Here is a 288,358-nt window from a genome sequence, read left to right on the forward strand (position 1 = left end):
TCACAGGACTGGGGTGCTGCTGTGGAAGGATACGGGCCCTTCAACATGGGCAGGCCAGAATGGCAAGGAGTGGGAGTTGCCCTTTATGAGAGAGAGTAGCAGGAATGCATGGAGCTCTGCTTGGGGACAGGTGATGAACCAGCTGAGAGCTCACGGGTGGGTTAAAGGGCAGACCAATGTGGGTGATATTGGGGTGGGTGTCTATTACAGGCTGCCTGATCAGGAAGAAATGGATGAGGCCTTCTTCGGATAATGGGAAGAAGCTTCACCTTTGCAGGGCCAGGTTCTCCTGGCAGACTTGAACCACCCTGGTATCTGCTGCAGGGTGACATGGCCAGGTTCAAGCAATCCAGGAGATTTCTGCGATGCATTGAGAACAACTTCCTGTAACAGGCCATTGGGGAGCTGACAACAATATGTGCTCAGCTGGATCTGATAGTTCCTGTACTGGGCCTGGCTGGGATGGAGTTAACTTTCTTCATAGCAGCTCATATGTTGCTGTGTTTTAGATTTGTGACCAAAACAATGCTGATAAAACACTAGTGTTTTAGCTATTGCTGAACAGTGTAGAAAGTCAAAGGCTTCTCTGTTTCTTGCTCTGCTTTTCCCCTCTGCTCCCCCCCGTCCCCAAATAGATTGGGAAGAGACAGAACCAGGCAGATGACCCAAACTAACCGAAGAGCTATTCCATGCCATATAACGTCATGCTCAGCAATAAAAAGGGAGAGGAGTAGGTTTAGGGAGGTTAGTCATCTTTTGCTTGGGAACTGACTAGGCATCAGCCTGCCTATGGGAAGAGCTAAGTGATCGCCTTTGCATCGCTTGTTTTGTTTTCTTTCTCTCTTCTTCCACTTCTCTTTTGCTTATTAAACAATTTGCATCTCAACCCACAAGCTTTCTCGCTTTTACTCTTCCTTTCCTCTTCCCCTGTCCCACTGGGGTTGAGGGGGGAGTGATCGAGCAGCTGTGTGGTGCTTAGCCACCTACTGGGGTTAACCCACAACACTTACAAATAGTGGAGAACTGCCTGGGGTTGTGAAGGAAAGTCAGGGGCAGTCTTGACTGCAGTGACCATGAGGTGATGGAGTTCAGGATCCTGTGAGGAGGAAACAAGGCAAAAAGCAGGATCACAACCCTGGCCTTTGGGGGAGCAGACTGACCTGTGTGGGGATGTGCTTGGGAGAATCCTGTGGGATATGGTCTGGGGGAGAGAGGAGGGGTCCAGGAGAGCTGGCTGTTTTTTAAGCATTGTCTCTTCCAGACTGAAGAATGGTCCATCCTGATGTGCAGGAAGGCAAGCAAAGGTGGCAGGAGGCCTGCATGGATGACCAAGGAGCTCCTGACAAAACTCAAACACAAAAAGGAAGTGTGCAAGTGGTCGGAAGCAGGGACAGATGACTTGGGAGAAATGCAGAGCCACTCTCTGAAAGTTCAGTGATGGGGTTAGGAAAGCTGAAGGCAGCCTGGAGATGAATCTGGCAAGGGATGTGAAGAGCAGCAAGAAAGGCTTCTTCAAGTATATCAGCAGCAAAGGGAAGATTATGGAAAATGTGGGCCTGCTGATGAATGGCGCAGGAGACCTGGTGGTGGAGGACACAGGAGAAAGACGAGATGCTTGACTGTCATCTTTGCCTCAGTCTAGTGGCAAGGCTTGTCTTCAGAAATGGCAAGTCCTTGAGACCAGAGGGAAAGTGTAGGGCAAGGAAGACTTCCCCTTAGTGGAGGAGGATCAGGCTAGGGAATGTTTAAATGAACTTGCTGTACAGAAATCCATGGGACCTGATGGGAGACACTGGCAAGTGCTGAGGGCACTGGCCAATGTCATTGTGAGGCCATTCTCGATTATCTTTGAAAGGCCATGATGATCAGAAGAGGTTCCTGAGGATTTGAAGAGAGCAAATGTCACTCCTAGCCTTAAGAAGGAGGAATTACAGGCTGGTCAGCCTTGCCTTGATTCCTGGGAATGTGATTGAGAAAATAATCCTGGGAATGTTTCCAAATGTATTGAGGACAAGAAGGTGATTTGGGAGTTGTCAGCATGAATTTATGAAGGGGAAATCTTTCCTGTCCAACCTGATAGTCTTCTATGATGAGATAACTGGTGGGGAGAGCAGTGGATGTTGTTTATCCTGACTTTAGCAAGGCTTTTGATCTCTCCCATGACAGCCTGATTGACAAACCTGCGAAGTATAGGCTAGATAAGTGGACAACAAGATGCACTGAAAACTGGCTGAACTGCCAGGCTGAAGCCTGGCAATGTGTGATCACAAGGACGTGATTAGTGGCACGAAGTCTGTCTGGAGGCTAGTCACTACTGATGCACCCCAGGGGTCAATACTGGAGCAACTAATGTTTAACATCTTCATTTATCACTTAAATGATGTAGCAGAGTGTTCTTTCAGGAGGCTTGCAGAAAATACAAGACCAGGATCAGTGGCTAATATACCAGATGGGTGCACTGCCACCCCTGAAGGACGACCTTGACAGCTGAAGAAATGAGCAGACAGAAATTCCACAAAGCGAAATGCCAAGTCCTGCCCCTGGCGAGGAATAACTCCATGTACCAGTAGACACTGGGGGTTGATGGACTGGAAAGCAGCCCGGCAGAAAAAGTCCTTGGAGTCGCGTTGTTCAAGTCAGACATGAGCAGCATTGTGTCTTTGTGGCCAATGGTGCCCAGGGCTGCATTAGGAAGAGTGTTGCCAACAGGTTGAGGGAGATGATTCTTCTCTACTCAACCCTGGTGAGACATACCTGGAGTGCCATGTCCAGTTCCAGGCTACCCAGTACAAGAGAGACATGGACATACCAGAGAGTCCAGTGAAGGTCCATGAAGATGATGAAGGGACTGAAGCATCTGATGTATAACGTGAGGCTGAGAGAGCTGGGACTGTTCGGTCTGAAGAAGAGAAGGCTCAGGGGGATTTTATCCAAGTGTACAAATACCTGATGGGAGGGAGTAAAGAAGCTGGACCCAGGGTCTTTTCAGTGATATTCAGTGGCAGGACAAGAGGCAATGGGCACAAACTGAACTACATGAAATTCCATCTGAATGTAAGAAAACACTTACTGTGGGGATGGTCAGACACTGGAACAGGTTGTTCAGGGCATCTCCATCCTCAAAGATACCCAAAACCCACCTGGACACAGCTCTAAGCAACCTGCTGTACATGACCCTGCTTTGAGCAGAGCATTGGACTAGATGACCTGTGGAGGTCCCTTCCCATTTCAATAATTCTGTGATCTTAAATGTTAACAGCTCATAGGCTGATCATAGCATGGAAGTGTCCAAATAGTCCAAGTTCTCTGGGGTATATGGTGTTAGCCAGATTCTGCTCCAAACTTCATTGGTGTGGTTCCTGTTGACTTCTATGGAAACTGTGTATACCAGCTGCTCTATTTCTGAAAATAATCAGGACAAATGTATGGCAAAAAATGAGAATTATTACATTTCCAAATTAAACTGCCTTTCTAATATGCCTGTGGAACTGATTGCACTTTTACCAATTAGTACAGTAGAAAAGTTGGTGTTGCTTTCTGTTTTGTAGTAGGTAGCTACTAAATGTCTCTGTTTTCTGCTGTTCCCTGCAGTATTTGTGCAGAGCACTTTTTGACAAAAGTTGCCTTCCTTATAGTACAGGAGAGGTTTAAAGTGTGGTTGTAGTGGTTCAGGGTGGTAGAGGTGTCCCTGAATCAATGGTAGAAGGAGCTTTGCTGAGAACTGTGACATGTTCCAAAAGCCTGATGGCTTGGAAACCATCATGATAGTAGTGTGGCGAATGTGGAGTGCTTGAACTTTTTTTTCTTATTCAGAGATAAATGATAAGGCTGTTCTGAAACTAATTTTAAATGCTTTATGGGAATTCCTTCAATTGAACTGCTTAACAGGTTTCTTTTCAAATGTAACCGTCATAGATTATTTTTGCTTACAAGTAACAATTCTGAAGTAACAGAAATTTCTAAATAGCACCAGATATTAATATTAAATAATGATAACAAAAGAAATAATTACCAGACTTCAGAGAGCCTATGTTTGAAAGAGTGGAACTAACTAGAAATGTGCTGATTGCTTAGTTTGTATATCCATAACCCCTTACCTCCACCATTTTGAATTACTGGCCTACAGCCACATATTCATTTATAAGGAACTGATCACAATAATGTCTCTTTTGACAGTTCCAAGGCTATCTGTCTGGGTGGCTCCATATTACAAGTGTCACCCCTTGGACCTGAAAGGTGATGTAGGGCTACATTACTTTGATCTGTGTAATTCCTAAACATTAGTACAGAAAAGTGGTACTGTGTTACAGTTGCATCCCCTATTTACTTATAAATAGAAACAGTTGTGAAGTTAAAATAAGCTATAAACTAATTTCTATGACAACCAAAAATATGGTCAAAATATGGCTTTTCTGGCACAGCTGACGTCTGTGGTACAGAAGTTTTCATCACATATTGGAAGACAGCATTTTTTGCATTTGTCCCTACAGATCAGTGCTTTTCTTGTTAGTGGCAGGGCTTTTCAGGCGAGGCATCTTTTAACACTAGCAGGTCAGGTACTCTCAAAAAAGACAACAGCTGCAGAAAGAAGAAACTACCAGACAATTCCCATACTTTTTAACTGAAGGCTGGAGCAGCAGGCCAGCCAGTCTCAACATAAATTCTGTCACAGAGAGAGTGTAACAGAGACATGGGAGGGCTTAGTATATGGGTAGTAGAAAAACAACTTGCTGCTATTCTTATGTCTCAGTGAATTTCCCCTACAAGCTGCCACTGTCCAGAGACCTGATAGGACTTGCAGTGACAGAAAGTAACTAGAAACAATTCTGTACTGACCCAGAAAATACTGAGAGAACAAAGAAAGAGGCCAACTGGACCGTTCTACAGAGCAGCAACTTTCCTGAGTGGTTTCATCCTGAGGCGCAATGTTTCCATTGAGCCCGCATTTGGTTCAATGGAGGAAAAAAGGCATCTGCAAATAACTTAATCGGCTCCACCAGTTCTTTCTCTCACTATCTTGCTGCTAAAATTCTGCTTTTCCTTCACACTGCTCATTAGTTTTAGCTAATTATAAATGAAATGTCAACCAGATTGCTTCTCCCCTTCCCATTCAGCCAAGAAAACTTACCTCTTCAGGTCTACTGGACTTTCTCTCTGCCTGTTCCCAGGCTCCTACTGCTCTCATAGAACTGTTGTCACCTTCTAGCTGAAAGTTTTTAAAGAAACTGCAGTAAGTGACTCTGGAAAGAAGGTGAGGACAGTTTTACAATTGAACTTGTGCATAAGCAGGGAAAGAAATGAAGAGTTGGCATAGGGTGCCCAGGAATCATGGAATCTCTGTTTGCGGAGATATTCTGAACTTGACGGGGCCCTCAGCTGCCTGCTCTAACTGAGCAGAGGGTTGTATTTAGTGACCTCCTGAGGTCCCTCTCAACCTGAATTATCCTATGAGTCTAAAATTAGAAGGATAAGATGAAAAAGGAATATAACAGATGAGGACGAAGGCAGTCATAGAGCTAATCAGAACTTTTAAGGTGTCCACCCCCAAAGTTATTTTGGTTTGGAATTAGATGTGGGCTTAATCCAAATTTTTGGGTGGCATAGGAAGAAATATTATGGTTATGCTCATCACTGCAGTTGTGTGCAGTTCTCCCCTCAGTAGTATTCATCTGTATTAATGGAGGCCTAGCTCTGCTTTCTCTTTCGGAATGGACAGCCCACAGTGAAGCTGTAGGGGTTGCTTCCCATCATCCGTACATAGTTAAGGACACATGGGAAAAATGCTGGAGAAGAGGTGAAAAAAGAAAGAAGGAAAGGTTAAGCTATACAGTCATTCCAACTTTCTTCCTACATTAATCAAGATCTAGGCATTATGCTATGAAAGGTGGGACTAAATCTTTCAGCAGCACAGGCCTCTCCTGCTGAAGTGTGTGTTTCTCAGTCTTTCCGTGTGGAACTATACCACTTTGTATAAACTACTTAAATGTACGGCAGCAGCATGCAAACAAGTGGGTGTGACTCCCCAGTTTGGTGGTTTACATACTCAACTGGGAGCAAACCCAGCTGGGTTCCTGCCCTGCTGAATTATTAGTACAAATTAATTGATATAAATTCAACAAAGCTGTTCGAACAGTATCAGCAGGAGAATCTAAGCCTTCCTGCTCCAGAGATGCTGTAGTTTGTTGTCAAAACAATGTTATGGGAGAACAAGAGGTAGGAGTTCAAATCCCCTCAGGTGACGAAGAAAACCGGGCCTGCGGCTGCCACATCCCTGTGTGCATCCTAACTGCTTGGCTCTCGGCTAAAAGGCAGGTGGCCAAGCCCTTGGCAACCCTCTGGCTTCGGTTCTGCTGCTCCCGCAGGTGCCCGGGAGGGATCGTTCAGTTTCAAGCTGATGGCAAGTCAACCGCTTTTATTTTTCTCATTACATTTTTTTTTTTTTTTTTTAAAAAAAAGGTTATTTACTGGCATCTGAACTTCACTGACGGACGGATTACACCACCTTGTAACGGAGCGTTTCTCTCGGCAGCGCCGTTTTGTCTTGTCAGTGGCAAGGGCAGGGGGCAGGTGAAGAGGAGACTGGAAAACACAGCTCCCTTACGTTCGAAGGACTGGAGGATGGCGGGATTTACACGGCACAATACACCCCCGGGGTGAAGCAGGGAGAACGGTCGCGACGGGGAGAGGCTGCAGCGGATTCCAGTCGAGGAGGAGAAACCGGAACTAGCGGGAGGAGAAAGCGAAGGGAAATTTAAACAGGTTTTGGTAACCCGGCCGCACGGCGAGCACCGCAGTTCTGCCGAGCGGATGCCGCACGCAACTTGCCCGATGCGCCCAGACCCCCCGGTTCGCCTTCCCGGCCGTGAGGGAAGCGGGGGGGAGCCCCCGGGCCGCCTCCCCCCGGGGCGGCTCGGCTCGGCTCGGCTCGGCGGCCGGCCCTGGCCCAGGCCCTGCCCCAGGCCCTGCCCCCGCTCCCCGCGGCGCCCGCCGCCGCCGCCGGCCCCAAGGCTCCCCGCGCGCCCGGCCTCTGACCCGCGCGGGCTGCCCCTGATTAGCCCGCTCCCGCCGGAGAGGGGGGCGCGGCGCAGCGGCGGAGCCAATCAGGAGGCGGGGCTGCCCCGCTCTGCCCGCCCCGTCGGCGAGGCGGGCGCTGGCGCTGGGGGCTGCCGGGGGCGGCGGGGCGGCGCGGCGGGCACCGGGCGCGGGCAGAGCTGCGGGCACCAGCGACGCCGGTGTCGCCGCCGCCGCCGCCAGCACCGGGCGGATCCGCGCTTCTGCCGGAGCTTCTTTCGCCGCTTTACTTTCGCGGCCCGGAGCAGGGACATTATGCCGAAGAGAAAGGTGAGGCGCCCCGGGCGTGCGGCGGGTCCCGCCTCCGCGCCTTCCCCCGGGCAGGGGCTGGGCAGCCGAGCGGCGGCCGCTGGGCGAAAGGCGCGCTAGGGGCCGGGGGCCGCCCGCCGCCCCCCCGCCGCCGGTCCGTGCCGGAGCCCGCGGATTGCTCCCGAGCCCGGGTATTTTGCTGCCTGTTGCAAGCCCCCTCCACCCCTCCCCGCGCCGCCGCCGCCCCCTGTTTACTTTCCCGGCGCCGCGCGGGGCGGCGTCGCCCCCGTCCCCGGGGGGTGAAGTCGCTGCCACAACTCCGGCCCCCCCCTTCTCCCTCCCTCCGCCGCCGCCGCCGGGGAGCAGCGCCGCAGCAGCTGCGGCTTCGCCCCTGGCCCCCGGCGGGAGGAGTTTCCTGCTTGCAAACTCCGGCGCCGCCGCCGCCGCCGCAGGGGGAGCGGGCAGCCCCCACCCGGGGCGGCCGCCTCCCGCCGTGCCCGGCTGATGGCTCCGAGGTAAAAAAGGAGGAGGAGGAGGAGGGGGGGGGCAGGCAAGCCATGTTTAAAACAAACTACACCCTTCTCCTCGCCTCCCGCGGCAGACCCGTATGTACCAACTCCGGCGCCCATCCGGGCAGGGCCCCGGGGGCGGCCGGCGGGGCGGGGCGGGGCGGGGCGGCGCCTCCTGAGGGAGCGCCGGGCCGGGGACGCCATGGCGGGGGCGGGGGGCTGCGGCCGGGCCAAGCCGCCGCCGTCTTCCCCCCGTATTTTGCTCCCCGGGCACCTCGGGGCGGGCCGGCTGCGCCACCGCGTTCCCTCAGGGGAGGGAGAGTTAGGCGGCCCTTCAGCGGCCGCGCTCGGTGCGGTGGGGTTTTGGTTTTTGGGTTTTTTTTTTCTCTTTTTTTCTGTCGCTCTCGCTGGCCGGCGTGCTGGCGGCGGGGAGCGCTTGCGGGCGGGCTGAGCGTGGCCGGGGGCAGCCGGCCCCCTCCCGGCGAGGTGCGGGGCGGAGGAGGGGCCCGGCGGCGCCCGGGGGTGGGCGGCCGAGGGGGCCCCGCTGCAGCTGCCGGCCCGCAACTTGGTGCCCGCCCGCCTTGGCTGAGTGCGGGGAGAGACGTGACACCAGCACACGCTGTGACAAAAAATAATAGCTGCAGTCCTTTCGCTTGAACTAGGTCAAGCAAGGCAAAGCAGTCGGTGGGGTTTGGGGGATTTCCCCAGTGCCACCGGTGATCTCCTCACCCACCGTGTCTGGACTGGGGCTCGAATCTGTTCTAATAAAGTTGCAGGTGGATGAGGACTTCCCAGTCGCTCGGCGTTCAGTCCTTGTCCTTTCCTTATTCCTTGTGGGAGGCATCAAAATGTCAGAGGGCCAAGTGCGCTACTCAATTATTTAACTGATAGTTAGGAACCCAGTTCCGTTTCTGGAAATGGATACAACCGTGGGGTTGATTGCCTGCATGGGGATAACTGGGCTTGAAGTTAGGGAGTGTTGGGCACTCTTTCCTCGTGCTCTTCTGTCATTGCACCCTCGCGTAGGCCTCACGTGCTTCTGCTCTTTTTGTGCTGCTGCTTGTCAACAGGAAAAAGTTGAAAATTAGCCTGTGCCCGCAGGACTCTGCAACTTTGGAAGCCTTGCGAATTTCCTACCCTGTTTCCTTTGCCCTTACCTGTTCTTACGCTACAGATAGTGTTTCAGGCTGTCCTTCCTAAGAGGAGGTAAAGTCACTCATGTAGGTTTTTGTTGTGAAACGTTTATTAAGAGAAACTGGGAGTAGTAAGTCTGCGAGAACATGTCTTGCTTCTAGAGGATTATAAAAAAGTAATGGAAACATTGCATATGGGATCAGAGCAATGGAGATGAATTTTAATGGTGCAGTAAATTTTAATTTACTTAGCATTTTAATTTAAACATTTAAATTTTAAGATTATAGATGAAGTATGGGTTTGGGGAAGCACTGGTTCCAGGAAAAGCGTGTGATTAATGGCTTTGCTTTTTGAGAAAAGTGGAATTGCCGTAAGTATTCTACAATAGTTAGTTTTATTCCAGAATAACTTCCATAGAGTGAGAAGTTAGTGGTACAGCAGTAGCTGAATAATTACACCAGTCAGCTTCCACATGGAGACAAAACCATCATGTGCAGCTAATAGTCAATTCTTCTATTAAAATCTCTAACTTATAAGGCGGCTGCTAACACTCAAAGTTTTATAAGGAAATAAACACAAAAGTCCACATGAGAAATTTTCACAGTTATGGGGGTAAGTAAATAAATAGTATTGCAGAAAGGATGTGAAACCACCTGTACCTGTTTTTGTGTATGCCTTACTTATCTAAACTGGCTGGTCCTTTTTGTTTGCTTTTCTTTTCATCTCTGATATTTTTTCATCTCTGTGTAAACTGAATTCAGTTGCCGAGTCCCTGGCCTTATGTTCATTATGAATATTATGAACACAAAAAAAATGTGGGCTGTCTCCCCTTCTCTAGAGGGCTGCAGCCTAAGGTATTGTGGTGTCGTTAGTCATTGGTTGAGGGTCACAGGGAAAAGCAAAGACTTACTGTGTGTTGAGATGGTGTTAAATACTGCACTAAAACAAAAAGAGGTTGAACTCTGGACTCCTCCTGTCAGATTTCTGCACTCTTTCTCTGTTGTAATAACATGTTGTGGTGTGAACATGGCCTTTCACAAGAAGAATGGCATGCCAGTGTGGGATAAACCGGAATGCTTGTTGTGGTATTGATAGCAATGAATGCCTTGAAATGGATTGGGATGTTTTATTTTGTCTCTTGTCTTGCTGGAATTAGCTCTTGGGTCATATTGGAAAACTCCTTGACCTTGATGCAACCCCAATAAAAATGTCTCAATGTTAGCCATAAAAGGATGAAGAACCGTTCTGTACCTGATGACAAGGAGAATCATGGTATGGTCACATACACCCATGTGCATAAGCATACATAATGTCAGCTTTAATGTGATCGTCATCGAGATGAACGGTACTTGTACCCTTATGTAGAATGTGCACCATCTCTGAGGGATATTAATAGGTCAAGTGGTGACTTGTCCAGTATTGAATGGGGAGCCTGTCAGTTGGGGTTGCACTCCAAAATGACCCAACTCATTCTTTAATCTGACTCTATGCAATGTGACCTGCACCTCATGTTTTGATTTGAAAACAATTGCAGTTGAATCTGATGTGAGGACTAGGTGCAACTTTTTCTTCCTAAGGTTGGTTTTTTTTTTTTTTTTTAAATACCTTTGAATATTGCTGCTGTTTCAGAGCAAATAAAAAATATCATGATCTAATTAGCCACTTCAGTAGACTGTTTGCCACCTTCTTGTAGTCAAGAATGTTAGTTTCTGCAGTACAGTTGATGCTGTGAAAATGTAACAGAACATCTGAGCATTCTATGATCTGTGGCAGGTTCTTGTTCCGTTATGCAAACTCACTTTCTTTAAAGTTAGGCTAGTTGGTTATATTTATTACAGGAAAACAAACCCTCTGAATATTCTGCTTGGAACGCTCCTTCTTTAGTAGAGGTTAGAAGGTGTCATATTCTAGGATTGTCCTCATAATGCATTTAGTTACATGATCACATGATAGTTTTTTTGTGGGACTCTTACTTTACTAGTTGTTTTGCCAACCAGGTATCTAATAAATGTATTTTCTAATCCTTGGGGTTAAATGCATGTTCTTACATGTACTAACCTAGAGCTGTTGAATTCTACTTGACGCTTTTTTGTCTGGCCCTAAACTCAGTTCTCTTTGTGAAATTCTTCTGCATGTTTGGGTTTGCATTTCTGAAGTATCATGAATATGTCATGAAAGAGAAACATTGTGGCTTGTTCACTGATAGGGAAATTGGGCACAGAAGTAAATGGTTGAGTTGTTGGAATGGTCCCTTCATCTTGGGTTCTCAGGTTAAGATGTCTCTCCTGATTATTTTTTTTTTTTTAATTCCCCCATTAAGCACCTCCTGCACTCTGTGGTACATTTGTTGTTGTTACTTCTCCAAATTTGTCATCTTGCTTTGTGGTGTGAAACTGAGGAACTTACAATAGTAACCGGTTCTCTAGATTTTGTTGGAGCAACTTGCATGTGATCAAATACCAACTAACTAGTGAAGCCGAGGGTCCTGCAGATGACAGCTGTTTGCTGTGGCTCTGGATGATCCTGCTGTTGCTGTTTAGTCTGTGGAATGAGGTGTAGATCTTTTGCAAAGAGTAGCAGGTGAGTTTGTGTTCATAATACAGCAGTGTGAAGCACAGTCAAGTGCTTTTAAGCTCCACTTCATGTCCCTTTCCATGTTTTGATACTTCAGCTGTGTATCGGTCCATGGCAATTTCAACATACCAGCATCAATGTAACATAGTGCTTTTTCTGCTAAGGTTATCTTCATTTTGAAGCTACTTGGCAGGAAAGAAGCTGCAGTGATGTTGTCGGGACTCTCACCTTGCCGACAGCTTGTTTCATCACTGAGGTTGGAAGCTCTTGGTCTGTGGCAGGTGCGTTCTCCAGTTTGTCCTAGAACACGACTAACAGGGCACGCTGTTAGCAGTGGGATGCAGAAATGGGGGAAGTTCTGTATTTTATGTCACGCTCTGGAGGTGATTATAGGCTAGAAGGGAAAAGGGGGTCAGTATCAGATCCAGATGTCTTGGCTGCTGCCCACTCCCATTCTGTCCCACTTCTCTCTCCAGACTTTCAGTTGAACTCCCCCCGCGTTTCATGCTGACTGCTTCCTCCTTTCTCCCTGTGCTACATGAGGACTAAGAGCAGAAGTCAGAGCTCTGAAAAGGTAGTTTCTCCTCCCACTTTTCCCATTAGATCAATCCTAGACCATTCGGTAACCACTGGAAAACCGGCTAGGCAACAGAAGAAGACAACCTTCTTTGCATTTGTGTCACTGAGGTACCCCTGACTTTGACAAACTCCGACCTGACATGCCAGCAGAATCCTCAGGTGGACTTTACCTTCGGCGTCCTTTGCAGGGGCAGGTAAAATGATTACTATGCAGACACGCACTCAACGTTCAACCAAGGCAAACAGAATAGAGGTACCAGAGCATCTTAAAAGATTGCAGGAGACTTCTAATACAAGGGAAAAGGATGTTTTGTCACTCATCGATTTTAGAAATTGTACCATTTGCATGAAACCTGTAACTATTGAGAATTTTAAACCTTGATGTATTTAAAGCAACTGAAAACTGATTAGTTGGCCTTCTCCAGGTATCTGTTGACCAGACTGCCTCAAAGAATCTATGTCTTTCATAGAAAAATTAAGCAGAAAAGATCACAAATTTTTATCCACGTGTGGTATGCTTAGATATAATACACTGTAGCAGTATTGAGTGGCACTGAAGAAAAACCATGCTTGAGTAATGCTGCTGTGCCATGTTGCAATAAATTAAGCTTACAGGGCTATTAAATATATGCAACAAATATTTATCTACATTTTATATTAAAGATACACTTTAAAATAGCTTAGAGTGAATTATATAATTCTAGTGATATATAATTCTGTATAATTCTAATGATTATTTTTTAGACTTATGGAGATTAAAAGCTCATTGACCAAGGATTTATAGATCTAAAATGTTTCTGATCGTTTTATAGAAGTCTGTAAAAATCTGACTGATTTATCAGCAATTGATAACAATGTATATAAATTTTCTTCTTAGACCACACTGAAATACAATTGGACTTGATGAATGGGCAACCTAAAAATTCTTAGGTTTTCCCTGAATTGTCAATTAAAAATCATTCTTAATGCTCCTTGGATGTATCTGATGAGGTGTAGCCAGTAGTACAGTCTACTTTGTAAGTCATCACCTCTGAGTTCAAAACTAACTAGGTGCAGACAATCTTTTTATATACAGTAGTTCATCATGCCAATGGGGGATACTACTATTCTGTGTTCTAGAGTGTCAGTATTGTTAAGTTTAAAAAATAAAAAAGTCCTGTGTGTAAATGGAATGTAGCAGGTATGTGCTATTTAGTTTAAGGCTGCTTTTCTTCTGTCTTACTTGAAAAACTTCACTTTCTCTGCTGTTTCATACCGGAGGAGTAGCTGTGTATAGGCCTGGTATGTTCCAAGGGCTATCCTTGTTGTTTCAGAGAAAGTTTACGAAGTTGGATTTTTCTTGACATGATTGTAATGTAGTCTTTGTGTAGAGTATAAGTAAACCATATCTAGAGATTTCTCTTGCAAATTGGCACTTTGTAGGATCATAATGGCCACCATCTATTTTCCATTCTTTAACTGCACTAAACAAGCACAGTGATTTGTCCCATGATCCAGTAGCCAAAAAGGTGTTTTCAGGTGCGGGACTGACATTTCAGGCCATGATCCTCTTAATACTTGTTTACTTCACAGGTTTGATCGTGCTTTTGAGGTTTTGTTGTTGGTGGGTTTTTTTTTTTTTTATCCTGGATCATTTTACTGATCCAATTTAGAGATGCTGCACAGTGGCACAATGAATGTGTGGTAATGAAGGGAGTAGGGCTGGGAATGAGCAACTGGCTGCATGCAGAAGTAAGATGCTCTTATACCAATTTTATTGTCGGCAAAATTGTCAGTATGGGACTTTGCAGTTTGGACTGTAATTCAACAGATATTTCAAGCTGGCATGTACTGGCCAAAAGAAGCAATTCCAGATACTCATTCTTGTCCTTACTCTGATTTAACCTGTGAAATATCATACGTGTTTGAGGTAGTTTTTGGCCAGACCCGTCTGCTGATCTAGTTTCCCATACCTTGGCACAAAGAGTTAAGCTGGCTTAATGGCAGGAATGATTAGGTGGGGAAGGGCAGGCATTAATCAGAGGTCAGCCTTAGACAGCCTTTCTTTGATTGTCCCTAACTTAGAGTGTATAGAGGAGTATTCTTTAATTCATTAGAATAATCAGAACAACTCAGCAGTCAAATTGTGGCCTTGCACCATTTGGCACGGTGGGGGAGGCATTGGGCTTGCGTTTTGTTTTGTTTTTTTCCCCTTGGTGTCTTTGGAAATTATCAATTTTCAATTAATTACTCCTGTAACTTGGAGTTACAGCTCCTGTCTTCCTGTAGTAAAGAGTGGGTGTACTTGGTAACAGGGGAAGCTGCAAATATAAAATGCGGTGTTCCCTAAGAATGTTGGGATTTGTCTGCACAAAAAAATTGCGTATGTTCCCATCAGCCTCAGCTTTGTTGGGACTGTTGGGTATGTTTGCTCTTCCCACCTAGCTTTCTCCATTGTCCTAATGCTACCCGAGTTAGTAGTAGCAGAGAGTGCCTCCATAGTTGGAAATCAAGTGTCTAATGATGTTTTTACCTCTGCAGTGTTTTGTTCCTCTCAAGCAGAGTTGAGGAGAGGCGTCAGTGCTCTATTTGTAGTAGGAAAACATCCTTTATCTCTGCTACATCCTTTCTTCCTTAGCCCACCAGCACCCTCTTGGAGACATTTCACTTTTTTCTTCTCTTGAAACTGCATTTAGGTTGTCTGTGAAGCTCTCCATTCTGGCTGTTGTAGTAGAGCAATACTCCCGTTAACCCCAGCTGGAATTATTACCGGGATGTAAGTAGTCAGCGCATCTAAGGCGTTGTACCAGTTGTGCCTTTGGTACCTACCTCTTACTCATGGACTTGCTATCATCATCTTGAAGGCTTGATGTTCTGTAGCACCAGTTAGTTGAAACAACAACAAAAAAGGTTCTTTTCTAGATTGTTGTGGTTTTATCACAGTTATGGCCTCTGGGAGGGGATGAATTACGCACCTTTTTTCAGCCATTCAGAGTATTTCTTTTTGTCAGAGGTGGCTGTTTTCAGGAATCAGTTGTTATTGAAAGTAGTTGTCTAAATTTAATCTCTATCTTTTTTTTTTTTTTCAGAAGTAATTTGTGCTGGTTTTGCTTTGCAGATCTGATCAGTTCTACATAGATTTCAGAACCTAATCTTTAAGGTTTTAAAAATTCTGGCCCTGTATGTAAACTTTCATGAGTTGATCAGCTTCATCTCACTAGCAGAACTGGCATCAGGTTTGAAAGGTCAGAGGAATAATATTATTAGGGATTGGATTTCATCCATCAAATTCTTTGAATCTGCCTTTTTATTATATGGTGGCAGGAAAATGGTTAAGCAAATATTGAGACAAGCATTTGCTTACTACCTAGCTGAATTCTCATATTTGGTGTTCAGGGGAAACTGAACAATTTCAAATGCACTGTGCTCACTGCTCCCATGTCTGATCTGTATTTTTTTCAAAATGCAGCTGATTACTTCACTGTCTGAAAAAGGAACTGTCTGTCTAATTTTAAATTACAATGCTCTCTTTAAAAATCGGAGCCTCTTCTTCACGCTGCTATAGGTAGAAGATGTCATATTCAAAAAACTGACCGCAGGGAAGACAAACTTGGAAGGAAAAATAAAAGCCAAACCAGTTGTGAGACTTTTTAAATGTCCCATCAAATTTAAATGCATTTTAAATTACATTGGTCAATCATTGACTTCTTTTCAGTGCGAATAGCAAAACCTCAATCTGCAATGAAGGAATTTCCTCTTTTGGAAAAGCATTTGTTCTGGTTGGGTTTGGATATCTAGAAATACCCCAAGCCTGACTTGGTTTTTGTCTCTTTTGTCTTGCTTGGAAGAGCATAAAGCTCACAGAAGTTACCTGTTAAGAATTAAGGAATTTAATAAAATGCATTTGCTGAACCTACTGATTTTGTTTATAACCAGGCTGTTTGTATTCTTATTTTCTCATATATTCTTTGAAAATGCAGTGCATGTTAACCAGTCACTCTGTCTTGAATGTCTAAGCAAGAATGGAGACTTTGATTGCAAAATGTTTTCCCTGATTTTTCCCCCCTACTTGCATATTAATACCAGGTGACATTAATGGTGGTCTTTAAAATTCTAGGTACCGTTTGTCTTTTCAGAACTTTGATCTTGACATTCTCCTCCAAAGAATTAGAAAATTAAATATTCTGCTCTTAATATCTATTAAGATGGAGGGATTTAAATTCTAAAAATGACATATTGTGTAATATTTCATAGTAATACTTCTTAACAGAAAACATTAAAATATTGCATACTTAAAGAATAAATATTTAAGCAGGGTGGGTTGGTTGGTTTGGGTTTTCTTTTTTAGTTTTGGATTTTGTGGGGGCCTCTTTTTGTTTGATGGTGGTGGGGGTTTTTTGTTAGTGAGGAATATATGTACATACATATACAGTATATACCAAAACAAAGCCTCAGATGTTTTGGGAGAGAGCAACACAGATGTCATTTTGGATAGGTATGTAAAAAATCTATTCACTAACCAGATTTATTCTGTATTTCACTTGTGGTTCTGGCAGAATTACTTGGTTTTTAAATTAGTGGCATGCTTTTTTCTTTTTTTTCTTTTTTCTCTTTTCTCTTTTTTTTCTTCCACACCCCCACCCACCCCCCTCTTTCTACCCTTGCAGGATCAAGCTCTTGGTAGAAAAAAGAGGTGAAGGGATGTAGTGGGAAGAAGACCTGATTTCTTAAAGCATTTATTAGGGAGAATTAATTTTACTTGCAAAGCTCATTCACATTGGCTTGGCAGCGAGCACTGTTCTATCCGCTGAAAACGGATCAAAGAACTAGCTATAAACAAAGGTTAACAATAAAGATGCTGGAGGAGCTAAATGAGGAAACAATGGTTAGAAGGGTGGTGCAGGAGTTGGTTGGTGTTAAATTAGTCAACACATAGTCTTCATTAATCTGAAACAAGAAATAAACAGCATTTTAATTACATTTATGAACTGGCACAAAATTCAGAGCTGCTCTGAAGACAGATAATTAGAAGCTCTAGCATGTATGGGGAAACAATTCATTGAATTAAATTTAGTATAATGCAGAGCTCTACTCAGGGAAATGAAGGGAGGAAAAATTTTAGGGAAATAGTGCAGTAAACCCTGAAAAAGGCTTAGGACTTGATACGTCTTCTATTCTTGCACTGTGGTTTTGTTGCAAGCTTTTATCATATTTTGGTTGGTGAAAAAAGTTGTTGGAGGAATGACCAAAGCATTACATCATGGAAATTGCAGCTAGAACAGCAAGCCAGGAAAGAATCTACAAGCAAATCCCATTGCAGGCAGTGTATTGAGATGTGGCTGAACGAAACAGCTTGCAAAGAAGGGAGGAAACACTATAGAGAATACTCAAGTGTTAGGATGGTTAAGGCTTTCCGCCTTTCTAACTTCTTAACGTGGTAGTTAGAATGAAATTGGCATCTGCTTTTTTGTGGGTTTTTTTTGTTTGTTTGTTTGTTTTGTTTTTATGTGGGTATGAAAGGACTGATTTCTGTCCCATCAGAGCCAAGGTGTTGAGTTTCGGCTAGTAATAAGATCCTTCAGAGAATGAATGATCTTTTTCATTTTATAAGCAACCTTCTGTACTGACTTGTTACTTCTCACATACTTGTATTCTCATTCTTCGTGCTTTTTAATGTACTCCTTTATAATAGTGTAGTCTGTTCATTTAAGTACAAACAAAATATTTATCCAGAAGCTGGTCACTGCAAGTTCAAACATGTACCTTTGGATCTGTCAAACAGACATCAGTGACTTCACTACTTTGCGTTACTGTACTCTCATTACATCCTGCTTATATTGCAGGGGTTTGATGAGAAAAATTGAAGCTTTTTGTTTCTCTTGTTGTGCCTGTCTACCAGGTAACCCAGCCTTAAGAACAATAAAAAAAGGAAATTTGCCTGTATGTTCTACTAAATGTTTCCTTGAAACGGTTATTTAGTTCTCTGTTTTCAACTTAACAGTTCTGTAATGGTGTTGGCATTGCAATACTGTAGCATTGTCCTGGTGTGTGGAAACACCGGTTCTTATGTGTACTTCACAGCTCGTGAAATGCAAGAACTGTGTGTACAAAGCAGCTCAATTTTAATATTCTTTTTTTTTTAATGTTTTCTGTCATCTGTTAATATTCCTTTGTTTTTTCCAGTCCTCTCAAAATAATTTTCTAGGTTGTCCTTAAAGGGGAGGGGAAAAAAACAAATAAAAAAAAAAAGGCAGATTGCTGATAGACACAGGGAATCTTCCGTGCAGCCTTCCAAGTTAATCTTGTGGTATAAAAGTTAGGCAGCTCTGACAGATCTTAGAAACCTTAGCTACAGCTTAATTTACAATCTTATTGCCAATATATAGTGCTAATTGAGGTATGGCACAATGTGTGGTCATATCAACCTAAAACTTGCTATTAATTTAAATGTCAAAAGCATATTTAGAGTTAGCCAGAGTCAGCTTCTTTCCTTCTGCGTACCTCTGTGATTGGGGCAGGGGGGGAAGTGTCACTATTATCTGTGTCCTTATTGCTTTTTTATTTTATCTGTCTTGTCTCTTCTAGGCATCCATGCAGTATGAAGCACAGCAGGCTTATAGGGACTACTTTATGAGTATAATACAGGCATATGATGGAATACAGCTGAAGAATTACTGAAGTTGCAGTACTGCCCTTGTCAAGTGATTCAGTACTCGCATCGGTCTTTGATTTTGCAGCACAAAACTTGCAGTGTGGACAGTCCCACTGCTGACTAGTTTACGATGTAAGGCACGGTATCCAGGGTGCATTTTAATGTGACTGGGGTGTCATGTGAAATACGGTGAGCCGTAGCATTACGTCATGTGGAAAAATGTGCCAAGGGGATGGGTTACTTAGTACATTTGGTTGCTCTGAAACCAGAGTTCCCTCAATAGTTTGTCACCAGGACAAAAGATGGGGGAAGGGTTCCTGTGGAAGAGTTTGGGACAAGGACTTTAAGGTTTTGGTGGTGTCTACGTAAAAGTCCTGTGACTTCCAGATAATAGTGCAGACAGTCACTGCGTATGGCACGCCAAGTTCTTTAGGAACTATGCTTGGCTCAAATCCATTTGTGTACAAATCTCTCTGGTCCCGAGGGAGAGGAGAAAGTACTGCAAAAACTAGCATGAAGATCTGTATCAGCTGGGACTCACTGGAAAGTCTAAGCAGGACTCGGAGGGGAAAATAAGTTTCTGTTCCTCATTTAACAAATATACCGTAGCCATATCTGACATACATATTTTTTTGGCGTGTCTGTCAGCTTAAAGATCGCAGGCTGCTTGCAGCTGCCCTGTGCTGCTTCATTCTTGTCTGTTGTAGTGGCTCAATTGTTTGTGCAGTAAAATGATTCTGCTGGAGCAGGGAAGACTATATATTTATAATTTGTATATATAGTTATAATAGTTATAAATTTGTTTAAGCAGCGTGCTATTTTTCAGCTGGATCAATTACCTTTTTCATGACATGATCTCCCACGCAGCTCTGCCAGCGTACTGGGGAGCCAAGGCCCTGGGAGGATGAGCGCAGCCTCCAAACGCCTGGACTTGTAGTGATTGCAGAGAGGAGGGAGCCGGTCTGAAATGGAAATCAGAGCATGTCAGAACCCCTTGCTGCTTATTCACACCTCTGAGATTATTACTGTGCATGTCCCTCCATGGAGAAAGTTATGTGGCCTTCAGAATTTCTGTTGGATTTTCTAACTTGAGAGGGAATGCTGCGCTAATTAGCTAACTTAATTGAAGTATGTTGTGTAATATATCGTAGTATACGGTGGTTGTGGTTGCATTAAGTGTATTTTAATATTAATATATCTTTTCCCCTTGCGGTTGGCTTCATGAGCAGTTTTTAAAATCTGTTGTCAAGCAATAATATCGGCATCTAAAATCAGGCTGCCCCGTCTGTCAGAAAAGTAGGAGACTTCTCTTTCATTACTGCTAAAGAGAATGGGGTAAATTACTGTGTGTTAACTGCGCAGTATTGTAGGGTGAGGGTTTGCCTCTGGGCAATTACTGCAAGACTACTGGCATGTGGCAGTGCCATCTTGTGATGATTTAGCCCTGTTTCAAAGCTCTGTGGTTCCTAAAAGTGAAGCAGGGTAAAACAGCCCGATTGTGGAGTGTCAGCCAGCTTCACTTAGCTGATGGTGAGTTTTTTAGCCTGGCTTCTGAAGGAAATGAATCGTGCCATCTTTCTGTCCCTACCCCTGTAAACCTTGAGCCTCTTGGCCACTATGAGGAAAAGATTATAAATTCTGAAAGAACTTCCATATAAATAGGTGCCCAGGACAGGAAGGATGCTATTTGAGTTCCCTCCCAGGGAAAGGGTGCAGTGCAAGTTTGTTAGACTTCAGAAAATTAATACAGGAGAAACAGATGTTATGAATTCATGGACTACAGAAAAGCTATACCCAGAGCTCATACTGTATTGTGAGCTGAAGAGGGAAGTTGTAGGAAACAGGACTTTGTTACTGACAGTAGTCAGGGAACTAGTTGGGTTTGTTTTCCTTATGGCTTTTGATGCTCCCAGCATTACACCATCAAGCTGTAGCAACTCTTTAGTAACCAAACTGAAAGGCTTTTAGGAATGCCAACCTGAAACAATCCTGCAGGTGGCTGGTGAGGCTGCGGTAGCGTAGGGAGCAGTCAGGCTCCATTTTGGATGCCTGACTATGTTGCTATTCTGAGTTGCTCTGTGCTGTGCAGTGCTGCTTAACTTCCTGCTGTTTTCTAGCTACTTAGATGATCAGTCCTCGGCTTTTTTTAAACCAGCTGCTTTTGTGGCATGCTTCCTCTCTGTCAGGAGAGCACACAGTAACAAAGCCACATTTTATTCTCTGGTGGGGGGGGGGTGTCTTTCTGTAAGTAAGAACCCAATGCCAGGAGAAGGCAGTGGCCAACTGCTGCAAACTAGCCAGTCTTTTTCTCTGCTCCAGACCATTACTGTGTAACTTTGAGACATTCTGTGTCAAAATCTGGGGGGAGGTTTGGATTAGGATTGAAATGGAAAGGCAAAGATAACTAGCCTGCTCCTTTACTGACTGAAAAACAAAACAGCAAACCAAATTGCCTTCTCTGCTGCCTGTTAAATGCCTTTTTGAAACACATGACATTCTTGTAGTTCTCCTCTAACTGCTGCTGCTCGCTGTTTTTCCACAAATTGCTTGCTTCTAGGTGGAAACCCAGTCATTTGCAAAATGTGAAGTAATGCATCTTGAGTTGTAAACAAAAGACAGGAGCTTGAGGTTTTGTTCTCCACCCCCCACCCCATGGTGTAACTAACATTTCTCTAATACCTGTGGAAAACCAGCATTAGAATGGTGGGGTTGATACTTTGTTCTTGTGATGAAACATGTTTGTCTCTGGTTTTCCTGTCAATGTCTTGGTGTTTTACTGTTCTGATGGAGGAGATGAGATGAGGGAAAGATACTGTTAAAGCTTCCAGCTGAGTGAGCCTGAGGCACGAAAGGAGTAAATGAAGTAAAGAAATCACTCATTTTGGTAATGCTGTGCTTTTTTGGTTCGTCTTATCACATCTCATTACTAGTTAAGTTCATGTTTGGGAAGAAATGTGTTAAATTTCTCAGGGATTTCAAAAGCCCTAGCAGAGCAAACCTCAGATTTCCAGTTCATACTGTTGTGCTACCAGCTGCTGGTTAGATGGAGCTCCAACCGGAGCCTCTGGGACCAGTGAGGGATGCTGTGTGATGTGATATGTATGTACCTGGTGATGATCAGTCTTTGTGTCCTTGCTTGGGAAACGTAGAATGGCTTTGGTACAACGCTGCTTGTAAGTACTAATGTAAATTTGCCAGGCTTCTTTAAGTTGCTGCAATGTATAGAAAGAAGAATCTTCACCATAATCTTTGTTTTGCTGTTGCCTGGATGCTTTTAAGTCTGTTATAGAATAGAATCATAGAATAGTTTGGGTTGGAAGGGACCTTTAAAGGTCATCTATTCCAACTGCCCTGCAGTGAGCAGGGGCATTTCAACTAGAGCAGGTTGCTCAGAGCCCCATCCAACTTGACCTTGAATGTTGCCAGGGATGGGGCCTCTACCACCTCTCTGGGCAACCTGTGCCAGTGCTTCACCGCCCTCGTCATTTTCTTCCTTGTGTCTAGTCTAAATCTACCCTCTCTTAGTTTAAAATCATTATCCCTTGCCCTGTCGCTGTAGGCCCTGCTAAAAAGTTTGTCCCCATCTTTCTTATAAGCCCTCTTTAAGTACTGAAAGGCCACAATGAGGTCTCCCCGAAGCCTTCTCTTCTCCTGACCGAACAACCCCAACGCTCTCAGCCTGGCCTCATAGGAGAGGTGCTCCATCCCTCGGATCATTTTTGTGGCCCTCCTCTGGACCCGCTCCAGCAGGTCCATGTCCTTCTTGTGCTGAGGGCCCCAAAGCTGGACGCAGTACTCCAGGTGGGGTCTCACCAGAGCAGAGTAGAGGGGCAGAATCCCCTCCCTCGACCTGCTGGCCACGCTTCTTTTGATGCAGCCCAGGATTTGGTTGGCTTTCTGGGCTGCAAGCGCACATTGCCGGCTCATGTCCAGCTTTTAATCCACCAGTAATATAAACACTGACTTAACAATATTTTCTTTCAGTCTCCAGAGGGTGCTGAAGGCAAGGATGCAGCAAAAGTAACTAAACAAGAGGCAAGTATATTTCTTTTTTTTCTTTTTAATTTATTTTGGCATGTAATTATTTAACTGGAGTTCTGCAGTCTTGCATATCAGAAGACTATGCATTACTCTGGCACTTCTGGTGAGGTGTTTTCAGTGGGAATAATAACAGTAAACCACATTTGTAGCTTATCTGGTTTTAGTGCACTGAGGATTCATACAACTTACTAGTACACAAAATAAATTTCAGAAACATGTAGGGCTTTGATAGACAAGCTCTGGTGGATCTTGTGGTAACAGTGTAGGATGTTACTGCCTGGAACTGTTGCTCTGTCTCTAGCAGGTTGGCAGAAGAGGGTTAATACACACACCTCAGCCAGTCTACTTCAAAACTATTCTTAGCTTAAGTGACTGATGGAAGGGTGTCTTGAATTAAGATACCAGGCTCTAAACTGGAGCAGCTGACACATTTGTGTGTTGTCTTTGTCTGAAGTTGTTTTAAGGGCACAGCAACTTCTGTCAGAGAAGGCAAGGAGGCAGCTGGTGATACCTTGACCTCTACAGCAAAGTTTGCTAGTTTGTTTGTCAGACTCCTTAATATGGATTTAAAAAACAGGTAGAGAATTATGAGGATTCATTTTCTTAGGTTGTCATCTTTTGTGGCAGAGAAAGTTAAACCAGGACCTTGAAAAGAATGGGTGAATATTCAAATGAATTAACAATTAATTGCTGCTCTTGTAAATCTTTGAGCGTATTTGAATAGGAAAAATAGTCTAATGAATTTTTATACTTTCTGAATTGAGAAGGTTGTTGGCTCAGTTCAGCAGAAAAAGATGGTACAGTGGAAATGTCAAAGTATTTCAAACAATAGTAAAGTTTACAATAAGTTCCTGAAAAAAACAGGTAGAGTAAGAAGGAGGTCTGAGAGGAATAGGTTTTGATACCTCAGTATCTTCCTATGGCATTTTCTGGAAAACAAATTAGTTTCTTTTTCGTAAAGTATGAAAAGGCTGACTAAATCATAGTAAAAATATAATCTCCTTTGCTCTGAATGAATGTTTTTCTCTATCCAAGTTTAAATATTATTTCTTCAAGAGCCAGAAAAGTAGAAGCTCCTTCTGCTAAAAATTTGAGACCTGTTAATGAGAATAAAGAAGAAAGACCAAAAAACTTACAGAAATACACAGGCTCTCTGGAGAGAGCCCGCTGGCTCTGAAATATAAGAGCTCTTACAGTAGTCTTCAGTCAAGGTGAGATAATAGTGGCTGTTGATGCTACGGGGTGGGGGGAAGCCCAAACAAATGAAGATACTCTCAGTAGACACACCTGTAGCTCTTAGTGCGTGAATGAAGAAAATAGTTGTAGGATTAGATTAGAAATGGTGGGAGGTCTTGGAATAGGTAGAGTTTATGTAGGAAGGGTGGCTTCAGTCTGAGCCAAAACAGACCTATGTGGATGGCACTGAGGAGGTCTTCTGATGTATTTAAGCTACACGTCTGAGGGGAGACTGGCAAGTTCCTGAGAGGACATAGGGTGAAGTCAGAGCTCCCCATCAGGCGGAGAGCAGGAGCTAGCGCAGAAACCATAAAAGTTTGCGTCTGAAAAGGTAAAGAGCAGTCTTGAGGAATAAAGCCCTGTTTAATTCATGCCGATGAAAACAGGCAGTCAAGCCAAACTGCAAAAGCTGCAAATCTAAATCTGGGCAACTTGGACTATCTGGCTTTAATTGAGGACATTGATATAATGGGCAACTCAGAAACTTGTTGGGACACTGTGACACCAAGGCACAAATTATACAGGGTTGAGAGCTAAGTTACATTAGTGGTAGAATGGCTTTCTGTTACGTGCCTTTAATATTTCTCTAGATTAATTGTATCAATAAGTACAGCAGAATCCCTTATGGATTGCCAAGCCATGTGTAAATGGGGAGTATATAGTGTAGAAATTGTGCCAGGTATCATCTGACCACAATAATAAAAGTGGCAATGGGATGTTAAGGGAGATCAGAGAGGCTCTGAGGACGGAAATAGTGTTGATGGAGATTTCAGTTACCCTTCAGAGATTTGGTAAAAGGCACGGGATGGCATTACAAAGACAAAAAAGTTAAAACTATGAATGCTTCCTTCCTGGAGGAACAAATCAAAGGGCCAATAAAAGGATGATCAGCTCTTTATTTGGTCCTTAGTAGTATGTAGGAGCTAGTTAAAAAGACAGTTGTCAGAGAACTATTGTGACCATAATATATTCAGGTTCATCATCCTTGCAGGAATGTAAGTGCAAATAAACTCCGCTATGGTAAGATTTTATATCAAGAAAGGGAATTTTATTAAAAATGAGAGCCCATTAAAAGGAGCAGCTAAAAAGCGTAACAGTTTCAGATGGCAGAGAGGCTTTGTGGTACACCATGCTAGAGGCTTGCAGAAATACATATTATTTTTCAATAGCCCCCACTCCCCCCTGCCCCCCAAAAAACCCAGAATGGCTTAATAGCAAAATAAGAGAAATTTCTTATTTTTGAAAGGTGTTTTTTGTATTGATGGAAAATAATGGGGAAAGGGACAAACCCTCCAGCATGGCAAATGTGAAGCTGAAAAATGGTAATGAAACTTCTACTATGGAGAGTTCTTAGGGAGGTTCTCACGGTGGAGCCTTTTCTCATGGGTGTAGGGTTGGAGGACATTCTTCAATTGAGAGTGAACGAGAACTAGACAGTACTCACCAGTAATTGCCAAACTGTTAAGTGAAGTATATAATTTACTGCTTGTATTGGCCTCAGTACCAGAGTAACTGAAGGTGATGAAATGTTCCCAGGACTTTAGATAAGGGATTCTGGAAAATAAAGCCTGTGAGTCTAATTTGCAGAAGTAGTTTAAAAAAAAAAATGTGGACAAATGTATAATGGAAGAGTTGACACAGATTTTTGCAGAGAGAAGTCATACTTCAGGCAGTTGAGTTCTTTGTAGACGTTGACAGGTATAAGGATAATAGCATGCCAATTGATACAGTTTACTTGCACGTAAAGAACACTTTTTGATAAGGCTTCCCAAGCATGTTCTTCAAGAAATAAGCTAGCATCAATTAAAGGGAAGATCTTCCTAAGAATTGGTAACAGATAAAGATATGAGAAGACAGTAGGGAAGAAGTAGTTAATTTTCATACTGGAGGAGAATTGTCAGTGGACTAGTGGAAGGATTTGTGTTTGGGCTTGTGCTGATGAATATATTCATTAATGATCTAGGAGAAGAGGTACTGGAGAAATGACAAAGTTTGCTGAAGTTTACAAAATTATCAGGGTAGTCAGAAGTGAGAGACAGAGAAGGCTGTTACGTCACTGATAACTAGGTGCTAAAATATCAATAGAAATTCAATATAGAGAAGTGCAAATTAATACACAGGGGTGGGGGAAAGACACAGGGATGGTCACCAAATCAAGTGTTAATCAGGTGAGTGACTGTAAAATCACAGTGAATAGTTACTAGAAAATGTCAGTTCTTCTAAACAAAAGGTAACTATAAGAAAAAATACTAGAGAACGGTGTGTGAAACATCTGTGTATCACAAGATTAATTTGTTGTGCTCCCAGATGTGGGACTACTAAACGAAGTTCTCCTGACTATTCCTTAAAAAGGCCATGATAGAATGAAAAGGGTACCAAGTATAGTGAGTCAAACAGAGGGTGCAGAGCAGCTTTAAAAAAACAAACAAACCACAATCAAGATTTTCTAGAATTTTGACTTTTTCTATAAAAGAGGTGTGACAAAATCATGAGTAACACAGAGAAAGGCAGTTAGGGTTGCATGAGTAATAATTCCCTAAAACAAGAGGAATCTAGTGGAAGTAAGAGGCAAGAAGTTTAAAGGAAAGACAACGGAGCGGGGAGGTTTTGCTGCTTCTTTTCCATACAGGGCATAATCGTATTACGGAACTCGTTGCCACAGGATGTTATGGAAACTGAAAGTGTAAACCGGTTCACTAGGCTGTTAGACAAATTTAGGGAGAAAATGACCCTTGGGGACTATTAAACACATGATGGGGATATAATACACAGGTTGGAAGGTTCACAGCTGCAGATTGCCAGAAGCTGGTGCAGCAGGGCGGTGCGAGGTTGCTGTGTGCCTGCTCTGTTTTGTAGACTCTTTCTGTCGGTGTTCGCTAGCGGGCCAGGGTCAAGTAGACGATTGGGTGAGCTGCTAGTTCCTGGCTTAGCACAGCTCTTTGGAGGGGGGCAAGAGTTCCAAAAGCACATCAAAATGTGACCTTTGCCTGACTTGACTGCAGTTCCATCCTTATAACCAGATAACACAAAATACATAAATTCTCATTCAGTGAGAATTAAGATGACTTACCCATCAGGCATTTTTAAAGAACTGAGGGTTTATGCTGACTTTCTTATGGCAATACAAGCCTCTGTGAAGCCATGGAGCAGGAACAGTTGGGGAATATGGAAGAGAATTATAATTGATCTAAACCAACTTATTACCCTTTAAAAAGTAGATGCTAACATAACATTCCAATGCCCAAATGCTGAGGGATGGAAATAATCAGTTAAGAAAACGGATCTGTAAAAGAAGATGCCTTGAGCTTAGGAGTTCTTTGATATCACTGACCAAGTGAAATGCTTTATTTAACCTGTTGTAAAATAGTGTTAGGCTGCTTAACAAGCAGTTGATATTCTAAATTGCCAAGAAAAGAGAGGTTTACTTTTTTTGTTGTTGTTGTTAATGATGCATAAATACGTGATAGATAAAAATACCTTTCGGTGTTTTTTTGTCAAGGCTTCTGTTTTGCTGGATGCAGATCTGAACTATTCACTACTGCTTTCCTTTAAGAATACTTAAATGGCTCCAATGAATACAAATTACTGCATTCTTCAGATACTAACAACAGCTTTTTCCTGTTGCAAGATGTGTGGAGCCATGTTTTTTCAGCTCAAATACTTAATATGTAATTAAGATACTTTTTATTCACTTTTTAAGCTGTGTTACACTGGATATTTGTTGCAGTTGAGTTGTCCCCTTATTTTGGCTACAAGTGTGATTCCAGTTTTATGACATAAACCAAACTTTAACTCTGATAACCATGCTGTGTAACTGGATCACGGTTTCATCTGTTTTAATGAATACAAAAATATTGTGAACAAACTAATGAGCTTACAACTTTTTCTAAGAGTTAACTCATCTTCGGTAATTTATGACAAAGAACAGTGAAATAAAATTTAATAAGGTGTGTTGAAGCGATGAAGAAAGGTGGAGGAAAGCAGAATATCTGACTTTCTTCTTTCCTTTTGAGAATGGTGTTTAAATACAAAAAATAATTTCTCCTTCTCATCCTGCAGCTGTCTGTGTGCACCTGGACTCTCGGATTGAGTGTGTGGGGAACTACGGAAGTGGAAGAACTTAGTTTCATGTTTTGAAATTTTAGCACTCTATTATCCTCTAGGGAAGGGTGTTAACTTTATTCTGCTGTTAATCAGATGGTATTTTTACCCGCTATTAAAGTAGCATCTGCTAGATAATAGAAATGTCATTCTAAGTATTTATGAGGAAGGTTCAGTGTCCTGTGCAAGTGTCAAGCTTGCTGTATTTGTGAACCTTTCACAGAGCAGCAAGGGAGTCGGAAGTACTTGTAAAATGCCCGGGGGGGGGGGGGGAGGTGTTTAACCATATAGTAATTTAGACGTTATAATTCCTGAACAGTTTTTATTACTAATTTTCACATCACTTTGTCCCTTTAAAATTTTGATTGTCCAAGATGAGGAAGATGTGAATTGTGTTTGGGAATAGAGACGTATTTTGGTAGGGGCATATTTTATGCTGTCAACATTAAATAACTGTTGCTTTGGATACTGTTTGCTGTAAGCCTATAAACATGTTTTCTCCTGGTTTTTTTTTTCCTTTTTCTGTAGCCCACAAGACGATCAGCAAGATTGTCAGCTGTAAGTATGTGTAACACCTCTTGCTATATACTTTTCTAGGCACATATTGTTTCTCAGACCAAACAGGTTTGTTACATTTTGCTTGATTCAATTTTTATTCTTCCTGAGGGATATTTAAGAACTCTAGAGCTAAAGTTATCTGTGTTTTCTTGGTTTCAGTTTTCAGGTTCTTCTGACAAAATATGTATTTGCCCACCTCAGTGCAACACTGTCTGTTACATGCAGTATTGACTTTGTACTGTTTTGCAGGCTGATGTTAGTTGTGGAAATGCAACTACTTCTCTAGGAAGGAGAAAGAGCTGTCCTTCAAGGACTTCATTTGATGCCATGACTAGTATTTGATTTTAGTTCCTCTTCTCTGTTAGAATGTATCTGACTACTACTTTTTTTTTTTAGTAGATACTACTAATCTCTGTATTTTACGCTTAGAATGACCCTCAAATTGCTTTGACTCCTCGATGAGTGAGCTAATGAAAATGGGTGTGTACAGTGATAAGGTGCATTTGTGCATTAAGGTTTTTCAGTCTTTTTCTAGATGCATACTAATGAGCAGAAGTAAGGGAAGGTGTGGGGTGGAGGTGGCTGGCTGGCTTCTGGTTATATGTCTTAAAACATTGTGCAACTAAAAATGTTTTATAGAAACCTGCTCCACCAAAACCTGAACCCAAACCAAGGAAAACCACGAAGGTAAATACTCTTCTTTTTAGTTGCCATCTTTTTTTTTTATTTATTTGCCATCATTGTAGCCAATAGCAAGCAAGTATACTCCTTTGCATTGCAAACAGTTCAATTCACAGCGTTTTTGTGAGGCATCGGTTCCCGTGCTCTCCCCGCAGCTTCCCCCTGCCCCGGAAAAAAAAAAAAAAAAATCAGATCATTCTTTTCTTTCTGCTCCACCCCTTCCTGGCCTCATTACTGGCCCAAACAAAATGTCTTGCCTGTTTGATATGCAGACCATGTTAGTTTGTAGTGAATTTCTAGTTTAGGAAGAATCTTTACCTTTCCTACACCTTTCTTGAAATGTACAGGTTTGGTTGAGTAAGCCCTACCTGAGACCTAGCAATTTCTACAATAGGATTTGAGATTACTCTGTGCCATCCTGTGTCTTTGTCTAGAGGGGCAGTACTTCGTTTCATAGTGAGAAACTCTTATCTGTTCATGAAGCCTGGCTGTTGCTGAGAATGCACAATTATAATTAAAGGTGAAATTAAATATATTTAAATTGAATGGTTTGGGTTTTCTAGGCCAGTTACAGTCAAATTAAAATCTTATTAGCGTCTGAAATACCTTTTCAGGATTTCTGCATATAAATCATGGACTTCAGAAACTGTAGATTTATTTGTGCCCAAGGGGAATGTTAAACAAGAGCAATTGCTTTATAGGGGAAAAATCCATGCTGGAAACTGAGTCTAGCACTCCTCACACTTACATTTTTCAAGTCCTTTTATTGGTATCTCAGTTGGGCAAGTATCAGGACACCAAGTCCATGTGTAAAAGTAAAACTCTATGACTTCGAACACGCCATGATTTATCAAATTAAATTACCAATAAAGTCTTGCTGAGTCCATCCTGCTCCCCTCTTAGGAAGAGTATTAATAAAGAAGGGAATATGGTAGCTTCTATAGCTTCATGTACATGTTGTGAAATGAGCTCAGTGTTACGGAGTCAATCTAAGCTGTGTGAGAGACATTTGAAGCTCATTTCAGGCGACTTGAATCCTTGACGGCATTATTCTAAGTAACTTTTTAATACAGTAATCTGCTCTTTTCCAAACTCTAACTGGATCACATTTTAAGGGGTATATTAATCTTGGTCTCCTAAACAGAAAACAGCAAGTGTATACTCTAAGCCTGCTAGTAAACAATAGAAGATGATACAGATTTGAGATCATTTTTAGTGTTAAAAGCTTGCAAATTACAGATTTGCTAAGTCAAGTTCTTAGCTTGTTCTTTCATAGCTGAAGAGTTAGGACTATACTCACAGCACCAGTAAGCTTTTCGGTGTGTAACGTTGAAAGAGGAGTAATTCAAGCTGCCCTGGGACTAGGATTACTGGCGCTCCCTCCTTAACCACCCCACTCCTGTATGGGGATTGCTGGGGAAAGGTAGTTAATGGAGACTGACCTTAATATCCCTGTTCACAGCTACTGTTGCCATTTTGGTTGGAGAATCCAGAGCAGTTGATCACATGGAAGATCTCCACAGTGTTTTATCAGAACTACTTTAAATGCTAATGTAAAATAGTCAATGAAATACCAGTTAAATTTTTATCCCATTGCACTTAAAATCCTTAACCTATGTCTCCGTTAGCCTTAGGTCACAAATATAAATAGGTACATAGAGTAAGGATTAAAAAAGTAGACTTCAACATATGAATTGTTTGTTTAAGAGCAAATCTTCAAATGAAACTGTAGCTGTTAGAATAGTTCCTTCTGATAAGTTTTCTGCTTTGTATTGCTGCAGATGGAATTTTATCAGTGTTTGCCTCCGTAGCGTGTTGGTTGGTTCTTTCATTGACATGGAATGAACATCACAGATGTTATCAAACTAACAAAAGGACAGCCAACAAAAATGCTTAATTTTTTAAATCTAATTTAATATTTCATGTTAATCAAAAGTGTAGTGCTGTTATACAAGCAGCATGTTGTCTGTGCTTGGCTGAATAAGCTTTCAGTATACTGTAATTGGATTTGTTCTTACAGATATCTTGTATATATAGCTCAGCTCTAGAGAATAGTTTGAGGGGTTTTTGTGTCCCTGTAAATTAGCAGAAACAATGACGAAGCAGACATCAGCATTTTCTAGAAATTTTGAGAGTCCCTGTGTAACTTCTGTGGATGTAAATTTTCCAGGTAGTCTTGAGCTGGTTTTCTGTTTCAGTCCAGCACATGCAGCTTGCCAAGGTTTGCTTTTTGGTTCATATGAAGGTAAAGATGTAGGGTGCTGGCTACTCATACAATGTCTATGCCCATGTTTTTAATCTCCTGTCAGAAGGAACCTGGAACAAAGACCAACAAAGGTGCTAAAGGGAAGAAGGATGAAAAGCAAGAAGCGGCAAAGGAAGGTACTACACCATCTGAAAATGGTGAAAATAAAGCTGAAGAGGTACTTTCCACACATACCTCCTGCTGATTGAATCAGTGTTTTTTAATTATTCAGCCTTTCAGACATTGATAGCATGTTCATAATGTTTCTTTTTATTGCCCATAATGTTATTGCAGATTCGCATCTCTCGCTCAACTGTTAGTGTTTCAACATCCAGAGGTGCCCCACCCAGCACACTGTCAGTAAAAGGGCAGATTGAAACAGTGAAAGTTAAGGGTACGGTAGAGCATTCAGCATGTGTGCAGTGAATAGAAACAGATAGTAGTGTGGTGCTTTTCAGTATGAACAATGGAAGCTGACAGGTAAGGCTTGCATTGCTTTTGAAAAGCTGGGACCAATGATTTAAGAAAAGTGTGTGAATGTACCTGTTCTGTTTGTGTAAATGCAGTCTGGACATAGGTTTGAAACTGAGCTGTTGCAAATAAGAAATGGAAGGAGCAAGGGTAGTTTGGGTATTTAGGTACGCAATGGCAATTTACTATAGTAATTAATTTCTTTCTTTCTTCTCCACAGGCTCAGAAAACTGAATCTGTAGGTGACAAGAATGAATGAAATATCATGAAAATTTTGGGTTGATTTTATGTACCTCTTGGACAACTTTTAAAAGATATTTTTATCAAGTATTTTGTAAATGCTAATTTTTTTAGGACTATGATAGTTGACATATTAAACTGTATATGAACATTTCCCTTCTCATAACAGTGCTTTTAGAAATTCCCATTGTTGCCAAGTAATATAAATATCAACTTAATATTGCAAGGTATGTGTAAAATTGGATCAGCAATCCATACACTTGCTCTAAGAAATTAAAGTCATGTGCATATGGTGATGTTTTTACTGTGCGTATTTGAATTTTTCATGCAGTTTTTCTAGAGCAATAATCAGTGGTGCTTTTGTACTTAGGGTTTATGTGATTTTAATGAAACGTGGATAGATGTGGCCACCTGCTGACTATTTTGGGTTCTTTTAATGGATTAAAATAAAAGGTCTCCTTGCCTGCAAAACTACAGCCTCCTAATGTTTTCTCTAAATCTGAGGAATGCCTTACTCATATTTTCAACTGTTACAAGGAAGACAAAATTATTTAGCAACAATTGTTTTGCATGCAGTCTGTTTACTTTTTTGCTGATGTCTGATTAAAAAATACCCACGCAGGAGTAGCAGGCTGGGATTTTCAGTGGCCCACAACTTAAGGGACTTATAGATACATTCTTCATAGACACATTCTTCAGATACACTGTCACAGGGTGAGTAGAGTTGCCATACTCTATCAGGATACTGTGTCTGTAATGAGCTATCAGTACAGAATGAATTGCTTGACTGATAGAGAGGTACAGTAACTTAAAAGTCACTTTGTTTCTCCCCCACTGTCTTTTCAGTGACTTGCATTGTACTCTGGAAATCTTTCTTTCTGTCTGCAGCCTCAGATTTAATATAAATAGTAATTGCTGTTCTGCTTCAGCTGAGGACAGTTGTTAATACATTGAAATCGCTGTTAAACAGCGCTCTATATTTGGTACCTGGTAGAAATGGAACAATGAAAGTTATTTTTGAGGTGATTGTGGTGATACGGTGGATTAGCTAATGACGATTTTTTTTTTTTTTAAGTGTCCATATTTCAACTCTACAGCTCATTCTAAGCGCCTTTTATAATTTTTCTCCTTCTCTTTTCTCTAGGGGCCCTGGTATTTCTATTGTTACTTCTGGGATGGGAGGGGTGAGAGAAAAGATGTTCCCTGTTCTTCAGTAGCATTGATTTGTATTGCTCAAGTGGTGGCCATTATGTCTGAGGATACCTTTTGCTTGTTTAAGTCAATAAATAAATGACTGTTGCCTGACCTAGCATTCTATTTATTCTTTGGCAAGAAATCTCCAGTTGTCTTTTTTAATTAAAACACAAAAGAAGCCAAGCCTCTCTATACTTAAAAATTGAAGATTGATTACTAAAACCCTGTGTACTAACTAGAACGGTAGTTAAGACCTGCACTGAGATAAATGCCACTGCTGCTCTAGTGATAGGCTTGCTGCAGCCAAATAAGAGGAGGCAGTTCTCTACATCATGAACTTAGTTTTGGAAGAAAATTTAAACTAAGTCTTTGCTTTTGGTGATGGAAGGCAGAGGGCTGTGACAAAACTTGTAGCCTAATGGGAAGGAAAGTCCATATTGTTAGTCAGTGATACATACTTGGTAGTCCTGCGCAGTACTTCCGATTTGCTTTCTAATGGACCCTGTTGAAAGTCTGTTAATTTAGACACTACGGTCACGGGAAGTTTAACTGTCTGAACTTTTTCACAGAATCATCAAAGTGCTGTTTCTAAGCATTTGTCAGTTTGTGGGTTTATGGTGCCTGTGAGGAGGGGTTTTGTGTAATCATTTTGTGTGGATAACTGAGAGATTAGTTGCCTAATCCTATCTAGACAGTTGGAATTCTTGAAATGACCCTTTTAACTTAGATTTAACTTAGGCAGGAGCATCACAAGACACTGGCACATCTCTGGACAGGCTTATTTTAGGAGAGCTCCTTTTACTAAATGCCTAAAAGGTAGGCAGGAGTTGTGTCCTTCAGCTAATCACACAACATCCTAACCTAGTAATTTTGGCACAGAATTCTTCTGTCGGCTTGACCAGATTAGGAGATTCACCTCAGGGCCAGAGTTCTGTTAGAAGCATTTAACGACAGAAAATCCTCTTGGGGAAAGTTTAATGAAACACACTATCCTGCTGATTCACTTCACATTTCTGTTTTTTCAAAAGTGCTTTGTAAATGTGATGCTTTCCTGTCTTTCCTCTATGTGTCAAGTTTTCAGAGAAATTTTCAAAGCACCGTATCAAGTTCTAGAACACGTTTTTTAAAATTAGAATGGTCGCACATCCAGACATGTGTAGCTAGAGTCTTTGTGGGCAGCTGGCGATCTGCAGAGCACCTTTGGGAAGTATGTAAGTATTTTAGTTTTGAAGTGGCACTTGAAAGTACTAGATGCTGCATCTCAGCCATGAAGAAACTTGCATCATCAGTATTTAATGACTGGCTGCTTATCACTTGAACACAAGTTTTTGGAGGGATCCCTGAAAGCGGTTATTTGTCCTTGGTGGGATGTAACAGATGGGTAGTTCAAAGTACTTTTTGTTTTGTTTGTTTGTTTTGTTTTCTTATTGGGAAGGATGGACTGTTTTTAAGTTTAAAGAAGGTAGGTACATCATGATGTACTTAATGCATGATCAAAGAAAAGCCACCCTTGGGTAGTTAAAGGTCTGCCTTCCCTTGGCTTTATATAATTTCTCTGCATTGTTACTTTCTGCTGCTTCCCTGTCCTTGACTGACCTTGGGCTAATTGCATATGTCAGCACAAGGTTACACTTGGTATTTTGTCTCTTCAGATGGCAAAGGCAGCTTTTTCTTAATGGAGAACCGTGCAGATGAGATGCAAGCATTTAAGGGGAGTGCTAATGGGAAGTTAATCCTTATGCTAAACAGCAGTGAAAATTAATGTGTGTTGCTACATTTTGCTCAACTCTCAATACTTTGAGAGTTACTTGGTCTGTTCATAGCTGCAAAAAGAAAAAAAAAAGTAAGGAAAGAGAGAAGGAATACCAAGAAAATAAAGATCCCTTATTAGAATAAACAACATACATATGTAAGGATTAAATTTCTAGTGGAGTGGGAAGAGATTTTTTTTGATTGGTTTTGTATGCTCAGTTCTGTGGTGTGTTTTTGTTTTTTTAAAATGTAGTCTTAGAAGGGGAAAATAAGATCACTTAAATGTTCAAGGGAGAACATGGTTTAAAAAAACCAGTATCCTGAGGTATACATCATGATACCAAGCCTCAACAGCCACAGTGTTGGTTACATTCCTACTGAAATGATGCGAAATTTATATAACCCTGAAGAGATTATACAACTGAGAAACAAGTGGCCGTTCTGTATTCTGTAAAGGTAAGATGTCATCAAACGAGAAAGGGTAAAATAACCTGAAATATGAAGGAGTCTGTCTCTTGTGAATAAATTGCTTTTGACCTGGCTGCCTTACTGGACTTGGTTTTTTTACTGGCATCATTGTTTCTGGAGTACTGCTGGGCAGCTGACTGGTATCAGATTTAAAGCGACAATTTAGCCCACCATGTTAATTCATATTAAATAAGTCAGTAAACTTCTGTATTTGAATCAGAGCACGAAAAGATACAGGAGACTGTTTATAAACAAGTTCAGTGGCAACAACTCTGTCATCCTCCTCGCTTAAGGTTTATTATTCTTTCATTTGTAGGAAAACTTGAAGAATACTTTCACTGCTGGTTAAATTGCTGCATACATAACAGTCAGGAGAAGCACTAGAATGTTCAGTGCTGTTATTTTTTTTGTAAAGGCAAGAATTTTCTACTGCTGTTCTCTGTAATAAACATACTTTTTGCTTTATTCAGAAACTCTGAACTTACTGTAAGGCTGTTATTTGGCTAGGTGTAGCCAAATTGCCTTGCCAAATTGCCGCCAATTGCCTTCTATAATGTCCGATTCTGCATTTATAATAAATCAGAATGAAATAATGATGGCTTTCCTGTAGAAAATGGACAACATGAGAAGTAAACTTTTGATATATTACTCCCTTTGTGATGAACCATAGTATTAGCACCAAAGTAGCTCATATGTAACAAGCAGAGACTAACAAGTGTTTGACTAGCACAGCAAAATACTCACTTCTGGTAAGCACCTTCGAACTGGCTATAAATGAGTTCTGGTGAAAAATTACTTAACAGTACATTTCAAATTTGTCTATTGATACTAATTAGTCTCATTTTTTTCCAAATGTGAATGGAAAAGCATATTTGCATACCTGCTAAGATAAGGATAAAGCTAGTAATTGAAATTCATGCTCAAAAAAAGAAACATGAGCGCGTGAGGCCATTGTACTTAATTTTACTACTGCATTTAGGTTACAGTAGTATAACTTGTAGGAATTGTTTTATCACTGTTTTGATTCTCATTCAGAAACCAATTTCCGACTTGGAGCCCCTAAAAACTGAATTTGTATTGGGACAATTTCAGGTACTAAGCTTTCTGATGTGAGTCTTCTGACAATGAACAATTTAATGGAAAGCAATATAATTTGAGATGACAGTACAGAGACTGGAAGTAGTGATCTTGTCAAAGCCCTCAGTCCGTTTCTGAAATGAATATAAAATGTTACTGTAGTTCCTCACAAAATAAAGGTTGTAGAACAAGAACTTTTGCCTTATCCTGGGACTTAAGCTGGAAGGCCATTGTAAGCTTTCTTTAGAAGAATCAGAATAAAGTATCTCAAGGATCTAATTTCTTCAAACCAAACCAAACCCCTCCTAATTTCTGGTAATACTCTCTAAGGAAAGAAGGTGGAAGATGATGTGAGCTCTTAAAATGACACCAAGGGATTCATAGCCATTGGACATTAAGAAACTGGTGTCAATGTGTCAGTTGCATCTAGAATAATTGAGAATAAGAAAGGAGGAGCGGGTCTGGAGAAATTTTGTGATTCTGCTCCCAGTCGTTTTAAAGATGGCTGCGTATTATTCGCAAGAGGGAGGGGTGCTTCTACTGTGGCAGCTGCGGGTTGTCCTGGGGTGAGCTTGGAAGAAAGTTCCCTCATGGCTGGGTGTGGGAGGGGAGATGTGCGAATACTCTGCAGTGACTGCAAAGCAACATTGTTCTGTGGAAGACAAGCCGGCGGGGCAGGGGGGAAATGGCAAAAGGAGAAGTCTCACCCTGGAATCGGGGTAGGTGGGTGTGGAGGAAGAGATCTTGCGCAACACAAGGGAAACTGATTTTTCTAGGAACAGGTGCAAGAGAGAAACATAGCAAAATTCTTTGCATGTGTAAGCAAGCCTTGAGTGTCGCTAGATTTTTTTTTTTTTTTTCTCCCCCTCAGGTCTTTTATCAACAGCCCAGTTACTGAGTGTACTTTTATTTTTTTGTTCCCTCTGGGATACAGTTCTGTGCAATTTCTTTTTTTTTTTTTTTTTTTTTCCTCCTGCTTCCTTGAGGGCATTTTTGCACTTAAGTATCATTTGTGTATCCGTGCCAAATATCTACCCGTAGGATAACAACTAGTTGTGTTGATAAACTTCTGGAGTCTTTCGGGAAGCTTTTCCTGCTTCACCTGCCAAGGGAACAAGGTATGTGAAAGTTTAAACTGTAAGGTGATTCTGAGAGACAGCATCCAGAACCTGTTTATTTGAGTTTACCACATCATATTACACAGACTTATAAATGTATTGTACTCAGTTTGAGAATAATTTTCGTGAGTCTCCAGCCAAGCGCGTTCACGGTGAGAGGGTTCAGCGAGCTCAGACTCCCTTCCAAAGCCGGCAGGACAGCATCTGCCACGGTGCGAATGAAAGTCTACGTTGACTTTCCAGCTCGTCTTAACATGAGGGTAGAAGATAAAAATTTCAGTGCCTCTTTTTTGGCATGGAGGCGATCATACAGAAGCAGTCTGTCTGGCATCAAGATGCTACCGAGAGCTCTGCTACCTACACCAGTGGCAGTGGACACCAGCCTCTGAGGTGAGATGGGAGACTGCAAATGAAGACGGAGAGCCAGGGGAAGGCCCTGTGGGCTTGGCACCTCTGCTTCTGCTTTGAGGCTTTTTCGTAGAGCGGCCGTGTGCCAGGTGAGGGTTGCTTGGCCTCCAGCAGCCAGGGGCGAGGTGCGGGCCCTGAATTCATGATGCGTGTGTAGCGCTAGTTCATCTAAGGGAACGGTGTGGCTGCCGCCGATTGCTCCGATACCGAGTAGCAGAGAAAGGGCACGCTTCCAAAAGGTTGCCTAAGGATGGATTTGGTTGTGACTTCTTTGGTGGCTGGTTCTGTTAAACGATCACAGTGAGTCAGAAAGCTGGCAATAGTTATTTGAAGATAGTGGTTGTGGATAATATTAACAGGAATTAATGACGAGACTGTTAGCTCTCTGGTAGTAGAAATGCCATTAGGACTGCGGGAAGTGTATGAAACTGATTTGAAATGTTGAGTTGCAAGCGCCAATTACAGCAGCAGCTGAATATAGTTGTAAAGGTATTCCAAAGGCCAGTGAAAAATGAAATTGTATCTCCAAGTAGATGTCACCCTCGGTGATGAAAGTGCCAGGGGGATCACTGCCACACAAGTTTTAAGTAACTGATGTTAGGACACTTTTCTTTGGCTCCGTCAAGCCGCTGTCTGATTCACACTTGCATGATCACAGGGGTGTCTTATTTTTGAAATGCTGGATCTTTTAAGTGAAAACGACAATAACGCTCCTCATCTGATGAATGCTTCACTGTTAGCGTTAGGTTCACCCTTTCATGGTGGGGTGGTGCTTTAGGTCTATAGATCCTAAAACACATGAAGTAATTTGTAGAAAGCAGCCTGCAGCACAAATACTGCATTCTTACAAAATTCAATGACTGATTCAATTTATCACTAATAACAATAGCCTTGTTTTATATCAACAAGCATGGAAGATACTGACCGAACCCTTTATCTCATGAAGCAATTAGGCAATGCATTTGGTATCATATATCTCTTTACAACAGTGCATCTGTCATGTGTAGCAGATTGATACCTTTTATGTTATTGTTGGACCATGAATGAAGGGCTCTGTTAGATATTACTTTTTTTCAAAACTGGGTGTTTCCCCCCTTCCCCCCAGTAGTCCTATTTTCACCAGTTAAGAACAAGATAGCAAGAAGCTTTATGCCCAAATCCCATTTAAGGATTCTTTTCAGTGCTTTTCATGCACTAGGCTTCCTGTTCCTAGTAAGGTCTGACAGTCTTTGATCACCATAGCATCTCCTTTGCAATATCCCTCAAGCACTTTTAAATAGATTTGTTGCAAACTGCCACCAGCTCTTGACTACCTGTAACTATAGGTAGTTACCAGTTCAGAACACTGTAAATGTTTGAGACATACTGTGAATCCCCCTTACAGCTGTTAATTTATGTTTACCTCCAGTTAATGTTACATTGTTTTCTCTCAACCTCTTGGCAACTTTATACTTTGTATTTTCCGGGTTTGTTTTCTACATCAACTCTTCCTTCAGTGATCTTCAGCGTGGCCCTGAGAAACTTTTATGATCTTTTTAAGCATTTTGGAGTTTTTTCGTTATTTCCTGGACAGAATGAAGAATCGAATAATTTGAAGGCTGAGCAAAATAGACTGAGATGTTATTAGGGTTTTGTTACAAACTAGCTAGGATTTAGCTCAGCCTCTCAAACTTCCTAACAATGGACATCTGTGTTGGACGTATTCCATATTTTATATACTATACCTCACTAAAAAGACATCTGATTTTTTAGAAGTAAAGCACAATGGCAGGCTGCGGTTTTGTTTGTTGCAAAGGCTGTGACTATGCTAGCAAATTAAAAGGTGGCAGGCCGCAGAGCTAGAGACTTGAAGCCCACTGCTTACGCTGTTAAATTGTTGTCAGCAGAGACCCTGCACTTGGTCCAGGCCAAGCAGCGTTCTCCCAAGCAACCCTTGGCACGGTTCAGGGGTTAGCTCAGCCCCAGCTGACGAAGCAGATGCAGCCATCCTGTTTTGGTGGTTGAAAGAGTTTAATAATACGGACGTGGACACTGGCATGAGGCAGCTGGCCTCAGAAACAGAGTGGGCACTGGCACTCTTCAGTTTACTAGTATGGGTGAAATTCAAAGTCGAGGAATGCAGCAACAAGTACGCCTTACCTTCTGCGTACTGGAATTCAAAATGTTACTGTCTGTAAATATGCCACGACCTGCCCTCCTACAGAGAGTCCTACACTACTAGGAAGATCCAACGGTGAATGAACCGAGAGGAACATTGCACCATGCTGCTGGAGGGAGGAGAAAAATGCAAGGATGCTGGCTGCTCAAAAATTTCAAATTGAAGATCAGGGTTGGGAGTATATGTGAACAACACGTTTCAGAGTTACGCTTTATCTGATGAAATCTTGGATGCACCGAGACTGGTGGACCATAAATCAAAAAGTCAATTTCAGTTGAGAGGTTTTCTAATTTTACTTGGATGTTAATTATTCAGTTTAGATTAAAAGACCCAAAGAAAGGGGATTTAGGACTTCTAATTTGGACTGGTTTTGTTAGGACTTGTAAAGGACTTCAAAAGAAAAGGACTTTGACTGGAAAAACAGAGCAGAGGAGCTGCTATGTTGTTAGAATTTAAGAAGCGTGTAGTGTTTTACTTTAAATGGGATTAGGTAGGTGAATACCTCTTCCTGATTTTTTTTTTTTTTTTAAGAACATTTACTACTTTGAAAATAAGGCTTAAGTAATAACTTAAACAGCATTAGGGTGTGGATCTGGGCATTAGAAATCAGCTGCCTATGTTGTTAAAATTGTCAGCAACTGCTATGCAGGGTCTGAGGAAAAGGAATGTCCTCCTGCGGTTTGAGAACCTACTGTAATGTTTAACCCTCAGTAACCAGAAACATCGATACTAGATATTCAGTGGGAACCTCTGTGATTTTAAGTTACTGACTCTGAACTCTGGCATAAATCAATTCTTCCTTAACTTGGGCATTTACCTGAAGGATGGAAAGCTGATGTAACTTTTTTCCTAAGGGATTGTCCAATTTTTTTATTTTTTCCAATTTTTAAATGGCTTTCCACCTTGTTTGGGAGTTTGCTATAGCACGGGTGACTTAACCTTGCCTCCTGGCTGGTTCGTCTGCTACTTTCTCACTTTCCCTCTACACTCCTTGTTCATCCCTTAAAAACAGAAATTATGTTTTCTATTTTTATTTCTCAAATTGTGGGAATTTGATATTTTATTGCTCAGACCTAGAAGAAAGTAAACTGTGAAAACCTCAGCTTTCATTTCCAATAAATGTCTAACAGATAAAACTTAAAACATGGTCCAAGTGTTTCTTAAGAACAAAAATACCTTGCATGCAAACAAAAAGAACCTTGGCATTTTTAGATGAGGATTTTGGAGGGTCCCAACTCCTCAAATGCTGACCTGCAGGTTTGGCATGACTTCTATTTTAACTAGATGATTCCAACTTCAGTTGTATTTAGGTGGGAAGGTCAATGAATACTACAGAGTCATTTCTTTTGTAAAGGACTTTCAAATATACATACAAAAACCCTGATACATGGACTAAATGAATGTAGCTTTATTATAACCAGAATAACCAACTCCAAAATTAGAACTATGTTAAAAATAAATACCTGTGTATTTCTTTAAATGCTCAGTCTAGTCTTTGTAAGACATCGTGTTTCTTTACATTAGGTGATTGAGTTTTAGTGTTATTCAGTGCTTTACTTACAAGGACCTGCCGAGATGCAATTAGTAGTAGTCAAACTTGACACTGAAAGATCAAGTTCAATTCCTTTTTCATTTGATCTTGGAAGCCTAAGCTTTAATAAAACGCACACCTGCAGAAACTACCAGTGTGCTAATGCTCCAGAGCTTGCTACAAGAACAGCCATCAGTGATGAGCTGACCCAGAGATGGGTGAGAATGTGTAGAACAGTCTAACTATAAAATAATCATTAGATACTCCCATTCAAAATGTAGATACCCAGAAGCTTTTGCTGGAAAATTAAGTATCTGAAAGACTTCTGAGTGTGCCCAAAGCTGCCTGTTCTGACTAGCTCAGGATCCATAAATCTGCTTGTCTCGCTTGCGCACCCCATTCGCGGAGCATTTTCAGAGCACGCTTACCAAACTAGGTCCCAACCAGAGCAGCAGTTGTGCCTTTCATCCAACAACTCTGTAGTTTTCATCCACTCAGGTGTGCAGGGGGATCCAACTTCAGTTCAAAGTTTTCCACAGGGAAGAGAAAACAGTATTTTGTACCTCTGAAAAGAATGAGCTAGCCACCTGGGTAGATACCCTTGAAAGAGAGAGGGTGGTTCTTAGCCTCTGTTAAATAAGCTGCTCCCCTTCGCATGGGAAAACTACTGATTAGTTGAGCTAGGGTGAGCACAATCTTTTAATCTTGTGGTAGGTCCTCACCTGGGAAAAGGGAGGCACGTGCGCCAATCTCCATCTTATATTAGTATTAGGTTAAAAACAAGGAAGCAAACAACAAACTTAACCACCATCACGTATATGCAAGGGTCATTTGAGGTCTAATCATGCTTCCTGTCTCAGGTACTCTAAAACCTGTAAAATCAAGAGATTGATTCAATGATTTTAGATCAGCCGTTACCTTACACAGTTTACCTGTCAATTAGTACAGCATGCCTACTTGGCACACCAAAACTCTTCTACAGTTTACCTGGGCAAACTGAACAAATTAAAGATAATCCTTTCAAAGCATCAAGTAGATGCTATAGAGGAATGCAAAATACTGAGAAATCTGGATCAGCAGCCCGGTATTTTCTCAAAAGACTGAACAATAAATGGAGCTCAGAATCTCAGTGATGTGTATTTCATGGATGATTGACAAATCACATATGCTACGCAAAGTAGGCACTGTCAGCCAAGTGGTTCAATGCTAACAGCACTAAAATCTTTACTGTAAGTGCAAATATTGGTTCTACTCGCACTACATCATGACTATTTTGGGGAAAGCAGATATTTCAACTACATAGAAATAAAACTAATTTGCAGCTCTAAATGAAATCAAACAACACTAGAAGGAAATACTCGGGGAAAAACTAAGGATTGTCTTAAAGCTAGCAACACAGCAAGGCTGTGTTGGATCAGACTAATGATCCTTCTAATTATGTATGTGCACTGTCACTGGATGCTCTTACCTATAGAAGTGTCAGTTCTTCTGAAGACTGCTAAAATCCTTGTTTTAGTGATTTCTGAGGCAAAAGTAAAGCCAGGATGGCTATATTTTGTGATGGGGAAAAGCTGTAATTTTTACATTGAAATCTTTCAACTATTTCAGTTCTTGAACTATGTCCTAGAGTTTACAGAAGATCCTGCTTTATCTTCTCTGAAACAGAGGAATTTTGTATGCCATACTTAAATGTTACCTCCTCCAGATATTTTATTCCATTTCCTCGGTAATATTTTTTCTTGATCCTAGCTGTTTTCCTCACATACCTCTGAACTCTAGTTCTTTGGAGATAAGGTGAAAGACTCTAATGCAGTATTCCAACAGAAGATGTGTCATTGTTTTGTTTCACTGGTTTCATATTGGAGTTCTAGAAAAAAATTACCATATTGTCAACGTTGAGTATGTAATAAATAGAATGGTCTTTTTAAAAGATTTACTACTGGCTATCGAATAGAGCTGTTTTTCTTATATTGGTTTAGGAGCCCATATGGAGCATGACTGACTCATTATTTCTTCCAATAGATGATTTTGAATGTAACATCATGAAATTTTACTTACATTGTTCTGCTCATTTCTCCTCTGGGTAGATCTCTGGTATTTCTTATGGCCTCCTCTGGTTTTATCTAAATTGCGCAATGAGTATCTGTAAACACCAAAATATTTTTCCTTTGCCCTTTCCTGTAATTACATATTAACAAGTATATCAGACTATCTCTCTGATAACAATATGACAGAATCTCTCATGTTATTACAGAGATGTAAATCTTTAATAGTCCACTGTATTAACTTCAGGGAAATTCTAAGTCTATACCAAAGCTACTGATAACCAGCCCCATTCTGAAGAGTCAGACAATTAATTCCTCATCTGTATTTTAAAAAGTTGTATATCTAACAGGCTACTACTGTAATTGAAAAAATCAAATCCACACCCCCGATCACAAATGGCCCTCAAACTCACTTAACAGAAATCCAGATTTTCATTTAGATAAACGGAAAGATAGTCACTGAAGGACACTATTAAATTGCATCTTAATAAACTTTATAATTTATCAATATAAATACAATTTGTCACTTAAGACTCAAAATAAGTCTTCCTAGACTTAGAACTCTAATACGAAGGCAGTGAAACAAGTCAATGATACATCTTATTTTGAGAATCTTCTGCTCAACAAAAATTGCCTTATGATATTGGAATACCTTTCTAGAAGCAAGCAAGCAGCAAACATTTTCAAAAGTTTTCTAGAAGTAATAATGTAAGAAAATAACTGCAATATACAAAGCAACACACTAAACATTCTTCTTTCCTGCTCCTATATTCATCATGTACAATATACACCCTGTATATTAATTTTTTGAAAGCTCCACTTAAAAAAACCCCACATAATCCTTAGAATTCTCAGAAAACTTTTGAGATGTCAAATGGGTGTGAAACGGAACATGGTAAATATCCAAGATTCTCTGTGACGAACAGCCCAATAACAAACAATTAAGTACAGCAGTTTAATCATTTTCTCGAAATCCTCTGGATAATTAGGGAATGTATTCAGCATAGAAAGTTGTACTGTCAAACTGATCCAGTAACTTTAATCAAAGCTCTTTTACAAAATACAGGAGCACAAATTAAATTGCTTTAAAACAAAACAAAACAAAAAACCAAACAAAAAACCACCATAAAACGGTAGAATTCCTTCATTCAGTAGGAATTACATAGGTGTATTTCTTAGTTTCTCTTTATGAGGGAAGTTTTTTGTATTCAAAGATTTAATAGTGAAACTGAAAGAATGTCATGGCTGGTGCAATTCATATTTATTTGGGTAACAACAGGCTAAAGAGGTTTCTAGGGTCATTACGTGAATTGCAACCAGACTCATTTACTGCTCAGAATATAAATGGCATATAGATCTAGTTTCAGAAGCTTGATAGTAAATTCACAGCTTATTATTTATTTTTACACAAAAATGAATGATGTTTTCCTAAGTGACTTGATTTTGCTTTACTCTTCTAGTTGCACATGAGACGAACACCTAGAAACGTGCTTGTCAGAGGTTAATCTATTTGTGTGCTTTTACAAAATGTTAATTTGTCAATGCTGATAGTGGATTGGGTAGTGCAAATAGCTAATTCTACGCTCCTTTTCACCACCAGGGAGAAGCGAGCAAAAGGTGAAATGGTGCATTTTGGTTGGTGTGGGATGACATCCACGTTCTATGGTAATGGGTGTACTGAAAAAGGAAATAAAGGAAAAGAATAGAAGCATACAGTTCACTTTAATATCTGTCATGGGCAGAATGCACAGCGGGTAAGCACTCTGTAGGGAACTCCACAGTTGAAAGTTCATGTAGGTTACCAATGCAGGGTGCAGAAAGGATATATTCTTGGCATGAAGCATGAACAAGTGAATATTTAAAAGAATTCTGATGTGAAGCTACTTAGTTAAATTGTAGGTTATTGCTTAAAACTGCAGAAGGAATTTACTCATAGTAGTACTGTATTTTGGCACACTCAGTTCTTTCTGCAGATATTTAATATACACGATAATAATAAAAAAAGTTGGCTGGCCTCATAAGTACCATCACTCACTTCTTGCCCTTGTAAGATTAATGGTTGGTTTCAAGAGTAAGAATCAACAGTCATAAAAAGGCAAGCAACTGGTGGTGATAATTCTCATTTGAGGTGGAAAACAAAAAAAACCCATTAAAAAAACCCCAAAAACCCCCAAGCAGCAAAACCTGAGGAAAGCTTAGTCGATGCTTTACGTTGCTCTCAAACAACCCCCCCCCCCCCCCCCGCCCCGCAATATTGTGCTTTAAACATTTAGCTACATTGTTCAGCTCCACAAGTTACAAACCCTAAATACTTTCCTTTGTCTATAAAGAAAAGGGCAAATTTCACAAGAAACAGAAAGGATTTTCATATCAATAACTGCCACCATTAAGTTTCAAGTAACACGCTTTCTGGTTGCAAGCTATTAAACCAGACTGATAACTGACAGAAACAATTGGCGAAAAAATAGCAGTAACCCCCTCCCCCCCAAACTATCAAGATACAGAAAAATCAAGAAGAAACCAAAGATACTACATTCGTATCTGTCAAAAGTAACCAGTAATTCAAGAGAATTCTAACATATCTGTATTTGGATACTAACAGTGCTTCAGCGCTTCTTGGGGAAGGGGGGGGGGGGGGGGGGGAGAAGGAAAAAAAAAAAAAAGTACAAGGCCAAGATAGGGGAAATAAAAAAAAAAACCCAACAACAAAATAACCCCCTTGGGATCAGTCCATAACAGACTAAGTTTTATGTATCAACTTTAGCAAAATCTAATAAACTTTATTCTTGTTTTGTAAAATTATTTTACTGAACATGTGTGAATATTCACAGTTGAAAGTCACAAAATAAAATAAGAGGACACAATATTTGCAAAAAGAATACATAAAGCTATCAGATGTTAAAACAATCAAATTCCCAGATTAAAATAATCTGAGATTTTCTTTGTAACAATTGTTATAGCTGAAAAAGGAAAATAATTCCATTACTACTTTTTTTTTTTTTTTTTAATGCAGACCTTTCAGGGTAGAAATGTCCTAAGAAATATTAAATCTCACTGACAAAGCAGAACTGATGTATTTTTACTTAAGGATAATGTAAGGTGACCAGATCACATGAAAGAAAATGAATTATTTGAAAGCAAAACAATCAAGATAGTAAAAATTCAGAGATGAGGATATTTTTCTCCACTTGTGTACATAACAAAAACATCCTCAATTTAACTGCGACAAGGAAGAAAAACACTTTTAAAATATCTCTGAAAAATTAATGGAATATTTATTAGTGCTGTAGGAATTCTTAAAATTCATTCTAACGTGCATCACCAAACAATAATAGTTCCGCATCTTGTGTTGTGGCCTGTATGACTTCCATGTTAAGCCACAAATAAACAAAAAACCCCATCAGATTTCATCTGTACAAAGAAGTGGAATGTATGTTTGTAAAAGCTATTTATTAAATATTATTTGTAATACTGTGGTGCTCAGGCTCAAGTCAGGGACTGGGATTCCATTTTGCTTGTGCTCTACAGAAAGTAAATAAAAGACACAACCCTTATTTCACTGTCAAAACACCAAGAACATTTTGATTCTGTGGGCTGTATTTTAAACTGCATCAGGAAAAGTTACAAGTTGCCAAAAGAACAGGGAAGTTCAATATATTCAGGCTAGTTTTCCTCTACTTTCAGACTCTTTAGCTGTTAAAATTTCTCTGTTCCTTGGTTTATAGCTTTAGTGATGTCATATGTAAGTATACTTTCTTTTATGTAAACATCAAGGGAAATTAAAATGTTAATCACATTATTCACGTAGCCCTTTGTTGCGAGAACCACCTATGAGAGATATCACAATACGTATTTTACATCGCTAAGAAAAGACTCAAGTCACTTTATTTTTTAAATCTTTATTAGATGGTAAATATGATTTTGGAATTGCCATTTCAATTATTTGAAGCGTGGATTTAAAATAAAGCTGAAACACGGAGTGGTTATTGTTATAAAAATTGGGAAAAGGGAGACACTCATACATTTTTAAATACATAAAGTGATCAAATCTAGTACGCACGATTTTACTACTTCTTCTTCAAAAAAATCTATACTACAAAATACATTTACCCTAATGATTACAGACCACATGCTAGATTATGATTTTAATGATTTTTAGGACATCTGGTAATTGTATGTCAAAATGCATAGCAACTAGGCATCTGCTACATAAATCTGATTTTTGTCACTTTTTATAACATGACTTTATGGAAATATGTGACATTTTAGCCTCCTTTCTCTAGCCTTTCACGGTTACGTTTGTGCAATAAAGCAGAAGGGTGGCTGCAGCAAGCTTTCTCACCGTGCCAAGCACAAAGCTCAAGCAGTAGGCTCGTACACCGAGCTCGCGGGCCTTGGAAACATGCATATAAAAATGCTCAACTCAGCCTCCCCTCACTTGCACAGAAACATGGTTTGGATTTAATTTTTTAAAAAGTTTTACAGTTGAGAGCTTCAGGGCCTTTATGCAGAAAATATTCTTTGTCTAGTTTCTACCTAATTTCAAACATAAACATACTTTCTGGTTTTGCTTCGCAAGTTACGCTAGTTAATAATTGGGGCAAAATAAGTATTAAAAAAATGACAGTTTCCCCTGTTTACGTCGATCCCTGCTAAATTCATTCTTATTGTCCAGAAACACGTTTGCTCTTGCAAGGCCCCAGCTCGACCTGGAAAGGCACAGATGCATTGCAAACCGTAAAGACAAATGGCTATGCTCCTTTACACCCCTTCCTCATCGGATATGGATTTTTTTTTTTTTCTTTTAAAGGTAATTACCAGCGGACGCTCGCTTTGTTTTTATTTTCTTCTCCTTTTTGACCGTAAGCAGCAAACGAACAGCTACAGCGCAGATCAGAGCGTTTATTCGGTATGGCCACGCTAGCAAAGCATTAAATAAATAAACGCTTTAATCGCGAAGCAGGCTCCGTACAACGTTGCGGCCTTTCAGGAACCTTCGGTCGGTTATTGATCCGCTAGCGAATTACCTCCAGTTCAGCCATAGGTTGCAGGCATCGCCATCCCTCGCTCTTCCTCCCGGTGACAACACTCCTCCTCCTCCTGCCACCGCTCCTACGGGCCGCGAGATTCGTCAGTCCCGCGCGCCTGATGGGGTTGGCGGCAAGAACAATGAATAAAATCGTTATTAGCTCTCTGGGTTTGGGCTGGGGGTTTTTTTTGTTTGGTTGGGTTTTTTTTTTTTTTTAAAGTTCTCAAACCGAGCACCCTGCGAGCCCCCCACCCTGGCTCCCCGCGGCGAGGGCCGCCAGCGGGCAGGCCGGCCCCAGCCCCGGAGCGCCGGCAGCCCGGCCGAGCGACGAAGGAAAGCGCTTTTTCGCCTTCTTTGGGGGCTGCTGAGGCCCCCCCCCCCCCGCCCCCCAGCCCCCCAAACGCAAGGCACGAACCCGGCCCCGGGCGCAATGTTGCAATAAGGAGAAACAACAACGCGTGACACCCGGCACTTACGCGCAGATGCCAAACCCGCCGCCCCTGACGGGCGCTGAGGGAGCCCGGGGCCGCCGCAGCCCCGCGCCCGGGAGGGGCCTGGCTGCGGGGGATGGGGGAGCCGCGGCCAGCGGGGCGGGGGGGGGGGGGGGTTGGGGGGGGAGGGCCGGGCTTCCTCAGCCCGCCTCCCCAGCGGGGCCGCGCTCCCCGGGGGCATTTTGGCTTCGCTCGCTTCCCATTTCTGCGACACTGAAACTCGGTAACTTCCAGCCTCCCCGCCGCCGCGAATAGCCGCTGCCCCGCCGCGGCCCCTCCTCCCCGTGCGTCGTATCCCTCCGCGCTCCGGCCGCCCGCACCTCGCAGAGAAAGCGCCTTTCAGCCGCCAGCCCGCCGCCTTCCCGCCCACCCCGCCTCTGCCGCTCCGACATCTTCTGCCTGAGCCCGCCCGCCCGCCCGCTAATAAACACGTAGCGCTCGCCCTCGCCCCTTCTCCCCTCAGCCGGGCAGCGCCGCGGGGGCCGCCGCGGCGGCGGCGGCGGGGCGGGAGAGGGGGCAGCAGAACCCGGCTTCGCCCCCCCCCCCTTTCCCTGCCTGGCCGCCGCCGGGCGCCGGGGACTGAGGGGCGCGGGGGGGAGGGGCGGCGCGGCGCCAGGGGCCGGGAGGGCTGAGGAGGGGGGCGCGGAGGAGGAGGAGGAGGGGACTCTTTCTCCGGGCGGAGGGATCGCGCTCGCTCGCGCTGGCTGGCGGCGGCGGCGGCGGCGGCAGCGGCGGCGTTGGCGGCGGGTTGCTGTGAGTTGTTGTTTCCTCCTCCTGCCCGTGGGTTGAATGGTGGAGCCGAGACTCTTCCTGGTGAACGAACAGTGACAGCTACCGGGCGGGCGGACGCGTTTCGCTGGGCCCCGACGCTGCCGCGGGAGCGCGGCCCGACCCCCCCTCCCCTCGCCCCCCCTCCCCTCCCCGGTTTTCGCCTCGCCATGTCCGGGGACGGCGGCAGCAGGCACACGGCGGAGCTGCGAGCGGGTGAGTGCCGGCGCCGGGCGGCGGGGGCCGAGCGGGAGCCAGCGAGGGGCGGCGGGGAGGGGGAAGAAAGAAAAGCCCGCGGGGAAGGGGCGAGCTCCAGCCCTCACCGCCTCTCCTCTCCCCTCAGAGCTCTACTTCCTCATCGCTCGCTTTTTGGAGGACGGACCCTGCCAGCAAGCGGCTCAGGTAGGGGATGGATGGATGGCGCCGCCGGGCCTGGCGGGGAGGGGGCGGCCGGGCAGGGCGGCGGATCGGGCGGCGCGCTCGCAGCCTCGTCCTCTTTCTCCCTTTTCTCTCTTTTTTTTTTTTTTTTTCCTAAAACCGGCCCCCTTTTCTTACGCCCCCCCCCCCCCCCTTTGTTGTTGCTGCAGGTCCTGATCCGAGAAGTGGCGGAGAAAGAGGTAAGCGGCGCCGCGCACCCGGCGCTCGCCCCGCCTGCGGCCTCCCTCCCCCTTCCCTCGCTGCCCGCCGCTTCCCCCGCCCCATCCCGGGCGCTGCTGGGGGGCTCCTCGGGGAGGGGACCGCTCACGGGGTGCCCTCTCTTCCCTCCCCTAGCTGCTGCCCAAGCGCACCGACTGGACGGGCAAGGAGCATCCCCGCAGCTACGAGAACCTGGTGAGAGGGGCGGCCGGGGCCGACGGCGGGGCGGCGGGCAAAGTTTTTTTTTCGTTTGTATTTTTTTCCCCCCCTCACTCTCCCTGAGCAGCCCAATAAAAAAATTGAATTTCCCGCACAAAAAAAAAAATACAACTTAAAAAAAAAAAAAAACCCACAAACTTTGGAGGTGGTTGGGTTTTTTTTTTTTTGGTTTTTTTTTTTAAAGAAAACAGCCTCGCTGCTCCTCCTCCTGCCTCTGGGCGCTGAGGGCAGGCGCGGGGGTCCCGCCGGCGCGGGGTAAATAACAACAAGCGCCCTAACGCCCGAGCGCCGGCCTCGCCGGGCTGCAAATAGAGGTACGTCATGGACGTGGTGCGGCGGGCGGGAGCAGCGCGGGGCGGGGACAGCGGCGGCGGCGGCGGCTGCCGGCGGGCGGGGGCGCTCTCCGCCGCGCCGCCCGCGCACACAATGGCTCCGCGCCACCGCACCGCGCCGCGCCGCACCGCGCCGGCCCCCGCCGGCTCCCTCCGCCGGAGCGGGCGCGGTGGCCCCGCGGCGGCCGGGCCCGGGGCAGCGGGCGGGGGTTGAGCGGGGGCTCGGGTCCCGGGTGGCCGTGCTGAGGCGGGTCTGGGTTTTGGGTTTTGTGGGGGGATTTTTTTTTTTGTTGTTGTTGTTTATTTTAATTTTTTTTTTTTTAATCTCTCGCTGTTGTGTTGTGCTTGGGTTGGGATCTGCGTCGGGGGTGGGTTGCTTTGAGGTGTCCTAGCTGCTTCGGCGTGTGCCGGTAAGGTGCATTATACAGCTTTGCGGTTTTTTTTATAGACGACGTATCTGGTGTGTAGGAATAACTGGGCTTGCCAGGTTCGTGTCACAAATTTGACACTACGTGGTTGGGTTTGTTTTTTTTTTTGTGTTATCCCTTTTTATTTTTTCCTTTCCAAAACTCCCAGTGTGTGCTTTCATCTCAGGTGTCGATCAGGGATTTAAAAAAAAAAAAGTATTACTTGCAGCGCTCTACTTCTTGCTAGCAGAGAGGGGCCTGGATATTTTTCTTCAAAGATGTTGTGAACTACAGTAGTTGGGAAAACAGCAATTAAGATGTCTGAATTGTGTCTGTTAGCAACTTGTTGCTAGTATTGTTTTCATTACAGGTGCACTGTTGTATAATTTAGTCTGTGAATTTCTGACTAGGATTTCAGAGGAAGACTGAGCCTCGCTTGTAATGTTCATCAAAGCAGGATTTCCCTTCAGGCTTTCTGGTTGGTTATAGTAGTTCTGAACTCCAGTACTTCTGAGACTTAGACATGTGGACAAGTTTTGAGCTCGCATGAAAGGAGACAGAACAGTTCACATCTGTAATGTGTCCAGTACGGACCGTTGGCATATACGTTATTTTAGTTCTATTACGAATGTTACGGTATGAATCATAGGTATTTGTTGTAGTTGGAATGGGTTTACTTACTGCATTGGTTTTCTCTGGAGCAAGAGGTAGATTGGCCCAGGCATTGTAATGCATGTGGTGTGGAAGAATTGATACCAATTGTTGAAAACGTATTCATACATACCAATGCTTTTCGATTTTCCTGAAATCAAAGATCATAAAGAAACTCAAATGGGAATTTCAAAGTGCTAACGCTTTTGCATGACATGTTATGCTATTATTATTTATTTGTTTGTTTGTAAGACTGTAAGGCCATATCAATTTCAAACAATGGTCAGAGATTGCTTGGTAAAACTTACTATGACTCTTTCTCTTTTATCCCATAAGTTATAAAGAATTGTAGGTGCAGTCTTAGTGTAGAATGGATTTCGGTTTCTTCTGTGTAGTCAGAATACAAAAGGATGTAAAGAAAGAGGAAGTGAGGAAGAAGGCATTTTAAAGGTTGAAGTAAGAAGACTTGATGAGAAATAAGTTAATTCAGACCCTTCTTTCTAAGAAACATCTTTTGTTTGTAGGAATGCAAGTAAATACTAATTCAGTCGGAATAGGTATGCAGTGACAGAGAATGTACTTCCTCAAAATTTGGACTTGATCCGGATCTATATATTTGGAGATGTGATGCTGACTAGGTCCTTCCTCTCTTCCTAGTCTTCTATTCCTAACACAGTTTTCTTAGACTTCCAGATAAATGTTTATTTATATGCCCTTTTCCACCTTGTTCCTACCTAGATGTTGGGAGAGGGGGGAAGAGAAATTGGTTACTTCGTTCTTGATGCTTCTCTCCATCCTCTGTCTGCTCTCACTTCAGTTGTCAAAGATGTGTGAACTTTGTATAACTTGATATTTTAGGTTTGTGAAAGCTGGCACAGAAGTGTATTTGCATGGTGACAGTTACATTTCATACAGAAGTAGTGTTTTTCACAATGTCTTGTTTCATTAAACAAAAACTTGTTTATTTCAAACCAAAGAATCTTTAGCTTTGAAGTTAGAGGCTGATGATGAGCTAAACTTCTGTTTCTTCTTTTTTTTTTTTTTTTTAATTTAAAAAAAAAAATTCTAGCTTTAAGATGCTGACTCTTCTTTCTGTAGAAGGCATGTTTTGGCATGTTTTGGGTACCACTTCTCAGGCTTGAATGCCTTGAGCTTTCATTAAACTTCATAGAAGGGGCTGAAGGGAGAAAAGCGAAGAAATAAAAATACCAGTAAATGTAGTGTTAGATGTCTGACTTTTACACTAGGAGGGAATAAAGGCTTTGTGTAACAGCGGATGGATTTTAATTCTAGGTTTCTGTTTTGTTGTTTGCAAAATCGTGCCTTTTATTATGCATCTATTTAAGTGGATGTCTTTTCAAGAGATGATGATGTTCCTGGTTTTGTCCTGATTTTGAAAACGTTTATTTAGGAATCCTTACTAAAGTTAACTTTCTGTTACTAGACTGAAATTCACAGCCTTAGGTATTTTATTTCTGTAACTTAATTTGTGCAAACAATGTTAAATCCGATGCAATTTTCATCTTGTAAATTGCTTTCATTTTTCTGTTTGGTCAGTGAAAGTAAATGTTTCATTTTCTTATAAGCTAACACCGTGCTGTGCAAGCTTGTAATGCTACAGGAAAATACGTGAGTTCAGAAATGCCATTATACTATGTTTTATAGTCTTAAGTGATTTTTCTTGAGTTCAGGTATTTCTATATTGTATTTTTCTACAGTTACCATTTGTAGTATAAACCACTTGAATCTTGCTTTGAGAGTGTAATCTCTTATTCTAGAGTGCCAATCTCATTTTTATATTGTCAGTATTAAGATTTCTATTTGTGCTATAACCAAAGACTTTCTCAGAATCAAGTCCCTGGTAGGCCACTTTCAACCTAGGTGTACCAAGGATGGTGGGACTTTTCAGTAACAGATCTCAGGATGTTTTGTATTCTCTTGCATTAGTTGTGAAAACTTGTTAATTGTAAGCCACCTATTTTTCTCTTCTTTTTGAAAGACTGAGGATTTCTCATGATGGGGAAAGAAATTGAGGAGTTTGAAGGAGTTAACAGCTCACTTTAGCAGAGCAAGGCAGCCTTGTGAATTGTTTATGGGTTGTGGTTAAATGTGTTGTTCAAGTGTTGTGTAGTTAGGCTTTAAAACACATTTGTTAGGGCCTTGACACATGAACAAGCTATGGTGCATCATTTGACTCCAGGGTAATTGTTTTTTCATGTTGCAGTTTCACTAGGGGTGTAGCTGCTCTAATTGTACGCTGTGGATGAAAGCTACGCATTTCTGCTGCATCCTTTGTGTAGGCAGGAGCGCTCATCCAAATGTGTGAGTTGGATAAGGGAGCTGAACTGTCTGAAAAATGAACAGTACAAAAATAATTTCCAGGTGGCTCAGCTCTCCTTTTGTGTTCAGCAACATGGGTCCTACACCAGCACGAGGGAGGTGATAGGAGTGTGTGTGGACAGGTTTAGGGAATGTGTTGGGGTTGCTCCTTTTGGGAGCAAAGTGGGCTTCAGCTGGATGAAGCCGACTGTTAGGATTCACCGCAGCAAGTTAGAGCTGCCATAGTGGGTGGTTGGGCTTTTGTTTGGTTAGTTTGGGAGCAGTGGGGTTCGTGTGGTTTTGGTTTTCTGTTTTGGGGTTTTTTTTGTGTCTTCTGGGGTACAAGCATCATAACGTATATGATCAGAATCATTGTGTTATCTTTACTATCTAAAGTATTCATGTAACTGTCATTTTCTCAGTTGAATTAGAATTTTATTCATGTTGGCGGCGGTTGAGGAGGGAGAAGGCAGGGAATTCACATCAAATAGAAAGATGGTGCAATGGGTTTAGTGGGCAGTATGCCTTGTTGTTTTCAGGAACTGTTTATTACTATTTTGCTAACATTTGTACCTCCCTCTTCCCCTGCCCACAGTTATTAAATGCAATTTAAAGTGAAAATGACAAAACTCTGTATTTTCAGGCCATCCTACTGTTCTTTCTGTTTGGTTACGCAAAAGTATGTGAAGTTACAAAGAGTATCTGTGGGACTGGGGACACTAAGTACATTGACACTGTATTTCGTTGTTCATGTAATACCTAACATAGTAAAGTCTTTTAGGCAGCATTGTGGTTACTGTGTAATAATTTATTTCTTAATAAGTAACCAGATAATAAGTGGTTTGTTTCTTCAGAAAATCTTGTGCTGTAAAGGTATTCAAAGAAATAGGGAGCAAAAATAAAACTTGCATTGAATCGGAGAGCTGTGTCATCATCTAGTTTTTGTTATTAACAGTATTTTGGGGAAAGTCTATACAGTGTTTTGGAAGGTGGTCTGAAAGACTTGGCACTGGAGGTAAGAAAACCTGTAAAATGATTGTGAGCCTTAGCAATGTTTTTGGTCTCATGATCAGTGCTTCTGCTGGACATACATCAACTTAAATTATTTCCTTTTCATTCTGAAAGACAAGCACTTCTGCTCTACAGATTATTCCCATAGCTGGGAATTTAGGTGATGTTAGAGCCTCTCTGTTCAAACCATTATATTTTGATGAGGAGGAACCCTTGTTCATTGTGCAAAGTACCACATGTCTGTTTGTTCCACAGATAATAAGAGGATTGGCTAAGTCAACTGTTTTGTACTAGTTCTTTCAAACTGAGACTAAGAAACACCGGTGAAAGATGGCCTAAAGAGGAGTATCAAGTTTCTAAGGTGTACCTTTTATTTAACAAAAAAAGAAACCCCACAAAAAAAAAAACCCCACAAACCAAAGGCAACAGAAAACGTTACGAATGAGTTTAAGATGGGCAAATAGGTACAGGTAATCTAACAGTAGTAGATACAGTTGAATGTCTTGGTCCATAAAGCTGAAAATGCTATTACAGTTCATACCTTCTCGTGGTAAGTAGCAAGCTTGCAGCAGTCTGCTAAGGTTTGAGTTTTTTATCTGCTCTGGCCTCACACCTATTAAAAGTATTAAAAAGTTGAAAAACTAGTATGTTCTTGGGATGGCTGGTTTCATATAGGTGTGTTTCATGAGAGGAAAAGTAATCTCGCATTAAAATCATAGGCATTCCTATAAGAAATAGTGGCTAAGTATCCGTAGACTTTATAATTAGAAAGTACATGAGAAATAAACATGCTTTGGGGAAAATAGTTAATTTCTCCCCTCCCTGTTGTGTGTCACCCCACCCACCCCCCCTAAAAAAAAAAAAAAGGATTAGAATGCTTCAGAGAAAAGTGATTGCACTTTATTGCAATTCCTAATTTTAAAGTGATAAGGCAGTGGCTGGTGGTACAGGGTACTCAATTAGATTGATGGCCTGATACAGTACAACAGTTATTGTAATTCAATTTGGAGCTTGTTTTGGGTAATATGTTACATAGCAGAATAGCTAAAGCTGGGATAGCTGCTGGTATTAGTAAGATTGAGCTCTTGCACCTTGAAATATAGGTAGCTGACTGACTTAGATTTTGTTGTTAAATGTCTTGGTATGGAAAAATGTGTTTTTCTGAAAGATACTTACAGTCAAACTTGTAGTTAAGCATGTTAACTGTTAGCACGGGGTGAAAAAAAACCCAACAGCAGTACTTTGGAGAATGTTTTGGTATGCATAGCGCTTAGAGCAGAATCTAGAATAGGGTCATATTTTACTTGATGTCTAAAACACTGGCAGCGAGTAACTGCATTATGTATTACGAATTTAACTAAAGAGTCTAGGTCAAATCATGATTCTGTTGATACATTCATTGTGATTCAGATGTTGAATTATTCTGCAGTCATGCAGAATGAAAGTATAAGCACTTAGGTCTATTTCAAAGGTAATAAAGATTTGAATGTTAGTCCAAATAGCTGTGTTAGCTGCATTTTGTGTATTCCCATCGTGTTTGTTTGGAATAAGTAAAGTTGGGAGTAGTATGTAAAGGGTGAAGTTGAGGGTAATGCTGCTTCTTATTTTCGAGAAAATATTATTTGTGCTGAAGATCTGAAAATTTTGTACTTGCTAACAGAGTTCTGATTTTTATTACAGTAATATTTAAAAAATGTTATTAACTTATGTGAAAAGTCTGTGCGAACAAAGAGAGAGTTCATTATTGTAGTTACAAAAGCATGTCTTCTGTGCATTTCTGTTGGAAGAAAAGAGCAGAATTAGATGTTGCAGAAAGCCTAATAGGAGGAGGAAGGAGACCAGCTAGAATTTCGTCTAGGTGGGACTGGCAGAAAAAAAAAATCTGTACTGTTTATATACTGTTTGACTTAACAGTTTTGCTGTAAAAATTTTAAAATTCTTGTTTGTAGAGTCCAGTTTTCACTTTTCATTTAGAACTATATGAATTTTAACTACTTCCACATGTTTGGGTTTTTTTTCTTTCACTTTCTCCTCTTGGAATCAGAGATTAATATCAAGACAAATTTCCATCATTCTATTGAGTTGCCATGAGCTTTTCGGTTTCTGACAAAGCTTATAAAGTGTCCCTTTAAAAAAATAATTTTATTTCTTTTTTGTCACTTAAAGCTGACTTGAAAGTACTTGACAGGGGCTTTTTTTGTTATTATTTGTTTTAAGAGGAGGACACAGGGTGGTAGATACATTTTATGTTGGTTCTAGCTTCTTTTTACAGTTTGTCAGTGCAAGAATTGTCTCCTGGTAGGCTGCAACTTAGAACAATCCAAATAATTTTGGCTTTCCAGCCACTCTTTGTCATTTAATGTATTGAACAAACTTCCTTACCTTGTCCTTTCTTGAGTTGTTGCTACGACATTGTGGTTCTTTTTTCGGCTCTTCCCCCCCGCCCCGCTTCAAAAGGGAGGAATCGGGACTAAGGTGAATTTCTGTTACACACTTTTTTCATTTGTGACTTCTACTGCAATGCTAAGTCACACGTACAAATTGGCACCGGACCAGGCTTCCTAGAGAGGTGGTTGATGCCCAAGCATGTCAGTGTTTTAGAGGCATTTGGACAATGCCCTTCATAACATGCTTTAACTTTTTTGGTCAGCCCTGAAGTGGTCAAGCAGTTGGACTAAATGGTTGTTGTGTAGGTCCCTTCCAATGGAACTATTCTATTAACATTGTTAAAAGAAGATTATTATTTTTTTCTGATGGAGGAGAAAGTACTTCACCTGCAGAAAAACTTAATAGCTTGTTTTTAATAGATAATACTTAAGTTCTACCATTTCCTTCTTTATAGGAGAAAAAGGGAAAGAACTAAGTCCAAATAAAACCTCTAATAAAATAAGAGGGTTTTTCCCTAGCAGGTTTTACAGTGAAATGAAGCTTACTGTTTTATTTTTAAAAGTTCCTTGTGTGAGCTTTAGTCTTATATAGGAAAATGAGAGCCAAATGTTGACTGCGTATGGTTCATGAAATAGTTTCATAAGCTTTCTGGAACTGACAAGTGTTTAGATGGCCAGTGTCACTTTTTTCTTTTTTTTTTTTTTTTTTTTTAAAGCATACAGCTTATTTAGTATTGTTGAATCAGTTTGTTAATGAACTGGTTGTGAATGTTGTTTAGCGAACAGACTTTATGCAGACAAATGCTGGGTAGAAGCATCACAAAACTACTGTGTAACTTGACATAAATAGCTGTTGTCACACAAATGGACTTAAATGAGCAGAGATGTAAGGTATATATTATGATAAGATCTTTAATAGGTATGATCAAGAATAATACAAATAGATTGCACTTTTCCAAAACATTTGCTTTAAAACCTGCACGAGGAATTGAGCCTACCTAGTTTCTGTTAAAATAAAAAAGTGAACACATGGCTTATGACAAATCATGAGAAGTATGACTCAAGATGTCAGCTAGCTGTAGTTTTGGAATGTGTCAAAGCCGATCTGCTTCGTTTACTTTTAGATTTTGTGCATTTGTGAGCATGTGTAAAACTGAAGGGTCTTGAGCAGGATAAAATGACAACTGTATTGCATATGTAGTTCTAATATTTGTGGTTAAACCAAAAAATGACTAATTAATAATCTTTGAAAGGCAAGTTCAGGTTCTGTGGACATGAAGTCTGGTTTCAGATAGAATTATACAAAGGGCAGTATTGGTTAAGTTTTTGCGCTCCTTTTGATGGGAGCGAAGGAGAACTAAAGCTAAGGAAGTGGATCAGGGCTGTTGATGGCAGAAACTGCACGTAGCTTTGCCACTACTTATGGCTATTCTGATATTTTAGGTGTCTCGAGCACGTATTTTGACTGTGAGCCCTCCTTTAGGTAGAAAAAAGCAAGTTTTATTTGCATGTTACTGATAAGAAAAATGTATTGGAATAGCAAGTTCTGATTTCAGTGGATTATTTTTTGCCACTCTTCTAAAAGGGTGCCTATCTGACATTAAATTTAGTCATTTTAAATTAATAGATCTGTACAATCAACTATAACTTTATTTTTTAAAAATCTAATATTTTTTAAAGAAAAGCCTTTTTTTAACTTGTGTGAATTTTGTAACTTTTAGGTAGTCAAATTCAGACAGCTTGCAAGGCCTTTTACAAATGTAATACAATTCACAGAAGGAAAGTCCCGCTTTCCTGGAAACAGCTAAATATTTGCCCGCCGATGGGAAGTAGTGAACTAATTCCTTATTTTGCTTTGCTTGCCGTGCAGCTTTTGCTTTCCGTATTAAACTGTCGTTATTTCAACCCATGAGTTTTCACTCTTTTACCCTTCTGATTCTCTCCCCGATCCCACTGGGGGGGGGAGCGAGTGAGCGGCTGTGTGGGCCTGAGCTGCCGGTCGGGGTTAAACCACGTCAGGAGCGAAAGAGAAAACTTCCTCCTTCACTAGAAGGTTGTGTCGTCGTTGTTGGGAATTACTGGTACAAGCAAAGCTTTTCCAGAGCCTCAGTTTCAGACATCAGCACTCTTTATGTTAACAAAGTGCCAGAATACATGAAGCAATTACAGTGTGTCGGCAAGGTAGGAGCACATTTGGAGAAGAATGAGGTATATTCCTGTTAGTTGGGTGTAATACAGAAACATCATTCTGCCTAAAATGTCAGTCACAGCCTTCTCTAGTTGCAGAATAACAAAACATCACAAGCTTTTACTGCGCTACTTTTTTTTTTTTTTTTTTTTTTTTTCCCTGCAAAGTAAAACTGTGAAGACATATTTCAGGCTGTATGAAGGATAAAACTACTACACACCAAATCCTGTACAAGAACTGAAGAAAACTGAGTTTCTGTCCTCCCTCTTAATTTTATTTTTTAAAATTTCCTTTGTTATACTCTAAGCTGACAATAGCTTATGCATTTTAAAAATGCTCTTTCTTAACTGAAACCTTTATGTTGATAGGATTTTACCGTTGTCACATATACATTTCGAAGCTTTTTTCCTTGTTATATAAGATGATCTTCTGATCTAGAATTATAGTAGTTCAAAAGAATGAACTGGTTTTGTCTGAGCAGTCATTAATACTGGTTCAACATTGTTACAATCAAGTGTTGAGAAGATCTGTTGCTGATAATAGGAGCTTGTTTTGATACTTTGTGCAGTTGAAAACAATAAGCAGTTACAAAACCTGGTCATGTTTGTAGCATAATAGAGTACCACATCTACCAGTTTTAAAGTTGAATTACTTAAGCCAACATTTTGTTTCAAAGCTTTAGATGTTAAAAAAATCCAATTGTGCAGCTTCGACAAGGTCTTGTAACTTAGGTGCATTGAGGCAGTATGTTTTTGCATTGTCTTCTACAAAGCTATGTTATTTATCTGTTATGTGAATCCTCCAAGAATTCTGTAGATGTTGCTGTGCTTACATTCTGTGTCTCATCTCTATCTTACAGTAACTTAAATTGACCAGACCACTGTTTAAATATAATATTGAATATATACTTTACATTTTTGACTAGGATTATAAAGGAGCTTATTAGTCTATGACCAACTGTGCCTTAAAGTCAGAAAGTAGTAAATACCAACAGTTCTCTGTACAAAGTGGCATGTGCTGAATAGAAAAATTAATTAGGACCAGCTGGAATGAATTACTGTACTTAAAGGTCATTATTTGTTTTTATCCTTAATATACTATAATTTTCTTAGGAATTTGTGTAACAATCTGGAAGAAAAAAAGATTAAAGCAGTAATTCTTAAAAAATATTATGTTCTTTGTCAAATGTTTTGTTTGCGTTTTCATATAATAGGTGAAATATTACAGACACTTGGCACCTGATCACTTGCTTCAAATATGCCATCGACTTGGACCGCTTCTAGAGCAAGAAATTCCTCAAAGTGTCCCTGGAGTGCAGACATTATTAGGAGCTGGCAGACAGTCTTTGCTTCGTACAAACAAAAGTATGAAAATTTTATGAGAATGTTGAGACTTCTTGATGTTTCATGCCTTTTCTGTGTTTTTGCATGAAAACAGGCTTGCCTACAATTTTTGTGTAATTCTCTTAAAACAGGTTGCAAACATGTTGTATGGAAGGGATCTGCTCTTGCTGCTCTACATTGTGGGAGGCCTCCAGAGTCCCCTGTAAATTATGGCAGTCCACCTAGTATAGGTAAGTCAATTTTACTATGGCATTGCCATTGTAATACCTAACTCCCAGGGTGATTGACTGTTGTGATGAAGAGAGCTAAGTAGTAGTTCTGTTGATATTTGTCCTTGTTTGTGTCATATACCTTACCTTTAGTAGTATATTTATTAAGATGTTGTGTTGTCATATTTACTGGTTTGTATGTGAGGGAAAAAAATGGGTATTGTAAACTCATACACTGGTTCTGCTCTGAAGCTAATTTTGTCTTTGAAGTATGAAGTGGAATAAAATGTATTTCAACAGTGAATATACACAAATAAAACTTTCTTTAAGATGTAATAAAGCTGTCAGTAGATAAATAATTAGTACTATATAACAACTTAAAACCAGGACAGCATGGCCTGCACCCATTGTTGGGGAGAATAAGTCACATAGACTGGTACTGGTTTTCTTTGGAAAGATTTGAGTGTCATGTAGAAGTAATTCTTTCTGCTCTCTGATCCATTCAGTAATTTTGTAGCTGTGCTTTAGTTTGCTGTGCTATATCATGAAGCATGCATATGCTGCCTGTACTGTTGAAAAACTGAGAAGCTGGAAGTCAGGGGTGTTCTTTTTCTCTTTTTCTTTTTTAGTTATTATTTTTAAGCTCTCATATGGTGACTAAAACATGTTCGTTAGCTTTCAACCTTTTAACAAGAAGGTACATCATTTTTCTAATTGCTAGAAGAATGAAGACATGATATTTTAGGAGATTCTTTAAGGAGCATCCTTTTTCCTTTGTCATGGATAGAAAAATGTGCAAAATCACTTTCGTCTTTTCATCTTTCTCTGCTGATGTCCAGGGAAGGGTATATGGTTAAGACCAAATTACCAGCATGGATTATACCAAAACAGTAGTGGTTTATACCAAAACAGTAGTTGCAGATAGATGTGCAGTATTGGATGAGAGTGGGCAGAGAATATCTGCCAAGAATAATACCAGTTGATTGGCTTCTGGTCAGGTGTGGCTGCTGCAGAGACAAAGGTTTCTGTCTTGGCAAAAAAGGGATGCCTGATTTTACAGCGGGGGAACTAAGAGTAACAATGTACAAATACATAGCCAGGTGCTTTTCGAAACAGAAGCATTTTTAATGTGCTAACTTGCCACTACAATTTCTCAATCTCTAAACGCCTTTTGGAGGCTGTTGGTAGCCTGTAAGTTTTCCATGAAGTAGGGGGGAAAGATATATGTAAAAAAATAATTGAACATGCTTAGTTTGAGCTATTTATATTACTTCTAATGTTGAAGAAACTCAAAATCAAATCTCAAAATACGTACCATACACTTTACGCAGAGAATTACAGTTCACTCTCTGAAGCAGAAGCATGCTACAGCTAGGAAGCTCTTAGGTTGAGCACATCCAATTTTGACTTGGTCCGATGGCGAAGTATTTGGTGTCCTACTAGCTCTTCCATCTTAAAGGACAAGTTGCATGCTTTCCGTGATATTTCTGTAGATGGTTGTAATATAGGAAGAGAACATGGTTTTGCTGGGTGTTTAGTGCTAAGTTTTCAGAATCTCCTCAGCTAGTATGTGTATTGGTCAGAGGTGGTTCACTGAAACCCTCATGTAGCACCTGCACCCATTCAGTGTGGTTTAGTTTAGAGCTGCTATTTTGGTGTTCGTGTTAGAGAGTTGTTTCTGTGTTGTGCTCTAGATGCGGGGGAGAAAATGCTTGTTGCCGCATAAAATAATTCCCCACTTGAGTGGCTGTGCATTGGCTTGAAGATTGTAAAGTTGGAAAATCTTGGGCTAGATTAGCAGCTCTTTCTGCGCAGTGGCTAGAGGACTGAGCTTTCTAATAGCTAAGATTTTTTATTTTTTTAGTGGTCGTCTTACTTTTTCCTTTACTTGGGAATACACTTTAAAACATGCTGGAGAAATCAAGAGTTGAAGAGGACTTTTTTTTTTCTGTAGCTTGCTCCATGGTATATAGTTTTTAAAGGGAGAAGGACCATTGCATGAAATCCATGGCAGCTGGAGTTCAAAGTAAGTTGTAGAGTTGCTGTGGTAGTGGAATGAAATGTTAAGAAAAATAACTTTCAGATTATTTTTAGGGAAGAAAAAGTGAGGCTTTCTAAATAAATGCTGTTTTATTGAAACTTTTGCAGAGCACTAAATATTTGCAAAATTACAGTTATTTCAACATACCACTTTTTTCATGACCAGTAATTTCCTTTTCCAAACATTGAGATAAGTGCTGGTAACTGAATGTTTTCAACTGTGAAGTGTATTTGGATTTTTTTTATTTTTTGGTTGTCTGGTTCACAGTTGTGTGTTAAAGCATTTGTTTTTGATTTATCCTATTCTACTCTGATCCTCTCAATGAAGTAATGAACTGGTATGATGCTTATTTTATAAATTGAACTGGAAAATTTTGTTCTGTTTCCTTAAATAACTTCTCCATTTTACCCTGGGAAGGCTGTACTTTATGTATTTGCTCAACAAAAAAAATTGGAACCTAGTATTCTTCAGGCAGTATGTATTTCAGGTGGAGAACCTACTAGTGGTTGAGGAACAGAAAAGATAGTGAAGTCTTTCTGTCTTGTGCAGGAAAACGTAATTTACATTTCACTGAACATACAGAAATATTCACTCATTTCTTAGCGTGATAAACCAATGCAATTATGATGCTGATGGGATATTCTTTAGAATTAAATTTTTGTGTATGATGTACCAGCTGCCTTGTTGGTAGCTGGTTTATATGCAATTAAAATACATCTGTACAAATACGTACTTCTCCAGAAAACTACAGAGTATCTGTAGAACATAATAAAGAGAAACAGAACTTGAATACGGAATAACCTTTGTCAGGTTGCCATCACTTGTGCAACATACCTTATAAAAAGTGGCTGAAGTGCTTAATTAAGAATAAAAAGATCTATGTTGTGCGTGCGTTTGTTTTGTCAAAGGTCCCATTTTCTTGGATGCAGAAACAGAAAAACAACTCTCTTTTTCAGTAATTTTCAGGAACTGCTGAAAAAGTGTAGAACCAAAGCATAAAGCTTTGAGATCTTTGAGCTCAAAGCTCTTGGGGAAGCTGGTCACTCAGGTGTGAAGACCTGAATAAGACTGGCTGTTGGCTCTAGACAACAAAGAATATTTTTCTTGACCAATGAATATATCTGCCTTTCAAAAACGGTATTTCATGGTCTTGCTGAACAGTCCACTTCAAGAAAAGTTCAGAGGCATTTGCACTTTTGTCACAGTTTCTTTATTAAATGATGCCGCTGTTTTGGCTGTAAAGAGAATGTGAGGTTCCGAAAGTGGTGTAGATGTCTGTTTTTAGAAATTTAGTAAATACTTTAGGCCTAAAAGCTAACCTAAGAGTATCTTGTGTAACTGTTACTCTGTTAGTTACAGTAAAAAAGTAAAAGACCACCTTGTGTCTGTGTAAAAGGATCTGTGTAAAAGTAACATCTTGTTTGTTACACATGTTTATTCAAGTCTAAAGTGAATTTTACTAAAGTAAATGACTTCTTGTTATGCAAGAAGAAATGAGCTATAGAAGTCTTATGGTACTTTGAGTAAAATGCAAACTGAATAAATACATAGTGAAAGCAAGTGGGATTGCATTGAAGTCAGGGAACAGTTTGGAAATGCTTGAGACTGTATAGCTTTCATTTGTTTTTACCTTCTGCATTTCCAAACATCTCACTTCCCACCTCTCTGAATTAGTAAGGGTTCGCAGTTACTTTTGTTGAGCAAACTAGTATTATATGTAAAGTTTTAGATGTATATAGAATTCTTATATTTTCAGAAATGCTCCAGTGAGGAGTCTGTATACTTTGCCTTCATGAATCATAGAATCATAGAATCGTTTAGGTTGGAAAAGACCTTTAAGATCATCCAGTCCAACCATTAACCTACACTACCAAGTCTACTCTAAGCCAATCAATGAAATGCCCAGAGACAAGTTCTGGCTTGATCAAATTGCTAGCTTAACCACTTTACTTTGTTGACAATCATCTATGAACCAGGAGACTTGGAGTACTGGATAGAGTTTAGACATTGAACAGAAAAATGATAGGAAGGTAGAAGTCAATTCAAGCTGCTTTTTTGGTCTTGGACGTCTTTACAGAAGGGGAAAAAAAACCCCAACAACCTAAAACTGGGTGCTTGATACATTTGGTCATACTAGCTTGGAGAGTGAAAGGAGGAGGCTAGCGGTCTCTTTTTTTATTATTTTTAACAATTCTGAATGCCTTGATATTCATTAGAGGTGTGTCTAGCCTCTCAGGTTATGAAACTTGATTCAGTATGGGTAAGAGTTGTAGGTTAAATATATTCTTCAGGTGTCCTTCCAGGTTTCTTCTGAATCTGGTTCTATTTTTGTGTGAATGGAAGGGGAATGAAGGTAAACTCTGTTCTTCAGAATAGAATTTTAATTAGTTAAATACAACTCCAGAAAGGAAGAAAATGAAAGATAAACCATAATGATTTTTGTGTGTGCTTTTTTGAAATGTAACTTGTACTTGGTACAAAATATAATTGGGTTTATCACTGGCTAGTGGATAAGGCAGATTACTTTCCCCCGTTTTTAAGGCATATTTCACATTCCAGGATAAGACCATGTAAATAAGGCAATGGAGTTGGTCACTTTGATAACTGAAAGAAGGCGGCCAAGGGGAAAAAAAAAAATCAGCATAGTTAATACTGCCATATCTTCCCCCCCCCCCCCCCCCCCGCCCCAGTTTATCTTCCTTTTACAGATAGCTGTTTTTCTCTGAGCTGCTTGTTTTATTTTGGGTGGGGAGTAAGTTAGACATTCTAAAACTTAGAAGGCATTCAGTTGATGTCTGTTGCATGCCTTTCAAGTCGGGGAAAGTCTGTACTGTTTTGTAAGTTCCACTGAAAACTTCCATCACTCTACCTTCATGAGCTTTGCGTTTGTGTTTGCTTTTTAAATTGCTCTGAGGGCAACCAAACAAGTAGGTGATCTTGACTCTTTAAGATGTGTGGTTTTCAGATTAAGGTTGTTGGCAAAAATGAATAGTAATCGTAGAGGTGAGATTTTAAAAAACAAAGTTCCAGTTTACTAACTTGTTTTAAGAGCCCAACTCTCCATCCACAGTTTAGGTTCCTGAGTGGCCCTTATAAAAAATGAATTTAAACTCTTACCTTTAGAGCTTAAGGTTAGAGCCTTTGCATAAAGAATCCCATGTTTCTCACCCTACCCCACATACTTCTTTTTCTTTTTTCTCTCTTCCCTCTGTGCTCTCCTCACACTTTCCCTCTGCTTTTTTTTTACTCTAGTAAAAGGTCCTGAGCAACTTGTATTTGACCTTGCTTTCAAAGGAGGATTAGACTAGATGATTTTCAGTCCCTTCCAACTTCAACTATCTTGTGATTCTGCAGTAACAGAAGTCAAAATTCTTCCAGCATTAAATCTGATGAGGGACATGAAGGAACACAAGAAGGGCTTTTACAGGTCTGTCAGCAGCAGAAGGAACAGTAGAGCCTGCTGCTGAGTGGGGCAGGGGACCTGGTGACAAAAGACCTGGAAAAGCTGAGGTATTCAATGCCCTCTTGGCCTGGGTCTTCACTGATAATACCAGCCTTCACAAATTTCAGGTCCTGGAGACCAGGGGGAAGGTCTGGAGCAAGGAAGACTTTCCCTTGGTGGAGGAGAATCAGGTTAGGGAATGTTTGAACAAACTACGCATGTAAGTCCATGGGCCCTGATAGGATGCACCCTTGGCTGCTGAGGGTGCTGGCTGATGTCCTTGCAAGGCCACTCCTGATTATCTTTGAAATGTTCATGGTGGTCAGGGGAGCTTCCTGAGGGAACTCAAAGAGAACAAAGGTCACTTGTGTCCTGAAGTAGGGCAAGAAGGAGAGTCTGCGGAACTAAAGATGGGTGGTCCTTGCCTCAATCCTTGGGCAAGTGATGAAGAAAATACTCCTGGAGGCCAACATAATAAAGACAATGTGGTTGAGAGTAGTTGGCATTGATCTACGATAAAGGAGAAAGTGTGTGTGTGTGTGTGGGGTGTGTATCGATGGAGTATGAATACCTGAATGGGAGGGTGTGATGAAGATGGAGCCAGACTCTTCTCATTGGTGCCTCTTAACAGGACAGACGCGATGGACACAAACTGAAATAGAGTTAAGAAAATAAGAAAACGCCTTTTGGGAGTGATCAAAGCTGTGGCAGAGGTTGCCCAGAGAGGTAGTGAAGTCTCCGTCCTTGGAGATATTCAAAACCTGACTGGACACGGTTCTGGGCAGCCTGCTCTAGCTGAACCTGCTTGAGCAGGGGGGGTTGGACTAGGCGATCCCTAGAGGTTCCTTCCCACCTCAACCATTCCATGGTTCTGTGATAGCAGACCATTTCAGTCTTTGAGGCTGGTTTTGTTGTGTGAGGATGAGCCCAGTTACCTAAAAACTAGAAACCGATTCATTTTATTTGGAACCAATTGGTAAACAATTGATAGCAACTTAAATGATAAAATTTGTGGCAAAGTGTCTTTCACATGTTCAAAACATCAACAAAATACGTGGCTTTCTCAGGCGTTGGTTTCTACTGATCAGTTAGCTTCATTATTAAATATGAAGAATCCTGATTTTGAAATCAAAATGTCATTTGCAAGTAAGTGGTGGATTGTCATCCTGTGTTGCACAACAACAGCTTAGTGACATCTGCTTTTTTGGTTTGTTTTAAATTTCATATATTTACTTATTTTTAAAGCAGGATCTTAATGTGTGAGTAGTAGACAGGCATGTAAAGCTAAGTTAATCTTAATTTCCTTAGTTGGCCAGGCATTGGATGGGAGTTCTTTCTGTGCAGTGTCCACTTCACGGTGACCTTCCAGCAAGGAGCAGGCAATCTCTGTTCTGTTGTTTTCTTCTTTCTTCCTTCCAACCCCTTTTCTCTTCAGGTTGGTTGACTCGCTGTAAGGCCCAACCAGTGCTCTCTAACACTTCCTGGCATAAAGTCTCATCCTTCTTCCCTCCCTGACTATGTATGGTTTGTGGCCCCCACTGCAGCTGTTTAACTGCTTGTACGTTATCACTCTTCCTGTGATTAACACCTTTGTTCATACTGACTCATTTGTGTGAGGCCAAGCAAAATTTAAGCAAAGACAGAAAACTGCCAATATGGCTAAAACAAGAGAGATATTAGACTTGCTGTCACAGTGGTTTCTAAAATAACTTTTTTCCAAATGCAGTTAAAATCAAGCTAAAATAGATTAGAGACCACATAAGGCCTGACAAGCGTTGATGCTAGATATGGATCACAATCGTTAGAAAACCAAAGGCCTATAATTAGTACAAAGGCATTATTATTAACAGTTGGTAGCCTTTCTCACCTTGGCTTGCACCACAAAAATCAAATTTCTTGTTTGGCTGCAGGACTTTATTTTTGAGACATAGCTATTTTTAATTTTTTCCTGTACTCTGGAGGGAAAAAATAAATGCTATTGTGCTAGCAAAGTGTGCAGGTGACACATGGAAGTCATCAGTGTTTGGAGTAAATAGGCCAGTTAGAGAAATCAAGCTGGATCACGTGGCAAAGTCAATGAGAGTAAATATAAATGTAGTTAAATGGAAGGCCATATTGAAGAACAATGGTGAATGTGAGAATTTAGTTTAAAACAACAACAAAAAACCAGTTTGAGAAGTCTTCTAAAAATTATGTGTTTATGGACAGTGTTCAAACCTGCAGGAGACTGATTCTTTCCCCTCACCACCCACCAATTGCATGATCTTGGTAAAAACTTTTCTTCACATAGAATGTAAGTTCATAATACTGGTTCTTTTTGCATGTCAAATCACTTTTTAATCCACTTTCTTTTTAACCAGTTTTGGGATTTTTTTATATTTTTAAGTTTTGATCAGGGCCAAAGAGTGAGATAGATCCCAGCTTTCTTGTTTCCAGTATGACAGTGTTGTCTCTTATTTCCTCCAGCAGGTTGATTGTTACTGAACAAGGGGCGTTTTACCTCTTGAGTTTCTCAGAGGCATGTGAACTAGTAGCAAGTTGCCCATTACCACTTCACATCAGCGAGAATATCATCAGAAATACTGGCTTAGGTTCTGTTAAACATCGTCATCTTCAGTGATTAAAAAAAAAACACACAAGCAAAATCAAACTTGAAATTTATCTCAAGTACTTGAAACAGTTTTTCATAAATTCAGATGTATATTAAAAATTACGTGCTTAAATGAAATCATTGGTTGTTTTATCATAAAGAGTCTGCTTACTCTTTCGATTTATTGACAGAATGCCTCTGCAAATTAAACTTCTAGTTAAGCTTTTTCCCATTTTTGTGAGCTACGGCTTCATTTGAAGGCATTGCTAGAAGCTGATTTCCAACAACCATCTCCATCTTAGATTAAGAGTAAGCGAAAGGTAACTTCTGAGTAGGTTGAGATTATTGTGCAAGCTCACTTCATTGTCATGACAAAGACCTTCCTTATTCTGTGTGTGTGTATGTATTCATTTGGGTTGTTTTTGAGTGTGTGGGGTTGTTGGTTTTGGGTTTTATTTTAACTGTAGGATGATTTGTTAGAAACCAAAACTAGATTTGTCTTGTGACTGAACTAATCTTGGTTTCCTGCTGCTCTAAAGTAGACTGTTGGCAAGGAAAAGCGTTGTTATAAAGCAAATGCAACTGCATCTTTTTCTTGTTTAAGGGGAGGGTGAAGAGGGTATAGTAGGGCCTTAAGGCAGTAGTGGCATACTGAGTAAAAGTTACTTGCTCCACAGCTAATGATCCTCCTGCTTCACAAAGCATCTTGAACTAGGAAAACTTCCTTGAATCCTTGGGCTATATAGGCAGTTAACTGAAATGTTTCAGGGCTGTTCTTACGGCCTGAGGCCAGTGGGCTTGGCAGTTGTCCATACCACTAAGTGCTTTTGCTCCTTATAGAGTAGCTACAATCCAGTTTGCATATTTAATGTAGTTTGACCTGTGCTGACTCATGAACCAGTGTCTGGTTGGCCTGGGCCAAAACCAAGCAATGCGAGAGGTTGTAGCTGTTTCACAGTTGATGCTAGGGAGTGACTGTGATTCAGTGCCCAGACCCATGCCCTGGTCCTGCTCAGTTCACTAGTACAGGCATAGGCTTGGTCACGTATGAAGAATGGCTATCAGCTACCTCTCTTGGCACTGACAGATCTTGTTTTTCATGTGTGTGTGGTGCTGTGGACATTGTTGGGCATTTATGTTTTTACTTTTCACGTATTCAGAAGCTGGAGACTGGAATATATTACCTGCTTTACCACAATTCTGTGGAGTATAAAATGTGTCGCCATTGCCATTCTTCGGTCTAATGATGATATGGGCAGCTGTTTGACTAATGTCTGTTCCATGCATATAAGCATTATACTCTGTTGCTTTATCATTACATGAGTAACAGTTTAAAATTAGTAGCACTGAGCTTTATTTTCTTTACTGAAGTTCTTGATTGAAGATTTCCATTTTGTTAAAGTAGATTCCTGCTCCTGGACCTTCTTAGCTTTTAAACTTGAAAAAAAATGCCAAACTCTTCGAACAAGGTTCTGTTAGTCAAAATCAGAATTTTCTGTAAGGCTTTGGGTAAATTTGTATGTAAATTTTTGTTTGGTGGTTTTTTGTTTCTTCAGCTGTAGTGGGTAGCAATATTCTTTAAAAAACCCAAATTGTCTTGCAAGTGGTGGATAAACATTTGATTGTGTACACCTCAAAAAAACAGGTTACCTCAGAGAAGAATTGAATGTTTGCTATCTTCAGTTAATAGCTATGTGGAAGCTCTTAGGCTTGTTAAATTTGAAGTAGTTTACTCCTCCATGGTAGCTGCCTCAGTCCTCCTGGATTTCTCACACTAGGTGTAAAGTGAGAAGCACTTACAGTTGAAAGTTGTATTGCATCTTTATGTTCTGCCTTGCAGTTTGGTACTTTTTTGCACGTTTGTATCATAGGCTAGTTTATCTGTATTTTTCCCTAACTATGGCAAAACGAGAGAATTACTAGAGTAAGCTGTTCATATGGCAGGTGGTCCAGTGTTGAAATAAACTTTCCATCCTGGAGAAGTATTTTAGTTTATGAACCCAGTATAAATGCTGTCTCCTTTTTTCTTTCCCCATTTGGTAGTGGATACCCTGTTTTCAAGAAAACTAAATGGAAAGTACAGACTTGAACGCCTCGTTCCAACTGCAGTCTATCAACACATGAAGATGCACAAACGAATTTTAGGACACTTATCTTCTGTATACTGTGTAACTTTTGATCGGACTGGCAGGCGAATATTTACTGTAAGTACAAAATCTTTATTTTTGTAGATTTTTTTAAAGTACAGCTAGCATGTCACCTAATTGTTTACAAAAACTAACTGTACTGATGTTGTGTATCAAGATCAGATAAATGCTTTACTACTGCTACTCTCATATATACTTTTTAACAACCATGCTGTTTTGCATGTTAAGATTCTGTAGGCATACATGTCTTAAAGCTAGATGTGATGGTGGTTGCTGATCTGCGTAGTTCAGCCAGAAAACTCGGGTTATTTTCAGTGGAAAGGAATTACCCTATGTAGATTCTTTCCACTGGACTAGCTACCTCTAGCAAAAATATGAGCAAAAGAATGGACCACCACCACAGAACTTAATTAGGAAGTCAGAGAGGACAATCAGTATGTAATTAAAGATTATTTTGACTCTTTCTGTAACTTTTGTTAAATTTAAAGCATGACTGTTAAGTTTAACAGTCTGGTGATACACTTAGATTTGGTACAGCATGTTGATGGAAACTAGAAAGCTGAAAATTCACATGGTGCATTGTAATGGATGTTGGTTCACAAAGAACTGTCTTTATGAGATCCTAGGAACTTTTTTTTTCTTTTGTACCAGTGTTGTTAGCATTTTAACTATTTTCATTTTGTTGTTGTTAAAAAAATAATACTGCACAGATGTCTGAAATCAGTACTGAAATTGCAAGTTTCCCAAGGAATGGGAATTATAAAAATAGATAGGTGTGAGTGTAATTTGGATTTCTTGGTAAGTAGTCAGTTTTAGTAGAGCCAAAGATCTCGTAAGTACACACCTTGTGCCAGTCTGGGATGCTTTGACTGCATTTATTGCCTTCCCACAAACACTGGATGTAATTGATACCGTTGTGGATCCAGGAGCTTGATTGTATCCTTTCTGACCTCATGGCAGATAACTTGGACAATGCAGGTGGAAGTACAGTTCAATTCTACTTTATGTATAGCAGTCCTGACTTCTAAAGCCAGTTGTAAATACAATTTGCCCTTTACCACATATATTTTGCTTTGTTGTGTGGAGGGATATGTGGCTGTGAAGATGGGATACTTAGTGTTTTGAACAGACTTCTGTTTATTTCTTCACTTGTTACTTCAGGCATAGCAGAGACTTTTTTAGTATTTCTTCAGCTTTCATCAGCAAGCTAAGTCCCTCACCAGTCATAGCCATTAAATTCTTGTCTGGGAGTTTATGCGTGATTAACCTATCAAGAAGAGGGCTCTCTGTTGTGGGTTTATTTTATATGTGATATGGCAGAATGGATTAGAGATTTTATGTGTACCAAGTATAAAAATTGCCTATGCTCATCCTGTTCACTTCTAAGTAAAAAATTCTGTTTGTGCTTTCTAGGTGAAGTGGATAAAACTCCTTGTTAAGGTGTTCTGAGTCTTCATTTTCCTAAAACTTTCCCGTGTTCCTAAAATCTTTCCTCTTCCAGAGATATACTAAACTTTGCCTTGAGTGCATCTGCAATGATCATTCCTTGTTGCATGTTCCCTTGCTTTTTGCAGTCTGATTTAAAAGTGGTTAAAGAGAGAGAATTCTCTTGACTGTAACAGCATTGACTGTAACTGCAATTTGTTTCCAAAAGAAAAGCTGAAGAACCTAAAATAAAATGAGGGGAGCAATATTGCTTCTGCAACCGCAGAGCTTTGCTGGAAGTCCTTTGCTGACAGATATACTGGTGTCCTGGTATGTTTGCTTGAAAAAGGTCCCAGTTTAGATCATCACTACTTCAATCTAGTGTTAAATAAAGTGACCGTAGAAATTAATTGTAGCTGGTGAATTTTCATTTTGGAGGGCCTGGGACAGAACTTCTTACCTCAGTGTTCTCAGGTAAATCCAGTGTTTTTTGTGTAGATGTTTAAGTGGTTGTTGGCAAATGGAAAACTAATGGGTTGTATTCCCCATTCCTGTCAAATACAGGTTGCCATAGCTGGTGTGATGTCGGTGGATAAACAGTCATGAATTGTTGTCTCGTAATTGTGTCTGTGTAATGAATTCGGCCAATTCTTTTCAATCTAGACTACTACATTTTCTAAAGTCTCTAGTGTAGTTAAGTAGGAATAGGAGTTCGTAATCAAAAGTAAGGCAAACTTCATTCCAGATGTATCTGTTGACAGTGTGTAAATTTGCATGCATCAGTAGGGAATCATTCTTGGTCTACGTTGTTACTTTACAACCTCCAGCATCATTGTGATGTTAGGTAGATAAGAGGTTGTTTTGGACTTATAATTGCGTCTAGAAGATGCATCAGAACTGTTTTCTTTTCCTCCTGACCTCTGAAGGATTGGAAGACTCTAAATTGAAGTTCTGTTTATGTTCTACTTCAAATTAAAAGGAAAAGAAAGTGATCTCAGCACATTTTTTAGCCATACTCTTCTGGCAGATGTTATCTTTGCTAGGAAGATGATGTGCTTAGTTTGCCTAAAGGCAGTGAAAATGGGGCATTATGCAGTTTTCCTACTAGCTAGTAGGTCATGCAATGACTGTTTATATTGTTTTACGGATTTCACAAGAGATTTCTGAAGATCAACTTCTTGCCTGTTTCTTTTCTGAGTATACAGAAGTATTCTTAATACACAAACTGTTGCCTTGGTAATTTAGTTTGTTTTTAATTAACTGTGATTAAGGCATCCTCTTTACTTGGAAAGACACAACTAAAAGACCTATCAGCCATCAGTGAAGAAAACCTAATTATTTCTCAGACTGTGTATTCTGGATCTCTTGAAAAGCATGACTTGCAGAACCCACGCAGGGTAATAGAAACAGGCATTGTCTTTTCCTGTACTACTTAACTTTCTGACTGCAAAGAAGGATGGCCATCTTCTTTTTCCCCACCTTTATCTTCCTGTCTCCTCTTGGATTACTCTTTCTAGGAATAATAAACAGTGTTGTGTAATAGTCTGTGTAAGGTTTCCAACCCAAGATTAATTTGTACGTTTCTTGGCAGTTTCACTTCAGCCCACAAGTCTGTGTAATGGTAGGAAAGTGAACTAGTTTTACTCCATACCTTGGCAATGCTGTCATCAGTTCTCTCTTGGTGCTGAACTTGTTCTAGGATTCACTTTTGACAAATGCTTTTTAATAGGCGCATAATTCGTAGCAGTTGTAGACATAACCTTGGAAACGTGAGCTGTGGTGTAAGCCAATGCCCTTGGTAGTAGAACTGCAGCAGTATTTTAAGAGTTGTGAACTGTCCCATTAAGTTCAGGCAGTATCTCAGGAATTTATTTGAACTCTTAATATTGTTATCCTGCCAAGATGCTACAGAATTTACAATTTTACCATAGTTGTGTCGTCGCCCCCCCCCCCCCCCTTTTTTTTTCCTTTTTTTCCTGTTGAGACTTGCGAACAGTCATTTAATTTTTCTCTGCAATGGAGATGTACAACACCTGCCTCTCTAGCTATATTATAGCCAGCTGGTAGGAAGCAGGATGGTTTTATGCTGACCTTTTTTCCTTGGTTTGCTGTTATCAAATAGACCTTGAAGGACCCTCCAGGTGGCATCAGGTCCCAGAACTAGCTTTTCTTCCCTTGCTGGCCTTTTTACATCTTCTAAGTTGTCTGTGTGCAGGTTGCTCTCCATCAATTACATTCTGCAAGCAGCATTTTAGGGGTCTCACAATGCAGGGTTTGGTTTATTGGTTGTCTCCCCTACCCCCTCCCGTGCTTTGAACTATCTGTTCTTCCAGTAAAATGACTGCAGGCTGTAAGCTTATTGTAAAGTCGGTAGCTTATTCATAATATTTATCTGTACAATGTAAGAATTGCAGAAGCATGTTTTATGTAATATGTGTAGTCCTTTAGACAGAGTTGGGGTTTTTGGGGGTTGGTTGGGGTTTCTTTGGGTTGTGGTTTTGGGTTGGGGTTTTTTGTTTGTTTTTTTTGTTTGTTTTTTTTTTTTTAAATTCGTGCAGCTCCAAGAAACACAGGACTGGTCGCCTGAGATTTCTAGACTATGATGCAGTTTATTAATGGCTTGGTTCTGTTCTCATGTATGTACTTTTTTGAGAAAGACTAATCCACATGTGAGTGATTTCCATCCCCTATAGTGTTTTGGAAGCTTTGGGTTTCCTATTCCCTTCTACTTTCAGGTCTCTCTTTTGAGTGGTGAGGCTATTATTTGTAAGCATCATTTTTACACGCGTGCATACCTCCGTCTCCTCTGCTTCTTGGGGTTTTTTGGTGGTGACTGCACTTCTGAGAAGAATACACCAGCTTCTTCATACTCTTAAGTCTCAAATCATGGTAACAGTAGAACAGAATGAGCTGATACTGTTTTTCAGATAATTGTTGCATCAGGTAGGTGTAGAGTTTGAAACTTTTTGAGGCTTTGGATACAGAAGTGCAAATCTGAATCTAGAAACACAGGAACGGCTGTGGAAACCTCTTGAGTAGCATGGGGGGAAAAAAACCCAAATCTGAGTGCTTCATAGAGTGCTCATGTTTGTTTTAAGAAGCAAAGGGTTTAAAACAGAATCTGCTTAGAGCTTTATAAGCAGACTTTAGAGAAAAAAGGGGTCTCTCTTTACACTTCTTATAAAGCTCTAAATGGCAAGTTTGCTAGTTCTGTTGTAAACCTATGTTAACTTGTTCACTGGAATTGATTTGTAAGTGTGCATTACTGAGCTTGTTTAGCAATTTTTTTCATCTCTTCCCTTCTCTTTAGCTTCTCAGCAACTTGGTAAAAGTGAATAAGTCAAGCTATAAGTGAAATTAGCCTGTGTGTATACGATTGTCAAAAACATTCTGTGACTGAGCTAATAATATAAACTTATTTTTTTAAACAAACAACACTGTGTCTCTTTCAAGGTATTGAATAAAAGTAAGATTTGGAGCCTTTTCAAAAGCATTAAATGCTAACAGCTACATTTAAATGCAGTTAAGTGACTGCAAATTTAAGAGATCCTTGAATCTTCTTTCTTCTTGTGGAAATTCTGGGTAGGTGAGCATCTTACTGGAAGGTCCTCAGTTCTACCTATTAATTAAAACCTGTTTCTGAAGGTGGTTTACTTTCTTTTCATGCAAGTATTCGAGTTGAGCTAAATGTAGCAATAAAGGTATAATAAGATGCATAGTATGTTCATTTATTGAGTCTTAGTTCAATGGGTCTGAGTCAAAAAAAAAAGTGATCTAGAAGGAAATGGTCATTTCAAGGGTTTGATACAGATTTTGAGAGAAAAATAACTAGTTAAAATATTGAGCACTTGGTTTTCATCTTCATTAACACGATGAGGTGAAGAGCAAAGACTGCAAATGCTTGTTACATTTTGTGAGGATACAATTTGAAGAAGTTCGGAGGTAATTCAGCAGGACATCTGAGGTCCATGCCAAATAATTGGATTAATACATACTTACGTTGCTGTGTTGTGGTTAAAACTACTACCAAAGTCCTAGCGCAGATGAAATGAAGAGAAATTACAGAATTTGTGTTGTACTTGCTACTAGACTGCTCTGGGGTTTTTTTGGTTGGGTTGTTTTTTTTTTTTATGATAACATCCTAAGGATATCAGAAAAATTGAAGATTAATGCTCAGAAAAGAGTTGTGGTACTGTCCAAAGTTTTGGAAAATTATGCCTGCTAGTAAGGTGCTCTAGCATGCCTAACGTGTAGAACTTCTAGTATGAAATCAAAGGGGTGGTTTGATTATTGTGCAGTTTTATCTATAGGGTACTTTTTTCTTTGGATCCTGTTATAACTGCATTAACAGAGTAACTTCCCATTAGAACAACTTTATTGAGGGCTTTGGTGATTTCTAACGTGGAGGAGGTGCAAGTGTGCAGGGGCGAGGAAGCTTTTTGTTACAGATACTGAGGGATGTGAAAAGGAGAATAAGAGGCAAATACGGGGCAAAAGCATCTTTCTTAACAGGGTGGCCAACCTGTTGAGGAGAGTGTTAGAGTAGGAAAGATGTGGGAGGGAGAAAACAGACTACAATCACAAGGAAGTGGTAGACCAGGTGGGTAAGCAAAGAATGTAGAGTGATATAGACAGGAGAAACCCTGAAAACAACAAAAAGGGCTGAAGGGGGCCCACCCCAAGTTCATGTGCACAAATCAAGAACTGCATTATGGGGAAACTTTCACGCTTTGAGAAATCAGCCTGACTAGGTGCCCATCTGAAATGCCTGTACACTAATGCATGCACTACGGAGAAAAGCAGGAGGAATTGGATTTCTGTGTGTAGTTGCCAGGGCTATGATCTCATTGGGACCAAAGAGGTGGGGTGGGGTTGGGTAGCTCACAGGACTGGGGTCTGCTGTGGATGGATATGGGCTCTTCAGGGGGGGCAGGGCAGGATGGCAAGGAGTGGGAGTTGCCCTTTATGTGAGAGAGCAGCGGGAATGTGTGGAGCTCTGCCTGGGGACAGGTGATGAACCAGCTGAGAGCTCATGGGTGGGTTAAAGGGCAGACCAATGTGGGTGACATTGGGGTGGGTGTCTATTACAGGCTGCCTGATCAGGAAGAAGTAGGTGAGGCCTTCTTCAGGCAACTAGAAGAAGCCTTACCTGGCTGGTCCTCCTGGCAGACTTGAACCACCCTGGTATCTGCTAGAGGGGAAAACACAGCAGTACGCAAGCAATTCAGGAAGTTTCTGCAGTAGTGCACTGATGACAGCTTCCTGGCACAGGTCATTGGGGAGCTGACAACAAAAGACGCTCTGCTGGATCTGATAGTTACAAACGGTGAAGAACAGTTTGTGAATGTGAAGGTCAGGGGCAGTCTTGGCTGCAGTGACCATGAGGTGAGGGGAGTTCAGGATCCTGTGCGGGGGAAACAAGGCAAAAAGCAGGATCACAACCCTGGACTTTTGGGGGAGCAGATTTTGACCTGTGTGGGGATGTGCTTGGAAGAATCCTGTGGGATATGGTCTGGGGGAGAGAGGAGGGGTCCAGGAGAGCTGGCTGTTTTTTAAGCATTGTCTCTTCCAGACTGAAGAATGGTCCATCCTGATGTGCAGGAAGGCAAGCAAAGGTGACAGGAAGCCTGCATGGATGACCAAGGAGCTCCTGACAAAACTCAAACACAAAAAGGAAGTGTGCAAGTGGTCGGAAGCAGGGACAGATGACTTGGGAGAAATGCAGAGCCACTCTCTGAAAGTTCAGTGATGGGGTTAGGAAAGCTGAAGGCAGCCTGGAGATGAATCTGGCAAGGGATGTGAAGAGCAGCAAGAAAGGCTTCTTCGAGTATATCAGCAGCAAAGGGAGCACTATGGAAAACGTAGGCCTGCTGATGAATGGCGCAGGAGACCTGGTGGTGGAGGACACAGGAGAAAGACGAGATGCTTGACTGTCATCTTTGCCTAAGTCTAGTGGCAAGGCTTGTCTTCAGAAATGGCAAGTCCTTGAGACCAGAGGGAAAGTGTAGGGCAAGGAAGACTTCCCCTTAGTGGAGGAGGATCAGGCTAGGGAATGTTTAAATGAACTGGCCATACAGAAATCTAGATGGCACTCTTGTCTTTAAGGTTGTTCCAGGGAACTACAGACCATTCATCTTCATCTCAATCACTTGAGAAGGTGATGGAGTAAATCCTCCTGAAAACCATTTCCAAACACGTTAACAAGAAGGTGATCAGCATAGATCACCTATGAAGGTGAAATCTTTCCTGTCCAACTTGTAGCCTTCTACGTTGCATTGACCGAGTTGGATGAGGGACAGTAGTGGATGTTCTTCCTGAATTAGTGAGGCTTTCAACGCTGTCTCCTATAGCATCCTTACTGACAAACTGATGAAGTATAGGCTAAATAAGTTGACAGATTGAAAATGGCCTGAACTGCCAGGTTCAAAGGGTATGATTAGTGGCACAAAGTCCAGCTAGAGGCCAGTTACTAGGGGTGTACCGCAGGGTTTGGTACTGAGACCAATACTTTTTAACGTTTTCTTTAAGGACCTGGGTGCTAGGACAGAGGGTGCCTTCAGTAAATATGCAGAAGATAACAAAACAGGAATGGTTGATACATCATCCTGGATAACCTGCTCTAGCTGACCCTACTTGAGCAGGGGGGTTGGACTAGATGATCTCTAAAGGTCCCTTACCATATATCAGTGGTTCTGTGATTCTGTCTGTCCATTGCTGTTCAACTATACAGACTCCAGTTTTTTTCCCTGGGCTGGCACTGTAGCTGTTTAGCAGTTAGGTAACACAAATGTGTACCACAGAATCTCAGCAGGGAAGTTTTATGCCTAAGTAGAAATAGTGTAGGCTGTACCATTGCTCTCCTTACCCAAGAGGCAGAAAGTGTAATTTTTAACAAGCTTCCCTTATTATCTCCTTTGTCAAATAGACACATCCCTGCAACAGTTCCTCTTAGGACAAGTAGCAGAAGTAGAAGCTGGCTGTTGCTTGCAGTAACTAACCAAGACTGCACAAGGAAGCAGTCCTTGGTTGAGTGTTGAGGTTAAATGTTCAGAGTGCTGCTCTTCTGATTGCTGCTCAGCCTCCCTGTCCTTGGAGGACCAAAGAGAAATCTGAAATCTCAAATTGTACTTTTCTGTTTGAGGGAAGAGGGACCTTCTCTTAATAGAAGTACTTTTTTAAAATGGGTATGCAGAGACACAGAATTTGTTTGATAACCTTAATTGGAGGCTCAGAAGCTTATGCCAAAAATGACTAGGGCAGAGGCATGAGAGAAGTTGTCTTGCCCACATCTCTTCAGCAGGTGCACCCATGAATGCAGAGCTGGGAAGAAAGGTCACGTTCACCTGAGGAAGAGTAGAAGCATGGCAGCTGGTAAATCAAAATTACCTACCAAGGCAGTCCAGAAATCAAATACACAATCAAGTTTTAAATTATCTTGATTTTGCATGTTTAGAGTCCCCCTGCAGAATGTTCTGCTGGGTTAAAATGTCACTAAGGCTCCAGAATAGCCTTTTTGCTGACATGAAAGACTTTCTGTAGAGAAGCAACCTGTATTTGTGATCTGTAGACAAATGTGCTCTCTCAGTGTACCTAAATACAATCAGCTTTCTTCTTACTGTTTCAAAAACTGGGTCTATAGTTGTATCTCTTTTTGTTGAGAGATACATGTCTTGTCTGAATTGATATAAATAAAACAGGAAGAGAAAAACTACTGTGGACAGCTGCCTGTAAGCCAGAAACAACTTCTTGTTCACTAAACAAAAAGTAAGCCTGAGGAAGTTGCCTGGTTTGCAGGGTATTGCTACAAATGAGAATGGGTGTGTAATTGTTAGGTAACTGCAGGTATGCTGTTCCCCTCCTTCTCCCAGATACTAGTTTTGAATGTGAACTAATGTAATGAGTGAAATTTAGCTACCTTTTCAAGTAGAGAACTGAAATTTTTTTTAATAGTAACTACATTAAAAAAGTATAGGGAAATAAGGCAAAATAAATTGTCTGTTCATCAGCATTAATGTAATGTAAACAGGTTAGTCAGTGTTTACTAAAAAAAGGAAAAAGGAAAAAAAAAAGCTTTCCAAATCCTTTTATGCATTCCAGTAACTGCAGGATGTATCTGGGTTCCTTTTGAAAGCATTTCTTGGGAGTGTTTGCCTGGCTTTCTAGTGGGACAGCTCTATTTAACACATAGTGGCTGTGTTGGTGAGAACTTCCCAAGCTGGGTGTTGGTGTCCTGGGACTGGGCTGTCCAGAAGAGTAACTAAATTGAGCCATGGCAGTGTGGGATTTCTGTAGTTACGTGAATGTAGACTAAAGAGCGTACGAAATAAGGAAAATACCTGTCATTTACCTGTTTACAAAAGCTGTAATGTTGAAAATAGTATCAGTAACCTCTAAATATTTTTGAGACTTCTGGTTGTTAGATGCTTGTGTTCACCAAATGCTTACCAGTCTTTTAAAAATCATAGAATCGTTTAGGTTGGAAAAGACCTTTAAGATCATCAAGTCCAACCATTAACCTAGCACTGCCAAGTCCACCACTAAGCCATGTTCCTAAGCACCACATCTACACATCTTTTAAATACCCCCAGGGATGGTGACTCAACCACTTCCCTGAGCAGCCTCTTCCAATGCTTGACAACCCTTAGTATCCAATCTAAACCTCCCCTGGTGCAACTTGAGGACATTTCCTCTTGTCCTATCACTTGTTACTTGGGAGAAGAGACCAACACCCACCTCGCTACAGCCTCCTTTCAGGCAGTTGTAGAGAGCAATAAGGTCTCCCCTCAGCCTCCTTTTCTCCAGGCTAAACAACCCCAGTTCCCTCAGCTGTTGGTCCCTGTACTTTGGATACCTTTTATAAAAAAAGGCAGAGGCTAGTATTGCCCTGCCTTCTGACTAATTTAAAGAATAAATACGAGATAAACTTGTGCAGAGGCACTATAATGGAATGAGTGAAAACCCAGGTGAAGAGGAAGATGGAAGAGGAAAAACCCAGGTGTCATATTGCAGCGGCACCTGTGTGTGTCCAGTAGCAGATCAGTGCTCCAAATGTTAAAGATGTATTTTTTTGTAAAAAATACAAAGCTCCAGCTTTGTATTGCTTCTGAACCTAAGCAAATGAATGAAGCATAAACAGGAAATCTCCATCAGTGTCTCTGTGCAATGTTCAAATGTCATTGCGTTGAGTGAGGTGCAGAGATCTTCAGACTTTCAAGGAGGTGCAGCAGTGCAATGAAAAATGAAGGGCTGGTTCTGAAATTTTTGCTGGGGCCTTGAATTTGTTGTATACTGGCAAGCAGCTGTTACTGTGACGTGAGAAGACTAGGAAAATGTAAGTTAAGTGTGAATAGGTAGATGAAGCCTCTGAAGTTTGTTTATAAAGAGTGGTAATTTCAATGTTTGGTAATGTAAATATCAAAGCAGATTTATAGTACTTCAACTTAATAATGGAGTATCTGTTCATACAGGCTCTTTACCTCACTCTTAGTGTGGTAAGTATACTACTACTGCTGGTAGGGCATGAAGATTAAACTAGTAAGATAAGGAACACAAGTGGGTATAATGAGAAATGACAAACAGGGTACTAATTCATAATTCATTTTCACGTTTAATGTAAATTTTCATTTTAATGTATTGCAACAGCTTCTTCAGTTTGTGCTGGAGTTCTGGAAAAAGTGTCTTGCTGAAGAGTGTAAATCCAGCTTGCTGTAGGATTTGTAATCTGTGTTATAAATGCATCATGCTTTGTATATGCTGTTGAGAATTAATGTAATCTGATGTTGTATTTTGAATGCAGTGTGGAAAACTGTTAAAAGTGTGGGGGGGGAATGTTTATCTATGTATGCTGCTAGTTCTGCTGTGTTAGTTAAGTGTAACATCAAAACAGCTAATGATATGGTTCTACCTTCTAGGGATCAGATGATTGCCTTGTAAAAATCTGGGCAACAGATGATGGAAGGTTGTTGGCTACCCTGAGAGGGCATGCAGCTGAAATATCTGATATGGCAGTGAACTATGAAAACACCATGATAGCTGCTGGAAGCTGTGATAAAATGATCAGAGTTTGGTGCCTTCGAACTTGTGCACCCTTAGCAGTTCTGCAGGGCCACAGTGCATCTATAACATCATTGCAGGTAGGTTTTTGCTTTGCAAACTCACCTGAGCAATAAAATGCATTGTTTGACTGAAAAAGGAACCACCCAAGAATGTTCCATGTAATAAAAATGCATGCCTGGCAACTAAGCCATGAAGTGAGAAGGAATTTCCACGGTACACATTGTGAAATAACACATGTTTATTGTCAAAATGCCTGACCCTTGAAAAATGCCAGGCATAAGCCTTGTTCAAAAAAATTGCATGACGTGCGTGGGCAGTGCTGTTTTGAAGTATCATTCCTTTGCGGGCTGTGATTCCGAGCGCAGGTACATTGAGTAAGAACTGCAGTCACTGCTGAATAGTTTGGTTTGTTTCTGTTTAGTGTTGCATGCTGTTGCACAACTTGGGTTGTGGGGAGGGAGAACACAAAGTGCTTTGGCAAGTAACCCAGAAGGGTTGTTCTGATGGAGGAGAGTGACTCTGAGAAGCATCGTGTTACTTTGGTGTTTGTTGCAATTTACTGGGGTGTTTTTTTTCCTTAAGTGTGGTTTGATACATGAATTTTTTTGTGAGAAGTCAATTACTTGAGGAACTATTAGCACATCTGGAACAGATTAACAGGAGACCTCTTTTTTCTTTCCTTACTTCCCCCAGTTCTCTCCACTGTGCAGTGGCTCAAAGAGATACTTATCTTCAACCGGGGCAGATGGAACAATATGCTTTTGGCTGTGGGATGCTGGCACCCTTAAAATAAAGTTAGTTGCTCTTTTATTTGTTGCTATTTCTTTGTTTGTAATTAAGAATGTTGTACAAATGTTAGAGAAAAGCTTGACTAAAAACTTGTCACTGGCTGGTTCACTGTGCCATTGTTCCGTGCGATCTATTTCTGATGTAGCTGTAGCTTGCTTGCTTATTTTTTAAGGACTAAGTTGATAATATAACTAACTGTTGAGGATTTTGTGGAGTGAAGCAAGTATCTTTGCTGTATCTCTGTTAATTTAGTAAAAAATGTCTAATGATTTTTTTTTTAATGTGTATCAAAGCTGGTGCTTTTTGGTTCTGTTCTCATCTCTTAATCCCAAATGAAATTAAAATTATGTTGATAAAATCATTGCAATTTAGACTTGAAAATCCCAATTTTTTTTTTTTTTAGTAGAAGGTAATGTCCTAGTGATAAATTAGGATGCAGTATCTTTGATGTTTGTTCTTTTCTTATTTTTATTACCTTTTCATAGTTGCTCTTTACTGTAGCATGGCAGGAGGCAGCATTCTTGGGCAGCTGTGTATTGGTGGCTGAAGTTGAGCCTGAAGTTTCTACCTTTAAAGTATAAAATATTAAAAATGTTGTCAGGACCCTCAAATAGAGATAGGGGTTTTTTTTAAATGAACTTGTTCAGTGGCTTTGAAGTGCTTTTTGCTCTTCCTTTTCGACAAAACACCTGTAGCTCAGAATTAGAAATAGTTGTTTTAGTAATCATTAGTAATTTAGCTTTGGGCATGGGACGTGTTCTTACAGATATATTCTCTTGGTAGGTTGGTTCCGTTTTCTTGTAGTTTTGGTATTTGCTGTTGGAATCTCTTGCAGCGTGCCAAGGTTATGCAGGGCTTGTAGGTAGGTTCACCACTTCTCTAGTTGTATGGACCTTAACTATTTTGATGTTCTCTGGGCATTTTGGCTCTCTTTTTTTTGATACTGTGGATGAAGCTGCTTCTCAGGCTGTTAACCCTCTGCTGCCTGGCACATGCTGTAGTCAAAGTAACACTTCTCCTTAGTGAGGAGATGGCTCACATGCTTATTTTAATTATGCGAAGGGGAGGAGTTGTCACCACATTGTTTTTCTTAAAGTCTCTTAAGTCTGAGCTCTTGTTGACAAGATGAAATCTTAATCTGTCTGATTTTTAAACCTTTTGAACTCACATGCTTCTCTCTTAACTTTTTTTTTTCTTTTTTCTTGTTTTCCTAAATAAAGTTTGACCCTATGGAATTTAATTTTGAAACAAATTCTGTCATTAGAGAATAGGGGAATTCATGAGATGTAAGTGGGTTATACTGTGTGAGCTGGAAGGTGAATATTTAGAAATCATTAATATTTGAATGAATCATGGAGTTGGATGGGATTTGTCTTGAGATAAAACTTAGGGAGTGAGAAAGCTGGCATCAGTTATGGTAGGGGATTCTCAACTAATTCCTATCCTTGGTGATATGTAAATGTAGAATACAAATTTTCAGGGAGATGCACCTGGCAAATATTAAAGGAATAAAAGATATTTGAGTAATGCCTTCATGTATAAGTAGTCGCAGCAGATGTGATCAGACAGTGGCATAGAGAAAACAGATTAGTTCAGCTATCTTGTGCAGCACAGCAAGGAAGTGATCTGGTAACCCAAGTCATGCCAGTGATTCATGTTGCTTAATGACAGAGTGCAGAGTAAATTTTGAGACTGGAATTTGTACCGTCCTTACTTTCTGTTCTGGAAGTATTTTATGCGTTGTGTTTGAGAAGATGGAGGGACCCTTTAAGCTCTGTTTCTTCAGTCTGGGAAAAGATGGGTGCATGAGCATGAGACGTACAGTGTGTGTGTCTTGAGGAGGGCATATAATGAGGAATTGCTTGCTGGCTGCTGTTGTACTACAGAGTATCAAGTGAAGGTCGCCAATTCCAAATTGGAAGGAGGTGGTTCTTTACAAAACATGCAATTAAGCTGTGAAAGTCCTTGCCACAGGATATTGTTATGCATTATATGAAGGTACTAAAAGGTATCACTGTATGGTTTTTCTGCTCTTACACATCCGGTTTTGGCTACTTTGGAGGCAGGATAATGGTCTTAGATCTTTGTTTGAATTTAGTAGAGCTGTTATGTATAAGTAATTGATACTTTGTGATCAAAGCTAAAACTTGATAAAAATACAGTAAAGGCTAAATAAGAAACAGGCATGTCTTTTGGGACTGAAACATAACTGTGTGTCACTTAAGATATCAAAATAGTTGGACACCCAGAAAAGTCTTAATGTAGCTCTTCCTGAATTGAACAGTTTGCTAGTTCAGGAGAATTTGTTAGTTACAGGAAGTTTTACTTCATTTGCTAAACTGTAAACTCTTCTAACTGTGGTTGTGTTTATTCCAGTAATCATATTAAGTGATACTGGGAAACTAAGAGTCCAGTGTAATTTTTCACAAGGAGGCTGCATTGTATGGACAGTGCGTCTCAGTAATGAGTGTAAGTTGTCACACAGTTTTCGATGAGGTGATAGCACTACCGTACACCTTTAGATCTGGATCCACTTCCAGAATTGTGGAAATACGGCAGGTGCCCTTCACATCCATTCAGTAATGTGCTGGGGAAAAACGAGTGCCAGCAGTATAACACTGTCAAAGGAAAGAGAGATTCCTGTTAATTTTTTTTCATAAGGCCCTTTTTGGGTTTATTTTTTGACGAACATGATGTGTAGGCCATCTGGAAGAGAGAATAACTGGTGGGGTGGGAAGCTTGTCCGTTCTTTTGTCACTATAGTAAAAAATACAGGCTTGCTTCTGTTCAGTATCTCTAAAAAGAAGGAAAACTGGCAGAGAAAATAAGATCTCTTACTACAATTATTCAGGTTCTGAGCTTGCAGCCCTGTATCTCGGTTCTAGTGGCCCTCCCACCCCATGGAAGAGAAATGGGAGCTTTTGGGCAAGACCAAAAGATCTAAGTAGTACAGGTGAAGGGTGCTGTCACACGTTTAAGTCAGAACGTGATTTCATGCTCCTGAGCTTGACTGCAGCCTGTCCTTCAAGAATACAATTGCTATCAGTGATGAAAGTGTGTTACTAAATTGTCCAATACTTTAAATTGGGGCTGGTGGTGAAGTCTTGAAATTTCAGCTGCTCAAAAAAGAAAAAAATACATATATACACACACCCCACCCTCTGCTTTTTATATTCAGCACTACTTGAATCATCTGGCAGTGAGTTAAGATTATGAGCTGTTGGGCAGCCTCATGATGATCATGTGGTTGATTGTAATTTCAAGATGATGGCAGTGCCAGCAGTACTTGCTGAACTTTTTCATAAAATACAGGAAAGGCAGTGTTTGGATATACTACTGTGTTCAGTGTGCTCTCAAATTAAAAATAATCAGTTTTGTTCTTAACTACACTGAAAACTGTTTCAGTGGAACCCAGCTTGGATGGTTCAGTCTACTGGATCAGCTCCCTGTCTTTAACTGAAAATTGGACTTAGTGCCTCCTGGGAAGAATTCCCCCTGAAGGCAATCTGTCAGCTTCTTCAGGAGATGAGGAAACTTGAAATTGTTCTTCATTCTCCACTTCTAAAATTAGATCAAAATATTATGGAGCAATTATTTTATCTCAAGAGATCATGAAGAATTGGAAAACTTATTACCTTGAAAGCTGTAGTATTTGCCATTAAAAGGCACTTTGATATCCTTTCAGCCTTCTAATGTTTAGTGCCCTATCCCAGTTCTGGTTTTGGTTTTGTTTTGTCTTTTTAACCTCTGCAAATGTTTATTTTGTTTCATTCTTAGATTGCAAAAATCATTGTATTCAGCTTTGCCAGCAGTTCTGCTGCAGTATTAATAGATTATCTGAAATTAGAGGCTTCCCATGTTGGTCTCCCAATTTTTTGATAACCTCATTAATTGAGGCATGTTCAGTATCTAGGACACACACATGGCCCAGACAGGAGATGCTTAGTGACAGAACTCTGCTTTGATAAACTGCAAAGGGGCACATGACAGTCAATTTGGTGCCATAGGATGAAACACAGACATAGGCATGGCTGACCACAAGATTCTCATGTTGTTCAAAAGAGAGTGATCAGCCTTGTGCACGTGCTTCTGTGACCAGTGTGGATGCATGTTCTTCATTCACTATTACAGAGCCTCCTGTGTGCTCCTCTTCTTTCAGTGATTTCTGACCAGGCAGTTACCATGTATGCCTAAAAGCAGTAACAGTCCAGGTAGATTAATTTGGTTTCCAGAGGAATGGTAAGATTGGTTGTTGCTGCAGGTGAGGAAGTCAAGGAATGTGGCCCAAACAAGATGGAAATACAATCCAAAAAATTAGGCAATCAAGACTTTCCCTGTATTTAGTTTCCTGTTTCTGTTCTGGATGGTGATAGAAAACACAAGAGTTGGATCCTGTATCAGTTGACAGTAGGGGAAGAGAGAAAATCAGCCTTGGGTCGTCAGAAATTGAAGAATAATCTATGTCAGGTTTAAGGGAGAATTATTACAACTGGTCAGTGCATCGAAGTTAAATTAGTTGCACTGTAAAATATTTGTGTATGTATCTCCTCTGAGAAAGATGCTGAATTTTCTTGTTGTTCTTCTGCCACCTGTTTGGATCACAAGTTTCCAGTGTTAGTCTGTTACTGGCAGACCATATGAACAAGGCAGCAGAACTGTCTCGCAGATTTGGGTAGAGGAACTTACTATACTGCTTTTCTTCTTTTCTATTTTCTCCCCCATAATTTTAAAGAGAGGAAAAAAACTTAGGAAAAACACGTGTTGATGATTTGATGTTCCTGTTTTGGACAAGATGTTGATTTCTCAATTGTCATCGGTGTGGTGCGATACTTCCCATGTGCTTTCTTAAGCAGAAGGCACTTAATGTTAAAGGGGCTGGGCATACATCAGAATTCAGATATGCTGAACTTTGTTTGTTAGCTTGTCAACAAAGACTTAATTCGGAGAGGTTATATCATACATCTGTTTTCTGGGAAGAAGTCTTGAGCCACTATGTGTCCGGAGTGAGGGTAGTTTGCAGGGCTTGGATTAGTTAACTATTCCTGCACTATTGCTGCATTTTGAAGAAGATGAACTTGTGAGATGTTTATATGGGTGAGTGTGTCCCTTAGTTGAGGCACATAGACCAAATTGCTTCTTTGCTGCCCTGAGCGTAGGTTATTTTTTGACTGCAGCCCCTCTCGTTTTTGGACCTGTGCTGAACTTAATACAGGTCTCCTCCAGGAGAAAAATGGTTTACCAGGGCTTCTCTGGACCTCTCTGTGAAATGTTCATGAAGGTATCTTAATGCTGTCCAGCCACTTAATAATTGGATTGAGAATGTTTGTAAAGCTAAACAATTAGCTTGGTTTCTGTATGTTGCAAGAAATTATGCTTTTGTCCACTTTCCTTGCTTCCCCAAAATACTGATTGCCCAGCTCATTTTGCAAAGGCCACAGTCTGCTCTAGTGTAAAATAACACACGAGAGAGACATAAGTTGGAGAATTTAACTTGGTTATCCAGACTAGAACGTAAGTGCATACTTGCTCTATTTTGCAGCTGTCCTAACTCCAAAGGCAGAGTCCACAAACCACAGTGGAAGAAAACAGCAGCCTAATTATCTATTTACACTTGCTCCAAATTATGTAAGCTGCATATTGAATCATCTGATAGTTCTTTTTATGTTAGTATCTCATTTAAGAAGGGTTTCAGCTGTTTTGTAGAAAGGATCTTTGTCTTGTTTAGTGTATGTTGTTGTGAAGTTTCCTTGTCATGAGTCTGCAGGGAGTTACCTTAAAACTCCTAGAGGAAGGTTCGCAGGAACAGCCTATACAGAATGGACAATTTGGAGAAGATTTCTTACCTGGTATTCGTAGTGTTTATTACTTTGTTTTATGCATAGGCACCACTAAGGTTTAATGCCTACTACTTTCTTTGAGATAGCAGTAGCTGATTAGTGGAGAAAGATCTCTTACGCATCTGCTTTCAGCTGAAATGAATTATATGGACTATTTTGCTTTTAAAAGAGAAAATTTTGGATAAGTTATGAATATGCATTTTTTAATGTTAAAACAAATCTTTAGTGATGACACTTGTGGGTGTAATGCTGCTGTTCTCTAGTAAATTTATTCTTTGAGTGAAGATTGCAGATGGCATACTATGCAAGACCACCTACTGATTGAGGTTGCCGCAGTGCATGAGCAGAATTGAAGTAATGATTGAAGAACCAGATCTGATTTGTTTTGTTTTTATAGACTCTTAAAGTGCCAAATCCATTAGAGCTTTAGTTCTGCTTGCACATCAGGTTCTGAAATGCCTAAAAGGAAGCACAGGCCATAAAGTAAAATTCCTTACAAACTTCTAGCAATTGTCCTGACATTCTCTGGGCACTATTTGAAACTAGCCGACAAAGAATTTATGTCCTCTGAAGAAACTGGTATGTTCTAATACCGTGAAAAACTCTGAATTTATTGAAATTCCTTTTGTATCCTTTTCTATAAAGAGTGCCAAGTTCTGTTTCTCTCTTGTAAAAGCAGCCATGTGCTGCAGGAGAAAACCAGAGTTCCAGTACACCCAGTAGTTTAGAACTGAACATGATGGGCAACTGGCTCTAGTGTCTTCTGTTCCGCTTTGCCGGTGACTTAAGGAGAGTGTTTCGTATAGCAATATTAGAGGGGAGAGGGGAATGGGATTTAAGTTGTGATACAGCTCTCCTTGATACATGGATTACTTAGTCCATCTGGATGTCTTAGTTTCCTAAAGATCAGATCATGAAGCATAGTCACATGAGATTGTTTATAGATGGGGAGCCATCTGTTCCTTCATATTTAATTTTGTCCTTCTGTGCTTTATTTCTAAGATACTGACTTATTTTTTGAAGCCCTATTAGGAAATTATTTAACTGTTTCTTTATTTGTAGTCCAAGGCCAACAAAGTTTACAGAACGCCCTCGGCCCGGAGTCCAAATGATCTGTTCTTCTTTCAGTGCTGGTAAAAGACTACCCCCTCCTCCCACCCCCACCCTCCTTGTATCAATAGAAGTCGTCATTTGGAGAGTAAAATGAAGTATAATACAGTTACTGTAGCATATTTCTTGTTAATAAGATAGAATTGAGTTAAAATAGCTATTAAAAAACCCCAAATATTTAAAATAGAAATTCAGAATTATGCATTAAGTCTTAGTGATACAGAAGTTCTTGAAAACAGTTAAATATAAAATGTTGAAAGTAAGTCTCTTGTGACTGCAAGTCTTATTAAAACACAATGTATACCTTTTTCTCAGAGTGATTCTGAGAGTCAGCTTTGCCTGAGATGGAATTTATAGGGATTGGGACAAGAACGTGTCGATTACCAGGTTCTCACGGTCTGAATTTCATTGATTCCAGAGTTGGCAATTGAAGAATGCAACATAAATAATTGGATAAAATATCAAAATGACAGAAACTTATTTTTGGAAGGCATACTGGAGCTCTAGTTCCGTTCATTTTTTGTTAAGATTGAGGCTTCTAAGGGCTTAGTCACAAACTACTCTAGTTAGCTAATCTTTCAGATATGTCTGCATATGCACATTTAGCTGACAGCAAATGTGAAGTAATTCAACTCCAGTTAAACTTTTGAGTTTCTAGATCTTGTTTTTACTTAAAGGTCAGTTACAGGCATAGGTGAAATTAGATAAAGCTATAAATTTAGGGGAATAAATTTAAGTATTTGATGTCACCGCAATTTGAAAATACTTTAATAACATTAGATTGCCCTTTTTTTCTTAAAAGTTATCTGTTTGTTTTTCTCAGGTGGAATGTTTTTGGCCACTGGCAGTACAGATCACATCATTAGGGTTTATTTCTTTGGATCAGGTCAGCCAGAGAAGATATCAGAGTTGGAGTTTCATACTGTAAATACTTTTTTGAAATTACCTATATATTTGATTAAAATAATAATTTGGATAAATTTGGAATCGTATTTGATTTTTTTTTTCTTTTTTACTCTCTTTTTAAATAGGACAAAGTTGACAGCATTCAGTTTTCTAATAGTAGTAGCAGGTAAGCACACAATTTATTTATTCAAAGCTAGTTTTTTGACCTTGTGGGCATTTGTATATATCAGTTTCTGGAAGTAGTTATTAAAAAAAAAAAAAAAAAAAAAGCTTTCTCTTTTGAGGTTCATCCTGTAAAATCATCTACAATTATTGAATTCTCACTGTTTTGTTTTAATGATACTCCTTCTTCAGTTTTACAGTTGTTTTCATTGTAATGAATGATTAAAGTATTTTGAATTTGCCAAAATTAAGGAGTATAAAAATACCTGAAATATCTTCTTAAAAAATGTGTGTGTATACATGTGTATTCATATATGAAATACATGCATTTTTAGATACATTTAAATATTTAAACCTTTTTTCAATTAAGTGACTGGTGGATACAGGAAAACTATCAAACTAGATCTAACAATATCTTGTTTAGCTAGCCTAATGTTTGGTAACGTTTCACTTTTAAGTTCTGGATGTTGGATGTGAAGGATGCTAAAGATGATAGTTAAGTTTATTATGATGTTTCTGACACTTCATTTAATTGATGTTCTAATGTGCACTTTTATTATGATACAAATAGTTGTAAACCCAGCTTTGTTGTGTTCCACCCACCTCTTTCTCCTCCTTCTACCCCTGCACCCAAGAAAGGGGGAAGAAGAAGGTGGGTGAGAAACTGAAGCTGGGAAATGCTTATTCAGATAAGTATCATAATACTTACTCAACATACAGTGCTAGCTTATTGGGAGTAGGTTTTGTTTGCTTTAAATCATGTCTCTGCTTCTGCTTACAGGGGTCTCCTGGCCCTTCAGCTGTTTTTACCCCTTAAATTTCTTCCTTGGCTTCACCTGGTGTGACAGGGTCAGTTTCTTAGAATGCTTATTGGGTTATGGTGTCCCTGTGCCAGAGCAGTGTTGTAACTCAGCAAGGTGCACCAAAGGTCAAAGTACAGTTAGTTTGGAAGGGGCTCGGGATAGGGAAGCAGGTTCCACTTTTTGCAGGCCTTCAATTATTTACTGATACTGGAAGTGTTTTTCACCTCAAACCAGTTGTACAGCATCCTGGCACTGTTTGGACTTGTTACTTACAGCTTCCTTTTTTGAGTTCTAAATTCTGGTACTTCAATTGTCAAGTGTATTTTCTGTACAGATCTGCCTCTGATCTCTGAGTAACTTTTTTCACCTTTTGTTAGATTTGTGAGTGGAAGCCGTGATGGAACAGCACGAATCTGGCAATTCAAACGAAGGGAATGGAAAAGCATTTTGTTAGATATGGCTACTCGCCCAGCAGGGTAAGTGATGTAAAATGTTCTGCTATCAGATAGTAGCCATTGATACTATTTGCTGGCTTACTTTTAAAAAAAAAAAGAGAGAGGAAAAAAGCGGTGGTGGGGAAGGCATTCTTCAATTATTATTGCTTTATTATTGCTTAAATACACAGTACGCTTGTCTAGCTCTTGAAGTCCAATGAAAACAAATATTTGACTACATATTAAGCTGAGGAAACTAGCTTGTCTTGATAATAGCTCTGCTAGTATTTTGATGAGATTAAAAGAACAAAAGATACTCAAAACCTATTAAAGGTCAAATTTATATGGCTTTTTACATAGGTATTATTTCTGGAGCAAGAAAACCAGGCCTGATCTCTTATTGAGACTGCTTACCTTTTAGTAATACTTACAGACAAGCTGTATTGGGTTCTTTCATACCACATGCCAGAGCAAATAAATCACTTGCTCTGTAATGGGTTCCCATTTGTTAAAATGATCTAAGAATTTACGAGGCTTTGTAGGTATGGGAAACTTCTGTACACTAGAACAAGCAACAAAAGAGCTTTAAGATGGAGAATGACTTAGTAGGAATTGTGGTTTGCACCTTTTTATTTTGGCATGGAGGAGAAGTTTTCCAATGGACATACATTAGAAAGATTTATAATGGGTTTAAGGGGTAAACCTTTTCTCCTTACTGGTCATACTGAGTGTTTTGAAGGATGATGTTTAATAGAAACAAAATTAAAATGGTTTCAGGAGTAATACTATGGAAAGATGTCTGAAAGACCAAGAGGGAGATGGAAGAGAAGGTTAAATAAGCTATAATTTAGTTGTTTAGATCAGAGACTGTCTTGTTGGTATGGGCAGATGCAACGAAAAATGAATATAAAACTGTTGGACAAGAGTGTATAAAACACTGGTACTTTGAGAACAGGCTGAGTTATTCTCTCTTGAAAATGCAGCCTGTAAAAATTCTTAGTTTTCACTGATCCTGGGAAAAATAGGAATGGGGGGTTCTTCATTGTGGTCACAAATGCTGAACTTCTTTGAGAAACTGAACTGCTCATTTCAGTAAAGTACATTTAGCTGAATTCTGTTTTGTCCTTTTGACTAGAGGGATAACTGCAGTTCCAAATTTGATCTTTTCTGCACAAGCATGATTTTATCAAAGAAAATGAAATTGCTCCACTGAAAGGAAAGAGTGAATTCAGCTTATAAAGCCTCCTGGGTACTGCATTGAATCTAGGAAGGAATCTGGCTATAACTACATTTTCTATTATTGAGTTGTACAATATATACTATTCTGTAATGTATTGTAGTGCTTACTATACAGAAGATCCTTTGTTTTGTCTGCCTACTTGGTGGTAACATGCTATTGTTGTATTTGGTTGATGTTTTCCCAGAAATTAATGTGCTAGAGAATTCAGTGGTGATTCATCTTTAAACCACACTGATAAAAATGTAATTTTGGTGTGTTGTGATGTATTATATTACAGATGGCTAGTGTTTGGGTTTCATAGGGATAAAAATAAAACACATGCAAGCTTAAGCACCGTTATTACTGATAATAAAGTGATGTAAGGGTGGTGGTCTAGTACTAAATATAGCCTGAGAATTTAACTCATTTAAAGGTATCAGAATACTTCTCTCCATATTTATAACTACTTACTACAAATATTCTCCAGGACAAATTAATGTTCACTGGTTGACTAGTTTTGATTTTCGCTCTTCAAATGTCACCACAAATACTGTAGCTATCAAATTTAATTGGGTTGGGCCATGTATCGGAGGGCATTTTCTGAAAAAACAGATCAGCGTATTTAAAAAATTAAGAGGATCCTATAGTCATTGTTTAAGCATCTACAATGTATGTGCTACATAACGGAAAACATCTTTCATTTCTCCAGTTTCTTGAAGAAGTAATGCTTCTATTCTTAATAATAAAGCAAAATGCAGAAGTATTTTCACTTGTTAGGGACATAAAAATGTTTTGGCAAACTAGAATTGCTTTGAAATGTTTTTGCTGTTTTGTTTTAGACAAAGTTTACAAGGAGTTGAAGATAAAATCACAAAGCTGAAAGTGACCATGGTGGCATGGGACCGCCATGACAACTCTGTTATAACTGCAGTAAATAACATGACTCTGAAAGTTTGGAATTCTTTCACTGGCCAGCTCATTCATATTCTCATGGTAAGGTGTTCCATCTTGATTTATCAGTCCTGAATGCAAAATTTACGTCTACATCATCAAAATTCTTCCTTATGTTTTTTTTTCTGTCTGAAAACTGCCTTAAGAAATGTTTACGGATAATTGAAGTGTAATAGAGATGTCTGTCAGCTGCTTACTAGAAAATGAAGCGTTAAAATCGCAAATAGCCATTGCTGTTCAGGATGTCTGAAACTAATTTTGGACCTTTTCCTAAAGTGCTATCTTGAAGGAGAGAAGGAAACAGTTGTTTTACCTTTATTTGATGTGACAAATGTTTTGAAATACTATTAATGGGTAAATTTGCCCTGTTTAAACACAGAGACTTCTGCAACCTAATCATTCCATGAGTACAAAAAAAATAGTCTTCTAGCTAGAATAAATCAAGCAACATTTTTACTAATGTCTGATACTTTTTTTTAAACTGAGAAAATAGGTAACTAGATGCTCTGCTGGAGATGGAAATATTTCATGCAAACTTAAAAATTTAGTCTTAATTTTGGAGATGTTCTCTAACTTTTAGTTACATATTTGATTCTTTCTGGGTCTAAATTGAATTTCTAACTGTTTCTCTGCCTAAACAAATTGAAATCTGTGGAGCATTAAGACCAAAACCACCGAACATGGTGGACTCTAATCTTTTAAAATAATGGTGAAAGTATTAGGACATACTTGTTGTGAAGGTGACATACTTGACATGCTTCTTAGGATGCTAAAATTGCATCTGGAAAGAGTATAATACACTGCTATGAAAAAAACAAATGTGTGGTCAAAGTAGTTGTTCTTTGCTGGACACTTTCATAGATTAATGTTGCAGCTGCTAGTGTTATCGTGTTGATTCCTGGGTGAGTATTTGAGACAATCCTCTTGTTCATCTTGCTGCATCTTAAATTTCAGGGACATGAAGATGAAGTGTTTGTACTTGAACCTCATCCATTTGATCCAAGAGTTCTCTTCTCTGCTGGACATGATGGAAATGTCATAGTTTGGGATTTGGCAAGAGGGGTCAAAATCCGGTCTTACTTCAACATGGTAATTACTGTACTTTATGCAGATATGCCAAAGCAACCTTTCTAAACTTTCTGCTTTTAGTACATTATGTAGGCCATCTTGAAGCATGCATTTGCGTATAGGGCAAGATCCTGCATCCAGTGAAGTCAAAAGAAATTCCTATTCAGTTTAGTGGGGCAAAGATTAATTAAATCTGTAAAATGTAAAAACTTTTTCTTTGGCTGTATTTCATAGTGTCATCTTTCTATATGCTTCATCCACATGAAATTGGAGTGTTAGTTTACATTGTCAGAGATCATGCATAAGAGACAGGGTGACAGAGACCCTCCTTTAGTGCTCTGTTTCCTGCCTGGGGAACCAAGATGGAACTTGGTTTATTTTTGCATTACTAATTCTTAATCTGGCTAAAGCTCTTCAGGAGTCACCTGATCTCATACAATGTTGTTGTACGCTGCCTTGGCCCATTGGACTGAATACTGTCAGCCTTTCTGTGTAGAGCTCCTCCACATGCAGGTTTCAAATTTGGTCTGTTCTGCACTAAACCAATTCTTCTGGAAGATGGGTGCAACAGGTATTTCCATCTGTTTCTTGATATTAAGTGGGTCTTTGTACACATCGTTTTCCTCAAAAAGGTAATGATGTGTTGTGCAATTCAGACTTTTGTCTCCTGGAGAAAATTACAAAAGTCTTTGTAGAATACGAAGAATCACCGAGAATGCTGAGAGTAGGTAAATGGGCTTCATCCAGCCTTCAGCCATAGTAGAATGGCAGTCTTGGAGACCAGCATAAAGAGGATCATCTGAAGAGACCTGCCGTAGATTTACTCACAAAAAAAAAAAGGGGGGGGAGGGGGGGCATTTAGAAATGAAGTCAAGCCAGGAAGGTCACTCTGAACCTAAAGAAAGATTTTGAGATGTGCAATGTACAGTACAGTTTATAAAGTCTCTGAGGAAATTCTGCCAAGCTTAATGGGAGAGAGAGCAGCCTGGACTCCTCTAGCACTGACCTAGGTTCAGTATTGTTCCCTTTGCATTGATTTCTGTAACTGAACTCATGAAGGGTCTGAGACAATCATCTTGGAGCTATGAGTACAGATCTTCATTACTCAGTGCTATTCACTGTTACCAGTTGAGGTGTATGTTCTCATTGCATGGTTAGGTTGCCTTTCCACTACTACTTACAGTGGATGTATGATAGATTTCATGGAATTTTAAGGTCAGAAGAGGCTGAGCTCATCTTCTCTTTAGAAGACCAGTCTATTTAAAACCTATCGGAATCTAAATTATAAATGCCTGTGACGTTAGGCAACCCCCTGAAAAACTGAAATATTTATTTCAAGGGTGCAATGCAACACGAACACCTAAAAAGCGTTAAAAATCACATACATTTTAAGATCTTTGGTCTCAGAGAAGTGTGTAGACAATCAGAAGATCTCAGCAGCTAGTAATCTGTGCTTCATGCTAGAAATGAATGTGAGAAAGTCTGCCTGCTGTGTGAGGTGAGGGGAATTGCAAATCTGGCAATCAGTCTGTCTCAAACCAATGAATAAGTCGTATGAGCCAGGTATGCAAAAAAGGCATCTCTCTACAGTCTCTGACTATTTCACCAGCCAGTCCTCCACGTCTGATGCTTCAAAAGACATGGGTGGAAATTAGAGGTTTTCTTAGATGATTGGGGGGGGTGGGGAGATGCTTCTAGGCTATGAGACTTGATTGCATAGTCACCTCTGCAAATCTTAAAGTGTTCTGGTTTACTAAGGGGGGGCACGAATACATACAGAGCTGCCAGTCTTCTCCCAGTTTCCTAACTGGCATATCAGCTGGGAACATCATTAGATTAGCCACTATTAAATTATTCCAATAACCGCTGTGACCTTCATTGACTTGCTCAATATGTCATCTTGTACTTCTGAAAAGCAGTGTTTGTATTTGTTTTCAGGGGGTGGGAAATTTTTACAGGTTGGGTTCTTTTGGGTCAGTCAGGGAACATCATCTGGAGGAACCAAACCTGAGAGTTGAATGACATAAGATCTGCTTTACCATTCAGAAAACTCTTCTTATCATCACTGCCTGTCAAAACAGTGTCTGTGGTACCAGAACTAGTACTGGATGACTTTGTCATAACAAAAAGCTCCTTAAAAAAAAAATTGCAGACCTTGGGGGTGTTGGTTGAATTAGCAAAATCTTAGATGACTGTTAGCTTAATGATAGTCCAGTCAGGTATTCCCATCCTAGATGGATTGCTTGGTACATCTAAAGCCTTGTGGCAAATTCATAAAGTAGAGTTGGGTATTTTTAAGTCATTCCCCCCTGTGCCCCGCCCCTGAATTCCTTCATTGTCAGCATCAAAAAAAAAAATCAAAATCCAAGGGATGCGAGCAGTGTCAATCAGTCTGAAACTAGATTCCTTTTATCCAGTCAGTGAGTGTGAAATTGCAAAGCCATAGTAACCAAATACACTTTTTTGGTTTGTATTTAACTTAGATGGGGGAATGAAAGTTTATTTATGCCTTGCTGGTTACAGATAGGTGCCACTGGGAGACTCTGGTGGTCCTACAGAACATTCTCTCCCAGGTTTTTAAACTTAAGATTTGCTGTTAAGTCAGTTGGCACAGTCACAGTTAATTTGAAGCATCTTTGGTGTGTTTGCCAGATTTTGGTCTTTATAATTAATAGTAAACTCAGTCCCATAAGTGACTGTCCACACACTTGGGTTTAGTCTCAGTAAGTATGTATATATTTTATATATTCCATGTTATTACCTGTAGTCTTCACTTCACTTGAACTAGTTATGTAAGTATCGCCTAACTGTGGTGGAGTTCATGGGCATTCAGAACTGGCTTAATTCAGTGACTTGAGTCAGCTAGACTCAGGGAATGTATTCAGTACCCCAGTGAGTGAAATTTGCCATAGAAATATCAAGAGAGTCAGAGGGTTAAAGCTTTTTAGTCAATTTTGAGATGCAGCAAGTAAGTCCTGGGATGGTTTTAAATCGCACATGCAAATACAGGTACTTGTTTTGTGGCCTGTGTAATAGCCCCGCCAGTCCTGACTTAATACAGCTGCTAATGAAAAACACATTCTCAGTGTATTTTTGTCACTCGTTTTTCCAAGGAATCAATGAGGTTGTGGCTTTGGTGTTGTAATATTAGGGCAGTTTCACATGCTATATTTTTGAGGTACAAATAAGCATTTAGCATACTTCTGCAGAAACCAGGGTAATGAACCTTAAGTGGTTGCTACAGCCAACTGTTCAGACCTTACATATTTCACAAAAATAGTGGTTTTGGTACGGAAGGACAGCACAAGCCCTTGTAAATGTTTAAATTGTGGCTCATTACCCAGAGCCTAGATTCACTGAAGGAGTTGACTGTTGTGGTACCTAAGTTATTGATGGTCCTTAGTTTCCAAAGTGGAACACAGTATCCTACCAAGTCCTCAGTTTACTGAGCAGTATGAGATTAGGTGTCGTAGTGGATGATCCAAGGAAAAAAAATACACTGAATGGTGGGCTGTCTAGCGGGAGCCACTGCGTGATAATATACGTAGAAATATATTTGAAATGCAGTTTCTTACTCAAAGCTGCAGTGAGGCGTCTGGATCCCTTGTGTGGTAAGGCACCTTTCCAAGAACTGAGACGAGGTCCCTGCCCTCCTAAAAGGGGGGTGCAGGAGCAGGTGACACTCGTCTTTCGGGATTGCCTTAACTAATGCTCAGCTGTTGAGCTGGGAAATGGAAGACCTAGATTCTGTTCTCTTCTCAGTGGCAAGGTGTTCAATTCAACACCTGCCATTTACCCAGGAGGGCATCTCAGCTGTAAATGTGCAGACAGCACTTTTTCCCAACTTTCTGTTGAAGTTGTGCCACTGTGGAGAGGCGTGAATCTGTAGCCTGTGGGTTTAGGCACTTCTAGGCTTGTTTTCTTGGTATGGAAATCATGTTCTAGGTAAATTAGAAAGTGGTAGAAATGGCCTTTGGCTTCAGGCAAGGTCTTGAACTTGCAGCATTTAGTGCTCTGTTAGGTCATAAGTAAAAGTTGTACATCACTCAGTTGTTGTCATAGGATCTGTTTTCTTTCAGGTGTTCTCACTAAGTTGCTTCCTAATAGACCTGCCACTGTTGGTTTGTTAGCAATGCCAGGGCTGGCACTTGGATGCTATGTGCTGCAGCTTAGCCTTACACTTGCAGTTACTGTAGGCTTTAAGCAGAAGCTTCTCAATTCTGAGAAGATATGAGGGAAAAAGAAAACTGCAGGGGCGTAAGAATCTTCCAGATCAAGAAGGAGGAGCTTGATAATGTTAGGTGGATGCACGGGTTTGGTGATCGCATTTTTGTTGGTGTTGCAATTTGGACATTAAGTACTGGTGTTCCTCGAGTCTCACCCCAAACAGGTTTGTGGTGTTATGGTGCTGCCTTTGATTTTTTTGTTTTGGACTTGTGTAGTTTCCCTTAAGCATGCTTTCCTTTAAGCAGTACCTCTCATGGCTGAGCTCTGCTGATTCAGGCTGCTTGCAAAAGGCATTCTGTCTGGAGCCTTAGAGTGTGCATTTCACCTGTGGTAAAGCTGATAGTTCTTGTCCTGTGAGTGGGCTGCGCTGTAGAAGAATATTAAAAAAATTCCTAAAAGATTTCAGGGTGTGTACAGGCCTGTAGCTCTGCGCTCGCTCTGCGCTCTCTCGCTCTCTCTCGCGCGCTCTCTCTCTCTCTCTCTCTCTCTCTCTCTCTCTCTCTCTCTCTCTCTCTCTCGCTCTCTCTCTCGGTTTACGGCATAGCTTTATGAACAGTTGCAGTAACATATGGTGACTGCAGTTACTTAAAAGTACGTCTTGAAAGTATGAAAACTGCTATGGTATCAAGAATGAAAGACTAGGGGAGAGCAGGCATTTTTACAATCATTGTCACTGTAGAATATTGGATTTTTGTACCGTATCTTTGAATGTACTTGCTTTGCCTGACTCTGATGCCTGACTAAGCAGATTTTTTTTTTTAAGCAGGCATTGCAATTATTGCACTGGGAAGCTTGTGTATTAGTTGATAGTGACTAGCCTTACAGCATTTAAGAAATCCTTGTGTAATGTAGAAATTAATCAAGTAGAAATACTGATGCCTTAAAAAATGGTTTTGCTGGTCAAAAGATTTTAAAAAAAAAAAAACCACCAAACCAAAAGATCTTTCATGACTAGGTGTTGCTCTTCTGTCTTACTGGATTGACTCTAATTGCGAGTTGCATCTTTGAGAAGTCAGGCTTTGCTATAGCCAGTGGTAGGCTTTCTTATGTCCGACATGATTTGTGTGCCTCGGCAGCCTCCTTTGTGCCTGAACACCTGTTAAGGTCAGACTTTTGCTTACTTGTGATCTTAATGTGTTCCTCTTAGTGGTTGTGAAGAGTTCATTTGGACTGATTCTTGTTATGTTTCCTTAGCACTAAGACAGTCTTTCTGAGCACTGTCATGTATTACGGTGTTCTTTGCAACATGCTCTGGGTGGGTGGTAGTTCTGGAACCCACTTGGAGCTCAGTGCAATGACGGCCTTAGGCCTTTCATCGTATTCTGAAGAATGCTTTGAAATACTGATACAAAAAGAATGTTTTTACGATCTTGTATTAAATTCACAGATCTGAATACTTGAAAATCCTCCTACCTTTGTGACTTTATTTGACTTGCTGAAAGGCTAAGCCACCTTAGCCTTTGACACTTAAAGGTCACACTATGTATCTGCAGCTGTTGTGAATTTGATGATGAGTCTCTTTCTAAATGCCAAAGCATATTTCATCAGAGCGTATAGAATACTATGAGTGTATTTCAGAACTGTATTACAACTCGAGCTCTGTAAACTAATGATTTGAAGCAACCTTCTGATTCTTTTGGAGGAGGAGGAAGGAAGAAAAAAATACAGAAGCTGTTGTCCCCCTCTCCCACCTTCAGCTTCCTTTGAAATGGCAACTAACTCTGTTACATTTGTGAAAGAAAAGCTTTAATCTCTCCCAGAAACACCATTGTTCTCCTCTGTGTCACTGAGTAAATGTTGCTTGCCCCGGAAACCAGATTGGTACTTCAAGAATAGTAGATGATTTCTTACGGCAGTGTAACTGTTACTGCTTGAACTAGCATTTGTTGCTCTTAGGCCCTCTGTCCTGCTTTTGCAGAAACTGTCAGGAAAAAAAGAAAAAAAAAGAAAAAAAAAAACCACCAAAACTTTAAAATTGCAAAGCCTGAGGGGGAGGCTGACCTGCCTGTTGCATCAGTGTTGGAGAAGATGTAGGGTGCAGTTGCATTTCTTGGCTGTTTTTGAAAAGCCCTGATCCTGGGGCTAAGATATGCTTTTTCATTGAGAGCCAGAAGGACAATGTCATCTTTGATAGCTGTAGTTGCTGTAAGGTAGGATGAGGCTTCTTACAGGTTTTCAGGTGTCCTAGGAAAAAAAATTTTTTTTTTTTTAACTGGGGCTTATTTTCATCTAGATCTCTGTACCAGAGCCCTAGCTGTTTGCTTTCATTCTGGGTGCTTTTCTGTTGGAAGCTCATGATGAATAGTCCCACACTTTCATGTAAAATACATTACTTACATTTTATGTAAATACGCATTGTATCCGGAACTAGGAAGCTTGTGACTTGCATGTGTTCTTTCCCATATGCTTATTAATTAGTAACACATGATGAAACTTAGATCTTAAATATGAACATTTTTTAAACAAAGTAAGGACTTAAACACTTCTGTGTTTTTTTTCATAAAATGTTAAATAGCTTATTCAAAGATTTGACTAGTGTGATGAGCATGGTTTCTTCCATCTATTAAAAACCATACATTAAAACAGGTACGGTGTAAGCAGCTGAATTGAAAAGTGTCATTTTTCTAAAAAGTTAAAGTTTTTGCAGTTGCAATTTTAATATCAGTTTAGTAAGATGTGATTATGTCCAACTTCATTTAAAATTGTCAGCCCAGAAGCAAATTACTTGAGATTTTTGGATGAAGTCTGGATTTAACTGCGTAACCAAAGTTATATTTCCTTTTTTGTTCTTTTTTTTTTCTTTCCCCCCCTGAAGAAAATTTGTGGCAGCTAAGAGCAAAATGGGGACAAAAGTTTTTGTTCTTGGAGTTCAGAGGTTAAAGGGCATCTTTTCTGGAACCTTATGTAAATAGTTATGGATCCTTTCAGCAAGATAAAGTTATTTTGACTTTGCATTATATTGTCACATCAAAACTTAAATGTAATCATTCTCCTTAACAAGTACGTTAATGGGGAACAGCAACTCTGAAGTTCTTGATACTGAAAAGCTTTTCAAAGTACTTAAATATAAACTGTTGTTGAACATACAGTACAAACAGGCATAAGCTACTTTATCAGTGGAACTAACAAAGCTGTAGGCTGATCTTTTGCTTATGTTCTTGGTTGGAGTTAGGAAAGTACTGCAGAAGTTAATAATCTTGGGGGGAGGGGGGGACACCCCAAACCCAAAAAAGCTTGTAGCCTTGCAGCAGGGTAAAAACATTAATGAAACTGCAAACTTCTTAGCTATAGAATTATTTCAGTTATGACTTCTTTTGTACAGCGTTGAATGTCTTACACTGTCTCACCAAGTTGACCAGAAGCTTGGGCTGGCTTCTCTAATGACATCTCAAATTTGATGGGACAGTGCTTATTATCTGAAATACAAAAATGCAGAGGTGTACTTGAGAAAGCTGGTCAGGATTTCTTAGCAAAACTTAAGACCAGCTACTTAGCATGACCAACTTAGCCTATTTTTTTTTACCACAAATTAAAGATAAAATATCTGAAAAGGGAAGAAATACCATAGCTTGTTTATGTAGTTTCCAAGAACACATGTATAATGCCTTTCTCAATGTTATTTAACTTTTAGAGAAAGGACTATATATTGTTACTTTAAAATTCATTATCAATTAATTTTAAATTTCCTTTTTAATCTCTATAATGTCAGGTACATGAAGTGAGGCAATTATGTAAACAAAGGTTGACAGACATTTTTTAAAAGCTGTAGTGGTTATGTCTGGGTATTCCTGAAGTAATAGTTGTGAAGAATGAGTTCTACTTCACTAGAAGATATTTGTGTCTGTACCTGAGAAGATAAGACTCTGGTATCTGCTTTTCACGCTTAGAGGATTACAACATGACCGTATTTCTAACAGTTACCTCTAGAAAAGTTAAGCAGAAGAAGAGATGTGTTGGAAGGATCTTGTGATGATGCAGGACTGCTCATTAAAACCTTATTTACCTACCACTCTGCTGCAGTAGCTTTCATGAGACTATGTTCTGACTTTTTATGCAGTGAAGTATGTAATGCTTTCACATGATCTAAAGACTGGAACTTGTTTGAGAATACTCACAAACTTATTTTTAGGTCCCTTGATTTCCTGACCTATCTTAAAGTTTAGACCCAAGCTCTTAGGACTGTGTTGTGGTTTAACCCAGCAGGCAGCTAAACACCACACAGCCATTCACACCAGGACAGGCTGTGCTATAGTAAAGAAAAAAAAAAAAAGTGACTCCTTTTGGTCCTTAGTTTTCTTTTTCAGGTTGCTTCTTTCTTGAGAAGCCTTGGGCTGAGGAAACAAAAAATGGATTTGATATGCTTGTTTTGAAGGTGATCTCTGAAATTCCTTTATTTGATTGCCTTTGGAAACAAATGGAGTAGCAGAATCAGCAAGCAGATACTACTTGTAAGGCCACCCTCTTCTGGTTATATGATGATTATAGATGTACAGCTCTAAAGTAGTGCTGCTGCTATTTCAAATGGTGTCTTAATGAAACAGGTTATGCTTCTCAGAAATGCTGGCACAAAATCAGGAAATGTAGTGATATATATTATAACAAAGCAAAAGTTGTACTTAAAACATTAAGCTTGTTTTTGAAATTGAAAATGTGTAGTCATGCATCCAGTGAGAAAGCTTGAAGCAGGTGGATACCTTAGTACTAGTTTTGCTTTACATTCACTATGTGAAGTTACCATGGTGAATATATGCCTTTTCATAGTGAGATACTAACTATGTTGTGTAAAACTAGTAATGCAGATAAATGTTTTATATTTTAAAAAAACCAACAACAACAAAAAAACACCACAAAAACCCACATGTTGGTTTTAAGGTTGAAAGTTTCGGCCACATAGACATTAAGAAAGAAGGACAAGACTGATGAAGCTAATGTCTTGAGCTTTTTGTCCCCAAGTCTGTAGCTAGCTGGTTGGCTAATTAATGTAAAGTTGTCTGGTACTATTCCTGGTTCCATGTGTTTCTTTCCAAGTGGGTCTTTAATCACTTCTATTGGATGTATGGTAGTTGCATTGCACAGTTCTTTTTCAAGCTTATATATTTTCCCCAACTTTCTGGCACTTAATATATCTTTCAAAAATTTTTAATAGAAACAATTTCTTAGCTTTGTGAGCTTTGGATATATTGTAGATTTATTTGAAGCTGTTAGCATAAGCAGTGACTGAAATTGTCATAGACAAAACTTGACCATAAAAAGGTCAAGTTCAAGCAACCCACAAGAATTTTCCTGATTTCAACAATGGAAATTGTAGAGGGTGTAATTTTGACCCTACTTGAAGTTAATGGAGAGTCTCACTGTGGTTGAAGAATCAGACCATCTGGATGCAGTGCTGTGTTGGTTGTCCCACCTCCATGCCCCCAAGCCCTCTTCCCACGTCTTAACGTTTTTATATAAATCGGTGAGAAAAATTGGGAACCGCCGTGGAGGTGATAGTAGGAATGTATTTCATAATGGCGACGATGTCTAGTTTTTGTGCATTTGGACACACACATCCCCTGTTAATGACTGTTTGAACGTTTTAGTACAGTTTAATCCTTGTCTTGCTTAGAATTTACTGTCAGTGTTATGGCAACTGATTCAGGTCAAAAGGGTTTCTTCCTGCAAATTGTCAATCAAGCAGAGGCTACTAAGTTGCAATCAGATTTTTCTGTGTGCTCCTGCTCCTTCAGAGAGCTGGTTGTTGACTGTCCTTTATTTTTTGCTTTCAGTGGACACTTCATTACAGGCAATTCCTATGCTATGCCTCCTTATGTCTGTGTATCTTAATGTTTTTCCTACCCCATATTCTGAGGTTTGATCTTTCACTGATCTGTGCGATGCAGTTCCTTACTTTCTAATGCTACTTCTACTTTCAGTGCAACCTGATAAACTCTGAAGCCCAAAAGCATTATGATATCAGTTACAACATTGTTTCCTTTTTGTTAATCAGTAAACCTGCATGGCCTACCTAGATCTTTGTTGACAACTACTTGATTAGTTTTAGCCTGAATGGTATATTGGTATATCAAAAAATTGGAGTCCCTGTCAGAAAAACAACATGGAAGATCAGATTCCACCTAGGACAGCTCAGCAGAATGCTCTGTACATGGATTTTCTGCCACATGAGCTGATTTTTTGGCCTAATGTCTGAAAAGGCATACTGCTTGTTCATGTGGACAATGTATTGTCATCTCCAGTGTTAACTAGAGATTAAAAAACGGTTATTTCTTATGTTGTGGCCTTCATAAAGTCTGAAGAGTTTTGCTGGGATTATATGGGATTGTATTTTTGGTCATCTGAAATACAGAATGACTTAGAATAAGATTATAGATGGATTATTTTTGAATTGGTGTGTAGTCCTACTGAAATGTTTTTAAAATTTTTGAGAGGTTCCACCTTTGAGTAGTACGTAAGAGCACATCCTGAAGAGCAAAGCCAGCATAATGCTCTGGTAGTCCAAGTACAAGCCAGTACTGAGCTTGCAGGATGTTTATTAAGAAAAATTTCCTTAAAAAAAAAAAAAGCTGTAAATACTTGTTATATAGCCTTTATATAACTTCAGGCATCCATAGGGTGGGTGATTTCATTGATATGTTTATCTTTCAAGACAAATACAGCATTCCGGAATGAATAACTGACTTGGATGGTGGGAAGATAGAAACATTTAATTAGTTCTTGTCCTCTCTCTTCCTACCATTTGATCCTTTGTTACTCTTCTGGAAGCAGTATGGAAGCCCTGTTGATTTTGGTGATTTCCTTTTTCTGTTTTGGGTTGGTTTTTTTGGGGGGGTTGTTTTTTTTTTTTTAATGGCTTAATACAAATTAAGTGTTCTTTTTCCACTCCTCCAAATCTGCAGCAACCTCTCCTAACTTTGCAGAAAGTCTGCAGATTTTTTTTTTTTTTTTTTGGCTTACCATGGAAGCATGCTGTGATTGGAGGTTGTTCCTTAAAGCAAAGGAGAACATAAACCAGCAAAGGAGAACACAAACCTGCAAAGGAACTTCAAAATAGTCGGAGACTGATTTGAATTGAGCAGCTATGATGTAGTTTCATCACTCAGGAAAGAGGTTACATGTTTTAATAACAATTAGTTAACTTTGCTTTTTTGCTAGTTAGAAAGCTGTTCCAGCATGCCATTGTTGTGATCATTAGAATCTAAATTTCAGTTTTCACATTTGAATGTTGCTTGTAACTAATTTTCATTTGTTCCTATGCATTTAAGTAGAGTAGGTCTCTTCCTGCTAAAGGTCTTTTTGTATATGCATACAAAACCTTCCCGTTTCTTTAGTGTCCATGTGAAGAAGGTGAGCTCTTAACTTTTCCATTATCATGATGAGTGGAAACATTTCTCTGTAGCTGTTCCACTTAGAATTTACTTATCTTGAACATGGGAAGCAAAAATTAATGTATATTGCTTTGGAAGAGTTTGTTCTTATCGTTGTCTGCTTGTCTAGCATGTGTGCTTTTTCTCTTCTGGATATACTTCTGGTATATTTTAGGATTATAATTTTCTTTTTGTTGCATTACATGTGATGCATTGCAATGAATACACAGTGATCTTTCTCCCTCTTTTTCCACCTAATTGCATCAGTCTCTTAATGTGAAGGATGGGAGAGAACGTTATCTACCTAAGGCTAGTAGAGGTTTAGTTCACTGACTTTTTAAACAGTGCTGACAACTTGCATTGGAAGGCATGATAGAAATGTGTAGTGTTACTGTGTGTAAACTGAGTTCCATTATTTTTTCTGGCAGTAAGTGTGCTAGTAAGTTATTTCTGATAATCTTACTATGTTCATGACCTATTGCATTTTGTCCTGTTGGCTTTTAATTGCTTCAGTCAATATCATTTCTGCTGTGTCCCAAATCTGTTCTCAGTGATGATTTCTTAATGTTCATTTCATCCACAGGCTCTTAGATTTTCTGTAGTCACTAACAGAAATGCCTGGCTTGAGGAACTTCACTGATAGCATCCTTTTAGCTCTGTCTTTCCAAAACCAGTAACTGTTACTCTTTCTTTAGCAAGTTTACCTACTCTGCATTTCTCCTACTAATCACAATCTGTTCCATTTGAACTAAGTTTTCAGTGCCGTACCATGGCTGTGAAATCTGGCTAGGTTGAATGAATTATATTTTCTTGGTGTAAAAAAAATCAGTTATTTTACTGAAGAAAGTCTGCTAAGTTTGTCTGGTACACTCACTGATCATTTTTCATTTTGCTTGATTTTTTTCTTTCTCCCATGTCTTTTACTTTTCTTAAAAACTAGGTTTTAAGTCTTTCGTACTACCTGTTGATAACAGGTCAGAATGACTTATTATTGAGGTGGTACTACTCTGTTCTCATACAACAAATTATGGACCTGAGACGTTACTTTATGTGCTAGTTTCACACCTCTATTCTCCCTGGTTTGTGGGAGAACAATAAGCTCTCTTCAAAACTGAGAGGAAAAGAATAACTTCCCTTTTCCATTCTCTTATTTCATCAACATTCCTCCCTTTGTGATGTACAAATGTCCATCTGTTTCCTTGCTAGTGAAAATGCAGGCACATAGCTTAATTCTTGGGGTTGAGACTAAAAGTAATCTTAACTTAGTCATCATTGTATAGCATCACTGGTTCTTCCCTGTTCAAGGCTGAAGAATCCTTGCTACTTCCTTTGTGCTACCAGCAGTATCTTAACACGTTCACTCTTGGCAACCCTGTGTTGGGACAGCTCTTAATTGACCAGTGCTTTTTCTGTGCTTGTGGGCTGTCTCTTCCCTTCACCACTGATACCCTTTCATTCAGCAGGCAAAGGTTCCAAACAGAATAAACAGTTTATCTTATTTGGGATACAGTCTTAATATAGTTCTTGCATCTTTGATTTAAAAGGGATGAAGTGGGAAAAGCAGCTTCCTTCTTGCTCAAGTCCCTTATTTAGCTTGCTGAAGTTACAGCTTCACTTATTCACTACAGTGTCCCATTTTGCAACTTGGCATTTAGTTTCTGTTCCAAATGACCAAATCCTCTGTGTTAGCTTTATTATTGAAGAAAATCCATTGTGAAGTGTCATTTATTAATTCAAAAATATTTTTGTTTAAACGAATTCTACTGGGTAGCACACTCTGTCAGGCTTTGCCCTTTAATTTGTAATAGTAATTATATCTTGGAAGCTTATCCCCAACAGTAATTTTTGTTCTTACAGTATTAAGGATCTTTATTTCCAAGTAATTGTACATCAGACTTGAGGGGTTCTACTAAAAGGTCTTACTGCTGTCCTTTCCAAAAGCAGTCTTTAAACCAGATTCTGGCCACATTTAGAGTAAAACTATTTGCACTGTACTAATCACTGAATAGTAGTAGATCACTATTCTTTTGCTTTACATAAGAAGGTAGTGTCTTCCAACTGACACTCTCATTCCCAGGGGCTTCTTGAAAATGGTCCATCCAAACCATGTCTTGCTAGGAATGATTAAAAAAAACCCACCATATTAATAGTCGGATTTTTTTTTCCTTCTATTTCTTATTTTTCCCCTCACCATGGTTAGCAAATAGTTCTTCCCACAACGTGCCTTGTTTTTCTTGTAAAGCAAAAAGTCTTCAAATCTTAGGCTACAGGAGAACCCTGAAATTCTATTTCTGAAGGACTTGAGTGTGAGGAAGCTTGATACTTTCATGTTTCCTTTGTTGGAGGAAGGGAAAGGGAACAGAAATCTCTATGTAAGTACTCCTTTTCCATGTTTTTGCTATACATCTGCAAAGCTTATTCTTGGGCTGAAGATCCTTCCCCTTTCCACCTGCCTCCCCAAACTGTCTCCCTTTAATACAGTGAGCTTTCTATGTTAAAAAAAGCAGCACTAAGTTGTAACTTTGGCTTGGTTGTTGGATCTTGCTTAGCCTAAATGAAGTCTGCGTTCTTAGCTGTTATGATGTTAGTGTCACTCGCTTGAAACTCTGTTTTAATTTTCCATCTCTTTCTATAGGATACTTCTGTTAAGAATTCATTTCTTCTGGAATAATGGGCAAAATAGAACATAAAACTTGCATTGGCTTATCTTCCTCTTGCTAATCCAGAAACTTACTTGACTTCTATGGAAAGTACATGTAGTAAGAAAGATCTTTATCAAACACCTGAAAGCACTGGTAATAGGTGTAGCAGCCTCTGCCATTGGGGGGGGTGTGCAGGGGTGTGGGTGTGGATGTGTTTTAAGACCGTGGGCAAAAGGTTTAGCCTTCTTGCCTTTGTCTCGGCCTGTAAGATAGTGAGAGCAGTACCTACCTCACAGGTTTTTCCGAGGCTTGGTTTGTTAACTTTTTAAAATAATGCTGATGGCCTCTGGAAGGTGCTACAGAAGTGTATAGTGTTACTGCCTGCAGGCTGAATACCATTGTTTTTTTCTGGCAGTATATAGGCCTGCCACAGTTAGGGAAAGAATTTTGTTTGGTGTCTCTGTAAAGAAAATGCAAAAGTGCTTTGCTGGGGAGAATAGAAAGGGGCTTTCTGAAGAGGTGCTGAAGACATGAAAATTCAGAGTGGTGATTGGTCACCTCTGCTTGATTGACAGGTTGCAGGGAAAAACAAAAACCCATTTGTTCTGGCTTAATGGAACTGGAAAACAGAAAATGAGTATCAGGTAAAAATTCCTTTTTTAAAATCTTTGCAGTTCTCCTTTAAAAAGTGGAGTTTTTACACAAATCTACACCTCCCCCACTCCAGTAAATTAGGAGTAGGAATTACAGAAACAGGCAGTTGCTAAGTTGTGTAATGTGGGTTGTCTATGTCAGTGCGTTTTCTAGCAGGCAGGTGTTCTGAAACACCGCAGCAGCCAATGCTACTGGGCTAGCTTAGCAAAAAGGCAGAGGATCGAAAGGGTGTAGTGACTAAGCCCTGAACTGGACCCAGCTCTTTGGTTAGGCTCATTAGCAGGACTTCAAGGGGAAGCTTTTATTTTCACTTCCTATACTGTGCCTGCTTTGTGGATAAAGTCTGTCAGTTTCTACTACTATCAATTTGGCATCTTTCATGAGCATTATTACAAAATTCACTGAAAAGTGAATAGCTAAAAAGTAAACTATGTTTTAAAGTAACTTCCATCTAGCAGTATACTGTCTTACAGATTTTATAATAAATTTCAACATCAGCACCACAGTTTTGAGAATCATAACTGAAAATTATTTCTTTCTGGTAACTTAACTATTTTGTATGTTGATGTATTTCAGATTGAAGGACAAGGACATGGTGCAGTTTTTGACTGCAAGTGCTCTCCTGACGGACAGCATTTTGCATGTACTGATTCTCACGGTCACCTTCTGATTTTTGGCTTTGGTTCCAGTAGCAAATATGACAAGGTACAGTGCAAGATGAAAATCAAAATGTTTGTCTGTGTTGAATTCATTTGTGCAAACTTTCCTTCAGAGCTTCATTTCAAGAGGGTGTATCTTAATACAATTTTGAGCCATTAATATGGGATGGTTTAGGTTCCTGTTGTTGACATGGAGCTTTCTTTCACTGTCTTTTTTTAAACTATGGAAACATGCTAGTAAGCTACTGTTTACTTGGGAAATTAAAAATAATTTTAAACTTTTTTTTTTTTTTTTTAAATTACCCAGTCACTGTCTACTCTCTTAAGTGACGAGGTTACAAGTGTCTGCTAATGGATCCACATGGATAATGTGAATAACCTGCAGTGGAATTGATAATAGTTAAACATTTTGCTTTAAATATTTTTCTGGTTCCTAACTAAGACCAAAAAGGCGGGGTGTGTAATAGAACTAGCTCCTGCTATCTGTATTTAAACATTGCATAGCCTGGGAGACAATTATTTACAATAAATGTACTATATATTCTAGTGATACAATTTTATGTCTGCTAATGAAGTTCTGCTGTCATGGGTGCCTTGGAGCTTACACAGCAATGTTCCACTGTTACTGTGTAATTAAAATATTACATCTTTATTCTAATGTTATAGTCTACATTGTTTGTTCTAAGTGTGGGTGTCTTGCCACAGACCCTCATGACTGTGAAGATATGTGGTGGTGTTTTGTTCCACCCCCGTGGATGAACATACCCTATGAACCATACAGGTTACCTAGTTTGGAATGCCCACAAGGCCCTAATTCTTCTCTTACCACCCATGGAAGAGGTGAGGTGTGTCTATTCTCCCTCTTTCTAAGACTCAGGGAGACACATCTGCTCCAGAATTTTAATCTCTGCTTCTGGTAGCTGATCTCTGAAGGTTGTTGGTGAAGTGCTGGCTTCTGGATCTTGCCTCCTGCTTTGGATCTTTGGACTCAGGCTGGCCTTGAAAGCAGTTTGGCAAAGAGCAGCACAGAGGGGCATGAAGGAGGGAGAGCAAAAGGAATTTTACTCATTGTCTTGTAAGCCACTGCCTCTTTCTGTAGTCTTCCAGCTCTTACTTTGATGCTAGTTACGGCAGCATTTGCCTATTGGGGATGATTCCCCCCCCCCCCCCCCCTTGTCTCTCAACTATAATTTGAAGTACTCTGTACTTGGCTGCTGTTGCTATCCCTCAGTTATTACTAACTGTGCATTTCCCCTTCCATTCCAAAGAAAACAAGAGCAGAGATACCACAAGCAAGGAAAACCAGGATTATCAGATAATTTTCAAGGCCTTTGTCTTTCAGAGTTCTTACTCTTAAGCCTGTTGTAATAGAAACATTTTCTCACCATGTCTGTGGATTGTTCAGGTTTATTTTTCTTTCCAGTCATTTTGGAAGCGTATAGCCCGCTGCTACTCAGAAACGTTGGAAATGAAATTGAAACTGAGAGCCTTTTTGTCTTTGCTGTGACAGACCAGGAGTTTCCTTTACGCTGCCATTTGAGAATTTACCTTGTGAGGGATTAGATCTGTTTGAAGAATGAAAACAACTGCATTTCACTTCTTGAATTCTGCAGACCCTTTCTTCTCTTGGGGTTTTCGCTGCAGCCTCTGACAAAAGATTGTTTAAAATTTTTCACTTACTGGGTGATTTAAAATGATCCTCTCCAGCTGTTACTGTGCCAATGGTAATCTTGGCATTCTTGACCATAGAAGAAATGGGAGCAAATAGGACATACATTTGTTATCTCTTTTATCTCAGTCTTTGACTCTCAGAAAACTCCACTTGGAAGTTTCTCATCTCTTTCTTGTCTGATTCCATCTCCTCTTTCATTTTCTTCTCACGTGCTTTATGGAAAAATGTAACTACAGATAGGTATGTGCTAGAGATTAGGTGTTCTTTTTTCTGTCTTCCCACCTTCAGATACTTGGGGTTTTTTCAGACATCTTCTGAGAATATGCTCTGGTAAGGCCTGTGGTTTTTTGGCTTTAAAGTGGTTTCCATCCATCTTTGGGAATGATTTTTGCAGAAGAAATGAGTGTGGTAACCTGTCCTGTATTCCTGCAGTTGCAAGTTGTGTTCAGGACGATGATTATAGCCAAGATAGTGTTAGATCTGCTGAGAGAGCAAGCTCTTGTTTTTCCACATCTATGTTTTTTCATGGTACGTGCAGGTAGTATCTCTGTTTCCTAGTTGACTGGAACCACTGTCCAGGCTTCCCCCCCCCCCCCCCCCCAGTGTGGTCTTGGTCATTACAAAGGCAATGGAGTGTTTTTGCTATGTTTTGGGTTGGGGTTTTTTTTTTTTTTTTGATGATACATGTTTTTGTGGAGTAATTCTTTAACGGAGGGGGAAAAAAGAGAATACATTTGCTGCTTTTTTGGGGCTCCTTTGTTATTTGACCTAGTTAAGGGAACCTTGAGCCAATCTCATCTGAGATTTCTGAGAGTGTGAAGATCATCAGAGATGAGCGGAGCTGACTGTCAGCAGGGCATGTGCACTTCAGAAGTTCTTGCTTAGGTGGAAACTTGTCCAGGAATGCCTAACAGTCCTAAAGCATAAGGTACCTTTCTGTTGATTTTAAGTCTTAGATTGGGCTAGATCTCTGAGCTTTCTAAGGCTTTAGTTCCTATAGGCTGCCCAAACCACCGTTCTTTGTTGCAAATTGACAGCTCCTGTGTGGTGGATTGGTGCAACAGTGGGAAAAATCTCTTTGCATTTGTGTAGGTGTGCCCATTTGGAGAAACTGAGCATTCTGAATGTACAGTGTAGTTACTGAAGGAGAGTCTATTTGTAGAGCTCAGACCCTGTGGAAAGCTTTCCCACTGAAACCCAAGCTGGGTTTTTGAAGTTGTATGTACAGAGGACTCGTGTCCTAATGGTGGTGTAGTGTCTTCTTTCTGTCATGAATTTGATCTCTGATATGTATGTATCGAGAAATAGGTCTGATTTGTTAGTACTCTTAACTTGTTGGCTGCTCAACATAGCCATTTAAGATTCTCGAAAATGTCTAATTTTTCTCAGGACTTGGAATAGCCTGAGGAGAACATTGTTGTCCCAGGTTCCAGTAGGGACATTCCAGCGTTCTGCCTGAGAGTTGGTCTGAGCCTGGGTTCTCCATGAAATGCCATTCTTATCTCATGGAGTTAAAAATTGTTTACTCTCTCTACTGTATTTGATTGCGGTACAGAGTACACAGAAGGGTAATTGCAAAGAAGTCCTTCATGATCTTGCATCAGAGACTATTCTGGTATAGGTCACTGAATCTAAGGGATTTTCAGATCTTCCCTTTGCTTACAAAACCTGGGATGCAGACAACACAGCACAGTCTATATGATCATGCCATTGGAATCTTGTATTTCTCAGTGCGCGAAGTACTTAATAGGAAAATTTACACTAAGTGAAAGTACTGGATACTCTAGTATTACGATTCTAGAGAAAATCGTAAGTCCTCCCAGAGGACCTGTATCTTTATCATACTGATGTATTTGAGCTGAAGGAACAGAGTTCTTAAGCAGGCCTTGATTTTGTCAGTCAGACACATGAAAGTACTTCTATCTTTCTCATTCAGCCTCTGTTAACAGAGAATCTGGCAACAAGACTTCATCCAGCCAGGGCTTCTTACTTCAGTGAGATGTCACCTTGTCCATACACACTTTGTAAGGGTAACCTTTTGAATCCCTGAAGTAAATTCTTTGCCATTGCATCTTTCCAGTTTTCTTCCTTTCTGAATTTTTGTGGGGTCCAGATCCCATGATTCCTATGGTATTTTTAATTTTGTTTTTAGCCACTTCATGTGGATGCATGTAGGCACTTTCTGATGTTGAAATTGACAGATGTTTGTCATCATCTTTCCTTCCTGGTCTTCTCACATCCAGGACAGGAGAACTTTGTTGTTGAGAGACTGGACCTCTGAGTACATGCTATAACCTCTGCCTTACTGGTTTCTACATAACAAGTTACTGGAAACTATACTATGGATTGGTCACAATAGAGCATGCTCTTCAGAAATCAGAGTATATTCTATAACAACTCAGGCATCCCTCTGTGCTCAAATACCTGTCTTTAAGATCTAAGATAATATTTTTTTTGCAGATCTCTATGCCTTGAGTCAGTTGTTTAATCATTTTTATGCTGCACTGGAAATCTAATTTGCGTGAATGATTATTTTATGATGTTATTTTTACTTGTTCAAAGTTAAACCAAGTACATGAGCTGCCAAGGGGTTTGCTTGCCAGTAGGTAGTGTTGGGCTGTGTAGTATATGTGTCAGCTTGTCTTGTGTTCTCTTTCTCTTTTCTCCTTGCGGTTCAGTATCTTTCTGATTGCATGCTATTAAGGCGCATGTACCAGTGAGGGATGCAGCATAAACCTTTTTACATACTGTTCGGACAGAAGAATTCCTCAGTCTTGAGTGTCTGTGGAAAGTCATCTAGAATAAATTATGAGCAGATGGACTGACATAAAAAAGAAAACTTTGAGCCTGAAGAATTCAACTTCAGATACTCTTTGTTTTTATCTACTGGAACCTTTTCACATATCTAGCATTATAGTAAGAATGTGTATGTTTGGCTCCTGATGTTAAAATATTTGGCAGTGACATGATGTGGTAAATATTTTTCTATTCCTCTCCTTCCTACACCATAGCTCAGAAGTCTGTGACAGTTTTCATTATCAGACTATATATTCATATATTCAGAGTACAGAAGAAAATTTGTAACCTATTTAATACGTCCATGCTGTGTTCTGTCAGTGTCTTCAAGTAGTTAAATTTTTTTTCCCATGTTCTTTAAATGCTCCCCACCCTCAAACATGTGGATTATTCTCCTTGCACTATAATGTAGAAAAGGAATACTGGGGAAAAAAATAATCATGGAGTCATTACATTTTCCCCTTTAAACTGAGATAAACGGATCAGCTTATAACCTTTTTTTGCAAAAGTAACCATGAGAACATTGTTAAAAATACTTTTGGCAGTTATCTTCTGTATGTTTTTTTAATAGGTTCTTTAAAAAAAATTACAAAATGACTTTGTTTACAGATAGCAGATCAGATGTTCTTTCATAGTGATTATCGGCCCCTTATCCGTGATGCCAACAACTTTGTCCTGGATGAACAGACACAGCAGGCTCCACACCTTATGCCTCCCCCATTTTTGGTTGATGTGGATGGCAACCCTCATCCTGCAAGGTATCAAAGGCTAGTTCCTGGTCGTGAGAACTGCAGGGAGGAACAGCTTATTCCTCAGATGGGAGTGACATCTTCAGGTATGGAAAATTTCACTTCGGTACACAGTAGCCTATCTAGTTACCTCCAGGTGTTCTACATTTTCCCTTTCACTTCATCCTTTTTCTTCATTTTTGGGCATAGTAGTTCACGTGGTGTGGAAGAATTGCAATGTCCATGGCACTGATTCTGACAATTCCATTTACAGTATTGTCATCGATCAAGTCAGTACTAGTTGATGCTACAATGCCAGTTAGCTTGGAGCTCATTGCATTATTGGAACAGTGTATGATGCTGAGTCAGCTTTCAGTTGATCTCTTTGGGTAAGATTTCCTACTTCAGAAAACGTAGGATATAGGCTGATCTTCCCCAGGTCAGTTGGAACAGGTAACACCTACAAGAAGAGAAGAATGAGAGGAGACCTGAAACATGCAAAATCCTCCTCTTTAGATGAAGGTGGTCATTCAACTTAAGCTTTGATGGTTTGGTTAGAGAGCTCTGAAGACTTGATGAGGATACAAAATCTAGGAAGGATTCCTTGGAAGTTGTATTCTCCATGCACACAACATGGGAGGAGCATGCATATTTTGGGCCAATGGCTGGCTGTTGGAAACTGCCTAAATGGGTGGGGGTGTAAAAACTGTGCCTTCTTGTTATGTGTCACTAGTTTGATATTAGTATGAATGAGCAAACAGTGACTGGTGAAAGCAGCTTTAAATGTTTTCAAGATAAGCATTGTCAAGTATTTGGGTATTCTTGAAAATACGGGAAAACTGACTGTGCCTGTACATAGTGGCTTATATCTACACCATTCTTAAGCCTGTGGTGTGTCAGATGTTCGAGGAAGGTTAACTGACAGTGTTGTTACCAAAAGATCTCTTTATCCTCATTTGCAGACCTGAGGACTACAAGCCACTGAATACTTAAATAATAATTTTTAAGGAGTGTTTCCATATTTCTTCCAAAATTGTAGGAAGAAATGCTACCTCACAAGCAACTGTAAGAAGGAAAAAATCCTTTCTGGTGAATGTATGCCATGTTTTATCTCTTAACTTTTTAGCTAGTGCCTTTAAAGCTAAATTCAATTTCCAAGGAAGGATGCAATTTTACTTTATTGTTACAGTCACAGCATGGATCCATGATACTCTGAAATTCTCCAAATTTGAAAATGTCCTGGGCACGTTCTCCAGTATAGTATTTTGAAACAAGCCAGACTCTGCACACAGACCCAACAATATTAAATTTGATGGTGTGGCTGCATGATACATGAATGCCTGTAGGAAGATGATGTCCACAGCATTTTGTTTAATAGCAGGAAGCCATCAACCAGGCTGAGAGAGAGACAGATTTTGGAGAGACAGAAGACATTCTTCTACCTCTTTACAGTTTAGCAACAATATACGTGGTCTTACACAGATCTAAACTGTGTTCATGTATCTTATATGTTCCCTTCCACTAAGGAAGCTCCATTTCTTTCTGAAACTTTATTGTGGGATTTGATGGATCTCCCTCAGAGCACTGCCAATTTATTTCTTGTCAAGTTTTCTGTAGGGGCTTATAAGAGCAGGGGGGAATTCAGATAGTCATGCTTGACTGACTGCTTAGATGTACATGAAGCTCCTTTAAGCCAGATGTTTTGGAAAAATCAAATATATACCAGTGTCTTAAAAAAAACTTGCTGTTACTTGCGAAAGCAAAATCTCACAAGCTAGATACATAAAAACCATTTGTTTTGTTTAGATAGCAGTTTCCTTAAAGATCATTCTTGGGTTATTAGTAGTAGTTCCCATTGTTTCATGTCTGCTCATGAGATCACCAGATAAATTTGACTGTCTCACTACATGAGTCAGAAGACATCCAGCTGTGGTTATACCAGAGCTCATTCCATGATTCCAAGCTTCTGCTGCTTTAGGGAAGTTGACTTCAACTACAATAACCTTGAAACTGTGAGAGCACTATCTTAAATATTTATGTTCTTTCTGCATACCATCATCTATTAAGAGGCGGCTGCTTCTGTCTAGCCACATAATCAAAGCTCTTCATTTCATAGCACAATTACTGTAATATCTTGTATTTGATCTTGCAAAGTGCAGTTTGTACTATGATATCTCTTTGGAATCGTGCTGGAAAAATAATTTCTGTAGCTTGTTTCTTTGAACATTGTTACCCCTCACTACAAACTTTGCAAGTTCTGCTTCTCTTGACCAGAGCTTCCCACCACTCCACTCCACCATCTGACTATGCCATGTGAAGGTATCTGACTTCCTTTTCAAATCAGTACTGTAACCCTTGCCTTTTTCTCCATACCTCTATTTTTTTTTTGTGTCCATTGTGAGTATGAAAAGAGGTTTTGTGTTTTTTATGCTTACACGCTGTATTTCTTGCTTGGTGCACAGAATCAGTATTATCACCTTGTAATCACTTCTGTGAGAACTATTTCCTGTCTGTTATTCAAGAGACCTACCCAAAAGGAGGTTTCCTGGCTGTTCTGCATACCAAAGAAAATTAGCATTACTTAACCTGTGTCATCATTATGCCTATGTGGAGCTCAGTCAAGCATTTTTACTGCTTGCTGTTCTCCAGTATAGATATTCTTTTCTAATTCAGTTAGACCTTCTTGATGTAGTTCTTTCATTGAAGTTTATACTAAAATGTTTTATAATGCATTTGGGGCATGCTAAGCACGCATTTGAACAATTTACATTGACTAAGCTGACAAACAACTGTTGTAGTAAGCTTCTATGACTTGCTGGCACTTGATCAAATTTAAACTTTAATTAGGAGTGGCATGGGATCATCTTAACCCTTCTGTAGGAAATCTAATGCTCTCAGTATTAAGAAAAAAGTTGTCCTGTTTAAAAAATGGCTGTTACAAAAATGTACCTTAGCCCATACTTAATGTGTGATTGTATAATATATTTGTAAGTTTCAAAGCTGAAACTTAGATGAGCTACTTGTAACATTTGGTTCTTCAAATCAACGTTTTGTTCTGTTGTATATTTTGCTTCACAGGATTGAATCAAGTTCTTAGTCAACAGGCAAATCAAGAAGTTAGTCCGTTGGATAGCATGATTCAAAGACTTCAGCAAGAGCAAGACCAGAGGCGTTCTGGGGAGGCAGGAACCAGTAGTACCAGCCGGATAAGCAGAGGTAGATTACTGGGGGATGGCTGTTGTGGCTTTTCTATTGAAACAGATGAGAGTCAGAAAAAGTAAATCACATTATTGTGCATGATTTCTGCATTTTGTTGAACTACTAGAAAGGAGGTATGGAGCCATAGAAAATAATACATCTTTCCCATCTTTTTTTATCTTTCTGCAAAATCTCAGGATTCTTAACATTACAAATTTATCTTTGTTAAAGTTAAACTGTCTGCTCACTCGGGGAACTTGCAGCAACTGCATTCCCTTAGAAGTAACTACCCTACTCTTTAATCTGGAATTGGCCATCTACTTGATTGAAATCTGAATTGTCTCAGATAAGGAAATAGGAGGGAGAAAAGAGGAAAGAGCTGCTTGTTTCTCAGTACAGCTCTCTCACGTTTCAGTGTCTCGCGCTAGATTACACAGTAGTTTTCAACACTTAAAAAATCATGGTTGGTAATCCACCTGAGTAAGCAAGAATAGCTTGTGTGTGGAAGTGTAGGTGTTTGAAGGATCTTGCATGTGTGTGTGGTTTTGGTTTTTTGGTTTGTTTTTTGGGTGGTTTTTTTTTTCCTTTTGAGCATTTCAGTTTCTTGTCTGTAAATTTTACAGCTTGGATTCCTAATAATTTCCAGTGTTGTGGCTTCATTTTTTTTTGAAGGTAGAAGACTGTTTAAGGGATACACTGATTCAGTGAGATAGCTCACCATTTTATAATACGGATGTAGAGTGCAGTAGCAATAGTCAGCTTTTGCATGAATGTTTTCAAAAGCATTTTTAAAGAAAACCAAACCAAGGAAATATTTGCTTCACTTCAGACTGTTGATACATCTGCTCCTTTTCAATGCAAATTTTTAAACAGAGTACTGCAGCCCAATAGCTGTTTAAATGTGTGTGTGTTGTGGTGACTACAGAAATAGCTGAAGTAGTTATATTCAGTTAATATTTGATTTCTTCTGAAGTAATTGATTAAGTGAAATTCTCTTTTTCCTTGCATTTTGAGTTTTTCTTTTTAAATGCTTCCCTTAGAATTTCAGATCAGGTACAACTATCACTTTTTGACTTTTTAGGATCTGTAAGTTCTACCTCAGAAGTACATTCACCACCAAATATAGGATTAAGACGTAGTGGACAAATTGAAGGTGTGCGTCAGATGCATAGCAATGCACCAAGAAGTGAAATAGCCACTGAGCGGGACCTTGTGGCTTGGAGTCGAAGGGTTGTAGTGCCTGAACTGTCTTCTGGTGTGGCCAGGTAAACACAGGACAAGTTTGCAGTGAATTTTAGTTTAGTGAACTTTAATTAAATTGAGCAGTTTTTGAATTCACATTGTCATAGAACTACTTATGTGGTATTTATCTATTCTGTGGTCTCATATTTCTTGTAAAATCAGTTTCAGTTTGAAATCAGTTGTTGTTTGCATATCACTTGAAAAATCTTGGAATTATAGAAGTATTGTGAATAAAAATTGACCATTTAACATATGACAGAGTAATTTAACTTGCATATGCAATAGGATCTAGCTGCCTCAATGTTTTCTGACTTGTAGCATGAGATTACAATATGTTTTAACTCCATCTGTTCCTGCCATTATAATGGTGTTTTACAGCTGGGGCACTGACCTAATCCATTGGGTGTCAGAGGTGAATTTTGATTTCCAAAGTGGAAACTTATTTTGTTCAGTAATTAACTCTTGTGATGAATACTTATATCACTAAGTCTAAGAACCCTACCAGTCACAATCAAAACATAAACTGCTCTAGCTTTTTGAAATAAGACTGAAACCTTACTTTGTTCAGACAGGGTGATTTTGAAGCCACATTTTGACTGTAAAGAGAACTACTGTTCAAAGAATGTTACAAATGTTGAACATTTATTTCTTGATTTGGAATAGATACTCTCAGTTGTAGTATTTTGCTTTAAAGTTAACATCTCAATTTTCTTTTTCAGTAGGCAGGAAGAATGGAGAACAGCAAAGGGAGAAGAAGAAGTAAGGGTGTATCGATCAGAAGAGAAAAGAAAACATGTTACGAGTCACATTCAAAGAGAAAACAAAATACCTACTTTCTCTAAGGTAAGTAGTCACTTGTACTGTATCACAGTAAGAAGCATAAAATTTAACTCAATGTGTTAGGCCACATAAATTTATATTCCTCTTCTCAGTTTTAAATTTAAAAACCAGGGGTACAGGAATCTGTACAAAGAGGAAGCATGTCTCTACGGATGTTTCACTATGTTCTGAGTAAACAACGGGGATTGCTTTTAGAACCCCCTAAGTGAGAAGCCCTGTGAATTTGGTATTAGGGACATGATTTGCTGTAGGGACTCTGTCACTATTAATCAGTGCATCCCACTGTTGTTGTCTGCTGTTTGACATACTGTTCTGTGGAAAGGTTCAATTAAAACTCAGGTCATACTTCTTAACCTTAACACATTTAAATACCTCTCCAAATACAGAATTGGGTGTTTTCTCTCATGGTACCCTAATGATCATATTGCATTTTTTTATGGGATATTTCTGAGTCATGCTTTTTGCTAGAGCTGGAGTGCATTTTTCAGACAAGAGGAAAACAGGATAGATGAAATAGAAGGGAATGGGTTGTATTAAAAATGGAATTGTTATAACTGACTTGATGTTTCATGTAACTTGCAAAACAATGTAATCATGCCTTTATGCTGGTAAGAAAATGTAAAGCAAGTATATTCTATATTTACAAAAATAATTTTATGTGTTGTTTGTTAGAAACAATAGTCATATCTATGCATCTTAGAAGGGCCAGAGCCCAACTAGAACTTAATCTGGCTACTGCTGTAAAAGACAAATGTTTCTATAAATACGTTAACAACAAAAGGAGAGCTAAGGAGAATCTTCATTGTTTATTGGATGTGGGGGGAAACATGGTGACAAAGGAAGAGGAGGCGGCTGAGGTACTTAATGCCTTCTTTGCCTCAGTCTTTAATAGTAAGACCAGTTGTTCTCAGGGTACCCAGCCCCCTGAGCTGGAAGGCAGGGACGGGGAGCAGAATGAAGTCCCCATAATCCAAGGGGAAATGGTTAGTGACCAGCTACTCCACTTAAACACACACAAGTCTGTGGGGCCAGATAGGATCCACCCAAGGGTACGGAGGGAGCTGGCAGAAGTGCTCACCAAGCCACTTTCCATCATTCATCAGCAGTCCTAGCTAACTGGGGAGGTCCCAGTTGACTGGAAGTTAGCAAATGTGACGCCAATCTACAAGAAGGGGTGGAAGGAGGATCCAGGGAACTACAAGCCTGTCAGTCTGACCTCAGTGCTGGGGAAGGTTATAGAGCAGATCATCCTGAGTGCCATCACATGGCATGTACAGGACAACCAGGGGATCAGGCCCAGTCAGCATGGGTTTATGAAAGGCAAGTCCTTCTTGACTGACCTGATCTCCTTCTATGACAAGGTGACCCCCTTAGTGGATGAGGAAAAGGCTGTGGATGTTGTCTACCTACACTTCAGTAAAGCCTTTGACACCATGTCGCACAGCGTTCTCCTGGAGTAACCGGCTGCTTGTGGCTTGGATGGGTGTACTCTTCACTGGCTGGATGGCCAGGCCCAAAGAGTCGTGGTGAATGGAGTTAAATCTGGTTGGTGGCCAGTCTCAAGCAGTGTTCCCCAGGGCTCAGTATTGGGGCCAGTTCTGTTTAATATCTTTATCAACGATCTGGACGAGGGGATCAAGTGTACCCTCAGTAAGTTCGCAGACAACACCAAACTGGGTGGGAGTGTCGATCTGCTGGAGGGTAGGATGGCCCTGCAGAGGGATCTGCCAGGCTGGATTAATGGGCCAAGGCCAATCGTATGAGGTTAAACAAGGCCAAGTGCCAGGTCCTCCACTTGGGTCACAACAACCCCATGCAATACCACAGGCTTGGGGAAGAGGGGCTGGAAAGCTGCCTGGCCGAAAAGGACCTGGGGGTGCTGGTTGACAGCCAGCTGAACATGAGCCAGCAGTGTGCCCAGGTGGCCAAGAAGGCCAACAGCATCCCGGCTTGTATCAGGAATAGTGTGGCCAGCAGGAGCAGGGAGGTGGTTGTCCCCCTGTACATGGCCCTGTTGAGGCTGCGCCTCAAATATTGTGTTCAGCTTTGGGCCCCTCAAAACAAGAAGGACATTGAGTTGCTGGAGCATGTCCAAAGAAGGGCAGTGAAGCTGGTGAAGGGTCTGGAGCACAAGTCCTATGAGGAGCAGCTGAGGGAACTGGGGTTGTTTAGCCTGGAGAAGAGGAGGCTGAGGGGAGACCTTATTGCTCTCCACAACTGCCTGAAAGGAGGTTGTAGCGAGGTGGCTGTTGGTCTCTTCTTCCAAGTAACAAGCGATAGGACAATAGGACAATTGGAAATGGCCTCAAGTTGTACCAGGGGAGGTTTAGATTGAATACTAGGAAAATTTCTTCACTGAAAGGGTTGTCAAGCATTGGAAGAGGCTTCCCAGGGAAGTGGTGGAGTCACCATCCCTGGAGGTACTTAAAAGATGTCGACATGGTGCTTAGGGATGTGGTTTAGTGGTGGACTTGGCAGTGCTAGGTTAACAGTGGGACTTCATGATCTTAAAGGTCTTTTCCAACCTAAATGACTCTGATTCTGTGATCTCGTATGCTTATCTGTGCTGTTCTAGCTAAATAACCAACTATGTTTTGCAATAAAGGAAGTAAATTTTAAGCAACTGTAAAGGAGAACCCATGCTTTCGGCTTTGTAGTATGCTTATCCTAGATGAGACTGTTTCACCCTTAATCAAAAGCTTAGTAAAATATGGGCCTTCAAGAATGCCTGCTAATTGTCCATTGAAAAGTAAAAATCACCTATGGGGTTCAAGGTGGAAAAATGAAGAAATGAAATATTAAGGACAAGTATACAAAAGACTGTGCAGCTCTTAAATTTATCAGAGTACCATACTTAATGCCTGTGCTATTTATTATTCATTTTCTTGGGGAGGAAGGACTGAGATTGAAAGCAATCTGAAAGTAAGTAAATTTCAGATGCTTGGTAGTGCTTCTGTGTTTTTTTCATAATGATCAATTAATTTTATATGCAGTAGAAAGAGTAAATTTGAGATGAGCAAGTTTCTACTTGATACTAAACTTGAGTGTTCAATTTTTGCTCCTTTTTTCATACTCGACCAAAGTAAAGCTTTCAAAAGAAGTGAGATGAACACTCCAACCCCCAGACAGTCCCCTAATAATTTTCAATTTCTCTTTATTAAATTTCATAATTTTTTATTCAATTTCTTTATTGTATTAAAATTGTGTGCATTGCTGTCTTGAGAAATGGTACCAACATGCTAATTTCAATACTGTGGTCACCAACATTAAGTGTGTTTGCCCGAGACAAAGTGAACAAATATTTTTCAGCATATCTCCAGTTTTTGTACATAGAGGGAGGAGGCTCTTTGCCACTTACTGTTTCAGAGGTGGCCATGGCAGGGCTCATTAATGAAATACCAGGACATCAGAAATCTTGGTAACTCCTATTTTTCTCTCAGACATAGTAGAAAATGGGCCTCACAAATTCAGATTTTAACAAAGTTATTTCTTGTCTTGAGGGGATGTATTTTGGTGCTGAATTATAGACTTTGTTTTAGTTAATTAAACAATGGAACTGCTCATGGGTTTCTTTTTTTTTGTTGGTTTGTTTTGGTTTTTTTTTGTTCAGCTACGGCCTAGTCAAAAGATCCTTCCTGATAATGTGAATTCTCACCAACTTACCCTCAAATCTCTAACTGGGTTGCAGTTTTCCTAAAATATCATTAGGACATAAAAATAGCAGAGTAGGCTAGTTGGTTCAGCATTTTGGTTTCAGCGATTAGTTTTATTACATCTTTGAATCAGAGAAACTTAATATGGATGTTTTCGAAACTCTCTTCTCAGAGGAGAAACTTTTTAATCTCCAAACTTTAAAGGTAGCACTGGATCATTTTGAGCCCCATATTTTTGTTGTGGATATTTATGCCCTTAAAATCCTTCAGAGCAGAAGCTAGCTTAGGAAAACCTTCAGTTTCATATATTTACCTCGAGAAGAACATGTCCTTCATTTATCTTGGTCCCTGGGGAGTCTGTGATGTGGATTCTGATGCCCAGAATGTGAGGGGGAGATAACTTGGTAAATCCTTCAGTCACTTCCCACCTTCATCTTGAGGAAATACGGCAAAAAGCAGACAGTCGTGGTCTCTGCGTACTCTCTTGAGTATGTCAGTAAATTTCCTATATAGAAATTATTGCTGAATTCAGTAACACTTTCAGAACATTTAAATAAATACTTCTTAAACCCTGCAGGATACCTTTTACAGGGGAAGTACATTATCTTATAGTAATCTGTAGACCTAAGAATTACAGCATCAAGAATTCTAGAAAGTGTGTCGTTCTACTGTCAGCTGGTCTGGGTACAGAGCCAACAGCGCTTGTATTAACACATTGTCCTCATGTGCTGTATTCGTACCAGTAGGAAATACTAATTTTTATATCAATTTTTGAAATTTATCAGTTCTGTTTATATAATAATGATAAAATAATATTTTCTTCTGTTCCCTTCTAACTGAAAGGAGTCAAAAATACAGAAGTAAAATGAGGAGGAGGGCAGGAACAAATGTTAGCATTTTGGATTACAAGCTATAGTTTAGGTCAGTAAGGAAGAACACCGAGCAGCTGTGAGCAGCTGTAATTACTTTTTGAGGAGATTCCAAAGTCCTATTACTAATTTTTAGTCCAGGGTCATTACAGTATGTGTTAAAAGTAGTTCAGAATTATGGTTCAGTCTTTCTTCTTTAACAATATCTGCAATTTAGATAGAAGTCACATCAGCTTTCTGATATTTCAAGTTAGAAAACCCACATTTCTTTGGCACAGGTCATACTGAGAAGTGTTTGTACATGATTGCTTGAGGGACTAATGGAGTTGTGTAGGAGAATCTAAAAGCTGAGGTATTTTGACCTGAATAGTATTTAGTATCACTGATCTGCATGCCAAATGAAGAACTCAGTTTGACTTTCAAAGTCATTGGTGAGGAATAGGATTTTCTGTGATTATTATTAAACAAAAACACTTTAAAAAAAAAAACCCAAACAAAAAACCTTAATGACAGAGGATAGAATGTGTCATTGGCATTTTTGCATTTTCAGAGTGGAACTGTATTTCAAATTATTCTTTTCAAGAGCATGCCAAAGATGAGAAGATAAATAACATGCTTAGGTAAATGTTCCAAGTCCAAGTAATTAGAGTATTAGTTTATTAAAACTACTGGGATTACAGACCACTTTCATATTCATTAAAGACCGCAAGATTTCTGTATGCTACAGGGTTGATGTAGTGTGGGTCCTAGTAAAAAATGACAAAAATGGAAATATTTCTGATTACCCTTAAGTGGAAATTATAAGCAGAAATTTCAAAGAATTAAGATGGGATATTGTTATGGATGGACAAAAGTAAGCATAGGCCTCTGTTGTGACAGGTGCAAATTACTGTATTATAAACTAACAGAAACCAGAGAGGAGAAATGTGTGCATCGTTTTGCTGAAGGTAGCTTAGTTTTGTTCCTCAGAAGTAGTAAATTTTCCACTTGCATGTTATTTAAACACTACTTCCAGGTAAATCAGCAAGATGTTAAGAGGAAAATAATCTCAAACCCAAGAGACTAGCACTTAGTGCATAGTGTCCATTATCTTCACTGCTTTTTGAACAGTTCTCACTAATTTCTTACGTGTTATGTGATGTGGTAAGAGTAAAAACTAAGTAATTACAAGCACTGATCCAGACTTGAGGAGAATATGGAAGGATGCTCTTTAGCCAAAGAGAAAATGACAGGACAAGAGGCAGTGGGCACCTACTGCTGAAACAAAGGAGGGTTTGCCTGGACGTAAGGAAGCACTTCACTGTGAGGGTGACTGAGCACTGGCACAGGCTGCTCAGAGAGGCTGTGGAGTCTCCAACCTTGGAGATACTCAGAAGTTGTCAGGACATGGTCCTGGGCAACTGGCTCTAGGTGGCCTTGCTTGAGCAGGTGGGTTGGACAAGATGACCCCCAGAAGTCCCTTCCAACCTCAACCATTCTGTGAAATAAAAACAGCTTTATGCACTAACAGCTTGGGGGATCTGTTGTATTTATCATCTGGGGTCATGGTCACTGAAAGAATGTTAAATTTGGACAAAGGTATAATGACCTCAGTAATGCAAAAAACATCGCTCTCCAGAAAAATAAGAACTGAAATTCAGTAAGGACAAATTTAAGTTCAGACACAAATGTTGGGTTGAAGAATTTAAATAGCGTACCTAGTCAAGAATGAAAACAGTTATGTAGGCTACTTGACAAATTGATTTTACTCAGCATAACATTTCAGATGTAATGTTATGAAAAGCATATGCAGACAAAAAAGCCAAAGTTTCCTTTCTTTGTCTTAAAGAGGCTGTGAGCATCGGTTTAATGTTGGGGTTCTGATACCAGACATATGCCTGTCCCCTGCCTCCATTTACCTTTCTAGTAGAGGCTAATTGCTGTTGTCTTAAGGAAGGAGGAGCCATTTTCAGATAAAGAATAGATGAAGTGAAGAAACACTATGAAATTGCTACAGCCAAAGCTTTCCAAAATTGCTGCAGCCCTGTATCAAAGCGCAGCAAAGCTGTGCTTTCTGGTGGAGTCAGGGTCATAAGGACAGTAGGATGCAGTGGTCCGAGTTGTCGAGACACCACTGAGTTTCCACTGTATATTTCACAAATGGTGTTACAAAGACCTTCCAGATGACATGTTTGTATCTGTCCCCCTCAAATACAGGAAATGCCATCATTTGTATTTCGCAGAAAAACTATTCTGACAGCAGCTGTAATTTCTAATGTATCTATAGATGTGCTCTGATACTGACTGGAAGCCTTGGATGTGATACAAGGTACTTGTCAGCATACATGACTGCACGTCAAAGTGTATTGAGAGAGAGAGAAAGTGACGATTGAACCTCAAATCATAGGTTATCTTGGCTTTATTTCCAAGTCCCCCATTAGAGCTGAGAGTCCAATTTCAAGCTCTCTCTTTAGGATATATATTGGGGGAAGGAGGGTTAGACCATCAGCTATGTTTCCTCAGTCATTGTTGAAAATGTTGGTGATAGATCCATTTTGTCAGAAAAAGCTTGTAATACTTTCTTCTTCTAGTCAAACCTTCACACTCAGCCCCACCTGTCCCCCAAATAAATAAAGATCTGCCTGACCTGCAGCTTCTCATCAGATTTTGGCAAAGCTGTGTTGAATAGGAGTGATGTTAAAATACACTTTTTGGCAAGATGTAGATGTGTACCTTATGGTCCCTTTTCTGGTCCCTGCTTAAGCAGTGGGGTTGGACAAGGTGACTTCCAGAGGTGCCTTCTAACTTCAATCATTCTGTCATTCTGTTACTTACGGATAACTGCTTGTGGGTTTGTTTTCACCTTTTTTTCCCTCCGTTCTTGTTTTGGCATTTGTTGTGGTTTAGCCACTGTTGGCAACCAAGCACCACACAGCCACTCACTCACACCCACCCACCCCTCCCAGTGGGATGAGGTAGAGAATTGGAAGAGAAAAGTAAGAAAACTGTTGGGTTTGAGATAAGAACAGTTTAATAATTGAAATTTTTAAAAAAAAGTTGTAATGAAAAGGAGAACAACGAGAGAGAGAGAAACAAAACCCAGGAAAAACAAGTGATGCAATTGCTCACAACCTGCTGACCGATGCCCAGCCAGTCCCCCAGCCAACTCCTCCCAGTTTATATACTGAGCACGATGTCGTATGGTATGGAATATCCCTTTGGCCAGTTTGGATCAGCTGTCTCAGCTGTGCCCCCTCCCAGGTTTTTGTGCACCTGGCAGAGCATGGGAAGCCAAAAAGTCCTTGACTAGTGTAAGCACTACTTAGCAACAACTAAAACATCAGTGTGTTATCAGCATTATTCTCATATTAAATCCAAACCACAGCACTACACCAGCTACTAGGAAGAAAATTAACTCTATCCCAGCTGAAACCTGGACAGCATTCCATCTTGCCCAAAGCAGTTTGTTACCCTTTGGCATCACCATGGCCCAGTATTTATACAGTGATGTCATTTGCTTCCATGAAGGAATGATTTGCGGGGGTGGGGAGCAGTTGGGGTGGTTTTTTTCCTCAAGCTTTGAACTGCCAAAAGAGAAGAACTCTTTCCAAAAATGAAGGGTAATGCAAAGTGCTTCAGTTTTCCAAGGATCCATAATTCTAGTGTAAGTAGTGAAAAGCTACAATTATAATAACCATTTGAGAAATCTTACCTCTGAATAGAAATGGAGATGTAAATTTTTAGGACTCTTGTTTGTAGAGAAAAGACGTGAGCATTACAATCAGGCTATAATGTAGCTTCTGCAAAATATGTCCTCATTATTGTAAAGGTTACTTGACTAATTTGTTTCACTGGGCTTCTGTGATTCCATTTCTGTTGTCCGTGCTTCCTCATACCGTGTTTCATGATGCTAAGAGCCAGATGGGCTTTATAAAAAAAGTTGCAATTCAGTAGCAGAAGCAAGTTGCTGTAACGCTGGCTTTTGTGACCTCTCTGCTTCAGCAATGAATCTTGAGAGCTTGACGAGAAGTGAGCAGCGACAGAAGGCTGAAGGACAGAAGGCTGTGTGATGGGCTCAGCCACTAGCCTTAGGGCTGCCTCAGAGCTGTTCTGGGTCACGTTAGAGCAGCTTGAGGTGATCTGGTACGTGCTGCCAGTCTGAATCCAGAAGAAGGAATGCCCCGGGTCTCAAAGTCTTGGGCAATGTTAAAATGCTGACTGCTGAGCAATCCCATTAAAAGTGGCTCTGGCAGATAGGCTGTCAGTGGTAGCTTCCCCAACTTGAATTCACTGGACAGAACAACAGAAACACGGTACTCTCTGAATAGAGCATAGAGCAGTTTCATGTTGGTCCCGTGTACTTTGGTGAATACTGTAATGCAATTGTACAGATCGGTGTGCTGGCCTGCCCTATTGAACTGTTGCAGTCATGCCTGCAAAAAGGGATGTATCTTCTAATGGGGGTAGGATAAAAGCTCTAGCTGCCAGAGTTCTGCATTGTAAGGAAAATTGTTGTAGCTAAGGAAAACCAAATCCTAGCTATTGCTGCGTAGCCAAGTTTTAGTACAGTTTTCACCAAAAAGTGTGGGTTTTTTTTTCCTCAGTGAGAAAATTTAACTTCATGAACCAGCTATCATACATGGCAGGAAAGATGTTCTCTTTATCCAAGAGGAATAGGTACAAGCAATCTGCCCTACTAGAAGGCTCTGATATTAGTACCTTTCTGTGGTTTGGTCCAGTTCTGCTTTTTTCATCTCTGGGACTGTTTTTTCAACCGTATCAGCACCCAATAGATTAGATATCTGAGGTTTCTGTTATGGAAGAATGAGAGCACTGGGGAAGTGTACCTCCTTTTGTGGCATCTAGGAGTGTGTCCAGAAACGATTTCATTAGGTCTGAGCTAGGGTGAAGTTTAAATATGCATGCCAAAAAAAATTAGCACAAAACTCTTGAAATGAGATTGTAGCTCTTGAGTTTTTGCTGGGGGTTGGGGACTAATACAAGATTACACAGTTCGTGTTGAGAGCAAGTGTTTGTATAATGTATATTCTAAGGAGGAACAAAATCTCTTTATGCTGGAGTGTGAAGCGTTTCTTAATTACGGCCATATTTCATTCTTCTAAGCTTCATAAGAACTCAGATTCTTTCCAACTGACTCATTCATTTGAACTCTTCCATGCATCATCTTACCATTTAAAGGCCTTTCTTGGTAACAGTCATCTCTGTATGCTAAGGGATGTATTACTCTATGAGTCTCTCTTCTAATAGATGCGACTCCTCAGTTGCAAAATAACACACTCGGGAGTTCTCTGTAAGAGTCCCCTTTCCTCTGATGGCCGTTTTTAGTGTAATTTTGAGCTGTTACAAGCTCTTAGCGGCCTATCTGTAGTTAACTGATATGTACCTTGTAGAGAATGAAGAGCTTTAATAATTCAGGATAAGAATTTTCTATTATATCTGGGAAGAAGTTTTAATTATTCCCAGAATATACTGAACTGCTTGGTGCTTATATTCAACTATGCATGTGGAGTGTTTTCTTTAGCAGCTCATTAGTTTTGGACTTGTGGCCTGTTTTGAATTTTGTGACGTTGAAACTTGTAGCTTTTTGGTACAGCATAAGTTGCTTCCTGGAATACTATTATTAAAGAAAATGCTATGTATTAATCAAATGTATACTCAATAATCATGTATTTTGACTTCCATGTCTTCACAGAACCATTCTCATGATCATTTACTAGACACTAGTGACTCGAGAAAACAGCAAGCTAATCAGCATAACTACCGTACAAGATACGCAGTAGAAGAAACTGCAAGGCCTGCTGAAGAGTTAGAAAATGGGCACAGTTCCTCAGATGTAAGATCCTTATTCATGAGGCAATCTTATATATTCCATTTCTACTCATTAGCTCCTTCAGCTAATAAAAAATTGTTTCTAGTGGAAACTCGGGTTACGTTTTTCATTGTGTGGTTTTTTTCCACCTCTCTTAAAACTTGATATTGAATTAGGTTTTCACGTGCTGTTGATTGTGTTTAGTTTTGACTAAAATGTAATTGACAAAAGGAAGAAATGCTCATTTGTAAGGACATTTTACGAAGTATACATGTGCTATGTTAAATCTTCCCTGTATTTGTGAGCCTTACCAGTATGGCCCATATGGCCTATCAGTATCGTCACTGGCTCTAGGTGGCCCTGCTTGAACAGGGAGACCAGACAATACGACCTCCAGAGGTCCCTTCCAGCCTCAACCATTCTGTTCCTCTGTAGCTACAGTTGAGAAGTAAGAGTATATAAGGTTCATACTGGGGTTTTGTTCTATATTAATTGAAGAGATGTGGAAATACTACATTAAAAAGGGCTGGAAATAATTTTCAGAAAGGTAAGCTAGCCTTTTTAAATGGAGATTGAGAAGCAGTTAGGTCTCCACTGGTTATATGTTTAAACAAATGTTGCTTTACACTGTGCATCTGTCCAAGCACAGATATTTTCTTATTTTCATTTAATTAAGTCCATTAAAGTAAGTATCTGCAAACTGAAGTGCCTTTTTAACAACATAAAGCTTTTATAATGCTATTAGTTTATAACGCATATAAAGCCTAGAAGAGTCTCAGTCATATTGTCATGTATTAAACTTTTTTGATTTCTGAAGAAAATGCTTTCTTTTTCCCTGCCTTGTTAGGAAGGAGAAGTAGTTGTTGCCAGTGGTGGAACATCAGAAGATGATGAAAGAGCATGGCACAGTGATGGCAGTTCTAGGTAAGTGACAGTATACCTTACAGAGAAAAGTCCTGCTGATAAATTCTAAATAATCTTCTCTGTAAACAGTTAATTAGTAATAACTAAAACTTGTAGACATTTAGAAGAAAAGATGAAAAAGAATTTAAAATTTTCAGGATTTCATTTTCAGCTATATTACTAACTAAAATTTAGGGAAGGTTTCATCCTTGTTTGCCAGAAGCAGAATTGTTTCCCATTGGTTTTGCAGGTTTATTCTTTGCAGGCACATACATGCTTCAGGCATTTGGTAGCAGTTTCCTATGACTGTCAGTCTGAGCTGTGTGACTGCCTCTGCTGACGCTTGGTTTGAAATTAGAGAGCAAAGACTGAAGTAGCTTCAACCCATCCTTTGTTTCTTCCTTAGCAGATTTTTTTTTTGTTAACTTTTGTTCAAAGCTATTCAAAGCCAGAAGTCCTGAGAACTGTATCCAGACTTTAACGTGTCATCTTGAACTGACCAAGTGAACAGTGGATTTACTTCTAGTGATGCTAGAAGTTGAACTTCTTACCAGACTGAATGATCTCCAGGCTTTTGGTTTACTACCATTTAAATTGTAGATAGAATATAGGGGTTTGGGCACTGTTTGTAACTATTAAAATATTGTAATTATCTAGACTGGTAACTATAATCTTGTATTGGGTTGTATTCTATAATTCAGTGTACTCTGAATTGCTTTTTAACTTCTGATTTTTTAATTTCTTTTTTTTTCCTTTGGCATATCATATGTAGTGACTACTCCAGTGATTATTCTGACTGGACAGCAGATGCAGGAATCAATCTGCAACCACCAAAGAAAATTCCTAAAATTAAAACAAAGAAAGCAGGAAGTAGTTCAGAGGATGAGGAAGGACCTGAAAAACAAAAGAAGCAAATTAAAAAGGAAAGGAAAAAAGGCATTGAGGAGAAAGATGGACCATCAACATCACCAAAGAAGAGGAAACCCAAAGAGAGAAAACAAAAGGTTAGATGTTCTTTGTATATTACAAGGTGCTCACTCTGCTATCTTCGAAAGAATTAGATGAATGGTTCAGTTATGTATACAACTTAATATTGTCTAATCTGAAAACACATCAGGCCTTTTACTAGTAATAAATGATAATTACTGACTTGTCAAATGATAGATTGCTGTAATGATACGCTTTCTAAATATGATGCATTTCACTTAATGAACACTTTTAATGTCCTTAAACACCATCTTTTCTCAGACCAGAAACTTCCTTTTTATGGCTGTATTGAGTATTGGTATAACATGTACCTGTATTTTTTCAGCTGTACTGAGTGTCTTCCTGATTAATTGCAATTTCTTTCAGGTCTGCACAATCATGCAATTTTTTTTCTATCAATTCCACGATGTATGATACTTGCATTATGCTTGCCACTGTACTTCCATCAAGGGGAATTTCACTTGATCAGGGTTTTGTTGCTGTCTGTGTTTTGTTTGCTTTCTAATATAACCATGTCATTCCAGTTTAGATTAGTACATGGAGATTTCCAGTGACTTTTTGTTATTTTCAGTGTGGTGTGGTTTTGGGGGGGTTGTTTCGGTTTTAATTGTGCAGATCAGAAAACACGGGTTCTTCATTCTTTCTTTACAGGGACCAGAAGTGATCTATCTGGTAGATGCTAAGTGCTTTCATAAGCTCATAGCTGCTATTTTTGCAATACCCAAGGAAACCAACTGTATCATCTAAGTAACTGAATAGCTGTATTTTGGTTATTCATAAGATTAGGAGTCCTCAGCATTCCTTAAGATCATTATTTCAGGATTTTGGCCCTCATTAGAAGGAAGACTGACAAAACAGCTGTTTTAATATGCAGGCTGGCATAGTATCAGCTTTGCTGTTAATCTTTGGTAAGATATGCAGGATGTCAGGTGGTAGTCTTTACTCTTTGATTAGGCTACTTTTTGTTTATTGTACACAGTTGGTTGTAGTGTCAACACTAAGAGTATCTTAAAAAGGGCTGGTATTTACACAATCTGAAACCAGAATAAGGTATGAGATCAGGGAAATAAATGGGGGGGGGTGTTAATGGTTGAAAGCTCTAGTTTAGCTTTTTATTATAAAACATAAGACTGGCTGACAGCCTGGTATTTCCACTTACTTTAAAGCTGAACTGGATGTTGTGGGAATCTTGCATCCATTTTGGTCCCAGTTATTGAGATGCAGGAGGTCTTTGATTCCAAACATATCAGACTTAGATATTTCACATTTTTAAAGATTACTTGCTCCATTCTTGAATCACAATAAAATATTAGGCTGGAAGGAATATCAGAAAATCATGCCTCTTCCCTCTGCCCCTAGGTAGGGTTAATTATGCCTGTCTTTCCTGACAGATGTTTGTCTTCAAAGTTTCTTGTGGTGGATATTCTACCTCCTTACTGGGCAGAGAGTTCACAGTCCTTACTGGTAGAAAGTTCTTCCCATCTCCTGAACCTGAATCAAAATTAGGGCTTTCTCTTGAGGAAAGGAGTTTTGACCATCTTTGTAGCCATGCACAGAATCTTAGGAATTAAGAAAGGAGTAGAGAAAGAATGTCATTCTTCTCTATTAATGCATGGGCTGTCGAGATCTTGAATGGTGCTTACTTTTCTAATCCCCCTCTGCCAAAAATCAATCTAAAACGCGATACAGTGGTGAAGAAGGGCAAGACAGGAGCACCCAGGAAGATCAAAGGGTACAGAATATTTTTTCTTTGGGGCAGACACAAAGAGACTGACTCTTAGAAGGGAGAGAGTTTGGAGGAGAGATGATAAAAAAGCTTTTATAAAACTACAAATGGTTTAGAAATGAATAAATGCAGAATGATTTCCTTTCTTATTTTGTTACAGTGAGACGTAACACCCAATGACACTGACATGAAGCTCAAAAAAGAGCACTTTCCCCATTCAACCCCCATCCTGTGAAAGCAAACAAAAACCCCAAACCACCCGAGCATGTAATCAGGTTGTGGAACTAGTTACTAAAGGATTTAGTAGAGTTTTACAAATGATTAGACAAATTCAGTGGGACTGGTCTCTTCCTAATGATTAACTGTGATGGCCTGAGTTCAGGTTTAGCTTCCAGAGGGTCTTAAACTGATTATTAATGTGTGAAGTTACAACAAGGGAAGATTTTCTGTTTAAAGGCTATTTCTTATTACCTTCCCATAATTCGCCAAGGAGCTAGACAGACTGCTCTGACGCAGTGCATCAGTTTTTCACAAGGCAGACCTGCTTGAAGCTGAAAATCCACAGGGTGCTTCTGTGTCACTGATTCATTGCAATGGAGACATTCTGTTTTGATTTTTTTGTTTGTTTTTAACGGTGTGTATGCTCTGTCCTGTGGTACACACCAGTGCTCCAGTGGTGCACCCAAAGCAGTTCCCACCCTGGTGACACCACACTTGAATTTGTGCAATGGAGTTACACTTGGAGTATCCCATTTGCAGTCTGGGCATGCAGGGTCTTCCATCAGTGACTATATGGAGTGGATTTCTGTACAACCATCCAAGGTTGCTTTCTATACATGGACAAGATGCTGTTAATAATTTCAAAGCAACTTTGCTTGGATGGCTGTACAGAAGCCTGGTTTATCTGGCCTATCAGGTATAGACATGCCGTGTGCACCTAGGACCAGCACCTGCAGTGAGCTTCGTTACTTAGAAATAAATGATGTCGACATACAATCTGAAAAACGCAGTTCCGCAGCACACTAGTAAATACGCCAGTAGGTAGCATGGATGTGCCCAATCCGGGTCATTTCCATATGCCTTGCCTCTGCTCATGTTTGTTAGTCTCTTCCTCCTCATTTTGTGGGGTTCCTTAATTGGAGGCAGCTGTATAGTTGTAGTGTCTTGTGGGCCAAGGCAACCATGTGAATTTGGCTAAAGAAAATGGCATATTTCCATTTTCTTTATCTTTCTGGGCATGAGACATAGTTATTGGAGTGTTAATAAATTCAGTCTTTGTTAGAAGAGCCCCACCACCACCACCACAAAACCAACAAGCTAAAAAAAGCCCCACTAAAAAAAATCCACTTAGTTTTTTAGATTATTAATGTTTTCGGTCTTAGTGTTACTGTAAGTAGTTAAGTAAGTTTTATCTTCACGCTGGCAATAGTTTCCTTTTTGCATTAAGTATACTTAAGAAATGGCAGTTGATTTTAATAAAACACTTCCCAAAATACAAGGCTTCCCCAAAATGTTATTTTATTCATATTAATCTTCTGTGTGCATTTTCTTCAGAGGCTGGCTGTAGGAGTTCTGACAGAAAATGGTTTGACACTGGAAGAATGGCTGCCTTCAGCATGGATTACAGACACTGTTCCTCGTCGGTGCCCGTTTGTGCCACAGATGGGGGATGAGGTATTGTAATTTTTTCCTCTGTGTTCTTGGTTCTTTCAGCTTGTTTTTGCCGTTTTTATTTTCATCTGTGCATTTTTTCCAGAGATTTAATACCGTTTATCATCAGAATATTTTGGATTTTCTTCAGAACGTTCTTTGATCTGGCTAAAATTTGCTTCACCTCCTTTAGTCTTTCCCATACTTAAAAAATATTCTGCACAGTGTTGCTTTGACTTTATTCCATGCTCTTGCAGTAACATTCCTTCTTGTACTATGTTCAGCGTGTTATATGACACATGTATACAAGCTGTGTGAAATGTCTAGTGAAACTAGTCCTTAGTTGTAGAGATTCTTGTAAGCTGAAGAATAGGTAAGAAATTAAAAACAAATTTAAGTTGTTTGGAAAACTTCATTTTGGGACTTGAAATAAAACCCAGGAATTAAATCTTTGGGGGGAGGGTGGGGTTTTTTATGTTGTTTCTTTTTTAAATTCATGTATTCTGAAGAAAATAGCTGATGCTGTCCTTTCCCCTTCTGTTTCTGATATCAGAAAACTTCTGCTGGTCTCTTAAGACAGAAAACCACAAGAGAAGTTTTGTATATATGTATTTTATACCAACTAGACTGTAAACACTTTGTAAACATGTCCCAGATGTCTCAAAATACAGTAGCAAAAGGACACCCACCAATTTTCTACTTTGAAATATATAGCATGTGAACATTACAGTCAATTGTATGAACAAGTAGTAATCCAATAGAAGGCAATCTTGAAGACCAGAGTCTGTGCATGTTTCCTAAAATCCTCTCAGGTTAAAATAAGAGGAAATAGCTGGCTTATGCTGTAAGTGTAGTCTCTTGGCTCTTCAGGGAGCAGCTTGTTTCTGAGGTACTAAACAGAGTTCTTGTACAGTTCATACCTTCAGTATGCAGTTGGAGAAATACTTGACGTGGTGGCAAAGTTGATTAACTTTGGTCTTGAGCTAGAGCTGTTGGGAGGTACCACCTTAGAAACTGAATCAGAAGCAGAGGGTGTATGTGCAAGCAGTTTTGTTTTTACTGGATCACTTCACTGATGCAGTTCACAGCATAGCTATGCAAAAATTACATCGGCATTGCTAGTGAGTGAGGGAAGGAGCGCTCTAAATCGAGAGTTGCAACTGGAGAAAATGCTTATGTATTTATACTCTCCAGCAAGCATGTTTTGGAGACTGTGCCTTTCAGAAGATCAAGTCCAAATAAATATATTTGGTGCCTGATACCATCTGGATACAGTGAAGCAGCCAAGGATTTCTCTGTACCATGTTACCCAGGAGACTTAAACAGCGTACCGGTTTAGTAAGATAAACTGGTGTGTTTGGTTTGGCACCTGCTGAACAGCTTGTGCAGTGTGTACTAGGAATATCTAAGTAGGCTGCATTCTTTTTGCTGAAGAATGTTTTATATTGGTGAACAGGAAATTTCCTGTCATGTGCCTAGAAAGTAGGAGTAGTTGCACCAATAGAGAGTGTGTTTGTAATCAAGCTACTCTGTCTAGAATTTCATCTCTGATACTTGCCCTCCCCAGGTTTGCTTAATATGTGAAAAGAAGCTATTCGTCTAGAAAGTTACTTTTGAGATCCACAAAAATAAAAGATCGGTTTAATTAGAGAAATATGAGAAGAGGTCTCGTGTGGCCTTTGAGCATTTTGGTGGATTGTTGGTATGTTTTATAAGATTTGGGAGGAGGCATATTTCAAATTTGTTCTCTTACAGCTGTACAAACAAGTAAGAAAAAACAGCAGTGCTATTTTTAGTTATACTCAGTGCATAAGAATAGCATGTACCATCCCTTTTCCCTTTCTGAATACTGCCATTTACAGACCTTTGTCATGTGTCTTATGGAACAGTGAAAACACACAACAGAGACATGGGACTGCAGTTTCCCTGTCTGATTATCGAAATAGAATGCATATTCATTGGAGTATTCTGCCATTAACACAATACAGAACAGTTTTGTCTGGGTACTACAGCAAACATGCAAAAGCAAGAATTTATCAAAATTGAAAATATAATTTCCTGGAAAAAAAGCATAAATTCCTTTTTCCACATATATCTTTCTAATTTGTTTTTCTGAGAGAAGATGCAATGCTTAGAGCTATTTACAAAGTAAGAATGTTTCACTTCAGTAAACAGTGGGTTGAATTTATGTAGAGGTTTAGCAGAAGCAGTAAGTGTAGGAGGAATTGTTCGTAGCCTGTGCCACTAAGTGGATTTTTTTTGTTTTGATTCACTGGAAGGTATGGGAAACAATTTTCACAACGTTGAAAGTGTAATTTAAATTGGCTTTATTTTAGATCTGTCTCTCAGTAGCCTCTGTTCCTTTCTTGCCAGTTAGATTCTGATAGTACATAGGAGATTCTTGCTGCTTTCATGCCTTCTGTAACTGCTGTGCGGTTTTTCCCTATGAGGATATTGTGCATGTTGAATACTCTGAAAAATAAGAGTTTAAAAAAATTGTGGTGCTGAGTCCTCCATTTAAAAAAAAAAAAAAAAAACAGGTCATGCGACATTAAGAAAGTTTAGTAACTTAATGTAGAAACTTGACAGACACTTGTTTATAATGTTTTATGATACAACATGGGGGACTTCAACTTGCCAGACATCTGCTGGAAATACCACACAGCAGAGAGGCAGCAGTCTTGGAAGTTCCTAGAGCATGTGGGGGATAACTTTCTAATGCAGCTGGTAAGCGAGCCTACCAGGGGAGGTGCCCCGCTTGACCTGCTGTTTACCAACAGAGAAGGGCTTGTGGGAAATGTCGAGGTCGGAGGCCGTCTCGGGCTTAGCGACCACGACATGATAAAGTTCTCAATTTTGGGTGATGCTAAGCGGAGGGGCACCAAAACTATTACCATGGACTTCCGGAGGGCAGACTTTGCCCTCTTCAGGACCCTGGTTGGGAAAGTCCCTTGGGAGGCGGTCCTGAAGGGCAAAGGGGTCCAGGAAGGCTGGGCCCTCTTCAAGAAGGAAGTCTTAAGGGCGCAGGAGCGGGCTGTCCCCGTGTGTCGTAAGACCAACCGGAGGGGAAATCGACCGGCCTGGCTGAATAGGGAGCTTTTGCGGGGACTCAGGGAAAAAAGGAGAGTCTACCGCCTTTGGCAGAAGGGGCGGGCAGCTCAGGAGGAGTACAGGGATCTTGTTAGGTCCTGCAGGGAGGAAATTAGAAAGGCAAAAGCCCAGCTAGAACTCAATCTGGCCAGTGCTGTAAAAGACAATAAAAAATGCTTTTATAAGTACATCAGCAATAAAAGGAGAGCCAAGGAGGATCTCCATTCTTTGCTGGATGTGGGGGGGAACATTGTCACCGAGGACAAGGAAAAGGCTGAAGTACTTAACGCCTTCTTTGCCTCTGTGTTCAACAGCCAGACCGGTCACCCCCAGGGTACTCAGGCCCTTGAGCAAGAGGATAGGGATGGGGACCAGAATGGAGCCCTCATAGTCCAGGAGGAAGCAGTTAATGACCTGCTATGCCACCTGGACGCTCACAAGTCTATGGGGCCGGATGGGATCCACCCAAGAGTACTGAGGGAGCTGGCAGAGGAGCTTGCCAAGCCACTTTCCATCATCTATCAACAGTCCTGGTTAACAGGGGAGGTCCCTGATGACTGGAGGCTTGCCAATGTGACGCCCATCTACAAGAAGGGCCGGAAGGAGGACCCGGGGAACTACAGGCCTGTCAGCCTGACCTCGGTGCCGGGGAAGATTATGGAGAGGTTCATCTTGAGCGAACTCCACAGGCAAGTACAGGTCAACCAGGGGATCAGGCCCAGCCAGCATGGGTTCACAAAAGGCAGGTCCTGCTTGACCAACCTGATCTCCTTCTATGACCTGGTGACCCGCCTGGTAGATGATGGAAAGGCTGTGGATGTCATCTACCTGGACTTTAGCAAAGCTTTTGACACCGTCTCGCATAATATCCTCCTCGGGAAGCTGGCAGCTCACGGCTTAGACAGGCATACTCTTCGCTGGGTAAAGAACTGGTTGGGTGGCCGAGCCCAGAGAGTAGTGATAAATGGTGTTAAGTCCAGTTGGCGGCCGGTCACGAGCGGTGTTCCCCAGGGCTCTGTTTTAGGGCCAGTCTTGTTCAATATCTTTATCAATGATCTGGATGAGGGGATCGAGTGCACCCTCAGTAAGTTTGCAGACGACACCAAATTGGGTGGGAGTGTCGATCTGCTCGAGGGTAGGATGGCCCTGCAGAGGGACCTGGACAGACTGGATCGATGGGCCGTGGCCAACTGTATGAGGTTCAACAAGGCCAAGTGCCGGGTCCTGCACTTCGGTCACAACAACCCCATGCAACGCTACAGGCTTGGGGAGGAGTGGCTGGAAAGCTGCCTGGCCGAAAAGGATCCTGGGGGTGTTAGTAGATAGCCGGCTGAACTTGAGCCAGCAGTGTGCCCAGGTGGCCAAGAAGGCCAACAGCATCCTGGCTTGTATCAGGAATGCTGTGGCCAGCAGGAGCAGGGAGGTGATTGTCCCCCTGTACTCGGCGCTGGTGAGGCCGCACCTGGAATACTGTGTCCAGTTTTGGGCCCCTCACTACAAGAAAGACATTGAGGTGCTGGAGCGTGTTCAGAGGCGGGCAACGAAGCTGGTGAAGGGTCTGGAGAACAAGTCTTATGAGGAGCGGCTGAGGGAACTGGGGTTGTTTAGCCTGGAAAAGAGGAGGCTGAGGGGAGACCTTATCGCTCTCTACAACTACCTGAAAGGAGGTTGTAGTGAGGTGGGTGTTGGTCTCTTCTCCCAAGTAGCTAGCGATAGGACAAGAGGAAATGGGCTTAAGCTGCGCCAGGGGAGGTTTAGACTGGAGATTAGGAAGAATTTCTTTACGGAAAGGGTGGTCAAGCATTGGAACAGGCTGCCCAGAGAGGTGGTGGAGTCACCATCCCTGGAGGCGTTTAAAAAACGGGTAGATGTGGCACTTCGGGATATGGTTTAGTCTGGTCTACCCTTGATTAGTCTAGAGTGGGCTTGGTAGTGTAGGTTAATGGTTGGACTGGATGATCTTAAAGGTCTTTTCCAACCTAGATGATTCTATGATTCTATTCTATGATTCTAACAGTTTTGGAAAGTTTGTTTATTTGTATAAATGTATTTTTAAACTTACTGAGGGCTTTTCACTCTGCTTTTTTGTTGTGTTAGACCTTTACATTTAAGTTACTGTACCCTCATCCTACTTGATGGAAATCCCATGTTTATAGCTTGGGGCACTTTTAGAGCATTTTTTTATTTGGAATGCATTGTACCTGGAATACAGCTGTTTATCAGATATTTGTCCTAATTAGTTTGAGGAACCTCTGTTTCACCTTTCAGATACATTCCTTGAATGTATGTTTAAGGTTTTCAGCTTACTGCTTTATTACAGTGATGGTTTATAACAAAAACATTCATCCATGTGGTATCATATACAACAGGATCAAAGTAAAACTAACAGACTTCTGCATGTCTGAACCATGGAAAGATTTGAAAATTTGTAGTAAGCACTTGAAATGTCTATTTTCAGTTTGTTTTTTGTTAGGTTGTTTGTTTGGTGGTATGGAAGTGAACACCAAATCTTACCAGAACAATAACAAACAGCTGGATTTTCTTTCTAGACTATATTTCTTGTTCAAAAAAGGTAATGATTAGCCAGATAGTGAATTTAGTGATACTTGATTGTCATCTAAGGGCTGTCCTACAGTGATGAATAACCGAGTGGATTAGTGGAATTCATGTTACTGTCATTGAATTGTTCTGTAGTGAGATGACAAATAGATGTTTTTGTTACTAATTTTGGTTTGGTCTCACATGTAATTTAGGATATTTTGCTCATAGGTAAAATGGTGTTCTAAATATTTCCTACTTCTTCTATAAGTGTTTCTATGATACCTGCTTTAATTGTCCACCACTTAATTTTTTTAAGAATCTGTGACTTTTTCAGGAAAAGAGTGGAAAAAGTGGATGATAAAATAGAAAGTATACACATTGTGTGGCAGTGATATGCTAGCATTTCAGCTCCTCAAAGTCTTTGTAGATAACTGTCACATTTCACTTCTAGGTCTACTATTTCCGACAAGGTCATGAAGCATACGTTGTAATGGCTAAGAAGAACAAAATATATAGTATTAATCCCAAGAAACAACCATGGCATAAAATGGAATTACGGGTATGACTTCTTTTTAATTTTTGTTTGGTATCTTAATATTAAAAAAGGTTTGGAAACTAACTGAAAGAAAATTCTCGATGCATATGTTTCTAATGTTGTGCTCATAATATTTTAAGATAAGGGGGAAAATTTAACTTAAATTTTAAAGTCAAATGAAAACAGACCTTACACTGTACTATTTTTTGCATCTGCCTGAGCAGATGAGGTGGTTACACTTCATAGCAAAATTTTTTTCAAACAGGTTACGTTGTGAAATAGTAGCTTGTTTTGAAAAACTAAATTCCAGATACTTGATTTTTTACATGTTCTGGCAGAAATCTGCTCTTTTCAGTGTACCCATATTTTCATGTTTCAGAAAGCTATTATAGTCAACTTAACTTCGGTGGTGGTACATACCATTTTGTTTATTCCAGGAGCAAGAGCTGATGAAAATAGTTGGGATTAAGTATGAAGTGGGATTGCCTACTCTCTGCTGTCTTAAACTAGCTTTTCTTGACCCTGATACGGGTAAACTAACTGGAGGATCATTCACCATGAAGTAAGGAAAGCAATATTATATTCATATTGGGGGCTTTCTTGTGAGGGGGTGCGGCAGCGAGGTTGAAGTTTAAGAGATACCATTAATGTTGTGACTTGAGCTTTTGCTTTTGAAGTGTTGAATTCAATGTGTTAATTTTTTACATAAGTGCTTTACTTAAGCTTTTGCTATTTTATCGCTTAATAGTTGTGTGTTCTGTTGTAATTAGGTACCATGATATGCCAGACGTAATAGATTTCCTAGTTTTGAGGCAGCAGTTCGATGATGCAAAACACAGGCGATGGAATATAGGTGAGTTGTGTGGGGAGTTTTTTTTGTGGGCTTTTTTTGTTATTGTTGTTTCGGGTTTTTCTAAGTGTCTGCCTATTTCCATGATAACTTATTAAAAATTAGGTTATGGTAAATAAATCCTAATACTGTGCTGAAATCGGAGAATAAGCTCTGTCCATATTTGGATGTGAAGTGCTGCTTTGTCCTTGACTGAAGCTACAGCAAGCAAACAAAATACTGAAGGTGATTTGTAAAAGGAAGTGTGAAGAAAATCTCAGTTGTGTGTTTGCAGAGAGGAATTAAGAATACTTTTTAGAAATATGGTGTTTATTGGCAACTGATAACTTATTGGAGCCTATATATTGCTTGTCTTTTTTCTTTTTGATTGAAGGCCCTCTTACATCTGCATTGCTACTAGATTTTTTTTTTTTTTTCAATTTCTGGAATTTCTGCTGGAAATATGGAAACATCATCTCCACCATTTGAATTTTATGATCTCTAGACTGTACAAAGAGAATGCCGTTCCCATCTCTTTATGCTTGTTTGAATTCTGTTCTAAACTCCACATGGTTTAGCTTTGTTGAAGCATGTATAATTACAATTCACTGTCTTGTGATGTGGGGATGTTTTTCATTAGTTTTTCTTTGCCCACACTTAGTTAATTCAAAGTGTTGGATGCTGGTGAATGTCCATGACAGGCATGTCCTCCAGTCAGATCTGTTTCTAGTCATGTTTTCCGTATGATAACAAAGATCACCTTTCAACAATGAAATCTAGCTAGGGGGACAGAAAGCTGCATTATGACAAGATGATTGATCGTCTAAGGTGGTGGTTTTTTTCAGGAGGTCAGGAAATACATATGTTCTCATTCATAAGAACAGCCTTAGATTGTCCCTGAAACTTAAAAGATTAAGCAAGTATTACTGATTCTTCAGAGTTCAAGACGAACTCTGTTCCCCTAAGAGAGAAATTTGTATATGATACCATATTTACAGAATTATAGGCACTGTTAACTCCTTCCCAGTATATCAGTCTATTCTGTGGAGTGACATGCTCCCGAAAGTGAAATATTGATAGCCGCCTTTTTTTTTTTTTTTTTTAAAGCAGGTCTCAATGTTAAACACGTTTTCTGTAAACTAGCAGTGATTACTGTACCAACTCAATTCCTGCAGTTCTTCCATTCAAGAGCTGTGGCTAGCATGTACACAGCTGACTTGGCAGCATTTCTTGCCACTTCAGGCAAAGCATCTTATAGGAGAATGGAGGATTTTAATGCAAGAATATGATGGTGTATCTGATTGCCTGTGTAGAAACGACTGATATGACATACGTTTCTGCAAATATGCTGCCTCCTTAGTCTATATTCCCTGTTTTCAAAGTGCTGTCCTCTCCTACGTTCATTGTAGCCATGTAACCTGAAGAAGTGGCACAGCTGGATGTTAAAAACTCTTTTTTTTTTTTTTTTATTGTTTCTTACCTGACTTTTCCGCCAGGATTGGTCTCCTGTCCTTTAATGTACATCATGATATCCTTGCTCTAGGATGTGTGCCTTAGCAGTAGGTGTATAAATTGCATGATGCCATATTAATGAAGTTCCATATCATCTCATGCTTTACATTATGTTGTCCAAAAAGACAGCTAGTCTTCAGTTCTGTAGGGAATTTGGTGAAGACCCTAGGCTTGTGGTTCAATAGGAAATGTAAACCTCGATTTCTTCTTTAAAGATCATTTCAGTTCAAGATCCCTTAAGAGACAAGATTGGTCAACATCTACTAATATGTCACCAAGCTTTGCTCTTTCCTGATGGTTATGAATCTGTGGTCTTGTCCTCCTCTGCCATGCTGTACATGTTTACCCACAAGATCATGGCCGCAGTAGAAGAATGACTGCCATACCTTGTATGTGGACAGCCTAGCCAAAAGTCATCTGTCAACTGTCACGATAGAAATCCAGTAGAGGAGGGACTTTGAAATGCTACCCTTGCTGCTCTCAAGACTATGAGCACAGGTAGCATCTCCTTCCTGGGCTGACAACTGTATTTCTAGAAACTTGCGGTGTGGAAAGAATCAGAGCTACCCAAAAAGCACTGAAAGTGCCAGAACCTTTTATCAAGCCTTCAATGTAAATAATGTGAGTTTCAGGCCAGTAGCATCTAATACCAGCTTGTAACTCTGACAAGTATGTGTTATTCCTCTTTTGGGTGGTAAAAATAGTGGTAAAATAGTTTCCTTCTTCAATACTTCTTCAAGTACGAAATGCTAAAGCAGAGATAGCAAAGACACTGCTGTTAAAGCTGTTACAGCTCTTCCAGGAGCCTTCTAGAGTGCTACCCTGCTCTCTACATTGACACTTTGGATATTTTACTAGTGTATGCTTATGTACTTGGAACAAATCATGCACTGTTTTGTTGCAGTGTGGAACACAATATAAAAATGTTCCTTGAAAGTAGATCATATTTGCTACCAGGATAAGGAGAAATATCTTAGAAGTGTACTTGAAACTGTTCTTGAGTATTTAACCATGAGAATCTGAAATCCCCAAGATTTATCTGACATGCTCAGGTCTCCTGAACTTTCACCATAGCTCTTCATCAACAAACTGATACTTTTGTCATGCCATGCAGTTGCTCGTTTGTCTTCTCAGGACTACTGTTACTGTCTTTTCTTATTCCTCTATGATTTCTGGCACTTAGCCTACAAATAATTATTTTCATAGTTACTATTTGGAGAGTCACTGGATATGAAATTTTCTGACTCCACTTTAAGTCATTAGAACATTGATCTTTCCACCAATAACAATCCTGGATGTTTTGGTGGGGGGGTTTTGGTGGGGTTTTTTTGTGGTGTGTTTTTGTTGTTGTTTGGGTTTTGTTTGTTTTAGGGAAGAGTATTTGCTTATCTACGATATTTATATTTTGTAATATTGAATGTATATTAATGTATTAATCCTTCCAGAAAGAACAAACTTACAAAGTTTGAGAAGTGACAGGTTCTTATTCTATTTATTGCATATCTGTATCTTCCTGTAGTTTAACTACAAGATTAATACTTGGGCTAAAAGTTATTCCAGTAGTATTCCTGCAGCTTCAACTGTATGTCTTAGGCAGGTGTGCATACCTGTCTCTTACATAGCAGCCACTTTAAGTTCAACATAAATCTTATATTTTCATCAAGCTAACATCATCTGGTGACACACAGTTCTGGAAAATTACGCTAAATCCTTCTTCTAATAAGAAATTTTGGTCTGCTCTCCTCAGAGATGAGGTAACACAGAGGACATGGGAAAAATAGTGATTTGAGAGATTCTGTGGGCTTTTTCGGTCATGTTGGTTGCTGCTTTAGCATTCTGACTGTAGGAATGCTGTGGCTCTTGAGAAATTGGAAGTGGCTGCCAGTATACACTCCTTTAAAGTGGTTTTGATCTGCTTAAATGTTCAGCCCCATAAAGGCACTCACAGTTGTACCCGCACACATTGCTTTGTAAAACTGATCACTAGAGTGTGCTGTATTGGGAGACTACTTGAAGAGCTCATCAGAATAATTTATTCCTTTAAAATAAAGCATCAGCCCTTATTTACAGTTTTGATCTTGCATTTCAGATATTTCTGGTGTACTTGGTTCTGTAACATTCAGCACAATTAGGACTATTAATGGAAGCTTTGTAATTGTCCTAGAATTACTTGCTATCCATTAAATAAAAAAACAAAAAGTGCAGTGAAGAAAGCAGAACATCTTTGAGAATATATTTGCTTCCTATTAATTCAGACAACTGCAGCAAGTGTTTGGGCAGAGTGTGGATGTATTGAAATAGAACAAACATTGGAGCAGTTGAGAAAGTGTGTGTATATTCAAATCCCATTAAAACAAAAATGTGCAGTTCTTGGAATCTCGGACTTAAATTACATTTGTTCTTGTATTGAGCACACTGAATACTTCACTAAAAATTTTTTCTAAATTCTGTGGCACGTGCTATAGAAAATGTTAGAATTTATGATGGCGTGTAACATGCATATTCTTGCGTGTAATTTTTTTTAACAACACTTCTGACCTTTTTTCTCAGACGAATGCTTTGCATTAGTGAAACCATTTTAAGTCATAATAAATTACTTTGCTAACCTTTTGAAGAAGCTTTAATAAATTTTATTCTTTTATCAGTCAGATTGCCTGCATAGTAAAGGCAGTGAACCTCTGAGTTACATTTGGGTAGCTAAAAAAGCACTTCAGAAACTAAGGAGGAGGAGCTCAACAGCATATAAAATATTTCTCATACAAAAGTGTCACAGTGCTCAGTTATTTTAAGATAGCATATAGTGTTTAATGCAAGTAGATTTGAGTGTTAAAGTTATAGCATTGAAATGTCTTACCTTTTATATGAAATCAAGGAATAAATTCACATATAAAGAATATGTAGATTTGCAAATCATTAATTGTTTTCTTTTAATCATGCCATATTAACTTTCATTTTGGCTTAAAAGCAGCCTTCAGAAAGAATAGTATTTTTTTAAAAACTGAGTATGACTCATGTTTGCCTGTTGATGCTACAAGTGTTCAAAAGGATTTCTGTATTCAAGGTCAAGTCAAAGGTATCTAAACCTGCTTTTCTTGGGAGGAGTAAGGTGCCTTGTATTGATGAAATTATTTTGTGTTCTTACCTAGGTGATCGTTTCAGGTCAGTGATAGATGATGCTTGGTGGTTTGGAACAATTGAAAGCCAGGAACCTCTTCAGCCTGATTACCCTGATAGCTTATTTCAGTGCTACAATGTCTGGTTAGCAAATTTATCTTCAATCTTTTATTTTAATTAGTTATTTCATTTGAAGTACTGACTGAGCAACTTGCTTTCGTTAAATTCAGTCCTGCATCTCACTGTACCAGTTTGTTGTTATACTCTGTGGTATATAAATAAGTTATGTTACAAACATTAAATAATTACATTGTTGAAGCAATATCAGTAGATAATTTAAATGTGGTTATTTTTAAGCTGGGACAATGGTGATACTGAGAAGATGAGCCCTTGGGACATGGAGCTGATACCAAGTAATGGTATGGTACATTAATAATATTATTTGCTTTAAGAGTGTATTTAAAGAAGAAAAAAAATGCTGTATACTTTTACCTAAATAATCCTGTTTCTCTTGGGGAGTCGGGGGAAGGCCCACAAACCAGTTGCATTTGAAGAACATCCTTAAATCAATTATTAAGCTAAAAGTGAATCAAGATAAATGAACTGCAAAAAAACGTAACAGCCATACTTAGACAAACTGAGTGTATGTTGGAAATAGACAGAAATGTTACAAAAACTTATAATGGATGATGTACAGTTAAAGTTAACTTTTTGTACAATTGGGGAGGATTGAAGATAATCTGTGCCCTATGTCAGCTTTGAGGAAACTGGCTGCTCTGAGACCTGTCAGCATGCCTGCAGACGTTCAGTGCATTGAAGATGCAACATGCGCCTGTGAGATAGTCTGATAATAGTGGGATTTGTTCCCTGTGTGGCAGACAGACATGCTGCAGTGGACAGTATAGCATGGGCACTGTTCACAGACAAGAATGTAGTATTTCTTCATTCCTCCCTTAGGGTTGGTTTGGTTGGGTTTTTTTGTTTTTTTTTTTTTTTTTTTTAAGATCTCATAAAAGTCTGGTTAAAAAACAAAGTAGAATCAGCATTTTTGCCTTGTGTTTTCTAGGAAACGTTTGATAACATTGTCACTCATAGGTAGCCATCTAAACAACCAGAAATATTTCTTAATTCTTTTAAGTTGTAAATGTGTTCCCTTCAACTTTTCATATTGGTTCAACCCTTCTTTTAATGGATACCTCTTTGTCGTAAGTAAAATACAGAAGTTAGAGTGATAACATGACTAAAATAATTAAATAAAATAGGCAGATAACCAAACGTGGACGTGATTTTTTTTTTTTTCTGTATCCACAATTACTGACTTGTGTTACACCTTCCTTTAAAAAAGAAAAAATTGTTAGAGGAGCGCTTTGCATCATACTCTGAAAATCTGCTACGTTATGAATTGTCAAAGTTGGTAGGTCCTCAAGAATGCTAGGGTGATGGTGCTTTTAGTTTTGCTTGCTCAGGAGCTCTGGTTTTAACATTTGACCTCACAAAACTGTGACAAGGTGGAACCACTACCTGGAGAACGTTTTAGCATCAACATCAAAGTTGTCATCTTAAACTCCATCTAAAAATTATTGACCATTCATTACTAAAATAATTTATTACCAAGAACCAAGAATTTTGGGTTTTTTAAAAAAACAAAACAAAACCACAAATCCAAAACAAAACAAAAACTGCAAAAAAACCAAACCACAAACTTTAACTGTGTTAAAGGAGTGTCTTAGTTGGTTCTAAAATAGATTCCATAATTAGCTGCTTGGAAAAGGATAGATCTTGTTTCATGGAGCACTTTCACACCAAACTGCATTGTAAGGATTTAAATTTAACATACAACAATATACAGAAAGGATACTGAATGCATCCAAAATGTCTTTGAGCAAATCAAGAACTATGCATTTTTTTGGTTAGTAAAATGATGTTATATATCTTTGAATTACAGGTATATGTATTACACAAGATACAAAGATTTATGTTTTATTTAGTTTTCATGTTATATTCTAGCTGTATTTCCAGAAGAACTGGGAACTAGTGTTCCTTTAACAGATGATGAACGCAGGACGCTGCTCTACAAACCTCTGGATGGAGAGTGGGGTTCCAGGACCCGAGACGAGGAGTGTGACAGGATTATTGCAGGAATAAACCAACTCATGACTTTAGGTAAATCCTGAATAATATGGGAAAAGTTTTTGTGTTATATTTTTCAGACTATGCTCATGTGTATTTCTGAAATTACCAAAATGAACGTGATAAAATACTCCTTTTACCTCTTGATTAACTGGAACAAAACTTTCTCATTGCACATTTTCAAATTTTTCATATAGTGAGTAGATATAAAACCTAAATTTTCTCCTGTTTTCAAAGGTAACTATTGCTTCTTGGTAGATAATATGCCATATGCTAGGGGTTTGGGTTTCATGTGCTAAAAACACGTACTTGATTATTTTACTTTAGCTACCAGAATCTCTTGTTGGGATTAAAATTGCAAACTTTATGATGAACAGAATATTAACTCTTTAACAGGCAGATGGGGGGGGTTTATATACTTAGAGAATAGATAGCTATGTGTAGATTTCCCCTGTATTAGCCTTTTCTAATTCCCATTTTCTCCCCTACATTGCCTTAGTTGTGCAAAATGCTGAGGAAAAAGTAGTCAATTAATTTACAAAAAGCTGCTTGCTGTTTGGTTGTAGAGCAGTTACTCTTTACAGCTTCTGAAAAAATAATTGTTAAAATGTTTAACACATCACTGCAATATTTACACAATCAAAGATGGGTGTCTGAGATGGAGATCCATCAGTGAAATACAGGCTGAATCGTTAAGTCTTTTGTATGTTTTGTGATGAGCAAACTGTTTTAAGTCAACAGTCTTAGGTTTTGGGGTAACGATGGTCATAAACTAAATATCTAAGTTGTCACAGATAATTTGTTCTTTAACTGATTTTTTTAAGTGCTTGAAGCAAGGTAAGACACTTATGTAACTCTTGAAATACTTCTGATACTTAAATGTCCCACATTATGGCTTCTTTGGTGACATACTGCATAAGAAGTTTCCCTTTGCTTCCAAAAGAGAGGAAATATCCATACAGTATAGTAATTAAAATTACACAATTGCATTAAAAAAACTTGTGAGGAAGTGAAATCTTAGTTGTTTCCACTGTGTCATCTAAGAGTAATGGCTTTACACTTGCATTATGTTGTATGGCATACTGCTTAGTTTGGGATTTAACTACAGCACATGTGGTGCACGTTGGTACAAAGTAGCAGTTGCCTACTGCTACTGAATGAAAAGCATTCATAAGAGTAAGTAAACAGCTTTTAGAAGAAGAGCAGTCTGTTTAGCAACAACATATTTTCTGTTTTTAAAGACTTTTGAGAGAGACTTTAAAGGGTTTTTTATGGTTTTGTATTACGGTATGTTCCCTTGAGGTATAAAATGTTAGAATGATGTGTCTAAGCAATCATCATGCTTCTAAGCAGAGGAGGATAAAACCAAGTTTGTGTAGGTGCACAGACTTAAGTTGCTCAGCAGTCTTATAGCATTATGGTGGATTAGTTTTAGAAGGCTTCTTTGCTATTAGGTAGGGACAGGAGACTGTATTTCTATTTTATTTTGAGTGTGGATTTTCCCCATATCTTAATGAGATTGAAATAGTACTGTAACTTTTATGGTAAGAATTTAATGCATTGCTTTGTTTGAAGATGGGAGTGTGGCAATATAAAACCAAATGAAATGAGCCTGTGTTGTATATAACAATACTGAATTGCATGTCTTCATGTATGTATAATTTATACTTTTAAATCTACTTTTCAAGTGTGTGTATTTTGCATGTGCTTGCCATGTCTCTGAGGAGTGTGGTGCTTCAGGCACAGCCAGCTGGGTAGTCAGGGCAGTGATTGTACTTACAGCATACACCTCAGGAAGCACTTTTATATGTAGAATATCACAAATTGTTCTGAATATCTAGAGTAGTTATTGTTATTTTGGGGAAAGTGCTATGTGTTTCAAACATGAAGAAATAGCATATGTTGCGCGGGGGGGTGTGAATCTTGAAACTGCTAAGGGACTTCTGTGATACATAACTTTGATTATTTTGTTTTCATTCTGTCTAGATATTGCTTCTGCATTTGTGGCACCTGTGGATCTTCAAGCTTACCCAATGTATTGCACTGTTGTGGCATATCCCACAGATCTCAGTACCATTAAACAAAGACTGGAAAGCAGATTTTACAGGTTAGATTCAAGTCTCAGTTCCTGCTGTGAAATACTGCCAGCCATATTTTTGGTAGCTTTTTGTCTTGTAATACCCAACTAGGAAATGGGTACAGGTGTGCACTTTCCGTTTCTCCCATCTTCTATCCTTGATCTAGGTTTCCATTTTATAAAACTTATAAAAGGATTGAACATCTCCGAAATGTATGCTAGAATTACGTGGCATTCAGATTCCTGCTTATGCAAATGACTTGTTCCATGTGAGATTCAAATTGCAGGACCAGAGACTAGGTCAGTAAAATGACTTTTAGACAAAAGGATTAAGTTTCCACTTTACAATTTAAAAAAAAAAAACCTGCTTTTAATAAGAAAAACCTTAGAAATATGTCAAGTGTTTTTGTCCTAATGCGCTTTTTAAAAAAAATCTTGCATTATCACTTAAGAAGCTACACAGAAAAGAGCTTCTTAAATTATTGGCCTTGAAATTCTGAATTTTTGGACAGCAACAAAAATAAGTTTTAACTTTTTGACACTGTTTGACATTTTCCTAAACTATGACTGCAATTGCTGTATTTTTTTGCAGTAAATATTATCTGTAGGAGTATGCTCCTTTAAATTACTTCTGTTTCCTTTGGTTCTTGGGTTTCTAGTTTGAAAATCAGTGTCCCTCTAATACTTGTTTTGAATAAACATGGATAGCATTTTGTTTTGGGCCAAATTCTAAAGCTAATTTGTAGTACTTTGTGCATACTAACTGAAGATTGAATTCTAAATTAAAATCCCTTTTTCATTTTCAAAAAAGCCCATTTGTTATACATTATAATGCAATAATGCACATTTATTGTTCCATGTTTATCGTGTGATATAAGGTAATCCAGCTTTTGTAATGTGTCAGAGGTGGCAAGGACTTTTTGCCAGATTTTGTTTCTCTTGTCAAATGTGTAGGCAGTTATTTTTGGTAATCAGCATACCACCTTCAGTAAATCTGGTTTTATTGGTTTGTAGTATTTATTGCCAGGGCCTGGTTAGGTAATAAGCAACCAGCTTGTGGTGTGCTTTCCAGTGAAATCTTTTTCCTTTACCTTCTGCAAGAGGGATTGTTCAGATCACTTGTGATTTTGGTAGCTTTTCATGAGGTTTATCTTAAAACATTTTTTTTTTTCTTTTCTGAACCAGGAGCCTTAGTGTGCCTGTATGTTTTTAAAAAATGCAAAACAAAACAGAAATAAATGCGATCATTCCCAGTCACTACCAGCATTGTATAGAACTAAATGCTGGACCCATAAACATGATTAAATTGCATCTAAACGCTTATGCTATGCTAAACATGGTAAATGATCCCCTGCTTCACTCTACAAAATACTTGTGCAGCATTTCTTTTCATCATGTTTTGCTAGTATGAAAAGAGAAGATTCTATCTATTTGTAACTTCTATGCTGTCAAAGTTTTTATTTGAAATAGTGTGGGGGCTTTTTTATTGCATCTTTTTTTAGATTTGGATTTAATTTTTTCAGTTATTTTGCTTTCGTGCATCATTTTTCATAATGTTGTGGCTATTCTATAGTTAGGTCACTAAATCAGAGCTATGTGTGCAATTCAGATTGTTGTCTTATCTGTCAGAAAAAATGTATACTTTTAATAATTTTTTATTACTATTTTGTTAATCTTCAGCTGTGACTTAAGAGGTGATATAGGGTGGGTTATGTATATCATAAAGGAATACTAAAAGCTGAAGTGTCACAGCTGAATTTTCCCAAGGAGCATCAGCTGTATATTCTTAAAGCCATTTGTATAAATTGCCACAGGGCATAGTGTGAGAGCAGGAAGCCTGAAGAAGCTGCTTAGCTGCCTTCTGCTGGTCACGCAGGGCAATATATCGAACTGTGCATGTTTTCCAATTTAATGTTTAAAAAAAAAAAAAAAATGAATGGGATAATACATTGGAAGAAGGATGTAAGGCTTTTTCTCCTGTTTTATATACATTGCTAGAAATGAAGTCTGTCATTGTTTCTTTTTTTTAATCTCCCCTCTTCCCTCATTTCATATACAGGCGCCTTTCTTCATTAATGTGGGAAGTCCGGTACATAGAACATAATACTCGCACATTTAATGAACCTGGAAGTCCTATTGTCAAATCTGCCAAATTTGTCACAGATCTTCTGCTACACTTCATAAAGTGAGTTGCTCAGTAGGTCTGTTGTTATTTCTTTCTCTTATCAAGGTATTTAGCCTTTTCAGACCTGAATTTGAAAGTGAGATAGTTCTGCAGCTTGAATAAGCCTCCTGTCTGCTTTTGGGGCAGAAAAGAATAAAGCTTACTTGACAAAGAATACGTAAGTTTGCAAAACAAGATGAAGCTTTATAATGCATTGACTGGCATGGCATTTTATTTCAAGAGACTTCTCTGCTAAATGATAAAAAGGGGTGTGAGTATCTTCGTGGAGTGATAAATATATTTATAGAAAAGTTAGGAGTTCTAATTTTGAGTTTGAATACTGCCTATGTTAACATAATCGTGTGCATTTAATTCTAAAGTCCTTACAATTTATAATGTGATTGAAAATGGTGTTTGATATGCAAAATAAAAATTGGAGGCTTTGTAGTCGACAGAAATAGTAGTTGTCTTTCAAATATTCTTTTTTATTACTGTCTGTAGAAGACCTCAATGAGAAATGTTTCAGATTTCTCAGTCAGTTGAGAGTCAGTCTGCAGACCTAGAGTTGTAAGAAGAGCTTACTGAGTGTGTCCACTGCCTTGATTTGATTGCCCACAGTGAATGCTGCTGTTCCCACCTTTTGCAAGATACTTCATTAGTTTAACAAAAATGGTGACATTTTTAGTGATGTAGCTTCTCAGTGTTAAATTGAATCTTGTTCTTTATTTCGTGTGTTCTTAAAAACATTAGAATTGCATTATCTATTTGGAAATCTAGGACTTGGACTCCATACATAAATCTTTGATACCTTCAGTGCCTGTGATTTCTGATACTGGCTTTGTGAGTGAACAGTACTTAACTGCTTCAGATGTTAAAAGTTTTAGTGAAATACACCTTTAGGAACAGATAGGTATCTAAAGGGCTTCTCTATTACTAATTTTTTTCTTTAACATCTTTGTCCTACGTGGGTGTTTTCTGATTAATTAAGCAGCTCAGGGTTTTTCAAAGTGTGTGGTTTTAATTGGCTTAGCTAAATTAGTGCAACACTTGGATATTCTTATTTAATAATCGCCTATAGCTTGTGTCTATTAATATACTCATTTAAGTGAACTAGCAACGCATGTAAAGCCCAGACTTTTTTTTAGGGTTCTAACTGTAGGCTAGAAGGCCTAGACTATGGAAGGCAAATCCCGTGGTTCTAACAAGAGTGAAATTTCTAGATGCCTCTGAGAATCTAAGGCTTAGTCTCTAAGTTACCTAAGTCTTCTCAAAACAGAAAATGGCCGGGGGGGGAAGGTTGTTGCTTGATTTCCCAACGCCTTCTCCCCCTGTACTATGGATTACGATTCCAGTGTAGAGTTGGTGAGTGTTTACTCCTTTATTCTGGTCGTTTGTATTGCTACATAGAAGAACACCTTTGGGCTTTCTTTGCTATGTTATACAAGAATTGAAAATCTGTGTTTGTTTTGCTGATTTAATTATGCAGGTTTATATGATAACAGTGTTAGTTCTTACACAAATAAACATTACATTTGGAATGTCTTACATTGTAGGTTCTAATGTATTAAATTGCACTTTTGTACACTAAATCCACTGTAGTGTTTCTTACGAAGCTAGATGGGCCCCAGAGCCGTTTATGTGGTATAGTATTAGATTTTGCTAATGCTAATAAATTCATGGTGAAGGATTACGATTTTTAATTTTAAAACACTGGCACTGTTAAGTGGTCTATATTTTACAGAGTGCAGATAATATTTTACAGCTTTTTGAGCAGATGATTAGCTTTTCTTATTGCTGCAGTCTTCTTAGCATTCATATAGCACTAAACACTTTATTGTTTTATTTGGGAATGGCTTCGTAAACATTTTCCTTATCCTAGGAAAAATAGGGTTAATTCCATAATTGAAGATGGAAAATAAATGTTAGTGTGTATTTCTTTTTACACAGAGACCAGAGTTGCTACGACATAATTCCATTATACAATGCGATGAAGAAGAAAGTGTTATCTGACTCTGATGAGGTAAGTGGTTGTGTCTTACACATTGGCATTGATAGACTGGAGAAGTGGGACCACTGTCTCTGTCCTGCTGGGTACAAAAATACTGTTTTCAGTTGCTGTAAAGGAGTGGGGTGTTACTTTTCTGTCAATTAAATGTTTCTTTTTGTCAGCTGGGAAACTGGCTAAAAATCCAGCCTCCTCTCCTCCTTTAGTGCAGAGAGCTTTAATGGTTTACTGGAGAATTTAGATGCCTGTTAGACTTCTGAGAGGTTCTTGAAACTGACGGTCACATGAAATGCTTCCCAGAGGGACAGGGATAGAACTGTAAAGACTCAAATTGTAAGTGAAGTATAAAAGAACTCACCTACTCATATATGCTTATATTTTTTTAACCTTTTTATGCGACTCATTATCTTGCTCAAAGGAAGAAGAGAAAGATACAAATGTGCCAGGAACTTCCACTAGAAAAAGAAAGGTAATTTTTTTTTTTTATGTTTTATAGTCCTATAAATAATTAGAAATGCATTTATAAACAAAGGAATTTAGAACAGAAAATGTTTTTATTATCGTGTAATGTCAGCTTTTGGAAAGCTTTGAACTTAAAGTGATGTGGTGTTCTACTGAGCTGTTCAATCTAAAAGCATTTCTGTCTGTGCTGCTGCATGTTACAAATTCATTAATTAGAATTTATATCCTGCAGGATACCTTTTCCATCAGATTTTGTAAAAACAGCTGGTTTATTTAATATACACCAGACAATACTGTCATTTCAGGATCATCAGCCAAAGCGGCGGCTACGTAATAGAGCTCAATCATATGACATTCAGTCATGGAAGAAGCAATGCCAGGAGCTGCTGAACCTCATTTTTCAGTGCGAAGACTCTGAACCGTTTCGACAACCAGTGGATCTCCTTGAATATCCAGTGAGTATTTTAGAACAGGAAGGCTGGTTATAATCCAGCTGTTAGGTGCGGGGTTTTCTTTTTATTCAGCTGTGACCATTTTTCCAACTCTTTTAATTGAAACTTCAGGCAGCTGTATTGACAAAAATCTTTTCAGTGCTTGGTTGTCACCTGATAATAATGTTTATTGTCTTTTTAAAGTAATTTCAAAAGAAGTTGTACTTCTGCTCTCTGAAATACTTCAGTTGCAAAATGTTTTATATTTAGGGATGCCTATGTTAAGTAAACTACAGCTTTTGCAAGTAAGATGCATTTCTTAACTTTTCAGAGTGAAAAATGGTTATATATGAATCGCATATATTTGGTGGTTGTGTGTGACAAATGTTGTCATGGATCATTTTTTGTTTTCATTTCAGAAGTATAAAAACTAAAAGTAATTTTAATATCACAAGTCATCTGGGCTTGATGCAGAAAAAGTACCCACTGAAGAATTGTAGTGAACCATTAACTGTAGTAACAATTGCTTTCCCAAATTTGGTTTTCTGCCTGGGTGATTACACTGGAGTTCAGGTAGCCACAAGCAGCCATTTGTAACTACAGAATATTTTAACACAAAAGTCTTTTGGCCTTTTTTATTTAAGTTACAAAGCAAAGGTTTTGCATGCTTTCTGTCTAGCATATTGTAAGTTCTTCTTTAAAATATCACTCTAAGGTGATTAACTTGGGGGAAATTAGTCATCCCAATTAGAGACAAGAAATGCTTCTCTTTCAGAAGTCACTAGTAGGTCTGTCTTGACACTTCTGCAGCCATTGGGCACTGTAATTTTTTAAGTAACCTAAACTTTATGCCGTGGCCAGCTACAAGTGGCCATTTGTGTTTGAGATGCTCAGATGAGCTGATACAGAACACCTTACTAGGCTTGGGCACAAAACAGTGCTCCCTGGTGTCACAAACCTGTTTAATGTTCAGAGGCACTCACACAGGTTCTGTTTGCTCTGATGGATTAAGTTAACTTTTTGGTTAATTTTGCTATTTAAGCTTTGTGTCATACAGATATTCCTCTGTTTCTTCCATAGCCTAGAAAAAAAGTTCTGGCATTGGCTTAAACAGGGTCCTATTTAAGCCTGTGGGGTTTTCATTATTTTAGTATTACTTTCCTAAATTGTCAGGTCTCCATTTGGGAAGCTGCTCAGGTTTCAGCAGGGATGTGCTAAGCCTCTGATCAGGTTCAAATATTCAAACTTCATATTTTAAAGCTAATGTGTAAAACAGTATTAGGCTTAGTACCAAGTTTGAGCTGTTAAGCCACGCAGAAAGCTTGTAGTCACACTTCCATATCATGGGTATCTTCACGACAGTGTGTTAGTAATATAATGCTTAGGACACAAAATTTTTTGCTCTGTATTTCAGTAAATCTGTTTACAAAATGAATTAAATCTTGTATCATTTAACTTCTAATCTTGATCCTGTTGAGTATACCTGCGAGGAGTTATGTTGTGTATGAGTAGAAAGGAGCAAAATATCTTTAGCAGTCTTCCATACCTATTTAAAGAGGACATTTGGTTTAAACAGGTTTATCAAATGCATCCTAATGAAAATGATACATTAAGACTTGGGGGAAAAAAAGAATTGTAATACATTGCTGTGCTATTTCTTAACAGGATTATAGAGATATTATTGACACTCCTATGGATTTTGCTACTGTTAGAGAAACACTGGAAGCTGGCAACTATGAGTCACCGATGGAGTTATGTAAAGATGTGAGACTTATTTTCAGCAATTCCAAGGCCTATACACCAAGTAAAAGATCAAGGGTAAGACTTTATTTTCTTTTTGTTGTTGTTGTTTGAAAGAATACCTGTATCTGAAAAATACAGGACAGAAAAACAGAGTGTGCAGTTGATTACTTTAAAAACAAGTTTAATTGTTTCTGCTCTTCAAACATGAGTATTTCTGAGAAAGTAGTATGGCTTTGTATTTTAAAGGAAAGGAATGTATGCTGTTCAAATACCTAAAGTTCTGATGTTCTGCAAGTGTGTTTCAAAAGTAAATGCTTGAAAGTGGGTCTAAAGGGAGAGCCACGCTGAAGGGAAGATTTGCAGAAACATGATTGTGGGTACAGTAGTGAAATTTAACTGATATTTTGGGGAAGCAACTAGATTTTCAAAACACGCACGCGTGCATACACACCCCTCCCACACTCCTCCACTTTGGAGGTTGCCCCAAACGGAAATATCCAGGTATAGAGAGTAAGGGATAATGAAATTCTATGCTGCTAACCAGGATGCAGTGAGATTGTAATGAAGCACAGAACTGTTTACATAAAGCATGAGCCTACGAAGCCATTCTTACTGAGCTGATACTGAAATGCCCTGCCAGTGGTAGAGTTAATAATATTTTCTCTCAAATTGACTTGTAGGTGCAGTATCTGTTAGCAGTGAAAGTTATAAATGTATACTTATGCATGTTCAAGGCTTCTGTGTAGCTTTTCCTCTACTAATATGCATTAGGTGTTAGACTAGAATTATTAATAGCTTTCATGTTTGGCTGTTCAAAATAGCAAATTAATCATCAGGACTTCATTGTCTTAAAACACAGGGACAGATTCCTTAGTAGGTGACTAGCAAGAGGGACTGATCAGGATTGATCTGTCTTCAGTCAGTAATAGACAATCCCACCCATGGTTTGGGCTGCCTAAGAATCAGTCTCTTGTCTTTCGATTGCACCAAAGGGCAGGGCTTTCCAGACAGGTCTGGATTCTTTTGTGGTTTTTCTTTTTCTTCTTGATCTTTTCAAACCAAGCTAGGAGAATGCTTGACATTATCTTAGCTCTGTGTGGTTTCACAGATTCTTCTGACATTTTCATATTTTTTCATGTTTCTTCCAAACAGACTGGTATGGTAGCAAACTTGTAGCTCTTTTTTTAGAAGTGGAAGGTTCTGATGTCAAGAATCTTTTTATTCCAGAACCTATGTACTTTCAGTGCATGAAACACATAGCTGTTGAAAGGTGATGTTTTTACTCTGACTCGTCATTCAGTGATATTTTTAGCATTTTACTTTACATCACTGATGCTTACTTGAAGAGTAAACCTAAACCTGACAGCTTTTTTTTTCCTTGGCACATTAGACATATATTTTTATATAGCTTTTTTACATAATTTCTTACGAAATCTCTTTGGATGTCCCCTCCATGCAGAATCTGTCACACTGTTTAGTCTGGCACTCAGATAGTTTGTCTGGTGTGTCATTAGGTAGGCAACTGTTTAACATTGTCTTTGTATTTCATATTCTAAGAAAGTGCTGTGTCCACTCTTGAAGTATCTAGCCAGTTCACTTCCATGTTTTTTGTTTCCAGAATTAATAGCAACTGTGCTCAAATAATTATTTGTGATCTAAACTGAGTTTGATTGGGTGTCTCTGTAAATCATACAAGGCTGTGGCAGAGGTGCAGAAGGTGTGCACCTACATGTCCTAGCTAGCGATAGGACAAGAGGAAATGGGCTTAAGCTGCGCCAGGGGAGGTTTAGACTGGAAATTAGGAAAAATTTCTTTACGGAAAGGGTGGTCAGGCATTGGAACAGGCTGCCCAGAGAGGTGGTGGAGTCACCATCCCTGGAGGCGTTTAAAAAACGGGTAGATGTGGCACTTCGGGATATGGTTTAGTCTGGTCTACCCTTGATTAGTCTAGAGTGGGCTTGGTAGTGTAGGTTAATGGTTGGACTGGATGATCTTAAAGGTCTTTTCCAACCTAGATGATTCTATGATTCTATGATTCTAATTCTAATACATTTATTGTACCTGTTGCAGCCAACTCACTGGTAGTATCAGTTCCTCCATAAAAGGAATAGACTGATATAAGGATATAGGATATAAGGATGCAACTTAATACAGAAGAAAATTAGATTTCTTGACTCTAGGTATGATACAGTAAAATTCCGTTAAGGATCTCTCTTTGTGGTTTCTGCTGAAGCTAGAAAGGGATCTGGAAAGGCAGTTGAAAAGTAACCGTTGAAAAGGTGGCTTTTTCTATTTTTTCCTTTTGTGTGTGATCTTCAGTTGTAACATACTTCTCAAAACTATGAGAATAGTTAAAGCAAACCTACACATGGATTAGTGTAAATTACTTGAGACAGACTAAATTTCCTTAAAACATTTCCATACTAATCGGTTTACTTTTCTAGCTATTGTCCAATGATAAATAAGTAAAATGATCCTTCGGAAAAGTATAAAACTTGCTTGTTTACGGGCTTTTCTTTTTTTAGATCTACAGCATGAGTTTGCGCCTTTCTGCTTTCTTTGAAGAGCACATAAGTTCTATTTTATCGGATTATAAATCTGCCCTACGCTTTCATAAAAGAAATACAATAAAGAAACGAAGGAAAAAAAGAAGTAGAAGCAGCTCAGTTTCCAGTAGTGTTGCATCCAGGTACATTAATTCCTTTACAGTATTCATGAAATGCTGTGCAAGTCTGACATACCTAAACAGTAGAACTTGGTGTGGGTTTTTTTTCTTAATACTTCCTTTACTATTCCTTACATTGCAGAATGATAGCTTTGACATGCAAGTCCCTATGGTGTGGGAGAGTTTTAAACTTTACCTAGAGCTATACTAGTGCAAGTGCTTAAAATTCAGATAACTGCTAAACATGTACAGTAAAACAGCATCGTTAGGATAGTGATGGTATCATGCTTTGTCATATAACTATAGCATTTATTGTAAAGATTCACTTTTCAGAGGCTCACAGCTACATGAATTTCCCCAATAAATGTCGTATTTTTAACGTATTTCATACAGAGATGATTGTTTTACTCCCCCAATCTCAGACACTCACACTTAATTTTATTTATTCCTGTAAAATAAAAAAGTGGTCATCCAGGATACAAATTGTTACTCCTTTTGCAGCCCTGAAAGGAAGAGGAGATTAATAAAACCTCAGCTGAAGGCAGAAACTTCTGCCACCTCTTCATCTTCTGCACCTGCACGGTCAACAGCACTGAGACACGCTCCACCTCAGATGAATGGAAAAGCAGCTGAAACCTCTTCCCTTGTGCGGACTAGAAGCAATAGGGGGATAACAGATCTGGCTGTTACAGAGCAACCATCTACGTCTTCAGGAGCAAAGCCTTTAACAATAAAGCCTTTAATTACAAAGCCTAATACCACTGCAGGGTCAGGAAAGTCAGGCAAGTTGGGGTTTTGGGTTTTTTTTTTAAGCTGTGAATGTTTTTAAACATAAAACTTGCTTTTTGGAAATCTAATGTATTTGTCACAGTTAAGACTGGTTCCGTTTTCAAGCTGCTGGGCCTTTGAGGTTCTTCAGAGGAAAACTGAACAAGTTAGGTTATGCTGTTTTATCCAGGAAGCTTTCTCACTTCTAGATCACTGATTCAAGTTGTTTGTTTGTAGTGGAACATGACTTTTAGCCAGATAAGATTGAATGTGGTATAAACTACTTAACTTGAATAATTTTTTTTTTTCTTTTTGTCCTTCTAGTACTGGAGAATTCAACCAAACATTCCAAGAACCAGAATATTGTATCTATCCCTAGTCAATCTGATTATAGTCATAACACTAGGAATAACTCCACAAAGGAAAATCCCGAGAAAGAGAAGCAAATCAAGCGCAAAGTAAAATCTTCCACTGTTAATCAACAAGGTACGGAGTTTCTTTGGAACTTCCCCCCACACCACCTAGTTATTGATGTAGTGGCTGTAGTGTTGTACTTCAGTTATGATAATTTGGGGTGGGGGGGTGAGTACATGTTATGATTTAGCAGAATAGGGAAGTCTAATGGGACAATTCAGTCACAGTTAGTTTCCTTCTTGATAAATTAGCACGGTTTTGACTACTCTTAACACCATTTCCATGGTGTGATAACTGTGTTGTCTAGCCAATTTTTATATGTTAACATAGCTGTACCTTCATTTAAATTATTTCAAGGGTCATGTTATGAGTTCTCAGATCCCAAAGCAGACTTCTGCAGGGTCAGACTTTAAACCCTGGGGGTTTTACCTAATAAAACTTACATGGGTTATATTTGGGTCAGTAATGCTGAGTGTGATGACACTCTCCATGACCACGAGCATAAAGGTTAGAGCATCCTGGCGGCAACTTTGTTCTTTCGTTTTTTGCTACAGCAAAATAGAACTACACAGGGTTTACTGCTTCTGTTTAGTGTATTTGTATGGATTGATAGGACCTAGTTTCATGTAACGTTCTGACTGAACTTGTTTGGTCTTCTGATGTCTGGATACCTTAAAACTCAAAGTGTCTGTGGAGACTGAAACAAGATCTCCCAGTCAGCAGCTTTGAACTGTTATGAAGCTGCTGTGACACAGCTAGATCCATAGAGCATCTTTTTTCTGGAGATGGAGAAACAGTAGTCTGCGAATTGGGCCCCACCTAATTAATCTGGTTAATCCTTGTAGTCCTCCTCTCCCTGAGAATTATCTGTTCTTTCTTACTCTCCCGTGCTTCTGAAAAAGCAGCTTGTGGTCTGATAAGTTATATCATCTATCCATTCCTTGCAAGCTTTCTCACAAAGGCCTCAGCTGTTACCACGTTGCATGGCCAGATAAGCACCCATTGTACGACTGGATGTTTGGTCACGTCAGAGGTATCTGAATGTTGTTGACGTGATCCTTTCTCTCCTGCACATCCACTTATATGACGGTGGAGGCCTGCGCTTTTAGTGCGTGATGGGGCACAGTTGAGCACAGCAGGAGCTGTGCGTGGATGTTCCATCAAAGGACTGGATGAACTATCATGCCAGCTGTGAGTTGTGAGTCTGTTCTGGTCATGTTTAGGCAAGGGCTATGGTATCAGAACATCTCCATGAGAGGTTCTGTGACATGCCTCACTGAGGAAGTTGAGTACCACTCAGCTAAGAAAAATTCGTAGCCCATAAAAGTCTCCAAGCAAATACCTTCTTCCATGTGTCTGTTAACGTGAGAAATCTGTGCAAATTGCACACGCTTTTTTTTGTTAGTCTCCCACGTTACTACCCTTTTCCTCGCTTACTTTTGAAGTAACACTGGTCTAATGAACTATATTCATTATATAGGATGCTATAAAGGATGCTACCTCAGGCTGAAAGAAACTTTTTCATTTCTCCAGAGATGACCTGCTGTGGAGCATTCCCGATCCTTGCAGCAGTGCTTCTTGAGCAGCTTTTTGCTGTTGCAGATACCAAACAGGAGTTTTTGTCCACTGGTGGTGTATCAGCCAAGAAAAACACTTGAGCTGTTCCTTTTTTTCTTCTGGGTTTTCTTTTTTTTTTTTTAATGGGGCTTTTTTCCATTTTTTTTCCCCGTTGTTTTTTTCCTTCAAGCTACTGTGAGCTAAACCCAACAAGAAGTTAGTCCTCACTGCATACTGGCATGAAAGTCTTTGAGCTCAATTCTGGGTTTCTTAAGATTTTGACAGACTGGCAATCACTGTGAATCCATTCAGATATTTTAGTAAGAGTTTTTTATTAAGGTAATGTGAAAATGAATGGAAATGCAAATCTGTTACTTGATAAGTACTCTCATTTCTTTACAGCAGATTGCAAGAATAATGCTTTGGCATCAGGAAGCATTCAGGTAAATGGACACGGCGGACAGCCTTCGAAACCTCCAGTTAAAAGAGGTCCTGGACGGAAACCGAAGGTGGAGACTAATAACAGTAGCTGTGAAGTGGTGCACAAGAAAAGAGGCAGAAAACCAAAAAAGCTACAAATTGTTGAACAGCAAAAGGTTGCAGAGCAGAATACAATCCAGACCGCAAGGGATGTACCAGAAGAAGCCTCTGCTTCTACTGCATGCAATTCTCTTTCTGAAAATAATATGAAGGAAGACTTGTTACAAAAAAAAGGCCGTGGGGGTAGAAAGCCAAAAAGGAAGATAAAGACCCATCAGCCAGGCTCGGACCTCTTAGTTCCTGCGAATGTTAAAATGCAGACAAGAAGCAGGAGGAAAAAGATAGATGAGCCTATGGAGGAGGGGCCTGAAGAGCTTAAAGATTCTGAACCTCATATGAGAACTAGAAACCAGGGTAGGAGGACAGCCTTTTATAATGAAGATGACTCTGAGGAAGAGCAAAGGCAGCTATTGTTTGAAGACACCTCCTTAACTTTTGGAACATCTAGCAGAGGCAGAGTCCGAAAGTTGACTGAAAAAGCAAAAGCTAATTTAATTGGTTGGTAATTTTTACCAAGGGTTTTACTTCAGAATGCTATGAAGCAGGTACAGTTAAGGAACAGCAGAACAGACTTCTGCTTCCCTGCTGCTATTATGGGTTAGAAGAATATGTTCTGATTTGGGGAGAAAAATTTAGCAAAAAATAAACTGAAAGAACATTCTTTGAAAGAAATATATATTTTAAACTTTTGCTATTTATTGCCCTCCAAATAGGTTATGCATTTCAACAGTCATTTTGTTCACAGTTGAGAATAATTGAAGCAATTTCTGACTGATGTATGGAGTTGAGAACTACTCCGCTCCAGTAGTGCGTAGTAGCTCTACACAATTAAAAAAAGGTGATAGAACTTTTAATGCCACAACCTGAAAACAGAAGTCTATTTTTGACCAAGCAAGGTACACTCTGATTGTAAAGTCAAGTTGCCTAGGAAGGCAGATTTTGGCAAAAAGTGGCAGTAAATTCACTTACATTTCTATTAAATACAAAAAAACCAAACTTTGCTAATCTGAAAATGCTTAATTTCAGTAGTGATGGAACGTTCAACTGCAAAAGAGGCCTAGCACAGGCTATTGGTTTATCCAAGTTCTGCCAAACATAGCAAAAATGTAATCACAAATATATATATATATCCACATTGGAAAAAGTTTGACTAATGTCTAATTTTTCAGACCTTGATTCTTGTATCAATCACTAAATCTCTGTTTATTGTGCCAAAGACTGAGAATCAGTGCAGTGGAAAGCCTTTTTTCTTTTTTGAGTGTCAGTACAACATACCATTTGCAGTGATAAAAGCTGTGTATTGTTTTAAATAGTAAGTTGTTAACATTGTTCTGAAATGTATCCTTTTTGGTACTTTTGGTAGAAAATAATGCACTGGTGGGGTCCTTTGACAGAGATGATTTAGACAAAATGTATAATTGGTTAAAGGATTCAAGGAAATTACAGGACAGGTATGGAATTACGATGTTTACTTTCTGATCCGGATTGATTGTTGTTTCTACAACTTTAGGCATGCTTAAGGGGCTAAAATGACCTACAAAGAAGAGTGTATGTGTATATATTAATATATACATAAACACATACATATAAAATATTACCCAGGTATAAATTTTTTTCAGGATTTTTTAGATAGCACTAGAATTGAAAATAAATTTTAAAATGTCATACTTTATAGTTTAATTTTAAGGGGAAGATTGGTTATTTTCAATTATTAAGGTTAAAAGGCCAAATCACTTTTTATGCAATCATGTTTTATACAGTGGTCTCATTGCACATTGTGTTTTTCTGCACTTTTTATGGTATATCACGCTGACATAAGTCAATATACACCCTAAAGAAAAATTCCATTTAATGATTGTGCCTTGTATTCTATTATTTCTTGCATCCTTAGTAAAATTAAGTTGTCTATTGTAAATGATAACTATATGACTTAGGGGAATGTATTGTTATATGTACTGCTCTGGAAAAGAAAAGCAGTTATTTATTTGTTTATGGTACATTTAGTTATTTTATACCTTTACAAACAAACTTTAATACCATTTTCTATCACTTAAAGTATTGTCCAGTTTTAAGGAAAAAATACAGAAGTAGTCCTACCTTCTGAGATCTGGTATGGTACAAAAATGTAACCAAAATTTTCTGGTTATACGTTATTTTGGAAGTTTGGGTAGTGTGAAAGGATTTTTTTGTGTGTGACCCTAACTTAGGTGAAAAAATAAACCTGAAATGAAACCTCAATTCTGTACACCCTTACTTTATAGTAATTTTTTTTCCTTTACAAACATCATCTGCAATATCTGGAAGGGAGGGCATACAGAATTAAGACCTTAAATTTGCACAGATTCTGTATACTTATTTGAGGCCTAATTCTTCACTCTTTATTTTCTGTTACCAAAAAAAAAAGCTTAAATGGGTCAACAAAGAACATTGGTATCTGACACCAAGAGGAACAGAAATAACGCTGCTGTGGATAGCAAGTTGGTATCCACGGTACCTGGTGCATTTTGCTACAAAAAATGACTACAATATTTTCCAGATCCCCTTTGAATGGTTAGGGATATGAATTTGGGGAGCAGGGGTTAGTTTGCATTTCATTTGTTGGTATATTTATTTTTCCTAACAAGTATTTATCATTCAGTTATAATGGAGTCACTAAACACGTGGTAGGGTAACAAGCTATGGTCGCACAGTTGCAATACAGCTTCACAATTCAAAGCTAATTGATTCTATTTGTTAATTTTGTCAAATCTCACTGATGAAGGCAATCATTTGAAAATGTGTAATTTCCTGATGTTATCTGCATTGTAATATATGAAATAGATTATATCTAAAATTCAACTTCTGTATTTACTCCGTTTGTAATAATGTTTTATATGGCATGTTTATGTATATATTTATATATTGAAAATACCTTGTATGTAAGTTTTGGAGACTGAAATAATATGCGCTCCCTTAACAGTAGGTAGAAAACCGTACATCTTCATTTTACAAGAATAGAAGGCCTTACCTGCAGAACATGGGTACTGCTTCCCACCCATTAATATTGGTGACTTTAGCCAGTATTTTTTTAATTCATGCTAGACACATTAATGTTTTTCCTTTTAAAACAAATTGTGGATAATCTGGGTCAAGTTTTTTTATAGAAGCAACACTAAAAATTTACTAGAAATTAATACCAGATTTATTTAAAAGTTACATTTTTATAATTTAATTTCACTAGGTTGCAAACTTTATTTATGAGACTTTAGTCACCATCAGACTGTGCGTTTTGGTCAAGGAAAAATGTGTTATTTGAGGTTGTTGTGACATACTGTACCAACACAGAAAAAGAGCTTTTGACTACAAAGTCTTAAGTTTTTAAACGTGAGCAATAAACTATCGGTCAGTGTTCTGAAATAATTTAAGAACTATAGTTATATGCATGTTTTATAATGCCATCTCAAGTACCTAACAGCTGGTTCAGAAAATGGAGTATCAAAATCTCATGTGCTTGTTTCACACTTGCATTGTAAATAACATAGGTTCATAGTCATACACCTGCAAACGATCTTACAGATCTGGCAGCAATTAACACAGTTTTATTGATTAAATTCATTTATATTTGACATGGATATGAGGATACAGTTCTGGTATTTCTACTCTATACTGGGAAATGTTAAAATTGGTATTTACCACTGAGTGGTGTCTTAATAACAGTGTGTTCTCTAACTACCGATGAGGAAATAACTTCTGTTTCTGTGATACCAGTGTGCTCTAAATGTTTAACAGAAATCATTGTATCTGTGCCTACATACTTAACAACCCTTTAGCCATTTTGGTTTTGTTGTTAGTGTGTTCTCTGGGAACTGAACTTCAATTTTACCACTGTAGTGTTCATTATTGTCAATATTGAACTAGAGCTCTTTGTCAATCGACAATGACCAGTGATACAACTTTACAGAAAAATGTCTTCCTCCAGTGATTAGACTGCTGTGATATATATTTGCATATGTTTATTTGTACAGTGTCCGGTTTGTACATGTGATCAGTTTGTTGATAGACTTGTAAGATTGAGTTGGTTGAGTTAAATATTACTATGGCTTAATATTGTTAAAATTATTAATTGATAAAGGACCCTGATGCAGCACGTAGGATATATTAATATCTATAAAAAAAATAAATTGTAGTATAGAGACAACTTACTGTATTGCTGTACAAATACTTTTCAAGTACCAATTCTGATTCTGTGCCAGAGGCTTTCGTCTTACCAAAAAAAGACTACATACAACACAAAAAATAGTCTGTCCATTCAGTAACTTCAAGCTTGTTACAATTTTTACACCACATTGTTAAATCTTTTGCTCACATTTGTTGGATCAAGGACTACAAGTAAATGCTTTAGCATGTAATTTGAATTTAGGCACATGTTAAATGGTTGACTGGTTCTATAAAAGCAATAGGCTTAACTGGATGGGACCCTTCCACCCCATACTTAGATAGTGGATTGGGGGTTAGAGGTTTTTAAGCTCACTTTCATCAACATTCGCATTTCAATTTGAAGTGTGCAAATCTTGCCGAGGTGATTTTAACATAATGCAGGTCAATCAAGATACAGCCATACCACAATAGTTACATTGTGTCCTGAGTCCTTACCTGACTCTGAAGTAGTTTATTTTGTCCACAGTAGTTTTTTGAAGGGGTTTTTTTGCCTTTTTTTTTAACACCGTTGAGTGTTTAACAAGACTTTAAATACAACTCTGCAACAGTGCTGTGATACAGAAGGTAGAGGGCTTTAAAACCTTACCTAGAAACAGCAAAAGCTCATTTTCTGTTTACTACCTAATGAAGACAAATTAGCTGTGTGAAATTACTATATATTTTCTTTTATCCCTGAAGTTCTTGTAATAGATTGGTTTCCAAGGGGACCTAGATATTCAACTGATAAAAGGGCTGTTAGTTTTCTGCTGTAAATTATTGTATATACATGCTTGTTCATATGCAGAGGAAAGTGTATTAAATTTCATAAAATTGGCCAAGGCTTGACAATGTGTTTCCAATAACAAATCTGGTAGCGACAGCTTACGTAGCTTCCTGGTTTTGAATCAGGAATACAGCTTGTACACTTTCTACTATGTCTGGGGGAAAAAACAGGTGGCTTTTAAACTAGACCTAACCTCTAGGTGCTCTTGCATTTGTGCTGATTTTAATGTGGGAATTCACCATGTCATTTTACAGTGTGTTTGAGGAGGAAACATGCCAGGAAAGCTAGATTAAAGGACATCTTAAATTGCAGAAAAAGGCGATTAGCTCCCCCCCCGGGGTATAACAGTCTCAAGGCACTCTAGAGAGAAACCTTATATGCTGCAATAAAATAAAGGTGAATAAATTTAGCTTTTAGGGGGTAGGTAGTGAGACAAGTAGTCGTTTGGATCCTTTTTAATGCAGATAAATACATCAGGAAATTCACTTCAAATAATGCAAACAATACATTTTAGGGAGGGACAGTAGTACTATACTATGAATTTCTACCCCTAAAGAACAAAGAATGAGGTCATACAAATTAGGAGTAGAAAGAAATGTAAGTACCCATCATGTACACATGCCTGTATGATGTACATGTACTGTTTTGTGCTTACAGCTCTGTGTGTTGGTGTGCTAATACATTGAGACCGTACAGAAGTTACATTTTTGGACCATACTAAAATTGCAGAAGTGTGGTGGACAACTGGATAATGATCTTGCGTGAACTAAATTCTGTCATAATCTTTAAATATGAATAGAATGGAGCTCAACTTCGAGGAAATGACCTAGAAAGGTTAATTTTGAAACTGACACATTTTCAGATTAAAAATGATGCTTATTTTGTACAGAATTATGTAAAACACAAATCTGTTGTATGTAATGAGTAACAGTTTTGAAAACTATAATTCTTTAGCTTTATCAAGGTTTTTTTCCTTCCAGAAATCTGGATTATTATGTTATAACCTGAAGTATCTCACCAGGATAACAGTGCCCTTTCTTTTTGTACATATGGATTGGAAATTTCTTTACTGTTATGTGGACACTTTCTATGTTAGTTTTGATGCATAATACTTTGAATCCTTTTATACAAACTAGAATGTATGTGTAAGAATTACTGTCACTGCAATGTAGTAACTACAAACTTATTTTTAAATAAATAGAAAACATGTTTTTCTAAGCTGCCCAACAGTGTTTGTTTCTATCTGATGATTTACTGTGTCACGGGACAGTTGCTTATGTGTTCTTCAAAACAGCCTAAATTCAGCTCCTTTGGATTCCTCGTGGAATATGGTATAGTGGTACATGGTAGTATGGTATAGTGTATCATGTGGGAACAGACAAAATTACAACCAGAGCACTCTGATAGACATAAAAATTTGCTATCTCATAGGGTTTTTCACTAAAAACACAGTTCTGGAGGCAATATAAAGGCACTAGCATCTGGCACTGAAGATGCCGTGTCGCCAGTCCTCTTGGCTCACTTTCACAGGTGCAGCGGGGTCCCCCTCGTCCTCCAAGAAGCCATCCCTGTTCAGGTGAGAGCTGTTTGTACCTGAGCTACCTCCAATCTGTGGAAACCTCTGCTTCCCAGCAGCTCTCTAGAAGGTAAGAATAATTAAGCAGAGACACATCCCCCGCCCCCAGAGTACTGGTCTCCAGTCTAGTTGCCCTGAATGGGTGATGCAGGGAAAGATCAACATAGGATGTGTTTTCACAACGCTGCGGGTTCTCTTTGTTTGTATCTACGTGTTTCTGCTCAACAGAGGCGAGACAAAAGAAATGTTTGGTGTTTCAAATACTGCACCATGTGGATTCTGTTTAGTTTCACATGTTACGTGCTTTATTTATCAGATGATCTTTTCCTCCTGATGTACCTTACCTGAAATCACAAGGAAGCGAGCGATAGAAGAAACCCTTACTCGCCTCACAGATGCAGGTATGCGTGCTGCTGAGCAACGGGATCGGGGACTGGTCAGAGCAGAACGAGTTGAGTTCCCTGGAGCTTTCCAGACATGTCCACCATGGAGTCTGTGGCAAAAGCAAGACTTGTTTTTGCATATGAGGGAAAACCTCTGGCGTTTGAAGTATCTGTGTGACTTTCAGTAATTGGCATGTTCTGCTTGGAGAGAAGTTTAGAATACTGAAAATGCAACACACTTTGTTCCATGTTTCTGTTAAGGACTGGAGGTGGTATTTCTATTGTATATGCATCTCTGGTATGACAGTATTATAATAGTAGTGGTGTGTTCTTCCAAAAACGAGCCACCCTGGGTCCAGGGTTTTAGTTTTGTTACTGTGGATAGTCTTAAGCAGTTCGTGATTTTTGTTTGTTCCTTCTAAGAGAGATTTTATAAGTCTGTTACAGTCTTTTCTTTTTCAAAGATCTTTTTCAGTGTAGCTTCGTACAGAATCCTTAAAATACAATCATATCCCAGTTCTCTCCTCGCTCATGTGACGGGTGCCTTTTTGAAACCTAACTGTGGTTATTTTACTTTGAGTAGGAATCAAGACTTTGCTTAGGATTAACAGATGCTGTGAAACGTTGGTACCCGACAGCTAGATGCCAACTGTGCCAGCACTAATGCTTCATTACCTTGTTAATACCATTTATTCCTGTTAGATCATAATGCTCATTAAATGAAGGAAATTATGTATGATCTTTGAAGCTGACCATTTTGTTTTCAAATCGAAAAGTTCTTGTACCGAAACCCATGTCCTTTCCTGCTCTGGCAATCAATATGAACTTCACAGAAGAGTGTGTTTGTCATTTTTCCCAAAGACAAATGAGCAAAGTGTAATGGCTTTAAAAATTAATCAATGTTTCTATTTGAAGCACATGTGAAAATAAAGCAAGTGCCAGAAAACTAAAACCAGCAAGCAATGTAGAAGGTGACTGGAATTTAAATAGCATATAATTGAGTTATTGTACACAAAATTAGCATGCAAAATGTATTTTTTTGTGGGTTTTACTAATGTGGACAGGAAACTCAAAGCCCAAACTGTCAGGTTATTTTTCTAGCTCAGAGAAATCTTGTGTGTTAGATATCTGCACAACAGGCTTAATTGACTCCTTTACAAGACTGCAGCGAGGATTTATGAATCCTCTCTTGTACTTTGAAATCTGTGTGCGTGCTGAAGGGAGGACAGGGTAGAGAATTCTGGAATGCTGCTTCTGATCTGGTAACAGCCATACAAATTTCCTTCATGCTTCCTTTTCTTGTCTCAGAAATGGTTTTAGGTTTTACCTAAACTTGGTCCTATCTGCCTCTCATTTTACTTTGGCTTGTAGGCACATCAGTGAAAAAACAAGAGAAAGAGGAAACGAGCAGAGGCAGGTAATCAATTCATTCAGCATCAAATTTCTGCAGAGGCATATTCCTGCAGATACCGAGTTCAAACTAAATGTTAGTATTCAAGGGCCAGACAGCCTTATCTGTTAATTTGTGCTTTGTCTCAGGTCTCTGAATTTGACTTTGAACAAGGATATTCAAAATAATAAAGACTGTAACTTAAAATGCAAAGCTAGTTAGAATATGACTAAAACACTGGAAAGAATTACTTCATTTACATTCTACAGTAGAAAAATCTAGTGGGGTTATTTTTCTCATATTCGAGCACCCTAATTCAAAATTTGAATTCTCTTTATTACTAAGGAGGGTGGTGTAAGCTTCCATGAACTGCTAAGAAAGGGAATACAGCTGTCAAAAACTTCCCATTCACCAAGGTTTTATGTTGAGGACATTTATAGAACAAAATTACTTAAAACAGTCAAACTCTGTAATTAGCGATCATGCTGGCATTTTTCAATTCACCGCATATTTTTACCCAACTAGAACATCAACATGAAGAGCTGGGTGTATCTGCACTCTGGACTGTTGCTGTCTTTCGCTGACCTTGGTTAATCCAAATGCAGAAGTACGTTGGGAAGGATTAAAAATCTAGTACTCGAAACTTTTATTCTCTTTAATGGTTGTAAAGGGTTTGAGGTTGTAATATGTGTGTTAATACTAAACTCTTCTGATAGAGTTATAAGGGAAATGAAAGGTTAAATTATTTAGGAAAAAGATTAGACAATTCATACAAGCTTTGTCTTAAAAAAGGCAGATCATCTGAAATTGTCTTACAGACAGCCTTCTTTCTTACATGCTCATTTATCGAGTTGTAATTTTCCTCTGGCTTTGGAAATGTTCCAGGAAGATCCTTCAGTCTGCGTAGCATTTTCTCCAGCCTTTTTACAAAACTTACATTCTTATAAAACTTCTTAGGAGCTTTGGACCTTATTTTTGCACTTGTCTTGGTGCCCTTGATTCCCTGTTAAGCCCCCTCCTCCTCTCTCCTCCTTAGGGATCGTTATGTCACGGCAGAAATGCAGTGCGCTGAGTAGCAGTTCCCTTACCCAGGTTTCACAGACATGTTGAGAATTCCAGTTTCCCTCTGTGCATGTGATTTGATTCTACTGGGTTTATGGAGAACTCTGTCTTCACCAAAGAGCCTGTTTTGAATTTTTACAGGACAGAAAACAGTGTTCCTAGTTTTCTACAACTTGGTAATCGCTGTTGTTTCACAGCTCTGTGAAAATATGCCTGTCTTACCAAGTAAGAGAAATTTGGTTCTCCTGTACATCTGGAAGTTCTTGCTTCTGTATGAAGAAAAGGAATGGTGGAAACCATGAGAATTTTACACATGCAAGAAAACTTAAGTAACTATTTAAGAAATAGTTTCCTAAACTTGGGCTCTTCCCGCAACTCGGAGCACCCCAAATGGATGGTAGCTCTTGACATGTATCATTCTCCCTCCAACTGTTCAAAACATCCAAAACCCATCTGCTTTCTGAGCATTTGGTCTGAGGTTCCCTTTACACATCAGGAAAACTTTTCTGATTTCGCCCCCCCAGTATTCTAATGAAATCTTTAGAAACTGAAAGTCCTTTAAGAAATTATACTTCCTTAAAGAGATTGCAGTATGTCAGTGTTGCAGCTGGTCCCATCCAAGCCCAGGACTCTGTTTGGGAGCCAAAATGTCAGAAGGCAATGGGCCGCAATTGTTTTTATAATTGTTTTTTAGGGCCCTTACACCCCCACTTCATTCGTCTTCCATGGAAGACTGAGAGCTCAGTTTGAGTCTGCTCAATCCAGAAGCAGCTCTGACTACTGATGTCTTCCTCTCCTAGCAGGGGGGTGTGTTGTGTGTGCCTCCATTTTGGGGGGAGAGAAGAGTCCGTTTAACTACAAAATGTCTGGTGCTGGTAAGTGCTATCGTATGCAAATCCATCTGGTTAAACTTGCGTGAAATTCAGCTGCACAAAACTTTAAAGTTCTTCATGGGATATAGTGATAGTGAAAACCCTGTGCTTGAAAAATGTCTGGCATTTATCTTCGGGAAGATCTAATACAGACTGTACTGCGCAGGCTTCTCCACCTGAATTTGTAAGAAAGAACATTCCCAGGGAAAATGAGACACATTTAATATTTAACTACTGCAGCCCTCAGAGGTGTTTATCTGAGTTACCAGTTAGTGACAGGTAGAGCTGGTGCTGAAGACTTCCTTTCAGCATTTTGTGTTGGCTTCTCCAGGATGAAAAAGTGGTTCAGGAAGAGGTCTCTCCCCTCCCAGGTGGCCGCGCTAATCCCAGGGCTGCAGCTGGGCTGTCTCTCTGCCTGTGCTTGCTCTGCCTGGGGCTCCTGCACGCCTGGCTGCACGGTGGCTCAGCTGCACTACGAAATTGGGGAGCACTCCTGTGGTAACCGCTGCCTGGTAAGAAGGGAAGCCATGGTGATCCTGTGCAGAATTCCAGTGCAACCAGACCAGGAAGATCCTTTGAATCAGACCAGCACCAAGGCCTCACGCTTCGCCAGTGAAAGAGGAGGAGCTGGGCCTCTTCTCTGCCCTCCTCTGAGTCACAACAGCATGCAGGGTTGGTTTCTGTCTGGCTCTTGCACCACAAACCTCTGGTCAGGCACGTGGGGAGCAACCTGCTTCATAACAGAAGCATCTTGCAATTTGATTTACTTCATATTTCTGGAAGGTGTCTTAATGTTTGGGAGTAAGTTGCTTGAGTCACACTTTGAGACCTTCAGCCTCCCTGAGGTGGGATCAGGTATGTATGTGGCTCCCGAGGTTTTGCCCAAGGTTAGGTCCCTCTACTTACTGCAGCCTGGGCTGGTGAGAGGCAAACACAGCCACGATGGCCCCAAAGAATCTGTTCTCCTTGGGGCGGGCTGTGTGGGACAAATAGGAAATTGCTGTGGATCACAAGGCACCTAGAAAGGTTCCTTACTTTGCACACTGTAGGCTAACAGGGATCCAGATCCAGTCTGAAAGCTGCCTGGTGCCGAGGCTCGTTTTTCTAAGTAGTCGCAATTCCTCATACCCACTCAGACACCAAAGAAATCCAGGTGTCTCACTGTAGCTTAAAGTTATAGGGAAGTTTTAAACCTCAGCTAACAATTTTTGAGATGCAAACTGTAGAAGCAAGAAAGACACAGCATGCAGGAGTATTTTTATCTTACAGTTGACAGATGACCACGTGGTGACCAAATTACAGCACTGACTGCATCTCAGAACAGTCGCGAGTCACTTCAGTAGACAAGCATTCAGACAGCCCCTATCTGCTACCGGGACAAAAAAGGGAAAGTGACGGATGTAGGGATGGGGCTGGCTGAAGGAAAGATGAAGAGCAAACACATCGGGCTTGTGCCTCATGGTACTGTGGTGACAATCTACTGCCACCATCTTGGGATGCAGCTGAGGTCTGTTTGGTTTTTTTTCCCAGGCCCACTAGCAATTGCATTACCCAGACATTCTGGCACATGTAATTTCCGTTCTACTAACGCAAAGAGCACCCTTAAGCCTCTGCTCCTTCATCACCTGGCTTGTATCTTATTATGGGTGCAAATTATATGAAATAATGCTGAAAGGAGGCACTCGAGGCGAGAGAGCAGCCAAGCCTAATGGCTCATCTCCTATTGCAACCACAGCTCCGTCCATCTATTCTACGCGTTGCTTCTCTACGCGTTGCAGCTGGAGCGTTTTCAGACAACTGTTCCTCTACTGGGGCTAAGCCTGTGTGGAATATGTACCTTAAATCTCTTTTCCTTCTTTTGGAGCTTGATTTTGCATCAGAAAAGCGTTAGTTCTGTATTAATAAAAATTGTTTTGCTGCTCAATCAGTATCACGCTTAAATCTGCAAAACTTGGCCAGCAATTACAACTGTGAACTGCCATCAGCAGAGGAGCGAGACTGGAGGGATGGTAAATGCAATACTGGCTTGGCTTCTGGTACCTCTAAAATGATAAGGCTGGAATTGCTGTCACTGAGTCACAAGTTTGGGTTTGGTGTGGGTTTTTTTTTCTTTTTTTACTTGACTGACTTCTATAATAGAAAATTACTCTCATTTTGTTTTCCTCAACCTTTCTACTTGCTGTGTACAAGAACCCTGCAAAACAGCATCAGATCTTTATGACAGTACAGGACATGTTTTTTTCCCATACTGGGGAGAAAAAAAAGGACGAAAATGTACCTATTTAGTCCAGGACAATAAAAAGGTTGACTTTAGTAGCAATCATAACTTGAAATCATACCATTGCCAAAAACAGGTAAAGATTTGATGCTGAGAGAGAAAAAACCTAGTTCAGCACCTCGTCACCACTCATAAGAAAGTGTGCGGATTTAGATTAGACACCCCACCCGAAGCCAATAAAACATAATTCAGCCCATTACATGAGGTGATGTGCCTGTTCCTTAAAGGAAAAAGTATATAAACATATATATAGGGTAATATAGTTACAGTGGAAACCTTGTTCCTTCCCTGCTGGACAAACCCTCATTGCCCAGAAGATGACTGCAGAGAACTCTAACGTGAGCCAGAGACGTGCAAAAGGATGTTAAACACTCCTTTTTGAGGAACTTCCTCACCAGCTCACTGACTAATTTTTTTCATGTCAGGAATGTATATAGAGACTTTCCCACTGCACAGATAACCTTTCTACCACTAGGTAGGAATATGCCTTCTTGCAGGAAATTGTCCCTATTCGAGTAATAGCAAAGTATCACCTCAACCTCTCTCTCACTTCTTCCTCAAAGAGTTGTTACCTTCAAATCTCCCTAGCCCACTAAAATACTAGAAACATTATTCACAGCAGTCTGAGCACAAAGCATCCACTTGGAGAAAGGCCTTCCAGACACCAAGTGTGCTTTCCTGTCCCTGTTTCTCTTCCTTCCTATTATTCAAAGTTGTTTTGCCTTTTGAAGCTGACTGGCCTGGAAGGAAAGTGGGGCTCCTAGAAGAAATAAATTCTTTCCATTTTTTTCTATTTAAGTCCTAAACTCATTCTTCTGTTACTGCAATGGAAATCTAGGAGATAAATAGGCATCTTCTCTTGTGTTCGTGTGGCTGATGTGGTCTGTGACACCTTTGTGATAAGCTGTTCCTAAATACCTCCAGAAAACTTAACCTGTTACGTTCCCCCTATAATGAAATTTGAATTGGGTTGAAGAATAATGGTTAAATTATCCAACTGAAGCTACTTCCACTGTATTTTATCTACAGAGAAACAACTTGATTGGTTATGCTTTAAAACTGTATTTTTCTTAGGTTAAATTTGTATTTCTAGTCCAGGTGAGTATTTATGTGAGTTTTTAACTGGGCATACCTGCCATGCTGCACAGTTTTAAATCCATCAACAAACAAAACCCTTAGTTCCCACATGATGTATTTTCCACCAATGCTGTCTTAAAATTACTGCTGTAATTTTTGCCAGCCCCTCATCATCTTTGTACAACCTTACAACTGGCAGGCACAGGCAGTCCCCTAAGCAAGGAGGGTCTCCGGGGAGACCCTGAGATGGCAGGAGAAAGGAAGAAAATCAAGTGGCAACACAAGCAATGGATCCTGATGTTTTTTTTCCGTAGCTTCCTGCCTAACTAAGGCACAGGAATTCAAAGTACTTTATGCACTAGAAAAATGGATTATCCTTGTTTGACTGCATGCCCCAGGATGCTGCATGTAAGCTTCCTGGTATTATGCTTGCTTTTCTTATTTAACTTCATGGGCCCTGGGCTGTAACCACTGCCCAAGGCAACTCAGTTCAGCCCAAGCAACAAGTCAAACTGTTCCAGCCAACAATGCACTCTACTTAAAAGCTAACACCACTCCTCTGTTCTGTCCGACCTAGTGTAGGAAATGCTATATGATTTTCCCAATCTATAGAATCATAGAATGCTTTGGGTTGGAAGGGACCTTCAGAGGTCATCTAGCCCAACACCCCTGCCTGGGCAGGGACATCTTCAACTAGATCAGGTTGCTCAGAGCCCCATCCAACCTGACCTTGAATATTTCCAGGGATGGGGCCTCCACTACCTCTCTGGGCAACCCATTCCAGTGTTTCACCACCCTCATTGTAAAAAATTTCTTCTTTATATCTAGTCTAAATCTACCCTCTTTTAGTTTAAAACCATTACCCCTTATCCTATCGCTACAGGCCCTATTAATGAAGAAGAGACATAATGACTTGTTAGGTATCTAATAATATCATGTATTGGACCACTATTTGTACTATACATTGTTGATTTTATCCACAACAGAAAGCAGGAGGTATTTCTGTCTGTATCATCGCACAGTGTAGTTCCTGCATTTTTCAAATTATTTCTGAGACCATTTTTGCTTTTAGCATGTACCTAAAGGAAAAAGTACTTTCTGAAGTTTTTCATTTGAAAAGTGTAACTAACACCATGTTAGTGAAGAAACCACGAGAAGTAAGCTACATTATTGAACTAGGTACGGCTCGATAGCATTTTCCCTTTTTTTCCACGGTACTGCCCTTTACAGAGACGTGCTCAGTAAGTGAGAAGAGATGGCTAGAACATTTCCGTTCCCTCAGTAAGACTTTTGCTACTGCTGAATTTCCCCTGTTGTCTGTAATGTTCCCGTTGCTCTAATCTCGCTGGGTCATTTGCAGTTTGAGTCTGTCCTCTTCTGTTTGCTCCCACTCTGGTTTGGGTGTCATCAACAAATCTGATCACTGTTGAATTTACACCAAAGAAATCCCTGACAAAGAGGAGACTCATTAGCAGGCTTCACCCCCCGTGCAGCAGCTCAGCAGTCACAGGCGCAAAGGGAGGCTCCGCTTGATGCCTGACACCATTGAAACCACGCAGGAGACTTTTGTTTCAGCTACGCCTTCATCCATCTGTGACAAAACCAGGCCCAGGGACCGACCACCAAGTGCTCTCTGAAATACCCACAGGGTGGTTAGAGGCACAGTGCAGCTGGGTTAAAAGTTTATGGTAAAATATGACGCCTCTTGCGTAAACTTCATGCTAGAGAACTTCCTCCTGACTTCTATTCGTAGCAGGTTAAAGGCGCTTGTCCACCTTCACAGAAAAAAATGACTTAAGATGAGGGAGTTGCAAGTATCATTTACTTAAAATTAACCGGCAAAAATAAGTAACAACTTTTTCTTTCTTTATCATGTCCTTAAAAATGGTAAGGGTTTAAAGTCATAGAATCGTTTAGGTTGGAAAAGACCTTTAAGATCATCCAGTCCAACCATTAACCTACACTACCAAGTCCACCCAGGTGTTCCTTTTGTTGCGCTTTGAGAATGAGAAATCCTGATCCAATCCACCCCGGGAGCCTTTCCATGCAAGAGGAAGACAACCCCCAGTCTGGGAGAAGGGGAATAACCCCCCCGGCCTCAAAACCTGACCCGGGCGTCAGGCTCCGCGTTCCCCACTCTGGCGTCATTTTAGGCGTTAAAACGTTCATGCCGGGAGGGCACGAAGCCGAGAGCGGCCCCGTCCCGCCGCTCCCCTCAGCCGCGCAAGATGTCCGCCGCCCCCAACGCCCGCTAACGCCCGCTAACGGCCGCTACCTGCCGCCAGGCGCCGCCCCCACCCGGCAGCTCAGCCCCTCACCGGCCCGCCGAGCCGTGCCGTGCCGAGCCGAGCCGAGCCGAGCCGAGCCGAGTCGAGCCGTGCCGAGCCGAGCCGAGCGGGCCCGGCACCTGCCGCCCGCAGCTGCGGAGGAGCGGGGCGCGCTGCGCTGCGGCCAGCGCCGGGTGAGGGGCTGCCTGCGGCGGCTTGGCGGAGCGCCCTGCGCCGGCGGCTGCGCGGGGGGCCGGGAGGGGAGGGAGGGGCGCGGGGCGGCGCCGCCACCTGCAGCCACCGTGCAGCCCCGGGCCGGCTCCCCTCAGGCGCCCGGGGCGAGGGCTGAGGGCCGGTGGTCCGGGGCAGGAGGGCTGCGGGGCTGTCCCGGGTCGCGGCAAGCCCGCCCCGCCGCCTCACCTGCCGGCTGGTCGGCTTCGTGCCCGCCGGTCCCCGGGCTTGTGGCAGAAATACCGGCCCGGGGGCTCGGCGGCTTGCCCCGGCTGCGGTGGGCGCTGCGGGCACGGGGGTGCTGCGGCGGGGCCGGGGGCTCGGCTCCCCGCGGGCCGTCGGCTGGGGTGAAGGCACCGCTGGGGTCTGGCGGGGGCTCAGGTGCTTCAGGACAGGCGCACCAGTATTTTGATGGTTGGACGGATGATCTTAGAGGTCCTTTCCAACCTTAATGATTCCTCGTTTTTACTTTCATTAAAAATAATCCGGCCGCCAAGCCAGGAAACACAAAATTGCTACTCTCCCCTTAATTGGTTTAGTGGTGGACTTGGTAGTGTAGGTTAATGGTTGGTCTGGATGATCTTAAAGGTCTTTTCCAACCTAAACGATTCTATGATTCTGTGGGGCTCCAGCTTTGGTGCAGGCTATCTCTCTGTCCGCTACTGCATCCTTTCCGTCTGGTGGATCCAGCTGCTCAAAAAGCTGCTTTTAGAAACGGGACAAAGACCTGCAGCCGCAGAAGTTGTTCCGGTCGTGTTGCATAACTGGCGGTAATGTGGTAGCGTTCCCCGGGGGGGTCCTGTCCAGCTCTCCAGCCTGGCAGACCGCTGATGGGTATTTTGGTGAACTGATATGTGACTCTTCCTCTCCCCCATAATATACACGGGTAGAGTACTCTAGATGTACAGCTACTGATAACGTCTAAAATTAGGAGATGTTTTTTCTTTGGTGTTGACTCTAAAGCAGGTAATGCGGAAGTGAAAAATAGAGTTTCTGGTAACTGTTCATCACATGCACAGATGTTTTGATATTCCTTACGATATCCTTTGGGCCTCCTTCAGTGTTACTTTGCGATCTCGACTCTACCTTTGCTAGGCAGTTTTCATAAATCTGACTTCCCACGTACACATGTACTGGATATATTACAGGAACCCAAATTATTGTGTAAATGGCATGAATTAGGATAGCGGGAACTAGAAGCAGCTCAGAAACAACTGAAACAATTTGCTTGTGCTTGCAAGCTGAGTACTCTAGTTACTAGAGTCTTGTAGCTTAACAGCCACTGCTGGAGAGTAATGAGACAGAACGGCGAGTGGATGTAGATGACTTTGAAGGTTGCAGTAAGCCTGTGCACTCTGAGAACGCTTGTGTAAAAGATACAAATGTTGAATTTCAGCAAGTCCTAGTTCTGATCTGAAAAATCCTCACAGCTTTAAAAAGACAGTAAACGTGCTCCTCATCTGAAGGTGAATATCTTACTTTGAAGAGTCGGGAATATCTTAATGCATTGGTAAGGTGTGGCAGGTGCCCATGGAATGAATAGTGATGTCAAATCCTTTTCTAGGCTAATGATGGGACTGCGGCACACATTGATATCATCTTGGTATGATGCTGTGCATGCCTTCGATCTGAAAGAAAAATCTCTTGGTTCTGTCATATGTGCAATAATCACTGCATCTAAATAGGTTTTTCTTGAGGTCATCAGTTTGATATGTCAGACATGTTTAACACACTTAATTAGATGATAAAGCAGCACAATGAATTTTGTTCATGGAGAGCAGCTTTTTATTGCAAATTGGACAACCATACAACTTCCCGGTTCCTTTTTTTTTCTTTTTTCTATTTCCAGATGAAAAGAGATGTCTATATAACTCTTAACCAGGCTTTTGTTTGCTAAGTACCCTCAAACTTAATGCAGGTTGACCTAATTTAGATGTGCTCTGGCTGTAACTGAAATGCATGTGTACAGATTATATATTGTGAATGAAGAGAATAATCTGAAGGAAACTTTTAAGTACTACATGGCTAGCAAGGCTGATGGCTACATTTTTTGTCTCTCTTTTTTTTCCCCTTCCTCCTTTTAGATTAGAGAGCAGGGAAGTGTCTTTGAAGAAACTTTCTGTTGGAATGCCTCACATCAATGCAGCTGCAGCTCTGCAGATTTGCATGCTGCTGTCTGCGCTTCCTGCACAATATTTCATATCCCAGTGGTACGGAACAGACTCTGCTCAGCGCATCCAGATAACAGAAAGGTTGTAAGTCTCTCCTTCCCTTCTGTATTTATTTATAAGAGAGTTCTCTTTCTCATCCCCAGTGACACTTTGTCCTGGAAAGTTGGAGTGTGGGTGGAACACACTGGCCATTGCTACACGAAAACAACATTCAAATCATACCACAGACATTTTTGTGGCTTAATGTGACTGTATTTAGTTGTTTAAAGATGTCCTTCAAAATTTGAATAACAACCATTGTTTTCTTCACATGAAAATCTGTGTATAATCTGCGTGAGTGCACCACTGTGCCTTAATCTCATTCTGATTTTGGACATTCCAATATATGTTACTATGGGTTATGTCCTTTTGAAAAGGAGGAAATGAGGTGTTTCATTAGTAAGACTGTTTCTAACTTTCCATTACCTTCTGATGCTTACTGTTAAAATATATTTTCTTGCATAGTAGGACTCAGTACAGAATCTTAACCAACAAAAATTAATTCAGAGTAAATTACTTAAGGGAGTCTTAGTGATAGAGTTAAGTAAGTACTGCCATTTTGTGTATGAATTAGGAAGTTACGTATTGACAGGGTCACATGCCTCTATCTCCAAATGTAAAGTGGAGAATACTACATCAGGTCGAAATATTTGATAGTGATAACCATTGGTAAATGTTGGTATCCTGAAGATGAACCACACAAAGAGAGACTTCTGTGACTTCATTTTAGCAATGCAGCCTATGTAGTGCATTAGTTGTGTGGTTCATCTATAGAACTCAAATACATGAAGTAATGAGAGCAAAAGATTAGCCTGATGAAAAAAGAACTAAGTCTGGCTTTGTGCGTAAAGACCCATATTTAAATAATTTTCTTCTTTCATGGTATGAGTCAACTGTTAACCGTTTAGATTTATGTAAAAACGTTTAGGCTATTTTCAAGAGTCTTTTGATTACATGCACCATTTTTGAAATGTCTCATGCTCACTATTCTCAAGTAACAGTTGAAACTGCAGAATCTGATGCAATTTAGCATTGTGAGTACAAGCAGCCTCCTTGTTGTGCAAAGTGACATTTTCCAAAATTTACATATGGTTTACTGCTATAAGTGACCATTGAAAGAATATTCATTTGCAGTCTAGATATTAATCTTGAGGAGAACTTGTTCCTGGTCACTGACTTTTTTTCCCTGTTTGCTACAGAAGTGAAGCCTTAAGGTTTAAGTATTAAAAAAAATTATATACAAATACTAGAAAAGGTTTTTAAAACAATGTGATGATCATTTTTACTACTAAAGGATAATTGCCTCTTGGAGCAGCTTCACAAAATCTTACTTGAATCTGGATGCGTGGGCAGATCGTTTAAAGCTGTGGCTATCGAAGACAAGGTAGGATGTTACATACTGTCTGCACTTAAGAATAAATTTCAAACATGGCCTCTTCTTAACGGGAAGGCGTGCTGTAGGGGTGAAATAAGTAACAAAGGGGAAATGTCTCTTATTTTCTTCTTGAGACTGATTTGGGACTTTCTACCAGTTTTAAGAAAACCTTTTGCCTATATTCTACACAAACATGCAATTTGAACTGCATGCGAAATTAAATATAAATTGTGGCAGTAATTCTATACATGTTATCCTCTACTTTAAATTAATCTGATTGTGAAGTCAGGAGGATTAACCATGCTAATGATTGTAAGCAGCTACATGTTTGTAGGATCAGATCCTACAACATGGGATAGACTCTTACGTTGCATGTGGTAGTTCAGGAAAACTTGAAATTGAATTAGAAAATGCAGATGGGAAATCTGTGGGTTTAGGAAGAAGGGGAAGCTTGATTATTGGACACCTGACAATGCATTGGTCTAGAAAAAGTAAGATTATATCCATTTATATACACGCCATTTTAATTTAAGACGACTGTTGCTTGGACATGTTTGGGGAAGTTAAAAAGCTTGTTGTGAGATTTAATTCTTGTATAGTAGAAATACTCCAAAGGTTTTACCTTGTCTGGACCTTCAAAGATCCTTTATTATTGATCCATGTACAATAATCAAGGGTGTCAAGTCATCTGAACTGTGGAAGATTCAGACTTAGTTTTGCCCCCAGGAAAGCCTAGGGGAATGGTATATGGATGGAAAGAGAAACTGTGCTTTTTCTACATTCACCATAAATTGGTTTGCAGCTTTGTGGAAAGCTCCAGGCTTATCTAAAGATAAAGCCTTCAAAGACCAAATGATCCTTTGGTGCTGCTTGTGTCTTCTGAATATCTTATTTTTAGGATAACCAATTCTTTATAAGATATGTTGACATTTGAAACCTTCCAAACCTACTATATTAGCTGCTGTTTTCAACAATGCAGTCGGACAAGTCATTCCTGTTCCTGTTAAAAGGTATTTGTCAACTTTAAGTCTTCTGTCGTGGTTTAACCCCAGTTGGCAACTAAGCACCACACAGCCGCTTGCTTACCCTCCTCCCTCCCCGGTGGGATGGGGGAGAGAACTGGAAAAAAAGGTAAAACCCATGGGTTGAGATAAAGGCAGTTTAATAGGACAGCAGAGGAAGAGAAAATAATAATAATGATGAAAGAATATACAAAACAAGTGATACACAATGCAATTGCTCACCATCCCCTGAGCGACACCTGGCCATTCCCCGAGCAGCGATCGCTGCCCCCCGGACAACTCCCCCCCAGTTTATATACTGAGCATGACGTCATATGGTATGGAATAGCCCTTTGGCCAGTTTGGGTCAGCTGTCCTGGCTATGCTCCCTCCCAGTTTCCTGTGCACCTGGCAGAGCATGGGAAGCTGAAAAGTCCTTGACTAGTATAAACACTGCGTAACAACAACTAAAGCATCAGTGTGTTATCACATGATTCTCATGCTAAATCCAAAACACAGCACTACACCAGCTACTAGGAAGAAAATTAACTCTATCCCAGCTGAAACCAGGACATCTTCCTACAGATTTAAGCTAAACCAAGACTTTTTAAAAAAAGTATTGTTTGCACAGTTGTGGAGCCTCCTCTTACTTTCTTCCAATCAGGGTGAAAGGAGTAAGACTGAAAGAGGGAACGTGGTGTATACCATAAAAGAGGAAGGAGACTACCTATAGTTCTTTGGCACCAACAGGTTGCTGGCTGGTATGGATGGAGAATCTTAACCCAAATACATCTGTTCATAGACTGCTCCTCTTCTATCGCCAGCAGAAGGAATATTTGCAAGCTCCCCACTGCTAAGTGCTGAGTTTGCTCATTGTTTCTTTACACTTTCTCTTTTTCACAGTGGCAGTGTAGCCATTTCACCTTTTTAAAGATGTCCCTCCCCTAGCCCCCACCCTTTAAATTCACATGAAATTCAGCATAGTGGAGAAGAAGTTGTACTTACTGTAGCCTTAAGCTGGGACTCATTCCTTAAAAGCAGTTTTAATGTAAAACTCTCATTTTGTTTGGGCTTCAAATTGTGAAGAATTTGTATCAAAAGCTTTGCAGTATCCCTCTATCCAGATAAATGCTTAAGAGCATAATAATCAGAAGGCTGATTATCCTAAAAATCAGTTTCTAAAGAACTTGTTTGAATGTTGGGTTATTAATTTTGCATTTTAGGAATTGGTACTATGGAGAAAAGAAAACTAAACTTGGCAACAGTGAAGCAGAAACCCATTCTTATTTTGCAGGTATTGGAGTCATTGCAATTCTTTTGGATTTTGCTTGTGATATTGTCTTCTATAACGTCTTCTATAGTGGATATCTGTACTTGCTTTGTAAATGGTAGCCTCCCCCCCCCCCTCCCCGCCCCTTCTCTCTAAACATTATTGAAATGGTCTAAATCAACTTCATAAAAGGAAAAAGAAACAGTTATCAGTCTGCTCCTGGAAAGAAATTCCCTGCAGTCAGACTGAATAGAAGAATTCTGTGACCTAAACTGGAAAAAACTAATGGCAAAATCAGTTAGCATGTGTAAGCACTGTAAAATATTGTCTGTAAGGCTTAAGTAATTGTCAGTACATACATGTGTTTATGCTTTCCAAAACTCTGTCAAGGCCCCTATGTAATATCAAAGGCATGCAAGTAGAAAAGTGTGTTCCTTTGTGGATGCTGCTTTGTCAAATATCATAGTAAAATTCTGGGGGGAAAAAACAAAGTACCTGTTCCCTTGTTTACTTTGTCTCACTATCACTTCTCTTCTGGTAGAAGTCAGGAGAATGTCTGTTTAAGTGTTTGATATACTTGACCAACCACTTATCCTTGCTAAATTTCTTTCTTTGTTAAATTAGAATCAACTCATGTTCGCAGTCCAAAGCCTGAACATATTCAGTTCAGTGTGGGACAGGTAATAGTTCACAAAAGATTTGGCTATTCAGGAGTCATTGTTGGATGGGATGTAAAAGCTAATGCTCCAGAAGAATGGCTACAACACAAATACCCTCCAGCGAAACAGGTTTGCATGTATTACCCTCTTGCTTTATTAACACATACACAGAATAACTCAGGTTAAAAGAACCCCAAACCCTCAGAAACACTGTTACAGACAGAATTCCTGCTAACCTAATGGAAAATACTTGAGTCCCATATCATCTGTGCAGCTGAGAGATGCCTCCGCTTCTTCTGCGCTGTTGCCCCAGTAGAGCTTTGCTTTTGCACCACTGATCGGTTAAGCTTTGCTGGTCAGGGTTGTACTGGACATGTCTCAAATTACAATTACTCACTTTTAATACACAGTGTTGTATTTAAGGTAGCAGTGTCAACCTGTAATGTTTGAACGGATTTCTCGTGGCGTGTTACTAAAGTTGAGAGGCTGTTAAATCTTTTAGCCAATGTTCCGGTGTAGGTATAATTGGCAACATCTTCACTGCACCTAAGAAATGCAAGTAATCCTTTGTGTTTAATCAATTCCAGTTAGAAGGCAATGTTTTTGGGGATCTGGGCATTTGGAATGTAAATCTATTTAACAATGTATTTTTGTTAGAATTCTTGAAACTTTTGAAATTTTCTAGTCTAAGTCCTTGTATTTGAAAATCGGATGCTACATCTTTGTTGACAGTGCTGCTCTGATAATACAGTGCTGCATACTCTGTGGGTTGGCTGCTGACATGCTGCTTAAGTGGCAGGAAGGCACTAATCATTAAGTCAAAGAGGGCTGAGAACGAGAAAAAATGAGAAACTCTGCCTGTGGCAGAGAATTCATGTTCAGCTGGGAGCAGACATTCAGTCCCGTTTTGTGCATTTTGTTCCTTCCCCGCTGTAATTTTATCCACCTGCCACTCATTTTTGGCTTCTAAAGCACCTGCATCTTTGTTTTCCTGTCTCCTCTCCTTTTCTCCTCTCAATATTGTTGTCACCAACTGAACACCCATGAATTATCAGGCGTTCTGATTCTTTTTATGTACCTTATATTGTTTTGTTCTCCCAGTGACCTTGTGTTCATCTTCATTGTTTTAATTTCAGTAGCGATGACGTGGTTTAAGCGTGTGTCTTCTGGGTTTTTTTAACTTGCGTTTTTATGTTACGTGCATGAGCTATGCAAAATGCCTTCCGACCTTTACAAGGCAACTACTAAGCTTGGTCCTTGCAGATCCCCTCTAAACATTAGTCAGGCTTTCAGCCCAACTTTTCCTTGCCTTTCTCTGACTTTCAGTTCTTTACTACATTGTTGAGCAGAGACCACTGCCTGTCACATTGGTCAATACTAACTGCTTCGTAACTCCAATTATCTGTCTGTATTCATCCATCACTTTGTTGTGTTTAGATTGTGGGTGACTTTGGGCAGGAGCGTTTATGGGTAGTAATGAGTACGGTGGGACCCTGGCCCATGATTTGGGTTTATAGGCACTGTAAAAGTAATAGTAAGCCACACTTCTTTCTTGGCTGGAAGATTTTTATGTATACATGGAAGTTGCCTTAGTTCTGTGCAGGATTGGGACCAAGATTGTCAGAGGTGGTATTATGCTCTGAATTTGCCTCTTTCTCTCTGGTGTTCTCTGTTGTGAAGGAAGAAGGGTGACTAACAAATTGTTATGGGACGTATATACAAAAAGCAGGGATATTCTAAGTCACATTTCTTGCAAGATCTATGGAAGAAAGGGCTAATTAAAATCTTGACTCTTAAAAATAGTTTCAGATATGCCAAGAACTTAATGTATTACAGTTTTGATTGTTTATATTTAATTTTCTAAACTGACATTGGTAAGATCATAAAAATGAACTTGCTGTATGTATCTATTGAGTGGTTTTATGTTCTGTAAGCCTAGTGAGAGTTAACTGATTATATAATGTAATCTTTAGCCATCATCTCCCCTTGAGGCTATTTATTTTCCTTCTATTTTTACAGGATCTAAAAGATACTCCTCACTATCGAATTCTAATTAACAAAGCAAATGCATTTGGCAAATCTACAGCTTACATTCCTGAGGAAGAGATAACAATTATTATGGGATTAGAGGTAGTATTTATTTTTTTATTCAGTTGCAACTTGTTTGTTATCCTGTACTTTTAAAAGTCGGCTGACCTTTGGCTTAATAGATACTATCTGTTTTGCAAAGTTAGTGAAAACTAATAGAGAAAGCAGACAAACAAATTACTGCTGTACTTTCGAGTATGTGTTTTTGCAAGGTGATAAATGACCAAACCCAGGTACTGCCTACTTCAGAGTATCCAACTGCCTAGTTTTGTAAGTGTTTTAGCAACCTGACTTCTGTTATGTACAGGCTGTTGCAGACATGGACTTTTGTTTTAGGATTTCACTGACCTATCAAATTTGGATGAGTCATTTAATCTCTTTCTACTGGATCTAGCAAAGTATATTGGTTTCTCAATTGCACTCTGAAAAATCTGCATTTCAAACAGCTTCTGCTCAGCTGCTGCCCAGACCAAGTAACATCTCTACAAAACTCTCTGGGAGCCAAAAAGTCTGTTTTGTGTATCACGATCTTGGTAGCTTTTGATTTCTAGCTTATGCAAGGTGCACCTGATTCTTAAACTAGTCAGAGACTCTGCTCCAGAAAAAGGCTTTCAGGCATGCATGCCACATACAAACGTTTTTTTGCAAGGGATCCAGTGCTATTGCGGATGCCTTCTTTTAAATTGTGGAGAGTGGCAGTATCTGTATTTAAAATAACAGGAAGTAGCTGAACCGTTCATCTAACAGGAGATGCTTGGTCTAGTCAAACAGAGGAGATTCAAATGGGTACATTTTGCCTTTCAGAACCCCCAAAAGGAGCTGTGTGAGTCAGGCTGGCCTGAAGACTCTCCATGCTCTCTCTTGAAACTGTGCCACTGCACAAAAAGGACCCCTCTCAATCAGTGTGACACTATTACCTCTCTTATTTGGGAGAAGCCTTAGTTCCAGTCCTTGTCTCATTTTAGCCACTGATTGTAATATAAAATGTGCTAACATGCCTGAACTTAGGAGCAGGAACTATGCTATCCCAGATAAGTGTCCTAAGCATTTAAAACTGGGTTCTAACCACTCTAACCACTTATGCGTCTCAAAAATGTACCTTTCATTATGTCAGTCAGCTGGCTACCTTCGGTTACCTTTCTAGTCCATGGGGAGAAAGATTCCTCACCTTAAACATTATTTACCTTGTATAAATTAGCCTTTAAGATATAGATTGCTTTATTCACCCACGACAGGCTAATTCTCCCCACAGATTATTAGAGGAACTGATGGTAACAAGCTCACAAAATCAGATATTGTCTGATTGTCTAGTTGAGATTGTTTATAAATGGTGAGTCATGCCTGTACCTCAAGTTCAAAAGAAGGTCTGTGGATTGCCCTCCCTCAGCCTTTCCTACAGCCTAATAGGCACTTTCCTGAAGAGTTGAGACTGATAAGAAGACGCTTAGACTTGTCCTAACCCTTTCCCAGTTGACAGTTCTAACCCACTCACTGTAGGCTTTCCACATCACGACAAGGCATGTAACTGGGATTGCCCTTTGTGGATTTGTGTCTTCAAGTTGGACATTGTGGTGCCTAAGGCCAGCAACTTGGTGTGTCTTCACCATTTCCCCGACTGCTTCTTTACTGTTCCTGCAGCCTAACTGGGTTAGATAACTGATCCAGCTGAAAAAAATAACAAATAGCTCTGCCAGCAACAGATGAGTGGCAACTACTTCAATAAGAAACAGCACCGATTTTTAAAACATCAATGCCGGTGTAGATCTGGCACGTAATATCTCATGAGATATGTTCAACATTTGTAGAGTACTTTGTCAGTTTGAGAAAGCCACTGTTCTGATGACATAAATTAGGTTAAGGTACATGGAAAATCCCACTGAAATTATCTCTATGTACACTATGTGTTTAAAAACTAATCAGGAGTTTTCAAAAAGTTAACTGTAGTAACTTTAATGATTCTTTTAAGTATCAGTTTGTATTTATTGCTAATTCTGGTGCTTATTCAACTTGAAATATTATTTTCCTCAGGTACATCACCCTGATATGAAAGCCTATTTCAGTGGATATGACGGATCAAAATACATTATGCAGCCATGGTTGAAAAAAATCTATCCTCATGACTGAAGTACTTAAGTGTTTGTACATCCAGACAACATATTTCCTTTTTAAACTTGAGCAAATAGACACCAGCATAAAACTCATGTATATTTTTTCCTATGACGAAATAAAATGTTCCTAAGCATGTTTTTATGTTGAACAATCCATTTCATTAGAAGCGAACACACTGCATGTTCAGTTTACCATGACTTGGAACAGGGATTAATTTCCTTCCAAATTTGGGAGGAAAGGTTTAAATATAGCCAAGTTTCAGCTAGGAGTACCAAAGGTTTTTGCATATCAAATATCTTGCCCTTTTACAGGGGGCAGAGGAAGAAATTGAACAGTTAAGAACAGTACTTTCAGAATTAATTGTAACCTTAATTTTAGGGGTAGAGCTAAATAAAGGCCAACAGGAACTGAAACATTTCTGGGGAGAGCTGTAGTAAGTAAATCCTGCAATACTTTTGACTGCTGTCTTTACAAAAGTATGCATTGTGCTGCTTTCAAATGATGCTTGCAAAGGAAGAGTTAATCTACTTTTTTTGCACCTGGACGAATGTTAAGAAACCTTCTACAGTGGCTCACTACACAACCCACATTCTTAATCTCCTCTCTTAACTCTACTTGCTTGAATAAAGCGCAAAAAAAAAAAAAAAGCCAACAACAAAATCAAGAAAGCATAAAAATTTTATTAAGAAAAAGTGTAGGATTCGAAAGGTTCTAGAGCAACTTGTTTCTTCTGTTTTCTTTTCCCTTTATCTCAAACACAGCAAACACTCTACAAGAAGCATAAGCAGTAGCATTCTGGATTCTTTCCTGCAGAGTCAGTGAATCGGGGGAGTTTGATAGATGACTGTCTATGTGGCCTCCCCATTCTTTTGTTTCTTCTTCTCTTATTAATAAAGGTTTTCCCAATGACTGGCCAAACAGTCGACAGACTTCTTGAGCTTTCCGTCGTGTGTTTCCAACAGCAGCAACACATACTTGACGGCTGAGAGGTAGAAAAAGCAGCACAATAACAAGCAGGGCCAACTGATGTACAAGTATTTTTTTTTAATGCCTCAGCTTTTGTAACTGCATGGATACAAGGCACATCACCTTCCCCCAGGTTCTGGGTGATAGTTTAGGAGTTTGAGGGGGGAGTGTGTGGAGAAAATGTCAGCATCCTTGTCAGCTATGATAAAGCATTTCTAACTCCTATACGCCACAGGCACCGTTGGTGTGCGGTGCAGAGGAAGAGGTCAGCCCTTGCTCCAGGCATTTGGGTGGCCCAGCTGGAAGGCATGTGAGCACCTATTTAATCTCACTGGTCTGATTTCCAGACTCCTGTGTAGATACCTTTGAGATACGCTTCTGACATCTCCAGAACCGTTAGCAGCAGCTAGTTGAGCTTATTTCTTGGACCAGGCATAATTGTTTTCTTTAAAGAGGCAAAACCCAAACAAAGATTAAACTTCCCTCTCCCCCGCCATGGAAGAAGTAGGACTTGGAATAGTCAATGCCCAAAATATCAAGACCGTAAGCTTCAAAGTAGCATGTTTGGATGCTGAGCAAGCACCGTGCATGGTTCTTTTCAGATCATGTCAGCAGCTAAGAGTAATGGGAATTGGCAAGGGTACTTAGAATTATCAACATCTGGTAACACACTTGTACCTTCATGAATAAATAGAAATTAATTCTACATGTGCTGATGTAACCAAAGTCAAATTCTGTTGACCTGATATTCACAGTAGATTATACTTCCAATGGAAATCAGTGGGAAAATATTTTTATTACATTCTGCTTTTGCACAGGGACACTGTAGAAAGAACAAGCTTTACTTCTAGGCTGAACAGCATTAATTTATATTTAAAACAAACACTGAAATATTTGAACATAAATTTTAATAGGCATGAAGGAAAACTATTTGCTCCCATTACAAACAGTGTAAATTATGTATTCATATTAACTGTTATCTGAGGCTGTAAAATCTGTGGCATGAGAGAAAACTTACCGAAGGGTGTCTATGGCTTCTGGTGTATGGTAGAAATGAGGTGGACTGATGGTAACAGAGGTTCCTAACTTTTCAATGAGTAGATTGCAAACATTCTGCATTTTTCCAAAATCGTTGAATATAATACAGACCTGGGAGTGAACACAGACATCACACAAGTAATTTTTTTCACATTTCCCCTATGATTCAACAGTTTTATTTAAATCAGTATAAAGCCAGATATGTACAAACTAACTAAACATACTAGTCCTGTATGTAACTCCAACATTTATTTACTTAGAACACTTCTATATAGCCCTAGAAACTATCACTGGCTTTGCAACAGAAAGAAGTTCACAAAATGGTTTAAAATTGAGGATTAAGAAATGCTCTTTTGTGAGGAAGTACAGCATTCTTGGTATGTAGACAATTTGAAGAATGAATGTGCTCTTTGGGACACATGACTAGATGCATCCTGGTTCTTCCCTTTTTAGATTACTAGATGTTAATTATGCAGAAGCCCAAGCAAAATGATGTGGAAAACATTGTGCAGGAAGGAAAATTACATTTTAATTCCAAGCATTGGGTTCAAGAAACCTAAACTATGAGATTAAACTAAGCCTAGCCCAGTCCATCTTGCAGTGGGCTCAAAACCCCGTGTTGGCTGAACAGACTCACTCCAGTGCCTACAGAGAACTGGGCACTTCAGACTTGGATTAAAAACAATTGAAATATCTAGCTGTCTGTGGCTTTGGCAGTAAGCATTAAATACAGATGCATCACAAATTTGTGTGCTTTTCCAAGTGCTACAAAGCAGGCATCACTACCAGCCCTGGATCCAGAGCCCTACAGCCTTCCTTGTGGGAACGTGCCAGCCAGGCGGCAACTTTCCAGGTGGGAGCCAGCCTTCTTCTGTGGCAGGCACAGCTGCCAGGAGCACAGCAATGATGCTGAGCTGCTACAACATTCAGGAATTGGAAATCCTGGGTCCCAAACTCTTTTTTTAGAACTAAACGCTCATCTTCTCTTCCTAGTATAGTGCCCTCACCACCAAGTCAGGCTCACCTTCTCTCTTATCCCTGACTCTTTCCTTTCTTTTTGCACAGTAATACAGCTACAACAGGAGGGCAAGAAAAAAAAGCTGTGGAAAAGAAAATTCCACTGCCAAGCCCTGTGACATACAGTCACCCCTGTGATTGCTGCAGTCCATGCAGCAATCTATCCCAGTGAAGGTGTATGGTACAGAAATCCAAGTCATGGCATGTCAGCTGTACTGCAGTAGCTTCCCATGTGCGTACCAGAGATTTACCCTGTGGAAAATGAGGCAAGTCAAGGAAGCTGACTCTCTCAGTGAGAGAGGAGGGGGCTACCTCACATACAGGGTAAGGTAAAACACGGATATTGACAATTGTCACACAGTAATTAATGCACGTCTTGTTACCCTTGGTGGGCTCTCAGTGCAGTACATGTACCTCATCCCGGCTTGAATCCTTGCGCTGGCTCAGTAGCTCTTCACATAACTGAGCCAAAAATGGGCTTAGGGCCTTAAAAACTGACCAAGATGGAGTGGCAGGGCAATTCCATCCCCTACAAGGAGAAAGGGTCACACCTGTTGTGCAAAACTGCACCGAGTCTACATCTTAATCTCAGCTGCGCACCCTTCATCCGTAACTTGGGGGTTGGATCACTTTCTGGAAGGTGCAATAGCAATTTGAACAAAGACTGAAGATGAGACTAAATCTAGATTTCTTTCTTTAGTGGGAGTTCTTGCCATATGAGAGGCATACATCCTCTTGTGCTGTCTTGCAAAAAAGCTGTCACAGTCTTATTTTGTGGAAAGTTGCAAGTCTCACTATGAGGACTGTCACAGTGTTTTCCAGATTGCTATCAGTGTTTACACGATCAGGTCCCTCAAGGGGATGAAACAAAAGAATGATCGAACAAAACAACTGTGGGTCTTAAACAAGAGATAAGCTGCTCAGACTGGGGCAGTTCTGGGCACTCAGGAACTTCGTTGTTAGAGAAGCAGCACGTAATCAGGTACCCTCAGGGGCAGAAAACAACTGAGCAATAGCTGTGAATTTTGTTGGGTTTTCCCCCTAAAAATCACAGTTTTCATTTAGAGCTAGATGCAATAAATTCCACTTACCTTTACAGAGGATACCAGAGCACGAAAATGCAAAGCAGCATTTAAATTTTGTCAATAGAATTATGATTAGGGTTAAAAAGTGTGAAAAAGTACTATGAGGGTATGCAAAACCATTATGAACATTTTAAGGTTTGGGTACGGCTGTAAAGGACAAGAAGTTATGGTTTATAAGGAGGCAATATATTAAGAAATGCACAAAACCAACATAATCTTCGTCCTATGAGATCATCATGCAATAAATGAACTGTTATCATTAAGACATTATAGAGATTTGTCATCTCATACACAACTTCATTCTGCCTATTTTCCTTTGTTATAGCATGAATTAAGATTTATCTCCTTACAGTTGAAAGCATATCTTGAATTCTTAATTGTACCTTAAAATAGCTATTTGGGAATTTCTTCAGTCTTCTAAAAACTCTTACAGTAGACAAATGGTAAAAAGAGTTTATAGAATGAAATAATGCACAACTTCCATGATTTTATGTATAACACAAATACAAAGGCAAACTCTTTGGTAAAGAAGTGAGTGTAAGTTAATTTTAAATTCATTTATGTTTCTAAAGCATGCAAAGACACTGGTCAATGGAACTTCATTGGTTTATGAAGCTGCACTAATGATACACACATAAACAGGGGAAGCAAGGAGAAACTGATCTCTGCATAAAGAGCGACCATACTGCTACTTAAGTGTACAGGGCAGCCAAACCAGCAGTACTATGGCTAGACTTTTCAAATTCTGACACCCAGGTCCTAGGCAGCCATACAAACATTTGAACAGCAATTACAGCTGGTCCAGGCTGCCTACAAATGAACACTAAATCCATGTTAATTTGCTTTCCGTGTACAATCTTTGTTGTATAAAAATTAATAGCAGAAGGGAGATGATTGGTTGAGTTACCACTTAAAACTGAAGTAGTAAGCCTAAGCTTGTCTGTAGCCTAAATAATTCAATATAGTTTTACTTATTTTAAAGTACAGCTTATCTAAAAAACATGGTGATTTAAGCTCTCATGATAGTAGGTGTCTACTTTATGAAGTTAAAGTCATTCAGAACATGACACCAGTGCATACCATTTAAGTATCTAAAGACTCACTTTAAAATCCAAATTTTGTTCTCCAAATTCTCAATTATTTCTGTATTTATTGCTGTTATTTAGATGAGAGTATGCCTTAAAGCAAGCAAGCAAACTAAGGAGGCTGAATGCTGTTTTAGGGGATTGTAAACAACAGCTCCATAAAACAGCTATCGTTTTATTGCAGGCTTCCAGGTTTACTTCATAAGAATCTGTAAATTTGCTGGGTAGTGATTAAAGTTTGCTGCTTTAAAAAGATCCACTGACTGAAGACACGTAATTTCCCTCAGTGAATGTTTCCAGCACAGCATTTATTTCTTACTATAGCACGAATGTGCAAAAATATACTCCCCTGAGCTGTTTCTGAAGTAAATGGGATTACTCCCATAATATTTAGCTTTCACACAGCACTTTTTATCTACAGAATTCCACATCAATTACCTAGGAAACAATTAGCTTTGCTTTACTTGCAGCAAGGTGATGACAGAGTCATGTAGAATAGACCAAAGTCCAGGTGCTGTTCAACTGTGGCTTAAACAGATCTAGATTAGGGTTGCCATGCCACTGTTGTCCCCCATCCACTCTTGTCCTCTGCCTTGCATTGCCTCCAGTTCAGGGAGCTAAAATAATGGAAAAAATAAAAGCTAATCTGCAAAAAAAAAAAAAGTTATTAACTGGAGCAGCTTTCTGAACTGCCCTATCCCCTAATCACCTAAGTACAGCTCCTTGCAAGAAGTAGAGGGCAGGAAGGGCTATGGGTGAAGGAGAGTGCACAATTGTGGGTTTGCTTACACTGCCACAGAACAACAACCTTAGAGCCCCAGAACCAAATATTCCCTTCTGTAGCATTGTGTAATATTTCAAAAGCACACATTCATCTGAGAAGAAAATAACTCTTTCTATATTACAGTAGCAGAAATCAAGTTCTGCACACAACAGAAGACTGCAGCTGAACTCTGCTTTAAACTGCAGTCGTTCAATAGTTTCTTTGGACTACGCTCCCTTTACCGTAGAGAACATCTACTCCTTGGTATGAGGAAAGATAGTCTACAAATTTCATTGGTCCTTGCTACATTTCTTCTTCTTCTTTTATTATTATTATTTTTGGTAAGGCTGAATACGTACCTCTGCTTCCATTTGGTAAGTATTTTCTACTCTACTAAAATCCTCTGTTATAGTCATATTTTCTTCCTAAAACAAAGTACAAGAATATAATCTTAAACGACAGAAATTAAGCATCTGTTGGAAATGTATGTACATTGTGTTCTGTAAAAGTTGAAATGTTTTGGCTTATTACTTATGACTTAACAACAGAAATTTGGAATTTTCTAAACAAATCTCTTCAGTTAAGAACTAGCTGGATGTTAAAGACTTCTTGACATTAAATTCTACAGTAGGTCTATGATGTAATTTCACTGCTATTCACTTGAAGAGAACAATTAGGTCTTAGAAGTGACTGCTGGCTAGAAGCTGTGTGTATCAGTGTGTAACTGTAAATTTACCTGGCTGAAAAAGTAGAAGCTTCAACTGTTTTCAGAAAGTTAGTATATGAAAAGTGCTTTTCAGGCCCCAATTTTAAGATATTTCAACAGTAGTGGCTTGTAGCAAGGTGATGTGAACAATGACTGAGCGCTGGTTATTCTGGCAGAATGGTAACCCTTAACAGAGGCTATTCCACCAGTGACACTTCTGCATTAACAACAGCTACATTACTGAACACAATGGCTCCACAGAGCACTAGCAAATCCTGTAAGACTTATAAATAAGCTACTGAACCATCTAAGATACAGAATAATTCCAGCTACATCTGAATATTTGACCAGCTTGCTAGAAGTCTAACAACCCCATTTCTTTCACCCACTTCCCTCTTCGGTAAACAGTTTGGATGAACAGTTTATTGTAAAATTACTGTAGCACAACAAAAAGCACGGTTTACAATTTAATTGTAAATATAACTTTGCATTTAATACCCATGAACCGTAGGGAAGCAGATACTAAGCCTTCCAATTACTGAAAAAGTTTTACCTTCTAAATTGATTTGCATAGGAAAACAATATTTGCTTTCAGTGTTGACACATTTCAAAAGATGCTTTGTGTCAGAATATTTCCTACAGAGGCTCAAATCTTCAAGTTTATCATGCAGCATGCATGCATAAGTTTATATAAATTACATTAATCATGAGAAGCATTGTCCTTTTAAAATATCATATGGAAATTAGATCCATAATTAACATTGCACAGCAGCCTGCAAGAAACAAATTTCGAAATTTCAATTTTATGACTGATTGGCAGTGCTCAAATTTAAGCACAACAGTCCTATTTTTAGATAATCTCTTCTAGTAAGGTCAAGGACGAGGGCCAGTTAATCCCTAAAAAAATATATTTCCCCTTTTGCAATCATAGGTTTGAAGTACTTTGGCAGTGTGGCTGGTTGTGGTTTGCTAAAGAGTGCTGAAGTCAGTCCAGCACCAACAACTCTTTTTATTTACACAATGGAACAAAATTTACTATTTATGATAGAATCCAATTACAATTGTCAAGAAAGGTTTTTTCTAGAGCTCTTACATATCTTATTGAAATAACCACACCAAAAAGCTTTCTTCTACAACTCATATTTTACAGAAATAACTATACTGTAAAGTTTTATTACAGTAAACATAGAAAACGTGCATTTGTTTTTCCTTGTCCCTGCTCCTTAATCCTTTTTAAAAAAACCTCTTTCCTGCTGGATGGATTTAAGTCTTCTCGTTTGGTTTTACACTCGGCAAGGTTCCCGTGTGTTTAGGGATAGTGCCATCCTGTGGCTCCAGGCACTATTGCAAGATCAATGCAAAGGGAGTGAAAGAACATTTTGTGCCATCTATTATAAAATTTCCCTCAGAGCTAATTTTTATCCCACCAGATTTGACAGTAGCTGTATGTATTATTGAAGATAAATGGACAAAATAATTGCTGAAGTCATAACAAGGTGGCCTCCTGTGATACATCTTCTGTTAGATACTTTGGTCCTGTTCAGGAGTGTGTTCAGACAAAGATACGGAAGAGACAGGTAGGTGACGATAGAATTTTAAATTGGAATCAGGACTTCGACTACATCGAAAGAAAAAGACTACTGCTTATGTCTACTGTTCATATTTTGGCTGAGGAACTATCCATTTGATTGCAATAGCCACAGGAAAAAAGTTTTCACTGTGACCCAGGGAAAGCTACACTTCGGATGTGTCCGGTATTCTGGACTTCTGGAATAACTTTCTCCATTTTCTAAATCTGTGGGCCAAGAATCACAGTAGAAAAATTAAATTAATATAATGTTATTGTTATGTGATAACTCAATTACCCCAGAAGCCATTGAACAGTTCTTAACTGAATCGCACCTGCATTCTGCTTATACAGCCTATTTTTTGAGCCAGCAGTGACATAAACCATCACTGTTGCAGGTACTGTAAACACAAGAGACAGTCAATATCCCCTTGAGCTTACAATATCAAGTCTAGAACTGTGCTTTGCCTTATATTTTCCTTCTTTTCAACAGAAAAAAAAAATTTCATATAGCCCTTCCTCCTACCTATCTGCTACTTCTGAACAATTTCTTCTTCACACGACGATCGTGTCCACCCTCACGACACCATTGCTGTTTACAGGAATGACTGCTCCTTTTCCCAGATGATAACAGGGAAAAAACTAAATAAATAATCAGTGAAAGCACACTTCAAAGAGACAGCTATATAACAATACAGTATGAGAAAAGCCTAGCCACAGATAAAGTTATGTGTTCTGCTCCTGGTTACTCAGTTAACAAAACTGTGAGACCGTTTTATGAAATACAAGACCAGTCTCAGTAAGGGATAATATAGTTTGGAAATGTATGCTAATGCACCACTGTGGCAAGCTATGCTGATATGTGTAGTTAGAAATAAAAAAAATCTGGAGACATCTGGAAATGTCTCTTACTTGTACATTTGCACGCATATATCCAATATAACTTTACATTACAAAAAATAAAGATATTTAAACAACCAAAAGAGTTAGCTTCTTCCACCTGAACATAGCATTTTTGTTCTTAGTACTAGAGAAATTGTTAATGAGAGTCTTGATGTATGCTCATGTCTCCTAACAGCCCATCCATCATGGTGTCCCCAGACAGTTAAGGATGACAAGCACCTACAGTCAGCGCGTACCCCAGTTAGGCATCTGGTACCTGTGCTCCGGCCTCTCATCCCCTCACTCTGTCTGTTTTGTTTGGCATCAGACAGACAGAACAACCACCTCAAAATCTATGGTGAAGAAGTTTCTGCTGCTTAATGTCCATTCAAGAAATAACAGAAGTATATGTAACTTATTTTAAGAAAGGTAAAAAGCTGATTTGTACTCAGCAAATATAAGGATACTTTGTGGGTATTTCTTAAAATATGTGGTAGTCTAAAAAAGTTGATGCCTTAATGCAGGTTTCTACCTTTCTTATTCAAGGATATGTTGAAATCGGAAGACTTTGTAACCGAGTAAAACTTTAAAATCTTTCTTTTTAACAGAATGTATGGATGTGCGTCCATAACTGACTCCTAAAACCAGTTTCAAAATATAGAGAATATTGCACATATATCCAAGGATATATCCCAGTACAGACAAACTCTAAGCTGGAGCCCAATGGATATAGTTTGTGAGCTGGTTTGTTTGTTTTGTTAAATAACACATTGACAGGTACAACAAATATTATCACTGTTATTTTTAAACAAGATGGCCAATGACAATTGTTAGATACAACAATTAAAGAAAACAAGTGTCATCTCCACACCACTGCCCAAATAAATCATAGGTGGTAAATATAAAATCAGTTTGCCTCTAGAGAAAGAGAAAAAAATGTTACTTTTGAGCAGCTGGGCTGAGTAAGAGAGATTGGTTTCCCCATTGATTTTACCTTCCCCGCAGCCTTCAAAGCAGATTCTGTGCTCTGAAGTGCTGCATATACTTACAGCACTCTATAAATAAATGCTACTATGTGCATCTATTTCTGATTAAAATCCTGTGTAAATACATATGGAAATTAGGTGCTGCCCCCAGGCATCTGACAAGCTGCTAATGCAAGCTCCTGCTACTGCAAGGGTTATGCACTTCTGATCTCACAGACTTCCTATGATAGCAATGACAGGGATTAAGGAAATTGTTCTATGGATTAATTAAAAATAAATATATAGAATAGCCAGCTGATTTCTAAAGAGGCCTTAGATAAGCTTGCAACAACTAGAACTCTATGGAGATTGTGCAGAGATATTAATTTTATAGTGGTCTAGAATGGTATTAACTACAAGTGATGTTAGCAAATGCAGTTAAGAACAAATTGCCAGCAGTGAGAGTTGTTAGTAGAAAAGCTACAAGGCAAATAAAAGCTCCAGCAGTGGAGTGATTTAAAATTGGATAGAACAAAGCACTAAAAATTATACCGCAGGGAACTACCATGAAAAAAAAAAAACCTTCATGTTGTTTTTCTCAGAGTTCCCTAGAGCTAACACTTTGCTAACACTGAGAAACCAACAACTTAAGCAACATTTCATAGTCCCTCAAGTAAGTAGAAGAACTAACATTTCCATTCTCCAATGCATGGCATCTCTGAAACAGCAAGATTGCTGTAAAATTACTATAACTATAGTAAGACAATGAATGTTCTCACGTTGTAAAGACAGTCCACTCTCCACCTCAGTTACACCACCACTGCTTACCTGCTCCCATTACATTTGTGAATCTGACTGCATATATCCAAACACAACCATTTGTTTCTCCAGGTCATACTTCATTTTGCAATTATTTTTTCTAGCCTGGAGTAGTGTGCACAGCCCCTCTAAAGCATGCTCACTTGTTTAACATCCTGCCTACTCCTTTTGTGTGCCATCTGCCATGTGTCGAATGCTCCATGCTATCCTAATTCAATCAGGCTCATGTCAAAACTGTAAGGCAGTTATTCAGATTCACTGTAGGGTAAATATCTGCAACTATCTTTTCTAATCTAGCCACACGCTGAAGAGCTATTTAATTGCAGCCAGGATGAAAATACCCCATGATCTGATAGCTCACCATGGAGATGGGTACAAAGCTTATTGTTTTCTCTACTAATAAAAATGAATGCCTTGTCTTCTCCCGTTCCTCTTAAAATCCACCAGACTTTAAACTCCTATTAACTCACTTAATAGAAACTGAAGGCATTCAACCTGTAGTCCCATACAAAAATGCACTGTTTCTGACTGAACAAGTCATTCTGATAGCAACGGAATCGTGCTCCCTGTGACAGACACGCACCCAGCCATGTGTTCGGGAAAAACATAGGGAGCAGGATCATGTATCTAGCCCACAGCAGCCTCCACATCTCCCTGCCATCTAGTCCCATAGCCTCAATATGAGTTTTTTCTAAATCAGGGGTTAAGGGGTCTTTTTTTATTCCCTCCTTTGTTGCTGAACAAATGCTTTATTTAGCTACTAGAGAAACAGAGACAGCATCACTATCAGTTTTAAAAGAGAACAGTAAAACCTATTTTGCTGGGGAAAAAAGAAGTTGGAGCCAGCACTTATCTTCAAATGCATGCAGCATTTGAGATGTGGGCACACCATTTCACTGTAAGCACATCACTGTTTAGGCCGAGTAACTTACTCTCTTACTTTGCATTTACTAATACTGAATTGCACTGTGACATCATGCAGTTATCATGAAACCCTTCTGCAATTCTTTCTTTTTTACTACATTGAATAATCTGGTATTCATAGCAAACTCGGTCATCTCCCTTTTCCCCAGCTCATCTGTGAATACACTAACAAGGCACAAACTTCCTGGGGAACTTCAATAGTAAGCACCTTTCAAAGGCAACCACTTATTCCATCAAAGATCAGCTTGGTTTTGTTTTTAAGAATCCTAGGCATGGAACACTGTCCAGAACTCTTTTATAAAATTCAAAAACATCAGCAGCACAGCTGCTAGGACAAATATCACCCTTACGGAGTATTACAGCATGGACAAAGTTTTAAAGGCAAGACTATGCTTTTCTCATTGTCATACAATGACTTCTTGGGGCCAAAAAACTTATTACGATAAAGGAACTTTCTGAGTCCACAAGGGGCTTCTGTCACTTCAGCTGTTTTGATCACATCTCATGTTTTTTCATACCTCTCTACTTAAGTGGAACAAGAAAAAGAGGAAAAAGCTCTGTCAGCATCTGTCGCTAAGATATGGTAATCACATAGTTGTACTGACACACACGCGTGTAGGTTATGTTGCTGTGTACCCCTTTATCAGTTTCATCCGTATGCACGGGAGGATGCTCTATTACATGTACAGATGAAACAGTCGAAGCAGGGTGATTTTCACATGCAGAACAAGCAACCTGTTGGAGAGCCCGAGTAGCGACATTCCACCTTTTCTGCGGAGCCTGGCAAAGCTGCAACCTCCCAAAGACAGGCAGGCTTTCACAGCAGTGCCCCAGCGGCCGGTGCGTTCCCGAGGCAGCGGGCCGACAGCTCCAAAGCCCCTTACTCCTCTGCTTCCCGCCGGCCAGGCCCACGCCGGCCCCCCGGGGCCGGGGCTCCTCAGCGGGCGCCTTCCCGGCGGGGCTGCCCCAGCCCAGCCGGCCCTGAAGGCACCTCACCCCGCAGGCTGCCCAGCGGGGTACGGGAGGCCGCGGGAGGTACCGGTTGGACCCCGCAGCTGAGGGGAACCGCGCCGCCCGCCCCTCCCCTCCCCTCGCCTTCCCCCGCCGGAACCGCCCGCCCCCCGGAGCCCGGCGCCACCGAGGGCCCCCCGCTCCGCCCCGGGCGCTGCAGGAGGCGGAGGCCGGGCGGCGGCTCTCACCGGGACGCCGCGCTGCCGGGCGCTCTGGGCGATGTACTCCAGCCGGCGGGCCACGCTGCTCCGCGCCGCCCCGGCCGCCTCTTTCCGGCTGCCCAGCCGCAGCGACACCCGCGCCCGGTCCGGGCCGGCGCTCAGCTCCGCGCTGCCGCTCACATGCACCTCCCGCCCGGGCGGCGCCGGGGGACCGCCGCGTCCCGCCGGGGCCGGGGTCGAGGTCGGGGCCTGGGCCGGGACGAGCTCGGCGAAGAGGCGGGCGGGGGGCGGCGCGGGCAGCGCCATGGCGGCGGGCCCCTCACGCCACCATGGCAACCAACGCCGGCGCGCCCGCGGCGCCCACGTGACACCCTCCCTTCCGCTCCCCACAGACCGAGGCCCCTGCCCGCCATGGCCGGTACCGAGGCGGAAGTTCCTCCGCCTCCCGCTGAGGGGCGTCCGCCATGACAGTTACCGAGGCAGGGCGCCGACGGCGGTTGCGGACGGCGGTTGAGGCGGGCGGCCGTGCCGCAGCCGTTAGGAAGGCTGTGGCGGGGGAGGTGTAGGTGCGCATCCTCTGAGGAAAAGCTGGCCCGCTTCTGACATTTTTGACTTATTGTCATGTTTTTCCAGCATATCGAGGTCTGGGGCAACCTGAGAGTGTGAGGAGGAGCGCGGGAGAAAGGGCTGGAGTTGCTGCCTGTGGAGGGAAGACTGGGTTTTGTTGGGCCGCAGCGTGGCCTCTGCTGGTGGCAGGGCCTAGGCAGGGGTGATTAAAAACGACTCTAGCGTCAGTGCTGCTGGTTCTCCATGCGGGGGGCTTGCAGCATACGCCTTGGCTTTGCTAATGTCTGCTGGCCGAGTGCTGCTAATGCCGCCCTCTCAGGAAAGGCAGAGGGGTGGAGTTTTGCTTCTCAGAGAATCACAGAATGCTTGAGGTAGGAGACCTCTTGAGAGGGGGTCCAGCCCCTGGCCCAAGCAGGGTCAGCCAGAGCAGGTTGCCCAGCACCATGTCCAGTTGCATTTTGAGTATTTCAAAGCATGTGGACTCCAAAACCTCTCTGGGCAACCCACACCAGTGTTTGACCATGCTCACAGTAAAACTGTTTTGTTATGTTCACATGCAGTTTCGTGTTTTTTAATCTGCATCCGTTGTGCCCTGTCCTGTCCTGTCACTGGGCACCACTGAGAAGAGCCTGGGTCCCTTGTCTTCCTTCCTTCTCATCAGGCATTTATACACATTGATAAGATACCCCTGAGCCTTCTCCAGGCTGAGCAGTCCCAGCTCTTTCAGCCCTTCTGCATAGGAGAGGTGCTCCAGTCCATCATCTTCATGGCCTTTTGTTGGACTCTCTCCAGTATGTCCATATCTCCCTTGTGCTGGGGAGCCCAGGACAAGACCCAGCGCTCCAGATGTGTCTCACCAATGCTGAGCACAGGGGAAGGGTCACCTCCCTTGACCTGCTGGCAATGCTTCTCCTAATCTAGCCCAGGATGCTGTTGGCCTGCTTTGCCGTGTGGATGCGTGATCTGCTTGTTGCCCACCAGGACCTCCAAGTCCTTTTCTGCTTTCCAGTCAGTCAGGCCCCAGCGTGCAGTGGTGCACGGCGTTGTTCCTCCCCAGACGCAGGATTTGGCGTTTCTCCTTGCTGAACTTCGTGAGATGCCTCTCAGCTCAGTTCTCCAGCCTGTCCGAGTGACTGAAATGACTAGCTCTGTATGTCTGGTCTTGTTTGTATGAGGATTTTTGGGAAGGACTCTGGGTATGTCTTTACTGTTCACATTTGTGGTACATTGTGTTTTGATTACCTGAAATCTGGAATCTGGCACAGAGGCTGAAAGCTGACGATACTGTATGTTTATACAAGGTCTTGGAGCCTTCAGCATTCACTTTGCAAATGTTGGAAAGTCTGCGTAACACGGTACAGATACATATTGCTATACTTTCTTTGTAGATAAAAACATGACATGTAAAGACATCAAGACCTGGTTTTACAAGTCAGATGCAGATTCCTTGGAGGTGGCAGGAAAGAGAAATATTAAGGGAGCTGAATCCCTGTCTTTTTTCCCCTCATTAATATGCTTGGTGCGGTGTGTGCTTCATGTCCCATCATTAAGGAGATGCTGTACAAACTTCCTTTCCCATCATTAATATCACATCTGCCTTAAGAATTATCAATGACTTTTGCATGCCTCATGACTTTTTGAGTCTTCTACCTTTGAATCTAGTTTTCTCTCCAGATTTGCTGAACACTTAAAGCTTCAAATGAAATGGATTGAACCTGTTAGGTATTCATTACCTCTGGAGATGACACTCCATGTTTCTCAGCATGAATAACCAAAAGTAGAGACACCTAAAATTTTGAGTGTAACTGACTTTGATCAAAGTTATACGACAAGGAAGAAACTTGTAACAGAATCCAGAAATATTGGTGCCTAGTCACTTAATGTAAATCAATTCAAGAGCTTACATGAATAAATTCTGAGCACTGCTGACTTTAAGAAATAAAATATAAAAGGAAAATGAGTACAGAGGAAATTATAAATATATATTCCCCAGAAATAAATTATTTCATTAAACAGGGAGTTAAAAATGCTTTTGAAAGTAGTCTGTCACAGTAGTACTTTCTTCTTTTTTTTTGTTTAGCCAAGATGGTTGCAGAGGATTTATGTAAATATGTAACAGTATCAATGGACACAGTCTGAGTATTGAATGCTGCTTATCAAGAGGTCATCAATAAAGCTTTTAAAGAAGTGCTGGATAATGTAATGGAGCCAAATTATGTACTCTCCAGGTTGGTTTTGTGTGTTCAAGACTATTTTGATTTAACCGTTGATTAAAAGTGATTTGCCTTTTTATGAAAGACAGCCTGTATCAGACAAAATCTGTTGGAGTAGTTACACACATATATGTAGGTGTGCAATGAAATCTCATATGTGTTACGTACTTCATAATTCAATGCTGTATGATCTTTAACTTTCTGGGAACACAGTGTGTCTTACAGAAATATTACAAAAAGGTATCATAATTAAGAGCTTAATTGGATGAATCCTAGAAGAGCTTTTCTAAGGCCAGTTATAAAATTACTTCAGATGCAAATTAATCTGTGGAAGAATACTTTTCTGTGAAACAAGGTCAAGAGTTATTGAGTAGTTAGCATGCACTGTAAGAACATCATACACTAAGGATAATTTAATAACTATAGCCACATTTTTACTTTGCACTCTTTAAGGGTACTTTGCAAACCTCCAGTTTAAGTATATTGAGAATGTGTCACTCAGAATTTTAATATAAAGCCAAATCTATGGATAATAAGCTTTTTCTGACTTACAGTTTGAGTAGGAGGCATTTTTGAAAATGATGGATTAAACTGTTGTTTCAGAGTTGGAAAAGCTAATTTAATTGTGAATATCATTCTGCTAACTTGTAGTTGAATTAAAAAATTGAAAACTTAACTACAGACTATGAAGAGATGGAGAAGGTGCTAAACTGTGTGTGGGATTTGTTTTTTTCCTTAGGAAACAGATGGTTTTATGTTTGGATCTATTTCTGTATGGTAGCAGTGAAGTGCTACATTGCTTATGACTTTTAGCAATGGAGATGGATTTATTTAGTGAGGTAAGATTTTTGAGGTTTGGAATGTGTGACAAGGAAATCTCTGTTAAAGCTGCTGCCAAATGCTTTTTTGTGAAAGGACAAATTGCAGTAGCCATGTTGACTGATGTCTTTCTGTCATGTGTCTCAGATGCTGACTTACGGTACTGTAAAACATTTAATGAAAGGAGGCCCTGTGTCATATCTGTGTATTACTTGCTTATTCCTTACAATGTTTTTGTAAGTCAGTCGGTCACCCACTTCTTACATGTGTGATGGGTGCGCTTGACCCCTTGACCAGACTGGCGATGGTTTTGTGCAGGCTCCGGAAGAGGTAAAGGTCTGAGCCGTAGCTGGGCTAGGAACTCCTCTATTTCAATCTGTTCTCTGAAAACCCACAAAGGAGCAGAGTGACACCGTGAGCATCAATGCATATGAGCTTGGAATACCAATCATGCCATCGACACATGAACAGTGGGTGGTTTTTCCAAGACTGATCTATCAAGGAACAAAAAAATTGTGGGTACAAGGAGTTTAATGCATACCTTTTCCATTGCATGTAATTTTACTATGAGCCAACCACTTTAACTCACAAATATGACAGGCTAAGTGAGCCTTCTTGGAGCTCTCCCTGCTAGGCAGCGTGGCTGCATGGCGGTGATCTTCCCTTGAGCTGGAAGACCTCTCAAGATTGCTCCTCAAGGCAGAGAGACCTACAGACAACAGATCTTTGGTAAGTGACCGATACCGTGCATAACCTTGTAGTATGGTAACTTTGATTTTGTCTTGGTAGCTTTGATTGCCGGCTGAATTGATGCTAATGAAACATTACATAAACTTTGCATGTCCATTCCCTTAGACATAAACTGTTGACCAAGTCTGAGACTAGGTTTGGTCCTAGCTGCACCTAGACTCCTCTCTGAGGAAGGAGTTTAGAAAGCAAGGGGGTCCACTCTGAACCTCGTGGCTCAAGGGGAGGGTCCTCCATACACTTTTGTGTCCCTGGTCTCTCTGTGAATCATTTTAACTGGAGTGCTACTCAATTTTATTTTGTAAGTTTCTTCCATGCAGTAATTAATAGAGTGAACCTTGCCATTGAACTTGGTTAAGTCGCACTTTTACGACATCATATTAGAACCCCTTTTGCTAATACCTTTGATGGTGATTCCTTAAGTGATCTAAATCACTCATTTGCGACAAACTGGCATAGTTGGCAGGATCCTAAATCAGGATTTGTGACAACATGACATTGACAATCACTCTGTAGGGCAAATAAATATCCGCTGTAAACCAGATTTGTTACCTTTTCAAAACCATATAAGATTCAAAGCTGAGAAGGTTAGATCCAAGAAAATAGAAATTTTTTCTTCAAAATTTGAAATTAATTTGTCAGAGTTCTAAATTACTGAATTCTTAACATAATAATGATCACCAAAGAATTCCAAACTTTTACTTGAGCTTTTTTTATCTTTTAAGAAGAAACATGCGTGGAAGAAAAAGAGAACAGAATTAGTAGCCCTGCCCCTGCTGGTGTTTTATTTCCAAGATCAAAATTTATCGGATAAGCTGGAGCCAATGTAGAACGCGGATGATTTCCATGAAATCTCCTATTTTAAGGAAATGTGTGTCCTCAGGAGGCTTTTTTCCCCTCATGGACTAATGAGAATAACTGAGACTTGCTGAGGCTTGAGGGGAACATACTAGGGCTCACAGGAGGTGAGGCTGGTGAGAATTGTAAAGCAAAACAAAGGTTTTCCCTTTAACAACATACAGAGGTCTATAGAGAAAGAGAAGTGCCTCCAGTCTTTTCACTCTGACCCTGCCTACAGAATTAGAATTTCCAAGGGCTGTTAACAATTTCTGTAGCTCAGGAGGCTGGTCAGTGAGTCTCTGCTCTAGATGTCACTTCCTGGAAGACACACTCCTATGAGTAGAATTTGCAGCCCAGGTATGGGAAGTGGCAGTATTGGTGGAAAATATGAATGGATTCGTCACATTTTACTTTGCTTTAAAGAGCTCGGCATGTCGCAGATTCAGAAAAGACATCTGTCATTTCTTTTCCTCCCAGGCTTCCTTCTAAATAGTGATTTGACAGGATGAAGTGATTTTAGAGGTAGCTCCATACAAAACTACTGACTCAGGCTGGGCTGAGATGTGATCTGACTTTTTCTAGTTTTAAATTGGTCCTGTTAATAAAAGTGGAGATTTCTTTACTCTGTTTTTCTAAGTCAACTTTAACATATAATGTGAGCAATGAAATGTTCTCTAGTAGCTAGCTGTTGATAAAGTGAGCTGATAGATTTAGTCTACTTGTCGAAAGCCCACAGTACAAAAAAACATAGGAACATCATTATTGACCATTTCTGTAAAACTGTAAAGAACTTAATACTTGCTACTGAAATCAGTTAGGAGACTGATTTCGTTCGCAACTGAATGAAGCCCTCAATCAGGGAAGATACCGATATTAATAATGCTGTCAGAGAGAAAATTAGGTTAAGATTAGTAGAATTAAGATTTAAATCTGGTCTCTGTGGTAGGTGTCACTGAAATGTCTTGTGTTCTGTGCTCAGCAGCACCTAAAAGTGAAAAAAGTCATAGTCTCTTGTTCAAGGTTGTGAACATTACAGAAAGGCTAAATGACTCCTTAAAGTGGTCTTCAGTATTGCATTTGTGAGGAAACGGCCTGGAATTATTCTCTATAAGCAATCAATCTTTGCCAAAAACATATGTGTCAAAAGAAGCAACATTTAAAAAATAAATTATTAATAAAGTGGTAACTTAAAGATAGTAATCCTGCAGAATCTGATAATTAAAGTGCAATTTAAGACACTATAAGCAACTAAATTAAAATTTACGTGCTTAACAATTTTAATACTAAGTCTTGGTTTATTGTTATTTAAAATGTCATCTGAGCTTTCGTGAGTTATGAAGGAAATAATAAAAATTTTCTCCAGACTATAATTTTATATTTTCTTAGAAGTTCACAATAACTGTGAATGTACATACATGTATACTTCTCATATATAAGCACTACTAAACATCTTAATGTTAACTGCCCACAAATACTCCTTTTTAGCAAAGCAATATACCTCTGTAATTTCACCACCAGGAACCTGGCAGTTATAGCAATTACATGTTCAGCAGGAACACTTTAAAGGAGCTTTGTGGAGGCAACCATACAACTGGGGACGATTACGGAATGCTGGATTTTAAGACCAAAAGAAATCCCTGTGTCTTGACCTGAGGCCATACAACTTTCAAAAGTTTAGAAGTGAGCTGACCAAACTTTTAGAAGACTGTATCGTCTTGATGGAAAGATTTCATATTATAGAGAGCCTCTGGCTGTTCTTGGGCATCTATTTATTGATTAGATATTCTGATTGCTAAAAAAAAGATTAAATTATATGCCACCTAGATTAACAGAAAATGCAGATTAGAAGAGGCTAGAAATTAACAAGTCTGTTCTTTTCCAAGCAGTCCTTGGCAGATTTTAGGCTACCCACTTCTAAAAAGACCCTCTGGTTTAGATATTTTTTTCACTTCCTGGTGCCTTAGCTGTCCTCACTGTCTCTTGTTTGGTTATATCTTTTTTTATCAGGAGATTCAAGGAATGCACTGACTCAGCACTTAATTATAATCAGCAACAATGAAGAAACACTGCTTTAAGACACCATAGTCTCCCTCTTTCCACAAGCACAGTTCCTTAATTTCAGACGAGGTTCCCCATGCACCATCTCATTGACTTCCTTCTCTCACAACTGATTGCAGTGACATTTGTCCCAGCTTCAAAATGCAAAGGAAAGGAGTTTTCATCCCAAGTGGATTTCTTTCTGGGGCTCAGTATTTAGACCCTATTCTTTGCTCATGGGCATGGTCTGATTTGTCAACAAGCCTTAGACTCCTAAGTGTGTGGGCCCAGGGCTGTTTTTTCCGCAGGGCAGCTTTTATCCTTCCTTTTCCTGGAATTTGTCTGCTTGCTTGTATTTCTGTTAATGTAATGGAAATTACACAATGGAAAATAGATGACTTTTAAAAATCAATACTTAAAAATTGTCTATCTAAGCTTGAATTAGAAAATATATATTTTTTTGAAAATTAAAAAATACTCTTTCTCTTACATGTTATTTATTTATCTAACTATACTGGTCACTATACTGTGACCCAGTGTCACAACACCACAACATGGAGAAAAAACACCTTCTTTTTCAGCAGGGCAAGTTACAGTTTAATGTTTTGAAGCGCAAGATTAATTGGGTATGCAATGCAACAAATGTTAGCTTTCATAAAATTACCCAGGCAGTCATTATTAGATTTGACTCTACAATTTGAATCTTCTGCATCAAGGAAATCCATAGTTTGATTATACACAGACTGAAGATTTCCTTTCCTTAGTCTTTCATTCCCAAGCTATCAATTCAGATGAGATCTTGCTATTACACAATCAGTGGTGGAAAAGGTAAAGAACCGATCACTTTAAATCTAGGCTGGTCATTGGATGATCTTCATCTTTTGTAAAAGAAAAAAAATGTAGATCAAGTACATGGCATTGCATTTTTTAAATATTTGCAGCAAGGTATAACTTTGGTTTTGTTATGGATCTTCTTAATGACTTTAAGATTATTGTTAATTATGTCTATTGATCTGAAATGATGAATATACAAAACAACTGTAAAGGTGCATGTAACAGATACTTTTTTTAAATATACACATCCAAAGATTAAGCTGCAGATGCTGGAAGCAAAAGATGTAAGAATAGCCATGGGAGGCTGTGACAATTCAGAAATTAGCTGAATATATGACATGCAAGAATTTGGATGAGAGGAGAAAGCAGAGGTGGGAGGCTCAGACCAGGGCAGCTGACAGCAAGTGACTGGGTGTGCTTTCATGTACTCAGGGGAATGAAAGTTAGAAAGAAGCAGATAGTGACACAGTGACAACCTTAAAAGGGTAAGTGAAACAGTGTTAGAAATGTCTCCCTAACTTTTGTGCCAAGACTTTTTTTTCATACATAAGTTACTGGAAAAGGCAACAGAAATTGATGTTTTCTCTCTATTTTTGGCAAGCTTTCATTTGTTACTCCTCAGATTTTCCATGATGAGAATTCAGATTCTTGCCTTTGAAGACCATATCCTGTGGGTTTTGCTTCCCTTCTTTTCCCAGCTCACTCTACTCAGTCCAACTGATGTGTTTTTCACCTTCTTTACCTTTTACAGATTTCCCCCGCATTTCTGGAGTTTGTTGGAGGACTAAATTTACTGTGTTACCACTCTGTTCTTCACGTCCTTCGTCAGAAAAGGTTTCCCTAGAAACTCTAACCCTGTTCCCTATGAAAAGTTAAGTGTAGCATTAAAGACTTAGAATAGCACACAGACTATACCAAATGGTGCAGTTTGGAGTGAAACCCTGTAGAGTGATAATACCAGTGTTCACTGCCTAATATTAATCTTCCTGACTGTTTTTTGTATATGTTTTTAGAGGCAATTTCTCTGGCAGAAAAGACAGTTCAGCATGGTTTCTAAATGCAAGGGGAAGTTAGGTGCCTGCCACCAAAACGTTTTCTCCCTGAACCCATAGGCTCTCTGCAAGGGACCACAGCTCCTGTCCTGAGCGCCTGCCCCAAGTGTTATCCTACACGACACAAGTGAAGAGGTGATATTCATGTTGTCAAAGGCTGTCTAAGGTGTCTTTACATTCCTGAGTCCGGAGCAGACCCTTGGTGCAGCAGTGTGGTGGTTGCTCCCAAGTACAAATGCTTGTTACAGCAGTTACCTGTCATTGTGGCACCTTGATCAGGCAGCCTACTGATGGGTCCTCAAACGATGCAACTGCCAGCAGGTGGAAGAGTTGGGAACTATGTCACCTGATCTTATTTTTGGTTAGTGGAAAATATTTTTCTAGGTTTTGAAATAGAATAAGTAGTGTAATGTGACTTGGGAATGAGTAACTAAACACACGAAGTAGATGATTTAGTAACTGAGATTTAAACAAATGATGTCTCAATAATTTTGCAGGAATATCTGAGAGAGATAGTTTTAGAATAGCCACTGCAATTGCAACAGCAACTGAGTTAGTGGAAATATAAGTGATACAGCAGGAGAAAAGCCAAATCACAGTTCAAAGATCAGCCAAGAGAAAACGTTCACAGGAAAAATTGCCTATAAAAATGCTTTTGAAGAGCTCTGGAGGCTCCCTAATCAAAAATGGCTAAGTGCCAGAGAGAGAAAATGGAACAGGTAAGACCTGCAGAGACAGTAGGACAATGCATAGCAAATGCCAGAAAAAGGGGTGCTAGAAGAAGAGCTGTCAAAGCAGATGGTATCAGGGTGATACGTCTAGCAGGGTAACTATTATCTGAAAGCTGTGTCTCAAGTTTGTGAGCATGCTTGGATTATGGAGATTTGCAATATTGCTGTTAAGTGTAAAATCAATTCAGAAGTAGAGGCGACTGATTTGTAAAGAAACTTTTAAGCAGTTGTGAAGTAGCTGTGAAGTGGAGCAGACTGGCATTGTAGTTAGTAACCCTGAGGGACTAACATTTTTAAACACTTAGGTAACATAACAAATAATCAGGATCAGTTCAAAAGCCTTGCAAGATACATAGAAAAAGACTTGGGTGTGTTTTTTTTCTTTTTTCCAAACAATAAATTGTATTTTTTAAAGTGCAATAGAGAGACTTCTTTATTTTTCTCTGTACTATGAAAGGGTTTTTTTTTTTTACCTAAAATTTCCATAGGCACTTTACACATACCTAGGGACATCTAGAATACTCTTCAGCCTTACAAATGCATCACTGTTGGTTTAGAGTATGTGTTTGTTTGCTATTGAAGTTAAGCTGCCAAATTATTTTATTGTAGGTCTCTGTACTATAACGTCTACGGACCTAACTTGAAGTTGAATTCCCCTCTGAATAACCTCTGTCCCCTCAGCACATAAAAATATACCATATATGTCATATCATGCTGAGGGAGTTGGGGTTGTTCAGCCTGGAGAAGAGAAGGCTCTGGGGAGACCTTATGCAGCCTTTCAGTACTTCAGAGGGGGCTTATAAGATGGGGACAAACTTTTTAGCAGGTCCTCTAGTGATAGGACAAAGGATAATGATTTTAAACTAAAGGAGGGTAGATTCAGACTAGATATAAGGAAGACATTTTTTATGATGAGGGTGGTGAAAAGCTGGAGCAGGTTGCCCAGAGAGGTGGTAGATGCCCCATCCCTGGAAACAGTCAAGGTCAGGCTGGACGGGGCCCTGAGCAACCTGATCTAGTTGAAGTAGTCCTTGCCCATGGCAGGGGTGTTGGACTAGATGACCTTTAAAGGTCCCTTCCAACACAAACTATTCTATGATTCCATGATATTACATTTTGTTCAAAAAATAAAGTATTTTTTGCTATTTTAATATTAGCTGAACTTCATATCTGCTACCTGTACTTCCCTGCAGTTTCAGGAGACCAGTGTTATCAGTAAGAAATAGGTTGGCCTTGTTAATCCATGCCACTTTCTCTATATTTACTCTTCCTCTTTTTGTAGTAATAAGATCTTTAATTAACTAGGTTTAGATTTGGGGTGGTGGTGGTGGCGGCGGTGGTGTGTGGAAGCACCAGTATTTTTAATGACCTTCAGTATGACTCTAATATCCCTTTCTTACAGTAGGGACCCTGTTTTGCACCTGAAATGGTGAATTAGGTCTCTTATGTTTAAAAATACAGACCACAGGGAGTTATACAAATACTAAGGAAAAGAGATAATTGCAAGATTAGCCATATGGTTCTGTTTATACCAGTCTGGCACGTTTTGGGAGTTTTCAAGGTTAGATTCTGCACTCTTTCTCCTTGGAAGTAAGCAGAAAGCGGCAACATAACTGTTTAGATTTCCCCACACTGGAATATGCCACAGGGCAGAGGGTTGTGACAAGGGCCAAATGATGCCTAAGAGTGGAGAACATCACATCAGTTTGTCCTTCTTGGGTGATATTAGTCTCTCAGGTAACCTAGCACAGAAGAAGATAATTTTGATTTTAGATGGTAGGGTCCCACTGCATTAGTTGGTTCTCCTGTGAATGTATTATTAAGTGAGATACAGGAATTGCTCCAGCATTAGGGAAAGCGAAACAATGAAATACTTTGCAGCTCTCATTTGATTGCATTGTCATTGAGAGAGATCACTGAAGTGTGTTTAAAAGGAGTTATTGTAGCACATATCCAAAAATCGATACAAATATTAGTTGTCTTGCAACATTGTGCTTTGGGATTCCAATGGTTGGGAACAGTTAAAGTTAATGCATTTTATGAAAACGGAGTTTATGTGGCATAAAATGTGATTGCAGAATTTGCTGTGAATTGGAAGGTTTCTTTACATTGGCTGTATTGTGACGCTGAGCTCTATTTTTATTTTCACCAGTGCAGCAACAAGAAGAACAAAACCACAACTTAGTGGGAGAAGGGAACAGGAGAGAACTGAATATATTTGCTGTGATATGTCAACCACAAGCTACTTTCTTTACTGAACTCTAATCATCAATGTCTAGAGCAGAACTAAAATGGGGTGGTTTTTACAGATAGTGCTGGGGAAATACCTTGGCTAGTGGAAAATTTGTTAGAGTTGATGGGACCAGAAAAGGAGAAAACCCACTTTAACACTTAGAGTTTAGGTTGAATTTTCATGCTTTGCTGCTAAGGCACCCAGCAGTGTTCCTTTACCCATAAACTGGAAATTTGATGTGAAAGAAGACACACATAGAAGTCCAAAATGTCCTTTAGAGTAGTTTTTGAGAGGAAAAAACCCTGTTTTAAAAGTAAAGCTCATTATAGACCACTATTTTTTCTTGTCCCTCACTCATTTTGGTGTTCTGTCATTTAATGCCTTTTAAATCAGCAATTTTTGCAAATTATTTTTGCATTAATAATGTATACTGTGAATCTGTTTTCACCATTTATAGGCATCTTTGTTACAGAAGGAAAACTACAGGCATACCTTCACTTACTTTGTAGTCCCTGCGCCATACTGGAATGGGAAATGTGGAGTCAATCAGTGCAAATGAGAATCAAGCCACATGTTTGAAAAGCAATGAGCAAGTGAAGAAATAGTTTTGAAGGGGAGAGCTTGTTACTAGCCTTTCTAACACGATCCTCAAAGGTGCTGGGGGTTCTCGGTTCTCATCAACTTCAAAGAGAACTCAGTGTTCAATATTTTCTTGCAGAATTGGGGGTGTAGAAATGAGGGCCAGATGATAATGAGCTGATAGGACAATGAACACTTATGAAAGCAAATGCTATATGTGAGAAAGCCTTTCTTTGACAATTTTTACTATGTCAGGGTTGTGCAGTGACAAAAAATGGCATAAGATGGCAGTAAGAGATTGCAAAATATAGTGGTTTGGAGTGACACATTCCAGTGAATCAACCCACTGGCTTGCAATAAACATGATTGTATAACAAGTGACAAAATGGGGGTTGCTGAGCTCCATCTAGGCACTGGTTCCTAACTTTTTTGCATTTTTCTTTTCCTCAGAGGAAAATCTGCAGTTTATTTGACATTTATACTTTCTTATGTGAGTGTGGGAAAATGGAATAGTATTTCGCACTGCATTGCCATCTGTGTGGAAGCGCTTGAAATTCACTGCTCACACTTTTTTATCTGTGCTGTATGAAAATGACTCCCAAGTTTAGAGTCATATTAAAAATGGCATCATGTGCTGATAGGAACAAAGTCGGTCAAAACAACCACGTCAGCAATGCACACGCAGCTTTACAGCCTTCCTAGTAGCTTTACATAGGCAATGTGAACAAGAGGCTATTGAGATCATCCACCGCTGAACTCCAGTGTGGAGGACAGGTTATTGTGGGCCCAGACCTGTGTTGGCAGATCTAGCCAAAGCCCAGGGGCTGTGCTTGGCGCGAGGAGTGTAGAGCTGGTGAGCCCTGGGGAACGTTTTGTTAGGTGCTGTAGTGGCACCTAGGCTTCAGGGTCTTCTCGTAACCTTTCAGTCCAGGGTTATGACCTGGACGCACAGGACTGCCTTTTCTTGGCCAGAGAAATGAGTTGAATATGAATATATTAACTGTTTGTGATAACTATATGAAGAGTATCTGGAGAACAAGAGAGGGCTGTATTTCTGGAGACTGATTCCAGTAGGTTTTCTCCAATTTAGGCATTGCTAAAAAAGAGAATGTATGGGTTACTTGTAAAATATAGGTGTGTAATTTCTCAGTGTCAATGATTTCATTAGGTCTGTGTTGAAATGTTCAGTAATGACTTTACATTAGTATTTAAAGCTACGTTCTGTAGCCCCGGTGTATACTTTAGGTTCCTCTCAAACAAAAAGATTCATGTTTTCTGAATCCTTTTGCAGTGGAAATTATGATAGCATTTTTAGCTAGTGCTTTTCATCCTTAGATCTGAAAGTGCCTTATAAATGCACATATCACTTACCAAAAAGGGCTTTATGTGATCAAGCAAAGTAAAATGAACATAAAGCAACAATGAACAATAAGTGTTTTCTAAAGTGACTAGCAATGTATTGCCTAAGCTCTCTTTTAGCAGGGAGAGGTATATGTGGAAGAAATTTTTATGTTTGCCTAAGTTCATGATGACTTTCAGTCAAAAAACTGGTTCTTTTCAGCATCTGCATTAATGTAATGGCTAGGGAGTTATGTGGTTATGTGTGATTTTTATCTGATATCAAAGCCAGAGGTCAAAACACAAAACTGTCATTTAGAAAGATGATGTGGATTTGTCCTGCTCCCTGAAGGCCTTGGTCCATAAGCCGGGAGATGAATTACAATCAGATATGAATATTTTCATCTTTGAAGTATAAGATCTTGTTTCACTGTAGTTCCTATGTACCTCATTCCTTCCAATCATGATTTTAACATTTCAGGAAATAAAAAGCAAAAGTCAATTGGTATTACTTCAGCATTTTGTTAATAATGATGCTTCTGGGAAGGTCAAGTGGGCCTTTTGTCACGTATCCTTTCAGTACAGTGTTTGATCACATGTAGCGCAGACAACTTCTCTGCATTGTAGACTGTGATACAGCATTTGTGGGCTCTATATCAGTAACGCCAATCATGCCTATGACTGTAGTAAGCATCATCTCAGTGTCCTGAGGGAAGACTAGCAACAATCCACAGACAAAATCTAAGTATGGATTACACTCTCATTTCACTGATAAAAAGGAGGGCTTCAATACCTCATTGCTTAGGATTGCAGTCAGAAATATTATCAGAATTGGACTGTGTGATCCATTATTTAAAAGTCCCTTTATAACTTTTTGTAATGGGATCTGGAACTGGCCAGAGCGCTGGAAAGGATCTGCTGAGAATTTCTCTGTATAGTGAGCATTCCTGAAGGACAGAAGGGCTTTTAAACTAAAAAAATGACTTTTTTGACAATAAAACTAGATGAATTGATCTTTTTTTAATAAAATCAATTGACTAGGTGAAACAGAACAGAAAAAATAGCTTAAGAAAAAAAATCTGCTGCTGCCCAGTGCAGTGTTGAAGGCAGGTCCTGGCTTCCAAGCATCGTTTCAGTGAACTCAGAGGCATTGCAGGTTGTAGCACAGTCTGTACAGTCCTTTCTGGTCACCCTTTCACCTTTGAGGGCTGGCTGTGACAGCCTCTGCTCCACTCGGGAGTTTTTTCAGGCTACATCTTCATAGGCAAGTAGTGGGGGCCACTGGCTGTACTTGTGGAGCAGAGCAGCTGCTGCTGAGGACTCAGTGCCCACGCTATGCATATGTACTGCAAAGTAAGTCTGGTGTGGTCCTGTACATTGAATACTCCTCTGAGGCTGGGCTTACAGTCCTGGAGGGCATCTTCCAATTTATTTTCATCCAAAAGGAATCCAGTTAATATGCTCAGAGAGCACTCCATGGTGCGAACCAAAGCACACCAAGTGGTGACAACTGGAAGATTTTCTTGAAAGCAGGCTCCTGGCCTGAACTGACACCCTGACATAGACTTGTCCTCGAATCTTTCTACTGTGCCATAGGCTCCCCTTGCTAAGCATTCATTCTCTTGTTGTTGTTGTTCCTTCTTGTTCTTGGTCTTGTTCTTGTTCTCGGTCTTGGTCTTGTTCTCCTCCTTTCTCCTTTCTTCCTTGTGCTTTCTTCTTTCTTCTTTCATGTTCCTCCACCCTGCAGTCTCCTACCCCTCAGTGGCATACCAATGCTGGAGCAGTCTCCCTCTCCAAACAAGTTCACCTCACTCAGTCATTCTCTAGAGATGTGCTGTATTAACATGAATTAAGGAGCAAATGCTGAACAAAACATACAGAATCTATCACACCTGTTATCTGCATTTACACTAGCATAATTGCATTCATAAATGGGTTAATAACTCCTTTTATGATAAATTAATGGAGGACAGGGTCTGGATATGACCTCCTGCAGAGGAAGTCTCAAGAACTCTGCTGGTTGCCTGAGAGGTGTAGCATGGAGAAATCACTATTCATGCCCTGTATTTTTGTTTTTTCTCTAAACAGTTGCTATGGGACACAGTTGGAGAGACATATTTAAGCCAGATGAACTGTCCTTGGATGACAGTATCTGCTGTAAAGGACTATTCTATTGGCAAAAGCTGTGCAAGGCTTTATTAACTCAACTACATGGCATAGAGTGACACAATATTACAGTAACATAATTAGCCTTCATACTAAAAATGCACCTGAGTAGTATAACAGTTATATATGTAGGAAAGCAAAGGTAATAAATACATCATAAGTACTTCACAATTATTTGGCTAGGTTTAAAACTTCAATGTTCATTACAAGAGTACTAGTAGGAAAAATGGAGTCCAATCTGAGATTTAAATCATCCATTTACTCTGTGTTTGTGAGGAAGAAAGAGCAGCTTTAGAAATAGCTTACTGCTTTCTGTTCCTTTTGCTAATAATTTTTTTCTGTGTTAATATCCATGTTGGTCCAAGAGATTTGAATGCTATTTTTACTTTATAATAGTAAACACATGGCACTGCATAATAATGAAATTCCAATAATGGTACATTTTACTGTGGTGGTATCCTGTTAATTCTGATGAGAAAGTGATAAAGATCTCTGGGTTTTGATTCAATTATGTAAAGAACACCAAAGTTTGATTTAATGAAGTTCACATTGGTGTGTTTAACTCACATAGATTCATATAGATAGATGGATAGGAGCATGCATTGGTAGATATACATGAACTAAAAGTGTGAATTGTTTTCCTTTGGTCTGCTTAGAAATTATTTTAAACTGTGGATGAGTTTTGTACACAAACTTATTATGTATATGGTAAGTTTTTGCAAATTCAAGTGCAATGGTGCTTTTTGTTCTCATTCTTAGCCTTTTGAATCTGCAAAGTTGGAAGCTCTCAGGTAGGCTTCTGTAGATTTTGAGGATTTCATTGTTTACACAAATTTACCCATTCACTTCAGGTGTGGGCCACTTTTAACCATAGCTTACAAACAAGTTTCCAGATTTCAAGTTCCTGTTCTGATAAAAGCTACATTTCAACAAGAATGAGGAAATAAGTAAATTATCTGTATAACAGCTTTGTTTTTCTCATGTATTCAGGGAGAATTGATGCTCTCAAGTCAGGGTCCATTTTTTTTTTGCCATTTTTGTAATGTGCAGTAGCATGATTGACAGCTTCTGTTTGTTGATAACGTGTTTTCCAGATCATTTTATCTTCTGGCTCCCAGTCCCCACAATTCTGAATAGTACAAGCTATTTTGACGCACAGTACACACGATTTTTGATTTCGGTAAGAAAGCTTTACTAGTTGTCTCAGGGTGGAAAATTTGAGAAAATTTTCATACATTGTCACTGAATGCAACCTCCACTATATTTGCTTTCTTATGATACTGCTGTGTGATACTAGAAATAGTTGACTGTTCATATGCTCAACTGATCCTCTTGTCAGGAGAAAAAAAATCACTTAGTTAATCATGTGATGTTGCCTCAATGACAAGTATGGACCCATTTAAACAACATTATTTTTACACGTTGCTGAAATCTAATAAAATTCTGATTAACTTGAGAATAGAGGGAATTCTAGAATTCAGGCTGAAAATCCATTTTTTATCAGTCTGTTGCAGAAAGACTCTTGCAATACAGCTTTCTGAGAGAGTCTTACACATCTCATTGGCCTTTCTAACTGGCCAGAAGTGAACGACAACCATATGGAGCAATTTTGATGCAGTTTATCAAGTTATGTATGACAGCAGAAGACAGGAGGTCAGAAAACTGCTAACTGCCTGGACCAAAGTGGGCTCATCAGTACATTGGCCCTGTCTTAAAGATTCAAGGGAGAACTTTTCCTGCAGAGACTGGAGTTAAACCGACTTGCTGTTCTGTAATAATCTTGATGAGTGCCTTTGCCTTTGTACTGCTTTTCCCTTAAGGTCTGATCCAAAGATCATTCACAGCAAAGAGGATCTTCCAGGGCTTTGGCTCAGGTCAGTCAGTGAGGTCAGGTTAGACATCATAAAGCTTGGCAGCAGCGGCAAGAAAGGGAACCAAGACCCAAAGACTGCAAAGGTGAAGAAAATCCAAAAGTGAAGTTTCAGAGTGCAGTGAAAAATGACGCTAGGCAGGATTCATCTTACCAAACTCAGGCATCTAAAAGTTACCTGTCACATTCCCTTCGTAGCCATAGGATAAGAAAGAAATGAGATAGTGATTCATTGAACCTGTCTTAGATACCTACTTTAGGATGAGATGAATTGCCTTCTGGAGGTGCCTCTTTCTTTCCTTTGACTATAAAGAAGCCCAGGGGATTAGCTGACATTTAGGCAGCTGACTTTTAGATGATAAAGTTAGAAAATCCCTGTCAGGGGAGTCTGTAGAAGTAGCTGTTGCTACTGCTCTCTCCCTTTTCCTCCTCCTAGCCATTGAGACAGTATTGCAGGTAGGTCTGCTGGCTTGAAAAGGCACCCTTCTGATACTCTGGTATGACTAGGATATGCTTTCCTCTAGAAAATCTAAGCTAGGAAACAGATATCTAATCATTTTACCTGAAATAAGTTCTCCTTTCTCTGAAACATCAGGATTTTCTGATTCAAGAGTAATAATTCCTGTTGAATAAAATTATATTATTTGCGGTGAGAATACAGCTCAAAATTCAACTGCACCTCTGTTTTCCTCCTGAATAATTTAAATATCTCCTATTATGCCTTCCATCCCTTCTAACAATAAGTTAATATTAATTCAAATATGGTTTTCCTATATCCCCGCTGCTGCTCTTAAGACTGGATTAAAGGTGGCATCCAGGTAATGCATTCTTGTTGAAATCAAAGACTCACAAAGTTGACTTGGATTTAGTGCATATCTTTAGAAATCTGGCCCAACATCTATTCAGGAGAATACATACAGGAATAACTTCATTTCTTTCCTCATATTATTATAAAGAACAGGAATAATTGTGTCCTTCATGCAGAAGGAAAGCCTTTCAAAACAGAAGGTACCCTCTATTTACTGCCATAGAGGAGAAAAAGTGGCACCTAATGTGTTCAGACAGCTTGGTTACTGAGTTGGTCTGAGTTCATTTTTCTCACATTTTCAATGGAGATTTTTTACTAGTAGCTGGATTCTTAAAGGTATTTGGCTTGTAAAAATGTGTGGTTACATAGTGAGGTTTTCCATAATACTGTATTTTTAAGCACCAAAATCTTCCTACTGGACCCTCAATCTCATTGATAGTCAGTGACATTTAGGCTTCTAAATTTAATTAGAAAATATATTTGGGCTACTAAGGTAGTTAATCTTTAGATGCTTTTGAAAATGTAGACTTGGATATTGAATTAATTTATGATTTTGTTCTCAGTTTTGATACAAAAATATTTTATTAGGATAGAAATACTATTATTTTTAGTGGACCATACCTCTTCATTCAAGTGCTACATTTTGGTTCATTGCAAACAAAAATTCTCAGGAAACTAGGAGTCCAGTTGGAGGCATCTCTGATAAGACACACATGATCTGTTTTGTAAATAATCATCACTTGAGATATAGACTTTGGTTTCTCTACTTTTTTTCCTTTTTTTTTTTTTTTAACTGAGAAAGAACAAAGTGTTTGTTACAGCAAGGCAAGAAAAGAGAAGAAATAACTGCAAATAAAATAGATCTGCTCGTTAAATACTGTGAACATTATTATGGGACATAAGGTAGGTTGAAGTTGAGAGTTGCATAAGTATATATGGAGCCAGATTCTTCTCTAGAATCAGACACATAAATCAAAGTCACTTTTGTTGTAGCAAGTGGAGTTGAATCCTACCTATACTATTTATTAAGAAAAGGTCAGCTCTGTGACAAATAGAAATATTACTTTTATTTTATTTATACACATGTTTAATGTTTGATTCTGCACTTACGGGTATTTAAAAAAAATATAGTAAGCCATTTGGTGTGACTGTACAGATATGCTTCTTAGTGAAGTTAATATGAGCTGTCAGCAAAATGTGAAAACAAAATATATAGAATAATAGAGTATTGTAAATACTGAGTATTGTAAAATATTTTAAAAGATTATTATTAATTAATTAAAATGCTTATTATTAAAAACATTTGCCAAATATAAAAATGAGTTAGTTTCTTTTCAGTGCAATTCTCTGTTGGGTTAGCCAGTGTTTTAAGAACTTGTGGGAATGCTTTCGTGTTAAAAATTATGAAGGTAAATTTTTCTTTATCTGTTTTGTTGTCTTAAGAAAATGCCTAGATTTCTGGTCCTCAGAAATATTTTGACTGGTACTCATCAAAACAGTGTTTCATTATCCTTTCTGAATCCCTGTGCTAATTCCTCCAGAGCTTTAGGATTAGCTGGGCTAATAAACTCAGTTCTGAATAAACTTAACATTGTTCTTCATTGCTTATAAACAAATCTGTGTACAAAAATGAATCAGCCAAAGCAAGAATGCCAGAGAAAAATTAAAATCCCGTTTCATGTGTTTTCAAGAAGAAATAATCTTTTCCCTTCTCTCTTAAGTCGGTTTTGAGGCTAGCGCTTGAGAAAGCACTAACAATTCTCCTCAGTGAGCAGGCTCTTCCCCATAAACCGTGCAGTTTCTGAGACTGAGAAATACAGAGGAAAGAAGAACATATTTCAGAAATTTAGCTGCAAATTACATACACATTTTCCTCCTTAGGTTTAAAAAGGAAGCTAGAAATACTTTCATGTAAAACAGTTATATCCATTCCTGAGCTGATTTGACACACCCTACCTTTGGTATAGTTACAGTTCGTAGTTCATGTCGTGCCCAATGAAAGGATTTAAAGAGTTTGCAGGAGAACAACTATGGTTGCTTGTCTTTGCGTCTGTGTCTTCATGGATTTGGACCACAAATACAAACATGTGATTCAAACATAGACCTGGCACATATCCCCTGCACAAAGGAAAAGGCAGTTGAATAGTTTATTAATAATGTGAATGCACAAAATAGAACTGATCCCAGATGGTTCTGTAAACTCCAGTAACTCAGCAAACATGTTAAATAAAGTATGCTGTTCATTAGTGTCAGTAGATGAATATGTAAGTAAAAAAATCTATTAATGTAATTTTGGTCTGTTCAGAATTTTAGGCCCTCTCTTATGCTGAGCCATTATTTTAACACAGATGCAATGTTCTGGTGAGGTGGATATAAGACTGATGCTGCTGGCTCAGTTTTGGATCTCAGACTGATACAAACAACCCTGGTTCATAAGGGTCAATAACTGGGAGTAAAAGTTGCAAAACAAGGTATCTGAATATTGAAGTTATAAACTCCCACAAAACACACCATTTTTCTTGATGTTTACAAAAGCTGGGAGTGAGTTTGCTGGATACAATTTGCATGAGCAAACCTAGTCACCCAAATATTGAATGGGGGTTCATGTGCTTTTGTGTCCTTAGTCAAATGCTTGATACAACTCCAGCAGTGGCTTCACAGATGAAAGGTTTCTGCATAAATGAATGCTTCACTTTCTGAAGGTGAGAGGAGCTGTGTTGCCTTGTGCTAGGAGCACATTCAGGCGTTTGAAATGCAATTCTTATCTTCTGAATGCATAACACGAAAAATGTCCCTTTTTCTTTGGTGATGTATATTTTACCTTTTATAGACTGTAGGTTGAGAAATGCTGCTCTGTGGGGATTTCTCAATGCCAACACGGGTGCCTGATTTCAGCTACTTTACGCTATTCGTTTGTAGATTCTCAAATTCAGATGTTTGAACAAAGATTTATGTGTTTGGTCTATTTTCTTGATCACTCTTGAGTTGTGCCCTGGGTTAATAAAAGTGATGCTATATCAAGTTTCCAGGAGCGAGAGAAAGTTCAAGCAAGGAGATCTTGGTAAGGGACTGACTGTGTCATTTACAGCAAGAGATCCTGTCTGGTTCTGCCCTTGCCCACCCAGGAGATACCTCCAGGAAGATTTCCCCCTGTGTGTACAGCTTTTTTAGGACCTCTTGTTCTCTGCTATCGGGTAAGAGAGTTTGTGGTGGGCTGACAGCTTGTTCTGAGATGGTATCATTTCCTCTTCCCTTATGACTGTCTGTACTTCCCACAACTCTTAGGGTCTGTGCGCAGGGCACAAAACAAAGTTGTGCCAGATAGCCCGGGTGAAGGGCTGCAGTTTCCTGAGCAGGATAGCTGGGACGATGCGGGAGCCATTCTTAACTGAGGAGCAGAATATCTAGGCTATGGTAATGATAATATGATCTCCCTGTTTCCAGCAAACAGGCTAGGTTGGTAATCTGGGCACCACTGTGCTGAATTGTGCTGTAGACATACCCACCAGGCAGGATGGAGGAAAACCCTGTGTCTGGCGCAGCAGGATCCGCAAAAGCGTTACCCATGTTAAAGTTTATTTTATGCCTTAATCTCCTTTAGATTGTACTGCAATGAGCTGTCTAACACCTGGTTGTTGTGAGGGTTTATTACTACTGTTTTGTAGGTCTCTCTCATGAATCTTTGTAGGCTGTCTGGAATAGTGATCAAATTTATTTTCCCTCCCTCTGCCAGTAGACGTCCAGTCAACAGATCCTCTGAATTCTTTTCCTAATAGTGATGCGACGTTGAAAAGCAAAGAAATTCACTTACATGGTCTGAGTCTATTGCAGGGCAGTGAGCAAATCCATCTCCGTTTAGATGCTTGTGCTTTTTCTTTAGTGTGGCTGAAGGAAATTCCTATTTAAAAATCCAAAGATCAGTAGGTTGCCTACACAATAATGCATCTAAAGAAATGTTCAATCTAACTACGAAAGGGAATCCATTGAAAATATGGTTGCTATGGGTTCTTTGATGGATTTTGCACTTACTGTGTGTAAAAAGGATCATCAGTACCTATCTGTGATCTCTACACAAGGTGTCTCCAGACTCCTAGGGAAGAGATATTCAGTAATTCAGGAACAGGCCAGGCACCCAAATTCTGTACCATGTTTTACACTGGACCCAGGGTTAAGCAGCTGTTCTGTAAATATAATTTGTAAGCTCATGCTAAGTACCTAGTTTCCTTCTGAATTTAATAGGGACCCTTAAGCATCTAGGGTTGGTGTTAGCAATAGACAGCCCATGGGGATACATTAAAACAGCCTGTGGAAACAGAACTGTCTCACTGCCTCCCCATCCCCTTGATGCTTAGGTGAGAGTGGGATTTGCAGCCTAAAACTATTTAATGGACTCAAGTGATGAGCCTTTGGATAGGAAACTGATGTTCTTATTGGGGAGTAATAGAGGTGCTTTTTCTTCTGGTAATAATTCAGCTCTCAGCCAGGCAAAATGGAAAGTGCCTTTCTGCTGGGCCAGTAACAACTGTAAGCAAATGCTGTCTGCAGTCATCCCATTGCAGCTGGACCACTGGGTAGCCAGGAGTGGAAGCTTCCAGGAACACAGGGAAAAAGGGACCTGACACTGTTGGGTAGGGGTGAGAACCACAGTTTGGGAGAAAGGTGTCACTCCTATCACTATTCACGCATTTTATCTAGTTGCTTTCTAGTTATAAGTGCACAGATAGTGTTGGAATAGAGATTAACGCCTAGTACTCTTGGATTCTTGACTCAGAGGAGTGTTACTTTACCCAGGTTCCCTGGGATTTATGTCATAGTGTCATTCCTGACATAAGAACAGAACCTGAATTGAAGAACAACGATTTAATTGGGGGTAAGATTCATCTGTCCTAACGTTAATTGCTTTGAAGTTAGCTGTTTAGTAAGAAACTGATCTAGGCTCTTAATCAGTGAACAGAGAGACAGCCAGAAAGTGACTCAGCCCATCCTGAGACAGGAGATGCTGATGAATCACTGAGCAGAAAGATACCTTTATTAAAAAATACTCCTGTAAGTACGGAGGGAATGGAGAAGACTTGCTTAACCTAAGTGTTGAGTTTGTGGACAGCTGAAGTAGCAGGAGACAAATTGCACTCTACGTCTGTTATAAATCAGTGTTTGGGTTCACTGTGATTCACACCGGGAGTTCCTTAATATGATTGATTTTGAAGCACAGATGGGATCTCAAAGGAGGAGTCCAGTTCTGTGAACGCAAATGTCTGTCCAGTCTTCCTCCTGCATGTGTGAAAGTTAAATGATTACATATATATGGAGGAGTTACACACCAAAATAGCCTGAACAACGTGGTAAGCAGTAACTCTTTTTGTGAGTACAAGGAAGCTGCAAATGAAAGCTCAGGTGGCTTTCAGAGATTTGGAGAGTCTTCTGAAATGTTAGCCCTTCATGTAAATTCAGTATATACATTTGAGGTGAAGAAAGCCATTATGGACATGTTTTATTTACATTTCTCTTCTGCAGAAAGGTAACAGAATTTTAGGAAATGGGACATGCTGTGCCCACAGGGGAAAATCTTCTTGTAGATATGTCCTGTACAGGCAAGGACAGAGCAAGTCATCTGGCAGGCATATTGCGTATGTGCCTTGCTCCGTGGAAAATTGCAAGTTTAATTGGGTTTTTCTCCTGCTGTTTTTTAACAATACTGAACCTGTCACTATGCAGGGAACTTTGTATATGAAAAATGTCAAAAAAAGATTAAGATAAGTGGCATCCCAGTGAGTTCTTTAATGCTCAGGGCACAGATGGCAAATCTCAAAAGACTACAGCAGCAATAGAAGTAATATGTAAGAAAACAAAGCAAAAATTACGACACAATATAGTTTAGTTATATGCAAATCAGGGAGCATCAAATATCAGTATCCTAATATTTTTTTAAGAAAGAAAACACAGCGCTCACAAAGGTTGTTAAACTGCCTGGCCCCAGTGGTGACAGAAATCCTTTCAATCCCTGTGTGGCACCAGCAGCAGTAATGTAGGTTTCTGTATGCTCTACTCATCGTGTGTCAATGCCAACCTGAGGGGCTCTCCAGGAAACACAAGGCAGTGACATGAGCCTAGGTCCACCAACAGATTTGGGTGCTGGAGAGCTGCGTGTCTCTGTGTATGGTCTAGCTTTGAGGTTCCTACTGCCATACAGGAATCCACAGAGGATGGCCTTGCAGTGCCTGTCCTCGGCCCCCAAGGGGTGGATGCCTCACAAGGGATTCACGGTCAGCACTTGGAGGTGAAAGTTGTCTCGAATCACTATGAGGAGCAATGGGGAATAAGCTTCTGTCTCACGTCCTCATCCTTGCCTGGACTCATAGTCAGCTGACCTGTGCCTCCAGGAAGGTGATTCCCTCTAGACAGGCTGGAGCTTGTTTGCCCCAGAAATCTGCTTCAGAAGTGGAGCAACAGTCATCTCCTATAAGGCATAACCGGAGAAAGTAGTAGTGTCTTCTTTACATATAATCTTTAGTGTAATTCTGAGTGGGCAGAGTATTCCATGTGGGATGCAATTCCATTCCCTTCTCCACCTGAAAGGATTTGAACCACTTCCCACCTCCTAGGTGAGTGTCCCAGCCAGCAAGGCATAGGCACTCTGGCACATGTGAAAGGGAAGAGAAGGAAGAGGGGCAGAAGGAAAAAGGCTGCTATTTTCATCTCTCTTCAAGATTGCCTAAAATTGAATGGGACTGACTTAATCATTAAGATATTTCTGTAGGACAGGCGTCCTGAGAAAGAGCAAAACAGCTTGCTCACCCCTGGGGTGTCCAGCCTGGGGCCAGCCAGCCAGGAGTGTCACTTTTGCACGGAAGGCAGAGTTCCTTCATACTGCAGTTTCATCTGCCCAAATTAACTGAAAACTTGTGAAACACATCCGCTACTTCACGGCTAGAGACTGCCAGAATGAAACCTCTCCTTTGACAATCCTGCCATTTTTCTGGCACGTTACTTGGAGGTACATGGTCTCTTCCATATCCTTCCGTATCCTTTCTCCCTGTTTTTTCAGAGTGTCTCTGCTGAAGCTTTTAGCTGTTCTTCCATTCATGGTGCTGTCTTTGATTTCTGTTTATTTCTGTTACCACGTGGTGTCACATAATAGACTGCAATAGTGTCACTGACCAAATCCTTCCTTCCAAGCAGTGAATATATCATGGCATTGGACCTGAATAAAGGTGTACTCTCTTCTGCAGCACCCATATTTCCAATGTCATGCCTGGACAGCTAATCCCATAAGGTAAGTTCCAGCCACCACAGGAGTCATGGAAATAGCCCCAGATCATTTCTTTTTATTGAAGCACCAGCAGTCTTTAAAAAAAAATAATTTTGCAAATCTAATGCTGAACTAAAGGAAGAGGTGCTAGAGACAAAAGTAAAGTTTACAACAATTGTTTTCAATTTTTCTATCAAAAAAAAGTGACTCTTCCTTTACACTTTTATCTTTATATTTTTAACTGATGGGTATGAAAATTTTCTTATTTAACATTTAAATAGCTCCTATGGGTCTCTTGATGGCTTCATGCCTTTGACTTATCCACAGACCAGGGCTTAGTGATATAAAATGATAGAAGATGTCACGACCAACCCCAAGTGTGTGTTTTGCTCCAGAGAGCTGTTAATTAATGCCTAAGAAATAACACCATGTTTTGACACATTCTGCACAAAATTAAGAATGTATTTTGTGAATTAGCTGCAAAGCACCTATGCGCTTGGAAGGCTCCATCATTCACAAAGTGCTCTGCAGTGGGTACAGACATGCAAGGGAAATGGGTATATGGGTATGATACAAATTTTGTATGAAATTTACTTCTGCGTAGCAGCCTAATGAAAAGTCTAAACACCACTTCTTGTCTGATTTTAAGAAGAACTTGAGCTTTAGGTTTGATACATGTTTGCAATTTAAGTTTAGCTAGTATACCTACTGCGTGCAATATCACAGTAATGTTAAAAAGCCAAGAATTTTCTTCTGCAGATATCCCTCGCTGTCTGACTGTATGTTTATACTCATATGGTTCAGTTATCTGACTGATCTACTTACCACTGCTTTTTGTTTTGTAGACCATATGGATTAAGTTTGGAATTTTACTTCCTTCTCCACCTTGTGCTGTTTTCACATGATGAGGCTGCATTTGGCAGATACTGACAGTGCATGCATCCTATTTCAAATGTCCCAGCACAAATGTAACCACGCTTTGCTTTAGGAGGGAACTTCTACAAGTACTTGGCTGACCTACTATTTCTTTATATATGATCCCATGAAACAGGATGCTAATTGATGGATTTTTTTTCTTTATTATTGCATTGTGTTCCTGTGTATTTTTGTCTATAATCTCGGCAAGGCAGGGACTAGTCATTTTTTTTAGGCTGTGCACATCTTGAGATCTTTATCTGCAACTGTATTTTTGTAACCCTCAAAATAATAAGCATAATTAATAGTGCTTTCCTGTTTTGTAATGAGGAGTGATTCCATCAGATCTCAGTGTGAAAAGTTGCTTCAAAGGGAAGCTACTGGGTATGAACACAGAAAGTTGTCAACTTGCGAAGTAGTTTGCTGAAGAGAATGTTCCTGTTTAAAAATACTTATATCCTTTTGTAGTAGTTTTTGATCTTCAGTTGAAGATTTTAAATTGGCTTTCAGGCCTGTGTTCTGCATATTATAGAGTTGAATTAATTGCAAGCTTTATGGGGTTCTTTTCTTGAAAGATTGTTCAGTTCTGTTTTCTCCTTAGAAAAATATCATATGAGGCTCCTGTGAACCCGCGAGAGAAAATGAAAGCTTACAGTTAATAAAATGCATTTACCTGTGTGTAAGCTGTGACTGGCTGAACTGAACTTCACCCAGCACTGCTGTTACTATATACCATATCTCCCACAGATATACAAGACTGAAGGTCAGTGGGGAACAAAGTTTTTTGTATAAATGCTGGTGTGGAAGACTCCATCTTCTGAAGCTGCTGTGCCTGTGGAAGTGTGAAATAGTGATGAAAAAAATTGCTGAAGAACATTGTTTGCCTTTACACTCAGCTGCTTCTCCCAGATCAACACTTGCAGCTGCAAAGGGTTTCTCTGAACAGATGCACAATGGTTGTGGTCCAGCCCACGGAGATTTTATAGCAGAGGGAAGTAGAGGAAGAAAGGGAGGGAGGAAGGAAAGAAGGAAGGAAGGAAGGAAGGAAGGAAGGATGGATGGACGGACGGACAGACGGACTGACTTCAGCACTGTCATGTGCTGTGACCTATTTCTCCTTCTGGCAGCTCCTACACAAGGGCTGATTTGAAACAAGCACTTGGCTTAGAGCTTTGCTTCTCTTTTCTAGCTCAGGGCACATGACGAGCTTGGCAGCAATGCTGAGTCCTCTGCTAGAGAACACTGGCAAGACTTAAGAATAGTCTCAGATAAGAGTTGTGGGTGTCCTGGTGGTGGGCTTGCATTAGCTCTAATGATGTATTTGGGATGTGGCAGTCAATTTTATTATATTTATGGTTTTGGAGCCAAACTAAACCAACTTTTTCTGGAGTATTTTATCTCTCTTAAGAGAGGGGGATGCCAGTTTCTGGAAGAAGGGAAAAGACAAAGCAAAATGAGAGGAGTTGAAAATACTGTTACTTTCGTGCCCAGCATAAATACAATAAACTGAAACTTTCAGTGGCCAATCCAGTTGGTTGAGTTGTCACCTCTGAATTAATCAGCAAGGTTATATTTGGTGTATAAATAGCTGCAAAACAGGTGTCATCATGACAAGCAGTATTGTTGTGTTGCACAGACACTCACATAGAGTTTGTTAAAAATTCCCTAATTTATTGGGATCTTGCATTAGGGTAATGCTGTCATGGAGAATTATGTCTCTCAGACAGGAGTAGGTTGTTGCCCAGTGGTGACAGGATTCTCCATTGCAAAGGTCTTTGCAGCAGTGCCTTCAGCTGGATGGGGTGAGGCTCTCCAGACTGCAGTTCTGCTCAGTTCTTCTAACCCAGCTGGCCCATGGTCCTACATGACCACTCCAGCATGTGCATGATCCATCACAGTTATCTTAACAATGTACAGGAGACTCTTCTATGTGACCATTTCTGCATCTGCAGGTAAGTAATTTTTATTAATTACTTACCATGTGGACAGTGTGATCCCTTCTGCAGCAGGAACTGCCTGGTAGTCATGGGGTCACCCCACAAGTTGGACTAGGCAGAGCAGTTGGACTAGCTGCCTGGGACTTGCAGTTCTGTTTCTAGAAGTGTCCAGAAGCCCCAGCTGGAGGTCTCCTGCAGCAGTCAGTTGAACAATTAGCTGTGAGGGTGCTGGGATTTCAGTCAGTCACCCAGTTTCAAGTCAGTCCCTTGTCTAAAGCCAGTCCAGTATCTCATGTATGTGGATGACTTGCTGGGGAGTTTGTGGGCCACGCAGGGAGTTAATGACTAAATGCATTCTGGTGGGCATGACTGGGTGGGCACACAGGCACAGCCTACAACACAGTTATAAATAAAGGAGAAACTTGAGGTTTCATACTTAACTCATGTATAACTTAAGTTCTGTAGCTTTTTCCACAATTGCTTATCCATGAAATGTCTAGTACTGCCTCTTGCACTGTTACTTTTGGAACATGCTTTTGGGCCTCCTGTATTTTCCTTCAGTCTGAGGCCCTGGCTAGAGGGTACCATGACTTCTTTCTGACCTATGCACCTGGGTTTCCCCTGTGTGGAAATCAGCTTGTGAGGAGGCAGCACCATGTACTGCAATCAGTGAGTCACTGGACCCATTCCTGATTCCACAGCTCAGATGCTTCCCCAAGAACTCATCCCTTTGCTGCTTGCTGGCAGGACACCGCTGCAGAGGCATAACCTGTCAGAATAAATACCTGGGTAGCAGTTGTGTATTAAAAAGTAAATGAAGCCAAGATGGCAGCGTTCATAACATCACAGAACAGTTTGAGTTGGAAGGGACCTTAAAGATCATCTAGTGCAACGCTCCTGCCATGGACAGGGACATCTTTCACTAGGCCAGGTTGCTCAAAGCCCCATCCAACCTGACTTTGAATACTTCCAGGGATGGGGCATCCACAGCTTCTCTGGGCAACCTGTCCCAGTGCCTCACCACCCTCACCATAAAGAATTTCTTCCTTATGTCCAATCTAAATCTACCCTCTCTCAGTTTAAAACCATTTCCCCTTGTCCTATCACTACAGGCCCCGGTAATAAGTCTTTCTCCATCTTTCTTATAAGCCCCCTTTAAGCAATGAAAGGCCATAATAAGGTCTTCCTGGAGCCTTATCTTCCCCAGGCTGAATAATCCCAACTCTCTCAGCCTTTCTTCACAGGTGAGGTGTTCCAGTGTTGGCTTGTGCTTTAGCAGTGATCACACAAACTGATGTTTTCTGTGAAAGGAGATGAGCTTCTCCCTTTTTTCAGCTGAGGTTCATTTTAAATTGCTCAAGCTGGTCTTCAGGTATATTAAGGACAGGACAGCTGGTGACAGTGCTTGCTCTTACTAAGAGCAGGGTGTTCCAATGTCCCTTTGTCTTAGAAATGACAACTGTCTGCTTATATACTTACATCCTTTTTAATTCCTCAAACTTCTTTCAGACTTGATGCACCGCAACATTTTTGTGTCATCCAAATAGACTCCCAGCAAATCATCTCCTGATTGTTTACTAACTTAAATATACTAAATAATACCGCCCCTCCACAGCTACTTTTAAATTCTCACCATTGGCATGCCTAAATTCTCTACCTTTGTATCTTTTAATCAGTTTTAAATCCCAGGACAGATGTTTGACATCTAACCCATGACTAATTAGTTTCCTTAATAGTCTTAAAAGGAACTTAATGAAAATCCAAATAAATTATACCTTACCACCCTGCTTTACCTATTAGTCTGCTGACAAGAATTCTAATATGTTAGTAGAGACACAATTTTCTCATACAAAATCTCTTTGTCTCTATTACCTTCCCTCTAAAACACACAAATAGTAGGAGCCAGACCTTCAGCATCACTTAACTGATTTCTTTGAAGCTGTGCTAATTTACATCAGTTAATGACTTGACCAGAAACATGCAAGTCTAAGAACCCCATCAAGAAATCTCTTCTCATGCAATTAGTCCTTAATTGTGCAAGTAGTCCCACTGAGGTTAGTAGTGAGAAAGGATTGTAGATTTTGGCAGCGCAGGAGCATTTACTTGCATGTGACATCTCAGTACTGCTGCTTCCCCAGTGCTGGTCAATGTGGTAGCTCTGTGGCCTCTCAAAACTTTGCAAGCTCAGTTGTCTGCCCGTGCTACTGAGGGATGAGATCTTTTTTTAAAAGGCCTGGATAAGATTGCTGTTAGAGTTAACAGGTCTAGACATAATGCTGCTAGAAAATATTTACGTAGAAGTAACAAGAAGGAAATGCTGCTGACAAATGTTTGGGGATGCTGAACTGTGAATAGAAATAATTTGTCAGCTTCATCATCAGACCAATATCCAATGCTGATATCTTGTTAAAGAAAAAGTATAATTGGAGAGAGGTAACGCTGTGTTTCCTTTTTGTAAGTGAGCTCCAAAATGGTGGTGCTAATTTCAGCCAGGGTATTTTGTGTGGTTTTAGAAGGATGGTTTAGTGCTTTTCATTCCCTTCTACTGGTTCACTGTACAAATGGCAGTTTAAATACTTCCACAACTGTGGATGAGCAGAGGGCATATTCCCTGGAGTCTCTCAGGCAGGAAAAATCACAGCATGTGGCAGTATAAATATGACATTGAACATTTGCTGTGTGTTCAGACACGTATGACAAAACCTAGAGCAGAAACATAAATCTTCCTTCTGCACTTAAGACTGTGCCTAAATAGTATAGTCTAGCCTTCTAATTTAAGTACAGTTTATATGGGGGGGACGACACCAACTAATTTACAGAAGAGTAAAAGCGCTAGCTCTCTTGAATTTATCTTTGTGCTGTTATCTTTCATTGTTGAGGTTGTTAGATCTTCTGGGATGGAGTATTTCCTACACTTACCTGTAGGATGCTATAAAACATGAGGCTGTGTGACTGATCATGTGTGTGCAAATAAGGTCCCTGTTTTCACCACTCATTATTAAAAAAATTAAAATCTATTTAAGCATAAGACACAGAAATAGGCAGCTTGATCACGTTCATATACAATGGAAAAACTCGCATGAGTACTTTTCTACCGGTAATAGAAGTCTAAAAATGAAGAGGTCTGAATTAGAGTAGCTAATTTTAAATGAAGATACTGACAAACCAAACTCAGCAGAAAGGAATTACAGGGAGTCCAGTGAAAATAGGGAACTAAGCTTAAAATGAGTGATTTTCATTGACATTAATTGGGGAAGATGTTGTACCGTAAAACCTTCCTTTATAGGAGTCGAGTCTGAGAAACTCTCTCAATATGAAATGACACCAGAAGAGAGTTTAGAAAAGTCAGTGGAAAGAGAAGAATCAAACTGATGACATCAGGCAGCATGAGCCCAGTATGTATGCGTTGAAGTCAGGGCTGAATTTGCTGAACAATCAATTGTAGCTTCCAACCTATTGTTTAATTTTTTTTTTGTTTTTTCCTTTTGGATGGTTGGGGAGTGGCAAATGTAACACTAGTTTTTATTGAAGGGCTGCAGAGAGAATTCGAGGAACCACAGAACAGTACCTCTGACTTTTGTGCTGGACAAATCAGTAGAAGCTGTAACAACTGACAGAAAAGGGTAGAGAGGTGAAATACAACATAAGGGACAAGAGTCAAAGCAGATTTTATAGACTGAAGTCATTCCTCACAAATCTATTCTAGTCCTTTGAAGAATATGTGAGTAAGGGTGATGCAGTTAATAACAAATTTCCAAAAAACTTTCAGCAATGCTTTTTACCAAAGGCTCTTGATGAGATTACGATGTCACAGAGTAATAATTGGTTAAATGAAAGAAGCCACAGGAAAGGAGTAACTGATCTCTACTTCACAATAGAGAGAAGTGACCACAGTCCCTGACTCTGTGCTGTTTAGTGTATTCATGAATGATATGGGAAAAGGGGGTGAGTGACGTGGTGACAACTGGTGCTTGATCAGACAAAATATTTCAGAATAGCCAAAACTCAGACCAATGCAAAGAGCATTAGAAGGATTTCTTGTTATTAAAATAAAATGGTTAATGAAGTCTGGGGCCCATATACTTTAAATAATGCACCTGGGAAAACCAATCCCAAATATACATACAAAATTATAGTTTTCCTATTAGCTATAACAATTTGAAGTTGTTATACATAATTTTCGAAAAAAAATTTTGTAATGATCAATGATAACTGAAAGGCAAATGGAATGTTAGAAGTTATAAGGAAAGGAATGGAGGATAAAATGTCACTTTGTCACTGTTACATATACGGGGTGTTGAATAGGGAGCTCATTTCTGATCCCTTAACCTCAAAAAGATATAGTAGAGCTAGAAAAAGTACAGAGAAGGACAATAAAGTTAACCAGAAATCTGAAATGGCTTCTGCACATGGAGAGATTAAATTAGTTTTGGTTTTTAGCCTGGGAAAGAGACTACTGAGATGTATGTGGTGCAGTTCAGTTGGGGATGATCGTTCCCTGTCTCTCACAGCCTGTGCAGTATGGGCAGTGTGATGGTGCTATTAGGCATCTGGCTTAAAACAAGCAAGAGGAAGTACTTTACCACACAGCCTGTAATACAGCGCAGGACCTCATTGCCATATGATGTGCCAGATGTAAAAGTAGAAATGCGTTGAGTGAATTGGATGGATTTGGAGAAGAAAGGCCATCAAGAACAAACTCTGGCACAGAGCAGCCTCAAACACCTGCTTGCTAGGAAGATCAGCTGTGGTCAACAGGGCTCTCTGTGTGCCATGTTTCCTGGCAGTAGCATCTGCTGATAGCCACTGCCAGAGACTGGCTACAGGAACAAATGGACCTTTAGACTGACCAAAGTGTCTTAAAATTTTTATGGTCATAGCCATTCTGTCGGTTACATGGAGTTAACCCTGTTCTTCACTATTCACTGAGTGACCAAAGGCTGGTCTGTGCCAGAGGACTCAGGTGGCTGCCGTGACTCAGATCTTTTGCCAGTGGGAAGTTGTGGCTCTGTTGAGCTGTCAGCTAGCCCCGCTTTCAGGCTTCACTAGTGCTTCTGCTTCTGCCGCTGTCCTGGACTTTCTTTTTGCCTCCTAAGTCTTAATTTTCTTAAAAGCTGGGGTTTAAGTTCTGTTCTTTTTAAGGAGCTTAAGTACAAGGTGTTGCCTTGAGGAGGCACATGGGTGCAATTCCAGCACATCTGTATGTTGGTCTTACAGCAAAGAGACTTGTGTAATTACCCAGCATGCAGTAAGCAGTAGGAACTCTGCTGTCAGGATCTTTCTCTGCCTGCTTGGCATGGAGGAAGGAAAGGTGCCCACTAATGAGGCAGGTGATCCATTACAGTATGAAACAGACTGAATATGACTCCTTTGTAAATAACTTCTGGCTGTGTTTCCTAGCAGACAGGTGGAAGCTCCTTTTTTGTATGCATTAATGACACATGCTTATCAAAGAGTGATAATGCAATGGACAAACAAATGGCATTTCCAGTATTAATATGTAAATTACATGCTAAGAAGAAATGATCAAGGACTCCTGAAATACAGCAGCAAGCACTAATTGCATTCCTTGCCCTTCAATACTCTGTGCACTGTAGATAGCTCTTTTCCCTAAATGAACATTTAAAGCTTTCATTTTGTCTGCTTCCTCATGCTTAAATATTTCAGATACATTTTTTTCCTGAGTATGTTGCACTGTTTGCATAGAATGCTTTATTATACCTTATGGGAGGCTGACATGACCAACGGTTTACTTGAACAGTCTTTGGGTGCTCTGATTCCCTAGAAACATTTATAAGTAATTCCTAGCTTGGGAGCAGCAGATATAGTACTGAAGTGGATTTTCTTGTGAGAAACCATGCCAAATAATCCTCTTTTGCAAACATATCCAATCCTATCTGGGAAACTGATTGGGGGTTTTTGTTTTGTTCCTAGTTTTTTTTTTTTTTCTGGAAATCTGTTCCAGAACTTCAGTCTCCAGATGGCTGGAAATCTCATTTCTTAGTAACCATTTTCTTCGTATGCCAACACTGTCTGTGAGCTTGGAAAATTCTTCTCTTGTGTTTACTCCCTGAAGTATTTGTAGCCCAATTGCACCCTGTCTCAGGATGAGGCATCTTTGGGTTTTTTAAGCTGAATAAGTAATTTTGTAATAGTGTCCCCTTATAAGATGTATCTCCATTTCTTCAGTCCTCTAACCGGTATTCCCTGAACATGTGCCAGTGTGAGTTCCTCTTTTTTTAACATAAGCTGTTAGAAAATGTAGGTGCTATGTGAGCTGAGGCCTTCCTTATCAAAGCTTAACCCAACAATGTTGCTCCTCTGCTGTCCGTATAGGAAGTAAGATGACTATGGACACTTGTACAAAATATGCTTCCAGATCCAGCATCTCCGTGTGAAAAGATTCTGGTAGAATTAGAAAGAATACCTCAATATTCAAAATGAACTACATGAAGAATAGCCAGAGCGGTGCCTGATGAACCCCAGGAACTTGTGTAGGACACTTCAGGTTCATCCTTGCTCCTGTCCAAGGGAATTCTGTGAGCTCAGCCCCTGGCCACCTGGTATAGTGCTTCCTTGGGTGACTCATGGCTGGGAGTGTGCAATAGTTAGGATTCCTGTTCCTTACTGGAGCTATGCAGAAGGATTACAACGAGGAAAGATCCCATTCACATACTAGCAGCTGCTTCTGTTGGCTGAAGGAGTAAATTGCAAATGATTTCTGAGTTCCAGTTCTTCTTTGTCTATTTATTTGAGTTTACTGAGAAGAACTAATAGATACTGGAGAAGGAAGTGCCTGGTGGGCAAGACTCAGCAGGAATCTTCCGTATCCAGAGAAGGAGATTTGTACTGAAATCCCTTTGGAACTGGCTTTATTTAAGTTTTTAGATGATACTTTGCTGTGTCTAGCATTGGAAGAAGTATAAATTTTAGAGAGAGGATTCCTACATGCAAGTAGGAATGGCAGTTAGCCATTGGCAGTGGCAAGTAGCGATTCCTACATGCAAGACACCTGAAATGCTATGACAGCCTTCACTTTCTGAAAATGTAAGGTACTATTTGTTCTCGCTTGCAGCAGGCACGGTGGTGCTATGTAATAATAGCTGTTCAGAGGAGTAGATTGGATAGACTTGGTTTAAATAGTTTCACTTTTATAGCTGTCCAAAGCTTAGGCAACAAACTCATCTCTACTCCATGCACTTATGTTTACTCTCTTAATTTTTTAAAGACATCTTTTTGACTGAGACACAGATAATTTCCTTTGCTTTAAAGTTCCACTTCTGAGTGTAGCAGTGAGATGCTGGAGAGGGCTGGGGAGGGTGTTTTATTCATCAAGAAGCTAAAGGGGGACTTGAGGTGATGTCTCTGCCTCTGATGAAATTCATTCCTTTATCTGGAAGCTCTTAAATCATTCCTGACAGAGGTGACATTATAAAAATAATTCTGAAGAACAAAAGTTCTTGCCCTTGGAATACACTGCATTGCACCAAATGGTAGGCATTTATTACTTTTTTTTTTTTTTCTTAGGAAGGCTACAAGAGTGGAGAGACACATGGAAACTTTAGTTTCCTTTAGATTTCTTTAATCACTTTTTGCAAGTTGATAGATCTTTCTTCCCTCAAACGAACACCTTCTGAAATAAGCTACATGAAGGATAGCCAGAGTAGTGGCTGGTGAACCCCAGGAACTTGCTCAGGCCACTTCGGGTTCATCCCTGTCCCAGCTTAAGGGACTTGGGTGAACCCAGCCCCGGCTTGCCATTCACCACCTCTGCGGCAATAAGTGCCCAGGCAACACTGCACTGCTCTTCCCATGTACGTGGTTGCAGCAGAGCGTGGCACATATTTATTAAATTGTACATGAGTATTTAAATGGGGATAAAATAAATCCTTTTCCTATGGCTTACTCCCCTGGCAGGCAGATGCACGGTGGGGACATAGACTACTGCAAGATAGTAGAGACAGGATTTTGTGGGTGTCTGTGTGACTCATGAAGCCTAACACCCCCCAAATTCCCCTCTAGCAAAGGAGAATCTATGGGGTTTGTTTTCCTTTTCAGTGACCAGAAGATGGTTCTTCCTCCTTCTGATGGTGTAAAGAGGTGGAAGCTGGCACACTCTCAGGAGAATTTGTTCTTAGAACAATGGCAGGTTTTTTGGTTGGTTTGGTTGGTTTGGGTGTTTTGTTTTTGGTTTTTTTTTTTTTTTGAAAAGCAATACTTAAGCTGTGCTGAAGCTGAATTATGGGCTTAAGGGTATATGGAAAGCCTGCTAGTTACAAGGACACTAACATCTGTCCCTTTCTGTAGATTATTTAAAAAAATACCCAGACTCTAGGAGATAGCAAATAAAGGATGAAGGTGGTGAGTCTATGCCATTATATTCAATGGGACCTAATTCAGTCTCAGTAGAGTTACAACCTAAATGCACAGATAATGTAATTTTGAAGTAATTTCTGTTGGTCATAGTGATTTTTCAGGACATATTTTGGAATATCACTTGGTTTATGTTGTTCTGGAGGCATGTCAGGTCTGGTTTAATAAGCTTGTTTAAATTCTGGTCTGGAGCTTTTCTACTATATTCTAACAGAGTATTTGAACTCTTCTATTATGCAAAGTATTTAGCGCATGTGTGACAGCTTGGAGTTGGTCTGCAGTTCAGCAACAGTGGTGAGTAGTTTACCGGAGAGCATCTCTTTTCTGTGTTGCTAGAGATGGAAATGGGCATTTGGGTGGCTTACGGCTAGGGAGTCCAAGGTGCCAGCTCAGAGTTTACTCAGGGAGATGACACACTCTTTAGAGAAAATCCATAGCTTAGCCAAGGAGATTCGGCCGCAATCACGCTGCATGGTCCAAGAAGCAAGTAGAAAACTAGAAAAAAGGCAGATGGAAAGAGGTGAGCTTTGACCTTTCTCTGTGCAGCTTTTGCGAGCTTTAACAGTGTTTTTGCACAGACTTTAACTCCCTAACACCCGATTTCTATAACTTTTATGTATTTTAAATCATCAGCTTGGTGCAGCAGTTCCAGTTTTTATTTATCTTTGAGTATATTGCAATGATTTCTGCCATATGCTTTTAATACTGTTTTCCAGAATACCACAAATGGCTTGAAACAGGAGCTGAGAATGACAAAGTCTCAGCCACAGCAGCTACTACCATCCTCTGAGCAGCTGCTCAATCTACGTGACAACTGAGGACTTCTAATAAGAAAGCCATTTTACTGCGTACGCCCAATTTGTTAGCCTGATTTACAGAAAGTGATGGGTAATCCTCACCTTACAGATTGCTTCTGAGACATAGTAAGATGCCTGAAGGTTTTCCAGCAACAAAGGTTTTAGTATAATATTCTAATTTATAGTATAGTGTTCTGTTTAGCATAAATCAGCTTTACAAATTGGCTGTCTCTGACCTTGATATTCTCTCATATGGACTGAGATAACAGTGAATTTTGAGAATGCTCCTTGTTACCTGATAAGAGAAACGCTATTTGGGAATCTGGAGGGTAGCACAGAACAGAGGTCTCTCCTCTAGGAGACAGCTTCATGCTGTCTGGACAGTATGAAACTCACTTGTGGGTTTTTTTTTTCAGGCATTAGGGAATTCAGCTTTGTTGAGGAAACTTCTATATCGTATCAAACCACTGCATCAGCTTTTACCTTCCTCCTGGTTGCTGGTATGTGGCTGGAAGTCCCATAGATGGGCAAAGTCCCCTGGTGCCAGGGTGGCTTTGGAAGTGGTGAGCAGTAAGGCTGCTCTAACGTGTGTGGGGTATCTCTGTCGTAAACCCCAGACCATACTCTTTTCAGCTTCACTCCTCTGCTTTTATTAAATAATCTGCCACCAATGTAGCATTCAGCTGGATGTGAAACTTTTAAAGAGCTTTCAGGTGGGGAGGGAAAGTGGTACTGTGTTCAAAGCTGGGACCAGGAGTCTATCAAGCAGCCACCTGAAGTCTTAGTGGGACTGGGACTGTGCTGCTCCGTCATTTATGTTTATGGCCAAAGCATGAATCTCAGCTGATGTTGCTCAGCACTGGAGAAGAGTCATGGACAACCTCTTAAGGAAGCATGTGAAGTTGGGCATCCAAACGGAGAGGTTTGTAGTCTTGACTGCAATAGGCTCTATGTAGGGAGCAGCCCGTGGACCAGCATATTGCACTCGTGAGTGAACTGGGAGCTTGCTGCGTAGTCAGTAAAGCTGCTCTCAGATACACCAGTGATTTTATTGGAGTCACCTATATAAACGGGGCCAGAATGCATCCGTACCCACCCATGTAAACTTGCCAGGATACTGAAAGATTTCTGTCCTAAATGTTATAATGAGCTGATATTTCATTATTGCTTATGTTTGATTTTTCCATCCACCGGTGTTACTGGTTGAAGTAGTCAAGCCAGATAATCAAACTGAGACCCCGCTTTCTGTCCCAGCACAGTGGCCTGGATGAAATCATGGTGGCAAAGCTCTAACTGATTTCAAAGAGGGCTGGCTGTCGTCCATAGCAATAAAGAACCCCTATCCCTAGCGCTAATAGTCTAAAACCATTTTCAGCTTACCTTGTCATGCTTTACCTACTACTTTATTGGCAAACATCTTTCACATTGTAGGCAATTCTACAATGTATATAGAGGTAGTAAAACAAGCAGTGATTCTGTAGCTCTTAAAATTCACTTAGAATGATGACACATTTGGTTTTATCTTATATTACTTCCAAGGGGAAAAAGTATTAAAAGTTTTGTGTTTGAACATTTTTCTTAAAGAGAGTTCTTCTGACAGATGTAATCTCTTATTTGATCCTGATAAGTATATTTCATTTATCAAGTAATGTAATTGTGTGTATTTAAAGGAACTAATTCATATCCCTTAAAACCCAAATATTCCAGATACCAAAAATTTACTTAAGTGAATTTTGGCTTGTTTACTTTTGATTTTTTTAAGGCTTCTAAATGTAAATCAAGTGTGAATCATTTTGTGTTTGGAAGCTCTGCTGTAGGAAGCTCCAGATAATTTTTCTGAGAACAGAGAGGGTATGTGTGGAGGGGGTGTGTGTGTGTATACATATATGAATATATATATATATACACACACAGAGTTACGTGTGAGCATTTATGCATATGTGTAAATATGTATACATAGACACCCACACACATATCCGTGCAGAATTTCATTGCAGGACTAGTGCCATCTGACTAGCATCTTGTGCTGCCCCAACACCAGAGGAGGACAGGGTCTTGTAAAAAATATAACAAATAAGTTTAAAGAGGAAGGAAGCAGTAAGGAAGGAAAGAAGGTGAGGATGATATCACAAGATGATATAAATTATCTGTGAGCCCGGCGTGGTGTTTCTGAATCATTAGAAAACACCTTTAATAAAGTATGTGGGTTGTCCCTGACTGCTTTTAACATGTAGGATCGTTATTTGGCTGATGGATGTCGCAGCAGAAGCAGGTTTTGAGGAGAGATTTGAAAGAGAAGATTCCCATCAGATCTTTTTCAAAGGGTACATTTTTTCCTTTAAATCAGTTGGAGTTCCCGGAGCCGAATCATTAATAAGCATTTTTTCTGATGAAGTTCAGAGCCCCACAGCACTGGGAGCAGGATGAAATTAAAGCTTGAGAGATTTGCCATAGACTCAACCATACAAGGGCTCACTGTTCCAGAAGTTGCCTCATGTTTTCTGGAGAGCTGTTGTGTGTAAATGAGACATGGTTGTGCAATATAACTTCCCTGCTCAGCACGTCCTGGGAATGTTTTTCAGGATTACGTGGGGCAGGCTGCACTTGGGGGAGTGACCTGAGGAGGTCAGTGCTGCCAGTCCTGGCAAGCAGGGGACTGAGAAGGTGCAAGTCCTGCAGCAGCTCACCAAGTGTCAATCTAGGGCAAAGCTTTTGAAGTACTTTAAGAGGGAAAACACTGTGTTGCTAAGCCTGATTTCTCAGCTCTGTAAAAACCCCTTTCAGAATACACATATGCTGCACAGAACCAAATGGCACTGTTCTTACTGGATTATATCTCAAGAAGAAAAGTTAATTTAGTTCAATCTTCAAATCCCTGTTAAAGCCTTGACTTTGAGATCAAGGTAGTAAATTTTATTTAGAGGTGGATGGAACAGGTAGGAATTTGTTTGTTTGTTTTAAATAGAGTTTGTGGTTTTATCTCATTTACAGGATCTCATCTGTACAGCTTTAGGGATTAGAGTCTCATTAAGGTCAATATCTACATAGCTTCTACTGAGTCTGGTTCGAGGCAGGTGCCTACCTATGATTGAGGACACAGATATAAGTACCACATTCATTCCTTTCTGTGGGCAAAGCCAGGAGATTCGCTTGGGTTCACGTCTAGCCTTTTATGCCTTCACCTGTGTCTGCTCAGGCTGTTGAAGGAAGGATTTACGGATGCCTTTTTTTGTCACCACAGTGAAAGTGGGGGCCTTTCACTCATACTCCATGGGAGCAGAGGCTGAATTCAACATTCCTGTCGGAGTGGAAATGGGGCTCTGATGTTTGGATGTGTCTCACCAGGACTCAATGCAGAAAAGAATTACTCATTGTCCTGGTTTCGGCTGGGATAGAGTTAATTTTCTTCCTAGCAGCAGGCATAGTGCTGTGTTTTGGATTTAGTAGGAGAAGAATGTTGATAACATGCTGATGTTTTTTAGTTGTTGCTGAGTACTGCTTATGCTAGTCAAGGACTTTTTCAGCTTCCCATGCTCTGCCAGGCGCACAAGAAACTGGGAGGGGGCACAGCCAGAATAGTTGATCCAAACTGACCAAAGGGCTATTCCTACCATATGACATCATGCTCAGTATATAAACTGGGGGGGGTTGGCCGGGGGGCAGCGACCGCTGCTCGGGAACTGTCTGGGTATCGGTTGTCGGGTGGTGAGCAATTGCATTGTGCATCACTTGCTTTGTATATTATTATTACTATTATTATTATATTGTTATTATTATTATTTTACTTTATTTTATTTCAATTATTAAACTGTTCTTATCTCAACCCAGGAGTGTTTCTCACTCTTGCTCCTCCGATTCTCTCCCCCATCCCATCAGGGTAGGGGGAGTGAGCGAGCGGCTGCGTGGTACTGAGTTGCTGGCTGGGACTAAACCACGACACTCATCTGCTGCAAAGTACCGATAAGGCCAGTCCGGATTTGTGCTTCAAAATTCAACCTGCTGAAAACTTAATGTGATACAGAATTTGGCACTCATTTGGCCCATTTCTAACTAGGGTGGTACTCTGATTTACATGTTATTCAAACACCCAGCTAGATGAGATTGAGCTGAATTATTAAAGAGATAATGAATTGTTATGGAGATAAATTAATTTCATACAGGCCACCAGTCAGACACTAACACAAGCTAGATTTGAGTCAGTCAGTCACCAGTTCTCCACAACCTTCCCCTTTGCTCTGATTCAAGTGCAACAAACACAGGGAAGCACAGTGCAGTAGCCTGGAGCACCACAGCCCCGGAAGGCAGCGCTTCTACCCGCACCGTGAGCAGTAGTAGCATTCAAACACACTTATATCCTGTATAGAAAGTCCATTACCCCAAATGAATGCATGTTTGTAAAAACTCTTTGTTACTTTCTTCACTCATATTAGTTTATTGATAAGTGAAAGCAGACAGCGCTTTCTGTCTCTTCTTGCATGGAATAGCTCAAAGAAAGAGAGATGTTAATTAAATGGCGTTGCCTCTTTTCATTTTTTTTTCGCTTAGTGAGCTTCAAAAGTTTTGAGAATCATTCAGACGAAAATTGTACCAACAGATGAGTCACAGAAGAGCTTGGGGATAAGAAGCACCTATTGTGCCTGCGACTCCTTTCTTTGCTCTCAGCAAATGTGATTCAGACCATTTCTGGGGTGGATGTGGCAGAGTTTTGCTTTCAGGCTGTCGGAAACCAGACTCCTGCTGTCATTCCAAGGAACTGGTTTTATGATGGCAGTGGTTTTTTTTCCATTAGATGTAGGGCTTTTCCTCTTTCCCAGCACTCAGGTGTGGAGCAAGAGGTTCCCTTGCTGTTTTATGGCCATCCCCTCTCAGTATCCTCCTGTGGCATGTCATGACATGGCAGCTAGGCACCTCTCCTGCTCTCTGTCTCCACAGGCATGCTACTTCTGCTCTGTAATTTTTAGGAAAGCAGATGATTTCCCTCCCTCACCTCTTTCTCTGACATATAAGTCATTCCCCATCCCACAAATAAATCAAAAGCAGCATGAGTTGGAAGATGTCAGGTGTGAACAACACGAAAAAGAAATAAATAATCCCTACAACCCCTCCCAAATCTCCTCGATTTTGAGCTTAGTTCTATCCTTGGGCAATTTTCTGGCTCACATTGGGTTCCATATAGTGGCATCTATGAGCTGCTTTTTCTGGATGTTAACAGATTTGCAGTCTTTTTGTAGCACTGGAGGCAAATCAGAAGAAAAGTGGGGTGACAGAGGCTGTGACAACGATGGCCTGGCAGGGTCCTGAGCTCCTTATCAGCCAGCTCACCTTCCCCAGTGCCTCTCCCTTTCCCACTCCAACCTTTGTCTTCTCAGAATTTACTTCCCTTTTTCCATATCTGTATCTAATCACTATCAAATATCTATCTATCTCTTTGAGTCCCTTCTTAATAATTTCACATATAGTCCCACTTCATTGTTTGTCTCTTCCCCCCACCCCCTCCATTTAACCCTGCAAATAACAGGTGTGTACACCTTTTGGTTCAAGAACAGTTTTTTATTTTAGCCCATTTTTTCTGAGCAGATGAGAATTAGGAAAACATGCTGCATTTGTCTGTGTGGCTCTTGATCTGTTGTCCACAGTCCTGCCAACACTGGCCCCAAACTTTTGGATGTGTGAGCTGATTTCATCCAAGCTTGTCAGAAAGTTAAAGATATAAGAAAAATAACAAAACCCTACAAGCTTTGTGAAAATAGTTGGTCAGGTAGAGGAGGCAGAAGGCTCATGCCCCATCAGGGGAGAAGCTGATGTGGAATCATGTTGCTTAGACATCAGAGAGTCCAGAGGAGAGCACAGTCTTGAGATACAGCTCTGCAGGTGTCGTGGTTTAGCCCCAGCCAGCAACTCAGTACCACGCAGCCGCTCGCTCACTCCCCCTACCCCGATGGGATGGGGGAGAGAATCGGAGGAGTAAGAGTGAGAAACACTCCTGGGTTGAGATAAGAACAGTTTAATAATTGAAATAAAATAAAGTAAAATAATAATAATAACAATATAATAATAATAGTAATAATAATATAGAAAGTAAGTGATGCACAATGCAATTACTCACCACCCGCCGACCGATACCCAGACAGTTCCCGAGCAGCGATCGCTGCCCCCCGGCCAACCCCCCCCCCCCCCCCAGTTTATATACTGAGCATGATGTCATATGGTATGGAATAGCCCTTTGGCCAGTTTGGATCAACTATTCTGGCTGTTCCCCCTCCCAGTTTCTTGTGCACCTGGCAGAGCATGGGAAGCTGAAAAAGTCCTTGACTAGCATAAGCAGTACTTAGCAACAACTAAAACATCAGTGTGTTACCAACATTCTTCTCCTACTAAATCCAAAACACAGCACTATGCCTGCTGCTAGGAAGAAAATTAACTCTATCCCAGCCAAAACCAGGACAGCAGGAAATGAGGTTTCATCATCTCTGCTGCTCATAGAGCTAGGCATTTAATGTCTCTCTCTCCTGAGAGAAACATTGAACTGTTCTTCTTTACTGCCAGTGTTGTGGTGTTGTGTTTGAACCTTTTATTTATTTATTTATTATATTGCACTGTCAGTTATGATTAATTTAAGTTTTGTTGATGCTGTTTTTTGCATAGAAGACTTCTGACTATGACCTCTATGATGTGGAGTCTGTCACCTGAGTTTTCTTCTCTGTCTATTTTTATGTCTGTTCATGTATTAGAGGGGAAATAATGGCTGTGGTCCTAAGTGGGAAAATGTCTGCTAATGGATTAGGTTGTATCAAATGGATTGTGAGACTGAGATAACCAGCCATAACAGGGCTGAGGTTCCCAACAGTAACCACAATAAACCTTCTGAAATTTATTGGTGGTAGAACTGAAAGTCATAACCCAGAGAGGAAGGTAACGGTAGATAGACTCAGATTGACTATGGAATAATAGTCCCATTCTTCTTTATTTTTTTCTTCTCTCAGCTAAGAAATAAACCTTTAACATCACATCTTTTTCAAGACATCATCTGAAGATAAAAATAAGTGATTTTGTTGACATAACATCTATTTCCACTGATAACTGTATCAAAAGAGATCAAGTAGATACCTTCTTTCTGGAAAACCCAGATTAAAATCTACTGGCTGCCAGTGTCCTTTCAAATACCAGAATGTGTTAAAGAGTAAGACTTGTTTTATTCATTTCTAAGTAGTGAATTAAGCTATGATTTTACATGCTTCCTTTAATAAGGTCCGTAACTTGTGCTTTGGAAAAAGGTGGCAGTAAAGTTGTACTATATCAGAGTTATGGGGACACATCTCTGGTTCTCACTGGACAAACTTTCAGCCTGCATTATCTCAGATTTAGTAGGATCAATAACATTTAATATCTACAATTTTCATAAAGTTTTGTGGCTTTAAAATGCTACAGTAATTATTTTCCTCTGTCTCAAGGTATTAATGGTAAGTTTGCAATACATTGCCCATGGAAATGATTCAGCAAGAGGAGCATGATGACTCCTCCTGCACAGCAACTTATTAATGAGCTGAGTTTATCTTTTACTCAGGTATTTGACTTCTCTCATGTAGTATTTTTGTGGCCAAGCTTTTTTAGCAAACCTGAAGAGATCAAAATAGAGATAGGAAACAAGCAGTATGTTAGTGGAAGAAAAGGTAAAGAACATGGTCAAAGCTGATAAGAAAAATTAGATGGAATAGCTTCACTGTCTTTTGAAACTTTATTTATTTTGCTGAAAACTCGTTTTGGAGACAAAAGATGAGACCATGTTGAAACATCCTATTGACTGTTGTCTCCACCTGTGACTCCTATGTCCATTCAACCAAACTATTGAATCTCAATTGTCAGAGGGAAAAAAAAAGAGAGGCAAGTGGGAGAATTTTCAAGTTTCAAAAATGTTCCTTTTGGTTACAATGCAAAATTAAAATCTCAAAAGTGTTTCTGATGAATAATCTTTAGAGCACACAACTCAGGTGAAAGTATATGGTGTTTTTTCTTAAATTTCAAACCAAAATACTTTGAATACACATATGGTAACTTTTTTCCTAAAATAAAGCCATTACAACAATTTGAAAACTTGCATTTCCTTTATTTTTTAATATGAAGAAATCTATCAGGGCTAAGTCTTTTCTACAAAAATTTTTAGCAAGTCAAGATTTGCCACTGGGTAGGTGGGAACCATTAATTGAAAAATTTCTCACCTGCTCTACAAAGAAGTCTTAGATGGCTTTGATTGCAATTAGGAAGAGCATTCTCTGAAATGGGTGAGTTGTGCTCTAAGGTCCTCCTTTCATCTTGATCAGAATGGTTATGGCATGCTCAGAGCTTCAAACAGTCACTGCTGTCGGTTTTAAGAAAATACGACCAAATTAACTCCATAATTTATCAAGAGGTTATAAAAATTTCAATACCAAATTTTTGAAGAACACTTCGGCATGTTAAACTATTTGGTGACAAGGTAATAAAAAGTTATGGATTGCTTGGGACTCTGCATGATCGGACATATTTCCCTCTTAGATAACCCTTGACAGTTTCATTACCAACTGATAATTGCCAGCTCTGCTGTAATATATCTATCTATTTATTGGTTATTTCACACCATCCTAAGCCAACTCCCCACTGCCCTAAAGCTGCCCAAAGGTGGAACAAAAAGGCAATCACGTGGGTTTTTTTTTTTGTTCTGCTCGGAAAAAAGAAAAGAAATTATCGCTAGAAGAAAAGGGACAGGACCAGGCACTATTGTAATGGTTGCAGTCAAAGTAGAACCACTGAATGTGTCATTTTGTCAGTGTGCACTGTCTGAAATTTGTCTAGCTCTGGAGTTAAAATAAATCCACCAGCAAAATACCATTTTTTACCTTAAAAACTTTTCTGGCTGTTAGTAGCCTGGAGGACATTTTTTCATCGCAACTTTAGCGATCAAATCAAGCTGACATAAAACTTCACCAACTATTGTGCATGCTTACTATAGCTATTGTTTATTCAGAAGTCTTGCCTCTATTCAGTGATTGTGGGAGAAGTATAAATGTATTTAAATCTGTATAACCACTATGTTGATGAGAGTATTAGTTGATACCACCTATAAATATATTAAAACCTTTATATTGATGTAACTGTGTCTGCCTGAGCAGGCTGCAGTAATTTAGTTAAATCAGTTTTGCTATCAAGGCAGCTAAATGAAGGGGGAGTAACTGCTCAATATGGAGAAGGGCAGGTAATTTCTGTCACTAATTTGAAAACTGCTGGCTTTTCCAATCAACAGCAGATTTCTGTGAACAGAATAGGCATTCTTACAAAAACTGCAGTAAATGAAATATCATTTTTATTGATAATGATGCTATTTGCTCTAGAGAACTCTTTACTGTTACAAGAGCTGGTTCAGAACTTGCCAGTCCTGTCTCCATCAGCCTTACATTTCTCTGCAGCAAAGACATTTACTGAGTCCTATAAAGTTAATATTTAAGGATCTTGGGGATCATTCCTTGAAAATTTTGCATGAGCTTTTATCAGTAGCAGCATTCTTTGTCAAGATGTACTTGCAGTACAAGACAGGGATGATTTTCCCTTTGGAAACAAGGAATCCTTAAATTCCTTTTTTATTCTGCCCTTGATAAAACACAATATTGTCTAGACTTTGTGTAGGCTACATTTTCACCCCCTGGGAGCTCCCAGACCTGCAAAAAAGAAAAAGTATGACACTAATTGAGTTTTCTTGTTTCCTTTCAAGTTTCAGCATCGTGACTCTGCTTGGGCATCTGGCCGCGATTGTTTGTTCTCACTCCTGCCAGGGGACTGACTCCCGCACGCCGTTCCTCCCTTCGCCCCCACCTGCTTCCTCTTCGCCTCCCTCCCAGAAGTCACTTTTCTTGAGACATGGGAAAGCCATCAGCACGTCCTGCTGCTCCGAGGGCCGCTTGCCGGCTGCCTTTGCTCTCAGAGGTGGGCGACGTCGGCTTTCTTTCCACGGGCTGGTCAGAAAGCAGCAGGCGGAACTGGCATCTTCCAGCTGAGTCCTTCGCACCACCCAGAAAGGCAGGAAGAGAGATGTCCCCATGCTGTGTAGGTAACAGGCACACATGGCCGTGGAGGACAAAGATCTGAAGGGAGGTGATGCACGATGGAGCAGCTGGGGTAGAGCTGATGGCCACCCGTAACCAGCCTGCTCAGCTGAGACCTGGTGTTGAAAAGCTGCCAGATCTCTCACCGGTGAATGCTGGCAGAGAAGGGGAAAGGCATCCAGCTGGCATGGCTGTTCTCTCCCCAGAAGAAAAGACTATAAATTACAGTTATGCTTTGAGAATGACTTATTGTTACTCCATCTATCTGCCTGTTAGAGGCTTTTTTTCTTTTTTTTTCCTGTCTTTAATAAAAATATTCCTTGTTAAGCCATTTCTTTCCTATTTGCCAGTGGGGACAGTTCACTCACTCAGTCATTTGCACTGCTCATTGCAGCAGGATGATTTTCCCTGGTTTCTGAGTGAAGACTTGAATGGTGCTCTAGTGGTGATTTACCCTTAAATGTGAACCCATTACTGGTGATTTACCCCTAAACGTGAACCCCTATTACTGTTTCTACTCAGGTCTTGGTAGAAGGGTTACAAAATGGCTCATACCAACCACAGTCTGGCCTTCAGTGTTTATCCAGTACCTGTTTAAGAGGTGATGGTTACTATCGACTGCCAAACTCACCTAGGCTCAAAGTGACAACTGGAATGAGAAAGACTCTGTATCCTACTACCAACTGAGGATGCCAGTCTGTGCTGGGGGAAGACAACCAGACCCAACATCTTGGAAGGTGAGCTTCCTCTTGTACCTAGTCCTGCTTTACCTGCAGAAAGGCTTTCAATGAAACAGCTGCGAAGAGTATGTTAATGCCCTTGCACAGTATGAGAGAGATTTAAAAAAACAGATTTTTTTTTTTTTTTTAAATTAAATATACAGAAGGTTGTTGAATTTCTACCAGAGCTTCTAAACCTGCTTAGAATTTCAAAACCAGTTTTAGACTGAAGAAAATAAATCCAACAATGAAGGAAAATATTCAAACCCTCCCCTATCCCCCCAAATGAAAGGAAAAAGGAAAAAAGTGACAAGTCACTTTAATATTAAAAGTTAAAAGGCTTTGACGGTGAGGAGAACTTTGTAGAAGAGAAAATGATGGGGGTGACAAATCTTTAAAGAAGGGGAAATGGAGTGCTATTTAAAAAAATTCTTTTATTCTTTTCAGGTTGTGGTATTTTACAGAGCCTTACAGATGACAAAGCAGCTGCTTCCCCTGTTCTTGGCTGAATGCTTTCTCCACACACCACTGGGTTGGGTTTTTTTGTTTTTGTGTCACATGGATCTTCTCTTGTTGTGCTGCCTCTAACATGCCATTAGACGCCTCTGGATGCCAATAGTGAGGGAGAAGATCAAGTTCTGGTGGGTAAACAGTCATTAGGCTCTTTCTGACATGACTTATAACATTATGGCCTGTGTCTACTCTTTGAGGATATTTTGAGAGGTAGAATCCCCTTATTATTATTGTGTTTACTACTTGTACTGAAGGAGTTTTTAGGGGTTCTTGTCTGGATAGGTTGTACAGATGTTGCACAAATGGGTATTAAAAGGCAACACCTGCCTCCCAGAGCTTGCCTTCAAACAGGTAAGACAGAAAAAAAGACAATTATTATCCCCAATTTGCCACACATACCTCAAGCTCTCCAGTGCTGCTTTCTCCAGAATACGGGGTCCAGAATCTCCAGAAAAATTTGAGCAAGCTCTGAATAGAAGTAATGTGGGCAAAGGAGAGTGATACTACATCTATCCTAAAATAACCACCTTCTAACAACCTCTAAGGTGAAGTGGCATGTTAAAGCAGTAATACAAGGTACCCACAGTGGCTAACACCTGAAAACAGAGTTAATCAGTCATATTAGCCAGTCTGGCATCTCTCATTCATACTAAAGATGTTGGTCACTTCCCCAGTTTTCCCAGAAAATCAAGATTACCTGCTCACCAGTTTTCAGGGGTACACCAATAAAGCTCATGCTGCCCAAGGCACTGCAGAGCAACTTCTGTAAACATGTGCAAAACAGCTTTATTGTCCCCCCTTGGATCTTCCCTTAAAATAGCTCTCTGTGCCTGTAATTTCTGCCAGGATGTGGCAATGATGCAGCTGCTGGTGTGTGGATGCTTTTGTCTATCATGCCAATCATTACTGTCTGATGGGATCTTATCGGCCTGTAACAGTCTATTGTCCCTTTGCTAAGGCTGTGGGTGGCTAGGGCAGCATTTCCAATCTGTAGAGCACTTCACATAGCAGATATAGTAAATGTTGGATTTCTGGGTCCTTGGGTAATACACTGTTGTGGGTTGACCATGACTGGATGCCAGGTGCCCACCAAAGCTGCTCTATCTCTCCCCCTTCTCAACTGGACAGGGGAGAGAAAATATAACGAAAGGCTCATGGATCAAGATTAGGACAGGGAGAGATCACTCACCCATTACCATCATGGGCAAACCAGACTCGACTTGGGAAAAATGAATTTAATTTATTACCAATCATATCAGATTAAGAAATAAAAATAAAATCTTAAAACACCTTCCCCCCACCTCTCCCTTCTTCCCAGGTTCAACTTCTCTCCCAATTTCTCTACCTCCTCCCCCCGAGGAGCACAGGGGGATGGGGAATGGGGATTGTGGTCAGTTCATCATACCTTGTCTCTGCTGCTCCTTCCTCTTCAGGGGAGGACTCCTCACACTCTTCCCCTGCTCCAGCATGGGGGTCCCTCCCATGGGAGACAGTCCTCCATGAACTTCTCCAACGTGGGTCCTTCCCATGGGCTGCAGTCCTTCAGGAGCAGACTGTTCCAGCATGGGTCACCCATGGGGTCACAAGTCCTGCCAGCAAACCTGCTCCAGCGTGGGCTCCTCTATCCCCATGGGTCCACAGGTCCTGCCAGGAGCCTGCTCCAGCATGGACTTCCCATGGGGTCACAGCCTCCTTTAGGCACATCCACCTGCTCCAGTGTGGGGTCCTTCATGGGCTGCAGGTGGATATCTGCTCCATTGTGGACCTCCATGGGCTGCAGGGGGACTGCCTGCCTCACCATGGTCTTCACCAGGGGCTGCAGGGGAATCTCTGCTCCGGCACCTGGAGCACCTCCTCCCCCTCCTTCTTCACTGACCTTGGAGGTGTCTGCAGGGTTGTTTCTCTCACATTTTCTTACTCCTCTCTCTGTCTGCAGTTTTCTTTGGCAGTTCCCCCTCCTTTAAATATGCTATCCCAGAGGTGCTACCACTGTCGCTGATGAGCTTGGTATTGGCCAACTGTGGGTCCCTCTTGGAGCCAGCTGGCATTGGCTCTGTCAGACATAGGGGCAGCTTCTTACAGAAGCCACCCCTGTAGCCCCCCTTGCTACCAAAACCTTGGCATGCAAACCAAATACATACATGTATTAATAATAAGCAACAAGAAATCTTTCTGCACCTGCATCTGTATGCTTGCACGCTCAAATACCCTCCCACTGCCCCCTGCTTTCTGCCACCCCCAAACACACTCAACACAGCTTGGCATATGTGGGAGCAATTTGTAGCCATTGATATTAAGGATGCCTGTCTTTAATAATTGAAAAGAATTAGCATTATGCTAATGTGGGGAAACAGTAACCTGCAAAGTTTTATGTCTCTTTGTGGTTCCTATTTATATTAAAGACCTTGACTGGATCTTGTGTGGTACTGGAGCTGCTGCATATTGCTGATAGTGGAAGGATTGGAGAGACCAGCACGACTTTTCCCTTTCCTTAAGGGGATTGGCAATTATTGCCTGACAGCTCAGAGGCTAAACCTTCAGAGTGCTACCTCAGGTTGCAACACATTAATCTGGACAAGTACAGCACAATTAGCCTTTCTGTTGTTGGGTTTGCGAGGGGGTTGAGGGTACACCACTGAATATGACTTGAGAAATCACAGGTCTTCCCCTGAGGTTTTTAATTTTTATTGTCTGTTGGGTGAGGTAAATTATTACTTCCATTTGATTATGAAGTGCTGTGTGAGTGTGTTTGTTTATATTTATTCTCCTGGGTGGTTACTGTCAACATAACTACTGCAGACTGCTCAGTGCTTTGAGTGGGCCCAGTCTGTCAAACTGGGAATCAAATATATTAAGCCCTCCTCCTCCTCCCTGGGTAATTTTTTGAGAATGTGCCACTGACAATGTTTGGAGCTGGGAGAAGTTTATGGCTGGGTGTGGAGGAGTTTGATTTAGAGCTAAAGCAGCTGTGAGATATCAAAAAGAGAAGGGGGAATAGTCTTGAGGTTCCTCAGGGCCACAGTAGCATTGAAGGCTGCACAGGAGCATCCCACCCTCCTGCGAAATGGTCAGGTGAGCCGGCTGCACTGGCTCCTCAGATGCTTCGTGCCTAGTTAGTCCCAAGGTGACATGGGGACTGACTATACACTTCCTTCTGTACCCTACCTACCTCAGGGTGGGCTGGTTTGGGGCCCAAGGTGGTGCCCTATGCAGCTGTGAGTGTGGGAAACACAGAGCAAAGCTCAGTGTGGCACTGGATGGCTGCGATGAAAGAGCGAGTAATGTCCCTGGGGACCGTACCAGAGAGATTCAGCTGGAGGTGCATGCTCAGGGGACTGGAAAGTCAAAGGGAGAGCAAGCAGAAAGAGAAGATCTTGCCTGATGGTGGATAGGTAAGATAACTGCTCTCTTAGCTTATCCCCACCTCCTGTTCAGACAGTCATCTGCTCCTGCTTTTTGGGGAGTGTCAAGCTCTCACCTGAAGCCTGCAGGCTGATCCTTGTTGCTGACATCTCCCCATCCTCCACTCATGGCAAATCTGCTGTGAAACCAAATTCTGCCCATGCGGGAGAGACTGCTTGGACTGAGGGCATGTGTAAGAGCTCCCACCTAAATGAGGTGGTACTTAGCCAAAGCAGGAAAAAGAAAACACTAACAAAATTAAATTAAAGAGGAGATAGCAGATGAAAGTAAAAAAAAAATAGGTGGTAAGCTGTGATAAATATGGGAAAATAGGTAAAGAGGAAAGTTAAAATACGAGTGTTTAAAAAATACCATAGGCAACAATTAGACCATGAAACATGACCATAGTCAACACAGCCAATATTAGTTATACCGTAGCTGGCTTGTGCTCAGGTAGAAAGCAGAGATGAAACAGATTATCTGTGAGTCTTGGTCTCTGAGTCCTGCTTTCTCTCAATTAAGGATTATGTCTTATCTTTGTTTCTTCTAATGAGGACTGCAAAACCCAGCTGGGGATTTACCAGCTGTTTCCCTTGATTTTTGCTGTTTCTCTTGTCTTTTTTCTGTATGACATTGTGATAGTTATCATCTTTGGCTCTCCTTAAATGGGTCATTTGCAGGAAAATTACAATATATGCCTGTCTGAGGTACCAGCTAATCAACACTCGGAAGACAATCAGTGATGCTCTCCTGGAAGGCAGACTATGTGCCAAAGAAAGCAAAAGATATACTGGTGAGATTCATGGGACGGGTGAGGACATATTCCAAGTTAGAGACTAGTGTCAATGAGAGGTGATGCATGGGACAATGGTATTGTTTTTTTAAAGTAGATGTGTAGTTCTCATTTGCTTTTAAAGTATAAAAATTCCTATGTCATCTTACAGGAAATTTAGGTTTCAGTTCTGCAAATGTGGTAAAGCTATGAGCGGATCAGTGCACCAGGCAAAATTACACGTGCTTCAGCTGGTCTTCACATAGATGACCTATATCTATAGTGTCAGGCCAAGAGAAGGTATGATTAAAATTTTTTAAAGCAATATTGTCCATGAAGTCTCAATCAGGTCTGCATTGAGGTTCCATGCTACTAGATGCTGCATGAACACTGGAAATATGCCTTCATATAGGTGGTATCCCCTTAAATTATATACATGTTGGAAGAAAAGGCAATTGTGGAAAGAGTAACTCAGTACAATTGTACCCAAGCACTATACATTGTACCCAAGCACTATACACCTTGCAAATGGGAAGAAAGCTCTGAGAATCAGCCTTTCTGTAAAGTAAATAGTATCAGTCATCTTCAAGGCTGATTTGGAAATGTACTGAAACAAACTGATTATATTTGTGTTCTGGGAAGATTCCCTGACAGTGTCCATGAAACACAGTAAAAACTGTTGTGGTTACAAAGCCGTGTGTGAAAATCTCTTTGGACTGCCATAGGAGTCCTAGAGGTTTATCAAGGCTCCCACTCTCTCCTTTTTTTTTTTTTTTTTTTTAAATATTGACTTCAGAATTTAGTTTCTGTATATTAATGGACTATGTGGAATTGATGGAAATCAATACATTATTATTGTGTACAAGGACATACATAAATATGACTTTCTCCAGGGTTAGGAAAGATTTATGTCTTTTCAGTCTCTGTTTCATCTTTCTGCTCTCTGCACAGTCCAATGGTAACATAAATAATATTAAAACAATGCACTGACTCACTTTTGTCCATGCTTCTGGTTAGTTAAATTATTAATAAATCCTTAGTGCAAGACTGATTTTGGCTAACTTCAGCAGTCTACAGTGCATATATTTATATCTAATTTAGCTTTTTAGGCTCTCTTTGTAGTCAGCGTGGGAAAAACAATCCCAAGGAGCGATGCACATCATGAGTTTTAGGCACATTCCTTAAATGAGATGAATGATGCCCTAAAAATGCTCATCTTTCTCCAGCTAGCTCTGATACAGATGTCTTAATTTGGAGAGATGAATCTTACCCTTTGTTCAGTTTGTGTAATTTCTGTGTGTACCTGGCTCATTACTTAGGATCATGTTTAGCCTGGGGTAGCTGAGGGCGCTGTTCTCCTCTGGCTTGAGGTGCTGCAGAGAGCGATCTCCCTTCATGAGCACCTGCTGACTGCTAAAATAGCCTCTGTTTTTTATGAGTGTCCTCAGTTGCTTTTTGTGAAGGCATCTAATTCTGCTCATGCCGTGTTAAATGCCTATCAGATTCAATCTTTCCAAAAACGTGCCAGAAGAAAGCTTAATGTTGTGACTCTGGTTTCTCTCATGTGGGAAAATGGTTTAAGAAGCTCGGACAGTTCCTGCTGAGAGGAGCCGGAGCAGCACCTCAGGCACTGAATGGACTAGAGTTAGATAGCAAGGTGCCCCATGATTGTAAATGAGTCCAGGGTTAAGCAATACCTGGGAGGGGATTTTTTTTTTTTTTTAAATAATGATTTGGTTGAAGGTCTGTTAGTTCTGCCTCAGCCTTGTACCAGTGGCCTAAGTCCTTTACTGGATGTAGCTGTTAGAAATATTTGCAACACAGGGATTTATAGACACATTTATTCTGGAGGAATCTAATCACTGCATTGCTTTCGCAAATGTAGCTGTATCAGAAGCAAACAGTGCATGAATTATACGCCTTGGCAGGATTGATCGTGCCCTTAGGAGCTATCAGCAGCACCCAGAGAACAATTACATTCTCCTGCTCCCAATAATGAAGTACTATTTAGAAACAGAAAGTCATTATGTAAAACTTTGAGAAATGATACAATTACATTACATTACATGTACTTTTGTCATAGACCTTGCTTATTACATAAAATTTAAATGTCTTCTGAGAGGGAATTCTGTAGTGCTTGTTTCCTGCTCTTGTGCTCCAAGGCACTTTGCCTTTCTATTAAATGATGAGAGTGAGCTGTTTAGGGTTGGAAACACAATACATTTTGAAAATTCAAAAAACTTGCTTATAAAAACAAATAGTGTCTGAAAACAAGCAGTTATTGTATTAAATATCAGTTAATTTAATATTAAATAAACTGTTAATTTGCCAGTATCTATTTCATATTTTGGTTTATCCAGTTATTACAGCAAGATATAACTCAAAGAAGTGAACACAGGCATCATACTTCTAAGATTATTCATCCTGTGTAGCCATTCTGATTTCTTTATAATTGTTCACAGTTTTAAATTTAAGCCTTACGTTTTCTTTTCTTACTTTTGCATAATAGTTGGTCTTTGTTTTGCACTCTGGTTTCAACTGATACATGACTGAAGCTGTGTGACGAAAAGAAAAAAATGAGTTGTGCTAGTCTAGTTTGTGCAGCGTTCGGTGCAAAAGGTCCTGCTCTGGTGAGGGGCCGAAACGTGGGGCTGGGCCAGGTGCCACCCTCTGCATGGAGGCAGAACTGGGCAGCAGGTGGCACCACAAATGGTCAGGATAGATCTGCTCTTACACGATCTCTCCTGGTTTATCTATAGAAAGTGAGACTTGGGGAGACAAGCTGGTAGGAAGTGCTAACATGGCAGTCCTAAAAAACTCAATAACTCCTAAATCTTAAGGACTTTTACCTGAGGCTGGAACTGCAGCAAACATGCATTAGTGCCTGAGCAATCTGACATTGTCTGCGTGCATCTCATTGCTTTCACCAGCAGTTCTTAGCTAAACAAGTTTTTCCTTGAAGGGGAGATGTTAGGTGTATTTCATATCAACCCTTCTATACTTCAAAGGCCTTTTATTTAACCAGGACTCTGCCATAGTCTGAAAAGTGATCAATGCTGGTTCTTAAAGAAGCCCCCAGGACCTCATAGGAAATAGGGGGTTAATTGTATATAAACCAGTTGAAGAGGCTCTGTCCCATGAAAAAAAAAGTAAGAAACAGTTTTAAGTGCATAAACAGTCTGTTATTTAAAGACAGTTGCTTTCCACACTCCTATTTCTCTCTCAGTAATTGCTTGTGGATGGTTTCAGCAAATGTGTTGCATCAAAAACTCACTAACATTAGTGGCTTGAATTGGGGTTGATTTTTTCCCCCATGGTCTGCTAGTATTTTCTAATGGGCTGTGTTGCATGTTGCTTTCTAAAGTCAATTCTGTGGCAACCATGTTATGCTAACAGTGTCTGTGTGTATTTGCACGCTGGGAGAGTGGGACTCCATAGGAAAACCTGGGAGAAGCCTGGCAGTCCAAGAAGAGCTGATGACACCCGGTTAATCATTTGCATGTTTAAGATTTTGTACTTAAGTCTTACAGCACAGAAGCAGTGAAGTAGTTCCCGCAGACTTTCCAGTGCTGTGGGCATTTAGCAGCCTCCTGAAGTAATTAATTATGATTTTGGTTTGACTGGAATTAAGACTCTTGAGATGTCATCAGTGTCCAGCTCATGTATCATGTGAGACAAACTTGTATCTCCATTTAGACAATTTCATATTATGACTTTCTTTTCAGTATTGCTCTTTTTTGTAACAAAAACTTTCAAATGCTTAAAGAAAGAGACAATTCCTTTTGAATTTCATCGAGGCAGGTAGTTTTATAAGTACAGATATATGAGGCTAGGAAGTCTGCACTTTTTTATGTTGGTCTTGCACATGACAACATAAAAGGATCCTCTTCTTTCCAGGTGCTTTGGCATGGCACAGACCCACGGTAGGAGCTGACTTGCAAACAGCAAATGATGATGCTAGAGAGGCTGAGGAGGTGACTGCCCATTGTTGTCCACTCCACCTTTTCCTCAGCAATTGCCACCATGCTGTCATATTGTTCATGAACAAGTTCCTCTCCACAGTCTCCACCCTCCTGGGTTATCTGATGTTGGGTTTTCTTCTTATGCTGTATTTGTTCAACACCTGCATGATGCTGAAGCCATCTTTGCTGTGCCATCTGCCCCAGTTTGGGTGTCTGCTGCGTGGGAGTAAGCCATGTGGCTGCCAGGTAGATGCGTGCGAGGGTGGTCCAGATCTTCTCCTCTGTCTGCTGGGAAGGTTTTGGGGGCCCCAGCTGGAGCAAGCTGCTGTGTGCTCAAGGATCAGACCTCCTCCTGCTCCGGGGGTAAAGAGCTGCCTCAGATGTGGAAAGATCACTCCTGTGAAATACCCAAGCATTTCCACGTGAAAACGTCTCAGATCTAGGGGACCATGAAGGTTTTCAGTACCAGTGGCCCAAAACATTTTGCAAGAACCCTCTGTGTAGGCTCCTTAGTGCCAGCACTGTCTCCTGTTGGTATTGAGATCACTTTGAGCCTGTAACTAGCTAGCAAGAACCATGGCTGTGCAGTGCTTTGTATGTATATCCAGTATGTTTTCTTTTTAAATATGATTTGTTTACAGAACAGAATCGAGTCCTGATGTAAATCATAGTGCATAAGGAAGGCAAGTAGTAGCCCTGTATCTGCAAGCTGCAGCCCATGATGGGAATAAATGCTACTATGCATGGAGGAGCAACAGCTCTCAATAGTTGTCTTCCCACTTTGTCACCTTGCCTCTTTTATGTCCTAGGAGCCATTTGCCAATGTTTTAGTCACTAGCACTGCTAAGAGCTCTAAAAAAGTATTAAAATGTTAATTTCGATTGGGTGGAAGCCCCCACAGATTGGTCATGAAAACAGCATGGTTGCATTTTGTTGGTATTTCTCCTTTATTTCAATATATTCTCATGAATAAAATGCCTTATGCCCTACTAGATTCTATCCAAGCTAATAAATTGTTGTAGAAAGCATGGAATTGCAGAAATCTGTCATTACCGTCTTGTATGAGCTACATTTTGATGTAGCAGTCAAACTGAATTAAGCTCTACCATGCACAGACGCAAAGTAATAGCTCAGTGACTGTCCTCTTACTAGTCATCTCAGGTGGTGATGTATGAAACTCAGTGTTGTAGAGCTGCTGGGAAGTAACAATCATAGAATCATAGAATCATAGAATCATAGAATGCTTTGGGTTGGAAGGGACCTTTAGAGGTCATCTAGCCCACCCCCCCTGCAGTGAGCAGGGACAGCTTTAACTAGATCAGGTTGCTCAGAGAATCGTGCAGTGCCCCCCACCCTTGTGTAGTACCCCCCATCCAGTACCTTTGGTTAAACCCCATTTTCCATTTAGGTTGCAGAAGAAAGGCATTAGTAAAAGTTGTCAGAAACTATGTATGCTAGAAAGACCATTAGGTTGGGTTTCGACTTTTTTTTTAAGGGATATGAACACGTAGCTAGTGATGTAGAGAGCCAACTAATTGTCTTCTTTTTATAAACTTTGAAATTTTGTGTGTCTCAGCAGGAGCTCCTGAAGTTTCCCTGTTCATTTTTAATCCAGCTGTTTCTGAGATCCGTAGGCATCAAGATGAGAGCTTAACATATACCCTTGTTTCTGAGATACGCGCTCTCTCTGCCCATATCTTTGTTCCTGAATTTCTGAAGGCCAGGATATATTAGAAAACCCACAGGTCCGGCACTGCTGGTGAATAGCCATGACACTCGGAGCAGCTCAGGATGCCGGACAGCCCTGAAATGCAGGAAGCCGTTTCAGTCCCTCAGCTGCCAAGTGACGCCTGCTCTCCTCTGTGCCTGCTAAGAAGTGTGAGATTGTTTTTTTTTCTTTCATGTTATCTGATAAAATGTCTGTGTAGTTCCAGCTTCCCACTTATTTCTGGAAACCTGCACTGCGTTTGAAAATTGCCAGCTCTTTTATGAGGAACAATAGTTTTCACATTATGCAGTGGTTTGTTTTTCAGTCAAAGCCTTCACTCCTGGAAACAAGGCATTACAGGAGATGATTACCTTATTTTAGAAAGAAAAAAATAAAACCCCACAAACAATTATTAGTTTTAATGATTGCAGTGAAAAACTCAAAAGTCGTGACTCAGATTTACTCCAAAGGCAAATTAGAATGTAAGTAAAAATAATCCAGCATTTATCTTTTTTAAAGCCCGAATTCTAACACAACTTTTAAAAAAAAGTTCTTTGTCTGCCTTATAATCTTTGAACATTTGTAATTGGTAAAGCTGATGTTGATAGGACAGTGCTACATAGAGCCACACACTCCCTGTGGATTGTGGTCTTCATTTTAATCCCCTCAGACATCTATCTATCGCTCCTAGGAAAGCTCACTGTGTCTGGTGTAACATTGTGCTTTCATTTCACATTGCTGAAGCTCCAGATTCACCAAAAAAAAAAAAACCAAAACCAAACCAAAAAAACAGACTGAAAAGATTCCTGAGACAAAGAGTGGGGGTATCTGCTCTTGTAGAAAAGATTGAGAAAACTTGGATAGAAATGACATGAAAAATCTGAAGGAATCTCCATCATGAAAGGTTTTAAGAACAAGTTTGATAAACTTGTCAAAGCATTTGGGCAGGGGATGGACTAAATGACATCTTAAAATCTTTTTCAGTTCTCTCTTTCTTTATTTTCTGCTGTTTGACTTTGTGAATGAATTGTGAGTGACTCTGAATCTGTTTTTTTTTTTTTCCCTCTGAAGATAATATTAAATCACAGACAATAATAAAATTTAAATATATTATGTCTAAGTAACTACTTTTATCTACTAATCGTGTAAGTCATTAGAGAAGTGAACCTGGTTTTGATAATGAGCTGTTTTCCATAAAACTATCTTGATGGGCATTACTTCTGCTTCTGGTTTTAGATCATTTAATACCTTCCTAAATGATCCCATCTTTTTGCTGAGCATCACATTATTCCTTTAGTTCTGGCTACCCTTTGGGATAATGGTGTACAATTAGCAATTTTCCAATCTTCTGGGAAGTACTCCAGTGATCCAAATTATATCAAATTCATATCCATAGACCAGCTTCATGGCTGGTCCTCTAACATTTGTTTGGAGGCAATGGTCCTGGTCTAAGTAAGCCTAATAAATCTGTAGAAATCCTGGGTTTAACTCTGGAAAAATGAGATTGTGTACCTGGAAGATGGGGCTGTTTGTATGAACACAAATGAACTGCCATGTTCAGAAGTATCTTAAACTCTGTGGTAACCTAGGAACTTAAAACTTTAGTGAATAGTGAATTGTGTGCTAATTTACCAGTCCAACAGAAAAGGCAGCTTAAAATTTTGTGTTTCCCCTGGCATCTGTTTTACAAGAGTTAACGCTGATTCAAAAAACAGCAAATGAAAAGATTTCTGTTTTATTTTATAGAAGTGATGGTCTTGAAATTTAGGTGTGAGAATACCAGAGAAATTGTTTTCATTTTCCATATTGCTGAAGGGGATGGCAGTAGTGAAATAGCAGAGATCAGTTATAACTGTTTTTTTGATTAAAATGGTATTTACCTTGCTGCTCTTTCATCCACCATCAATCTTAACTGGATTAAAAACAATATCCAGTGGCAAGTATTCATTATTAAAGTGATTTTCCAAGTATGTTTAGTGAGATGAACAATCGTAAGTGTACCATGCCTTCTTTGACAGTAAAAATGATATGAGAATACACATAATTGTTAATTACTTTCCTTTTATTAGTGAGCTAGTATTAAAGGGGAAAAAAGTAATTTTTTCTACCCTGTGTGAAGACTGTGAGAAGTCCATTTCTCAAGAGGAATCATCACAGTATTGTAACAAAGGAGCTGTTTGGCAAAAAGAAAGTTTCAAGATAGACCTAGTTAAAATCTGCAAAACTTAAAATCGGTTTTCCTCATCTGAGGGTCTGAAGTTGGATATCTTTTTATAGCCATTTTGATACATTTTTATAAGTGGATGTATTCTATGCACTCTGAAAACCCACATAGATCCAGAGAACATGAAATTTGCTTCCTCAGCTCTTGTGAAAACCATGGAGAAATTGACCTTCTGTCCTGTGGGGTTTGGGTAGCTAAACCAGTAGTGCAACTGTGTACAGATGAATTGGGATTAGAAAAGAAACTGCGCAAAAATCCTAGGATATTAATAAAAGGTAACATTATTTGAAAAGTTTTTCATGTTTATATTCTTACCGTCTTTCTCTGAAGTGGTGAAAAGACCTGTCCTGGTTTTGGCTGGGGTAGAGATAATTTTCTTCCTAGTAGCTGGTGTAGTGCTCTGTTTTCGATTTAGTATGAGAATAATGTTGATAACACACTGATGTTTTAGTTGTTCTAAATAGTGATTACACTAATCAAGGACTTTTCAACTTCCCATGCTCTGCCAGGTGCACAAGAAGCTGGGAGGTGGCACAGCCAGGACAGCTGACCCAAACTGGCCACAGGGCTATTCCATACCATATGATGTCATGCTCAGTATATGCTCAGTAAACTGGGGGGGGTTGGCCGGGGGGCAACGATTGCTGCTCAGCGACTGGCTGGGCATCAGTCGGTGGGTTGTGAGTGGTTGCATCACTTGTTTTTTTCTGTTTTTTTTTTCTCTCTCTCTTGTTGTTCTCCTTTTCATTACAATTTTTATAACTATTATTATTGTTGTTGTTATTATTTTATTTCAATTATGAAACCGTTCTTATCTCAACCCACAAGTTTTCTTACTTTTGCCCTTCCAGTTCTCTCCCTCATCCCACCGGGGGGGAAGGGTGAGGTAGCAGCTGTGTGGGGCTTGGTTGCTGACAGGGTCTAAAGCACAACAGACCTAAACAGGGAAAGATTTAAAAGTGATGAGTTAGAAGAGCAGACACCTCTTTGCAGCTGGTGTATAGAGAAGAATGGTGGCAAATATTGGATTTAGATATCACAAAGATAGCATCCCCTTCTGCTCCCAGCAGGAATTTTGTGATTGATCTCAGTGCTAATAGGATCAAACAGAAAGTCAAAAGGCATGTAGAAGTAGATGAAAGCAAAATGGTAAAAGGACCAGACTGGCAAAATGCTGACTGCACTGATAAAAAGGGATGGCAGTCCTTAGAATTAGACCTTGCATTGAAAAATGCAACACCCCTGTTCAAAATGTATAAATTACTTGCAAAAGGATTGAGTGTTGTACCTGCCTCATGAATGTATTAATACCTGGGTTATACAGATATGTATAAGGTTATAGTTGTTTGGTATTCTGCATAAAATAATTGTTTCTCAGTAGACTTTCTAGCAAATAAAAAAGAAAATTTGAATTATTTTGCAATAAAATAGACCAGGCCATACCTAATACAGCAAAAGATGTCCTAGGCTCAATGTGAAACAAGAAGTTCCACTCATGAGATGTTTTTTGATTTATCCTTTGGTCACAAACAAGCACATCATTAACATTATTCAGTATTATGAGAGCAATAGTACCAACAATAAAAGATAATGCAATAGGATTTTTATTTAAATTTAGATTTGATTAATGGCCTTGTTGTAAAATTTTACCAGAGAGGAATAGAAATCAGGTGGAAGCAAATGGAAATAAAAAACCCAATCTTTGTTCAGTCCACATCTTAAGAGAAGACTGAAGGAGGCTTGAGTGAAAGGCTTTTGAATAAGAAGTGACTTGGGGTGTGATGCTTCCCAGCGCAGAAGGGAACCTGTAGGCAGACTTTTTTCTGTCTTGGGTCTTAGAGAAAAACTCACGTGACAGGGATCTGAAAGATGTGGTAGTCCTTGTGAGGGAAGAATAAGGGAATAGTTGATCTATGGAGCCTGTCTCCCTCCATATGTCCATCTTGTGTAACTCTACCCCCCTAAACATCTGCTGCCAGCTTCAGTAGTTTCCAGGCTCTTTCTCTAGCTGATGTAGAGACAGGCAGTGATTCATTTCATTTGGGATGAGTATTAGGCTCTAAGGAATCCAACTGTCCCCATGGAAGAGGGAGCTTCCTAGCTTAGACTAAATGTCAGCCTTAAACTTTCAGCCTGCTAAAGTTAGTGTTCCTCAATATAGTTTAATGTTATTCACTCTAGTGTTAATTTATGCCTCACTGTCACATTTCCTTCTTGCAGCACCGCTCCAAGTATCATGTCACTGCCTGGCTCTCTCATCCGAGCCTCTAGGAAGAAGCCTTCACCACCCTAGGGTACAGAGCCACCAGATGCCACATGTGACTGGAGGCTGTTTCCAAGGGATTTGTTGTCTCATACTCACCACTTTCTCCAAATGAATAATGACCTAATATTTTTTTCAGAATTCTGGTACCTCGCACCTATTTTGTCTCTATACAAGAAAAAACATTGCTTTGAAATCTAGGGGGAGAGGGTATGTATGCATCACGATTTAATGAATGATCTACTTTAGGAACCAGATCCAGAGTGGCAGCCCTGGTGCAGAACAGTGAGGACACTTGCAAGGTTGGATGCCTTAGTCTTAAGTAAAGAACAAGCTAATGCAGCTCCACGTGCCTCTCTGGTTTCTTTGGAACTGGTTTGGGTTTCTCTGTGCGGCACTGCATTGTGTCATGCAGACACTTTGGTAGAGTTAATACATCCCCAATAAGAACAGTGAAGAAAGGTTGGGTAATTTTATGTAGAGAAGTCTCTTAGAAGAGCTGAGGAGCTTGTGACAGAGAAACAGTTAGCTGGCTGAAAATTTGTATCTAAAAAGATACAGCATGTGTTTGGAAAGGGATGTTCAAACTGTGTTACTTAATCAGGCACCGTGAAATGATTATTTTTGAAAATATTTTGGCAAGATCTCCTGACATGTAACAGATGATTTGCAATTCCTATTGTGTGCACTCCAGCAATAGTTCTGAAAAAAAATTCTGGCTTAATTAATGAAGTTCAATTTCTTTGGAATTCCACTTTTTCCTGGGTGGCAAGAGAGATGATGAACAGTGTTGAAATAAATGGGTTCAAATTACTAAGCCAAAGAGTAGTTTCCTTCTCCATATTAGGGAAAGGATTACTGGCTGTAGGTTGGCCACAGACCCAACAAAAGCATGTGTGAAGACTGACTAAAACCACTGGAGATGTTTACAACTACCAAACTTAGGAGTCATGCCTAGGTGTGAGTTTTAGGAGGACAGTCTCCCAAAACGCCAGCTGTGGTTGGTGGAAAAATGAGCATCCTCTGAAGGTAATTCAGAGCTGGAGCCTGATTTAGGTTCTCTGAATCACCATCCAGAAGTACCTGTAGAAGAAACTTAGCCTAAGCCTTACCTTGGCTAGCCTTTAACCTCAGCGGGAAGCTGCAGGTTAGGAACTGTGCCTATTTCCCTTCTCCCCTTTATGTCAACATGCTTTCTCCATAGGTAGACTGTCTTCTAGATCTGCTGCTAATGCAGTGATCCTTGGCCTTGTCATTCATAATTCACGTACTAAATTAGTTTTCTAAGCCTAAATCCAGATTTGCTGCTGAGAAAAACCTGTTGAAAAGGCTGGTTTGAAAAACTCAGGAATCAGAGGGGAATCAGTTAGTGGAACTAATTTCATGTACCTTCCAAGAGTTGCTGAATAAGAAATGATGTCAAAGCAGTAAGCTCAGTGTGCAGGGTCTCTCCTGCATCTTTTTCTTATACAATGACAGGGATGCAGAAGTCAGGATCAGTCTTGTATGCTTCTGAGCCTGCTGCTTGTGCTGTTGCAAGCAATACAAATACTCCATTTGTAGTGCTAAGCATAGAAATCATTATGCAGCTGAGTAGAAAAGTGCCCGATAACTGCTTAACCAACCTGTTTTGTAGTTAGGCATCCAAAGGACAGAGTCTTTAAAAGGATATTATCCTTTAAAAGGATATTTACTTTTTACTTACTTATATTAAGGGAATCTTACAGAACTTAGATTTCTTTTCTATTCTGCAATGCAGAATTCCTCCCTGATGTGTCTATGTACTTGATTCCTTTTAAAGCCTAAAATACAGATCTGTTTGATTTCATCTCCTTCCTCCACTTCATTCTCCATACCTCTTCAAAATCCAGTAGACAGAATTTTCGAACTTGTGTATTGTTCCCTGCAGAGCCACATATTATGGATGTCAAAACTGTATGCACTCCATGTTTTGTTTTAAAAGTATTACCAGCATGTTCTGAACAACATTTGGGTATTATTATAGTGTAACACTGTTCACAAATTTGGGTTAAAAGAGACTCCCAGAAGTTTCTGTGGCACTGCCAGAACTGAAATACAAACTTTTAAACTATATTGAAGATGGAAGGTTACGGACTGTTGGGCATGATCTCATTAGGGAGGTCCAATTAATGTTAGGCTAGATGAAGTCTTCCTTTGCGAAGCCTAAACCTTCCTCAAAGTTACATTTTCCTCTAAATGGCACCTTCCAAGGACTGCCCAGGTGCTGGTCTTCAATAGGTCTGGAATTAATTTTGATTCAGGTTGCTCATTGCTTATGTTTCTCTTTGAGGAGAAGAATGAGAAGAATCTTGATCAGAGCTTTTAATTTTTATTCTCTTTTCTCCTATGTTACTACTAAACTATTTATGCCATATCCTTCTTCTCCCATGAGTTCTTAATTTTAAAAGAGATGTTCCTACTAGACATCATTTTGTTTATTGTGAAACCTAGCATGTACCTCTCTGAGATAAGAAAGTGATCTAAGGATAGAGACCTGAAATACTTAGAAGTGTTCATCATCATTAGATTTTTACATCCATACTAGACTTCTGAAAACTTCTGTTCAACTGCTGCATAGCTTGGATATGTTGAAAAATCTGGGAGTTGATCAAGGGCAAATATGCTTTAGTTTGATCTCTCCTCTGCTCTACCAGCTTGTGAACAGCACGGAGTCCTACCTCTGGACAAAGCCCTGAAAACTCTGAGAAGACTCTCAAGAGAAGTCTTGCTGTCCCCTGCCTTTGCAGTGGCCTTGGGAAGCTGATCCCTTGGAAACATATCAGGATGGAGTCGCAGTCACATCATGGGATATGGGATATTGCGATCCAGAGCAAGGGTCTGAATTGACCCCTGAAGGACTGGCCTGGGTGAGTGGTGTGAAGTTTGCTCATCCATTAGAAGGAGGACAGGAAATACTGCAGATGTTCCCATCCCAGATTATAGGTCTGCCCATTTCGTGGTGTCAGAGAAGGTGCAGCTACCCAGGGAGTTTGCAAGGCATGCTCATGGGGCAAACAGCCCACCACACACTTCTCGTGCAAAGGGACATGTAGGAGAAACCCAGGGCTAGGATGTTCTTCACAGTAACTTAATAAGAGCCCAACTAGCAGGTAATCAAGCAAACCTGCAACACATGGTATTGATGCTGAATCAGAACACACACTGTATTTCACCCATCAAAGCCAATTTTCTTCTGTGAGGGAGTACATAAATTTCCTGCATTGCATTTTGAAGGAAAACTTGAAGGTAACCTGACCTAAACTATTAATTTCTGATCAGGTTCCCCCGGGCTTTTCAGTGTCTTTGTCTATTCCTATTCAATTAGTGAAGGCAGCTGGTAGAATGTGCATATGTTTACACGTGCACTGTCTTGGGAAACAGACTGCACTGTAATGTGAGGGCCAAGGCAAGCTGTGACTGTGCTGAGCTATCTGTTGTGCAACTGAAGAATGGCTTGTTAGTTGACTAAGGTTGTATTCAGCAACTCATTCACAAGAATTCAGGAACTACTTTTTTCAGCTGGCATATTTGTTTCCCCCAATGTAGATTTCAGTTTGTCATCAATTTGCCTCCAATTTTTTCAGCATTCTTCTTGATTTTTTCAGACCAGCCAAAGCTGACAGCTGTTTTAAGCAGGTGGGAAACCAACTTCATTACTTCTGTGCTGTCAGCACTGGAATCTATGTGTTTAAAAGTATATGCGTACATATATTTATTTATATACAGACATATTTCATTTTACAGCATGAAATTATAAGGCAGGAACTGTTCACTTAATATATCAAAGTGCTATGCACAACTATTGCACTATATCGTAAAAGCAATACACAGTAAATCACTTATATATTTGCTTGTATATGAAAAAAATATTTAAAGCTGGAATCTAACTTACTTCTGTTTCAAACTAATTGGAAGTTATCATTTAAAACTACTGAATTTGTGTTTTGGCTCCATATTAAATCAGACTTTCAAGGCCCTGTGATTTTGACTAGCACAGAGTGTGAAGTCTTTCAGAACTTGCACACAGAAAGAAAAGCAAAAATAAGCAGAGATGTTCTGTAATAATGTTCCATTATCCTTCACAGCACTTTTGTCTTCCCTCACACTCTAATGCTTTCTGGACTCCATGAGATGGTTCTGGACTCCATGAGATGGTTCTAGACTCCAGCTTTAGTTCCTGCCCCTCTTTGCAAATAAATACTTCCATAGTGTGGACCAAACTGTAACTTCCCTTTCCACTAGCAAAGGAAGTGGCGAGCTGTACTTCGAGCCCCTGCTGTGCTGTGACTGCTTCCCAGCATTTACCCTGCAGCAGGGAAGGAGGAGAGGGGTGCAGGAGACCCTATGGCTAAGCCCCCTTGCCTGTTGACCAGTGACCAAGCACTGAGAAGAAGCGCTCTCTGCGCCTCCCTGGGTCTTCTCCATATTATGTCTTCTCTGCCTGATGAATGGGTGGTGCTTTATCACCACCATTTTGGTGTATTGTTCAGCCCGCTTGTTACATTTTCTCTGCTGATGACAGAGGGGTCGCTCCCAGCACCAGACTCCATCCTCTTCCAGCTCTTTGGTCAGGTGCTACTACCAAGCCCACAGCAACAGGTTGATTGAGTCCATCTACTGGTCTTGCTGCTGGAATACCAGATGTGATTAATTCATATTAAGCCTTTGACTATTTTGGCAGGCTTGTTTCGAGTGGCTTATATTCAACTCTGCTTTTCAACCATGTTCGTTATATTTTGACAAGGCATGATTGCCCCAAATATCCCCCCTTAACTTTCCCTTCATCAAAAGTATCTGACACACCAGGTGATACTTTCATTATTTATACGTCGATAGTCACGATCAGTTATACTTCTTCTTACAGAATGGAGGGATCAGTGATTGGAGACAATTCCTATCTAAGGGATAAATGTCAGAGGAGGGAGTGAAGGCCTTTGCTGATGGGCTTCTGATAAAATATTTCAACTTGACTGGATTCAGGCATGTGGTCTGCGCTGCTGTGCTGGCTGACTTTCAAAGCTCTTGGAAAGTGTACTGGTACCTCTGAGTTTCTGTGCCAATTCTCTAGCTGTTCTGCAGGTCAGAAGGGCAAGTTTCAGATGTTCTGCTTGCCGTGTGAAGAGTTGTAATTCATAGCATGGGCCAAGTTAATAACCTGATTAATTTATTTATACCTGGCCTTCAGCCACAGAGTGCAAAACAAGAATCCTGAAGCAAGTGTCAGTGCATTTGCTTATGAAACACAAAGCACAAACTAGCAATTTTTTTTTAACCTAAATTCAACATCAGTATTGATGGGGGAAATGCTCAAAGCCTACATATATTTAATAATTAGCGTAGCACTACAGAAGCAGTCTCAAGTGAAAAGCCATCATTGCTTAAGTAATTTCTCGAAAAATTAGATAGGAATATAAATGTGTATTGTGGGGTTTAATGCCTGGTTCTCCAATTATGGTGAAATATGAAGAAAAAAAAAATCTTCAAAAATTTTGTACATCAAATGCTAGCTTAAATGTTTCCTTTGCTTGAGAATAATTTTATTCTCCTTCAAGGTTGATCCTTTGTTGGTCCTAGGCTTATTACTACTGTGACTTTCAATGATGTGTGTCCTTTAAGTCCAGTAAAAAAATATTTCTGCTCCCAAGAAAAACAGGGTCTTAAAATCCAAATTTTCAAAGTTTGGCACCCCCTCGAATTTGCATATACATGCATATATGCATATATACAATGCTCTAAGTCCTTTTTGACATCCTTTTATTTTTCTTCTTGATTTTTTTCTTCCTGTGCAACAAATATTATAAAAGCATCAGCTAGAAATACTTATTCAGAAGGTCTTAGGCTTAGCTCAAAGAAATCTGAACATTTTAGAGCCCAAAATACAAAAAGTGATTGCTTCTGTGAGCAACGGGCTGTGTATAAAGTGTAGAAAAAGGGTAATTCTTTTCTCTGTCATTGACAAGCTCTCCATACTTGGACAGGTTTGGAGCCAGAGGGACTGGGTTATTGAGGCATGCTGAGCTACCACCTGCCTGCTGAGCCACGTCTCTTAGCTCATTTAATTTGCAAAGTCAAGCATATTAGCCTAAATGACCACAAAGATGGTAAAAAGGATAAAAAGACAGGCTTAATTTCCAAACTTCAGCCTGCTGTTTGATAAAGGACCGTGGAGGCTCAGAAACTCCTCAGAAACTCATAAGCAGGATAGATTCCTGTAAAATGGCAAGAAACAGATACTGCTAAAAGGCGCTGTGCCCTACATGCTTCCAGATCATGAAACACACAAAAAAATATTGTAGAATGAGTAATTAAGACTTACAGAGCTGTTTTCAAGCTTTCCATTGTAGGTATGAAGACAGGGTAAGGATCCTTCCTGTCTTACCCTAAAACACTGGACATCATCAGGTATTGACTACAAAAGGAAAAACATAATTTTGCAGCTATACAGAACCTTAGAGAACCCACAACTTGAATACTGTGGGCAGTTTTCATGTTTGCATCTCAAAAAGGACAGAGTGGACTTTAAAAAAAGTGCAGCGAAGGTAACTAAAATAATTAAGGGGATGAAGGAGCTGCAGACTAGCTAGGACTTCAGTTTGGGGAGGCTTTGGGGCATATGTCTGAGGTTTACAAAATCATGGAGATAGTGGTTAAGGTGAATGCAGAAATGTTATTCTCCTTCAATACAAGAATTTGGGGAAGTCACTGAAACTGGTGAAAAACTAGTTTAAAGCACGTAAGAGAAATTATGTCTTTATGTAGCGGGTAGTGACCTGGAACTCATTGCCATTGGAGTTAATGGAGGCAGAAAGTACCAGCAGCTTCAAAAAGGAACTAAGCAAAAAGGAATATGGCTACAGGTCCATGAACAGATGCTAAAGGGAATGGGCAGGATTGTCCTGTAATTGATGTTGGTGGAGAAGGAATATGAAAGACCCGTATTCCTCGTTTCCTCATATGCCTCGTTGCCTTCATATTCCTCAGAAAGAATTTTTCCAAGAAATTAGTTAAGCAATGATGGCTTTCCACTTGAGACTGCTTCTGTAGTGCTGCAGTAATTATTAAATATGTGTATTTATATAAATATATAAAAATGAAGGAGTCACCCTTCATAAATATGTGTCTAGCAGGCTGCTCCTACTGTCTTTTCAGACCCAAGTTCAGATAACTCTTGTGAAAATTATTTCATACTCATGGCTCTTTGATCAAGTTCAAATTTAGTGTTTTGTGGAAAGGCTGTTATTTCTTTCCTTGGTTCTGTTTTTGCACAGCTGTAATTGTCCTCGGTTAGTTCAAGCTGGGCAGATGTCATTAGGTGGCTGTGACTTACACCCAGACGGAGTGACCCAAAGGGTCCTGATGAGCTGCTGCCAGGGCTGGTCGGGCTCAGGGCAGGTACAGCAGCATGAGAACTGCCCCAAAAGTAGGGCCACATCCCTGCAGCTTGCTGTGGGACAGGTTAATTTTACCAGGTGGCAGTTGTGTGTGAGCGTGCTGTCGGAAGACACAGTCTGTTATCTGCACCTACCCCAACTTAAGTTGCTTGTTGGCTTACACCACACGGCTGGAAGAAGAAAGTGAGCTGGGGAGTGGGGCCAGGAGCTGGGCAGGCAGCCACAGGCACCGGGCATATCTGGATTCCAGGTGATGAGCTGGACCAGTTTCCAAAGGTCTGTTTTCTCTGTCTTCCTGGTGGGAGGATTTTATGAACACCTGAAACTGCTCCTCCCCACGAGAGTTTATGAAGGGAGAAACAGTTTTTCTGTTTGGCTTTTGTTTTCCCTTGGCTCAGGTTTGTTATGCTCACAGGTGTTTTTTGAATAGGCTTCATAAAGGCTTGCTGGCAACCTGCGGAGTGCCAGAATCTCACCGAATTTGTGCAGTGCTAGAAGCACTGTGCAAGATGTCTAAAATCTGAATCCAGAGAACAAAACATGAATTTTTCCCCCTGCCGCCTTCTGGCTCTGGGGAGCACATGCCAACACAGCATCCTTGCACAGGGTACCTGTGGGCACCCTCATCCTGGGGACCTTCCCCTCATCCTGGGGACAAGGAAGGTCCATTTACAGCACAGGATGAAAGCCAGCAGCAGGAGATGCACTTAGGAACCGTGACAACTAATATAAGGATGATCTGTAGCCTCTAGGGAAATGAAACAGGTTTTCACCCACTTGATCTCCTGTAATTACATAACATCTGTAATACAGTCTAGAAATGAAAGACAAATGACAGCTCCCATGTCATGCTGCTCATCTCATAGTGAAGGCAACACTGAGTAGCAACTCAAATTTGATGGACAGATTTCCCAGAAATAAGAAAATAAGAGGATAGGAAACCAAACTAATAGCTGCTTTTTTTTTTTTTTTTTTTTTTTTTAGTTATATTGGATTAAGGCATGGCTGTGAGTATTTTGTCATCTGAGCTCAGCTTTCTTTGGGTGAATATGATTATTTCAAGTTTTGAGGCTCTTATCATTCATACTAGCAGTGGGTTGAAATCAAGCAGCTCATTGATGTGGCCAGGCAGAATGGGGTACATGGTTTCAGGTTAGGAGCTGATGGCTGTCTCTTCCTCATATTCCCAAAGGGCTGGGAAAAAAACGCTATGAACCTTTCCACTGTATTTGTCAAAGATTATTTGTGAGTAACCACTGGGCCTGAAATATTTGAAGAGTGCTTATAAGGTATTGTCAAAATGAAATGTACTGTTGTGTTTAATTCTGCAAATTGCATGGCTTTGTTTCTGATAACCAGCTGACTGATGCGTTGAATGAAATTGCAGCAAAAGCACCAATGGCAAACTGCAGATATAGGGGTTGTTTTGTTTTTGCAATTTAGGCTGATGTGAGCTTAGACTTTAGTTTTTCTTTTGTTTTTTTCAATATCCAGGTTAAGCTAAATTTAGAGGGATTTGCACCAAATTAAAGTGCATTCATATAGTAAGTGAGTGTATACACATGGGGAAATTTGACATATTTACCTAAGGCCTGACAATAGTGATGAATACTTTGTAGTGTAAACAGGCCACAGGGAAGACCAGCAAGGGCACATTTCATTCAGCGCTCTTAAAAATGTTGATTTGCTGACCCCTTATTTTCTACAAGTTTCCCCCTCCCTGCCCCTTTCTCCCCCTCCTCTGTTCTGTGTCAGAATCTTCTTTGGGATGGTGCCTGGTGGATAGGTGCCGAGGGGACTGGTGCAGATTGAGGTGTATTGGGTTTGCTTGGCGTAGCTGCAGAGAGGAGAGGTGGTGGCACACCTGATGCCAGCAGGCTCTGAGGACTCCCTGTGCAGCGTGGGGAGGAAGGATGCGGGTGGATATGAGACTCCTGAGCCTGAAGACAGAGTCTGCAATGGCTTCAAGCCAAAATGCTGAATATGAAGACCTGGAACTGACCAAGTGCCTCCGCTCTTGGTATTCACCTCTTGGCACAACAGGGAAGGAGCCATTCTACCACAGCAGCCACCATGCCAGACAGCACAGTGATTTATTCCTTCCTCCCAGCAATGCTGGCACACTGTGCAGCAGTGTGTACCAGCAGCAGCTCACTGCGTGCTCTGTCCTACCTCGCTTCTCCCGTCAATTTGATGCAATAGTTCATGTGCATCAACAAAGCCCTGAGCTAAGAGGGTTAATGATGAAGCCTGATGGAGCAACTGTGAACACCATCTACACCCTGAACCTGGCAAACCTGTGCATCCTGACTTGTGTCTCCCTGTGGCCATTGATATTGTACTTGGCAGGGGTCAGTGTCCTCCTGACAACATGCCTAACTGCCACAAAACTACACCCTGTTTCGCAACAGTTTCATCAACAGTGATTTGCATGGCAGTCTTAGTCATACTCCATAATCTGTCAATGCTCCATAATCTGTCAGTCAAACACGCTGGACAACATCAAATGCACTGCTTTGCCAGTCTAAACAATGGATTGTAACTTGTTCTGGCATTGTAGTTGCTGGCTCTGATGCTGACAAGCTTTTTCCCAAACTTTTCTCTCTTGACATAAGACCTTCTGCACCAAAGATGGAAGAAGGGCAAGGAACATGGTTGATGGGCTGGGAGGTGTGCTGTGAGAAGACCACAGTGTAGGCTGAAAGGCATCTCTGTTCAAATCTCTAGTGGTTGCAATCACTCTAGGTGGTGTTTTCAGAGGGAGGTTTTTGAAGGTGAAGTATTCTGGCTCCTTTTCAAGGCGTCTACCTCTCTAATTTGTGCAGTTTATTTCTGCCATGGCTCCATCTCTTCCCCATCCATCCTCTGGAGCCCAGGCCTAGACCTTCTGCTCAGGTCTTACAATAAATAGATAGGTAAATAAAATTGTGCTCATTTGCCAATAAAATTCTCGGTAGTTCCAGACAGTGCAGCAAGGAGTAATAGCCCTAGATTGTGGTTCAGAGGTTCAGGTTGGACTGTAAGAAAAATGGCTTCACCAGAAACATGGTGAAGTGGCTCATAGGGGCTGCCAGATCTCCAACCTTGGATCTTTTCATAGAATCATAGAATCATTTAGGTTGGAAAAGACCTTTTCAAGATGTGTCTGGACAAAGACCTGAACTAGTGATGGAGATGGTCCAGTTTCCAACAGGAAGTTGGATTAAGTAATCTTGCAACAATATTTCTATGGTTTTGTGATTGTCTATGTTCTTACACTGTCAGAATGGTCCTTCAAATGGGTTTGGCCTGAGGCAAGTATCAGTCTCCTGAACCATTCCCAGGCATCACTTGGGAATTAGCCTAACCCATTCCCAATAAGCAGTTTGGATGGTGCCACCTTGTCTATAAGGGAAAGAGAACTTTATAGCATGGTAACAAGGCATTCTGTACCAGTTGTCCTCAGTGTCAGAATGTCCAGAAAATGTATAACTAATTAAATTTCCTAGGATAGATGTGACTTGTCAAAGAGTGTAAAGTGGCAACCAGTGCAGATGTGTTTCCTGCTTGGCTGTGTCTCTGGTAAAGACAATCACAGTGTGGCCATTTTGTTAGCTTTGACAGAGGGCTAACAAAATGTGCAGTTATTTACTGAAGCACTAGGATCACTAGTTTATTACTTTAAAAGTTCTTTAAAGGATAAAAATGACAATCATTTATCACTGCTGTCAAGAGGGTAATCTAGTTGTGATCTTGCAGATATGTTTCTGAGTATTCTGTAGCAAAATAAAATTTGTCATTGTCTTTCTCTATAGACATGTAGTGTGATGTTAAATTCAATTAGGATATACAATAAGAGGGGGTGCTGTCACATAATCACCTGATTTCTAAGACGAGAAGTTTATTGTCTTGAATTCTTGGCGAGGGCTTTCCAATCAAATAAACATGAGACTCTGGTAGTCTTTGTTCATGGGTAGTCTAGTTCATGGGCTCCAGGCTACATGTGTCTGTAAGCAAGGTGGTAATTCAGTGCTTTCACTTAAGACTTTAGATATTGCTATCCCTTTACTGCTAGGAGGGGTCACAGGAATTCTCTTTCTGGATCAGACCAGGAGGAATTTAGTCCAATGTTTTGTCACAGGCACTGGCTGGGCTCAGCATCAGGGGGAGACTGAGATTCTGGAAACCAGTGGGCACAGTGGATGTTAACAGATGGTGAAGAAAAAAACCCTGCAAATAGCCCTGCAGCAAGGGGTCTGGAGTGAGAGATCAGGGAAATTCACAATAACCGTATTTAGACCTTGTTTTTCTGACTTTACCAGTGGGTTTGCATTGCATCCAAAAAGTCTCCTCTATTTTTGTTCACGTTCGCCATTAGCAAATGCTGAATGCAGATGAACTCTGTCTCTAGGGTGCTGCGCTCAGGCTAAGAGGAAGGAGAGCAGAGTGCCTTTGGGCACAGCTGGCCTGCATCACTGTCATAGGGAAGGGAGGCAGAGCAAGTTTGGCCCTGGGCAAAAGGTCATGCAAACAGGCTGGCGCCCAAAGCTGTGGTTAAAGTCTGCAGGCAGTCCTGCCTCAAATGATTCACAAATTACCATTCAGGGCTGAAACTGGTAAAAGCAGTTATTTGTGCAAGCTTTTCCTCCTAACACCCTTCTGAAGAAGAAACTTTTATTTCCATTCCAGAACTGGTGAAGTCAGAGCAGTGAGGTTACATTTTCTCCAAAGGCGCACGGGGAGTTAGTGGGAAGGTTTGAATTACAACCTGTGTCTTCTGCCTCCAGCCCTGATCTTAGCCCTGAAGAGCATGCTGCCTCCCTCTTCATTTCCTGTTTTCTTTGTCCCACCACATCCACTTGGAGAATGGTGAAAACTGGACATCAGGTCTCCTCTCCAAGTTCAGTCCCTGTATATTCATTCAATTAGTGACAGATTTACTTTTGATTGTAATGCAGCATTCAGCCCAGCAGGGCATTTTTTTTTGAGGTGTTTTAGTCTTTTTAAAATAAAAAAAAAGATTCTTTGTAGTGGCACTTTGCAAAAGAAACATTTTCAAGTAATATATAATTATACTCTACAGTTGTCAAACAGAACAGTGGTTAAGTGGCTGTTCAATAACATGCAGCAGCAATGCTACATCAGGTACTAATGCTGCTTACCTTTTAGCTACAGTGTAATTATTGGTATTTTAGGCAAAGTACTGCATTTATTCCCACGTGAAAGTGCTGCTGTGATGTGGGAAAGTATTCTTATATCATAATGCTTATCAAAGTTCATATGCATGTGAGTGAAAATGAACATGTCAATCACCCTAGACAGAAAATGGAGAATTGCTCATCCTTTCTAAAATCAGTAGTTTTAAAAAAAGTATGAGTGTGTTAGAGACACCTAACTCATGTGTTCTGAAAAAGTTCTGAAGTTTCTGAAAAAGTTCCCCCACTTTATAGAGTAATAGGAGGGCTATAAAAGAAGATGGTGCTTGAATGTAGAGGGCAGCAGAACATAAAAAAGGCCTATTCAACATTACCTAAACTGGTAAGTGGCTGATAGTATTCAGCATGTTTTTCATAGCACCCTAAAGTAAACATCCAAAATTTTTAGAAGACTCTGTTTGAGCCTAGAAAAAAATGCACTGGAAGAGCTAAATCATCTCTTAAATTCTTGAGGTGAAGGTGTGTTTTCTGTAGTGTTTTGAAAGCTGGACACACTGAGAAGGCTTAGCAAAGAAAGCTCCATGTGTAAGTGTTTTGTGCATCTAAAGTACGTGTTTCTATATGTATTAGCTTCCTTCATGGTTCATCAGGATGAGAGTGCAGGGAACTGGGGAGTGCAGCACTCTCCTCAGACATTGCACGTACTTGCACTCTTGTCACTTCTCAGCACTAGCAGCCTACTAACCTGTAATAAGCCAGACTGAAAATATATCTGATGCCCTTTCCTACCTTATTACGCAGGAACAGAGATGCAAATGCACAGGCTAATATGACAGCAATTTGAAGTGCTCAATACTAGAAGTACCGGGAAAATATTGTGAACATGTCTTAGAATTTTGGATGGTTGCTCATACAAATTATTTCTTTACTAAGCATTTCAATGAAAGGGTGTTTGCAAAACAATGTCTTTTCTGTGTCTGAATACTTATATTCATGTCAAAAAAGTTGTAGCTGCAGAGGAGCAAGAATGCTGGCTGGTTTCAGATGGGTGCTATTTGTCCACTGTTATGCTTGAATCTCTACAAAGATCTGTCTGGGGAGAAGAAACAGTATCATGTGAAATGTAGCCAGTCACATGCCAGAGATTAGCTACCTATTTATGGATTACCTGAAATGGACATTTCTTTATGTATTAAGTTTCTCCTCTTATTCTCAGGAATGACTGACACTTCCATACAAGACAGGATTGTTTGCAAAGAGGATGGCTAAATGTGTCAGATTTATTCATAAAGAATCATTCAAAACAACCTTACTCAGATTTTTTTTTTTTTTTTTTTTTTTTTTTTAATAAAGAGCTGCTAATAGATGGAAAGGAAGGTTTATTATCCAAAATATGGATACTGGTTGGAAACATAGCTGAATTCTTTCATATGTACATAGCTGCAGCAAATGTGCAGAAATTTTATTTGGTACCTAAATTTTTCAGAGGTACAGCATCAGAAGGCAGCTGCCTGCCTTGCTATTCTGTGTCCTGAAATGAATAACATTATCTGTGAACCTCACTTGTGACCTGTGTTTTCCTAACAAAATAGGTACTTTTTCAGAGCTTTAGTAAAACATGGTGAATATTCCAGACCACGAGGTGAGTTGCTGACTTACTGGATAGGTGCAAGCAAGCCTTCTTTGGTGTTAATTTCTCTAACTCCAAACATTAGACAAAATTATATGAATGAATTAGATAAAATTCATCTGATTGAACTAGAAACAAAGTGCTTTCACTCACTGAGTCAGCTGGTAGCTGATGACAGACCTATCTCTGTATGGGATGAGCAAACTCTTTCTCCCAGGCTTCAGTTTGAATCATTAGGTTGGATATCACAAACAGCGTAGTATCCACAGCCTCACACCCATCCTGTCAAAGATGGAAGAACAAGAGATCTAAGAATCAGAGAGAATTAAGAGAAAATTTTCTAGCTGATTCTTTCCTCCCTTGAAGCTCACAAGGTAGTTGCTGAATGGGGTTTTGCAGCCTTGCACTTGACATTAAGTAAGCATGAACATCCCACTAGTTTTTCCCCACCTATGGCATGTGCACAGCAAAACTCCCTGGTAAGAATCACTTGTAACTTCAGCTCAGCTTCCCTTTTCCCCTGATCAGTGTTTAAAACTTTCAAATTGCCTGGGGCTTTCTGGGAGCTCTTTTTGCAGAAGGAGAGCGGAGTCACTCTTAACCCTTTGACTTCAGTTCCCTCTTCCTTCTCTCCACCCCTGGCAATCTACTCCTTTAATTACTTTGCTCCTCAGCTAGGAAGAAGTGAGCATTTGGCACCAGAATGGCTAAGTGCTCCCAAAGTGCCATCAGTCTGCTCTGAGGCTCATGGACAATGGAAGACCAAAGGCCTTGGGGACAGACTCTGGGGGAAAGAGGTCTTTCTGCTCTGCAGCCCTGAGCTGAGCCTGGCTCAGTTCTGTAGAGACAGAAGGTGACACAGTAATGTGCAGACTGTTGTCTCTGGCAGAGTGGCCCCTGAAGTAGTTAAGTGCAATCAAACATAAGTCAGCAGGGCTCTATAGTTCATCTCCCAGTGGTATTCTACTCAATCACGTGCTTAATTTTTTGATACGTTTCAGAAGCATGGTAATAAAGAGATACGTCTCTGCAATGCCATCTTTCACTTCCTTGAATGCAGCCCCTCTAGGCAAATTCAGTAGCGTCTGTCCAAAGTAAAACATAAAGTAAAATCAAAAGCATATCAGAAAAAGAAAGATAAATCATTTAAACGCTACGTGAGGCATAATCCTGAGTTTGGGCTGATAAGTCCACATACTTAGCACATCAGTTATTTCAATAGGTGATTCAAAGATGAAGAAGGCCATGACCTGAGGCTGTTTAAAAATCAATGGTGAAGCAGTTTAGCAAGCATGTGATTTACTTCTTGGGCTTTCATATAATGAATGATTAATTAAAAAATATATACAGTAAAAAATTAATAATTTTAAACTATTTTCTCTTAATGATGGATCTGTATTTTTTTCTTCTCATAAGGATCATTTATTGGCCTCACTTGATTTTTGTTTGCTGAGGTTTGAAAATGACCTCCTTACGTTGGTTCTGGTAAGGATTTTCTGTGTGATGAGATCTAAAACTTCCCCCATTAAATACAATGCTGAAACTCCTAGGTATTTCAGTAATCAGGACTTTGGGGTAACTGTCAATGTGATGACAATAGTCTCAGGTGCCTGGTACTAATGTGCATCCATGTCTGCAGATTCAGGCCCTGGAGGAAAATAAATGGCTATACCATAGAGATATCAAAACAAGAAAAACATGCATTATTAATCTGCTAGGGTGGAACTGGAAGGAGTTACAGTAAGGCTGGATGGTAGTGCCTGAAATATATCCTTAGTGCCTAATCTTAATCTAAATTGTACTTGCATCTGCCCCATTTGAGGACCCAAATTTGAACCACAGTTTGACAGTAGAAAAATGTTCCTATTGACCTAAATAAGCCTTTTATCTTTCCTGCAGACTACAGACTCAAGGCCTCTTACTCTAGTGATTTAACAAACATACTGGCTTAGCGCAAACATTGTGGGGAGGTCCGATATCTTCACTGTGACTTCTTCCATGCACCAAATATTGGTGAAAATCTTGAGCCTTATCTTTAAAATGCCCCTCAGAAGTTTGGGCTTAGGCTGATTGGAAAGATTGTGTGAATGTAAAAGATGAAACATGGTTGGGAACACAGTTCCTTTAGCACATTAATGTCCATGGATGGAGCATCTCCTTTGCTAGCTTTTTCCATATCCTCATGTAAAGTTCATTACGTGCCCTCCATGCACAGCTAATTATTGTATTAGGTGCACAGTTTTGCCTTCTGCCTGGAGCGAGGGTGAACAAACAGCAACCACCGTGTTACTTAATGCAGTAGCAGAAGGGACCTTGACATTCTGGGAATGGGAAAGCTGCAAGGATTTCTGCAGAAGAGAATGAGTGGCTGATCACTGCTCCCAAATCCCTCTGAGCTTTGTACATCCAGCTGCTGAGGTTATGATGATGTGGCTGGTCCATTAAGAAAGGTTTTCAGAAATGTCAGTCAGCTTTGTTTAACAAACAGAGCTTACTGGCAAGCCTCATGGCATAATCGAATGGGAGGAGGCTGAATATGACCTACATGAAAGGTTTTTGGCCTGAAAACTGGGGTAAACAACAGCAACACAGAGAGCATTTGTGTGCTTGAGAACTCACGCAGCTCCAAACCATACAACTAACTTACTTGGCACTACTGTCTCAACAGAAAATGGCCGGGCTAGCAGTGACAGTCCAGCTGGTGTCTGGAGTTCAGATGCCCCTAAGACTGATCCCAGAAGCAGCAGCCAAGAGATCTGACCTATCTGAAAGTGCTAGTAAGCGCTTGGGCTTGGCTGGCTTCACACAGAGCTTGTTTCAGCTAGAGATGGACAGAGCTCGTGTTTTACGCTGCAGATTTTATGTACTGACACTGCCATTTGGTGTCCTGGGATTTTGGATGCAGGCCCACAGCTGAATTTAGCTTTTTCTGTAACTTTTGAAGCAATAGCTATTTCATGTTTGTGACTCTTCTTTCACCAAAAAAGGAGTAAGGTCTGCCAGCTGTTACTTTAGCACCAGCAGCACAGAGACCTGTTCACATCGCTTGTCACTCTGTTTTGCAAGCTCTCTGGTGGGTGTTGCCTGGCTGGTTTTGTCCAGCTGACTTGAGATGTGATAAAAGATCTGTGTTTAGCCCTGCTGAGGGGTAAATACAGAAGCCTGTTGGAAAGCAGAAAGAGAAAACACCCCCCCCTTTTTTCTCCTTTTTGCTTGGATTGAATAAGGAGAAAGGGGTAGTTAAAAACATATATCACAGAGATGGGGAACAGCTTGTGTCATTATTGACCTTCTGCTCTGGTCCAGTGCAAGTTTCCTTCCCGTTACTCACTGCTAGGTTGGAGAAACAAAATGCCAATTTTGTTATGGCTAGGCAGAGGTCAGCCCAAAACTCGTAACCTGATTGTGA

At 40.0% G+C, this 288,358-nt stretch overlaps 3 protein-coding genes across 5 annotated transcripts; 2 read left to right on the forward strand and 1 right to left on the reverse strand.

Moving 5' to 3' along the window:
* The first annotated feature begins 7,275 nt into the window (after window positions 1-7,275).
* Window positions 7,276-32,329, forward strand: HMGN3 (high mobility group nucleosomal binding domain 3). Its single transcript, XM_075707978.1, has 6 exons — window positions 7,276-7,341; window positions 22,732-22,782; window positions 28,654-28,683; window positions 29,323-29,370; window positions 31,674-31,787; window positions 31,904-32,329. Exons 1-6 carry the CDS (start codon window positions 7,327-7,329, stop codon window positions 32,033-32,035), a joined length of 390 nt encoding a protein of 129 aa, XP_075564093.1. The 5' UTR covers window positions 7,276-7,326; the 3' UTR covers window positions 32,036-32,329.
* Window positions 32,330-50,529: 18,200 nt separating this feature from the next.
* On the forward strand, window positions 50,530-169,727 carry PHIP (PHIP subunit of CUL4-Ring ligase complex). 3 transcript variants are annotated; one of them, XM_075708380.1, is made up of 40 exons: window positions 50,530-50,575; window positions 50,703-50,761; window positions 50,947-50,976; window positions 51,131-51,190; window positions 61,723-61,873; window positions 61,984-62,082; window positions 72,178-72,338; window positions 83,618-83,839; window positions 84,456-84,556; window positions 91,451-91,521; window positions 92,322-92,422; window positions 92,530-92,570; window positions 93,747-93,845; window positions 95,862-96,015; window positions 96,928-97,062; window positions 112,502-112,630; window positions 117,662-117,887; window positions 120,859-120,996; window positions 122,060-122,243; window positions 122,940-123,063; window positions 133,275-133,415; window positions 134,239-134,315; window positions 135,067-135,298; window positions 138,562-138,681; window positions 144,740-144,847; window positions 145,261-145,385; window positions 145,594-145,676; window positions 150,311-150,422; window positions 150,636-150,697; window positions 152,286-152,441; window positions 154,395-154,515; window positions 156,545-156,670; window positions 158,597-158,669; window positions 159,073-159,123; window positions 159,422-159,571; window positions 161,213-161,365; window positions 163,816-163,979; window positions 164,457-164,737; window positions 165,048-165,209; window positions 167,097-169,727. In XM_075708380.1, exons 1-40 carry the CDS (start codon window positions 50,530-50,532, stop codon window positions 167,738-167,740), a joined length of 5,472 nt encoding a protein of 1,823 aa, XP_075564495.1. In that variant the 3' UTR covers window positions 167,741-169,727. The 3 variants fall into 3 exon arrangements, with proteins under 3 accessions (XP_075564495.1, XP_075564496.1, XP_075564497.1); XM_075708381.1 differs by lacking the exons at window positions 50,530-50,575; window positions 50,703-50,761; window positions 50,947-50,976; ... (1 more) ...; window positions 61,723-61,873; window positions 61,984-62,082 and having other exon boundaries at window positions 72,219-72,338; window positions 167,100-169,727; XM_075708382.1 differs by lacking the exons at window positions 50,530-50,575; window positions 50,703-50,761; window positions 50,947-50,976; ... (1 more) ...; window positions 61,723-61,873; window positions 61,984-62,082 and having other exon boundaries at window positions 72,219-72,338; window positions 150,311-150,323.
* A 25,026-nt stretch (window positions 169,728-194,753) lies between these two features.
* On the reverse strand, window positions 194,754-207,337 carry IRAK1BP1 (interleukin 1 receptor associated kinase 1 binding protein 1). The gene is made up of 4 exons (XM_075708411.1): window positions 207,059-207,337; window positions 200,356-200,421; window positions 196,027-196,157; window positions 194,754-195,024 (listed from the first exon to the last, which is right to left on the reverse strand). Exons 1-4 carry the CDS (start codon window positions 207,335-207,337, stop codon window positions 194,754-194,756), a joined length of 747 nt encoding a protein of 248 aa, XP_075564526.1.
* Window positions 207,338-288,358: the final 81,021 nt, after the last annotated feature.

The sequence above is a fragment of the Pelecanus crispus genome, chromosome 3 (genome assembly GCF_030463565.1).
Source record: "Pelecanus crispus isolate bPelCri1 chromosome 3, bPelCri1.pri, whole genome shotgun sequence".
NCBI lineage: Eukaryota > Metazoa > Chordata > Aves > Pelecaniformes > Pelecanidae > Pelecanus > Pelecanus crispus.

Coding starts and splice junctions, on each gene's coding strand:
- HMGN3 (XM_075707978.1), top strand. Junction 28,684..29,322: donor GATCAGCAAGATTGTCAGCT/GTAAGTATGTGT, acceptor AATGTTTTATAG/AAACCTGCTCCACCAAAACC. Junction 29,371..31,673: donor AACCAAGGAAAACCACGAAG/GTAAATACTCTT, acceptor ATCTCCTGTCAG/AAGGAACCTGGAACAAAGAC.
- PHIP (XM_075708380.1), top strand. CDS start 50,530: ATGTCCGGGGACGGCGGCAGCAGGCACACGGCGGAGCTGCGAGCGG. Junction 50,576..50,702: donor CACGGCGGAGCTGCGAGCGG/GTGAGTGCCGGC, acceptor CTCTCCCCTCAG/AGCTCTACTTCCTCATCGCT. Junction 91,522..92,321: donor CTGTTCTTCTTTCAGTGCTG/GTAAAAGACTAC, acceptor TGTTTTTCTCAG/GTGGAATGTTTTTGGCCACT.
- IRAK1BP1 (XM_075708411.1), bottom strand. CDS start 207,337: ATGGCGCTGCCCGCGCCGCCCCCCGCCCGCCTCTTCGCCGAGCTCGTC. Junction 200,422..207,058: donor CCCGGCAGCGCGGCGTCCCG/GTGAGAGCCGCC, acceptor ACTTTGTTTTAG/GAAGAAAATATGACTATAAC. Junction 195,025..196,026: donor GAAGCCATAGACACCCTTCG/GTAAGTTTTCTC, acceptor TCTACCTCTCAG/CCGTCAAGTATGTGTTGCTG.